Below are 284,763 nucleotides of genomic sequence, written 5' to 3' on the forward strand. Positions count from 1 at the left end.
GAGTGCTGCCCGGACCCCGAAGAGCTCGGCCTCTGCCATTTCCGACTCTGTGAGCTAGGCGTGCAAATCAATTAACTTCTCTGCCGTTTGGCTACCGTCGTTTACGAAAGTTGACAGGAGCCGCGGTTGGCTGTTGCGAGAACTGAATAAAGTACAAGGCGGGGGGAGTGAAGCCACCTGGTGACTCTACTGGCACTCCCGGCCTCCCGAGCAGCCTGACTCCTCCGAACACGAGAGGGCGCTGTGGCCGGCGGCTGGCCCGGCGCAACACGGACGCGGCGCTCCGTCCCTCCGCCTCGTCTTCCCTCCACGTGGGGACGCAGGATGGCGGCCGCTGTGGCGGTGGGTGTACGCGCGCGAGGGCGGAACGTCGGGGGTCTCCGCGTGGGGTCCTCAGGCCGGAGGGGAGCGGAGGGGCACTGACAGCCTCCTGGTCTGTTTCCGTAGGACGAGGCGGCGGCGGGCGACGTACAGCGGCTGCTCGTGCAGTTCCAGGATGAGGGCGGCCAGCTGCTGGGCTCCCCGTTCGACGTGCCGGTGGACATCACGCCGGACAAGCTGCAGCTCGTGTGCAATGCGCTGCTGGCCCAGGTGAGCACCCCAAGACGATGCCGCGGTGTTCCGGGGACCCCCGCTGCTCACTGGCAGTTAGGGGCGTGGTTCGGCCCCTGGGGAAAAAATGTTCTTTATGTCGACCCATCTGCGGTCAGGGCGTGTTTTGAATTAATCGGATATAGTATTTCCGTGACTCCTTGTCAGAGCCCAACATAAGTTTCTTTATTTTACGGAGATCCCCAGCGGGATTAAATTATTCGCGTGGTGGTACGCAGTAGTTGGAATTGAGCACTGTAGCCCAGATCGGTCTGACCGGATTTGAAAACCTGTGTTCTTAAACCTTTCAGCCAGTGTTACTGATGCTGCCTTCTGTTGGGGTGGAGAGGCAGGCGTACAGATGCAACTGGTGGACCCCCCCCAGCCTCCTACCTTGGTCTGCACTTTTAACCACCCCTCTGAATACTCTTTTTACAGGTGGAACATAGCGTTAGTGGTTTCCGAAACAGTATATGAAGCTGTGTATTGACTCGCATCTTAGACCTTAAAAATGCCAAAGATCTGAAGTAGTTGTCAGGGTTAGTGCTTTAAGCATTTTTTTCTTTTTTAAGTGTCAAGTGGGGATATTAATGTCTACCTCGCAGGATTGTGAGATGCAGATGAAGGGCTCAAAAATTCTGTGAGTGGCCTAGGATTACTTCTCAGTGATATAAAAAAGTCAAAGTCACATTCTCGATGGGGAATAGTGAAGGTATCCCAAGCAAGGTGGCTGGAAGAAGACAGCCTCACCCACCCCACCCCCAGTGAGGGTGGGCACTCATCCTCCTGTGGCAGAATTGCCCTTTACTCCATTGTTCTTGCCCTCAGGAGGAGCCCCTGCCCCTTGCTTTCTATGTCCACGATGCTGAGATTGTGTCCTCACTGGGGAAGACGCTGGAGTCCCAGTCTGTGGAGACAGAGAAAATAGTAGAGATCATCTACCAGCCGCAGGCCATCTTCAGGGTCCGAGCTGTGACACGCTGCACCAGCTCGTTGGAGGGTCACAGTGAAGCAGTCATTTCTGTGGCCTTCAGCCCCACAGGAAAGTAAGGACATCCGTTGACTTGTTGAGGTGTGGGGGGTGCAGCCTCCGACTGAGGTAGAGAGAGCCCTCCAGAGTTACGATCCATGGGGTCTCAGGCTGCCTGCCATGGACTTGAGGTCTGGACTCAAATTGCAAGTAAGAGACTTTCTTAGTTGGTTTGGTCCCCAAAGACTAGGGATATGTGGTTGGGAAGAATCCATCTTGAACCTCTGGAGATTTGAACTGTCCCTCTCCAAGCTGTGTTACTTAAGACAGATTTCTGCATGTTACTTCCCTTTGAAAATGAATCATTTCTTCTCATAGTACTCAAAGAGGAACAGTTGAGTCAGGTGGTGATAGCACATGTCTTTAATCCCAGCACTTAGGAGGCAGAGGCAGATGGATCTCTGTGAGTTCAAGGCCAGCCTGATCTAAATTATGAGTTATAGGATAGCCAGGGCTATGTAGAGAGACCCTGCCTCCAACAATAGAAAAATATGATATTCAAAAGCTTTTTCTAGAACTCTTCATGGAAGTAGGGGCTGGGGTGGGCTGAGCACTCCAGAGGCAGAGGCAGGCAGATGTTGCTGAGTTCGAGATCTGGTCCACAGAGCAAGTTTTAGAACAGCCAGGGCTACCCAGAGAAATCCTGCCTAAACTCCCCCAACAATACAAAGTACAAAAGAGAGAGCAAGTGAGCATGAGCACTGTTCTTGTCATGAAGGAAGATGAGAAAGTAGCTTCCTGGGTTCTTTTCCTGGGTGGCGTCAGTGTCCTATTTCTGCTTCTTAGGGAAAGGGGAGCCTGTTCCCAGAAGATGGTTGGATAGGCAGCAGGAATGCCCATGTGCAGTGTCTCAGGGTGGGCCCCCCCACTGCAGCAGTCAAGCGGCCTCTCTTCCCCAGGTACCTGGCCAGTGGTTCCGGAGACACCACTGTGCGCTTCTGGGATCTCAGCACGGAGACACCGCATTTCACATGCAAAGGTCAGTGTTAATTTAGCCACTTACGGGGTCTTAATGAGTGCCAAGTGGTTACCTCTGCAGCTCCTGATAAAGTCAACTGTGCCAAGAGAGTCCTCAGACTTCAGCATAGACCGGAATCACCTAGAGGGCTTGTTAAAATACAGGATGGTAGTAGCTAGGTCCCTAGCCACTGCCCACACCCCCACCCTGTACTTCCCAGAGCTTTGGTGTTAGCAGATCTAGGGAGGGTCCTGAGTACATTTCTAAGAAGTTCTAGGTGCTGCTGCTGCTCTGGGGACCACAGAGGAGTCCAGTGCATAGCATGGTCACTATCTAAACTAGTTTTTGCATCTGGAGAATAAGGGTGATTCTTGCTTTCCATCCTAGAACTGGTGTAAGAAGGGATGGTACGTACAGAAACAATTCATACCATATGTCAATATGGAATCACTAGAAAGTGGCAGTGTTGTCTGCAGTAAGCTATAAGTATTTGGGTTTTGTTCTCCCTCGCCTCTCCTTTAGTTCATTTGATGGTTAAGGATGGTTCGTGGTATGCTACACACTGTTAGGCACTGGCTAGAGATAAAGATAAATGGAGCTCCTTTCTCCCATCCCCTGCTCCTTTAGGACACCGGCACTGGGTCCTTAGCATATCCTGGTCCCCAGATGGCAAGAAACTGGCCTCGGGCTGTAAGAATGGCCAGGTAGGTGGCATCAGGATAAATGGGCAGAGTAGCCTCTGGAGTCTTTGAAAGGGTATGTTGGGGAGATGTTTGGTGGGACAGGTTGCAGAAAGGAATTTTATGAGCTTCTGTCCTTCAGATTCTACTGTGGGACCCAAGCTCAGGGACGCAAGTGGGCAGGGCCCTCACCGGCCACAGCAAGTGGATCACAGGCCTGAGCTGGGAGCCCCTTCACATGTAAGTGACACCCAGCTAAGACACATGAGCCGGCCTTAGAGCTGCCCTCCTCCCCTGCTCAGTACAGAGACATTCTTTGGAGAGAATAAAAGCAGCATCCAGATGTCAGTGCTAGCTTGGCCTTCCGTGGCCACATCTCCTGCTGCTTGGCGGAGGCTGTTCATTGTGCCCCTTGAGCACAGCCATGCCATGCAGTTAGCTGTCCAGAGGTTGTCACTGGCCTCTGAGTCAGGAATGAGACATAGCATGGGCAAAGAGGCACTGCCATGTCAGACCTGAGGTCACATTTCCCCCACCAGGAATCCTGAGTGCCGCTACGTGGCCAGCAGCTCCAAAGACGGCAGTGTACGAATCTGGGACACGACTGCAGGCCGCTGTGAACGCATCCTCACTGGACACACACAGTCAGTCACCTGCCTCCGCTGGGGAGGAGATGGCCTTCTATATTCTGCTTCCCAGGATCGCACCATCAAAGTCTGGAGGGCCCATGACGTAAGGGCTCTGAGAATTCAGAAGCGGGTCTGACGGGTCATGGGTGTCAGTATCACAGACTGGCATCAGAGAGTCTGCTGTTTCCAGAACTGTACCAGGAGCCCAGCCAGTGCTTCTGGAGTGGCAGCCCAGTGGTCAGTGCCACAGTGTTGTGGGGATTCTGGGTTGTTGTAGAGCTGGTTTAGTTGTTTGCCAGCTACCAAACCTAATCCCATTGTACTAGGTAAACCCTGTTATTCTGTGCCCTGAAACAGGCCAGTACTCTAGCTTCTCGTAAAGAGGGCCTTGAGCCTGCAGGTGCAGTTTGACTAAGATGACTGACTGTGCAGCAGTGATAAATTCTTGTTCCCGATCCTTGTCCCACGTCACCCTTCCCATGGTGGGTTATGGGGTGCGATCGCTCTCCCTGATCTAAGATGTATATGCATGTATCTGTATATGTCTGACCTGTCTTGTTCTGCCCTAGGGCGTGCTATGCCGGACTCTTCAAGGTCATGGCCACTGGGTGAACACCATGGCGCTTAGCACAGACTATGCCCTGCGCACAGGGGCCTTTGAGCCTGCTGAAGCCACAGTGAATGCCCAAGACCTGCGAGGGTCCTGTGAGTGAGAGGGAGGAGGGGTGCAGGCTGCTTGGACAGGAACCAGTTTTCCAGCCTAGTGGGCGGATATCTAACCAGTCCTCTTGTTCTTTATTCCCTCTCTCTCCATTGGCACCTGCACAGTGAAGGAGCTGAAGGAGAGGGCATCGAGTCGCTACAACCTTGTGCGGGTGAGTCTGTGCTGCCAGCATGCAGCCCCTGGCTCAGGACTCGTTCTCACCTATCACAGAAATTCCAGTCACTTGGGCCTCTCCCTTATAGCCCCAGTTCAGTGGTCCTGTTAAGAAAACTTGTTCTTGGTCATCATCCTTTATAATCTTATCTTAACACGCTGGGCATCATTTAAATTTTACTTATTTACTACTCTTGTCTCTTACTTCCTTTGTTGTCTAAGGAGGACATTTATGTGGTTCAAAAGATACACGATTGTGAAACATCTTCTGTCTTTCACGTAGTTGTCCATCATCCCTTTTGGAAGCTTCCAGTGCTGCCAGTAGCTGGCATTCATGCAGTCAGTATGCACAGACTGTGTATGCGTAAAACCACCCACATATGAAAGCCATCCCCTTTTAGTGCCATTCTTTATATCTTAGGACTCTTCCACACATGTGGGCTAGCCTGGAGTTTCATGTGAGCTCACATCCCTGCCAGGCCTCCTTTCCCTAGTTCTGGCTTCTGTCACTGTTGCATAGCCAGTATCTGACCACCTAACACTGTGTGCTTTCTCGCCCAGGGCCAAGGCCCGGAGAGGCTGGTGTCTGGCTCAGATGACTTCACCTTATTCCTATGGTCCCCAGCAGAGGACAAGAAGCCCCTTACACGAATGACAGGACACCAGGCCCTCATCAACCAGGTGCTCTTCTCTCCTGACTCCCGCATCGTGGCCAGTGCCTCCTTTGACAAGTCTATCAAGCTGTGGGATGGCAGGACGGGCAAGTGAGTGGAGACGTGGGGTTTGGCATGAACTTGGTGACACCTTTCTGCTTGTGTGGCACTGGCAGGTTCTGCTTTCCTCCGCCCACACTTCTGACACATAGACCTTTCACCTCAGCACTGAACTTGGACTGGTAAAATGACACCGTTAGGGCCAGCCCTAAATGAGCCACATTTCCGAATGTAAGGAGGAGTTAGGGCTAGCCACAGTGCCAGGGACGCAGCAGCCCTAGAGGTGAACAGTGGCTAGAACTGTGTTGTGCCTCTTGTCTTCAGAAGGTTCTCCACACAGCAGTGGTACCAGCATCTCTGGGAAGTTGACAGAAATGCAGAATGTAGGGGTCCAAAGAGATGGCATATACTGCTCTTGCAGAGGACCCACATCGGGCAGCTCAAAACCACCATCGCCAGCTTCAGGGGGATCCTATGCCTCTGGCCTTCACAGGACCTGCAGTCATATATTTATTTAAAAATAAAAGTAAATCTTTTTGCTGGGTAGTAGTGGCTTAGACCTTTAATCCCAGTACTGGGGAGGCAGAGACAGGTGTTTCTCTGAGTTTTCAAGGCCAGTCTGGTCTGCAGAACAAGTTCCAAGACAGCCAGGTAAACCATGTCTCAAAAAATGTGTGTGTGTATAATCAAACGAAAATGTGGACTCCCGTCTAACCCTTGTGCATCAAAATCTGCACCTGGTTTTTGTGCTGTCAACTAAGTCTGAGAGGCCCTGGTATGAGGGGTGTGGTATACCAGCCATTATTAGGTTGGAGAAGAGGCATGATGTGTAGGAACAGAGAAGCAATGGCTGTCGCTGTGTATTTTCATACCACAGTACTGTGAAATGATAATTCAGTTCCTTTAGAAAGCCAGGAAACTGAGTCTCAGGCCTAACGGCTTAACCAGACATTACTGCTAGACTCTATTAACTTGAAAGCTCCATCTGGGCCTGGCCCACCGTTAACTCCATGCCACCTGTCAGCTGGCACCTGTTATGTTGGAGGACACCAGGCAGATGGGCTAAGCAGGTGGCATGTTGGGCTTTCAGGCATGCAGAGTTGTACAGGTCTGGAGGCTTAGCAAGAGGCAGCCTCAAAGCAACTCAACTGGAGTTGTTTTACAAAAATAGTAATGACCAATAATGATTAAAATAGCCCAGCATGGGACCCAGGAAATGCTAGCAGGTGGTCAAGGTTGAGAGCTGCTGTTGTGGGCATGGAGGACATGTTGAAGATCTAATACTTACCACTGGCTTCCCCTGGCTCAGGTACCTGGCTTCCCTGCGTGGCCACGTGGCTGCTGTGTACCAGATCGCCTGGTCGGCTGATAGCCGGCTGCTGGTCAGTGGCAGCAGTGACAGCACACTGAAGGTGTGGGATGTGAAGGCCCAGAAACTGGCCACAGACCTGCCAGGCCATGCTGATGAGGTACGGCTGACCCATGGAGGCTGGGATCGGCCCTGGCCCTCTTGCCCTCAGCACATCACTGTCTAACCCCTTTCCTCCTTTTAGGTTTATGCCGTCGACTGGAGTCCAGATGGCCAGAGAGTAGCAAGTGGTGGGAAAGACAAGTGCCTCCGGATGTGAGTGGGGTGTGCCAGAGGCTGGGGTGCTTGGTTCTCCTGGCCCACACTGGCCAGCCCTTCTCTGCTCTTTACCATGGCATGGAATTCGGAGGGACATTCTTGTGTTATGGAGGGAGGGCATGGGAATCAGGTTCTTCATGGGAGATAGAGATAGGGGCTTATGGGAGACTCTGGAAGAACCTGTAGGTCTCCATAATGCAGTAGTTCATCATTGGGGCACTGGGCTTTGTTGGCCTGGGACCTAGGTTCAGGTCCTAGTTCTGGCAGTGTGCAGGCACAGCACCTTTCCAGACAGGAGGGTCACAGAGGGCATGAACAGTGACACCTAAAAGCACTGTGCTGTGACAGCTACTTGATGCTTGGTGGTAGGCCCTGTAGCACCACAGGGAAGGGTTGAGGCAAGAGGAGAGGGCCTGGCGGAAGTACACAGTTGAGTTTGAGCTAGAGCAGACAGCAGGCTCTTGACAGGGCTGTAGGCACCATGTATGTCTCCCCACAGATGGAGAAGATGAAGAACTCCACAGCTTCCTGACGCCTACCTGGACTCAGCCCCTGCCTGCCTTGCCAGAGACCAACTAATGCACATGGCCACCTGCCCAGGACAGGTCCCCAGTGTGTGACAGTCCCAGGAAGTTAGAACATGGAGCCAAGCCATGGACTCTTCTGGCTGGTGCTGATAGCGGTGGGAAAAGGCCTCTGGCTCCCACATCCTTTTCCAAGTGTCAGCTGTACAGGCCCAGACCCTCGCTATATGTGGCCAAATAAATAATTTATATTTTGTGTTCATGTTGTAGTTTCTTGTCCTAGAACTGCCACCACCCCACCCCCTACAGTCCTGTTTGCCGCTCCCCCAATCAAGGACTCTGAGAAGGTCCATCTGGCCCCTCCCTTGCACTGGATGACAGCAGCCCAGCTGATCAGGAAGCTGCCCTTCCTGCTGCTTCACAGTAAGGGAAAGACCAGTGTGACCTTGGCCATAGGAAAGGCTAAAGCTCTGCTGTCCGTGGTCACCTTGGACAAGTGCCCGTTTGCAGCAACTAAAACTACACATATCTAGGGACCCTACTTATGTGTACTCTGGTATTAGTAACAGTCTTGCCATTGCTTTCCGCATACTGCCTGAGGCCCTCCCAGATGCCTAGCACTGCACTAGGCCCTCAGGCTTGAGAACAATGCCAAGGCTGTCACAAAGGACCGATGGCCAGCAGGGGGCCAGCGGTGTGTGCACAGTGTGATGAGGGACTGTGATAGGACTCTGTGTGTGATAAGAATGAAGGGTATATCCCAGTATTTCAGCTTATATCCCAATATTGCAGGCCTTTATCCTGCAAGAACCTACTGTCTTTTTCTCTTGCTGTAAAGAGTTGCTGGGGCTCAGTGTTGTCTGTTGATGGCCTCTGTCTGTGGAGGAATTTCTAGGTCTGCCTGGTACTGGATCCCTATGCTTCCCTCCTCCATTTGGGGCTTTTACGTTTTGCACATCACCCAAACTGGCTGTTCAGCCTTCCCTCACATATTAAAATAGGGCTGCAAGAGAGGCACAGGAACCCACCAGTTAGATTTGCTTTGTGTCAGGCATATCTTTGTCAAAGTGATCCTGCACCAGAGCCTGAATGGCCTCATATTAGAATGAACTACCCGAGCCTCTAGAGACAATGACCTATTTGTACCTCACAATGGGGAAGAGCTAGAATTCAGCCAGAACATCCCCTGAAACTTGGGTACTTAGTCTTGAGTGTCAACCCAGTTGTCATTCTATCTGCTGGACTGTTCTGACAAGAGAACCATGCTCTGGCCCAGCTTAGGCTTGTGGAAAAGGAAGCATTATTTCAGAGTTCTGAATGGGCCTTCAGTTCTTTAATGCGGGACCTGGAACCAGCCCAAGTCAGGGAGGAAAGAGGGTGGCTAGCAGCTGTTGGGCAGTGGCTGAGCCTGGTCCAGCCCAAGGTGTGTCTAGGTGAATGAGGCTCCTTTCTATCCATGGCCCCTCTCCGGGGTAAGGTAAGTACGTCTGCCACAGGCCCTGGACTGGTGGGTAACTAGTGGTTCTTTGGCACGGTGCTTGCTGGTACAGTATATCTCCTGATTCTGATTCCTAAGGACCCAGGGCCAGGGCTGACAGTGGGCAAGGGGTAGCCTCCACTGCACATCCCCTAATACGGATATAGGTATTCCAGATCCTCCAGCCTCCGCATCTCCTCCATCGCCATGGACACAGTTCTCCGCTGAGGCTGTTTGCGCTGCACAGTAACCTGGATGGGATTGTTCTCAGGGAAGCTGTTGAAGTCAGTAGACACAGTTGCAAACTGAAATAAAACAAGCACCCTCAGGATGCCTTCCCAGGCTAGAGTCTTAGCTCTCACTCATCTCCATTACCCTTCTTGCTGCTAAGTGAGATCTTGGCCTCATGCAACACAGTCACTGTGGGGTTCTCTCTACCCTAGGCCCCTGACACCTGCAAGCTGTAACATTTGGTCTGTTCCCTTTTCCCTACACAATTCTTGGTCCACTCACAGTTATCGGCATTACAGATACATCGGCATTACAGATATGAGACCTTGTGGCTTTGAAAAAACACGAACATTGTGATGCTACTACTGCAGTTACCAGTTTGCATCTCTGATGGGCCGGTAAACCTCTCAGGGAACAGCAGTCTGGAATTAATGCTTGTTGGCCCAGACATAAGGAAAGCAAACAAGGACATGAGACTTGGAGGGTTACTCCCATGACCAACCCCTTGTAGTTTCTCACCTTTAAATTTAAAGGCCAAAGTTACCTTTAACACGCTAGTTTCCTGGTCAGACGTCCCTCCCTAGCCCTGGGCCTTTCTGCTTCCAGGACTCACCTTATAGGGCTTGCACCACTTCCCCACTCCCGCTGTGTTGGCTGCTCGGACAGTAAGGCAATAGGTTGTATTTGGCTTCAGCTCCATCAGCTTGACAGTGGTGCCCAGGATCTTGTTGAAGATCCACGGGCGGTTCTTGACCTTGGGCGTCTCCTTGTTGCCTCGTTTGGTTGCCTCCTGTAGCAGCACCTGGTAAAAACTGACCTGCTGCTTGCCCACAGCATAAGTCCAGGAAATCTAGGGGAAGAGAGAGAGCCCAGGCTTCCTCAGGTCTGGCTGGCCTGTGGTGCTGAGGGTGGAGGGGGAGTCACAGGTGCCCTTCCATTCCTGTTCCTACTGGAGGTCTGGAGGAGAGTGCAAACTGTAGGCCTCACAGCACAGGGAAGGGGGAGGAGCTCCACCCACCTCATAGTGCTCCTTAAATTCCATAGACCTAAACACTCAGCTGAAAGCTACCTACGGAAAGCAGTTTCCCACTGTAGGGAGGTCATCACACAGCAACCAATGACAGACTAGAAGTCTGGCTTAGCATCTCTCAAGGAGTTGCCATAGCATTTTCATTACCTGGGACTAAGTAAGCCAATGCACATTGTCAGGCCTCCCTCAAACCTTGTAGGGTTGGGGCCTAGGGGTCTAGGTATTGACAAGGTGGTCTGTGGGAACATGACTATCCTGAGCCTTCCCTCAGGATACACTAGGCCTGCTGCTAACCTCCATACTTCCCAGTTCCAGCCATTGCTCAGTTGGAAGTAGCCTTTCCCTCTGAATTCCCAAATCTTTTCTGCATTGAACAGAGAACCAGTGAACCCATTTCCTGCCTCCTGCCTCCCTTCCTAAACCATGAACCAGAGGTCAGAATGCAGTGGCGATTCCCTTCACACTTCTCTTGGAGTTCAGTGCCTACCCAGTAAGCCCTTGACAAAAGAAAAACATACCACAGCTGTGGAATCGCCAACGGTGTGTTCGCAGATGAAGGGGGCCTCTGGCACATCCATGACCACAGAAGACTCAGAGCGTGTTGAGGAGGTGTCTGTGTCTATCGCAGGGTTGTCAAGGTCCAACAGGCCCCTGGTGGCCATTTGGGACTTAGATGAGTGGGAGCAGATGGCCCGATTCTCCTTTTCTGTCTTTTTGGCCATCGATGATAAATTGAGTTTGTTCAGCTCACCCTCCAGCATCCCGGCAAAGAAGCTGCTGTTGGGTTGGGTCACAGCCAGTTTGATGGGGTTCAACAGAGTGGACGATAGGGGAGACACGCTTGTGTCGTCTGAGCTGTATTCAGAATCTTCCGCTGGTACCTGTTTCCTGGAGTGGGAAGGACAGGGATGTCGGATGACAGAGGCTGCCCGCAACACATCAGCCTGAGGAACCCAGAACCCACGGCCTAGGGACTCACTCCACCAGCATCCCTGACTGTGAGATAGCTTGAGGCGTGCTCCTGTTCAGTAGCAGCAGAGTGCTCACTAAAACTGCACATTCCTGGTTCCCGGTCCCCAGTGGGCATGGAAGCTGCATTTTAGTAAGATCTTCAGGTGGTTCTGATAGTAAGTGTTCTGAGATCCACAATTTTAGAAACTCCCACCAAAATGGGGTGCAAGCATCCTAGAAAATGACCACAGCAACCAATGGGAGTAAAGAGAAATGTCTGCAGATACCTAATGAGAAAGGGTTAAATTATGCTGATTTCTTTGCTAGTACTTCTTTACTGTTACTTCACATTTAACGTAATTTATATTTACTTATATTTTAATGACATCTAACTATTATGAAGCATGTGAAATTAATAGTGTGTTTTATGTGTGATATATATATTGGAGGAATGCTCTTGTTCCACTGGGTATAGTCACACAAACACACCTGTAATTCTAGTACTGGAGAGGCTGACACAGGAGGGTCAAAAGTCCCAAGTCTGGGCTATACGATGAGACCCTTGACTCGAAAAAAAAAAAAAAAAAAAAGAGTAAAAACAAAGCCAGACAAAACAAAACAAGAAATCACTTTTTCCCCGCGGTGGTTTGAATGATAATATTCCCCATAAGCTCATATGTTTGATTGCTTGGTCCCCATTAGGAGGTGTGGCTTTGTGGGAGGAGCTGTGTGACTATGGGTAGGGTTTGAGGTATCCAAAGCTAACACTAGGCCACCCCATCCTCTCCTTAGCCTGTAATTTGGGGATCAGAGAGAAGATCTCAGATACTTCTCCAGTACCATACCTGCCTGCTACCATGTTTCCTGGCATGAGAATGGGCTGGCCCTCTGAAACCGTAAGTGTAAGCAAGCCCACAATTAAATGCTTTCTTCTATAAGCCGCCTTGGTCGTGGGGTCTCCTCACAGCCATAAAACAGTAACTAAAACATCCCCCATTTTTATGTGTTTTTTTTTTTTTAAATCAGGGAGTAGTTTAGACACTTTTATTTGCTCTCATCCAACTTTAGAAATTAAGATGTATCGCCATTACCAAGAGCCCCCCTGGATGCTTCTCTCACACCGCATATCCTCTAGCTAATGCAGCCAGCAAGTAAGGTTTTTTTGGTTTGGTTTGGTTTTCTGTTTATTATTCACTATGTGTCATCTTAGGCTTGTTGCTCATGGACGTTTACCTGAGGCAAGACATGCTGCTTTGCATCTCTCTTGACTCCGTACAAATAAAAGGTATCATCCAGCAACACCCTATCCGAAACTTGATTTCTGCTCCGTGCCGTGTTTTGATCCGTCTGTACTGATGGATGTAGCAGAGGCTTCGGCCATTTTGTCTGTCCCCTGGTTGTTTTGTTTTGTTTTGTTTTATGACATGAATATTTGTTTGTTGCTTTTTAAATTTATGTGTTTTACCTCCATGTATGGGTGTGCACCGCATGCATACAGAGGCCAGAAGAAGGCAGTGGGTCCACTGGAACTGCAGTTCCAGGGAGTTGTGACGTCATGTGGATGCTGGGATCTAAACCCTGCTCCTCTGCGAAACCAGCACTTAAGCACTGAGCCATCTCTCCAGTACCCGCGTGGATGTGTGTGTTATTGCTCTTTGCCATTACAAAGGGAATACATGGCCCTGCATTGTCTTGCTGATTCAGTGCACCAACACTAAAATAAAATTAGCTTTCAAATCCTTAAAAACAACTTCGATAATACATACAAATAACTAAAACTAAACATCACAGACTGCTCCTTCCCCTGTCATGCATGTACTCTGCGACTTCTGATTCCCTGTCTAATGCTTATTATTCTGGCTTCTACCAGCTAGGATTTCCCGGCCTGTAGTCAGGTCCCAATCTACCTTAGTCTAGCCCAGCTTCCTACTTCCTGTTGGCTTCCCAGGCCGTATGCCCTTCCTGGGCTCTCACCCGCAAACTCTGGAGGTATCTGGATCAGTTCAGAACTCTCACCCCTCAAGCCCCACAAGCCCTTGAAGGACATCTAAGGCAGATGTTCTTTTAAGTCCTGTATTTGTAGGCTGATGAGTTGAGGAGGTTGACATCATTTATACAGACTGTCCTAGAAATCTCTATTTCAGAGTCACCCACTGGAGCCAGGCAGTGGTGGCAGAGGCAGGTGGATCTCTCTGAGGTCAAGGCCAACCTGGCCTACAGATTGAGCTCCAGAATAGCCAAAGCTACACAGAGAAACCTTGTCTTGAAAACAATAACAAGAAAACAGACTCCACTACTGAAAAACTCTAGCGCTGCAGTGGGCACAGAACACCACTGGCGCCCTGGACTGCTTGCAGGACATCTCTCCTTCCTGATTTCCACAGCAGCCCCGAGAGATGGATGTGGGCCTGAGAACTTGGCTGAGGCCATTTATCTAAGTGGTAGAACTTGGATTTGAACTCAGGGCTCCATGCCTGAGGTCCCCCTCCCCCGACCTGCATCCCTTAGTAAATCATAAGTCTACAAACAATGGTTGTCTCAGCCAGGTCACAATAGCCCATGGTGACCTAGAATGGACACATCCCTCTCTCGCATCTAAACCAGTCTGTGGGTCCCAGTGAGAAAGTATGGAACCTTTTTTTTTTTTTTAAAGAAATAATAAAAGACTCTGTGACTGGGGCTGAAGAGATGTCTCATTGGTCAAGAGTACTGGTTGCTCTTGTAGAGGACCCGAGTTCAACTCCCCGCACCCACAGAGTGGCTCAAGGCAGTGAGAGCAGGGCATTAAACGAAGCCCAGGGCCCATTCATGGGTCACTTCAATGGAGACTGTGCAGTGTTTCCTCAGTCATCACCCTGCACAGTCTTTCCCTGGAGATCTTTCTCAGATGTCACTTCCTCTAAGAAGTCTCCCTTTTCTGCACCTTGTCCCAAACTGTACCAGCCCTTGGGTCTAGGCGTCAAGGTACTTGTGATAGCATTTACCAGGCTGTACTGTATCACCCTTTTTATTGCCTACTGTCCACCACAACCGACACCCTTCACACTAGGCCTAACATTCTTTAAAGGCAGGGACTATGCTTCCCAGCTTTGCCATCCCCAACTTGACATTGGGTCATATTTCTCACCAAAAGGAAGAGTTTTGTGGCATGAAGTAGAGGAAACCCAGACTCACTAAGAAGATCAGTGAACCTCAGCTGGAAGGCAGGCAGAGGCATTAGGGTGGGAGAATTGAAGGGAAGAAGCCTGGGGCAGGACAGAGTGCTAGGCAGAATAAGGAGCACCCTAACTCTTTGACTAGTCCAGAAAGGTCTCCTAGCGTAGGCCGCCCACATCCTCCAGAACCGACGTGGGACTCAGGGGCTGCATGGGAACCTCCTGACATGTTCCCCCCTCGAGGGACCCCACAGTGGCCTACAAAGTTTCTCCAGCCTTGGAAGGGAGGACCCCAAATCGACTCTCACATGATATTGGTGGTGTCTTCCTCTGAGTAGTTGAGCAAGCTGCGTCTTGAGGCGAGCAGGAGACCTTTGGTAGGCATGGACCGGTTAAGAAACATGGAATTTGGACAGGCCTTTGGCAGTTGGTTGGCCACATTTGTGACATCAGGGGTTTCCTTCTTCGGTGCAGCATCCTCCCCACCCCCCGCTTTGCAGAACACCTCCGTTGCCATCTGATGTGGGTGGGATCAGCGCTGCCGCCACTGTGTGGGACAACCAGCCAGCAGGAAGCAGCGAGAAACTGAGGCAGAGGTCCCAACCCTTAGTTTGTGTGGGCTGGGTGTGCGGTGAGCTGACTTCACAATCATCACAGAGTGTAACAATTAGGGGCCAGCCTCCCCTTGCTGTGAGGCTTGCTGTGCAGCTGGACAGACCAAAAGCCCAGGTCAGGGGTGGGGCTGAGCCAAGAAACAAACGTCATGGCCCCTTCCAACACACAGAGCCCCTTCTAAGTGACTTTTGCTTGTTTGTTTTTCAAGACAGGGTTTCTCTGTATAGCCTTGGCTGTCCTGGACTGGCTTTGTAAACCAGGCCAGTCTCGAACTCAGAGGGATCTGCCTGTCTCTGCTTCCCAAAGTGCTTGGATTAAAGGCATGTGCTCTCGGCCACATTGTGGTCACAGCTGCTCTGTCCTCCTCTAAGGACTTCAAGAGGCTTAACACCTGTGCCTTTCAGAGCTGTCCTAGAAAGAGAAGCAGGCTAGTGACAAAGAGAACACCTCCTGGCCTGCACTAAAGAACCTTTGAAGAGGAAGACTTTGACTACTGATGCATCTAAACAGCAAATCCCACTGAAGCCAGTAGCATAAGCGCAGAGAAAGCCTACCTTGGGTTGTCGCTCACAGAGTAGCTGCTTTTAGTGCTAGAATTCCAAATGCCTTGAAAGACTGAGAGACAACGGTGAACATGGGGAGATAGTTCTAAAAATAGGCCCAACTTCTCTGCTATGAAGAAAGCCAGAGTAAAGTAGAAACACACCCACAACTTCCGGGGAGAGAAGGGAGCAAGTTCTCTAACACTGGCTTTGCAGGTGGATGTGGACTCAGTTCCGTGCTTTCTAGCTGTGTAACTCAGAAAATAACAATCTTTGAGCCCAACTCCTTCAACTACAACGTACAGAAATAGAACCTCACACCTGGGCGTGAGAAGCTTCCTTATGTTGGCACACTTTTTAAAAACTTATTTACATTTATCTTTTTCTCCCTGCTGCACCCTAATCCCTTCCAATACCCCAACACCAAGAGTTAGTGGGAGAGGGGCTGCCGTTCTCTTGGCTGCGTCCTGCTGGTCAGGGTCATCAGGTTCCTTGGAGCCAATCCTCATTTCAGATCAACTTCTTGTCTCACAACAGCAACCAGGAGTAGCAAGGGGGAAGCAGGAAGAGCCTTGTTCTTTCTCCTAGTCCACTCTATCTGGGCTCTTGCATTTATTCTCTCTCCAGAGTCCTCAGATTTAAACTATCTGCAGCTGGCAAAGAGCTCCTCCCAGAGCCCTCATGAGGCAAGTAGTCTGCTGCTGTGGACTATGTGAATCAGTCCCACATCCAACACGTGGGACCCAAACAAAACCATGCTTATATCCACAAGCCTTCTTTCTTCCACTGGATGTGGTAAAGAACATTTCAAAATAGCAAACTGTATTTTGTATGTTCTACCTCATGTTCCCCTACTCCCATTGAAACCTTTGAATATATGGGGCTAAAGAAATGGCTTAGCGGGGCTGGAGAGGTGGCTCAGAGGTTCAGAGCGCTGGCTGCTCTTCCAGAGGTCCTGAGTTCAATTCCCAGCAACCACATGGTGGTTTAAAACCATCTATAATGAGATCTGGTGCCCTCTTCTGGCGTGCAGGTAGAACAGTGTATACATAATAAATAAACCTCTTAGAAAGAAAGAAAGAAAGAAAGAAAGAAAGAAAGAAAGAAAGAAAGAAAGAAAGAAAGAAAGAAAGAAATGGCTTAGCTCTTAAGAGCACTGGCTACTCTTCCAGAGTACTGAGGTTCAGATCCCAGCACCCACCTGGTGGCTTACAACCATCTGCAATTCCTAGTCCCAGGGGAATCTGACCTCCTTTTCTGGCCATCTTGGGTACTAAGCATACAGGCAAAATGCCTATATATGTGAACATCAAACTTAAAACAATCTTTTTTTTTTTTTTTAATACAGGGGCACATGCACCCTCAGCTTGAACTCAGCTTGATTATACAATCTCTAATGGTCTAAATTGACTTCCTTTTCATTGTCTCCCTAACATGAATGCTACTAGAAGGGGAGGGGCTGTTGTTTGTGCTTCAGTAAAGTACTGAGTTAGGTAGGGTGAGAGTATCCCCTAGCGTGGTAAGTAGAGGCTGGTACACAAGCAACTCACTGGAAGCACTCTTTCTGATCAGTACCCAGTGTGTGTGTGTGTATGTGTGTTGTTTCTCTCTCTCTCCTCTCTTCTTTTCCTCTCTCTGTGTGTGTGTGTGTGTGTGTGTGTTGTTTCTCTCTCTTTCTGATCAGTACCCAGTGTGTGTTGTTTCTCTCTCTCTCCTCTCTTCTTTTCCTCTCTCTCTCTCTCTCTGTGTGTGTGTATTGTTTCTCTCTCTTTCTGATCAGTACCCAGTGTGTGTGTGTGTGTGTGTTGTTTCTCTCTCTCTCCTCTCTTCTTTTCCTCTCTCTCTCTCTCTGTGTGTGTGTGTTGTTTCTCTCTCTTTCTGATCAGTACCCAGTGTGTGTGTGTGTGTGTGTTGTTTCTCTCTCTCTCCTCTCTTCTTTTCCTCTCTGTGTGTGTGTGTGTGTTGTTTCTCTCTCTTTCTGATCAGTACCCAGTGTGTGTGTGTGTGTGTTGTTTCTCTCTCTCTCCTCTCTTCTTTTCCTCTCTCTCTCTCTCTGTGTGTGTGTGTGTGTTGTTTCTCTCTCTTTCTGATCAGTACCCAGTGTGTGTGTGTGTGTGTGTGTGTGTGTGTTGTTTCTCTCTCTCTCCTCTCTTCTTTTCCTCTCTCTGTCTGTGTGTGTGTGTGTGTTGTTTCTCTCTCTTTCTGATCAGTACCCAGTGTGTGTGTGTGTGTGTGTGTGTGTGTGTTGTTTCTCTCTCTTTCTGATCAGTACCCAGTGTGTGTGTGTGTGTGTGTGTTGTTTCTCTCTCTCTCCTCTCTTCTTTTCCTCTCTCTCTGTGTGTATGTGTGTGTGTGTGTGTGTGTGTGTTGTTTCTCTCTTTCTGATCAGTACCCAGTGTGTGTGTGTGTGTGTGTGTGTGTGTGTTGTTTCTCTCTCTCTCCTCTCTTCTTTTCCTCTCTGTGTGTGTGTGTGTGTTGTTTCTCTCTCTTTCTGATCAGTACCCAGTGTGTGTGTGTGTGTGTGTGTGTGTGTGTGTTGTTTCTCTCTCTCTCCTCTCTTCTTTTCCTCTCTCTCTCTGTGTGTGTGTGTGTGTGTGTGTGTGTGTGTGCGTGCGCGCAATCAGTACCCAGGGCAGCTCTGTGGCTGGCCGGTGGTTGGCGTGAGTCGCAAGGCCGTCGCGTTTGCCCATTTTGTCAGCAGATGGCGCTGCAGGCCTGGCCTACAAAAGACGCTCCAGTCGCGGAACCCGGAAGCGTCCGCCGGGAGGGGGCGGGCCCAGGGCGCTTAGAGTCCTGTGAGTTGGGAAGGGATAGTGTCCCTCACCCCGACCTGCACCTTCTTCCCGCTCTCTCCTCCGGTGCTAGCGCGCCAGGATCCTTTCCGGAAGTGGAACCAAGGGACGCCCGGAGTTGGGGGACTCTGCGAGCGCCCACGTGACACACAACCCTCAAGGCGTCCTAGGTTTGCAGGGAACATGGGCATGCTCAGGGCAGGGCTGTGCCCCGGCCTCTCCGAGGAGATCGTCCGGCTTCTGAGGGACCGAAAAATCAAGACAGGTGACCGCGTGGGCGTGTAGCACACAACATGGGCACGACCTTGAGGGTCGGTGCCACGGTCTTGGCACACGTGCGAGGGCACTTCGCTCTACTGAGAGATCCACACTCCTCCTCTGACCTCCTGGGGAGGCTGGGTTCGTGGGAGCCAAGCCAGAGGCGGAGGACTCTACTGTGTGCTGGGCTCCTCGCAGGGTCCTGCATCAGGGCCTGAATACTCCGAGATCGGAAGTAGAGTTAAGACCCTATTTCACAGCAGAGGAAACGGCAAAGCGTGGCAAGGCTAAGCCATTCCTGTTGCCAATCAGGTGCTCTTGGTTTCTTTCCAGTGGCGGACCTGGCGGCTGCTGACCTAGAGGAAGTAGCCCAGAAGTGTGGCTTGTCTTACAAGGTGACGCAAGCGCCCTCCCAACCTGTCTTCCAGAGCGGATCCCCAGGTTGCAGGATCAGAGTTTCCCGGAGTAGATGGGGAAGGGGGCAGTAGACCCGGAGTGCTCTGCGGGTGCTGGGGGGCGGGCAAATGCTCTGCAGGGCTCTGGGCAGTCTGGCCGCTCTGGAGCCTGAGTGTCCTCCCTGTTGGCAGGCCCTGGTTGCCTTGAGGAGGGTGTTGCTGGCGCAGTTCTCCGCTTTCCCCTTAAACGGCGCAGATCTCTATGAGGAGCTGAAGACTTCCACTGCCATCCTGTCCACAGGCATTGGAAGGTTTGTACGCCGAGCTGGGCAAGAGGATGAAAGCAGAGCTTTTCCATACCGAGACTATAGAGGGCAGGGCTGGCGAGGGTAGTCCGAAGCTGTCAGGGAACTATCTGGACTCTGAAGTTTTTCTCTTAGAGTGACCCGCAGGGGTTCCTAGCCTCAGCACTATTGATACTTGGCCTGAGTATTGGTCCCAGTAGTAAATATTTGCTTGGGTAGGGCTATCCTGTGCGTTCAGAGACGTTTAGCAGCATCCCTGGCCTTTACTCATCAGATGCCAAGCTCACCTCTCCTGCCCCCAGTGATAACAATCAAAAATGTCTCCAGATACTACTCAGTGTCTCCTGGGAGCCAACTTTTCCCAGTGAAGAGCCACTAGCCTATGACACAGATGTCACTAATATCCCATTATTTAGTAGAGTCCATGATACTTCAGGATAAGACAACTGAGACCAGGGCAGGATTGAGACTTCCAGGGACTCTGTACCTAGGCTCTGACCCTAGGATAGTGGCTCTCAACCTTCATAAGCCGAGACCCTTTAATACAGTTCCTCCTGTTGTGACACCCAACCATAAAATTATTTTCGTTGCTTCTTCATAACTGTAATGTTGCCACTGTTAGAGATCATAACGTAAATACCTGATATGCAAGATATCTGATATGCAACCCCTGTGAAAGGGTTGTTCAATCCCAAAGGGGTCATGACCCCCCCCGGGTTGAGAAATGCTGCCCTAGGTTATGGATGAGAGATTTTTGAGCTCTCTTGTGGTTAGCCTAAGAGGAGGAGGCGGCAGAGGTGAGCCCAGAGCCTGTTGCCTTTGCCTTTGGAGGCAGCTGCGGGGAGCCGTGCACTCTCACTGAAAAGAGCAGTTACATTGTGCCCTGTTGTTTGGGGTGGGAAAGACTTGGAAGACGACTGGCGTTTCCTGGCCAAGTGAGCCTGACCCCTCTCCTGGCCCGTCTGTGCGGAGTTTGATGAATAACACCGCCATCACAAAGGTCTCTGGATTGGTCTGGCCCTTGCTGTTTCCAGAACACATTCTCTTGGCAAGGTCCGCACAGTCTGGTGCTTGCTCTCGCTGGTTGGGGGTCTGTGTTTGTAATCCATCAAACATTGGCCGAGTGCCTACTGGGTGCCAGGCACATGCAGATGCTATCTGTAGGAGTGAGGCTCAGTATCTTAAGCATGGTGGTCAGTGTATATGGGAGAATTGTGAGTACAACAAGGAGGCACTTTGGCTTTGGGGCTCGGGGGGCTTATAAAACCAGCGCACACAGAAGGAGCAGTGAGAGGGCACGCTGCGGTCATCAGGGCAGGAAGTGGCTCGGGGTGGCACGGGTAGCCTTGGCATTGGCAGACCAACCACTGAGGTTGCCCTAAATGCTCACCTCGACGCCGGCGCCATGCTCAGCATTTCACGGCATGCTTTTCATTTGCCCTTCACAACCCCTGATGGGAGCGCACCGGCTTTTGAAATCATTATTGCGTATGTGAAGAAATGGGGACTCCGGGTCAGGGACTGTCTCAGGATCCTGCTGCTGTTAGATGGTAGATTGGAGGTCATGTGTTCCGATGGATACATGGAGGCAAGAGGCCCCCGTGAAAGCATTTGTAGGTCATTGGGGTGGAGCTGTGCAGGATGGATGGGCCAGCCAGGGGAGACCAAGCTGGGATCTGGTGGTGCTGGTTTGGGTTGCTTAAGTCTGATCCAGGGTTTGTGAGGGTGGAAGACAGTGTTGAAGGTGAGACGTGGCCAGAGGCTTACTGTGAGGTGAGGTGTAGGTCTGAAGACTCAAAGGCGGCTTGCTAGGTGTTCAGCCTTCCTCGAAGTGTGCTGTGCCTATGTAGTGGATGAATCATTGAACCTCTGGAGATGAGGCTATAATTAAAGCTAGCGAAACCCGTGATTAACACACATAAAACCGTTAAATAGGGTCCTCTTGGAGTACTGAGGCGCAGTCTTTGCAGGCCAGTGGAGCATGCAGCACACCTCAGGAAGTGGCTGTAGATGAGGCAGTGTGGTTAGGCCTTGCGAGCCAGGGCTTTGGTCTGTTCCCCTCTGTGGGAATAACCGTCTTAAGGAAATACAAAGCAAGGTGTCTGGATGAATGACTGGGAGAATAACTGATGGGAAGTTCGGTGGAAAAACTGGGGGGAAATCTCAGAAACCCCTGCATCGTTGGCAGTCCTGGCTGGAGTCCCTCCACATACTGCTGTGCTCAGAGGAGATGTATTGGTAGGTTGCCCTGCTCCAGAACCAGTGGGAAGAGTCAGGGATGGAAACACCGTGGGAGGTTGTCTAAGAGGTGGGTTTGGAAGTACCTCATGCAGGTGGAGCCTCTTAGCCCAGTATGTGGTAGGTTTTGTTTTTGTTTTAAGATTTTTATTTTAGCTGGCCATGATGGTGCATAACTTTAATCCCAGCATGTGGGAGACAGAGGCAGGTGGATCTCTGTGAGTTCAAGGACAGCCTGGTCTACAGAGTGAGTTCTAGGACTGCCAGAACTACATAATAGAGAGAACTTGTCTCAAAATTGTTTATTTGTGTGTGTGTATGTCCATTGTATGTATAGATGCTCAGGAAAGCCAGAAGAGGAAGTTGGATTCCATGGTGTTGGAATTATAGGGGACACTGTGGCATCTGATGTGGTATCGGGAACCAAATAAAGTCTTCTACAAGAGCAGCAATTCGACTTAGCTGCTGAGCCATCTCCAGCCCGACCCCCCTGTGATGGGTTCTTTGGTTGGTTGGCTTTGATGTTTTGAAACAGGGTTGCTTTGTGTAGTCCTGGCTGCCCTGGAACTCACTTTGTAAGAGAGGCTGGCCTTGAACTCAGAGGTCTGCCTGCCTCTGCCTCACAAGTGCTGGGATTAAAGGTGTGCACTACCACCACCTGGTATGTGATGGGTTAACTGGAGTCAAAACCCAGTGATTCAGCAGGTTTGTAATCCCAGCACTCAGGGAGGCAGAGGCAGGGAGATGCCTGTGAGTTCAAGGCCAGTCTGGTCTACAAAGGGAGTCCAGGACAGCCAAAAGAAACCCTATTTTGGAAAAAACAAACAAACAAACAAAAAACAGTGATTCATTCTTCCCTGTGATTACTTGGGAAATGTAAAACGAAATACCTCTAGAACACCTATTTAATCAATCAAGGACAATGTTCCGCAATTTTGTCTCAGACTGGAGTCACCTGGGGAACTTTTTTTTTTTTTTTACACAAAGGGTTTCACTGTGTAGCCTTAGCCGTGCTGGACCAGGCTGGCCTCAAACTCACTTTGATCCGCTGCCTGTGCCTCTCTGGCTTACTGTGGGAACTTTTAAAGACCCTTTTAAAGGCTAACTCTTCAACCAGATGAGCGTGTCCCAAAGGAAGGGACACAAGTAGCCTTTAGTGTTTTGGGATGCTACAAGACAAGCTAGGGAATTGCTATTGTAAATTGCTTTTAGAAAACTCCTCTGAAAGCTGGGGGGGTGAGTGAGGGGGTGAGGTGAGGGGGTGTGTGCCTAGTCCCAACTACTAAGAGGCCGAGCTAGGAAGATCATCTGGTTCAAGGGCAGCCTCATGTCACAAAAAAGAAGAGAAAGGAAAAAACAGAAAGATCTTGTAATGTGCTGGCAGAATTGATTCTTAAACTCGAGCACGCATTAAAATCATGCAGAATTCTCTGTCTTTCCCTCTCTCCTTCTCCTCCCTCTCTCCCTGCGTGTGTGTGTGTGTGTGTGTGTGTGTGTGTGTGTTCATGCACATATACCCATGGACACCAGAGGACACCAGATGTTATTATTACTTGGGGGCCATCCATCTTGTTTGTTTTATTTTTTTTACCTTCATGCCTGTGAGTATTTTTTGGCTGTGTACCACACACATTCCTGGTGCCCTTGGAAGTCAGACTTCCCTGTGCCTGGAGTTACATACAGATGGTTCTAAGCTGCCATGTGGGTATTAGAGATTGAACCCTGGTCCTCTTAACCTCTGAACCATCTCTCCGTTCTGGCCAGTGAGCCTCAGGGACTCACCTGTGGCCACATTCCCACCACTGGAATCTTAAATGCACACCACCAGAGCTGGATTTTTAGTTTTATTAGCATGTATATGCTTCTGTGTATGAGAGTGCACATGGATGCGGGGGGCCTGTGGAGACCACATGTATCAGATGCCCTGGGTAGTTGTAAGCCAACAGCTCAGTCACCTCTCCAGCCTCTCACACTCAGCTTTTTGTGTTGGTTCTAGGGATCAAACCAAGGTCTCCATGCTTGCAAGGCAAGCAGTTTTATGGACTGAGCCATCATGCCAGCCCCCACTTGGAAGGAGGTCTTTAACTTCAGAAGCAGGCTCTAACTCTAGACTCTCTGGCTGTGTGCCTGATGTAGTTGATCTGGGCCTCACCCTGGGAGTGCATGGTGAGAGGAACTGCTGTGATGGAACCAGGCTGGAGACCTACTAAATAGATGCTTATTAAACAGACACCCTATGTCCCCCTATGTCCAAGAAGCCACAGGGCAAGTGGAAGGATTAGAGCGTTTTGATTGGCAGGAGCCTATGGCCCCTGGAGTTAAAATAGGTGGAGTGGGGACTGGTTGCTGCTTGCCATGAGCTGATAGGTCATGGTTGGCCATCAAGAACCTCTTCAGAGGCCTGTGGTCCATGATTGTTATTGCCGAGTTAGGGAGGGAGGTGCATGTCCCAGCTGGGACACAGACATTTCAGCCCCTGTCCTGGACATAGCATGGAGGGTAATGACCTGTTTCACAGTGGCTTGGGGGCAGAACTGGGATTAGGAAGTGGCCATGTTTTGAGGTTCATCTCAAGGCTTCTACAGCCAGAGTTTTCACAGTCTGAGCCACTGTTCTTTTCATTTCTTCAGCAACATTTACTGTGTGCCTTCAGGGTTTTTGGCTTTGTGCTAATGCTGGGGACACAACAGGGATAAAGGCCCTGTCTTTGCCCCCAGGGTGTTCCTAGGAGATGAGGGAGGCAGACAAAAACAAGCAAATAAAAAATAATTACAAACTCCCAGAACTAATAAGCGAGTTTAGCAAGGTCTGGGGATACAAGATCAACACATAAAAATCAATTGCATTTCTCTGAACTCACAATGAACATGTGAAAACTGAAATTAAAAACACAGCGCCATTTGCTGTTGCATCTCAGAAAATGAAATGCTTACGTCTAAATCCGACAAAGCCCGTGTAGAATTTGTATGCTGAAAATTAAAAACGCTGATGAAGAATATCAAAGGTGAACCAAATAAATGCAGAGACTTTCCATGTTCATTGATTACAAGATTCTACATTAGTGAATGTCAACTTTCCCCCTACCTCTTTTTTTTTTTTTTTTTTCTTTTTTTAACTTGATACTAGAGGTTGAACTCAGGGCTTTGCATATGCTAAGCAAGCACGCTTCCATTAAGCTATTTCTCTCTCTCTCTCTCTCTCTCTCTCTCTCTCTCTCTCTCTCTCTCTGGGTCTCATGTTGCCTTTTAACCTTACAGAGGTCAGGATTCTGGATGTTGGGATCAAAGGCATGTGTCCACCATGCCTTACTTCCCAAATTTATCTGCAGGTTTAATACAGTTTCTCCTCTCCTCTCTTCCCCCTCACTCTCTTCTGCCTCAGCCTTGACAATCTACTTGATGCTGGCCTCTATACTGGGGAGGTGACTGAATTTGTAGGTGGCCCTGGCAGCGGCAAAACCCAGGTACCCATGGGAGAGCTTTGGGAGGTGGGCGTGTTGTCCTGGATTCCTTGGCTGTGTGTGTGGGGGGGTGTTCTTGAAGGTGTCCCCATGGGTTGTGAGGTCAGAACAGACAAGATGGGTGCCAAGAATGGGCTTTAAGTGCATGCTGTTGGAATCTGGTCAGGATGTGGTAGAGAGCTGCCTGGTGGCCCCCACCTTGTCCCCAGGGGCTTAGGTTTACCCAGCACCCCACCTTGTCTCTGAAGGTGTGTCTCTGTGTGGCTGCAAATGTAGCCCACAGCCTGCAGCAGAATGTTCTGTACATTGATACCAATGGAGGAATGACAGCGTCCCGCCTCTTCCAGCTGCTACGGGCTAGAACCCAAGAGGAAGAGAAACAGGTAAGGGGCAGGATGGCTGGGTTCCTTTCAAATTCTGATTCGGGGAGGCCTCGTGACCCTTTACACTGTAAGAATTTATGACATCTGTGGGAATCATCATTTCTTGCTTTGAAACATGAGGGTCCTCTGCATTCCTAAAGCTGCTCAGCTCATGTTCATGTCATCATCCCATCATCATCCCAGCTAGGATGCCACCCACACTGATTCTTCAGGAACTTCCAAGTCCTTGCATACCATAAATCAAAGCTGGCAAGCACCTAGCACCTGTGTTTCCAGCCCATTTCTTGCCCATGGCAGGCATCACTAATCAATCATATCTGCCCTTCCTGCTGAATTCTGAATGTCTCACCCAGGTGGTCACCACTGTGAGATTGGCCCATTAGGCAAAATCCATTTGCCATTGTGGATGCCAGCACTGTGTCTAAGTGCCTCTTTGCCCTTTCAGCTCTGTGATTACTCTTTTTTTCTTTTTTTTTTTTAATAGTTTCTTTTGTTTTATGTACATTGGTGTTTTGACTGCATGTATATCTGTGTGAGGGTGTTGGATCCCCTGGAACAGGAGTTACAGTTATGAGCTGCCATGTGGGTGCTGGGGATTGAACTCCAGTCCAAGAGCATTCAGTGCTCTTAACCGCTGAGCCATCTCTCCAGGTCCCCTGTGATTACTCTTTATCACTTTCCTGGACCCCCTCTCCAAGGCCCTGCTTCTCTTTCCCACCTCTCAGGTAGGAGCTCTCCAGAGGATACAGGTGGTGCATGCATTTGACGTCTTCCAGTTGCTGGATTTGCTACAGGACCTTCGGGGCACCATGGCTCAGCAGGTGAGCCTGTTGATCTGCCTGTTTCTGCTTTACCCAGTTGGCCAGGTGTTAGCTGTATGCAGGCAGGTGTCCCAGTGTAACAGCTCCAGCTGTGTTTACACTTGCACACCCCACCCCCAGGTGGAATTTCTCCATGCTTAATTCATGTGCTCCATTGTTTAGAGGCTCACCAGCCCTGTACAACAGGACCTGGGAGGTTAAAGCAGGTGATCTTCTTGGTTCTCATAGAGGTCTGCCTGCCTCTGCCTCCCTGAGTGCTAGGATTAAACTGTGTAGCCTTGTCTCTCTCCTTCCACCTATACTTGGGTTCCAGGAATCACACTCTAGTTATCAGGCTTGTGCAACAGCCTTTATCTGCTGAGCCATCCCAATGGCCTCCACCCTCCATTAGAGGAGCCTGGCCCAGGCATCCCCTAGAGGTCATTGGTTCTTGATGCCTGCTCTTCCCCATCCCTACAGGCTGCAGCTTCCTCAGGCACTGTGAAGGTTGTGATTGTGGATTCCGTCACCGCAGTGGTGGCCCCACTTCTGGGAGGTGAGCAGAGGGAAGGTAAGTAGTGGAGGAGAGCCTGGGGACAGGGTGGGGACTTCACCTCCCAGCCCTGTCCTTGGCACTCTGCTGCTTCTCCTGTCTGCTCCTCTCCCAGGCCTGGCTTTGATGATGCAGCTGGCCCGAGAGCTCAAGATCCTGGCCCGGGACATGGGTGTGGCAGTGGCGGTGAGGAGGCTTTGCCGTGAACATAACTTCTGGTTGTAGCTAGCTCTTTTTCTCTTAAATGTCAGCTCGGGGTGGAAGTGGGGCTGGAGAGATGGCTCAGTGGTTAAGAATATTGGCTGCTCTTCTTAGAGGATCCTGGTTCAATTCCCAGCACCCACAAGGCAGCTCACAACTGTCTGGTTTGTAACTCAAATTCCAATGGATTCAACTCCCTCACACAGATATATGTGCATGCCAAACACCAAATGTAAAAGTAAAGAAATTTTTAAAAATGTCAGCTGGGGCCGGGCATGGTGGTGCATGCCTTTAATCCCAGTACTTGGGAGGGAGAGGCAGTCAGATCTCTGTGAGTCAGAGCAAGTTCCAGGACTGCTGGGGCTACACAGAGAAATTCTGCTGGGTGGGGGAGGAGTGGGCTGGCCAAGATGGCTCTGTGGGTATAAAGGCATCTGCCACCTGACCCTAAATAAGTTTGACCCCAAGAGCCTACATAAAGGTAGAAGAAGAGAACCAACTCTACAAAGCTCTCCAACGGCCGCAAGTGTGCCTACATACATGCATACACCGAGTGCTGGAACTAAAGGCTTATGCCACCATGCCCAGCTTTCCTGCTTTTTTCAAATGCACTCCATCTCCTGGCTCCTGCGTGTTTGTGAGTACTTGAGTGCCAGGTTCTGGTATGGATAGTAGGGAAGGAGCCATAGTTGCTAGCCTCAGGAGGCTGTGGCTTGGGTGTCTCTGGCTGGCCTGCTTAAGACTGGTTCCAGATTGGGGCTTCTTGTCCAAACCTTCCTTCTCTCCTCCCCCTTCCCCTTACACACTCTAGACACAAAGGGCTGGGTGCACTGGGCTCAGGATGCCTGTAGCACGGGTTCCCCTTAGGAAAGAGTGAATAAAGGTGCTGCATGCTCCATAATTGGTGTTAGGCCCAAAGCATTGAGGCTTTGTGGGAAACTGGGTGCAGATCAGGAGCCCTGAATTGTAGCTCTAGAATCAACTCTAAGTTATAGCACTGGGAAGAGCCATAAGTCAGATTTCCTCTCTGTAAAGGAAGCTTTAGGAACGGGTGTCCTTGGCACTACTATCATGGATCTGGGCCCCTTTCTGCAGGTGACCAATCACTTGACCAGAGACAGAGATGGTAAAGGGTTCAGACCTGCTCTGGGACGCTCCTGGAGCTTCGTGCCCAGTACCCGGATTCTCCTGGATGTCACTGAAGGGGCTGGAACATCAGGGAGTAGCCAGCGCACAGTGTGTCTGACCAAGTCTCCCCGACAGGTGAGCCAACCCAGGTGTTGTCAGGGATCTTGGGTCCTAGAGAGGGTGGTTTCCATGCCCACAGGCATCTCATTGAAGGATTCTTTGACGATGAAAGCCTGAAACAAAACCCAACATGTTGCAAGCTTAAGCAAGCTTAGATTGCTTAATTCTACCTACCCCTCTCTCTCTCCTATCTCTTCTTCCAGCCAACAGGTCTGCAGGAGGTGATAGACATTGGGACACTGGGGACTGAGGAGCAGAGCCCGGAATTGCCTGGCAAACAGACAGGATGCTGTTGACCAGGAAAGAGACCGCCTCAAGGCCCTTACAGCTTTCCTTCCCAGTTAGCTGTGGTTCGCTGCCACACGGGACCTGACAGTGCAGACAGCTCAGAGTCATCAGAAGACAAGCCTCAGTTTCCTCAGCTTTACTGTGTGGATCTCATGGAGCCACTGCCAGAGTATGCTGTAGTGGGAGGGACCTAGAAGTCTATCCGGGTCTCAAGTTTTCTTCCTTTCTGTCCACCATACGTTTCCAGTGGGGGCTGAGGTCAACCTCGCTTGGGGCATCTCTGAAGAAACGCAGTGGGGCTCCCCCAGAAGGAGCATCCTTCCCTGCTTGCTGCCTGGGTCTCAACACCTGCCTACCTGATAGGGAAGAACATGGGTCCGTGTTGTCCCAGGGATATAATTTACCGGGGAGGAAGGATATGACCTGCTCCCAGTGAACCAGACACTTGTTTCATATGCATGGTGCCCTGTGGGGCCCTTCCTCAGTATAGAGTAACCGGAGGTGCTGAACCGTGGCCTAACCCATAAACAGACAGACAGGAATTTGCACAGTAAATAGAGCCAGCTGGGAAAATTGATGCCAGCGTAAATAATACATGGCAAATCTAGTCTTTTATACAGAAATTCATTGCTGGTGGCTCTAAGATGCAGTATAATTACACCTCTCGTCCTGCCAGCTGTGCCACAGCCTCGTGTCTTAGTCCTTTCTTAGGGCAGCTTTGCAGGGAACCACTATCAGTTAGGGGGCGCAGGCTGGGTGATTTTTTTTCTTTTTTGCAGCCAAATGATTCAAACCCAGGACCTTACATGTTCCAAGCAATGTCTCCACCGCTGAGAGAAACCCCCATTTCCCATCTCATCACTTTGTTAAAGAAAGAACCAAAGGCTTTGAGTAGAAACATGACAATTCCAATGGCGGAACTAAAGGCCTCCTGTGTCTGCTCTTCTCTTGTTCTTTTCACATTGTGGAAGCTTGTGAATGAGTGGGCTTTAATGCATTTTCAGAGATATCAAAGGGTGGCCTAGGAGTGTACATCAGTGGCAGAATGGCCCTAGATTTGATCCAGAGTCCTAGAAAAAAGTAAAAGCAATATATAGGATTGTTTCCCTCTTGATCTAGATATTCGCTAGGTCCCCAGTCTTTTCTCTTTTTTTCACCTTGATACAAGGAGGTCATTGTATGTCTACTTGAAGTTAGAAAAAAAAATACCTACTGTGTGCCAGCACTTGGTGGTCTCAAGTCAGAAAGCTGATCTAAGACAGGCAAAAAGAAAAAAAAAAAATCCATGTATTATTGAGGCTGCTCTCCATAGCAAGTAACAAAATCCCGGTGAGGCATCAATGATAAAGAAGGTCACTCATCCCTGATAATGTGATGCCAAGGTTGGTTGATGCAATGGCCCAATGTGGAGAAGCAGAGGGCCCTTCCTTCTCTGTCCCCGCTTCTCTGTGCTGCTTTTGTCTTCAAACTTGTTGCCCTCATTAAAACCTGGCTATAGCCACTCTGAAGAGTAATCCAAACATGGGTCATCTACGGGTAGAAAAGGGGTCATCTCCTGTGTCCTTTGAAGAACAAGGAGAACTCAGAGCTTCCCAATGTCTCTATCTCACTGGTGCAGAATTGCCTCGTGCGCTGTGTTTAATTCAGTAGTGCAAAAGGAAATGGTGCCTCAGTGTTAGGCTTAGGCGAACCAAGAAACAGCCATAGAGTTGGGGCTCAGGCTTAGCTTGTTTGAGGCACCTGCTGTGGTCCTATTAGAGACGAAGTGTATGGAGGAATTAGACAGTGGGTGGGCTTGTGTGTGCGCTCAGTACCTCAGCACCGCACTCACTGTGTAGGACAAGCTGAGTGGTGCTGGGGATCATTTCATCTGACAGACTAAATGGAGCTCATTGAGATTTTAGGACATCTGTCTATTAAATGACAGCATGGGATTCCAGACTTTCTTTTTTTTTAACCTCTCGTTGCCTTCAGCTGTAAATATGTAAATATTTTAACAAAATTCTTTTTTGTATTTTGCCCCAGCAGCGGAGGCTGCACATCCCAACCCCTTTCAGCTGAGCTCACCATAAAAAGCTAGATCAAAGATCCACTTCATCCGCTCTTTCTGATCTCCCCCAGGGAAGACAGAATGACAAACACTCCAGAGACTGCAGATACCGTGTGTGTGAAAGAAAGCTGAAGGGTTAGAAGGGAACGAAGCTGAATGAAAACCAGCAGGCTCCATGCATGCCTGAGACGTGAGCAGGAGGAGATAAGGGCTTTAGATGCATGCGGAGCCTGCTAGGCTTTCACTTTATCCTGGCATGGAGGTGCCTGGGTAGAGTTTCAGCTGTCCAGTTCTCTGTGTTGGTGATGTGTACAGCTGAAATTAGAATGAGGCACAATATTCCCTATAAATGTGCTAGATATATGTGTGTACACATCATACATCACATTGTGGTTTGAATAAGAATGGCCCCCATAGGCTCATATGTTTGAAGGCTTGATCGTTAGGGAGTGGCACTGCTTGAGAGAGATCAGAAGGTGTGGCATTGTTGGAAGAAGTGTGTCACTGGGGGTGGGCTTTTGAAAGTTCAAAGCCAGGCGAAGCTTTTCTCTCTTCTCACTGCCTGTGTGCCACCATCCTCCCTGCCAGGATGATGATGGACTAAACCTCTGAAACTGCAAGCCAGCCCCAATTAAATGTTTTCCTTTATAAGAGTTGCCTTGGTCGTGGTATCTCTTCCCAGCAATAGAACAGCAGCCAAGACATACATACATCCATATATACATACACACACTCAGATACACACATAATTTTTTTTAGTTTTTTTGTTTTGTTTTGTTGAGGAAGGGTGTCTGACCCAGTGAGACCTTGAACTGCCAATTCTTCTGTTTTAGCCTCCAGAGTACTGGGGTTAGAGGCCTGTGCCAACTCAACTGGCTTTTTGTTTGCTTGTTTTATTCATTTTATTTTTTAAAAAAGATTTCTTTCTGAGCCGGGCATGGTGGTGCACGCCTGTAATCCCAGCCTGTAATCTGGGAGGCAGAGGCAGGCAGATTTCTGTGAGTTCAAGGCTAACCTGGTCTACAAAATGAGTCCAGGACATCCAAGGCTACACAGAGAAACCCTGTATTGGGGGGTGTGGGGGGAAGGACTTATTTTGTGTATATGGATGTTTTGTCGGCATGTGAATAGTGCACCATATGTGTGCCTGTGCCTATGGAGGTCAGAAGCAGGTGCTGAGCCCTCTGGAACTGGAGTTAAGGATAGTTGTGAACCACCGTGTAGGTGCTGAAAACTAAACTCAGCTGTGCTGCAAGATCAACAAGCGCTCTTAATTGCCGAGCCATCTCTCCAGTGTCTTGTTTTCTTTTTTTTTTAATTAAATATTTTATTTATTTATTATGTATACAATGTTCTGTCTGCATGTACACTTGCATGCCAGAAGAGGGCACCAGATCTCACTATAGATGATTGTAAGCCACCATGTGGTTGCTGGGAATTGAACTCAGGACCTCTGGAAGAGCAGCCAGTGCACTTAACCTCTGAGCCATCTCTCCAGCCCCCAGTGTCTTGTTTTCAATGAGAGTAAGGTATATTATCAGTCAGGTGTTGTTCGGTTGCTGAGAACTGTCTAGCATGTCTAAGGTCCTGGGTTTGATTGCCAATATACCAGCTCTGCACACGCAAACACATTTGCCATTAATGCTTCTCTTTCTGGAAAGGAGTAGGATTTTTAGCCTCTCATTGCACTGATCTTACCTCTTTTCTTGCTATTTGACACTAGAGGAAGAACTTGGCTCCTTTAAGCCTTAGTTTCAGCCACTGTGTAGTGAGAACAATAATGCCCGCTCCATACTTTTAGGGTTATTTAGCTTACTACACTTCCCAAAGCCTTATGGGAAGTACCCAGTGCCTTTTCAGGAATATAGTAGGAGCCCAGTCTTACATCAGATGGAGGTCTGTGATGCCAAGCTGATACTCGTAGGGATCTTCTGTCCAGACAGGACCAGCTTCAATGTGACTAGTGCAGTCACACCATTAAAAGAGTGGAATCTTGGGAGTTTTGACCAAGGATCCCACATAGTGCTTAATATTTATGTAGTCAGTCTTGAAATGGGTACTCATCTTGCTTTGGAGACACAGCTTGACTTTTTAAAAAAAATTTTAAAAGATTTATTTACTTATTATATATGAGTGTTATACCTGCATGTATGCCTGCATGCCAGAAGAGGACATCAGATCACATTATAGATGATTGTGAGCCACTTTATGGTTGCTGGGAATTGAACTCAGGACCTCTGGAAGAGCAGACAGTGCTCTTAACCTCTGAGCCATCTCTCCAGCCTCACTCTACTCCCCCCTCTTTTTATTTTAATAAGGTTTTTCTGTGTAGCCCTGGCTTTCCTGGAACTCTGTCTTTGGACTAAGCTGATCTCAAATCCACAGAGATCTGCTTTCCTCTGCTTCCTGAGTGCTGGAATTAAAGATGTGAGACCCCACAGGTTGACAACAACTTGACTCTTCAGGAATAACCTTTGTTTTTACAGAGTTTGTGTATATATATAATTATATATAATAATTTTTTGGTTTTGTTTGTTTGTTTTTTAGAGACAGGGTTTTCCTGTGTAGCCCTGGCTGTTCTGGAACTCTCTCTGTACACCAGGCTGGCCTCCAATTCAGAGATTCACCTGCTTCTGCCTCTTCAGTACTGGAATTAAAGGTATACACCAACATGCTTGGCTGATTTTATGGAGTATCATATCCTGAGATGTTGGAGTGGCCCATGGCTGGTGATTTAGGACTTTGGAATCAAGGAAAGAGCTAGGTTCAATGTCCTGTTGCACTCTTCCTGGCAGAGTCCCTTGGACAAGATAATGTGTTTGTTTTACTGGTAGAAATCTATGTTGTACAGAGTTATGTTTTTTTTTTTTAATTGGTAAAATGTGTATCTCAGGGGAATTAAATAGATGATTTATGGAAAGTGCCTTTCAGAGAGAGCCTGGCACACAGTAGGTGCTCAGTCACTATTAGTTCTTCTGGTGCCTGCCAGAAGTAACAGAAACCAGGGCAGTAGGACTTAGAAACCTTGCTGCTACTAATAAAAGAAATAATGTGATTTATTTTTTCAGTACTGTTTGGGGAAAGGCATGTGCTTCATAAATATGTATTGGAAAGTACTTAGCAAATGAGTAGAAATAATAAAAATATGTCAAAGTAAACAGCTCCTATAAATATGTCAGTTGGTAGACAAATTAGTGTTTTATTACTACTAAATACTATTGCTCGCGAAAAGGATTTCAGATTACTCGCACAATGGGTACGTTATTGAATGCCTCTGCAGAAGGGCACGATAAAGATGAAAAATAGTGATGGTGATAACGCCTAAGGTAGAGAAAGGAGGGGTGTGGGTAAACCCGGATCTGAGGCCTCGCTCCAGTGATCTGCACAGTGTTTAGCAGCACTCTGAAGACTTAGCCGTAATATGGACCAGAGAGGGGCCAGGGAAAAGGATTTCCATGGGATGCTATGAATCCAGGCCCTAATTATTGAGTCCAACTAGGGCAGTAGGGGCACTCCCTTTCCGAACTGGGCACTCTGAAGTTGATCAAACAATCCCAGGCCTGGATCTCATCTCACCCCTGCTCTGGACATGTCTGTGGCTATAATTCCTATCCAGACCCATTTCAGAAACACAAGAGGGTGGACAATATTGGCATGACAAGGGAACAGGAACCAGGGAGGGAAGGGAGAAGACCATATACACCTTTGTGAAGGAAAAAGCCCCAAGAGAGGCAGAGAACCCTGAGCTGCAGCAAAAGTGGAGCTGCAGGAGTAGGCAAGCAGGAGAACGGTGCACACTAGGCACACGAGCAGATTCAGTTCAGGGGCAGGGCCGGGGAGGTGGGGTGGGAAGGGGGTAGAAGACGGAGCTCCCTATGCACTCCAGGTTGGTTGGTTTCATAGCCCAGCTCTGCTTTTCTCTGATCCACAAGGTAGGTCCAAGTACAGAGCTTGCTGGGCTGTTTTGAGAACTGGAAATAATAAAGGATTTATAAAGTGACAGCCTGATATGGATACATAATATTTTAGCTCAGGCTCCATTCCGATAGTCCTCATTTGAAAACACAACGGGTAGCCCTGTGGTCGGGCACTTGTCTAGTATGTACAAAAATCCCAAGCACCAAAATATTGAATAAATAAATATACAAATTACTCAGGAAAACTCTGAGAGGTCTTTGACAGGAACCCGAAGCTTAAGAAAATGATGTCACTAGACACCAGCCAGAAGAATTAGCATTTATATGACTTCCGTGACTACGCATCTTCTGAGATCACTGGCTAATGATCCCCTATGCCACCCTGGTGTTCTGTGCTTTACGAAGGTCTTTGTGCATTAACTCGTGTAATCTTCTGCCCGACCTGCCTTTCTGGGATGGGCAAGACTTCAGAAAGGTTAAATACCGGCCAAAAGGTGCACAGCTGACGAATCCGCAGTGATTTTCATGGTACTGCAACCTCTCTCAGCTGTATCCTCACCATCCAACCGTGAAAGTGGCTAATCCAAGGAGGAACACACAGGTTATGGTGCCCCACACGCTTGGCTTTTAATACCTCCAAGCGATTTAACACATTGGGTGAGTCTGGGTTTCTTCCATTCTGAGCTGGAACACTGCCGTCTGTCGGGTGCAATGAGACAGGAGATCAAGGATTCAATATTCCAACTTGATAGCAAGTGGATGACGTTAAAGGACTCGCTCAAGGTCACCAGGCATGGAGTTGGCTCAGCGGAGGCTCGAACTTCCGACCCCACACCTAGCCCGGCTTTCGCCCCGGCCCCGCAGCCCGAAGCCGGGCCTCCCGCCAGAGGGCGCTCGAGGAGGCCGCGCGCCAGACCGCCGCGCGCCCGACTCCTCTCTATGGTGGCGCGGGCGCGGCGGAGCGGGGGCGCGTTCCCGCCGGGGGCAGGCCCGCAGGCGGGGAGGGCGGGGCCGCACGCAGGCCGGGCGGGGCCCACGCCGAGCCGCTGGGGGCACCGGGTTGGTGGCGGTGGACTTCCTGGGGCCGCCGGTGAGGATGTGGTGCGGGCGCCCGGGCGCCCCTCAGCCCCGGAGTCGCGGCGGCCGCCGAGCCCGCAGCCCCGCCGCCTGAGCGGCCGCGGTCGAGCTCCGGCCTCTGCCGTCCCAGGTGCGGCCGGCCGCAGGTGAGGAGGCGGTGGCGGCGGCGGGTCGCGCTCGGAGGACGGGGCGCCCCGGGCTGGGCTGTCGGGGGGTGGAGGGCTCCGGCGGGGCCCCGGGAGCGGGACGGCCCCTTCGCCTCGGGAGCTCCACGCCGCCAGGTCACCCCCGCACCTGTCCCATTGAAAGTGCCGCAAAGCGTTTCGCCCGTGTGCGCCGTAACCCGGGACGTGTGTCCTCAACTTGTGCCCAAGTGTCGTGAGAGTCCGGCAGGTCCCGCTGGCGCCCGGGGAAGGATGCGTTTGCGGAGGACAGAGGAAAGGGAGGCAGGGCTTCGGCGACCCTGGAGATTCGGAGTTTGGAGGTTAGGTGGGAAGTTGGGGATGCTGCTCTCCCCTCCTCCCTGCCCGGGGTCTGCTGTCCGCCTCTTGGGAGACGACCTCTGTCACCGAGGTGTGTTAGGTCGCCGCTGTGTGGCCCTGGCCGAGACTCAGAGGCGAGAGGGGCCTCTCCAGCCGGCTGCCCGGGAGACATTTGACCCGGCACGGGGAAGTCTGGGTAGATGAGGGGAGCCCGCAAGCCTTTCCTGGCAGCTGTCTGTTCAGAGCTTCATTTGAGCCTGGCAGAGAAGACAGAACAGCAGCGTAATTTCTCCTTTTTGTTAGGCTGTCATTTTTTTTTTTTTTTTAGAGGGGGGTGTGTGCTGGTTGTGTAATCGAGGAAGAGTAACATTTCTGTCAGTCCACCGTGGGGGAAGAGTATTCTTAGCTCGGAAGTGGGGTTTTACCTACGACTCCTACTGTGTACCCTGGTTAAAGGCCCCCACAACTCTTAACCCTGTACCGTGGCTAAAGGCCCCAGAGTGACGCATGAGCAAACACCCCGGGGTGCATGTGGCCTTCTAAGAAGGCAGTAAGCTCTTATGCATGTTTTGCCTGGTGGCTTGGAGAAGCAGGTGACTTCCTGCTCCCCCCCCCCCCTTTTGATGGCCTTGTGGTGGTTCTCGCCGAGACAGTTCGGTGTACAGAAATATGGGCAAAGCTGTTCGAGTATTGTGGCATTTTTCTAGGAATGGGAGGGGCCTCGGTCCTGGGCCGAGTTTGTAGAGGTCTAGAGTTTGTAGAAGCTGGCTATATTTCCTTTCTGGCAATTTCTTTATCCTTCGCTCCTGTCCGCCACCCCCAACATTCTTTCACATTCAAAGAAATAAATGGTGGCAAAAGTGTTTCTGAAACTTGTTGCATATTTGTTAATTCTGGACTCCAGAGTACAGTTCAAGAGTTGTGGTTTATATATTTACAGGTCTTTTTACCTTTGAGAACAGTCGTATTCTGTGGAGGGCAGTTGTGGCCGGCCTAACCAGTAACTTGGTGTTCAAAAGATGCCCGGGTAATAGAAAACACACACTCACTCTAATGTTTGTTTAACCGCAGAGTCCAGTCCCTTAAACTTCTCTTATTGATCAGCTGTTGTCCAGACTGATTGTTTACATTGGGATCCAGGGTTGTAAACTCACCAAATCGACCAATTTAACCAACTGTTAAAATAAGAAGAAAAAGAGAAAGCTGTTCTCAGAAAGCTTAACTGTTTTCAAACTTTCTGTTCCCCTGAGTATTTAGTACCATCTAATAGAAATGCCTCTTTTTTTTTTAAAATTTATTTATTATGTATACAATGTCCGCACGTGTGCCTTCGAATCAGAATAGGGCACCAGATCTCACTGTAGATGGTCGTGAGCCATCATGTGGTTGTTGGGAATTGAACTCGGGACCTCTGGAAGAACAGCCAGTGCTTTTAACCTCTGAGCCATTGCTCCAGCCCCAGAAATGCCTCTTAAAGTGGTTTTTACTGACTAGTTTAACAAATAGCAACATTAAACAAAAAGTTTTTTCCCCCCAATTACATGAGCCTTGTGAAGTTTAATGCAGCCACGCCTGGCTCTGTTGGCCGTCACCTGCTACTTTCTGACACCACCTATATAAACCTAAGGAATGTTAGGGAGGGAGCTCAGCACACTGGTTTTTATTCGTCTCATAGAGTCTTTAATAGTGCTCTTATTTTAATGGCAGGTTAGGGACTCCGACACCAAACTTGTGCTGGTAATATGTTTATGTTTGGGGAAGAAAGTCTTGTCTCAGTTAAGAGTTGGAGTATCCTTCAGAGTTTGATGAGAATAGATAGTTTAGATTGCTGCTGGTGAAGTTTCCAGGGAGGGGCTGTTCTGCCAAGTTTTTTTGGAATTGATTACTTGGTGGCTACTGGTTATTAGCACTGTGTGTGTGTGTGTGTGTGTGTGTGTGTGTGTGTGTGTGGTGATGGTTGTGGTAAGGGGGGGAACTGAGGGCCTTGTACATACTAAATGCATGCTCTACCCAGGAATTGCAGCGATAGCTCCTTAGTTACTTTGTTTGGCTACCGATAATTACCTATGATTCTGGCAATTTTAAGTGCGATCTTTTCATATGCAGACACAGTTGCCCCTCCCGTTATAGGGAAGTGTTCCGGTTACTTTCACGTTTTGTGACTTTATATTAGCCATGGAATTTTAAGATCCTAAAACCAACTGGGCTCTCAGGCTCTCGGAAAACGCCATCTCAGATAGGTAGTAATTGACCTCTTGTGTTTATCGTCCTTAGCCTGCCCTGTCTCCAGCACTTACTTAACAGTTGCTGTACAGTGGTCACATCTAATTCTGTTAAGCTGGTCTTAGTCTAAACCCATTATCTTTTCTCTCCCTTCAGATGGTCATGAAGTTCCTCCTTTGCTTTTCTTATTCAGGCTGAATAGTCCACATATTTTGGAGCCTTGTTTACATTTGAAGTGGAGCTAAGCAGAGTCATGCACTTTTTTTTTTTTTTAAACATTTCCCTTTTACAAAGCAGGCATAAAATCTGCATTTCTTCTGGGAGAAACCCAGCTCTTTTAATCAGATAGTAAAACAAAAGTTTTGTTTTTCTAGCTTTTTACCTTTAGGAAATCTGTGTTAAACTTTTTCTTTCTGATTTTGCCTAAAAGGTGACTAATTGGTAGTGGTGAGTGTTGACCCAGTGGCCCTGGGAGATCCTGAAGTCTCTGTTGTGTCATCAAAGGGAAGTCATATTATAGTCAGTGTAGCTTTCAACCTGGTTTGTTGTAAGGAGTTCTCAGAAGCCAGCCACTTCTTGAGAGGTTCTGTGTGTAACCCAGGCATTCTTTAAAAATGCTGGGGGGTCTGGAGAGATGGCTCAGTGGTTAAGAGCACTGCCTGCTCTTCCAAAGGACCTGACTTCGATTCCCAGCACCTACACGGCAGCTTACAACTGTCCATTTCCAAGGGATTGGACACATTTATACTAATGCACATAAAATGAAATAAATTATTTTTTAAAAATGCTGATCTCAGGGCTCCACCTCCTGGAGATTTTGATTCATGGGGTGATGACCTACATTTTGAAACCATCTGATTTCCAAAAAGCTCTCCAACTGCTTCTGAGATGCAGCCTAATTTGGGAACCATTGTTGTACTGCATTGATAGGAATCTATGTATTTTTAAGTATATAAATATGTACAATAAAAATGCATTATCTGTATCTCGAGTCAGTATGGAACTTTGAAAATTGATGTTCACTTCTCTGCTTCCTTAATCTTTTTTCTTTCTTTATTTATTTATTTTTTTTTCCCAAGACAGGTGTAGCCCTGGCTGCCCTGGAAGTTTGTAGACCAGGCTGGCCTCTAACTCAGAGATCCACCTGCCCAGGTGCCTCCTGAGTGCTGGGATCAAAGGCGTGCATACACCACACAGCCTGGCTTTTCTTAATGTTTTTAAAATTGAATGGGACACACTGAATTCTTTATAAGGTGGCGATCTCCCTGATACTGTCCGGGATGCTTAGTTTGCTAGAACAGCCCATTTCCCAGTTGTGACAGATGAACAAAAAGCTTTCATGACTTCTGTGTTCATTGCTTCACAGCAAGGCCCGTCTACTGTATTATCTACTGGGAGTCATGAGGGAGGGTTTTTGGTGAAGGTAGCTTTCTTTATCCCCTGAGTGGACAAATGAATGATAATGTGGAAACAGCTGGAGTTTTGAATAGGTGGTGGAATGTAGTTATGATCAGTGTGGGGGTGGGAGAGACTCCCTGGGGATTTTCTGTGTGAGATTTTAAAAATAAAACCCAACTTGCTGTTTTTTTTTGTTTCTCATGGCTGAAATTATTGAGATTAATAGGTGCCTAATAAAATGTCAAAAAGTTTTCATCACAGGCCCTTTGCTGAGTTCATGGAAAGAAGAAAAATTGCTCAAGTCTGGAAGGATCTAAGTTAATTAGGCCCTTGATATACTAGGGAAATAAGCTTGGGGTTGTTTTTGTTTTTCCAGAAAGGGTTAATCTGTGTAGCCTTAGCTCTCCTGGAATTCATTCTGTAGACCAGGCTGGATAAACTTGGGTTTAGGAAATAGACTAACCTAGTTTTCAAACCCAGCTTTTAATTTCCTGGCTTCATGAGTTTAGGCAAATTACTGAACCTCTGTTGAGCTTTCTTTTCTTTCTTTCTTTTTTTTTTTTTTTTTTGTTTTGTTTTTTTGAGACTGGGTTTTTCTATGCTCTCTTGGAACTCACTCTGTAAATAAGACAGGCTTTGAACTCAGAGATCTACCTGCCTTTACCTCCTGAGTGCTGGGATTGAAGGTGTGCTGCTACCACTGTCTGGCGAGCTTTATTTTCTTAATCTACAAAATGGAGATATCTGGTAGGATTGTTCTGTGGCTTAAAAGATGGAAAATATGCATATGAAGATAGAAAGAGAAAGTATGGTTTTTGTGTATTGAGGCAGCTCATTTAAACGTCCCTTTAGCTTGATCTCATTAGATTAGTCTACCTTCTTAAAATACTGCTTTTTGTATATAGTTTTTGTTTTTGCCAGTTCTGTGACTAGCTTGTAGTAGTGAGTGTTGACCCAGTGGCATTGGGAGATGGTGACGTCTCCTGAGTCATCAAAGGAAAATCATACCATATTCAGGGTAGCTTTCAACCTTACAGCTTGTTTATTGTAAGAAGGTCTCAGAAGGCAGCCATTCCTCGAGAATTCATTGTATTCCATTTCAGTTTTTAAAATGTTAAGAAAACAAAAGTGAACCCCAGTTTTCAAGGATCCACAGACAGGATGATAAAATCATTTCATTGTATATATTTATATATGATTATGTCATAAGTATTATATAGCCATATCATTGCAATACAGCAGTGGTTCCCAAACTAGGCTGCGTGCCAGAGGCATCTGCAGAGTCTTTGGGTTTGAAAAGATGGTTTCAAAATGTAGGTCATAAGTTTTTGCAGCATAGCCCAGGATGGCTTTTGTTGTTGTTTTTCTTTAAGACTCTAAAGCCCTGATTGGTCTGGAACTTGCTGTGTAGAATGGGCTGGTCTTAGACCCAGAGTTCCATCTGCCTCTGTCTCCTTAGTGCTGAAATTAAAGGCATATACCACTATGCCTGGCCTTGCCTCTAATTCTTGATCTCTCCTGCTTTGGCTTTCCTCATAAGTGCTAGGCTTATATCATGCTTGGCTTTACAATAACTTTATTATTTGTGTTTGTGTGTGTGTGTGTGTGTGAGTGTAAGAGACTAAGAGAGAGGGAGGTTGGGAGAGAGAGAGATTGAGTCTGACTGTATAACCCAGGTTGACCTAGAATTCACTTTTCATGCCTCTGCCTCCTAAGAGGTATCTGTAGCTTCAACCTAAGGCCTCAAACATGTTAGGCAAGTGCAGTGCTGCTGAGCTTCATCTCCACACCCTCCCCATATGTGTACAAACACACACACGATTTTTATAAAATTTTATTTTATGTGATAGCTATTTTGCCTGCATGTATGTCTGTATACCATGTATATGTCTGGTGCCCATGGAGGTCAGAAGATTTGAGACCTGGAACTACAGATGGTTGTAAGCCACCATGTGGGTGCGAGAAACCAAATGGGTAATCTATAAAGCAAGTGCTCCTTATTGCTGAGTCGCCATTATCAGCAGCAGGCATTGTAATGGCTAGTTTTATGTCAGCTTGACACAAAGTAGAGTCATGTTTCCATAGAATCAGGCTGTGGGCAAGCCTGTAGGGCATTTTCTTTATTAGCAGTTCATGGTGGAGAGCCCAGCCCTTTGTGGGTGAGGTCACTTCTGCACAGGTAGTTCTGAAAGCAGACTGAGCAAGCCATGAAGAGTGAGCCAGCAAGCAGCACCCCTCCATGCCTTTAGCATCAGCTCCTGCCCCCAGGTTCTTGCTCTGTGTGAATGCCTTTTCTCACAGCTTTCGATAATGATAATGAACTGTTTGTTATATGGAACTGTGAGTGAAATAAAGCGTTTCCTCCACAAGTTGCTTTTGATTATGACATTTCATCACAGCCATAGTAACTTAAGACAGTTAACATTATCTGTTAGCTGTTCAGGCTGGTTTTGAACTTGCCCTTCTCTTGCCTTAGCCTCCCCATAGCTTAAGTGCATCACTTCTGGCTAATGTATCTGTTCAAATCCAGCATCCCTTTTATGTTTTTTTCAGGAATGTTTACCCAGTTAGTTCTAGAACCAAGGACTAAAGAACCAGAGAATATGGGTGAGAAAACTGAACCACAGGACAATTAGCAATGTTTTAACATTTTTTCAGAATGAGTGGAGTATTGGCATGTACCCAGAATTCCTACCTGCAGGAATAAATTAATAGCATCTGAATTCTGCTTGGTGTGTTTGGACAGTAGCCCAGAAACTCCAGATTAGGCCAGCAGGCTTTGAGGGTGGCCCTGTTGAATGGGGCCTGGAATTGATTTGTTTCCATGTTTCCCTTTTCTAGGTCTTGGTCCTTTCCCCCTCTGCTCTTCCTCCAAGCTGCCCTTCCTTTCAACTTGCTGATCACGCAGGGATGATTACAGGCTGGGCCCCTGGCACCAAAGGCTAAAAGAGGTTGCTGGTTGCTTACACCTGTCGCCCAGCTAAATGAATAGGCTCTTTTGTAGGTAGGGTGTCAACGAAGCTGATTAGTACAATGCTGGCTCCAAGGGCCTACTAATGACACAGCATATGGAAATCACAGGGTGATTTAGAGCCATTGTAGAGGGTTTTTTTTTTCCTTCTTACACTATATATTTATTTTTATGTTGGATTATCGAACCAGCTGAATTTTTGCATGTAACCTATGAATCTGTTCACTCCCGAAACAGACTAATTTCTGTCATATTGACTGGGAATCATTTATATTCTGTAGAAGTCCCTACCCTTAAGGGCCTTTGTATTGTTCAGTAGATGTCTGGTGTGTAATACAATTAAAGTTTTGTTCACTGAGAGCTGACATAATTAGTTTAATTTCTGCTCCTTTATACATTCCTGTTGGCAGCTGGAAAATTAAAATACTAGATGTTGCATAAAACTGCTTTTTTGAGGGTGATTTTACTGTCAGTTGAATGGACTTAGGCCCCAGGGTACATTTTTTAAGATGTCTTATTCAACTTGCCTGTAATAGTCTCCTCTGTATAGAATTAATGTATTAAGACACATAATTGGCTATTTCAGCATGCAGCAGAGACAGTATTTGGCCTTTTACCCCGTGATTATATTTTTTCCTACATCTCTTTTGAGGGAATATGTGTAATTTTTGGAAACTATCACAGTTACATGAGCACACGACTGTCGCGGGGCCTGAAGACGGGAGTGGTTCTCTCTGATAAGCCGCAGTATTTAATTCTCTCCCCGAAGGGTCGGTCTGTTCCTTTTAGATCATAGCACTTGTAAAGTTGATGTGGAAGTGGGAAGGCTGTGGAGCCTGGTAAATCCTTTCATAATTTTCCTGTACGTTTCACAGAAATGGCTTTGACTGTTCAGCAGCTGAACTTGCTCTCAAGGAGGCTTTACATTTAATTATTCTAATCTTCACTTAATTTCCTACAAGGTTCATAGGGAGCTTCTCACCAGGCTGATATTGTGGCTATGACCTACACAGGTTTTTATCTGTCTTAAGCCACCAAAGTTTTATCTATCTGTCTGTCTGTCTATCTGTTCTGTCTGTCTGCCTGTCTATTTAAAATGAAAAGTGACCTTGGTCTGGTAACTTCTCCAATTGTCCGCTCCTATAAAGAGGTAATAGCAGGGCTTTCCTTCTGTCTCAGCAGCCTTTCCAGGTGAGCACAGTGGGTTTTTGAAGGTGGGTGGGGCGGAGGCTAGGCTGTATGGTGTTGCTGGCGTGGTCTCCACCGTGTGGGCTCAGGTGACTCTCCAGCACCGCAGGAGTAGCTGTGAATTTGAGGTTTCGCTGGATGGGTGTCACCTGACTTTGTCAGGCTGGCTTCTAACACTGTTTTCGACCTTTGCGCTTGTCTAGAATGGCATGGAAGTATACGGCTGGCTCCATTGCTCGGGGATATGGAGTGATCAGGGCTAGTTGCTCCCACCACTGGTGGAACCGAGCTCCCTCCAAGAGAGGGGAAATGACCCCTATTTGAATCAGTAGGGTTCCCTGAAAGATCGGAACTGTTTGGATCCTTCTTAAGGAATAGGCCTAGCCAGGAGTCAGGCCAGTTGGAGGCTCTGCTGGCCGCTCAGTGGCAAGGGCAGTCGTTAGTAGTCTGTCCCCATCCTCACATTGTTTTTTTTTTTTTTTGCCTGGGTTATGTTAATAGATTTGAAAGAAAAGAGGGAAACTTTCCTAAGTAGAACGCCCCTCCCCCACTGGACTTTCTTGTTTTACCTCATTTGTCTTGGAAACTTTCCAGGCTTGGGATGATACCTTGAACGCACTGACCTAGTGACTACCTGAATCAACATACTGTCTCATAAAATGTGTCCTTCACACCCTGTCTCTCTTCCCTTTTTACTCTGTCGTGACTAAGAGACCTCTTGAGATACCTGCTCGGGTAGCCACGCCTCAGCCTCCCTCCGTAGGTTGCCAGGCGTCCCATGAGTCCTTGCTGTTAGGTTGCCTTGTAGCCTCATTTAACTGTGGAACCAGACCATATGCTTTATTTGAAAACGCCGGATAAATGCTCTGACTTGGAGAAAGAGCATAGTGTCTTCTCGTGCTCTGACAGGTGGTCCAGTGGAAGTTCATCTATTTTGAGGGATAGGTAAGTATGGTTCTCTAGTTTTTGCAGATATATAGCCATTGTTTGGACAGTTTGGATTTTTTTTTTTTTTTTTAAATGGAGAGGAGTAGAGGCTAAAATTATATGCAAGAGACTGGGAAAGAAAAACTTGTTGGGCTGTGGTGGCACAAGCCTTTAATCCCAGCACAGAGGCAGGCGAATCTCTGAGAGTTCCATGTTAGCCTGGTCTATAGAGTAAGTTCCAGGACAGGGAGGGCTACACAGAGAAACCCTGTTTCAGAAAAACAAAAACAAACAAAAGAACAAAAAGAAAAAAATGTTTTGTTTTTCAAGACAGGGTTTCTCTGTGTAGTTTTGGCAGTCTTGGAACTTGCTCTGTAGACTAGCAGGCTGGCCTCAAACTCAGAGATCAGTCTGCCTCTGCCTCCCGGAGTGCTGGAATTAGAGGCATGTGCCACCACTCGCCACTAAGAAAAGAAAAGAAAATTTTAATCCACCTCTAATTCTGCACTTTGGGCAACACAGAGTCAGGCGCTTTCTTGGTCATTTTATCATCTACCGGGGGAGAGTTGGTATAATCCGTGTCAGATCTTAGGTGTGAACTAAGTGGGTGGGAAGAGGGTGGCAGAATGATTCCTAGAGAGCCTAACAAAAGGCCTCTACCTGTGGCCATTGGGTGGACTGAGCACCCCAGGTGACAGGCCCAGCTCAGTGCTCCCCAGGGGTGGCCTGCTGACACAGGAGTAGAGCAATAGCTTGTGGGACGGACAGTGACTGGGACCCAGCAGTGACTGACAGGTAACACCGTTCTGTATCCCCAGGTGGTTTTCATCAGACTCCTAAATCACATTTACTTGATGAAATCTGATGGAAATATTTTTCTCACTCTACCCCCTTCCTCCCTCTCCCACTTTCCCTTCGTCCTTCCCCCTTCTTCCCCTCAACCCCACATTTGTTATGCTTTGTTGAGACATGTTTTGCCAGACCAGGCTGACCTGGAACTTGTGTGGCTCCTCCTGTTTGCCTTCCTCCAGGTTTGTATTCCACGTGAGTCGGTTGCAAATGTGCCCCACCACACCTGGCTTCAGCATAGCCTTAGATAACCAAAACTAGTTTCAAAAGTGAAAATATTTTTAGAAATGCAAATACTTGAAAGGTTAAAAAAAAAAAAAGAAAAGAAAAAATTTGCAGGGACTGGAGAGTTGGCTCAGTGCTTAAGAGCACCTAGTGTTCTTGCAGAGAGCCTAGGTTTGGTTCTCAGCACCGACATGTTGGCTCATAGCCATGCTAGGCATGCATGTGGTACACATGTGTTCATGCTGGCAAGACATTCACATTGAATAATTAAATAAATAGAATGAACTCTTTCTTTCTTTCTTTCTTTCTTTCTTTCTTTCTTTCTTTCTTTCTTTCTTTCTTTCTCTTTCTTTCTCTCTCTCTCTCTCTCTCTCTTTCTCTCTTTTTTAGCCTTAGCTGGCCTGGAAGGCACAGAGATCTCCTGCCTCTGTCTCTCAAGTGCTGGGACTAAAGGGATGTGCTACCACCACCTAGCTTAAAATTAAATTATTAAGGGGGAAAATGCCTCTAGAACATGGGTTTAGTTCAGAGGCAGAGCACTTGCCTAGCATGTGGTTTAGTCCCTAGCAGTTCCCACGTGTGCATACATGCACACATACATACAGCTTCTAGTTTTGTTTGAGAGTCAAACACATTTAAAGAGCTTTGAGCATCATGTCAAGAGGGCAGGTTTTAATGCTGTGATACATAGCTAAATGTTTTTGAGACAGGGTCTCACTAAGGCTGGCCTTTTAACTCTCCGTTGTTGTGCGGTAGATATCCAAGCACTGAGATTACGGATGTGCATTTTAGCATCATTTGGTCCCTCAACCAAACATCACTTTTGAAAAGGGGGGAGTGTTAACATTCGCTATTACATACTGTAAATATTAAAGAGTTGAAGCACACCATGTACATTTTAATGTACTGGCTGTAATATCTTTATTGGGTCACTTGGTTTTTTCAAGACAGGGTTTCTCTGTGTAGCCTTGGCTGTCCTAGACTCACTTTGTAGATCAGGCTGACCTTGAACTCAGAGATCCATCTGCCTCTGCCTCAAGTGCTGGGACTACAGGCATGTGCCACCATCCACCCCTGCCTACATCTTTATTGGAAATAGCACAGACATTGTGGCTTTTGTGTGTGTGTGTGTGTGTGTGTGTGAGTGTGTGAGTGAGAGAGAGAGAGAGAGACTTATTTTTATATCCTAAAACTTTAGTGGGGTTATATATCTGAAATTTTAGTTTCCACCAAATCTTTTTAAAAATGCAGATTTCAGCTCTGTGTGGTGGTAAAACTATTTGATCCCAGCACACTCAGGAGGTGGAAGCAAGCAGCTCTTTTGAGTTCAAGGCCAGCCATGATTACATAGTGAGATCCTGAAGCAGATATCTGTGTTTTAGCCAAGGCCTGTAGAATCTAGGTGCCTCAAGTGGGGTGGTAGCATTCTTGAAACAGCTAGTCTCCAGTCCCCAGTACATCTGTGAGAAAAAACCCACACATTCAAAACAAAACCAAAAATGTTTGTAAATTGGGACTTTTTTTTTAGAGTGCCAGCTCCTGAATGACCAGAAACTTCTTGTATTTATTATGAGTTTAGGCACTATAGCTGGGCAGATTCTCAACTATTCTAACCCAACAATCCTGGCCTGGTCCACGTCCCACCATGCCCCGTTACCTCTGTTCAGTACCTTAGTCCCAGCACTTTTTTCTTCCTCCACATCTGGCTGGAAGTCCTGCCTGTCTCTCCTGCCTTTGCTATTGGCCATTCAGCTCTTTATTAAACCAATCAGAAGGTGTTGGAGGGAGTGTTTACAAAATATGATGCATCCAAAGAATAATGATACCAAAGTCCAGTCTGTACTTGGCTCTCTGCTGGTACAGAAATCAGCATTTGAATAATACAAAGACAACCTTTACAGAGTGCACAAAAAGATTATCCCCAGCAAGGATGAGAAACACTGAATTCTTTATTTTGTAGAAGAGACTGAAGGCACAGAGGAACTGAGTCAGGTTCTTGTGTCCTGATTGATGTTATTTTCTGTGGCCTCATTGGTGCTATTTCTCGATAGTACAGCAGCATGCTTCCTTACCACTTTCTGTACTTTAAATCAGAATCTGTAAGATGAGAGCAAGGGTGCTTTGATTCCTTCATAATAGTAATGACCAGCTCTCACATAGTGATGTGAAAAGTTAGCATAGGGCTGGAGAGGTGCTCAGGGCTTAGGAGTACTTGTTGCTCTTTGTAGATGGATCTGAGTTTGGGTCATAGCACTTACATAGCAGCTTATAACCCTCCGTAACTCCAGTTTCAGAGCATCTGAAACCTCCTCCTGGCCTCTGTGGGCATCAGGCATGCATGTGGTACCCAGACATACATGTAGCAAAACACCCAGACACAAAATAACATATCTTAAAAAAAAAAAAAAATCAGTGTTTGAGAAGAGAAAAGCTATTAGCTATTATGTCCTAAATAATAGGACCGGCCTTGTAAAGGGTCCCCACCCCAACTCGCAACCCTCATCAAAATTATAAAAGGAAAATGAACAGAAAAGCCACCGGCTTAAATGTCAGAGCAGTGTCAAAGTGCTGTGAAAATATCACAGTTTACATGATTTTCTGTCTCCCTTGATGGATCTAAAGCACAGTTTGAGTTGCACTTTTCTAGATGGCTGTGAGGACATGTCAGGAATTTGATGCTGCAGGTCTTCCGTCATTGTCTCTGTAGTACCACCTGTAACTGTAGCAACCAGGTGAGACTCTTGGTCCTCCCTGAGGAGAGACGGCCCGTCACCTAGGGACTCCAGGTCACAACCATAATTTTAATACAGTGTGAGGATTAGGTGAGGGGCATTCAACTAAGAGTAATTTGGTAGAACTGTCTCTAGGCTCTCGTGACTAAATACTGTCACTTCCAACTTCATGGAAATACTGAAAGATAGAGAACAAAAAAAAAAAAATGAAATTTAGGGGTGTGTAGTTTGAGGGACTTCACTTGTACTTGCTTTCCAGCTCTCCTGTGTAAGTGTGGGAAGGCGGCCGGATGTGGTGGCCCATGCATGTAACCCCAGTACTCAGGAGGCAGAAGCAGGCTGATCGATGTGAGTTCCAGGACAGTCACAGCTGCACCGAGAAACCCTATCTTGAAAAAAAAAAAGTGTGCGAAGAAGCATTAGTCATTTGTATATTTGTATGGCTATAACGTCCAAAATGCTATCTACTTGGGGCTGGATAAAACTCTCTTCATGTGTGCTTTGCATTCTGGTTTGATTGTCTAATTATATGAAATTCTGAACTTAAAAAATTATTGGAGCATTATTTGAGTAGTTAGACAATAATGAAGATGTTTGGATGTTTCAGGGAACACAGCTTCCTGTGTCTGGATTTTGCACAGGAGATAGTTTCAGTTGTTCTGAAACAAAGATGATTAAGAAACTGCATCATCTGTGGCTTGACACAGCTGCCCAGACTTCTGGCCATGCTGGGGCCTTTGTACAAATACTGCTTAGCACTTGGAGAGAGTTTGTGTATCTTTTTGTTTTTCAAGACAGGGTTTCTCTATGTAGCTTTTGCTGTCATAGTCTAGGTTGGCCTCAAACTCACAGAGATCCACCTGACTCTGCCTCCCAAGTGCTAGGATTAAAGGCCTGTACCACCATACCCAGCAAGTTTGTGTTTCTGATTCTAAGAATGTCTGGTTCTTTACTGAATAGTAAGGAACCTAGAAAAGGGAGAAGAACATTTGTAGTGAGAATTCTGAAATTTTGGTTTCTTAAACAAACAAACAAACAAACAAACAAAAAGCACACAGAAATGTGACAAGAATGTTTTCGTTTTAATCCCAGGCATGGGAATATGGGTCTGCTTCACAGCAGCTGACTGTAATTTGCCTCATGCTCTGGTGGGGGCATGATTTTGCTAGCTGCAGATAGTTTCTGCAATTGTGTGACGGAATTCTGGGGACTTTTCAGAGGGTATATAAATACTAGGGCCCTGACAGGTGGGTTGGTTGTTGTTCGTCATGGTTTGTTAAGTAGTCATGGACAAAGAAGAAACAACAACAAGAAGAAATTAGATATCCTGACTGGGAAAATTAAACTTTCCCCAAGGAATTAAACACTCCTGATCAGCAGGAAGTAGTCTACTGATTATGTCTCCCCCTTTCAGACCCCTGACTTTATTCAGTCATCACTTTCCTTTCCTCTCTATCCTTTATTTTCTCCCTTATGTAGTGTTAGGGGATTGAAGGGGAAGAAGAAAAGGGGTGGAAGAAAGATGCATCCACAAAGTAGTAAATGTCCAGTTACAGGCGTTACTCGTGTCCAGGTAACTCAAGGCAAGTGGCTTTCTCACAGCATCTGCAGAACAGACATCCTCCCCTAGCCCAATAAGGAAGAGTGCTTTATGGGACGGCTTTTGACCTTGGTTTGGGCCTTCCTTTCCTGTTAGACTAATTGGTAGGATAGCTGCTGTCAGGCTGTGACCCATTTTACGGTGGGGTTTGGCTGGTATAACTTACATTAGGAAAGATGGGTGGGGCCAATGAGTAAGGGAACAGGTAGCTTTGAAAGTCTCTCTGCCTGCCCTGTGAAGTCTTGACTTTTGACTTTGAACATTTTCTTTGGTGACAGACGTAATAAAACTGTCTCTCCAAACAGCCTCCTCCTTATTGGAATCATATGTTGGCAACAGGAACTTGGGAAGCTGGGTGTGTTCAGCAGGATTTACTTTACTCATTCCATTGAGTAAGATGATCTTTTTCTGAATGAAATTGTATGCATTCTTAAGTAGGTGTTAGGAGATGGCTTATTCTTTCCTAAAAAATACGAGAGAACTTTGTGTAAGACTGATCAAAAGACTGGTGTTTCTCTTCCTATGTGAAATAGGCCTCTTTGTGTTGTATTTAACTTTAAGAAAGAGCGCCAGCACTGTGGGCTGAAGGGGTGTTTGGCAGTAGAGCACTTTACTTCCCTAGTACAAACCAGGCACTGGGTTCCTTCCTGCACCACAAAACCCAAACAGAACAAAACTGGAACACACAGTGTGTGCAATTTTACCATATTAACCCGTTCAACCCTCCAAGTCATCTAGCTAAACCTGTGTTCCACAGATGTGCAAACACACAAAAGAGCTGGCCTAAGGCCACCAGCATTGAAATGGAACCAGCGGAATGGAGTGGCTGAGTCCCCAGCACTAGGCTGCCACTGCTGCCCACCCTTTCAGCTCATTTGATGCACACAGCTTTTCACACTGGGTCTTCACAGCAGATTCCATTTTATATAATGTGGGCTTAAAACTTCTTTTGAGACATGGGCCTCCTTCTATGGAATGCTACTTTAAAATGTTGTATTTGTTCCTTATTTTCCTAGTTTGCTTTTGTTAGTACTAAATAATTGTTCTATCATTCATTCCTAATCCTAAAATTTCAAATGTCTAAACCAGTCAACCTTAAAAGCATATTTGGCTAAATATCTAAAGCTTTGGTTTAGGGAAGATTTCATCGGTGGGTTTTCAGATCATTTTTCTTTTCTTTTTTGAACACACCTTTCTGCTTCTGAGTAGTCTTCCTCACAGACGGAATCCTACTGAGCTATGCAGATGCTAGCACCCACAGGCCTTTGCTTTGTGAGTGATGTCATTGAGAGAAGAGGTGGTGGTCCGATTTGCTAAGAAGCACTGGTCACATAGAAAGTAGAACATGGCTCGAGGGGGCGCAGAAACACTGTTTTATATCTTTTCCTAGATCCCCCCCCCCACTTCAGTATGAAAGGCCCTGGTGGAGAGCAGCTACTCACGGTGTGCCTGTCAGTCTCACTGTGTAGACACACGCTGGGAGTGAGCTTACCAGAGCAAACCTATTTGCAGCAACTGATTGCACTGCCTTACACTTGAAGGCAGCCTGTCTGCTAACCACACCCACTACCATCAACTTGTCTGACTGCTTTGACTCTTTTCATGTCATCTGTCCTGCCTGCTGAGCTGGAACAGCATCAGGAGTTCTTCACTCTCTGTGGAGACTCGACATTGCTCCTGGCTGTAGGGGGAAAACTGTCAAGGAGGGATAGCACACAGGTAAGACCTGGATATGTCTTATTTGGGCCAGTAAGTATTTCTTGATTCAAGATTTAAAAAAAAAAAAAATCCCCACCTTTCATAGCATTGCCTGCAAAATAGTCTGAAATATTTCTGTGCAGTGCTGTATATAAACTTTTACCATTCCTAATTCTCTGTAGTTGGTGGACACAGTTCAGTAATTGTACTTTATTTTTACTTTTAAATTTATTTTTTTTAAGTGAGGCATTGGCCTCTTTTTTTAGTTTTTATTTTATGTATATTTAGTGTGAAGGTATCAGATCCCTTGAAATTGGCATTACAGACAGTTGTGAATTGCCATGTGGGTGCTGGGAATTGAACCCTGGTCCTTTGGAAGAGCAGACAATGCTCTTAACCACTGAGCCATCTCTCTAGCCCCTTAAATTTATTTTTAAGTAATTAAGTTGTTTTTTTCTTTTCTTTCTTTCTTTTCTGAGACAGGGTTTCTCTATAGCCTTGGCTATCCTGGGTTCGCTTTATAGACCAGGCTGGCCTTGAACTCACAGAGGTTTGCCTGCCTCTGCCTCTCTGAGTGCTGGGATTATAATCATGTGCCACTAAGCAGGCTAAATTAGAGATTGATGGGAGAGCCCCCCCCATGGTGGGCGGTGCCATCCCTGGGCTGGTGGTCCTGGGTTCTGTAAGGAAGCAGACTGAGCATGCCATGGGAAGCCAGCCAGTAAGCAGCACCCTCCAAGGCCCTTCATTGGCTCCTGCCCTGTTTGAGTTCCTCAGTTATTTCAGTGTTGAGCAGGGATATGTGTAAGCCAAATAAACCCTTCCCTCCCAACTTGCTTTTGATTATGGTGTTTCATCAAAGCGTCCGTAACTCTAACTAAGACATCATGTATCTCCAGCCAGCTTTCCCTATGGTTATATTTGTTTAACCAGTATCAAACCAGGAAGTTGACATGGTTATATTCTCGCCACCTCCACCCCTGCACAGATCTTGTGGTACCTCTTTAGAGTCATACACATCCTCCTGTCTCCACCACTTCAAATTCTTTGCAACTAATAATCTCTAGCTCTTTATTTTTGTCGTTCTAGAAATGGATTTTTAAGAGTATGTGACTTTTTTTTGAGGCTGGTGTTTTCCTCTTGGCACAACCTGGTCCACCTAAGTTGCATGTAGTAATAATCTGTTCTTTGCTGAGCAGTATTGGCCATTCATCTGTTTTAGAGCACCTTGGTTGCTACCACACTGGGGCTATTGCAGTTAAAGCTGCTGTGAACATTCACATGCTGCAGATATTTGTATAGACAAAAGTTTTATTAAATTTATTTGTGTGTGTGTGTCTGCAGGTATATAGGCACGTGTTCTGCATGGTGCATGTGTAGAGGTCAGAGGACAACTGGCTGGAGTTGGTTCTCTCTTACCATGTGGGTTCTAGGAACAAATCTCAGCTCCATAGGTTCACTGGTTCTGGATACAAGTTTTTGTTTTCAATAACTTATTTAATTTTTATTTTACGTGCATTAGTGTGAAGGTGTCAGATCGCTTGGAATTGGTGTTACAGACAGTTGTGAGCTGCCATGTGGGTGCTGGGAATCGAACCTGGGTCCTTTGGAAGAACAGACAGTGCTCTTAACGACTGAGCTATCTCTCTGGCCCCTGGATACAAGTTTTAATTTCACTGGAATAAGTGCCCAAAATGTAGTTGATGGGCCTTAAAGTGAGTGTGAGAGATTTCCTTCTCTTTATGGTTTGAAGCAAGGTCTCGTTGTGTTGCCCAGATGGCCTTCAACCTTTTGTTTTTGTGGGGTTTTCTGTTTGAACGCCTATAGCCTGGGTAAACTCCCTGCCATTGCTGTATTTCTAGCCTTGGTATGTTTGGTTTATTTAAATTCATCAGATTACTCAGTAAATTGAATTGGCCAACAAAGAGATGTTTTGAGCTGGTTTTTGTTGTTGTTGTTTTAGCCCTCCATGTGATTCTGCCTCTATGCAGCATGGCCTGGGTCTGGTGACTCACTGTAGAACCCAATGCTGTCTGCTGTGAGTCGGAACCAAGACTAACTCACTTTCCTGCTGCCAGCACAAGCGCTGCCCAGGAGCATGCAGTCCAGACTAGGAATTTCTGGTGGCTGCATTATAAATCTATGTTTGTGACTATACCCTCAAATTTTGGCTACAAAGAAAAATTGTTCAATAGGCCAGATGGTGGTGGTGCCACCAGCAAGCTCTACAGAGTGATTTCTAGGACAACCAGGGCTACACAGAGAAACCCTGTCCTGAAAGAAAAGAAAAAAAAAAAACAACAATCCAAAACAAACAAAAAAGTTCAAATTGTTTTCTTTGTCAGGTAGTTTTAGAAACCTTAAGGTCAAGTAGTTTAGACTGCTTATTTGGAAATGCTGTAGCAGCACAAAATGCACATAGGCAGAAGGTCAGTGTATAGGCAGAAGTAACTGAATTAGTTGTAGACTTACTAGTTATATTTCTCTTTGCTCATGCATGTGTGTATGTGTCAGTGTCTCCATCATACAGCTCCATGTCTGGGCACCCTCCCCACCTGCCAGTCACAGTGCTTTTCCCTGATGGCTATTATATTATAATGATAATTTTCCTTGTAAAACTTTTAAAAGCACTGGGTTAGAGGGTAAGCTTCCTGTAACACATGCTCTGTTATAAAGGGATGGGAGAGGCACCTTTTTAGAAAAATCCCACTTCTAAATTTATCTTTTAAACCCATACCCAGTCATAAGATTGTACATATTTATGGAGTGCCTTGTGCTGTTTCAACATGTATACAATGTGTAATGTTTCCGTCATATCTGTTTTCTCAAACATCTGTCATTTCTTTATGGAAAACACACTCAAACTGTCTAGCTTTTGGAAATACTTAGTATATTATATTGTCATTATGTCCAGTCACCACGCCTCTTACTCCTATCTAACTCTAGTTGAGTACCCATTTATCAGCCTCTCCCCTCCTTTCCTTCCTCTGCTTTTAAGGACCTGAAGAGATAAGTTTTATTCCTTGTTCCTTGGGCTTGGGTTGAAATAAAGCTGTAGCTTTATTTGCCAGTAAATCAATAGAATCTGGATGTTAGGCTGTGTTCTCTCACTTTATTATAAATAATGCAAGCCTCCCTTGTGGTGAGCTCTCTTGCTGAACCCTGGGGAGGTGGGGACTGTGAGCAGTCAGCATCAGAGCGTGTGGTCCTTTGGGGGTTTGACTCATCAGCTGCTTAGTCAGATGGAGTGTTTTCTAGCGCTCCCCAAACGTACAGTTCAGCCTTTGTTTTGAAATCATTCCTTCTGTCTTCTCTCCCTCTTCCATTACTTTGATTACTTTGATGAGACATTCAAGCTGTGCAGTCGTATCCTTTTATTTCCATAGTCTACAGAAGCTAGTTTGATGGTTAACTGTAGGCGAGCAGGTAATTGTATCTACTTGGCTGGAACTCATCCTTAAAGGTGAAATATGTGTTGACAAAGGCCCCCTAGACTTAGAGACCTGAACAAAGGTAACTGGGTCCTTTGGAGTTTTAGAGAAAACCAGAGTGAAAGTTTAGGAAGTGTGACTTACTGAGGCAGGATTGGTGTATTGGGGGGAGAGAAGGTGTGTGAGTGAGTGTGGGGGGAGGAAGAGAGAGAAATATTTGGGGGAGCAAAGAATACAAAGGTGTATAGTAAGGAATTACAGATTCAGATAGTCTCCAATGCTGAGTGACTTTGTTCTGAGAGGAAGGTTACTGGGGCAAGAGAAGTAATAGGATGGACCCTAATAGTTACTTCATTATGCAGCCATCTGCGTTGTTTGGGTGATGGAGTTTGATGACAGGGGCATCTTTCCTGCCCATTTTCTGTGCGAGCAGCTCAGTAAGAAGGCTAAGAAATAGCCCTGTGTAGAAAATTACACCCACAAATGGCTCCAGGATTTCTACTGCCAGGTTCTGAAATGAGCTGCCCTAGACAGCAATTTGATGACATTGCCAACTATCTTTCTCCCAGTCCCCACCAGTCCTCAGACTGTGTTCTGACAGCTTCAACTTCTTCTGTTGCTGCATGCTTGCTACATTTTTCAACTACTGACATACAGGAATTTAGTATTTTACTGTGCCTAAGGTAGGCAGTTGCTTGCCTCTTGATATTCGATACCTTTCCTAGCTATGAAGTATTAGACCACACTGGATAATCGAGTGCCCACAGTTATTTTATAGAACAGATTCTGGGAGCTGTACCGGGGGAGCTAGCTGGGGTGGTGCACCCTCATTCTGCTTGACGTTGTTTGCCATAAAGTGCTGTTGAACCAAAAAGCAGGTTGAGCCTCAGCTGTGCCGGTTCCTATATCTGAACATGAAAGTGCTCGTTAAAGATTAAAGGACTGCTTGGTCCTCCTGGCCCCAAGATGGAATGATCTCTGCTGTGGCGACAGCTTCCCTCTCCCTGGAGAGGCCATTTTATACAGCAGGTTTGTGCTTCCAAATGTTACAGTGAGCTGCGCTGGCTGATACGGCAGCGATAAGTTGACATTTGGGCACTCTGAAGACATATGAGCTCTATAGCATCCATGGTTTGGATTTCTGGGAAAACTGCCTCATCAGGAAGTCAAAAGCCTCAGCTTTCAGCCTGTCCCTATGGGGAGGCGTTTTCCTTTGTTTCATTTGACTGTTCTACAGAGTCAAGTGAACTTGCCTTTTCTCAGCAATAAAAATTCCATGAAGTCCCTTGTGCTGTGTCCCAGGTGTGAGAGTAGCTCCGTGTAACCAGATGGCAGTGATAGTAGTTACAATAATTTCTTCTGCAGACTTGAAAAATAGCAGTCCAACCAAGAAAATAAGTAACAGTTCAGTTACATTCTGTGTGGTTCTTGCTGATAGGAGGACTGATGTTGAGGACCCTGTGACTAGTGTTCAACTAGTTTCAAAGACTAGTGAAGTCTTTCAAAGACTTCATTTTACTCTGTGAGTGCCTCAGGTAAATAGCAGTAACCTCCAGGCACTGTCCAGGCTGGTTTGCCTGAGCAGCCTGAGAGGGAGGAGCTTATTTAAAACACAGCTGAGGGGCTGGGAAGCTATCTTTTTTCCCTAAGCACTCTTCTTGGTTCTTAAGCAGCACTACAGTTGATTCTTGAGTATCCTAAAGCTTACTTCATTCTTCCTGCTTAATTTCTGTGATTTATTAGATGATAGGTGTTTGTGTGGTACCGTATTATTTTTCTTAAATAATAGGTACTCTTGTTTCTTTAAACATGGTCGGTTGGAGAGAGGACTCAGTGGGTAGGTACTCGGTGGGTACTATTACTTTTGTAGAAGACTTACTTAGTCCCAGCACCCACATCATTGGTAGTGCTATGTCCAAGGAGAGCTGATGCCCTATTCTGGCCTCCATGGGCACTGTGTTTCCCTTCCTACATATACATAAGTAAAAATAATAAAAGTAAATCTTTTTTTTTTTTTTTTAAAGTTATGTTTGGGCATTAAGAGCCTTCCACAACGATGATTGGAATTTGGCAGTGTCTGGGACAGCCACTGATTCTTCGAAATTTGGGTTTTATTGATTCTCTTAGAGAAAGGATGTAGATACAAGATTGATTTTATTCAAAATAAAAAGTGTACTAAGTGTGGTGGGCATGCCTACAATCTCAGTATTTAGGAGGTGGAAAGAGGAAGGTCATTCTCAAAAAACAGAACAGAAACAAACAAACAAAACCAAGAAAGTTAAAAATGCTTCTCCGATCCTATACCTATTGCAGGTCCCCGCCTCAATGTGTTGTCCTGACCTCTTTTTGCATATTCTTGCTAAGTTTGTGTGGATTTAGGAGTCTTAAAGAATCTCAAGGAATGAATAGTTTAATTTCCTTTTTCATAGTTGTTGCTTGTACCATTAGGCGCTATTGCAATGTCGTTATATGCTTAGTCCAAGGACAACAATGTGTGAGATAGATGCAAGGTTTTTGTTTGTTTTTTGAGATAGGGTTTTTTTTCTCTGTGTAGCTCTGGCTGCCCTAGAACACTCTCTGTAGACTAGACTGGCCTCAAACTCAGAAAGATCTGCCTAACTCTGTCTCCTGAGTGCTGGGATTAAAGGCAGCAAGTTTTAAGTTTTTAATTTTCAGTGTTGTGGGGAGGGGCAGAGGTTAGACAGCAGCTTCTTAGGAGTTGGTTTTCTCCAGCTTGTTTTGAAGGGAGTGTTTCTCTTGTTGTACTGTTCCAGACTAGCTGGCCCGTAAGCTTCTGCCTGATAGTCCTGTCTGTGCTTCCTGTCACGTCTCCCATCCCAGCCTTGAGAATACAGGTGCATACACTGCCTCCAGGGGGTAGATAGAGTTTAGCTTGTCTAGCTTGCATAGCAAGCACTTTTATCCACTGATTCTTTTTTTTTTTTTTTTGTGAGTGCATGTGCGTTTGTGTGTGTGTATGTGTGTGTGTACGTGCGTGTGTGTGCACATGTGTGCGCGTGAGTGGTTTCATGCTATCCTGCAACTTACTGTGTTTCTAGGCTGGCTTCAAAATCATGCAACTACCCATTTAAAAAAACTTTATTAATAGTTTTGTGAGGTAGGTTGCTCAAGTTTTAAAACTTAAAGAACATAAATGGCAGAACCAACACTATTTTTTTTATTTCTACAGTCTCATAATCTTTACATAATTTCATAAAACCTCAGCCTGAAGCCATTAGTTTAAATTTAGTATCTTTTATGAGCTCTTTTCTAGTCTAAAAGGAGGTGCTAGGATGGAGTGTGCTGCATTTTGGAGAAATGGATTAAAGCTATCAGAATCTCAGAGAGGGGAATGATACCCCTCCCTAGCTAAATGGTATCTTAGCAGATTGAGTAGTTCTGTGCTTTTATGCTACTGGTCCTGAGTAGTTCTTGGTGTGGCTCACGATGACTCCTACCCAGCACACCGCACTGCCAAGATTTTTTCGCCCTAAGTTTACCAGAGTAGGAGGAGCTCATAGCTTTTGTAACAACACCACTAAAAGCAGCTATGTGTGTGACCCTCAAGAGTTGTTTTATATGAGTCTGTGTGAGGCTTCTCCATAGCTGCAGAAGGATTTTCAGGAGTGTAGTTCATGAGATAATGGGTGTCCACTGCTCTAAAGATGACTTATCCCTTGAAAAGAACTAATGAACACACTGCAGGGGGCAGGGAGGACTTGTCTTTAAATACTATCAGTATCTGAATAGGAAATACTGACTGGAGGTGCTAGGATGGAGTGTGGCTGCATTTTGGAAAAATGGATTAAACTATGAGAATCTCAGAGGGGAATGATAACCCTCCCTAACCAAATGGTATATGAGCAGATTGAGGAGTTCTGTGCTTTTATGCTTCTGGTCCAGGGAGCAGTTATAACACCTTACTCCACAGTGGCTGTTCTCGAGTGGTATAATAATGAAGAATTGTGTGAGTGGGATGAAACAGCTCATTTGTTGCAAGGGAGTGAATTAGCATAGCTTTTAAACTCAAATTCTGTCTGCACATACTTCTTGTTTGTTGGTTTTGGTTTTTTGAGTCTCACTGTGTAGCCCTGGCTGTCCTGGAACTCATTCTGTAGACCAGGCTGGCCTTGAATTTACAGAAATCCCTCTGGCTCTGCCTCCAGAGTGCTGGGATTAAAGCCACCAGATTTGCTAATGTATTTTAGTTAACCTAGCATTTAGTGACTGCAGCCCATGTTGCCAGCTCCATCCAGAGTTTATGCCATCCGAAATCTACCTTGAAAGATGGAGGAGGCCAGATGTGGGAGCCATGAATATCCTTGCTGAGAATAACTGGGGACCACTCAGATGCTTCACTGGAGAATAAAAGGGTCTGATATGAACTTCAGTTCCTCTCTTCTCAAATTAAAAGCATCCAGAAGCTGGAGATAAGGTTCAGTGGTTAGGATCCCTGGCTGCTCTTCCAGAGGACCAAGTTTCAATTCTCAGCACTCACATGGCAGCTCACATCTTTCTGTAACTCCTGTTCCAGAGGATTTGACTCCCTTACTCATGCAGTCGAAACATCAATGTACACAAAATAAATGTAAATAAATTAAAAAAAGAAAAAAGAAAAGCTCTGGCCCCTTTTCCAAAGGGCTTGATTCCTAACACCTAAATGGCAGCTCACAGCAGTCCCAAAGGATCTGATGGCCTCTTCTGGCATCCTCAGGCATCATGTGCAAGTGTGGTACACAGATAAATATGCAAATACCCATCACATAAATGAAAGCACTTAGACTGCAAGGATTTGATGTTTGTTTTCTTTGTGTAACACCAATGCCAATTCTAGTCTGTTAAGGCTAATTCAGTGCTAATGAATGAATAGTTCTTGATGAGCCAGTCATTCTCAAATTGATTTTTAAATAAACAGGCTAATAAGAAAGAATTGGTATACATTTGGGGACTTTGGTTTTTAAGGGCAAATATTAAGGCGACCTCCTATGTTCTTTAGGCATCCCAGATACGATGGTAGATGGCTTAGCTTTAGCCTGGAGTATGGCAGCTGGGAAAGAAGAAAAGGCTCCCGCTATTTGTTTTAATGAGAGAAGTCTAGTTGTGTAAGGAGGTCAGAGGTCAGAGGAGGCTGTGGGAAGAGGGACGTGAACCTGGCTTTAGCTGATAAAAGTTCACCAGTAGGATTCCACCTGCCACCAGTGACTCCACTAGTTTTCCCAGTCCACTAACTCCAGGGTTACCCTTTACAAAGGCAAAGCAACTTGTGTATTACCCGCCTGGGAAAATCTTCAGAGCTGTGAGCCTGCTACCTGCAGCAGCTGGCTGTGGGGAGCCTCAGGCTGTTCTGAGATGAAATTTCAGAAACTGGCCACCAGAGCTTTCCAGGTAAGGGCTCCAGCAGTGGGGGAAATGAGCTTTACCTGCCCTGCCAGGTAAATCCACCTTTGATTGAAAACAATCAGCAGGGTGCCTCTTTGTTAGGCTGCTGTTGTTTGGGAAATAGGAGTTTGGCTGGCATGAGTCAGCACTGTCCTGGGTAAAGCCTGAGCTCTGTTGCAGTGTTGCTTACCAAAGATCCGTCTCCAGGCGGCACCATTCACTGCCCCTGAAAGCAGCTGCTGTTGGCCCCTGAGATGATCTCATCAGAACATGGCTCCATCGACCTCAGCTGCAGCTTCTTCGGGCAGCCTACTGTCTGCTGGGGCAGTGTTTTGAGACAGGCAAAAGCAGGTAACCCCAGATGGTTTTCTTGCTTTTCTTAAGCCAGACCAAGCTAGGAGCAGAAACTGGATGTGAATCAAGGCTTCTCAGTCTGGGAGTCTAAAGCCAGCTCTTCCATTCTTTGAAGTGGTCCTTAAGGGGACAAATTTCCTTTCGAGGGGAGCAGGGTATTTTGACCTGAGTAGGCTAGTGATTATATAGAAGATATATAGCTTTTTATTCCTTTTTTTTTTTTTTAAATTTTATTTTATTTTATTTCCTTTTTTCTGCTCTTTTTGTGTCTTAATGAGAAATAGTTTGGTCAAGCTAAGTTATGGTGAAAGGCAAGGCAGGCACGTTTGCTTTCCTTCCTAGTGACTGGCTACTAACCCGGGGAATGCTGTTTTACCAGTGACTTTGTGCCCACCGTCCTTCTGAGAGGTTATGAAGAACATTTTCCTCTCATCCCTGGTTCTGTTCAGGTCCCTGCCCATCTTTTTCCTGGTTTTGCCTCCAAACTTTTTATCTGTTTCACTGGAGTGTCACTGTCATCTCTACACACTCTGCTTCCTCTTTGGCTCCAGGCTTTGTATGCATGTTTTTTGGAAACACCTGGCCAGCTGCTTTAGTCTAGGAGTTACTTCTTCAGAGCTGTTGCTTTCCTAGGAGAGTATGTTATTTATTCCAGACATAGGATGGGGATGTGAGAATCTTGTTTGTTTTGTTCAAGCCATGTCCGTGGTACTTGGTTTTCAGTAGAGGCAGAATGTGGAAAAGCCTACACTGAACTTTCTCATCTCTAATACTTGCTCAGTGTCTTTTTTCCTACTCTTAGCGGCATGCTTATGCTTTCCTGAAGCTCATCAGGAAGCCCCTACTTACCAACTCCAACCCCCAATACACACCCCTTTTCACCCTGTCTTCTGTCTCTACCTAGCTGAGGTTGAGCCATTCCTCCTCTGCCAGTGTCCTAATATTTTTTCACTAACATAAATTTTGAGGTTTTGCCTCAACAAGGCTTTGCCTTGTTTTCTGTTTTCCTTTCCCTCCAAGACCCTCAAGTATGTTCAGAAATTCAAGTACCCTCATCAGATCTTTTTAGCCCAGCAGTGCTTCTCAGACTCGAGCCTTATTGGCAATTGGACAAACCTCGGCCAACTGTCCTTTATGTGTGAGAGACATAGCCAAGGACCCAGCTATCAAAAACCTCATAAGGTCACCATGTACACAGCTGAACTCATCATTCTGATGAGACAGGGAACCACAGATGGTTTTCTTGCTTTCCTCAATCCAGACTAAGCCGGGGTGGGGGGTGGGGGGTGGAGGGTGGGGGGTGGGGGTGAGAAACTAGAAAATCCTTAGCCTTCAGATGTGAATCAAGGCTTCTCAGTTTGGGAGTCTAAAGCCAGCTCTTCCATTCTTTGAAGTGGTCCTTACGGTGACCTTTCTAAGGTGAGCTGGGTGTTTTAGACCTCAACAGGCCAGTGACTGTATGGAAGGTATGCAGCTTACCTGTTGTCTTATGTGCTGTCTATATTGCTGTATGCTTGAACTTTGTTCATTATACCCACCAGATCTTTTCATTTTTATATTCACATCCTCTAAATGAGTTAGACTACTGTGGTTGCTATAGTTATTGGAGTACTGTTCATGTGGCTTTCTTTATCCTCAGTCATTGCTTTAAATTACAGGTGAGTGGATATTTAAAAAAAAAATTCCCATAGGCAGGCATAGTTCCCAGCACTTGGGAGGCAGAGGATGGTGGATCTCTGTGAGTTCAAGGCCAGCCTTGTCTACAAGGTGAGTTCCAGGATAGCTGGAGCTACATGACAAGACTGGCTGGTGACAGTGGTGGGGACAACCATTTTTCCTCTTTATTTTTTATTTTATGTGTATGGGTATTTTGCTTGCATTATGTACATATACCACATGTGTGCGTGGTAGCCTGCCAAGGCCCAAAGGAGGACATCAGATCCCCTGGGACTACAGTTACAGATGATTGTAAGTCACTGTATGGTGCTAAGAATCGAACCATGGTCTTCTAGAAGTGCTCTTAACTGTTGAGCTGTCTCTCCAGCACCAGGACATTTGTTTTCACTGTGTTGTGTTGTGTTGTGTTTTCTTCTCTTCCTTCCTTCCTTCCTTCCTTCCTTCCTTCCTTCCTTCCTTCCTTCCGTCTTTCTTTCCTTCATTCCTTTCTCCTCTTTCTTTAAAGATTTATTTTTATTATGTATACAGTGTTCTGCCTACATGTATGCCTGCATGCCAGAAGAAGGCACCAGATCTCATTATAGATGGTTGTAAGCCACTATATGGTTGCTGGGAATTGAACTCAGGGCCTTGGGAAGAGCAGCCAGTGCTCTTAACCTCTGAGCCATCTCTCCAGCCCGTGTTTTGTTTTGCTTTTATAGACACCCCACTGGTTTAAGAGTTTTTTTTTGTGAATACTTTGACAGGGCTTGCCTTCTTCAAACATTGAGACTACCTTTTCCCAAGATTTCACATACCAAAGACGGACTGGCTTTGCCTGCAGGAATCTGATGTGACTCCTTCTCAGAACTCCACTGGACTTCTGCTGCTGTAAATCTTGAAGGACTCCTTTCTTCTCCATGGTTGCCCAAGTTTTCTTAGGTCATTGCTGTGATTTGTAAAGTGCTTTGGAAAAGCATAAACCCTGTCCTATGGTTACTGAGAATGTTTCCATCTCCCTAGGCTACCCTCACTTAATTGTTCACTTTCTTGCTTCCTGCTCATGACAGCCCTTTAGGGAAGCTGTTCTCAACTTGTAGGTTGATGCCCCTTTGAGGGGGTTGAACAGCCCTTTCAGAGGTCACCTAAGACCATTGGAAAACACAGATATTTACATTACAGTTCATAACAGTAGCAAAAGTAGCAGTTATGAAGTAGCAATGAAAATAATTTTGGTGGTTGGGGGTCACCACAACATGAAGTCTTTGGCCTTCTTAGTTTGATTATTGTTTCTTATTTTGGATTTCCACAATTGTGCTGCCTTCTCTTCCCTTCCCCTCCCTGCCCTTTCCCTCCCCTCTCCTCCCTTCTTCCTTTTTTTTTTTTCCTCTCTCTCATTCTCTAGTTCTTTCCTTCTATGACTGAATTCATATCCTTAGTCTGGAGCCTGTTACATCAGGCAGAGTGGCTGAAATGGATCCCTAGGGGTCAAACCACCATTCTAAATGTCTTTATTATTCTCATTAATGTTATAAGATCCATATGCTGTCTCCTTAGATGGATGCTTTGGGTTCCTGCTGGAAGAACTCAGACTCATGGCTGCTTATTGTGTGTTTCATCTGAAGTCTAGATGGCCACTCTAAGTTATTTGAAGAGTAAAGGGCTTGCTAAAATCTTGACTTCATGTTTTTATTTTATAAAATAAAAATGTTGCTTCATGTTTTTATTTTATATGTATGTTCGAGTGCCTGCATGTATGTCTGTGCATCACATACATGCCTGGTGTCCTCAGAGGCCAGAAGAGAGCATTAGATCATGTAATTGGAGTTAATGGCAGTTGTGAGCTGCCTGATAAGGGTGCCAGGAACCAAACCCAGGTTCCCCTGCAAGAGCAGCAGAGCCATCTAAACCCATTGGCTAACATTTTTATAGTGCTTTACAAAAGTGTTTAAGTATTTTATTTTCTCTGTTGCTTGCTGTAACCCTGTGTTAGTTTGGCTTTATACCAGTGGTATAAAGCTAGTTCTAAAGCTGGGCATGGTGACACAAGCCTGTAAACCTAGCATTCAGGGAGGCAGAGGCAGGTCTACAAAGTAAGTCCAGGACAGCCAGGGCCACACAGAGAAACCCTGTCTCAAAAAACAAAAAACAAAACAAAATCTAGGTCTGATACAGAGACATTTATTCACATAAGACTTGGGGGGGTCGTTCTTTTATGTCATTAAGCAACTAGCTGGTGACTTTGTAATTATATAAGCACTGTCCAGTGCTACATAAATGGTGCCTTTGCTCTGAAAGCAAGGGTTAAGGGCCATTTCTTTACAAGGCCACTTTATGATCAAAGTAGGAGGAGGAGTAACTTGGGATCTTGTCTTCTGACCTATGGGAAGACCCCATTATGGTCGGAGATTCCTTGCTCCGACTTCTTGGCTGATGCTGATGTCTTCTTGTGCCCCTGCTCTAGGGATTGGGTGTATGCTAGCATGCAAGTGCCCTTTTCCACTGAGCTACTGTCCATCAGGCTCTCTGTTGTGTTTCCAAGTTGTGGAAGCTTCCTTTTGTGCTGTGAGACCAGGTGAAGAGAGGGAGCATGAAGTGGAGTGAACTGTATGAACAGCAGAAAAGGTCACATAGATGTTCTAGTGGGTGACTTCATTTGTAGAACATGTTATAACTGTTGGGGTACTCTCATACTTGGACTGTGAAATTAGGTTATAGAAAAACAAACTTGGGCTCAGCAATAATGTCTGTTAGGTACAAATGACATTCAGTTTTGGCCCCTGTATACTTGAGAAATGAATAAAAGGTTGAAAAACAGCTGGGTAGTCATGGCTTACACCTTTACTCTCAGCAATTGGGAGGCAGAGGCAGATGAATCTCTGTGAGCTCAAGGCTAGCCTGGTCTACAGAACTAGTTTCAGGACAGCCAGAAAAGGACAAAGAAACCCTGTCTTGAAAAAAAAAAAAAAAAAGAAAGAAAGAAAAATATGTCTGATTAGTTTAAAAGTTGTTAGCCTAGAGAAAGAAAAGCTTAAGGGATAGCTTGATTCCCATTTTCAAGTACAAGTAGAGTTGACAGGGGGAGGCTGATAAATTGTTCCTAATGAACTTCAGAGATTCAAGAATAAATGGCCTTAAAAGGGCGAGTTATTTTGAATATGAAGAAGGGTTTTTTAGGTCATCAAAATTTAGGAAACAATGGAATGACTGATATTGAGAGTTTAGAGGGTTTTTTTTTTATAGTCCCATTTATCGATTACTGTGGAATAAATTATCACAAAGCTTTGAGTAGCATAAGATGACAACCATGTTACTAGTGCTCTGTGAACTCATGGTACTGCATGCAATGCTGGTATGCTGAGAGGATTAATTGGCTTTTATTTCCAGGTTTGGGTCTTGCTGCTAGTTGTTGGTTGGTTGAGCTGTCTTGGTTGTCCTCCATGAAGTCTCTCTTATCATTGGGCAAGAGCAAGCTTATGGCCTATATAATGGAAGCTGTATGGTCCGAATCTTCGAACTGATCACTTTTGCCCCCATTGGTTTGGCCAGATTAGTGTGAGTTTCCCTCCCTGAGCATGGAGTGCTAAAGCCACCCCTCGAAAGGCTATGTGGTATGGTTGGGGTTCTTGCTGCTCATTTTGAGACAGTATCCATACTGACCTTCTAGTCATTGAAAAGCCAGGTAGGCATATGACTTACAAATTTGGCAGCACATCCGACTCACCTGGGGGAGTTTACAAGCTTGGACTCCTTGGTACCAGACATGTGACTCAGTGTCTCCTGGGGGGTGGGGCGGTGTTGGTTTGTAAGAGACACTGTGTCCTTTCAGCAGTGTGAGTATGGGAGGGGGGCAGGTCCATATAAGCTTAATGTTAAGGCAGCATGGAAAGTGCGGTAAGACAGGTGGGCCATATCTGCTCCTGTTTCCTGCACATGGCAGGCCTGTCTACCTGGTGTGCTTTCATCCATGCTTCCTCTTGTAAGTTATTTCTCATTGGATCAACAAATCAGCAGAGCTTGTTTCTTGATGTTTAACTCAATTCTTTCTTTCTCTTAGTGTCAAGTGCTTCATAGTGTTTTCATCTCTAATTAGATATTTGTGAGATGATTTGACTGATGGTCGTCTTCCTTTTTCTCTAACACAGTGCTTCTTGTAAGAGGCTCTGTTTTTGTTGAATGGGTCAGTGCTTGAGTGAATGCGTTCATGAATGAAGTGATACCTGAATTTGGTTTGAAAGGTGATTAGGATTTTGGACAGGTGGAACACTTTTCTCGTTGCTGTGATGAAATACCTGAACAGGGCAGCAGAAAGGAAGAAAGGTTTCTTCTTGGCTCATGTTTTAAGAGGGTACAACCAGTCTTTTGTGGTGGGGATGGCGGAGCAGAGTTCATGCTGGCTGGAGCTTGTGCTGAACACGTCTGCAAAGACTGGGGAGCAGGCAGATGGGATTTGCCCCCCACCCCCTGGGTTTGTGCTGCCCACATTCCGAGTGGGTCTTCCCTCTCCAGAACACCCAGACCTGTGTTTGCTGGGTGGTTCCAAATCCAGTCAGGTTGACAATGAAGATTAACTGTCACAGTGGCAAAGAGAGGGGTTACATGAAGAAGTGTTTGCTCTCCATCTTGAGAGCAGTAGACAGGTGGGCAGGGTACAACAGTGTTCATACTGAGAACATTTTCCCTAGATCTTTCCAAGTTTCTCTTGACTGCTCTTTTATGTAGTCACAACATTCCTTGGTTTGTTTTTTTTTTTTGTTTTGTTCTTCAGCCAGTCTTGTGCTTTATTGCTGTGGCCCTCAGGTCTTGATAGCAAATTTGCACAGCAGGTGCAGCCCCCCTTCCCCCTCCATGCTTGGTGAGCCTGCCGCTCATGGCTCCAGTCTTCTTGGGTTGCATGTCCAGAGGCTTGTACTTCTTGACCATTGAAGAATTTCTGGAGGTTTTTCTTTAACTCCAGTTAATGGTAATGAGGACACCAGTGGTGGAGAGCTTGGGTGCAGCACTGTCATCTTAGCAACTGGAAACTGGGACAGCTCCTCCTCCTCACCTCCATGGCAGTGCTGCTCACCGCTTGGGCCATCACATTCCTTGTTTAACAGATTAATACCATACCACATCTGAGACTTTATCCTTCTGCTTTTGTTTTGGAAGATAACCTGTCTCTTGGAGTGAGTCTACACACTGTGCACACAGATTTTATGTTAATTTTATGGGCCAGGGTTTTAGTTCCTTCTGGTTCCTATCCTGTTGGTGTTCTCTTCCCCTTCTACGACATTTAAATTCAGATTCTTTTTTTTTAAATATATATATTTATTTATTATATATGCAATGTTCTGTCTGCATGCACACCTGCACGCCACAGGAGGGCACTAGGTCTCGTTATAGGTGGTTGTGAGCCACCATATAGTTGGTGGGAGTTGAACTCAGGACCTTTAGAAGAACAGCCAGTGTTCTTAACCTTTGAGCCATCTCTCCAGCCCTTGAATTCAGATTCTAAGGCCAATTTCTGAATTCTCAGTCTGGCTCCAATATAGCTATCCAGTTTAGTCATGGCTCTCAGGATTGCTAAGATTATTATTAGGACCGCCCTTCTCTTCCTGCCTGCCTGTATCTCAAATCAAATCTGGGTACTTGTGCTTCTGTGTCCTTGATCCCTTTGTTGCTGCTCTGCTGAAGACTTAAGAGTGTCACCCTTCCTATGAAGCCTCCTTTGTCTGGTCTGTCACTGGGAGTTCACATCATCTACTGAGTTTTCTAACAGAAAGAAGAGCCTCTTTTGTGTCACCTTTACATCAGGGTACATTTTCTGCCTTTTCTCTCAGCAGCTGTGGACACACCTTTATCTCACTGTGCTCTCCTGTTCCTGCTCCCTGCACGAAGTAGACATTGTGTGTCTGTCACATGAGCAATGGGGCCTTGACTGACATTTGTCCCCTTTCTTTCTGAGAAGCTTGCTGTGACCTGCTCCTGCACTGACTCACACACTTACCCTCCCCACTTCTTTTTCTCACCCAGATTTTGCCTGATTCTTTCTCCCATCAACAGCCACTATGTGGATGTGCCGCTGTGGGTTGGAGCTCAGTCTTCCTCTTCTTTCCACGAATTATATGACTAGTATGGGAGCCAAGTGTGGTTACATTAAATCGTAATAAAAAGTCTGTATATGAAGAATGGTCCTTAAGGTTTATCAATAGTTTGCTTTCAAGTGGGGAAATTTCTGACCCCTATTGAAAGGGGAAAGGAGGGAGAATCTTTGGGTAGTAGCTCCAGGCATGTAATGTCCCACTATGGGATGGGGGATGTTAGAGGCATCTTAAACCAAAGTAACCATTCAGGAAGCCACAGGTACTTCCACCAGCTGCTAATTTTGAATCTCTGAGTTTCTGTTTGTTTGTTTTTCTACAGCTGGAAGAAACATTAGAAATGAGTGGAGTCCTACCCTCCTATTTTCCAGATGAGGGGACAGACCCAAAAGAGACTAAATGGCTTGCCCGTAAAAGCCAAGCTGTTGTGCCGTGTTTACTCCTAATGCTCAGTGTGGTCTGGGGAACCTCCATTGCTGGGAAAGCAGTGGAGTTAGGCCATAGGCCAGACCTGGTGCGAGGCCACTGAAGTGCAGTAGCTGCTGGGGGAGGTGGGTAGGTTGTGCTCAGGGCAGTGTGTGCCACAAGGACCCTTTGAGCTGTCTCAGACACTCTCTTCTGGGGATCAGCTCCATGGGACCAGCTGACAGAAATCTGTTTCTTTTGCATTTGAAAGGGGGACAAGGTTTAATTATAAAAAAATTTCCAACTTCCATAGCTCTTTTTTCCAACCTTCATATTCCATGTTTTACTCTAGACTTCATTTCCTTATCTCAGCACCATTTGTGGTACATTTTTATTGCTTATTGTAGGTCAGATGTCAGTATAAAGCATGGGAAACCCAGAAAATGTCTTACTTAGACTGTTAAGAGTGCTGTTAAGGGTGCATGCTAGGCAAATCTTTGATTGTAAATAGTAATGGATTTTACTGTCCAGCGAGCCAGTCATCAGAAGCAGTGAAAGGTTACCTGTTTGTCAAAGGTCTGACGTTGAGCTGGAGAGCTGCTGCAGAGTAAAGCCATCAGACAACCCCAGTTGAAGCAGAATGCGCCTGTCTTCCCTGTTTGAAACTCACTGTGGGTAAAAAGTCAAGACTTTATCCAGATGTGGTGCAAACCTGTAATTACTCCAGTACCTGGGAGGCTGAGGGAGGAATATCTTGGAGGCCAAGACTTGATACTGAAGCTTGCTTGGGAAGTCTTTTCCTCCTGTAAAAGGAAGATAATATAGTAGCTATAGTAGCTGTTTACTGCACATTTGAGTTTCTTTTCAGTGCTATGACCTCCAGCCTAACAAACAGCAAGCAGCTTAAGAGAGAAAAGTTTGGGTTTTGGTTTTTGGCTTACAGTTTATGGAGATACAGTCTGCCATGTCAGGATATGCATAGCGCCAGAAACATGCCTAGTCACATTGCATCTGTGGTAATAAGGAAGCAAAGAGTAGACAAGTAGGGCCTGACCATGAAACTTGAAGGCGCATCATAGTGCTGACTTCCCCTTGTGAAGCTTCATCTCCTTTTAAGTTTTACAGCCTTTCGAAACAGAGCCATCACCTGGAGACCAAGTGTTTGAACACAGGAGCCTATGGGGACATTTCATGTTCAGTCACAACACAGCTCTGGCTGGTACATAGCAGTCTTTCTTCTGGGGCCTAGGTCATTTTTGGCGTCTCAGGCACGGTATGTTTTCCCTGGTTTATACCATATTGCATCCATATGGTTTATAAAATGAAACAGTACTGAACTGACTGCCACTGGCCTGCTACTTTTGTTATGTGTGGAATTCAGTCACTTAGCTCTTTTTAAAATAACAATAGGGAATTTTAGCACAAAATTCACCTGATTTTTGAATAACAGGTTCTTTTGGTGAGGCTCCAGGATTACTAGCACCTCCCCAATGTATTTTGGCCATGGTAGTTTAAAAAGTCCTCTGGGTCTTTGTGAAGGTTTTTCACGTTTGAATTGAAAGTTTCCTTATATCCTGGAGGTTGGATCTAATGCCAGCTGCTCAGTTGTTTCCCCCACCTTGGCAAGTCTCTGGAGAAGCTATTAAATAAGTAATTTGCCTTGGGGTCACTCAGCTGGTAAACAATCTCGACAGCCCCTATTTCCTAAGCCCTACCTCCATTTTTTTCTTTGCTTCCTACTGTGAAATCTGCTTTATTGCCTTCATTAGGGGACCAGATTGGCTGTGGGACAGCCACCTGCAGGGAGTCACCTTGGAATCTTTGTGGATTATTAAAACTGCTTGAGTTATTTCAAAACTGGCCCATTCTGCTGTCTCAAGCTATAATTAGGGGCAGGTAAAGGTCTTCTTTTAAATTACCATATAACTAAGAATACATTTTTATTGTCCTAAGTCACTGGAATTGTTGGCTACTGAGGGAGGTATCTTCTTGAGCAGGTTCCATTAACACCTTTAAAAGCTGTCATTTCCTTTTGTTTTACCATAGAATTGTGTGGAGACATTTAAGAACCAGCCAAGGTCACTGAGCCACAGTGTGTCAGGCGCTGAGAGTAAACTTGGTTCATTGTATTGAACGAAACATGCTCACAAACACCTGTGCTAGGTAAAGGTCTTGATTACATTTTTTTTTTTCTGCATTCAGTATCCTAGCCACATTGCAAAAAAAGTCTGTGTGGTTTTATAACTCACAGGAAAAGTGGCTAAGGAGAAAATAAAGGGGGCAGTTTGCTGGCCTGGTGGCCTAGCAAGTCAAGGTAGTGAGAGGACAGTGGTTCCTAATGTTGATGTTATCAAGGGGTATCAGATAGGACTTGATGTTGTCAAGGGATATTGAATAGGAGCTATTCTGTATTTTGTTGTGGGATAGAGGCAAAGTAATTTCTGAGGGCCAAATTAAGCGCAAGTGTTCTTTGGTAGGGGGAGAATATGGTAACATTACAAAGGTGGTTTTCTTTTGTTTTTGTGGTACTCAGGCTACAGCTAGACTCCATTTTCTTTTACTTTTTGGAATGGATGTTAGGCAGGTCATATCTGGCAGAAGCAGAAGATGCTGCAGAAAGTCAGCATCATTTTCAGATTGATAACCACACATCAGAACAAGCTATGAAAGATTGGGAGGAAGATGCTCAGGTCTGAGTTCCTCCTTTATGTAGCACTGACTTGTGTCCAGCTGCAGTGTGGTGCTGGTGCCGGTGCCGGTGCAGCTCTAGGTCAGAGCTGGAGGTGTGAACTCATCCTACCCTGAGTCTTGTGGGGAAGCACCAAGAAACATTGAGTTGGCTGCATTGCAGGAGAGGAAGACAAGTGGAAACTTACTGCAGTGGGTAGAAAGGGGAAGAAATGTCACAGGATAGCCTGCAAGGAAGGACAGGGCACTTGTAAGCAACTCCTGTTAGTATTTATATAAAAAGGCCACATGCACACAACAGATGTCATATGAAAGAGTTTATTCGGGGGAAGGGAAGTAGACAAAAGTTAGGGTCTGAGTGAGTCATGAGGGCAGAGACAGAGATGCAGAGGGGGCCCCTGACAGAGAAAGGGGAGAGAGCAAGAGAGGAAAGAGAGGGAAATAAGAGGCAGGGGTCCTTTTATCCTGGGTCCCTGGCAATGGTGACCAATGATGACATCACAGGTGACTAAGCAATGTAGGAGTGGGCTGGTGCGACAACTTGTGAACTAACAGTGTCACACTCATTGAGTGTCACTGGGAAAGGCTGCACAGATCACTGAGCCTCTTGCTAGGAGCTAGATTGAACGCGATTAAAGGAAGTTTAAAAAAGCAAAGAAAGGATCTTTGTTTTCTAAAAACCTTGAAAAGCCAGGTATACTAGTGTGTGCCTGGTAAGGTGGGAAGGTTACTTGAGTCCATGAATTTAAAACCAGCCTGCATGACATCGATTGCAGCTGGGGAACAAAAGTAAAAAAAACAAAAACAAAAAAAAAACTTGAACAGCTTGCTTAGGCTTGCAAGATGGTTCAGATCCCTGGAACCTATATTTTAAAAGCCTGTCATTCCTACCCCAGCATTCCTACAGTGAGATGGGAGGATGAGACAGGAGATTCAGCTGGCTGAGGCAGTGTCTATGCAGCACAGCTGCAGAAATAACAGGAGAGGCTGCCTTAAAAAAAGTCGCAGGAAACAAACAAACAAACAAACAAAAAAAGTCGCAGGCCAGCAAGAAGCCTTAGTGGTTAGAGGTGCTTGCTGCCAAGTCTAGTGACCTGAGTTTGATCTCCAGGATCCTTAGGAGAGATTCCTGGGAAGTTAACCTCTGATTGTACATATGACCTGACACATGCCCACCCCAAATGTAATACAATTATATTTTAATGTAATACGAAGTTTAAAAAGCCCATTTTTATAGCCACCTTTCCCTGAGTGCACATTATATATTAAGCCTCTGGGATAAATACTTGACATACATATTTTAACCCTTTCAGTGGTTCTTTTAATGTGGCAGAGTCTGTTATTTGGAGGGAATTAAATTTTAAAGCAGGATTTAGGGTTCTGTTCATTATGTTTGGCCACACCAACTTTTATGCAGGCCACTTTGGAAGAAAAGCTAATTCCATTATTTGATCCTAATCAGAAGTAGTGCTGGCTTCTTTATTTTAATCATGGCTTACCTGTAGTTGGCTAGCATGGTAGTATTTTGTGAAAGCAGTTCTTGAGGCAGATAGTCCCAAAGAAAAGTTTGCCTGAAGAGTCCTGTTTCCTGCCCAGGAGAACTGGAGAGAGGGGAGTCTCTAGTTCTGATGAGCTGTGTCATCAGTTTTGATGGAAGATGGATCTTGCAGTAATTAAACTGTGGGTCCGTTTATTCTGTGTTCAGCCTCACTCCAAACTGTTTCCTTTTCTGATTGACTCCCCCTTTGGGGCAGCGTGCCTGGGCTGGAATGAATGTGTGGGTTTATGCTGCAGTGTTCAATCTGTCATTTCTCCTAAACGACACACGAAGCAGCAGCCATTTAATTGGTCAGACCCCGGGGGTGTTATTTTGGCACAGTTCCATTGGTAGGAATTACTTTTCCTTGAACTTCAGAGCAGATGCTGAGATCCCTCAGCAGATATTTGTCATAGACTGGTTGAAACCAGGGAGTTTCCAAGAACATTTATAACTTGTGATTGTTATGTATGTTTTTCAGTTGTTTACAATGGTTCCCACTTCAGGAATAGGGCTCACTTGCTTTTGCTGCTAGCAGGAAGTGTGGTGTCTCTGCTATCCTCATTAGTCATAGTGTCATTTTAACCCTTTATGTCCCAAGACCCTCTAGTGTCCTATTGCTTGTGTCTTTATTGTTGCTTTATCCAGCCTATGTAGGCTGTGTTGGGTGGGACAGGGACAGCTCTGTCCAGGCATATTGACTAGAGAGGTGTGCTTCTCTGATTTCTATTGTTTTTTGTTTTTGTTTTCTTTCTGTTATTTTACTTCTGTGTATTTTGGTTTTGTGTTTCTTTGTATTCTTTTCAGTTCCCATTACAGCTTTATGGCCAAGAGCTTGGATGCCTCTAAGCCTTTTGTGCAGGGAAGGAATGGGAGTGATGGCCCTGCTCCCCCTTTCTGGTTTCCTGCTGCTGGAACAACCTCCAGCATTAGCTTTGTTCTGTTACTCTTAGGGCACTCTGCTACTGTTTTTCTTTTCTCTGTGATCTGAGCTGGGTGGACCCTTAAAGAGGCTCAGGTCATCCCTTGAAGGCACTGCTGCTGTTACTTGGACTTAAGCACCATAATTTAATTTGCTAGTCATTTTAGAATCATGATTGTAGATCATAAATTCTGACTTTTTAAAAAAGGTTTTGTTATCATCTTTGGCTAGACACAGGCCCTACCTGTCTGTGCACTCCTGTTATCTCACATAGCGCCCTCTGGCTCTAACTCATCAGAAAATCTGTCTGAAAGGCTCCCAGCCAACACCACTAGGGACCCAAGAGGGACAGGGGAGGGGCAGCATCTCCAGGTGATTACACCCTGGAGGGTGAGGGGTTCCACCTTGTGAATCTTTCTTGTTTATGTCTGGCTCACACACCACTTCATCAGGGGTTTTATGCAGCTGTGGGTTCTAAAGTTCCACCATACTCTTGTTTCCTCTGTGACGTAGATGTTCTGAGTTCTTTATTCTGAAATAAATATCTCAGAAATACCCTCAGAATCAGAGTGAACATGCTCCATTGCTGTACATCCGGCATGTGAGGCCAGTTGGTAATATGGTTCACTCTGCAGGGTGCTCGCTTACGACTGCAACAGTCACCTAGTTGATGTTACCTGTGGTGTCACCAGCATCTTAAATCTTTCCGAGTCAGGATTAGATGCCCCAGGCAGGTTTGCTGGAGAATTCTAATTGCAACCCTGAGATTCTAACAGCTTCCAGGAGTTCACACTTCTTGCCTGGTCAACTTATTTTTAAAAGTGAGCAGTCTTCCAAGTTGAGAGATGATTTTAAATTTCAGGTGAGTCTTAAGAAACAGGATATTTTTGGGTTTTTGAGACAGGGTTTCTCTGTGTAGCCTTTGCTGTCTTGAACTTGCTTTGTATACCAGGCTGGCCTTGAACTCACAGAGATCCACCTGCCTCCCAGAGTGCAGGGATTACAGCCGTGTGCCACCACACCTGGCTCAAGAAACAGGAATTCTTTACCTGTGGATAGTATAATCAACTAGCTGTGTTCCCAACCCTGCCCCACACAGTACCAGATGATCAGGAAGAATAAATTTTTGTAGCACAGTTTGATGATGTCTTCAGCATGCTGTCCATCAGATGTTTCACTATTGGTTAGGTCCTTTAACGATGTTACTTTTCATCCTTACAGTTATCTTCCTCTGGGAAGTATACAGACTTAAAAATTAAGTAGGGTTGAGGAAGCAGCTAAGTGGTACAGTGCTTGCTTCAAATCAAGAGGACCTGAGCTTAGGTTCTCAGCATCCATGTGAGTGCCAGGTGCCGTTGTGTGCATCCGTAATCCTAGCACCGGAGAGGTGGACTCAGCTGGGTCTCTAGAGCTCACTGGCCAGCCAGTTTAGTGAAATCGATGAGCTCCAGCTTCAGTGAGAGGCCTGTCTCAAAAAATAAGGTAGAATGATTGACGAAGACACTTGATGTTGATCTCTGGCCTTTACATACACACTCTGGTACTTATGTGCATATGCACCCACTCGCACTTGTGCACACACCCAGACAACAGGTACAGACAACACAAACAATCTTAAATTAGTTGCCCTTCTTTTCTTTCTTTCTTTTTTTTTTTTCATAAAGCATTTTTCTTTCTCAGTCATGTTGTCACTGTAAATATTGAGAATGAGCTCTTGGGCCTAAGGAGAAATAAAGAGGGTGCCCTCTCAGCTGTGTCTAGAGTCACATAGTATGAAATCTGTGAAGGAAAGCAGGAGATAGCGGGGCAGTGTGTTTAAATGGGGAGGATTCTAGGGACAGGGTCAGACTTGAGATCTGGGAAAGCTGTCCAGTCAGAAGACACTGGAAACCTGAAGAACCTAAGGAGGGAGAGGGAGTAGTAGATAAAGAGCAGACAGCTTAAGAATGTTGTTAAAAGCCACCTGAGGGCAGAGTGTGCTTGAAAACCTGCAAAGAGCTCTGGAGGTAAGAGAAGAGTCAAGGGGTATAGGGAGCCCTGGAGTCTGGGATATGGTTGGGGCGGAGAGAATCACTGGAACTCTGGGAGTAAAATCTGGCCATTTGCAACTGGCTTTGGTGATTTAGGATAGATTATGCAGAGCACCGGGTCTAGGAACTTAGAGAAGCTTGATGAGTACATAAGAAAGAGGTTAAGGAACTGTAGTAAAATATTGAGAGCTGTTTTGAGGTATCGAAAATAAACTTTATGGGGGTGGGAGTCAAAATGGCTTCTTTTTTTTTTTTGTTATTACAAATTGTATATATTTTACTAGGTGCTTAAGAAATAAAGTGGTGTGGAATTGCATGCTTTTAATCCCAGTATTGAGGAGGCAGAGGCAAGCAGCAGGTCTCTGAGTTTAAGGCTAGTTTGGTTTACTGAGCGAGTTCTAGGACAACCAGGGCCACATAGAGAGACTTCATCTCTAAAATGAACAAATCCCAAATAAAACTGTGTGTGTTCATGGTGGCACATGGCTTTAATCCCAGCATATGGAGGAGCAGAGGCAGGAAAAGGCTAGTCTGGTTTGTAGTGAGTTCCAGCACTGCAAGGGCTACCTATTCAGAGAAACCCTGTCTTGAAGAATTAAAAAAAAAAAAAAAAAAAAAAATCACATATCACAAGAGAAATACAGAAACTAGACTGTGATTTAATGAATTCTTAGAAATCATATCTGCATAAGCATAAGGAAATGTTGATGTTGGAGAGATGGGTTAAGTGCTCTTGCTGCTCTTAACGTAAACCCTGGGTTCTGTTCCTAATGTTAGGCCACTTTTAACTGTCTGAAATTCCTGAGCCAAGAAATTTAATGCCTTCTTCTGGGCCTTGTGGATGTTGCACTCATGTGTGGCACACATACTACACATTAAAAAAATAAAAAACAAAAAACAAAACCAAAAAACCAAAAACTAAAAGAAAATAATATTAGCACAAGTCCCTGTGCCTCCTCCCACCTGTCATCCCCAAGCACAGACTCTGTTCCTGAGTTTGGCCCAATTGATTGGTTATGTCTTGCTGGGTTGCCCAGGCTGACCTTAAGTTCTTGGGCTCAAGTGATTTAACTGCCTCAGTCTCCCAAGTAGGTGGGACTGTGGGAGATGCCACCATGCCAGGATATACTACCCTAGTTTCCACATTCATTGTCTTCCCTGCTTTTACATGTGATCATTTAGTCTATGTGCATTTGTGCCTGTTTAAGTCAGCAGTAGATCTATAGAATATTTGTCTGTATAAATATAAAGATAAAGATTCATATGTATATCTCATTGTAGGAACATAATCTCTCCATTTTGCTGTTGATGGGCATTTGGGCTGTTTATAGCTTGGGGCTATTATAGTATTGCTTCCATGGATATTCTTGTGTGTTTTCTTTTGGTGAATGAATTTCTATTGGTGAATGTATTATACCTAGAAGCAGAGTTGCAAAAAAAAAAAAAAAATGTGTATTGGTATATGTCACACATATACTCTCACATGTATGTACACATTGTCCCTACTCCCCCTCACCCCCACCACCCTATTACTGATGTACACCTGGTTCCAGGTGGGTCCCCCTTCTCCCAGCAGTGTTAGAATCCTAATCCTAACAGCCTTTGAGCATCTGTTAGAATTTCTTCTGTTTTTAGCTGTGCCAGTAGGTATTTGGTGGCAACACACTGGCCTGTAATTTGTGCTTACCATATGACAAGGAAGAGTTTTTAAAACCTGGGGGATCCTGGGGCATGTCTGCACATAATGACCAAAAAAGTTCCGCTAGAGTCAGGGGCAGTAGACTAACTTCTGAGTCTAGGGTCCTATGTTTAGGGCCTGGCTTTGTTACCCACTTTCTGTGACTTTCAGCAACTTACTTCTTTGAACCTTGATTTTCTTACCTGAAAATGAACCGATCTGCTTCGTTAGAATTGCTGGAGCTAATAATGCTAGGTGAAGCACCTGGCTGCGAGTCTGGCAGGGAAGAAAAGAAGTGTTTCTTCAGTCAATGACTGTGCTCTCCTCGCTTCTCAAATACATAGTTACTTATCAGTTACTTCAGAGAACCTTAACTATGCCATATGGATAGGACTTCCATAGCATTTCCCTCCAAAGCCTTTGCTATTGTGCTTTAATTGCTTATATACAAGATGAAGCGTAACCGGTTCCGTATTAACAATCCGTAACACTGGATACTTTGCTTTATGCGCTTAGAGCATAGATGCTGTCAACCATTCCGGGAATACATTAGTGGCCATAGGTATGCCACCCCTGGAGATGATTCAGCCAGTTGATGATTTGCTGTGTCAAAACATATTTCTCTGAGGCTTGGGGGCACTTTAACTGGGCATTTTTAAGGGATCTTTGTAAGGTCATGTACAGTGGCTTTGCTGTGAATGTGTTAATTCCCTGATGTAGTTCTTTGCATCTGTTGAAGTTCTTGCTGCAGAGCCACTTTGGTGCACAGAACTGTTAATTAAAATCAGAGCAGATTGCATGCAGTCCTTGGGGACATTGCCTTAGTTTTTGGTGGCTAGTGAGGTGGGTTTGGAGTACCCACTCCTTTCAAGGCCGAGCCCATGACAGCCAGTGATCCACTTTATTTACTTTGCGCAGGTGTTCGAAATGGGGAAATGTTTTTAAAATTACTTAGGAATTTAGTTGTTTGGTTGGTTGTTTTCGAGAAACCATATTATCCAACCTCTTATTACTGTACCAAACCCACCAGCTCTATTACTAATACCATAATTTTCCTGTTCAGCATCAGAAATACCAGCATGTCTCATGAAATTACAAACCCACATGCTCACTAGCCACACTTAGCCTCTCCTGCTGGGTTCCTCTGGAACAGTACAGTTTTCTTGTTCACTCCCCACCTTGCACCCCCGCACACACATATCTTCTACCCCTCATGCATGGTGGAAGGCTTCAGCCAGGCATAGGAAAAGCACAATTGGTGTTTGAGGATAAAACCTCAGAATCCATCTTCTCAGAATAGGGTGGGGGAGTAAGATCAGGAAAGGAGTTTGCAGGACAGAGACTGAAGCTTTCCAGAGTGGCCTGTTGACCCCCTCCCCATAGCTGGCTCCACCTGGCTAGTTGGTTAGCAACATTTAGTTTGTCTGTTCAGGGCTAAGAGATGAGAAGAGCCTTTCCAGGAGAAGAGAGTTTAGCTTACGTAGTGGCATGGTTAGTCAACATGACAACCTCTTGCCCTGGGAACTTAGCATGAACATAGCTGTTTAAAAGTTAGTCAGCTTGCCAGCTCAGTTGGAGAGTTTTTTTTTTACTGACCACAGTAGCAGATGTTTCTTTTCTGATATTCGGATATCTCAATGAACAAAAGCCTAGTCTGCTGACTTTGGTTCTGTTAGACCGAGCCAGGTCTGAGGCATTTTGACATTGCTACTCTTGTCACTTGCCACCTCTACTCTGCAGTAAATTTTCCCTGAATGCACACACCCAGACAGACATGGCCCGGTGGGGTCACAGCGCGGCAATAGTCGATGCTTTTCACAGGGCTATCTGCTTCTTTTCAGAGCAAATGAATGGGCCATTCTTTGAAGATCTTTAGAAGAGGCTCTTGAGGTTGCGGAGAATGAGGCAGTGAAGAGGAAGCTAGGCTGCCATGACTCCTAGCTGAGAAGTGGGCCTGATCTTGTATCACAGTGGCTGATGGTAGCTACAGTGTCTTTCTGAGCCCCCAGCTCTTGTGGATGAGGGCCTTGTATAGTCCCAGTACCTCAGCATGCTGGCTATTTCCTAAGTGCTCATTAAGCTGGTAGTGTATCTGACAGTGTAGGTCTACTGTTTGCTGGCAGAGCCCTTGTCTCTCCCTTCATTTGTTTGTTTTTGGGAATCTTTACCTCTTTTGTGATGATGGGTTGAGCCTAGGTTCTTGTACATACTAAATACTCTGCCTCTGAGCTAGTACCCAGAAATACTTTCAGTAGCCAAACTTGTCCCCCTCTTTTTTATCTTATTCTTTTACTTTTCTGTTGTTAATGCTACCAGCTTTTTTTTTTTTGATTTTTAGTTCCATCTGCCTTCATCTCCTTTCCACGATGGAAAGAGATGGCTGTCCCCTTCCCAGGAGTGAGCTGGCTCCTGATTACAATTCCTTGTCCTTCTAGCCCTTGCTCCCTCGCTGATGGCTTCCCTTTCTCTGCAGTCCATGTGCCTGTGCTTATGCTAGTGACCCTGGGTCCTCTCCAGTTACTGCTTCCTGTCTTCCTTCCAGATAGCTGACCCTTACAGCATCGCAGATTCTCATCTCTTTTTCCTGTGGTCAGCAGTCAGCTGCTTTCCTCCTAAACTGCTCAGGCAGAGCACATTCACACTTTGTTAGGACAAGGCCTTTGGACATTTTGAGTTCCTGTCTGTTTTCCCTTCTCTGGGTTATTTGACAGCACTAGAAAAAAAATTTCCAGTTTTCCCACCTGAGACCATCCCCTGCCCTCCCTGGTTGGCTCTCTGCTTGCCTTTCTCAGGGCTTTCCATGCCCCAGAGCATCTAATCAGTCTCCTGCCCCACTCTGGCTCTATGTATTTTCAGTATGTCAAACATTCCTAAACCCTGATCTTCAGCCTAGCTGTGTACACGTGGACATGCATGTACCACAGGTGTGAAACTCAATTTTTATCAACTTAACTCACGCCGACACATGCTCTTGTCTGAGGGTGTCATCTTAGTGAGTGATGTCCATTAGTTATCCTGGTGTGTAAATAGGAGAACCTTAGATGTGCCCTGACCCTCCTCTTCCCCCTTTTCAGTAAATCGGCACATCTTGCTGATTCTGTCAGAGATCCACCAGCCCCTTCTCTTGTTCTCATGGCCTCTACTTTTGCAACAGTTTCCTGTCCATAACCTGACCCTGGAATACAAGATTTCTCCATGGCTCCTGGTTAACTTGTGTCCTTTTGTTTACCTCATTTACCCCCACCCCCAGCCTTACTAAGCATTTTGTAGTTTCTCTCTTCTGTGGTACATACTATTTGTTTTTGTTTTTCTTAGAAAAAGTCTCTATTTCTGACTTTCTGGTAAGCTCTCTATGCTGTTATATCAAGATATGGCACCACATTAGTGAACTCTTTGTTGTTGTGCCTCTGCCATCTTTGTATTAGCCCTACTCCCCAACCCCCACCATACTTTGTTCAAACCTCCATTAGAAGACTGTCCACTCTGGTAGACCATTAACTCCTTGGGGATGGTTACTGAACACAGGGAAAGGATACAGGGTTTGGCATTAGTAACGGTTCCATATGTGTGTAAATGAGATTTTTGTTGTTTTATCTTTTGATGGAGTCTTACTAGGTAGCTCTGGCTAGCCTGATACTATGTAAACCAGGCTTTGAACTCACAGAGATCTGTCTTTCTCAGCCTTCTCAGTGATGGAATTAAAGACCTGTACTGCATTCCTGGCTAAGGAGAGGTTTTAACAGAAGTTACTGAATCACCCATGGCCTTGTTCCCTGCACACAGGCCCAGAAAGCCACATGGTAACTGGTGAAACCTCTACGTTTACAGTCTAGCTTTGCCTTCCCAGAGGAAATTGTTAAAGGCATTTTTACAGTGCAGGCAAGGAACATGATATTTGTTGAGTGTTTTATTGTTGTATAGCATGCTGGAGGACAAACTAAGTACAGAAAGGACATGACTTGTTAGAGGTGTACAGCACAGCCCTCGGGCAGTGGACTAGGACAGGACTCTGCCCTGTCTGTACTTACTCAGACAAAGCAACGTGGTCTAAAGAATTGCAACTCACGGTCTTGTCAACAAAGAACTCTTTTTAGGTTGGGAGTGTGCTGTGGCTGTGGTCATGCTGGCTGTGGTAGTGCACTTGCAAGGTGGAGGAGGAGCATCAGGAGTTCCAAGACATCTTAGCTATGTAGTGAGTTTAAGAACAGCCTAGGTTACTTGAGACCCTACCTCAAAACAAAAATTCATTGACTTTAACTTGCAATGCATGTGTGGCATTCATTACCATTATGCCATGTGAATTTGCAGTAAAGCAGATTTGATTTTTTTTACCTGCTAACTTAGAGGCTCAGGTAAGTGACAGAGAAAGGGATGAATGGTTTTGATCTATGCTTAGCCAAGACAGCTTGATTACTCAGCAACCCTTCCTGAGCCACCTGTGTAACAGCCTGCATACTGTGACATTCCCTTTTCTCACAGGAGTCGTGGTGAGGTCAGGGAGTCAGATATTAACTCAAGGTGCCTACAGAAGAAAATGGGAGTGTGTCAGAGGCCATGTTAGAAAGTTTAAAAAGCAGTAGAGAAGTCAAGAAGCCTAAAATTGTAACCCATGGTACCCGTGTCTTCCCTTTCCTGTCTGTGCCCCGTTTTTTCCTTCTATAAAATGACCAACTGATTTGCCTCTTAGTTCCTTCCAATGTGCTATCTTTGAACTGTGAAAATGCCTTTGTTAAAAAGAGACAGTGCAGGAAAGTATCCATGAGTGTGTGTGGCTTATCAAATAAAAACACTAGAAGTTTCATCTGTTATCTCTTCAAGCAGAGCTCAGTGTCCACACAACGTATTGCTTACTCTGCCCTGGGACACACTCACGCCTCCCAGCAGTGCTTGGCGTTTAGTAGTCCTTCTTACTGTTATCAGGTCGTTCTGACATTGGAAGGTTGGGGTGATTTTTTTTGCCCTGTGAACCTAAAACACAACTTTTGTCCTCAGTATATAAGTTTGGTATGTGTGATGGGAATAAATAAATAAAACACTCTTTATTAAATTACAGAAGCACTAATTGACAAGGACCCAACACTGTTGGGTATTTGTTGTATGCATAGCACCAGTAGGGTCCAGTATAGACACAACAGAGTAGTAGTTCCTGTCTGAGATGAGCTAAAGTTTGCAAGTAGAAATAATCTGTGCAGGAACCTGTTAGCAAATGCTGGCACAGAGCTAGAGAGAGGGCTCAGCCGTAAGAGCCCCCGCTGCTCGTAGAGGACCTGAGTTGTTCCTAGCGCCCATGTAAGACAGCTCACAACCTCCTGTAACTATAGCTCCAAGGCATTTGGTGCCCTCTTCTGTCCTTTATATTCCTGCACACACTGGCATTCACTCCCACAGACACATGACATAGAAAAAGAACAGTGCAACCACAGAAGCTTAGCTGAGCAGGAGTGTGGATTAAGAGGATTACTTGTATAAGCTAGTGGGAGGGAAAGTCAAAAGATAACATGGTTAAGGATAAGACCTTGGATTCAAAGTCAGAGGCCTAGGCTTTTACAGTATCCAATAGTGTTCTGATAGTCTCTGGGTGTTAGCTAGATGTGTCTTTAAGCCTGGTTGGTTTATATACTTTCTTGTTTTGGTTTGTTTTTCCTGACATGGTTTCTCTGTGTAGTTCTGGCTGTCTTGGAACCCGCTCTGTAGACCAGGATGGCATTGAACTCAGAAATCAGCCTGCCTCTGCCTTCTGAGCACCAGAATTAAAGGACTGATAATTTTTTTCAGAGAGGACCTTGCTATGTTGCTCAGGCTCAAGTTATCCTCTTCTGTCTCAACTAGTTAGGTAGCTGGGACTGTAGGTATATGTCACTGCATCTGGCTTCACCCATTTATAATACACACCCTCCACACATGTGTGTGTGTGTGTGTGTGTGTGTGTGTGTGTGTGTGTGTGAATGACAGAGAGCTCCTTCTGAGCCTCAGGACAAGACGATGCCCTTGAACAAAGTGGGTGTTAAGCTGGTTTTAGTTATAAGTTAAGAATGAATTTTAATGAAGTGATATTTCAGATTAAACTGGTCAGAAAGAGGCAACCTTAAAAAGGTTTTTATACCAGGCTTGTAGTTCACCTTGCTCTGGTAGATGAAATGTTTTCAACATTTGGAACACTAAGTGTGGTAGTAAAAGACCAGGCAAGCCTTCCTTGGCCCCTGAAGTCATGGCCTCATACTTCTCATACTTGGCAGTTGTGGATCATGTGTCTGTCATGCCGTGCCTGTATGCACAGAGATAAAACTGTGGTAATATTGTACATTCTAACTCTTACCTCTTCTTCTCCTGTGCCAGATTTTATCATGTGGGCATCCTGCTGCAACTGGTTATGCTTGGATGGACAGCCTGAGGAGGCCCCACCACCACAAGGAGCCAGGACACAAGCCTATTCCAACCCTGGATACAGCTCCTTTCCTTCCCCCACAGGCTCAGAACCTAGCTGCAAGGCCTGTGGGATCCATTTTGCAAGTACAACCGGGAAGGTAAGTGTCACAGCACTTGACCCCACGACTTCAAGCTGGTGATGCTGGGTCCACAGTTCTGTCCTAGTCATAGAATGTTCGAGAACAACTGTTGGTTCAAGTGAAGGCAAAGCATCTCATATAGACTCCACTTCAGACACCACTTCACCGCTCACTAGCTGTATGACTGAACCTCATCAGTGAGGTACCCTTTCTGGTGCTGGGAATGAAATGAGGTTTTTAAGTGTCCAGTTCCATGCTGGAAACATGGCAGGTGTTGGCTCTGAGCTGTCACATACAAGACCTAGTGGTAGATTATCCTTGTCCTCATTATAAAAAACCTGTTGGAGCTTCCAGAGAGACAAGGAAACTCTAGCAGAGAAACTGTAGCAAACTCACTGGCCATCTGCAATGAGCTGCAGTGACGTATGGCTGTCTCTTTGCTGTTGCCCTCAGACAGCACATGTCCTACAGAACAGGAAGTTTGTAACCCAGAATGACTGGTAGGATTCGAGGATGAAATGGTCACAATGGGAAAGCAATGGGGTGTGAAGTTTTTAAAGCTTACCACTGTGTGTGAAGAACTGTTGAACATTTTAGCCAGGTGTACCAAAACATACCTGATGAGATGACTTTGAGGTCACCCTGAGCTATGTAGTGAAACTGAGTTTCAAACAACAACAAAAAAATTAGACTTAATTTTACTGTGACTTTTTGGGTTATATTTTGGATTTTTGTTGTTTTTGAGACAGGGCCTTACTCTGTAACTTAAGCTAGCCTCGACCTCACCATGTTAATCTAGCTGGCTTCAAACTCAAGGCAATCCCCCTACCGTAGCCTCCCAAGGGCTGGGATTACAGGTGTGTAGAAGGCATGCCACTTATTACTTGCTTAGATTTTTTTTGTGTGTTTGTTTGTTTGTTTTTCGAGACAAGAGTTTCTCTGTATAGCCCTAGCTGTCCTGGAACTGCTCTGTAGACCTCAGGCTGGCCTTGAACTCACAGAGATCCTTCTGCTTCTGCTTCCCGAGTACTGAGATTGTCTCATTTAATCTTCACAGTAGCTACAGTGGTTTTGGAAACCACCAAATGCTGTTTTACAGATGGCAAAGTCAGAGCATTTAAAATTTAAAATGCATGTTAGGTTCCTGGTAAACAGCAAGAGACATCAGCTACTCATTCTTTTTCTATAAACAATACTCACTATGACATGGTTAAGTACTAGAAGCAGGATTCAAACCCAGATCCTTGATTCCAGCGACCCACAAGAAGGCCTTTGGAATGTTGCATTGAAGAGTACAGGTAACGGGCCCAGATTCTTGGGAGCATAAAGATGATTAAAATTGTTCTCCCCCACTGAATGTAAGTGCTAAATCTAACTGGTGTCATACCTGGGTTAGTCAAACAGGGATGAAGGAGGTTGTCTCTGTTTAGGGAGCTCACAGAAGGATAGAAAGTTCTCAGGCAAAGTACACATAGACAAGAGAAAAGCAAGCTACTGTGGTCTGAAGCACTCTTATCAGGGCAGACAGACAGATCTCAATTTGGATGATGAAAGATGCTATTGGTACAATATTTTCTTGCTCTAAGTTACGAATTAATCTTGTGCAATTTACAGTGAATTTTGTGAATGTTAAAGATGTTTTCTCCTGCAAGTATTTTTCATTTGTAATTTCATGCTTAAGTGGATCAGCATTCTTATCTTAAGGGTTTGGCATTTACCACCAAAGACTTTTAAAATAGCTTCTCTAGAAGTAGTTGAATTGCCTTGATGATTACATGGATCCTACCATCGTCTTTCTTTCTTTTTTTTTTTCTTTTTCTCCTTTGTGGTCAGTATTTTCTACATGCTCACTGGGGGCAAAACATAGACAACTGGAGAGAAGGGACAGGCTGCAATTTTGCCGCAAGCTAACTGTTCCATCTGTCCTGGTAATGCCTGCCTGTAGTGCTGTAGTGGTCTAGTGGTTTCAGGGTGAGTTCTGGTGCCCAGCCTCATCAGTTGGACCGGTATGAGAGGTGGAGGAGGTTGAACTTGGTTGAAACTTGGGCATAGTATTCAGATGAAATGGTTTTTGGTGTTGAGAAGAGCTGAGTTGGAGCAGAGGGGAAAGAGTAATAGGGGGCCATGCTTTCCTGTGAGTGTCTGCCTTGTGCTGCTTTTTTATAAGTGATCTCTGATAATTCAGCGGTTCAGAACCCAGCAGGATGAGAGTGTGGGCCTCTACAATGCCAGGGAATGTGGCTGAGGGTGCACTGGGGAAGTGAAGAAAAAGCCAAGGGGGGTGGTGCCTGGCCAGGGCTGGAACTAGCTGGCTCTTGATGCAGGTGTTTCAGTACTGGCCTGGACCTTTTCTCATTCTACTTTGTGGCTGTTTGGTTATTCTGCCTTGATCCATTTGTTAGGATTTACATAGGCCTATCCTTTGCTCATTTCTTCCCTCTGTTGACAGCTTTTTTTCACTGTTGTCTTCCTTACTCAAGGATTTTAACCTCAAGGGTTTCGCTCCTCCTTTATAGAGCTATTTCAGAGGCAGGTTTACTTCAGAGTCCCCAATAGGCAGGGCCAACAGAAATTGGGTTGTCCTCCTTGCCTTTTGATCTTGCATCCAGAAACCGAGATATTTGAATTTGGCTGATTGAGCAACACAAACTTCATAATTGTGTTGTGCTAGGTCTTTCCAAACTGCATTGACTAACGTAACACTCTATGTGGGGACCACAGCTTCATGATACTGCAGCCTCATTTTCAGCCAGACATCCTGAACCCCAAATACTCAGAACTCCCATTTTCCGCTTGCACCGCTGCTGGTCACAACTGCTGTTTGCGGGTGTATCCTCACATTCTTTTCAGTCTCAGCACGGCTTGCTGTCTGGTCCTCGCTGAGTAGAGAAGGGCACTGTTTCATGTCCGTGTGAACACCCGTTTTCATGCTTTGCCTGAACTGTGTGGATGGCATGTATACTAACTAGAGCTCTTTTAACCATGTGGACGCTTCAGCCCCACACAAAGGTTGCCCTGATCCTGCCTTGAGACTTTGTCTCAGGTGGTCTTTTTGTAGCTGAACAGCTTTTCATATTGAGGGAAAAAAAAAAGCATCAGAAACATGAAAGCTAATGTAATGGTTAAGTGACCGTGAAATGAAAAGTTCCTAACCTCTTGAGTAGGCACCATTGACGAGATCGCAGAGTGTTGAGGAATGACCTCTTAGGAGACTGGTTTGTTATTGGCTCAAGTAGAGCTCAGTCAGCCTATGTCATTGTGCTAGCACAGCCTGCGGACTGAGCAGCCTGGTGTGCTGTCTGTGACTGCACCAGGCAGTGCCAGCTCGAGGGTCAATCAAACTGTCTAAACTGGACACTGTGCTTTTCACAGAGGAGAGAAGCTAGCATCCCAGTCCCTTGTCCTACCCAAATATTTATCTTGAAAATGACTCATATACCTACCACTTCCAGCACTCTGACTGGCCTTGCTGGAGGAAACTGTGAGCAGCCTCTGTGGACAGGGCACTGACTAGGAAATAGAAAGCTGGGTCTTAGCTTTGGTCCTGTTGGCTGCTTGTGTGGGACTCAGCAAGGCACTGTGGCCACATGGGATGAACATGAGTGAGGGCATCGAACTAGTCCCAGCTCTGCCTTTACCTCCTTACCCTGCATAGAATACTTGGTCCCCCAGTATTTGGTCTTCCTCTCTGTACATCGGGAAAGGACATAAGTACTTACATTTTAAAGAGCTTTGAAAATGAAACGACAAGCCAGTCTCACTGTGGCATCACGATACTAGTATTGGCAATAGCTGCTCGCTGGGCTTGGTGACACATGCCTGCAATCTTAGCACTCTTAGCCAGCTTGAGCTACATAATGAGACTCTACCTCAGAAACCCTGGAGATGTAGTGCAGTGGCAGATCACTTACCTAGCTTGCAAAAGGTTCTGGGTTCAGTCTCAAGCCCTGAAAAACAAGGTAAGCAAAATCCAGCAACAACAGAAAGTAACTTCTACCATAACCATCATGCATCTGCTTTCTTTCCTTAGCAGTGAGAGAGAAAGGAGCAGAGATGGAGCTAAATACCAGCTCCTCTCCTTAGGAGTCTTCATATATCAGGTGTGCCTCAATACATTATTTGTATGTCTCCACGATGGGAGAGAAGCCCTGTTTTCACCTGCTTCTTACAGTGGGGAAACTGAGTGGCAGAGAGGCCAATGCAACATACCCAGGATGACTCTTGTGAGCCATTTGAGAAGGAGACTTGAATACAAGGCAGAACTTTTTATTCCAAATATGACGTTGCTATTAGTAGCTCCAGACTTTGTTTGAATTAAAACTTATGTAAGTGCCAGGCTCAGTGGCGCATGCCTGTAATCCCAGCACTGAGGGAGGCAGAGGCATGTGGATCTGAGAGTTCAAGGCCAGCCTGTTCTACAGAGTGAGTCTAGGACAGTCAAGGCTGCACAGAAAAACCCTGTTTTGAAAACCAAACCAAACCAAACCAAAATTACATAAGCTTTAAATGAAATTATAAATGCAAATGATTGTGTTGTATTTACACATAGTATATAAATGTTAGGTGTCCTGTTGGTGGATACAGACCCAGGAGGTCTGCCACCTCCAAGTGGCCTTTAATCTGAAAGCTGTGGCTCCTGCGTTGTATAAGGAGCAGTGGAGTAGAACAAGAGCTGCTGTAGGAGGCCCTGCTGGCCTCGGTGGCCTTGCAGCCCTCATCACTTCCTGACTTGTGCTTTCCTGTCTCTTGCTCTAAGCAGCAGACCTGCTTGGACTGTAAGAAAAACTTCTGCATGATGTGTTCGAGCCAAGAAGGGAACGGGCCACGCCTCTGCCTTCTCTGCCTACGGTTCCGAGCCACAGCCTTTCAGCGGGAGGAGCTCATGAAGATGAAGGTGAAGGACCTGAGGGACTATCTCAGCCTCCATGACATCTCTACCGAAATGTGCCGGGAGAAAGAAGAGCTGGTGTTTTTGGTACTTGGCCAGCAGCCTGTAATCTCTGAGGCAGACAGGACTCATGCTCCCACCTTGTCCCAGGACTTTCCTGAGCATCAGGCTTTCCTGACCCAGCCTCACTCCAGCACAGTACCTTCTACCTCACCCGAGCTCCCTTCTTCACCTGCACAAGCCACCTCTGCTCCCCTAGCCCAAGCTCAGGAAAATCAGCAGGTAGGGGCCAGCATGCAGTTCCTTATCCTCTTTGTCTGCTCCGAGGCTCATTGTCCTCTCCCATGGGAATGGGGTATGAGAAACAGTGTCTAGATGGTATGAAGCTTTCTTTCTCCCTGTTGATTCTGGAAGTGATATTTCCTGGTCATTAGGCTCATGCTCTGGCTTCAGGGATGGTAGTCCTGGTAACCATGTTTTTGTGGGTTTTTTTGTAATACCTCCCTTCCCTAATTAGACTTAACAATTTTTTCATTTCTCTAAAAATACTTTGAGGAAAGTCACCATTATTTCTAGTTTGGGTTAAAAATGTGCCCTCCAGCTTACTACCCTTTGACTGTCTCTCCTAACTGGTGAGGGAGGGGGAGAGATGGGAAGCATTGTGACAGGGGCTTGCTACTGCCCTGGTCGCTGTGTGGGAGCAGTGGTGGCCAGCATGCTGTGGGTCTGTTAGCTGCCTTCGTGTTACTTGGTGGTGCTGGAAATGGTAAGCAGCAGGTTGAGGTGTGGAGAGTCCGTAGTGAGCAGATACTGTCTCCATCCTCAGGAAGCCCTGGCAGAGAGAAGCTAGTGGTGGTATCACACAGATCTGCAGAAGTCCCAACTGATGCTTCAAGTCATAGGGCATGGGCATCGTAAGCTTAGACTGAGATCAGGGCTCTAGCCACAGATTTCCTTTTCCTTCTGAGACAGGGTTTCTCTGTGTAGCCCTGGCTCTCCTGGAACTCACTCTGTAGATGAGGCTGTCATTGAACTCAGAGATGTCCCTGCCTCTGTCCCCTTGAGTGCTGGGATTAAAGGCCCGAGCCACTATCTCCCAGCTGATTTTTGTTTACTCCCACTGAGCTACACCACCGACATCACAATTTTTTTTGTCTCAGACTCCTTGGTCACCTAGGCACGCTTTGAGCCTAGAACAATGAAACTCCTTTGAGTTAGTCAGTTGCTGAGAGGCTCATCTACCGTAGGATGTCTGTGGAACATGGCACTGCTGAGAACTGGCAGTTCCTTTCCCACATGTGATGTAGGTGGCTGTGCTTCTTGTTTATAGTCACTTCCTTTGCCAGGACTGGACACTCACTCAGCTCTTAACACACATAAAGGCTGACATAATAGCATAACCTAACTGTATAACAACCATTTAACTCCCTGGTTGGGCTAAGCCTATTTTGTCTCAGCAGCTGGTCATTAGTACTCTCCTAAACCCTGGTTCTTGCTTGGGCTGTTCAGTAGGTTTTACCTCTTGCTATACATTCCATATAGGACTTGCTATACATTCCTTTCTGCTTGGTTATTAGAGGCATTCTAGTCTGTGTGTTGTGAGCAGGGAGAGGAACCAGAGGAAATATTTTCTTGATGAACCTTCATATAGGTCTCATATAATGTTGTACACCTCAGCCTCATCTCTTGGGAGGCACACAAGTCAGAATGTTAAGGTTAGCCTCTTCTACATAGTGAGTTCAAGGCCAGACTGCATGAGAGTTTGTCTCAAAAGAGGAAGGGGTGGGGAGAATGAACAAGCCTTCAGGAGATGTTCAATGTAAGATTATAAGCAGAATTTCCCTGTACTGACAGGTCACCCCGTGTGCTGAGTGTTATTGGTACTTTTCCTCTTGAGATCTTAGTGGACTTAAGTCTCAGCTTCTGGTCTGTAACACCTAAACTTTGCAAACAGGAAAGCAGGGTTGGGGAAGGGAAGTAACTTGGGCAACGCTGTATGCTAAGTTACAGCAAGCTGCACCCAGGATGCAGATCTACCAGTTCTAGCCCACCAGGGTTCTGTCCTTCAATTTCGATATCTTAGCAGCATTTGCTAGGGAAGAAGTGTGTGCAATTAGCAGAATAGTGGACAGACAGATAATAAGTGTCGATTTTTAGTAGGCAGAATGGGAAGATACGAGTGTTTACAGCATGGATTTCAGTTGCTCTTTTTAGGGAACAAAAGACTTTCAAAAGCTGTCTACTGAGGAATAGGCTAGCCTCTGGAAGACCCTAGAGTGATACCCAGGTGACAATATCTAAGCGTCCAGTGAGTACCACATTCACACGAAGCTAGGAGGAAACCCTAGGTTTTGATGCAGACACTGTTGGCTGCATCCCCAAATTGATGTTTCATCACTTAAGGTGTCTTTTAATATATGTGTGTGTGTATTTATATATGTATATGAGTACTCTGTCTTCACACACACCCAGAAGAGGGCATCAGATCCCATTACAGATTGTTGTGAGCCACCATGTGGTTGCTGGGAATTGAGCTCAGGACCTCTGGAAGAGCAGCCAGTGCTCTTAACGAATGGCTGGAGCTGTCAGGTCTCTTTACTTCCCCATGTTGTCTCTTTACTGATCATCCAGGGTCTAGGGGATATGTCTTTTGCTCTGAGTTCACACAAGGCCCTTTGCCTAGGGACAGCTGGGAGTGGAGAGGAGCTAGGTAGGGGTCTGTGGCAGAAATGGTTAAGGAGGTCACAATTCTGAGCACACTGACAAAGGTGAGCCCTTCCGAGAAGTTAGAATGCTGAATAGAAGAACCCAAGTGAGGCATTTGTGTTCTGTAGTCTTAGGGGGTTAGGTTCTTAAATTCATTTAGCACACTTAAAGCAGCTTCATGTATGTCATGTCATATCTTACTGGTTAGAATACATTTCTAGAATGTGAGAGACTGCAGAGTGTGACTGGGCTGCTGAAGATCATTTAAAGAGGCCAGGGAGATTCTTGTAAAGGACATGCATGAGCTGTTTGGAAAAACTAGTAGACATTGATCCAGAGGCAGGACTGGGGTAGTAGGTGGAAGCTGTGGGGAAGGCCTTTGGCATAGTGTTGGGAGATGATGTGGTGGAGAGAAACCATTCACCTCAACTGTCCAAGGTGATAGCAAACTGGCAATAAGTGTGGCTAATGCCACTCTTTTTGGTGGGCAGAATCAGGGCACTCTTGTTCTTGACACATCTTTCTATCCATTGAAATCTTTTTGTGTTGTCTCTGCCTGAGAGAGTTGCTGTTAGAAAGCAGGAGTTTGTGGTACTGCTTTGGGAGTCTTGGTTTCTGGGGGGAGATGGGAATACATTTTGATATTTGTATGTGTTGAAAGAGGCCCATGCTTTGTAAGTCACTGGGATATCTCTGTGGATGTGATGGCACCTTTCTCTTCCCACAGGCCACTGGCCATGTGTCTCAGGACCACGAGGAGCCCATCTTCATGGAGAGCACAGCCACAGTACCTCCCGAGGATGAGACCCAGGTGGGGCCTCTGCTCAGTCTGCACCTTTGCCACTGTTCTTTTTCTGGTCTTCTTGGGATGTTCTTAGGAGCCTCAGCAGACTCAGGTGGAACAAAGAGGGCCGTTCCGTGAGGACAGTCCTAAAGTCCTTAAGTTTAGTAGTAGCGTTCCAGATTAACCTTTGTTGCTGTCAGTGTGAGCAAGCAGATGTGAGGCCACAGTGGAGGCTGGGATGTACACTTTTGGCTTTCTGAGAGCTGCTAGAGGGTACATACTGGGTGCTACTGTGAAAGTCTTGTTCTTTTCCTGTCTGTTTAGGATGCAGTGGCCAGCCACTGTTGGGGAAGGAGGTAAGATGACAAAGCTTTCAGGCCTCAGCTACATGAGGAACCAGTGCAGAGCATGGTCAGACCATGGTTCTGAGTCATACAGCTTCGCCAAGCCACGTGTGGAGTTCTGCCAGGGAGGCTGTACTGAGAAGAGCCAGCACCATACTGGGAGTTTCCTGTGCTGCCACATTTACTTACCATAGGAACCTTGTGTGGCAAGACAGCTGTGTCTCCTTTGTGCAGGAGTAACAGGCTCAATCCGATGGTAAACAACTTGAAAAATAACGTCTAGTATTTAGTGGAGACATCAGCATTGATAATTGGGGTCCTTATATGCGGGCACCCTTTTATGCATAGTACTGATATGCCAGTGTGTGGTTTTCTGCGCAAAGCACGTAATGAGTTAGGGAAAGACCAGTCTATTTTGCTGGGCCAGGCACCATTGCCAGGTCCGTTCTGTTCATGTTCCTTGAGATTGCTCAACAAAGTACATATTTATTGGTGCTCCGGGGTCCTTCAAGAGAGCTTAAAGGACACAAGAGCTGGCCCACCTGATCACACCTTTGCCATTGCAGTCCATCGACTCCGAAGACAGCTTCGTCCCAGGCCGGAGGGCTTCGCTGTCTGACCTGACCCACCTAGAAGATATTGAAGGCCTGACAGTGCGGCAGCTGAAGGAGATCCTTGCTCGAAACTTTGTCAACTATAAGGGCTGCTGTGAGAAGTGGGAACTGATGGAGAGGGTGACTCGGCTGTACAAGGACCAGAAAGGACTCCAGCACCTGGGTGAGGGGCTGTCTGGTACTGCAGACTGAATAGAGCTCTCTCTGCTGCCATCCCACATGTAATGGCATCAAACCGACTTGATCCCCATGTGCTTAGCCTCAGGAAGCCAGCCTACACATTTGTACTTCTCAAGTACCCAGACTGGAGACAGGCACTGAATACACAATTTCATCCTCAGAGCAGCCTGGGCACCAGAGACTATTGGTATTACCCTTTCACCACAGAGCCAAGATCTGAACTAAGGATTCCCTAGGTTGCAGGGTCCTCCTGCCATGTTACAGCCACTCCATATTCATTACTACCACCAGCAATGTTTAATCTGAATCAGTTACAGGTTGGAAAGCAAATTCTAGTGTGTAGTGGGCTTTTCTTGTGTTCACTTCCCAAAGCATTTCACATAGTGTCATTTTAGATGTTTTACACTGTCCTCATACTGATTTGTTGTAGGTGTTTTTCAAGTTAAATGCAGAGACATCCTGCAGAAGAGAAACATGCTAGGCAAGCACTTTACCATTAAGCTGCATCCCCAGCCACACTAGCAGTAATCTTCCCTGGTGCTGGGGATCAACAACCTGGGGTCACCTTCCGTATGCTAAGCAAGCTTTTTCTTTCTCTTTATGTGTATGAATGCTCTATGGTGGCTTCAGAAGTAGTATCAAAGGCTATTGTGTATGTACAGTGTCCTCTCATCTGACAGTGGTCATTATAGGCCAGTGAGTCTGCTTTTCTGAGATGGAACAGCAAAGGCTTCTTGTGACTTCTTGGCACACAGAGTGAGGAGGGCAAGCATCTGTCTAGCCTCCAGCCAGGTCCCCTTCTCAGCCTGGAGCTGCCTGGAGTTCAGAAATGATGGCAAGGTGGTGGGAGACTACCTTTGTGCTATCACACTCCTGTTTACACGTCTTTTTCTTTCCTTTTCAGTGTCTGCTGATGAAGACCAAAATGGTATGTGATTGTTTCTGTTAAAGATATGCTCAGGCTCATAGCCATTTTGTCCTTCTGACTTCAACTCTGATGGCTCCAGGGAGGCTGTGGGAAAAGCACAGTCAGGCATTCTCCTTGCCCTGCCTCTATTTAGGAAGTCCACAGCAGCCAAGGGGCTTGGCTGAATTGGAGCAGACGCCATATCTGGGGACTGTCATGCTCAGTTTCTTCATGTCATCTGTCTGGGAAGAGAGTCTCTACACTTTGAGGTGTCATTTAAGTTTTTTTGTTTTTGTTTTTGTTTTTAAAACATGGTCTGTCTGTGTAGCCCTGGCTGGCCTGGAACTCACTATAGTAGACCAAGCTGCCTACCATAGGTGTCTGCCAGCCAAAAAAAGCACAAGGGTAGTGACCCAGAAAGCCTTGTTTGAATGGTAGTCAGAGCTGCTCAGGAGACAATACAGGTTGTGGATGCCCTCTAAGCTCAAAATTCATATTCCACCTGGCTGCCATAATACCCACTGGTGTGTTAAAGGCCACCACTGGGAGCATCCTCAGAGCACACTGTAGAACGTGGTACCCTGTGAGATGTTTTCTCACACACAAAATACATATATATATATATTCATACGTGTATATATATATTCACACACACATTTTATATATATATAGTGCCCTTTTGAAAGCCTTGAGGAATGTGGTTGTAAACTCCCAATAATGAATATTCTTAGTGTTTTAACCTGCAGAACACTTTAGAACAGTTTTCAGAAGAATTTATCGTAAGTAGAATGGGCAGAGTTGCATTTTCTTCTTAGTCTCTGTAATTAAACCATCTAGGTTACCCCACCCCACCCTACACCAGTAATACCAAGATCAGATTAATCTACTTGTTACCATCCTTCTTTCTTCTCATTCCCTGGAGAATGCCGAATTCTGAGTTGATGCATTTATTATGTCTCCTCAGTGATGTAATGAGTGTCTGAAATTCTGTAGATAACTCCAGTGTACCTTTCTAACCTCTGTATTAAGGGCACAAGGGGCTTTAAGTTGGTTGAACTCTCAGCCATGCACCTCCTGTGGGAAGTGTTCTTTGATTTGATGTATTTCAATATGAGTAGCTATATGAAAATATTCCAGAACTACCAAACTGTAGCAATTAAAAAAAAAAAAGTACATGAAAGGATTTGTGCATTCATTGACTTGACTTCTTAGACTAGTCCAGAAGCAACAGATAAATGGAGTTTCCCTGGAGAATGGCCAAGTCTAGGTGAGAGACGTGGTTAGTATGACAATTGTAGATTATGGCTGCTTACTTTAGGCTAGTTTGATACTCTGGAGATAGGGTGGGCTTTGGATATGAAGGCTTCTCTCAGGTGAGCTAGGTTAGTAACTGTCCTCCACTAGCATAAGCCAGTTAGTATTGAGAACTCTCTCTACTGGGCAGTTAATAGTGTCTTGATAGTCTCTGCCCTTGGAGCCATTATCCAGACGGCCATATGTCCATGAGCCTCTCTGATTTGAATATGGGCTATCTCAGCAGCCCTGTGTTTTTGGGCAAGCTACTTAATTCTGGTCTAGGTTGTATCATCTATAAAACCTATATCAGCACCTCTGGGCTAATACACAAAGCTCTTAGGACCCTGCCTGACACATGGTAGGCAGTTAGTCAGTGTGAGCAGTTATCATTCCCTGGGCAGAATGTTCATTATCAGATGTTTAAAGAATACCTACCATGTGACTCATGTTTTGGGAATTCAAAGATAAGTATCTAACCTCAGAGCACAAAGCAAATGCTAAGCTTGTGATTTCTGAATAAGTTGAATTAGAAGCTCTTAGTCTACTGTGGCAGATAAGTAAATTATCATACAGTATGATAAGCAGCAGGGGGTATGAATAAAATTCAATGGTTGTAGCACAGAAAAGGGAGCAAGGAGCAAGCAGTATCTGCCCACTTCGCTCTATCAAGAAGTCTTTTCAGAAGAAGCCTAGAGGTAGATTGCGGGCTAGCACATGGGGTCCCCTATGATTCTCAGCTTTATTAAATCAGGTCTATGTTTATAGATAAGCCTTATGGTTCTTAATGAACCATTCACAGCAGTTCTGTTTATATCCAAACTTTCTTGAACCAGTTTTATCTATTCTGTACATTCTGCCTCAGGGGATATGGTACCTAAGCAAGGCTCACTCACTATATTACAGCCTCTGTTGCCAAATTTCTTCTTTCTAGTTCTGAATCCTGGGATGTTTTTGATCTGAGAATACCTTACTCACTTATCAGGAGTGGGGTCTGAGTAAGCAGCTGGATGTGGTTTGGTTACTGAGTTTTGGGGTTTTTTTCCTTTTTTTTTTTTTTTGAAGGTGCTCCAACAGGAGTATGGATTTGGGGTTTTGTTTAGTGCAGCTCCTTATACAAAGAATCATAATCTTTTCTTCCTTTCTGCCTTGTCTAGGAGGAGCAGTGCCTTCTGGCCTGGAGGAGAACCTGTGTAAGATCTGCATGGACTCACCCATTGACTGTGTTCTGCTGGAGTGTGGCCACATGGTGACCTGTACCAAGTGTGGCAAACGCATGAACGAGTGTCCTATTTGCCGGCAGTATGTTATCCGAGCAGTACATGTCTTCCGGTCCTGAGGGCTAGCATTGGCTTCTTCAGTGCCTTACAGGATATAGCCCAAGGTGTCTGGGCTCAGGGTTGATCCGATGCATAAGGAGTCTAATGCGAGATACTGGCAGCAATCTTAAGACTAGGACAAGCAGAGGTGCTTGGCATGCCTGTCTTGCCATGGGCTGTACCTCTTAGGTGGCAGAGCCCAAAGCCAGGGGGAACTGGTTCAGATCACATGGGTGAGTGCCTGCTTCTATGATCATTGGGTGGTGATGGTAATCAATGAAGAGGACTTTCTAGAACTTGGACCATGTCTTTTTCCCTTCCTGAGAACCTAAGACACATTTCACATAGCCGATACACCACTACTGTCTCACCAATCAAAGATCCTTCTGGAAATGGTCAGAGTCGTGTTCCCCCCCTCCTGCCCCCCAGCACATTAAGATTTAAAGTTCTGGACTTTGTGGCTTTCTGTGTTAACATATATTTTAAGCCTGCTCATTTGCCTAAAACTCACTTGTTTCTACGGACCAAAACAAAGTTAAATTAGATCAATAATATTCCTTATATCAGAATTTGGATCAGTAAACTTACCTCTAGTGAGAAATTAAGTCTAAGTGCTATAGAAAAAAAATTCTAGGGTTGAGTTACTTCTGTTTAGTGTTGGAGTTGGAAATGACCAGTCTCCTGAACTGACCCCAGCTGCTGGGAAGTCCATAAGAGATGCTGTATGGGTTTGACTTTGTACGGTCCTTAGCTTTGGATTAGAAGGAAAGAGAAATGGAGGCAGTGGCTTTCTGTTTATCTTTGACTTCGGATTCTTTTTCCAGAAGGCTAAAGTCTTACAAACAAAACAAAACACACTTTAATAGTTCCTCTTCCTTGGGTTTTAAACTTGCTTACTGAAGGCCTATCTGCCCATGGAGTTCCTTAGGAACAGTGTATGAGGCACTGGAAGGTTCTGAATGAGGTTGGACTATATCCATGGCTTCTGAAAAGTCTTAATTCCACTCCCTTCTCAGCTGTTTGGGCAGGTCAGGATGAAGCATTCTCCAAGTCATGATTCCAGCCCTCTTGGAGTCTTTTTCCCACTGACATAACTGAAGGGTCTGAGTATAGTGTTTCCTGGATCAGCTCAACAAAGCACAAAACATATATACATATATAGAACTTGGACCGTGTCTTTTATATGTTTAATAGATACATATATGTATGTATATGTATATATCCAAAAGAGCTGTGTGTTCCTCTGTTGGATGAACCCACAACACTATATCGCACCCTGGTTAACACTCCCCTTTGCTATGCAGCCATGAGAGACTGGAAGAACCAGTCATGACTCTGGAAACAGAGGGGACACCCAAGGGGCTACTAGAAATGCTTATTAGGTTTTCTCTCCAACATTAACCACTGAATTTCTTCAGGGAATCAAGTAGTTTCACGAAGTTGTCAGAGAAACCCAGGCCACTTACCTCTACATTTTAAGTCCAGATGACCAGATTTTGGGTCAAAGCCTTTCTGAGTGTCAGGGAATCAGCTCCCTCCATAAAGACCACCTTTCCCTCCCTCCCTGAACAGTGAGTACTATGGTTTACAATGTCTTCAGTTTAGCATGGCCCACCAATTTTGCTGCTCCTGGACTTCACTGTGAAACAGGTCTGATTATGCAGCTCAGTAAGACCTAACAGTAACTTCAAAGCTGGCTTTCCCTTATGACTGCTTTCTCTTCTGAGGCCTTACCTCCCTACCTCCTAGACAGGAACAGAAAATAATAGACTGATGGCCGTGGTTAGCAACCCCAGTAACAATCAGAACTGATGTATTGATGTCACTTATTATGAAGAAATAATTTACCTTTAAATCTGTTTTCATTTGGAGGAAAAATAACAGATGTCAAACAATTTCTTATTGTTATACCAGATGAGAGTTGGTGCCCGCTCCAGTTAGCGTCTAACTCTGACGGAGAAAACCTGATTATTTTAATACCTGAGCCCTACAGATCCTTGGTCTTAATGTGGAAACACCTAATCCTTCCACTTCTGTGGATTTTGCTGTGATTGCGCCAAGATTTCAGTTGACTTAGTTTTAAAAGATGCTGACTAGTTCATAGGTTGGAGTAGCCAGTTCTAAACTAATAAGCTGTAAAGAATTAATAGTCTATGTTGTACATTTGTTGAGATCTCTTGAATGAGAATGTGTTGCTCCAAGTGGCTTATATTAAGATTCTCTCACCTGGGTGTTAAAAGCAAACCCAAATGTGTATTTTTTGTTACAGAGCTCTGCTTTATAATTTTGTAATAAAGTTTAAATACAGATGCCTGTCCCATCTGGTGTGGGGATGATGCCGGAGGCGCCAAAGAACCTGTAAATACAGGCAAGCATCAGGCCACACAGAGGTGTTGCTCTTCACAGACCACATCTCACTTTTGGACATGCTTGGGCCACCTAATCCTGCCCAAGGTAGCCCTGCCCTGTGTTGTGACTTGCCAAAGATCACAAAAGTATGTGGGAGAAATGGAACAGACCTAGAGAGAAGTGTAAGGATTAGTCTCAAGAGCAAATGGGAAGCACCATGTGAGTTATTTACAGTCCCACTGTAGAGGAGCCTTCAAGAGCTAAGTAGAAAGGAATCTTAAGTTTTCAGGTTACGCTGAAAGATGGACAGACAAGTGTGGCTCAAAGGTTGGCCCAGCTGAAAGAGCAGACTGCAGAGTAGGCCAGAACTCACCCACCCGACCAGGTGCCCGAGAGGAATGTGTCACCTCTGGGAAAACTGGATGAGACAGTATTCTATCCTGACTCTTGCTCATGGCCCACCTGATGAGCAGGCAGTGATCAGTTGGCACTACATAAACAAAAGGCTGAAGAGGGCAAGTTTCCAGCCTCAGGTAGATTCAGAGTGATATTGCTTAGGGTTGGAAAGACAAGAAAAGATATAAAGGTGTACGTACAGTCTAGTCTCCCTACAAAGGGAATTGTGATGATGTGGAAGAAATGTACAAAGACCTGACAGTGAACTAGAGTGAATACACAGTAAGGCATTAAAGGGACAGGGGCTAAACTTTCGGCAACACTCTTGGCCCTGAGTGTGGGGAAGAGTTGTCTTTGATGTTCTACCTAGCTGCTTGGTTCAAGGAAAGCTAGTATTCAAAGCACAAAGCAGCTTCTGCCTTGAGGGTGGGTTAAAAAGTGTTTTACTCATCAGACTGAGTGATGTCCACTCTGCCCTCCTTGGAGCATCAACCCTGCCACATTTTAAACTCGGGTGAAAAGCAAAGCCAGATTGGTAAGTAAACTCCTGGTAAAATACACTTAGAAGAGTATATGGGGTGGTAGGTCTGTATCTTAAAGGCCCACATAAGCATTTAAGAGGCACATAGGTCCCAGGAGGTGGATGGGTAAGCCTGCTGAGTTGGTAATGAGAACAGAGAGTAATCTTCGAGAGGCCAGTCCACCTCGTACCTGGAGAAGCCAATGCTCAGAATGAAGTGTGAATTCTAATCTACAAGGTGTTAAGCCAGGCCTTCTCCTGGATAACATCTGTTCCAGGATCTGCTCCTCTTCCATCTGAGCTTCCTGGTAGCTGCCCGGTGATTCAGGAGCAGTGACTCTGCCCTTTCCTCTTGGGAAACTGATGCTTGGGTGATGTGTGCACTTGCACACAGATATCTTCCCTTGCCGTTCAAGTACATCAGATGGCACAGGAATCAGCCTTGGTAAGTAGGGCGTATACATTTTCCTGGCTGTGGACCTGTACTCCCAAGAGTAGTCAGATTTTGAGAACAGACTAGTCAGATTTTGAGGAGGCATATTCACCTTCAGTGAGCCTCTATCTCCAGAGAGGCTACCTTTCCTACAGATGTCAGCCTCTTCCCTCCATGCTGGGACTTGGGGAGACCACTTTGTTCTTTCACATGAGGGTTTGGATCAGGCATAATAAAGGTTCTGCCACATCAAAGCAGCATTTGAGGACAGTTTAAATAAAGCTTTTAAAAGATACACGTGGAAGTGAAAAGGAGTAAAGGAAATAGACTCTGCTCAGCCTTCATTTCTTAGTCACTGAGGAAAACCGCAGGTTTAACTCGTAGGGAAAAGGATGCTTTTGTGTGTGTGTGTGTGCGTGCGTGTGTGTGTGTGTGTGTGTGTGTGTGTGTGTGTGTTTAAATTCTTACCCTAGGCTAGCCTTGAACTCCTGATCCCCTTCTTGCTCCTCATGCACTACCATGCCTGGCTTAAGATTTGTTTATAAAATTGTAGTTCAATGGCAGACACTGTGCCTGGCATGCATAAGGGTCTAGGTTGGTTATCAGCACCTCACACAACTAAGGTCAGCTTCTTTTTAAACAAGAAGACAAAGCTAGCACCCAGATCTGAAAGATCTAGTTAAACTGCTTGTGCCCACAGAAACTAATTCCTGATCCACAAGAGACCATGAAGAGTTGGAGGGTGTAAGAAGGTACACTGCTTAGCAAAGAGGCCCCTATCATCTGGCTGTGCCTCATGTCATTGTAGAGTGGGCAGCTGAGGACAGCCCAAAACAAGACCAAAGTCCTAGCAGGGAGCTATTAGCCTCCGTTTCCGGATACATGCCCAAATCCACTCTGGGGAGACCAACTGGGCCTCAGTGTTCTTGTCCCTGGCACCCAGCACATGTGTGGCTGAGGCGATGTCAAATTCCTGTACCAGGTCCCCGTCGAATGCCACAAAATAGCGTTTGAGCCGTTTGAAGTCTGGTGTGGAAGGTGGCAAGTAGAGCTGCACCCCAGTGAAGACATTCAACAGCACCTGCAAACAAGAGTGGTCCATGCAGAGTGAGCCCCATCCTGACTCGGGTGGGACTTAACCCACCCGAGAACAGGACAGCAGAGTTGCCTGCAGTCCAGGATTTAGGACAGAGTTTACTGGAAAAAAGACACATGTGTTGCTATCCCCATCCTCTAATCACTGATAGACCTAGGTCTGACAGTTCCTCCTGTCTCTATTAGGAGAAAAGGGAAAAGTGATGGCTCCAACATCTGAACCAGGATATGGAAAAAGGATACCTCTCCAAGAGCCATCCAATGCAAAATTCCCTACACAGCTACCTAGTCAGAGAGAGGGTCTGGAAGTTCTGCTAATCAGTGTGGCCGAGTTCAAGGGCTTCAGGGAGGGCAGAGACGGGAATGGTTCAACTGAGAACTGGGTTCTGGCCCTGAGATGTCAACTTCTATACTTAATGCTAGGGCAGGCTCTCTCTGTTGTTCATGGCCAGAAGCCACCCAGGATGCCACAGATTACCTAGTTCCTGATCTCAGTAGTACTCAACAAATGTTGCCAGACCAGGGACTAACAAAAGGGAAGACAGGCTCCTTAGCTGGCAGTTGTCTGTGTCATGGCACTCTCCCTCTGCTTGCTGTGTGGATCTGCTCCGAGAGAGACAAACATACTGCTGCACCCCACACCCAGAGTGGGCTTTGTTCTTTAATGTGAACTGTAATGACACTGGCACCCAGGTGGGCCCCTGCAGCCTCTCCTTGTAGGCCGGCTCTATCTCCTGCCTGTTGGCACAGTTCTCCTTCCTCTTTGCCGGCTGACCTGCCGCCTCTGCAAGGCAACAAGAGGGCACAGGGTGAAGCAGCAGAACTGCTCACCTGCCCATAACAGGAAGGTAAGGGCTCCAGAAACCTTCCCCCAGACCAATAGGGACACCTTTTCAAATTGACACACAGAAGCCTGAAACTCCTGAGCCAAATTGACCTGTCTCCTGCACTAGTATTCTTACACTCACCTTTGTCGGGCATGGAGTGTCATCAGTAGCTTTCCTCTTCACCCCCACTTTCACTGGAGAAGACTTCATGGCCAGCTTCTCTCCTGGTTTCATGGGGGAAGGCTTTAGAATCAGCTTGTTGCCTGCAGGACAGCAGAGGTCAGGGTATGAAGTTAACAGGGTACTTGCTGAGCATGTGTAAGGCACTAGGTCTGATCCCTAGCACTGTACAAGCTGGGGCAGGCCTGTAATCCAGCACTACAGAGGTGGAGGCTCAGAAGTTCAAGGTCATTATGGGCTATATAGTGGGTTAAAGGCCAGCCTAGTACAGAAACCTGCTATAAAAACCGTCTCAAAATCACAAAACCAAACCAAGAACAAAGAGGAAGAGGGCAAGGGGAATGGCTGATGGCCTTGGAAAGGGTGAGGGGCGGGCAAAGAGATCTGGTACTTCTGCTATGGTAATTAAAGAAAGGGAGCAAGGCTATACCCTTTAGCTTCAAGGTAGCTCATTCCCCAGTCAGACTGGCTGTCTCTGGCACATGGTCGTTCAGGTTTGCTGAACAGATAAGGGGTACCTAGTAGAACAGTTTCTAGCCTATGGCTAGTCACATATCAGGAACGCATTCAACGCTTGCTGTGGTAGACACCCAATCACTGGACCTCAGAGTTGAAATGTACGTCTGCCCTACCATCACCTACTCACAGCTCTCCCCATCACCTCAGGCACTCTTACCATCTCTGCCATTGGGGTTATTTGGCTTCTGTTCGGTCTTCTTGGAACTGGCAGAGGACTTACTGGGAGGTGCTTTTGGGCCCTTTCGGGGTACAGCAGAGCCCCCATTCTCACCACTGCTGCCTCCAGTGGTGGAATTGCCCTCATCTCCAGCCACCACAGCAAAGTCTGCCTTCTCTTTGGACAGCTGGTACAGTTCCTAAGAGGGGAAGTCAGGCACTGTCAGTCCTTCACCTGTCACCCCTTGTCTGGGATGAGTGCTGCCTGGCATATGTGGCTAGGGAACAAAGTAGGACCCTGTTACTTGACTAACTGGGGTGCAAATCACCATCTGTGGCCCCCAACCCTTAAAATTTTTGATTGGCTTTAAACTTAAGATCCTCCTGTCTCAGCTTCTCCAGTACTGAGATTACACGCTCAGATGAAACAGTTTTGTTTTGTTTTTGTTGTTACGTGAGACATGGTCTCACTGTGTAGCTCTGCTTAGCCTGGAATTCACCATGTAGATCAGGCTGGCCTTGAACTCAGAGAAACTTTTGTCTCTGCCTCCTGAGTGCTAGAATGTTAAAGGTGTGCAATACTATATTCTGCCTAAATCCCAGCTTGCTCTTCAAAAAAGAAAATGTGTATGAGTGTGTATCTATACGCCATGTAAACATCTGATGCCTACAGAGGCCAGAAGAGGGACTGGATTCCCTGGAACTGGAGTTACAGTAAGCTGCAGTGTGGATGCTGGAAATCAAGCATAGGTCCTTTATAAGAGTAGCGGGTGTAGTACTCTTAACCACTGAACCATCTCTCCAGCCCCTAAACGTCAGTTCTTAATTAGTAAAATAGGACTGTGGCCTGGGAGCAACTTAAACAGGCTGTGGGAACACTAGAGGGGCCCTTTAGGGGACCTGCAGAGGGTGAACTGGGAGAAAGAGGCAGTCTCAACTCTTAACTGCTCTCCTTGGGCTGGAGAGTCCCTGTGGGCTGGAGAGAATGAGCCAAATGACACGTTAACACGCCAGATGCCCAGTATTCCAAGGGCAAGACAGTGGGGTTAAGGACACTTAGAAAGCCAAGGAGCTGGCACCTTGAGTTGGGGGAGGTTCGTAGCAGATTTCCAGTCCTTGTCGTCCCGGATTCGGGTGCATCGAGGAAATCGGATGGAGATCCCATCAGCAGTGTGAGCCTCAGATTTAGAGAATTCTGCCCCTGTGATCTCCCACACAGCAGCTTTCTGTCAGGATTAAAACAGGTCGATTATCTTGGCCCGGAAGGAAGTCTCCAGCAGACATCAACAATGTCAAGCGGGTCAAAACTCTCAATGGCAGCCAGGAGGTGTGTGTCCACTTCTGCCTCCTCTTGAAACCTGTGTGCTTAAAAAGGGCCTGGTCTGGGGCCTTCTTGAACAGGCCCTCTGACAAGCAGATGGGAATTTGCTTCCCCTCCACTAAGGGAAAGTCCTCAGCACTGGCTGGTTAGCCCCGTGCCTATCATTTGGCTAAATATTCAAGTCCCATCCTGGGTGGACCTTAACGAGGCTAACTTTTATGGCACTGGAGAACCACAAGCTACTTTTGGGGTGGGGCCACAGAGCATCAGGTAATACCTTTGGGTCTGGGACAATAAAGTCAGGATAGTAGATCTTGTTGATCTTCAGCCAACTGGGTATCTTGCTAGGATCCTAAAGGAGAAAAGACAGTTTTGGGCTGCTGTCATGCTGGAGGAAGGTTTAAGCCCTGTCTTTGGCAATAAGACTGAAATGTGGCTTAGCTTTTGTGATTCCCAAGTGATTCTCTCTCTCCAGGGAGGCAGTGGCCCATCGTCCACAAAGCAGGCCCTCTGAGATCTAAAAGCCTAAATCCTGCTTCTATGCACAGAAGCAAACTCCTTTCTGAATTAAGAAAGGAGACCTGCAGACCTCAGTCCTCAAAGCAAATCCAGTGTCTTGGGAGGGATGACTTCCTCACCTTGCTGATCTTCACCATATCTAGCTCCTTCTGCAGGCGGGCAAGTGTGGCATCATCATGACCGCCGGAACATTTGGTGACGGTGCACCACTTCTGGCTATCAGGGTCATAGCAGCCCATGAGGAAGATGGACATCATGCCGCCTGGGAGGAGAACATAAATTGAGTGTGGGCTAGAAAGAACCACCTTTGCCAAGCCCACAAGAGGTTGCTTGGAGAAGAATGGGCCAAGGCTTTATCATTAAGAGTGGTAATCACTCAACTTACTGGGCTCTGGGAAACTGGACAGTGCCTGACACACTGTCTTAAGTGTTCCTCAGATCTTATCTTTCTCCCCAATCTGGAAACAGGTTTTTCTGAGAAGGAAGGAGCCAAGCCTCGAAATAGCTGGTAGTAAACTTCCTTGTGCTAGGACAGCAGAAGGTGTTCTTGAGAAGGTGTTTTTAACTTCTCTTTTTATTACTTTACTTTCTTATTAAAATATGTTTTGTTATTTGCTCTTTGTGAGTGTGTACTTATATGGAGCCAATCATACTCCAGTATTCATACATGCTACAGTGTACATGTAGAGGTCAAAGGACAACTTGTGGGCATCAGTTCTCTCCCTTACTAAGTGGGTATTAATGATCAGTTTAGGCTGGAAGGCTCAGTTTAGGCTGGAAGGCTCGGGGGCAAGTGCTTTACCCACTGAGCTATCAGCTTTTACCCAACTTCTGTGTGTCCTACCTTATGTCACCAGGGCCCCAGATCCCAGGACCAAGCAACCCAGGACCATGATCAAAGTGAGTAAAAAGGCCAGTGTATGTCATTTGATAGAGTAATACATAGGGACCAAATGCCACTGACCTTTGCTCCCGTGCCCATAGAAGGCCCCAAGAACCACCAGATCAGCTGTATCAGCCATGGCCCCCTCGTTCAAATAATCTTTTTTAACTTTCAGCCAGTGTCGCTTCCCAGGCTCGTATGTACCCTGAAGGGACACAATAAATAGATCAGAGAATGGAAATTCCATAAGGGTGGGGTCCATCACTTCACAACTGTAGGCTGGATCTCAGTGTCCAGGCACTACAGGACACACAAAACCATTTTCAAATCTAGGACCAGCTTGCCCCAGTAAAGTAGGAAAGACTCCTCCATTGCTTTCACTCTCTCCCTCCTCCAATGCCTCTTTTCATCTCCAGCAGGAGAAGACAAAAGGTGTAGCCGTCTTACCTTTACATCCTTCAGCACCAGCCCTTCTAAGCCCTCTCGGATCACCCGGTTTATCATGTCAGCCAGGTCTGAGGCTTTCTGAGGGACAGTGGAAGATGTGCAGGTTCATGTGAGAATAGATATAGTGTTCATTTTTACAAACTAGTGTAGACACATGCTAACTTAGATGGAAGGAAGGTCCTAAGGAACTGCTTTGGCTGCTTTCCAAGGAAGAACTTTCATGGCCTGCCCATCAGGATGAAGATAACTGGGCAAAATATGCAACTGCCAAAGGCAACCATATCAGCATCCCACAAGAGAACACCTAAGGCTCATCCTCTCACATCCTATGGAGTTCTCTGCTCTGTTTTCAAACCATTAGATCCCTGCCAGGATAGGAACTTCACTTACTGTGACTTGCTTCATTTCTGAGAACATGATCCGGTTATGGACTTCTACCATGTTGTCATGAAGAAACTTCCGTCGCTCACAAAGAGGCCTAAGGGAAACAGCAGAGCTGAGGGAAAGAGCCTCCTATTCCTATAAGGAACTCCGATACACGATACAAGACAGTGCCCTGTGATAAAAATGATGCTTCAGGAGATGGACAGCTATAGATTCAAGCTCCTGTATGAAAAGTTCTGCTGTCAAGGGTTGCAAGGACTCTATCAACACTGGAGATAGACAACTGTAAGCTGTCGTTCACAGCCGGTTCATAGCTGTGCTTTCTACTCTATTGAGCCAAGAGAATACCAGCCTCCAGCCTAGGCTACAAGTTCTGGTCCCACTTGAATAATATAACAACTCTTGTGCTAATGACCCTTTCTGTCTAGCCCTATGCCCCAGACTAGATAGTCTCTGAGTAAACAGGATGACACAGATTATGCTCCACACCTTAACCAATCCTTACCCGAGGCTGGCACAGGCTTCGGGACGCTACCCATCAGTTCTTTCTACTTTGGATGTTGCAGCTATAGAAATGGGATTTGGGAGACATGCTAAGTGCATAAAGGACACATATCACCTGTGTAGGTCCAAGCCCTTCAATGCAGCTCACTCTAGAATACCAGTTTTCCCTGGATGTTTTACCCATGACATCCTCTACAAGCTGATAGATACAATGCACAAATGTTAGCCCTACCTACCCCTATCTCTTCCCTAACTAAAGCCTCTATAGGCTGAACCCAAATAAATCCCCAATGAAGATAGATTTTGGATTTAATAGTGGTAGCCAAGGAATAAAATCTAATGGTAGATCATGTGCTTAACATGTGTAAGGCCCTGGATTTCATCCTCATTACTGCAAAAAATGAAAAGAAAAAAAAAAAAAAAGCAAAAGAAAACATTAAAACACTAGTTAACTCACCTATCCATCAAACTGACATCATTAAAGTAGATACAATCAAAAACAAACAGGCAGACATTAGCATCCTGGAAGGCAGCTTTCTGCAAGGGAAATGAGGCAGTAAGCACACGAGGGTAGGGAATCAAAGGAGTAAGCAGTCCATTTCTGCCGACCCTAGTGGACAGTCCTGTTAGTGTTCTGCAGGCCCCAGCCATAGAGCACTCCACGGATCGTGCTCATTAAACTTCAGCTCTCCAAGATTTCCCAAAGGCCCTAAGAGTTAAAGGCTTGGTCCCTAGGGTGGTGAGATAGGGGAGGGACTTAAGTCATTTGTTCCTAAAGGGATTGTGGGACTGGCCCCATCCCTGTCTGTGCTCCTCAGCTCATGATGTAAGTGATTTTGCTCTGCTACACGTCCTTGACATGATTGTTGCATCAATAGTGATCTAAAACTATGGGCCCATGTATTCTCTGACCGTAACTCTAGAACCAAAAAAACCTTCTCTTTTATAGAATAGTTACCTCTGATATTTTGTTAGTGATAGAAAAACACATGCTGAACAGAAACCAACTCAAGTCTAAGTTGGTTCCTAACAGCAAGCAACTCCTTTTTGTGGAAGAACAAAAAAGGAACAGGCCCTGTCCTAAGTGACTTATTCCCCTTCTATCCCCTTTTCAGACTGACAGCACATTTTTGCACACAGAACTCTCAGCATGTACCTTGTGCACTCCCAGAGTCCCAAAGGGCAGTGGTTTGCCGGTGTTGTTGTCAATCAGGAGCACCTCGGAGTCCAAGATCATGCTTTGACCCCCAGGAAAGGCCTTGGGAATGTAGTCCTTAAAGTGAGCCACCTTGAAGTAGAAAGGTGGCATTAGCAAGGGTGACATGGACCAAGCCATAGTGATCAAAGCCCAGGAAAAATAACACAGAGAACTCATGGAGTCTGAGCAATGGATGAAATGCACAGCTGGGCTGTGTCAGTCCCTCCTGCCTCTTGAGAGAGGACCAGGTTATCTGCTTTATTACCTTTGTCTAGACCCAGAAAATGGCCAGCCTACCCTGGAGCCACTTTCTATGGGCTGTACAGAAGGCTTGGAGGAAAAAAGAAGAAACTGTGAGTCTGTTAGGGAAGACGAGGAGGTAGACAGATACGGGAGGGAAGGAAAGAGGAAAGATGGGCAGGTTCAGATTAGTGTCCATTACAGAAGATTGGGGTTATCAGGCTGAGGATCGGGATGGGGGAAATAGATGGGTTGCAGAGCAGACAAAAACAAAGCTCTGGGCACAGCAAGAAATGAGAACAGGATCTCCTCTAAGAGGGAACTCTGAAGCCCTTGCTGTCTTCAGAGTATGAGCACTGGGACTGGATTTTTCCTCACAAAGCCAGAGCCCTAATTTCTGACAGCTCAGTGGGGGAGGTCCTACTGCCTACCCAGGTATATTCCCTGACAAAGCTCTTAATTCCTCAGCTGAGACCAGCCCACAGGCAGTCACTGCCTAAGATATGGAGTGGGATGACTGTCCATCCTTACCCTCTTCTATCCCCAACCCAACCCTTCAAGAACCAACAGACTGGGGACATAGCTTACTGGATAGCCCTTACCTAGCTCATGTAAGCCTACACTCAACCAGCAGCATTTGGAAAGGGAAAGAAAGCATATTCTGGAAAGATGTCTTCAAATGTTCCTGGGTCACAAGAGGGTCTGTCTGACACCATCTTTATCACAGCAGTTCCTGATCAGTTTCTAGTACCCCTGGAACAAAGAACCTCCCTTAAAGCTCCATGAAGACTACTACTCTGCTCTCTTGCTCAACATATAAAACAAGGGGCCCAGCTACTACATCTCTACTGAACCATAAGCAATGGTTATAATACAACACATAAGCCAATCCACAGACTCTGAGAAACTGAGTCAGAACTGGGGAAGAATTGGGCAGCAAAGTTAACGCTTCCATTTGCTCACAAGGTATTAGAGCCAGATAATCCCAGCTTATTCTGTTCCATAGACCCCAAAGGACTGGCCCTGGGAGCGGAGGACTGGGGGAGGAATGAATAAGGTCCTTAATTCCAGTTAACCCTGACTAGGGCAAGGAAAGGGACCCAGGCAGCCCCACACAATACTGTGCACTTATCAAGCTGCAAGCTCCATGAAGGTCAAAACTTTCATCTATTGTTTGCACTTTCATATGGCCACTAGCTACAACACTGCACAACATGAGAAATACTTGTTGAGCAAATGAATGGCAGCCCAACAGTTCCTTGCATATGCACCTTAATCTATCCTGGGAGCACAGGGGACATGGAAACACCAATGGAAACACTGAGTTCACTGTCTGCACTGCACTGTTCCAAGGAGCCCTTTCCTGCCGACTAACCCAAGTCAGGGCTCCCACAGCTAAGCAGCCTTTCTTTACTAGAAGAGTCAGGAATGAATTCCCTCCATTCAATTCCAGATTAAAAACAAACTCCCTTCTGTGAAGCACAGCTGGAAAAGCCCTGCAGTTCTGGCCCAGCGATTCTTAAAGGCAGAGAGAAGAAAGTCCCAGCTGACAAACTATTACCTTGTGAGGCAGGACAGGCTTGAGACTGCGGCTGAAGTAGCTGAAGTGGTCCCCCTTCTTATGCACCTGGACTCGCTCACCATCGTACTTGATCTCAGAGAACATGCCATTGGGACACTTCTTCATTGCATACTCGATGGACTTGCAGGCCTCAGCCTTGGGATGGAGAAAGCAAATGCTGGAGCCTTTCAATAAGGGTTCTTAGCAGAACCTGGGGTTAGGGTTGTCAGGAAAGAACGGGGTCCTAGAACTGACTCAGGATAGAGTGCTGAAGGGGTGAGGTATTGCAAAGGCTGGGCAATGCTGCATTCTGATTATAAAATCATCAGCTGATATCCTGGGCTGCATAGCAAGATTGTCTCAAATAAAAAATAGCTTATCACCAGAGTTAGCTTAATAGTTTGCATTCTGAAAAAGATAAATGCTATCTATTCTAGAATAAATAAAACCCTTCTGAAACAGGATTTATTTTCTCAATAATTTAGCCTGTGCACTAGAGCACTAAGTATGGAACCCACACCATTCCTCAGACAAGGCTGTGGGATGGACTCCACGGAGAACTCCCATAAGCCAAAAAGCCCCTTCTCCAAGTGAGGGAGCAGGTTCTATCCCTGACATGGAGATCACACTATTTTGGCACTGGCTATCCTACATTTCTGGTAGCGAGGGAACTCTTTCCTATCCCAAACATAGACTTCCTAACCCAATGATTTAGTACTACAAGAGAGATAAATAAATAAATAAATAAATAAACAAATAAATATCCCTGGAAAGCCCAAGGAGCCTCATAGCAAGCAGCAGACACGGACTCTGCTGCACATGAAAACCAGAAGAGACAGCCCATCCTCACTAAAGCTGCAGAAATCCAAGTTACCTATGGGGGTGATGCTTTATTCCTGGTGATGTTTTTCCCTGTCACAGGACGCCTGGCTCTGTTGCCAGCTCTAAGCTATCCTGCAGGAGGTCACATCCCTGTCTTCAAGTGTGATGCTAAACTACTCGGCTCACATGCCACTCCCACAGGGAAAGTAAAGCAAGAGAGGCAGGATGCTACGGCTTGTTGACAACAATGCTGGAGGCTAGGCTCAGGTTTATCAGATCGCCTGCCTTCGTCTGAACCCTTACTTCCTGGCCTAGCACTGCTCTGCTCTGCTCTGCTCATCTCCACCCTTTCCTTCCCCATACTTCTCCAGGGAACCTACAAGAGCCCTTGCCTTTCATCCCCTTTCAGATGCCAGTGACTTGAAGAGACACGGATGACAGGGACAAGGCAGTGTTCCTCACCAGCATGGGCTGCACAGGAGTCATCAATGAGGCTTGGACACTCAGAGCCCGACGCCGGCCTGGGTCCTTCTCCACCTCCTGCTCATTGTGAAGGACCCGCTCTACCACATCCTGCAGGTTGCGTGACGCTTTGAAGGCTTCATAAGCATTGGGGTCAAGGGCATCTAACCTGCCAAGAGGGATAGGAGCAAGGAAACAAACCTCTACATCTCACATATGGCTCAGGGTAGCAGTCTGTCAGACTGCAGAGGTGATGGGTAAGTTGCCTTGTTCCATCCTGTAACTTGAAGATGTGTCTAGCCTACAGCAGTAGTGACATGGAGCCAAAAACAGTTATAAATGTGCCCCAACACAAAATGGCCAAATTTATTTAAAAAACACTGAGATATTTTTTCTTTTTGGTAACCTGAATGAACAGTTCTTGAGCATGAATTCTGTAGATACTGCAAGGTCAAAGGGTTGGAAATCAAAGCTGGCATAGGAAAAGATGAAACAGAAATTAAGGGTTTTGAGACTCTGTGCCTTTCTTGATGCAGCCTTGGCAGAGGATGAGGCTGGAATGGGCAAGAAGCCTATTCCAGACTTTCAGTTGCAGTAGCTTTGTGTTAAAGATAGTTATCTCCACTTTACATGTGAGAAAATGGGTGTGAAGGCGAGTTAGGGTCCCAGAGGAAGTTCCTATGAGGGTTCAATCTGAAGCAGGGTTCCAAAGTCTTGAGGGCAGCAGGAAACGAGGAAGTTGCAGTTCAGAATGTCAGAACCGCTATGGTACTTACACATGTTTTGCACCCGAGTTCATCTTCAGATCATGTTTGATGAGCCGGATGATACACTTAAGGTCATTGGCTGTACACCTAAAGAGGGGAGGCTTATTCAGCTTGATCTCTGAAGAACTGATCCCCCAACCTTCTTTTCCAAAGTAGGCCACTTCCCCATCCCATCCCATTGGGTCTGGATGAGGCAGTACCCCGCACACACCTGGAGGCAATGTCCTGTAGGGCCTGCTGCTGCTCATCCTCTTTGGTGAGCTTGGAGAGGTGCAGAAGGAAGGCATCCACTTCTTGGATGGTGAGGAGGCTCTTGGCAGCTGGGGGAAAAGACTTGCTCTGCTCAAAGAAGACTCTGATCGTCTCTGACACGTCACCCTGTCTCCAAAAACCAAAATGCCACTGCTGCAACCCCAGGGAGCTCAGGACTAATGATAATCAAAGTTCAACCACAGCTTCTGTCCCCAGGCAGTTCTCAGGGACTCTCTCCCAGCCCATTTCCAGAAGGGACCATCTACCCACATGAGGCCACCACCTGCTTTAGCTAAGTAGAGACATGGCACTGATTCTAGATCAAGCCAATCTGATTCCTGTTTAAGATTCTGAAGTAAGAGATATAGTCCTTCTACAGCAGATGCAGGGATAGAAACTCTCCCTGGCACCAAAGCTGGAGTCATGAAGAAGCCAAAGATGACGGGAAAGTCCAAAGAAAGGGCAAGCAAGCAAGCAAATAACGCCCAGGAACAGCTCCAAAAGAGACAAAAGGAAGTCTCAAGCCCTGACATTACAGATAAGGCCTTTTGTGGCTTGGCAGTGGTATGTTTTCAGTTACCAAACTTAGGAAAGGAACAGCTGTGTCCTCACACTCAGTTTCCCCAGCCTAACAGAGTCTTGCTCACCAAGTTTCGGTTTCCTACACCAGTATGTGCTCAGTTATGTTTAAAACTGGCTGTCGGAAGGCTGTCCTGGCAGACTCCCACCTGGGAGTGGCCTCCCGACACCTGCTCTGACCTGTTCTAGGTCCCGGGCCATCTCATCTGGGTTGCAGTTAAAAATGCGGCTAAAAAGTTTCACAATTTGCTTATCGTTCAAGTTGTAGACACTCTTAATGACGCCTGGCAGCAACAGCTTCACTGTTAGATACACGTCGCCGTGGAAGCCATCTGAAAACAAAAGAAAGGAACTCCCATTAAGAAGTGGAGCTGCCAGGTGTGGTGGTGCACACCTTTAATCCCAGCACTCAGGAGGCAGAAGCCTGCAGGTCTCTGTGAGCTCAAGGCCAGCCTGGTAAGTTCCCAGAGAGCCAAGGATATGGCCAGTGAGGTCCTAACTAAATTAAAAAAAAAAAAAGAAGAAGAAGAAGCAGAGACTGCTTCCCACAATTGCCTGCATGTATAATGTCAGTAGCAGCAGTCAGCGGCTGTGGTTTTTGTCGGCCTCGTCTTTACCCCATGATCTCCACTGGGCAAAGCTCTGACTTTCACTTTGTCATGTGAGACAGAGCCAGGAGATTCTAGTCTGCACCAGGCATATGGTTTACCTAATCACTTTCATGACCGGCTGATTTCTGTGCTAGTCAATGGGGTGGGTTCTTCTGCCTCCTGGAGACAAAATAAGGGCAGAGGAAGGAAATGGCTAAGCACACTGAGCAGAACTGGCTATATAACATGTAGGGTCTGGTGATAATTACAACTATGGAATCCCATTTCAAGAGTATCAAGAATTTCAAGATACCAGTATCTTGTGCCCATAAAGCTGGCCATGGCTCTGAGCTTTTCAGAGAAAAAGCACACTCAGGATGTACATAACCCTACCTCCTGTGGAGCCTTTCTGCAAGAAGTCCTGGATGATCTGGGTCTTTATGTTGTAGCTAGGATTTTCAGCTACCATGGCGCACAACTTCCGGAACTCTCGAAGTAGACAATCTTTGTGTTTAGGGTCACATTTACTTGCTGACAGACTTGTTCTAGGGGCAGGGCTTGAGGGAGCTTGCTCAGAGTTGTTGGGTTTGGCTGCTGGAGAGAGAAACGACACAGATGATTCATTTTTCCTTTTTAGGAAGCAGAAAAAGGAAGGAAGAACACTAACATTTGGTTGGGGCTTCATCTGTAGTTTTATTTAATCCCCCCAAAGAGTCACTGGAGGTAGATGTACTGGATCCATGTCACAGGTGCAGATATGGAGGTCAAGTAATTGGGCCAAATGCCACTGCTTGTAGATTGGACTGAGAAGCAACTGTTTGTGTGAGCACCTCACATAGGAACAGAGGCTGCCTTCATGCCACACGCCATCAAGCAGATCGCAGAGCAATTGTCATTCTGATGCTAGAAAGACTGGGATGAGCAAGGGGCAGCCATTGTGGATGGTCAGAGCTGTTGCAAATCTGTCAGATTACAGAGTTCACTGTCCTCTTACTGATGAGACCAAAGACCAAGAGCAGATAGCTTAAAACCACTACCTCTTTGGTACAAGAGCCAAAACAGGGATGCCAACAAGAAAGTCAGGATCCATCACGCACTCTAGCTTGTCTTACTTACTTATTTATTTATTTTTGAGATAGGGTTTCTCTGTATAGCCCCAGCTGTCCTGGACTCTATTTGTAGGCCAGGCTGGCCTTAAACTCACAGAGACCCACCTGCCTCTGCCTCCAGAATGCTGAGGTTAAAGGTGTGTGCCACCACACCCTACTAAATGGCAGTTTTATTTTGAGAGAATCCTCATTGGTTCTCTCTCACCTCTTGATGACCATTTACAAGGACAAGGCAGAGTTATTATAGCAAGAAGCTGCTGATTAAGGCTTCTTGTTTGGGTTTTGTAAATTGTAAATCTGTCATCATGTCTGACCTGGAATCCAATCTGGGGTGGGAATCTTTTTTCCAAAGCATCACTGTTTAGCCAGGTTCAAGGAGATCACCCTGCTCTTCTCAACTCCTCTAAATTCCATGCCCAAGACCAGGGCCCTTCCAGAACCGTGCTATCCTTGTCAGCTGGACTCTTCTGCATCCCTACCATTGGCCTACTACCAAGCAACACACAAACCAGTTTTCAAAAATAAAAACTACCAGAGATGGCAGCACATGCCTGTACTTTTAGCACCCAGGAGACAGAAGCAGGAGGATCTTAATTTCAGAACAGGCTAGACAAGACCCTCCCCTCTTATATTTTTGGGTTGGGAGCCTAGCCTTTAATGGGTGAGCCATCTCTCCAGCCAAGAGTCTCTCTGAAATAAAACAAACTTTGAGTGCATGCATGTGTGTATGCTAAAACTCCTACAGAACCAGGAATCATTTCTGTTATTTTATCTACCATAATCCTCTGACAAAGCCACAGTCACTCAAACAGGTGAAGACTTGCTCAAAGCACCAAACTGTCAAGCCTGGACCAAACCTCAATTCTTCTGACTTCACATCTAGGCTTCTTTGAATCTCCTGACTACTCAAGTCCAAAAGGTTTTATTTTATTATTTTTTTCAACTGAGACATTCATAAGAATTGGTTATCTCTAAGGTAATTGCTTATCTCAAGGGTACAGGGTAAGTAACACACTACTGGGACAAAGAGACATCAATATACTACTAGCCTCCTTGTGAACCTGAACTTCAGTCCATTTGTAGAATAATCATAATGAGCATAACAGAAAAGTACCTCCCAAAGTTAAGTGAGTAACAAAAACCCTAGACCAACACTTTCTTTTACTTATAGCCAATAAACAGCCCTCTCAATTTCCGTCTGCAGTACAGGTTCTAGCAACGCTTAACTGACTCCATGTCCACAAACAGTAGTTTGTTATACAACAGAAACAACTCATATATATATGTGTGTGTACAATTACATATTACTTTTATTTTTCTTACCAAGACAAGCAAGAAATAGGAGATGGAATCTGAATCCAGAGCCTGTTAATTCCCAAGTCCTCCTGCTTTATCACCAGGATCTTTATCACTGTTTCCCAATAAAACACAACACTCTCATTCACATATTCTTCAGGCTGCACACTCATGAATCTCAACATATATGGTATATATGGGCACAGACTGGCAACAGAAATCAAAGGAAAACATTCTATTCATGACCTGTCCTCAGTTCAGGCAAGTTTGGGGAGACAATTTCTCAGAAGTCTGTCATTAAAAAAACTAGAAGAGCAGGTTAGAAAAATCTTTTTCACCCAGGTAATAGCTTTAAGTGGAAGAAGTTTTGAAAAAACCAACAGAGATTAAAGTACATAGAGAGATGCTCTCCATGTGGAGCACTGAGAGTCAGCCATGGCTGGACTGCCTAACAGAAGCCAGTTACTGACACTCGGTAAAGCAGTATATCCACTTAGGCAGAGACGTAAACAAGACACCAGATAAAGGAGGGCCTTAACAGGGAAAGTAGCCTTAACCCATCTTACCTGAAAAGCCAGAAAATTTCCGGGGATTGGTACTGGTAACAAATGAAGCACCTTTTGCAGGGGATGTCACCTGGCCAGTGGTTGTCAGCTTAGCCTGGACAGCAGCTTTCTTCTTTGGTGTGCCAGCTGCCTTAGAGGATAGATCTACAAGGCCCACAAAGAACATAAATACCCTTCAGAGAAAGACTGCTTAGAAAGCTTCTGGAGAGTTTATTAACAGTTCTCAAATCCTTGTTATGTACATTTCTATTATACTATGACCCCAGGCTCACTGGTCTTTTTGAGTGGAGGGAGGAGTTAAAAGGGTATTGGGCAAAAAGGAAAAAAAAAAAAAAAGAGGTATTTTGGGGACCATTTGCCTTTATTAGTAATTTGAATTTTCACCAAAATTCCCCACCTCTTATCCAATATATAATAATTTCTGAAAGTACAGATTTTGGGAAAATCATTATTTTTGGGCATGGGTGTTTTGTCTGCATATATGTCTATGTATACGTGTATGCCAGATAGCCAGGAAAGCCAGAAAAGGCATTGGATCCCTTGGGACTGGAGTTATAGATAGTTCTGAGCGGTCCCAGAGGTGCTGAGAATTAAACCCAGATCCTCTGGAAAAGCCCCTTTTTCTTTTATTTGATGAGCTAGGTCTCCAGCCCTAGGGAATCACATTTTGATAGATTAAACTCTATCTGCAGAACAGCCCTATACACAGAAACAACGAAGTAAAATGAAGAACCAGAGCATGTTTGTCTGGCACAGGTAGGAAAATTTCGGTTGACTGTACTTCTCTTCCTCTGAGTGAGATATGAGTTAGTAACAAACTGAGGCCATGAGACCAGCTTGGTCTACAGAGAGAGTTCTAGGCCAGTCAAGGCTAGGTCAGCTAGGACTACACAGGAAGACTGTGTCAGTGAAAAAGAGAGAGAAAAAGTGCGCGAGCAAGTGTAAATTAGGGTACATAAATGAAAAAAACAGGCTATAGAAGCCCAACTAAAGGGACTGCTAGTTGGCCAAAGATGGGACAATTGAGTACCAACTTGAATGCAATAATGAGCTGTAAGTCTCTGGGAAAAGTAGTAATCTATGAGTTCATAAAGATAACAAGTTGACAACTAAAAGGGTGGTGGTAGTGGGTATTCTTTTAACATGTCAACATCTAAAAGAAAGACTGTCGAGTACCAGGCATGGTGACACAGGCCTATAATCTTAGTCCTGAGGATAAGGCAGGAAGATTGTTCCAAGTTTGAGGCCAGCCCAAGCTACATGACACGGCAAGAATACGTCTCAAAACAAACAAAAAAAACAAATCTTCTGGAAATGTTGCAGAGTAAAGGAGGCTAAAGAGACATGGCAATTAAATGCAATACCTAGTCTGATCCTAGACCTGAACAATGCAATGGAGGAAAATGTACAACTGAATTATAGTGTTTAGTCAACTGACAAGAGAGTAAACAGATAAGAAAGTATACTTTACTGAGGTTGACAGGTAAACTATGCTCACGTAAGACAAGATACTATTTTTCAGATACACACTGGAGTACGTCTGAAGCCTAATGATACAACTTTCTCTGATAGCTCAGTAAAAAAAGAAGTCTGATAAGGAAGAGAGAATGAGCACATAAACAGAAATGATAAACTGTTATCAAGAGGGAAATCTGTGTAAACAGAGTGTGAGTGTTCTTGCTACTATTTTTACTCTTTTAACTATACCGTGAATTTGAAATTATGTTCAAGCAAGACACACAAAGAAATCTCCTAGACTCTGGTCTCCTGGTGCCCTATCCTATCAGCACGAGCAAGCTGAGAAAGGTTCTTCCCTCACCTGCAATATGCTGGCTTATCTGTTCCTTTTCATTGTCTTCCAGCTCTTCCCAGCCTTCCAGCTCTGTGAGGTCTTCGATTTTTTTTGTGGTGGCCCGTGCCCGCTCCAGTTTCTCAAACATGCACTTAATGTGGTACCACTCCTTCATATCGCCCCCAGACTCGGAGAAGGGATTGGGCACCACTTTGCCAATTCGGCATACACCCTTTACAATCTTCTCCTTGCATTTCTTGCAGCCAGCTGTGCCCCGCTTGGCATAGTCCACACAGAACCGCTGCTCCGCCATCTCATAGGGGCCAGTACAGAGTCCCACATGCGACCCTGGGAAGAAAACAAGGTGGGTGGCACGTGGTCTTAGATGACCTCCTTGAAAAGGTAGAACAGGCTTTCTTCTCTGGAGGAGACAGCACCCACGAAGGAAATCTGTTTCTGACCACTGGCTCAACTGTCTTATAGCAGGCCAGCGATTGTGTTCTGGGAACAGACACAGTTCTTTTCTGCCAAGGGCACAAAGGTTTCTTGGGAAGAGGATCTTGAAAGCCAAAGTCATATAGCTGCATGAAAGGGTGGGAAACAAACAGACAGGCAGACATGAAGAAGCCAGGCTTCCAATTCTCAATGGCCAGAATCTCATACAGAGCACATGAATACTCAAGCACTTCCCAATGCATTAAATACTTACCACCAAGAGTTCCAATACAGGAAAAACCAGTTTCTAAAGGGGCACGCAACATCAACAACAAGAGATACTCATAATGGATGGTAACCTTTAAATATTACCATCCTGAAGCTTTCTCTTAATAACCAAGAAAAATTACATCTTGCTAATGAAGTTGCTCTGTGAAATGTAACACATGAGCCACTTTCAGAAAACATTTAAGTCACTATAACAAATCTGGGATTTCAGAAGAGGCCCTCCTTTGAGAAGCATCTAGTCCGAGCCTATAATCAGAATGACTGCCTGAGTTCAAAACCTTACTTAGCTATTTATCAGCTGTGTGACTGAGGTAAGTTACTTTACTTCTCTGTTCCTAGTTCATCACAGTAGTACCAGATATAAGGAGTAGTTGTTCTAAGAGTAAAGTCCTTAGAAACAGAATAAGCAATTCCCTTAGTAATTCAGCAACCTGAATCAGGGAAAGCTGAAATAGCCGGACTGTATGAATCAAAAGCAGTGATGAATCAACTCAAGTGGATAGCGATTATACCCTACCCTTCTTATAGTTATAATTATTTAAGTGGCTTTACAGTTTTAATTTCCAATATACTGGCAACCATTTTTAGCCCAAACACTGCTGAGAAGTAAAACTGATACTATGTCAGGACAGAAAGCTGGCTTCACTCACTGAAGTGCAACATAGAGCAGAGCACACGTGTACTATTGAAAGATTGGAGGCCACGCCTATCCATCCACGGTGGGGGGGGGGGGGCAGACACCAGGTGACGCCGACCCTAGACAGCTAACTCTCCTCGACCCCAGCTCTCTAGTGCTAGGATTATAGGTGTGGGCCACCAAGCCTGACTTCAGTTTATATTTATTTATTTTTGGCTTTTTGAGACAGGATCTTTCTATGTAGCCCTGGCTGTCCTGGAAGTCACTATGTAAAGTAGGCTGGTGTTCTGAGTGCAGGGATTAAAGGCGAGTGCCACCACACCCAGCCCCAGTTTTATTTTTAAAACAAGACTAAGAGCTAGTTATTGTGGCTAGTTATTGTGTAATCCCATCACTCGGAAGACAAAGGTAGGACTGCTGTGCGTTCGAAGCTAGACAGTCGGGTATACTTCGTAAATTTCAGTCTAGCCAGGGCTACATAGCAAGTCCGTCTCAAAACAAAACAAACCAAAAAACAAAAACAACCCCAAAGATCAGAACTACTTCATGGGATGATTACGAAAATTACAACGAATATATAAGAGCAGGTTGGTGGAGGAGTTCTGAACTCCCTCCAAGTTTGTATACCAAACTTGTGTATTTGACAATGTACGACTTGGGGGAGGGGAGGTTTGTAACTGGGAGACGGGTCACACAAGCCCCTGACGGTTAAGAATCAGAGAGTCGAGTGAAGGCCGACTGGGCGAGGGCGAGTAAGAGTTCAACTTTCCGCAAGTTAGGACGGGTGGGGTGCAACCCTAGCCCAGGATAAGACAATTAACACAGGGACCGGTCAAGCACTTCCCAATGCATTAAATACATTTAATGCTCGGGAGGCTCGGGAGCCCCCCGGGCCGCGAAGGGCAAGCGGCACGCCGCTCTGCCCACAGGCTCTGCCGGGGAGGGACCGAAGGCAGGCGGGCCCCGAACCCCTTGGGGATGCCCACTCCCGCGCCGATCCTGCTCTCCCCAGTGCCCGCCTAGGGTCCCGGGGGCCGCGGGCCTCTCTCTCGTGGGCTCCCGGGGGGCCGCCACGTCACGAAGGGTGTGCCCCCAGGCTGTGCGGCGGGCGGGGGAGGAGCCGCGGCCACTCCAGCCACGCCGCGCTCGGCCGGGTCGCTGGCCTCCCTCACACCGCGCCCTGCGCCCCTCCGCGCCGCCCCTCACCTGCCTTCCCCGCTGCCCCGGCTCGGACGTTCCACACCAGCGACCGGACCGACAGCCCACAAGGCCGCAGGCCTCGCTCGATGACTAGGCCGCCTGTCTCTTTAAGTACGGGTCCTAGAACCGGAGGCAGAGCGCAGGCGCAGTGGCCTATCCAGGCCTGCGTCTTAGACCCCTCCCCCTCCAGCCGCCACGTGTGTCGCTGTTCTGTTCCGGTTTGCACTGAGGAGTTGTGGGGGTTCAAGTGGCAGCTTGGGGCGCTGCGGGCCTGAACTCCCTAGAATTTTTCGTTATTGGATAGTGAAGATAGTAATTAAAAAATTATTGCAGTGAGCCCAGGGAAGGAAAGATGGATTCGTTCCTGTATTTTCCATTCCTGTATTTTCTATTCCTGACTACAAGAGTTTTGCTGAATTAAAAAGTGAGGCTATTTTAATTAAAAAGATACTTAGGCAGTGTGATGGACAGTGGCCCCGATTATAAGTCATTTAGTGTACTACCGCTTCTGAACCTCAAGCTAGCTTTGTGAATTTGAGATGGGCTGTTTTTACAAAAATAAAAGTATCCGGGGCCGGGGAGGTAAGTGACCTTGTTCTGTAGGAAGGGCACACAGTTGGGCTTTGTTAGGTAAATAAAGAGCAGATCGTGGAGCAAAGTTCTATTTGTAGGTATAGCCTTTATTCCATAGGGAAAGAACGCTGTGAAGGGCCTAGGGAAACTGGTCGGGGGACGGACTAAGGCAAGCGAACCCACTAAAAGGCTATCACACTATCGAAGTGGCCTTGAGATGGAGAAGAAGGTGCATGCTTGAAATTACTTACACTTTAAAAGTACCAGTATGAGGGCTAGAGAGATGGTTCCGAGGTTAAGAGCACTGCTTGCTCTTCCAGAGGACCTGAGTTCAATTCCTAGCAACCACTTGGTGGCTCACGACCATCTATAATGAGATCTGGTGCCCTCTTCTGGCGTGCAGGTGTACATGCTGACAGAGCATTGTATACATAATAAATAAATAATTTTTTTTAAAAAAAGTACAAATATGCATTGCTCAGTTATCTTGACAAGATTGAGCTGATACACAAGGTCATTTACAGAACTGGAATGAGAGCTGAAGGGAGGCTCTTTGGAGTGGAAGGAGAAGTGCTGTTTGCTGTGCTGAGGCCCCTAGATCCCCCTATTTGAAATGAGATGAAGGCTCTTTGTCTCCTCTCAACTTGTGGCTAAACCTGGGTTTGGGAATCAGAAGGGCTTAGGAGGCTCAAGGTCTTCGGTGAGGAAGCATGAACATTTTGACTGGAGAACCTTGACTCAATCCAGCTTTCCCCTAGCCCAGTGCTCATGTTTCATCACTAGCCTTAGATGTGGTTGCTGAGCGCTGGAAACGTGATCAGTCTGAGAGATGCTGTAAGTGAACGCTGCACGCTGACAAGTGCCCAACCCATCCCCCAAAGAATGTAAAAGATCTCATGGATAGTAATGGTGCATATACTCCACTTAATCTGCTGAAGTAATTTTCGATATGTTGGTTTAAATAAAAGATAATTTTTAATAAAAGATTTTTTTATGTCACTATTTAATTTTACTTATTTGAAAATGGGGCATCAGAAAATCCAGAGCTTCATGCTTGACTCCCACTGTATTTGTTCAGCACAGCACTCCACAGTTGTAAAGCCTATGGTGAGGGGTGGTGGGTATCTGCTCCTCTGTGTCCTGTAGTTGGAAAGGTTCTCACTATAGAAACAAGGCTTGTCTGAAAATACATCCGAGGCCAATTTCCTTCTGAAACTCCTAGATCTTCTTCCCTCTGCCTCTAGAGTGCTTTATGCATCTTTAATGCTCAGTGCCTAGAAAAGCCACCTGCACATAGTAGACACACAGTATATACTATTTATTCACTCATTTATTTTTGGTTTTTTCAAGACTGGGTTTTTCTGTATAGCCCTGGCTGTCCTGGAACTCACTTTGTAGACCAGGCTAGCCTCCAACTCAGAGATAAACCAACCTCTGCCTCCCGAGTGTTGGGATTAAAGGCATCTGACACCACCTTTCAGGTAGCATATACTTTTAAATGAATGAAATTCTCCAGCTAATGAAATGAATGGATAATACTCTAAGAGTGCTCTCAAACCTCTTGAAGGAAGTTCATTATGTCTTTGACAAAGATGTAATTTTACAAAAACACTCAGGCCTTGAAAGAAAAAAAATTTTTTTTTATTTTCTTAGAACTACATGGCGGGCTGGAGTGATGGCTCAGAGGTTAAGAGCACTGGCTGCTCTTCCAGAGGTCATGAGTTCAATTCCCAGCAACCACATGGTGGCTCACAACCATCTATAATGAGATCTGGTGCTTTCTTCTGGTGTGCAGGTCTATATACAGACAGAACATTGTGTACCTAATAAATAAATAAATCTTAAAAAAAAAACCTACATGTCATCCTGCTGTGAAACATAACTAGGTATGAAAGCTGCAAATAGCATTTTTTCCCTTTTTTATGGTAAGAACACTGAAGTTTCATTTAGCATGAATCTAAATGAAGTGATTTTTATTTTTCCTTTTTTGAGGCAGTGGTGGGGGCAATCTCACTATGCAGCTGTAGGTTTGTCTCCAATAGCAGCACCCTACGTCGCCATATAGTACTGGGGCTTGAGTTGTCTACCCCCATGCCAAGCTTGCATTTCTTTTTCTTTTAAACTTTTTAAATTTCAATTTCATATTGGACTTTTGCATACATGTATGTCTGTATGAGGATGTCAGATCCTCTGGAACTGGAGTTATAGACAGTTTTGAGCTGCCATGTGGATGCTGGGAATTGAACCCAGGTCCTCTGGAAGAGCAGCTGGTGCTCTTAACCACTGAGCCATCTCTCCAGCCCCCAAGCTTACATTTCTTTATAAAGATAAAGGTTGGTGAGGAAGATAGGGCTTTGAAATAGCACAGTCAGGTGTGAATTGTGGTCTAGCCTGAGCTGGGTAACTTTCATCTGATTTCATCCCTGGACCTTAGGTTCCCTGGTGAAATGGGACAGTCTTGCACTTCACCTTTAAGATCTATGTTTCATTGACTTGCTTTTTTAAGAATGTAAGTCCTGTTATTCATGTCTTCCCTGCCCCTTTTCTCCCTTTGTGCATGGATTCTAGGTTATTCAAACACCAATTCTTGAAGGATTGACTTCTCCTTTTTATTGCTTTTGTTCCTTTAAAAAAAAAATCTTTTGAAGCAGGGCATGGTGGCACATGCCATTCACTGAGAGGCAGAAATAAGATCTCTGAGTTGGAGGTCAGTCTGGTTTTTATATCAATTTCTAGGCCAGGGAGGGCTTTATAGTGAAACCTTGCTTCAAAAATAAATAAATAGCCTTTCAGGTTGGTGTACATAGTAATGGATTTCATCATGATCTAGATTACGCTTTGTTCTTTTCTGTTACCTACCCACTGCTCTGCCTGTGCCCTCTCCACCCTCAGCCAGATCCCTTTTCCTAGTTTGTCTTCCCTTTCCTAGTTTGTCTGCTCTCCTATGGCAGGTAGTCCATTGTCCTATTTCCCACCACCACTGAGGTTTCTTCCTCTCCCTTCTATTCCCCTTTCTAGTTTTATGGCTCACAAACACACATGAACACATATGCATGATTTGGGTTTCACACATGGGAGAGGACATGCAGCATGTCTTCTTTTTTCTCTTTTTAAGAAAACATTTGACTGTGTGAAGGCCTACTTACTGTAGCTTTAGAGTGAGCCTTGACACCAGCTGGTGTAGGTCCTTTAGCTGTATTCATTTCCATTAGTGGTTACGTTCGCTATTGTGGGTCTCTTGCTTTTTTTGTGTAAATGTTGAAATCATCTTCTAAATCTAATAGCCACAAAATGAGTTGTGACTACACTAATTTGAGACCAAGTTGCACCCACATGGCAGCTCACTTCAGTTCCAGGGGATCCGACACCCTCACACAGACATACACGCAGTCAAGACACCAATTCACATAAAATAAAAATAAATAAATGATTTAAAAAATATATGACTTCCAGTTGAGGCTTATCAAGATTTTTAGTTAAAGGGAAACAGAAAGATAGCTCAGCAGTTAAGAGCTTTTACTGCTCTTCTTGCACAGGACCTGAGTTCAATTCTCAGCAGCCACAAAGCAGCCCACAAACTCCTATAATTCCAGCAGCAGGGGTCCAATGCTTGTTTCTAGCCTCAGCAGGCACTTGTACTCATAGGCGCGCACACACACAAGCTTTTAAAAGAGAAGCAAACGACAAAACAAACAAAAAAACCTACAGGGAGAACTGTATGCTGTTCGCTTGGAAGGCATGAATGGTGCTAGAGCAAACACTTCACATCTTCCTGGAGAGGGCAGACATTTGGGAAGTTGCTTTGGTCTCAGTGGGTTCCTCCTTTTAATAAGTTCTACCCTATGAATCCCATAAATCTCAGCAGCAAAATCCAATCTTAAAGTTTAGTTTGCTTAATAGTCACACAATTAAAAGATGTTTTAAAGAAATATGGCAGAGGTGCCAGGATATGTATTTAAAAGCGAGCCGCTGCATGCGGGAATATATAGTAATTCAACTCAGCTTTGTTCTTCACTGTCAGCAGGTTCTAGAAGTTTCTTCCTTCCTTCCTTCCTTCCTTCCTTCCTTCCTTCCTTCCTTCCTTCCTTCCTTCCTTCCTTCCTTTTTTTCTTTCTTTCTTTCCTTCCTTCCTTTTTTCTTTCTTTCCTTCCTTCCTTTTTTCTCTTTCCTTCCTTCCTTCTTTTTTTCTCTTTCTTTCTTTCTTCCTCTTCCTTTCCCTCCTTCTGCTCTTCTTTTCTTCTCTTCTCCTGTCCACATTCAGAATGAGCCTTTCCTCCTCAATTAAACCTCTCTGGAAATGCCCTCAGACATACCCAGAGAAACAGTAAGATGGCTCAGTGGGTTAATTTTTTTTTTTTTTTTTTTTACTATATAAGCCTGATAACCTGAGTTGAATCACCAGAACCCATAGCAGAAGGAGAGAATGGACTCTCACAGGTTGACCTCTGACCTCCACACATGCTGTAGCATGCATGTGCCTATACTAACATATGTGGCATGCACATGCAAAATAATAAATTAAATAATAAATTAAAATTAAAAACTAAGAAACATCCTTTGGTAGTTTAGTAAGCATGATCCTCATAGACTCATAGATTTGAATATCACTAGGGACTGGCACTGTTTGAAAGGATTCGAGGTATGGGCCTTGTGGGAAGAAGTGTGTCACTGGGGTTGGGTTTTGAGTTTGAAAAGCCCATGCTCCATCTCAACACCAGTGTCTTTCTCTTCCTGCTGCCTGTGGATCTGATGTAGAACTCTCAGCCACTTCCCCATTACTGTGACTGCCTGAATGTTAGCATACTTCCCATCATGATGAGAACAGACTAAACCTCTGGAACTGTAAGCCAGCCCCAATTAAATAATTTCCTTTATAAAGGTTCCTGTGGTCATGGTGTCTCTTCACAGCAATAGAACACTGAGGCACGACCAGTGTATGTCTCCTACGGATTCCAAATCCAACCAGGCTGACAATGAAGATTAATCATTGCAGGAAGAAAACTTTGATTCCATGTCTTCCACTGGGCTCAGTGCTAGTTTAGAGGTAGTGTTGGTGAATTGGTGCTTTTTCCAGCTTTGGTCTGGTAGCTAGAAGAGACTAAAGCTAGATACTTTCTGCCATTCTTGTTGTAGGTCCCACTTTCCTTATACTTGAAGAGCCCTTCCCCTTTCTCACCTTTTGAGGAGTCCAGTATCTCCACAACCCAGGATCTTGTTTGAGGCTTTAGTTCTGCAGCCTCTTGTGCTCTCTCTGTCCTGCCTGGAGATTCCCCATTTGGTCTTGGTGATAAACATATGTGGGAGGGTCCTTAGAGAGTACATTGACATAGACTGTGTAATCTTCAAAAGGGATATAGGTAGGTGTCACACAGCCAAGTGAAGAGGTAGAATTGAGACTGTGACCCAAGTTTAATTTAAACAGTCTTAATATATAGCCCTTTGCCTCCTGAGTGCTGTGATTAAAGGCATGTGCAACAGTTGGTATGTGCCTGGCCAAATGTAGTTTTCTCGAAGGGCTACTTTTTAGCAATCTTTCTGAACAGGTACTATGGTCAGCTCCGTACAAGGCATTGGCTGGGTGCTAGATGGATACTGTTAAACATGGTCCCTCCCCTCACAGTTCTGTTGACATCTGTCTTTGAATTTCCTATAAAGCCGTACATGGTAGCTGACAGAAAAGGAATGCTCAGTGAATGCTTACTGTACTATCCCATACTCCTCATATGCTGAACAATGTTGAGCAGCACGGGCAAGTATGTGTTGACTTCATTTTTGTGATGGACAAGCAGGCTCATCATTATTTCTCAAATCCTAGTTTGACAGGTTTCTCTATTGTATTAATCACTGTGTTTTATTTTTGTTTTTGCCACTGCAGAACTGTCTCAAGTTCTTTACAGTGCTGTTCCCACATCCCCAGTGAAGATCCAACGACTAGCAATCTCCAAGCCCAGGCTGGGCTGCTGGAAGTAGTTAGGAAACCACTGCCTTAGGGATGGGTCTGTTTGGACCAAGTTGGACAGCCCTTTGTCCATAGCTTAACACTGATGGCTGATGCTGCAAATGCTGCCAAGTTGTCCTCTAGGAAAGCATGTTGTGGAACTCTCTTTTCTTTACGTTCAGTGGTATTTTGCCTGCATTAAGATCTGTGTGAGAATGTCAGAAGCCCTAGAACTGGAGTTACAGACAGGTGTGAGCTGCCATGAGGGTGCTGGAAATTGAACCCTGGTCCTCTGGAAGCAGAGCAAGGGCCCCTGACTACCGAGCTATCTCTCTAGCTCCCTGGACCTCTCTTCCAGAGTTCCCACTGAGATATTTTAGGAGGCTCCAGTCCAGCAGAGACTGGGACTAGATTTAGAAGTCAGTGGCAGTGTCTGCCTAGCCAGGTGTGAAGCACTGGGTTTGAGGCCCAGCACCATAAAGCAAATTAGAACCACCTATTTCACAAACTAGGTTTTAGCAAGTGTTTGTGCTTTTCTTTTCTTTTTTCCCCCCTCTTTTGAGACAGGCTTTTCTGTAGCTTAGGCTTTTTGCCTGGAACTCATTATGTAGCCAAGGTTGGCCTTGAACACCTAGTCTTCCTATTTTCTCTCTACTTCTCAAATTCTGGCATCATAGATGCATACTATGTCTGGCTTTGTGCTTTTCTTTATGTGTACACTTTTCTATATGCTTTTATTTCATAATTAAAATTCTTATATTATTAAATGAAAATTAATATTAATGAAATTAAAATTTGATACTAAATAAAATTTTTATTAAAAAGTAAAAATTAAAATCCTGCCCCCAAGCTTGAGGTCAGCTTCATCATGAAGACTTCCATTTTTTCAGTATTACTGTCTTCTCACAATTGAGGACAATAATTGTTTTTCAGCCCTGTCTTTACTACACTGGAATTCTGGTTTTGAAGAGGAATCTAAACTCAGGGTGGCATCAAAGGTTGCTTACAATCTAACCCCAACAGACATCCTGCTCTGCCTCTCACACCTCTTTCTAGGTACCCAAAGCTACTATTTCCTGAGAAGTCTGTACACTTTGCATATCTATCTTGGTCCACTTCTCTCTCCTTCCCCAAAGCTAGCTCAAAATTTCAATCTTCCCTTTTCTCACCCTTTGTGCCACCACTCACGCCCTCACTCACAAACACATTGAATATGCTGCTCTGAAATGTACATTCCTGTTTTTTGTTATTTCCCTTTTCGTTTTGAGACAGACTTGGCTATCCTGGATTCTGAAAACCAGGCTGGCTTCAAACTCAGTTTCCCTGCCTCTGCCTCCCAAGAGTGTTGAGATTACAGGTGTGCACCACCATGTCTGGCTACATTACTGCTTTCAGTGTAAAGTGTCTTCCTGTCCCCTTCTGTCCTCAGTGGGGCTCATTTGAGTGAGTTTGTAAGGAATATTTAGCTACCCCTCAAGGAAAAGGAGGCTTTTTAAGGGCTTGGCCTTTTATATCTCAGTGTCATGGAAACATGAGGGTCTTTGAGTGACAATTGAACATTGTAAAAGGATTACCATATTTTGTTGGGCAGGCATGAGAGGCAACAGGGACTAACAGACATTAGTGGCTAGAACCAAAGGCAGACAGAAGTAGAGATTCTGGGTACACTTTAGAGGTAGAACAGGACCTAACAAATGACCTTGACTTGCAGGTTGAGGAACGGGTATGGATCACTCCCACAGAATAGGTTGGTAGCTCCACTTAACAGAGGTGACGGAGAACAGTTTTAGAATGAAAGCTGTTTGAGATTCATTAAATTTAGAACACCTATTAAACATTCTGACGCAGTGTTAGGGGGGTAGGAAGAGAAGCTAGAAGAGACAGAAAACACCATTTCATTAGTTAAGGATGTCAACCTACGGGGGCTGGAGAAATGGCTCACTGGTTAAGAGCACTTTCTGCTCTTCCAAAGGACCTGGGTTCAATTCTCAGCACCCACATGGCAGCTCACAACTGTCTGTAATGCCCATTCCAAAGGATCTGACATCTTCACACTAATGTAAATAAAATAAAGATAAATAAATAAATATTAAAAAAAAAAGGATGTCAACCTACAAATGGAAACTTAATTTTCACAAACTTAAAACAGCTGTGTCATTTACTGGCTCCTACAGCCCTTACCGATTTGGTATTGTGGGGAGAGGTGATCAAGGCTTTGGCTGTAGATCTCTGGAATAATAATCTTAGCTCTACCCTGGCTGTAGGTTGAAGTCCTAGAAGAGAAAGGCCAAGGCTGGTATAAGCTTGAAGCCTTCAGGACAAAGGTGATATTTAAACCCACTTGAATGGGAGAGATCAGCTGATGGTGGCAATGTAAGTAGAGAACACAAGGTACAGTAAAATCTACAAGAAAAACAAAATTCAGAGAATCATGACTTTTGTTCCTGTTAAAACCTTAACCTATTACCAGCATCACAGACATCCATCATTCTCACTGATAAAGTTGCTAGCCACTTGGTGCTTCTGACAGAAAATTTTGTTTTCATTAAGATTTTCTATTCTATATTTAGAACGGCTCATGGAGTCTCACTGCATCCCTGTGAGGATTACATACTTTCATTTGATATTTGAGCAAAATGAAGTTTAGACAGGTGACTTGGCGAAGACCATTAACCCCTTAAAGGTGGAGCAGGCTGAGAATACAGCAGTGATAGACCTCTTGTGTAGCATGCCTAAGGTCCTGGGTTCAAATCCCTAGTACTGCAAAGTAAAATGGAACAAGCTTGAATAGTTGGGCTTTGTATTGCCAACTGCTTTGCTTTATTACTCTACATTAATCTGGTGTTTACTATTAACAGTTTTAGGTCTATATTTTGTATTTTTCCCCTGCAAGTATCAGAAAAGCTAATACTCCCATCATAAGTGAAACACATATGAAAACACTTCATAATTGTAAGGCACTGGACTAATGTATACTTGGAAGGTACCTTTTTATTCTTTGCAATAATTCTGTGACAGTGGCTGAGTTAGGGACCTTTCTAAAAAGAGAAGTGACTAGAAGGAATTTTGGGGACCAATTCTCTCAGGGAACAGCACAGCTGAACATCAGACCTAACTCGGCTTGGAGGATGTAATGATCTTTGCAATTTGATCTCAACTTCAACAAGAACTCACTGGGCACTGGCCATGATCAGGGGTCTTTTCCTACTGCCCTAAACAAGGACCACCAAGATCAGATTTTGATGTTCTTGTCCCTTTGAAAAGCCAGTGGTAGTTCATGAGCATCAACATGCTTGACATTCCTTACATCTGTAGAAAAATCAAATGTTCAAGAATAAAATGTTAACTGAGGGGGCTGGATAGTTGAGTGGTTAGGAGTACTTGCTGCTCTTCTAAAGGACCCAAGTTTGGTTCCCACACCCATGCTGGGTGGCCCACAGCTGTTTTTCTGGTTTCTTTAGATGTGCGTGCGTGCACACACACACACACACACAAATAAAAGCAAATCTTCTTTACATCATGATGTTCAATGATAAGCTACCTTACCACATCTAACCTCCACTGCTGCCAAGAATGAACTTCTTGCTCACTACTTTCTCAGCATGTTTTCTTTTTTCACTTATGTAACTTTTAGATCTGTGCTGTCCTTTAGGGAAGCCATTAATTACCAATGGATACTGAACACTGAAAATGTACATGCTGTTAGATACACTTAAAAAATGTATGCAAAAGCTTTCAGTAATATTTAAATATCACTGAGATAGAGCAGAGTAAATAAAAACATTGAAACTTCACCTGTTTCTTTTTAAAATGGCTACTAAACATAGTTTTTTGAGATAGGGCCTTATTATCAAATGCATGGCCTCAAAATAACAGCAATTCTCCTGCCTCAGCTTTCCCTAGTGCTAGGATTAGAGATACGACCCACAATGCCCAGCTTTGTAGTTCTAATAAAGGTGTTCCTGCACATCATTACTCACCTTTCAATCCACCTTTATACTTTCTTGCATGCTGAAATGACTGAAAATTCTCAGTGTGGGGGCCATACATCTGAAGTACCTGAGCTCTTTGTGATTGTCAAACAGAAATAGCCATCACTAATCAGTTGGCAAAGAATTCCAACTGATTCTTTGCAGCAAGAGGGCACATAACAAGTCAGAAAATGTCTTTGTGGTACCCACACCTAAAAGAAAATCCTCTGACATCCTATCCTTGTCCCTTCTACATTTTTTTCCTTGTACTTCTAGTCACTAAACTGTTAGCTCTTCCTGAGGAATTGTTACTCTCCAACCCCTTGGTCGATAACTAATCAGTCTTAGTCACTTTACTTCTGAAGTAGTTTCTACATAATTTCCCAGTTCCTTGTCCTGCACTCCTTCCATACCATAGACTACAACCAGAGGAACACCTAATTGTCCCATACCATATACTACGACTAGGGTAACACTTAATTGTCACAGAATTCTTTGGCTTAAAAACAAAACAAAAAATCCTCCATTTATTTCCACACTACCTATATGAACAATTCTTTAAAATTAAAGGCTTTTTCCCCCTTTTATTTTAGACAAGATCTCACTATGTATTCCAGGTGCTTCTGAACTCCATCCCTTGCCCTCCGCTTTCCAAAGGTTGCGATGTCAGGTGTGAGTCACCATATTCAGTTTTCAAGGCTTTTCACACACTTTTTCTTGGTGCTTTCCCCTATAAAATCTGGACTAGAATGGGTTAATACATGTAAAACACTTAGAATTCTGTCTGGCCTACACTTAGAACAGTATGTTTTAGCTATTATTATTATTATTAAATTTGAACTCACTGTATATAAAACACTGCTGTTTATTTTCCTTTTTGAACAGTTCATCCTCCAAAGTGAGGAGTACTTTAAACTATCAACAGCTATTATAAGGCAATGTCATTGTCTTTCTAGCAACTTAGGTATCTTCCTGCCATTGAAAAAACTGTAAGCAGGACCTAATTTACCACAAAAAAATCAAATTTCAGACTCAATGAGGTAGAGATGAAAGGTAGTATTTCCTTCATTTGAAAACCAGCTCAGTGGTGGCAGAATACTTGCCTAGCATGTATCCCATGGCCCTGAATACTGTGCCTAGCATGTTTTGCGGGCAGGGAGCACAGCAAAATTTATACAACATATTAGAGGAAAACAAACCCTGGAAAAAATATATAAATAGGTTCTGGACTTAAGGCAGAACTCCAACTTGGATTCATATTAGGTTAACCTGGAAATATTAAAAAATATTGTCATCTGGATCCCATTTTGATTTATGGAATCTAAGGTTAAGGCTCAGGCACTAAAGTTTCATAGGTGATTTGACATTCCATCAACAATCCAAATTTTTCACAGTATGACAATCACCGGTCTTGTCAAAGAAATATTGGCTTAAGAGGGTTGGACATTTGTGGCATGTTTTTCTCAGTGGTCTCATGAAGTATGTTTTTTGAAAACAGAATACTCTCTCACTGCTTTATGAAGAATATGTGTTTATGAGAAGCCTTCCAAAAACAACCTTCCCAAAGCCCCAACTATTGGAGTTTAAGGCTCGAAAAAAAATATATTTTTTGGTCTGATTTCTATTTATAAGTTTCAAAACAGAGTGACATATGTAAATATAGACTCAGCTTAGTATAGTATTTACAACTTAGATTTTACAACTGAAAATCAACATTAAGCCTGTAAACGTAAAAAGCTGGCAATTTGTGGTTATAATTTCAAAAAGGTCAAAAACAGTTTTACCTCAAACATTTTACAATAAATAGCACCGCAGTACCTTCTCTAAGTATTACTGCTCACAGGTTAATTTATCCCAACAACTCAGGGTACCCAAGGTTGAAAGTACTTGGACAAAGCACTGTTTACAGGGCAGTGGGGACCAATGGAAAGCTCAGGTCCTCAACACCTTACAGCAAAGCCCCTTTTACCCTCCAGTCCTGAGACAACAAATCCTGTAATTCTCCCTCGTCGTCACTGTCCACATTCTCCTCTTCTTTTTTCTGCAATTCTTTTATGGTCAGAACCTCTTTAAGTTTGTTTTTTAGTTCATCCTGGCGATTCCGCAGCTTTTCCACCCGACGGTAGCACTCTATCTGTTCATCAATCTCTCCGATCTGCCGGTCCAAGCGTCCCTCCTCATCCTCTTCCGCAACTATAGCTTCCGAGATAGTGTTGACTTGCCTCATAGCCTTTTGAAACTCGTCCCACTCTTTGTCCATCTGATCTTTTGGGGCATCAACTTTCCGGACCTTTGCATCGACCTCAGGGTCGTCGAAGAACCCTTCCGGTAAGGCCTCGGCAGTGTTCTCTCTCCTTTCCACCACCTTTTCTTGTATTTCTGCTTTCTCAATTGACCCTGAATGAGGGACTATGGGGGCCTTGGGAAGATTTGTATCAAAGGGATCCTTTGGCAGCACATTGCTTGTCGTCTCCCTCGGAGAGGTAAGCGAGTATTCTCTGCCCTGTGCATCTGAAAGATGCTCGCTACTGTTCCGTCTTTCTTCTCCACCTCCCTCTTCTTCCTCCTCCTCTTCCTCATCTTCATAATCAGGGAGTAAACCGAGTCCGGAAGGTTTACTGGGGGTCGCCCTAGCAGCTTCCTTTCCCGATTTCTCAAAGTTGGCGGACGACACCGAGGTGGAGGGCTGTACCTGAGGCCCCACGGAGACCTTGCCTCTTTTGGCGTCTTGGCTCTCCACATCCGTCGCTCTCCTCTTGGTGGGCTGAAGCGCTGTGCTGGCGGACGGGCCCTGGGTCGTTCCCTTGGCGCCTTTCAGCTCCGCAACTCTCTCCCGGTGCTGCTTTCCCAGAACATGGGTCTGCCACAGGAGCTCGCTCTTGACCGGAGTGTTACAGAGAGCACAACTCAACTGCCCCAGACGGTTGTACTTGGCGAACGGGGATTCTATTCTCTTCCGGTTGGTGCTCAGGCGCTGCTTCTCCTTCATCAACCGCCTCAGCTCCTCCTGATTCACCACCCGCTTCCCCGCCGGAGTCCGAGCAGAGGCGGAAGACGCCATGTTTGCGCCGCGGACTCAGGCGACTCAGGCGGCTCAGGCTTCCGTCACGGCGAGGCGTGATGGCGTCATTTCCTGTTATGGCGCCGATTGGCCGAAGCTCGGGAGTGTGGGCGTGGCGCCAGGGTTCGGCGTGGTCAAGTTAGGGGCTGGACCGTTGGACCATGGCTGCGATCAAAATTGCCAACCCTGGGGCTGAGGTGACACGGAGCCAGGCAGCCTTGGCTGTGAACATATGCGCGGCCCGAGGGCTGCAGGATGTGCTGCGGCCCAGCTTGGGTCCTAAGGGCACGCTGAAAATGTGAGATGCCGCTAGGGTGTGCGGGGTGTCGCGGCGTCCTCTGAGGCTGATGAGGTTCAGTGAAAACCTGAAGCAACGCTGACCCACTCAGATGCCCGATTTTCCTCCCTCTCATTCCTAGTCCCGTATCTTTGGCCCCTTTGCGGAGAAAAGACCCTATCAGTAGAAGCTGTGGCACCCTCTCTTTTTCACTAGGCAGCCTGTTCATACTGTGGCTCACTGGAAACTTAAGTCTTGAAAACGCTTCTGGTACTCCCTCCTCTCTCCTGCTGGAGACGAACTTAGCATTGTGCCGGCGCTCAACCGCTCAACCGACGTTGGGATGCAGCCCCGCTGTAGACAGTATTGTTTTGATGTGTGTTGAACTGGCTTTGGAGCCAGGCAGGTATAGGTTGACCTTCAAGTTCCGTTATCTTCAATCTGTTGGTACTTGGTCAAGTTCTTGTAACTCTCTGTACCTACAGTTCTTCATATTTATTCATCCATTTGGATATACGTTTATTTAGCAACATTGCTTATTTTTACAGAGAAAGAAAAGAGGGAGTGGGGAGATCAAAAGGAAAGTGAACACTCTGAGAGGAATGAGCAAATTAACATTAATAGTAAAGGAGTTCACTTAACACTAGATGCTGGAAAAACAGATGAAGTAGTTTCTGTTCTTTTCTAAAAAGATTGATTTGTTTTATATTTATTTGTGTACATCTGTCTGAGTTTATACACATCAGGTGTATGCAGATGACCCCAGATGTCAGAGGGTGTCACATCCCCAGGACTTGAGTTTTAGGCAGTTGTAGGCCGTCTGATACTGGTACTGGAAACCAAGCTTAGGTCCTCTACAAAAGCAATAAGTGCTTTTAACTGCTAAGCCATTTCACCAGCCCTTAAAGTGATATGGTAGTGACATATATGCCAATTATATATAGATGCAAACGATTTTATAGGGGAAAGGGTCCAATTACTGAAGGACAAGCCTCTCAAATAACAGATGTTTGATCAGAGTTGTAGAATGATTTGAGCAGTTGGTAGAGGGAATCAAGGCTTCCTGGTGCTGCAAATCCAAGAGAAACTAACATTATACTTCATCAAGGGAACTGAAAGACCTACTGTGGGAATGATGGTTGATGAATCAGGAGAGTTTGGGAAAGACCAAGTATGTTACTGCTAACTTACTTTGATTTTTATCCTGAAGATGGGGAAGATCATAAAATCATTGAAGGGACTGTTGATCAGGAAACTGAGTCACACTGCAGTTTTAGAAAAATATAACATGGATAGTTGATTCAAATTTGGAGACAAGATGCTGTCTAAGCAGTATAGAAAAGATAATAATAAAATTGGAGAGAAGAGGTCCAAAGGTGTTTAAACTGTGGAATTGACAGAGCTTGGTGATTTAATAAATGCAAGGGATGAGGCAACCAAATTCATTGAGTAAATTATGATATTCACCAAGATAAAAACCTATAGGAAATTTGCAAATTTGTACTTTGTTTTATACTTTTCATTAGCCAATGTGTATAACCCATCAGCTGATCTTTAAACCCATAAATGCCCCATTTGGAATGAGATCACTATAAGGTCATCTGGGAGAAATAATCCTATGATATGCAAGTGGCAGTTATTACCACAGTATTACTCCCTAGTTTAATGTAGAGTTTCCAAGCCCAGTCACCTGAGTTTAGGACCGTGGATGGCAAGAACAAGAATGGTATTTGATTCTTGGCTTGTGGAGTTAATAAGTACCATTGTTCATTTAACAGGCTTGTTTCTGGGGCAGGTGACATCAAACTCACTAAAGATGGCAATGTACTGCTTCATGAGATGGTGAGCTAACGCTCTTCTTCATTTTCTTTTCTGAGACAGGATCTGCCTGTGCAGCCCTGGCTGGCCACAAACTCACAGCCCTCACCCCCACCCCCAAGCCTCTGCCTCCTAAATGTTGGATTCAGGCATTGACTACAATGCCCAGGTGCTGTTGGCTTTGATAATCCTTACAAGCCTTAATTAAAAACATGGCCCATGGGCTGGGACCACAGCTCAGTGGTAGAGCATTTTCCTAGCATGTGCAAGACTCTTGGTTGGGAGGTGGGGGGAGGTAAGGTACACTCTGTATATTATATGCAAATTTATTTATTTAATCTGGGGTGGGGGCAGGCTAAAAAGATGGCTCAGAGGTTAAGAGCGATGGCTTCCTCCAGAAGACCCAGGTTCAGTTCCTAGAACCTACATGGCAGCTCACAACAGTCTGTACTTCCAGTTCCACAGGATCCAACACCCTCACATAGCATACATGCAGGCAAATCACTAATGCACATAAAATGAAAAAAATTATTTTAGCTGGGCTTGGTGGTGCATGTCTTTAATCCCAGCACTTGGGAGGCAGAGGCAGGCAGAAGTTTGAGGCCCACCCATCTATAGATCATGTTCCAGGACAGACATGGCTACAAAGAGAAACCTTGTCTTGAAAAAATTATTATTATTATTATTATTATTATTATTATTATTATTATTTTGTAATGCTAGGGTTTGTGCATTAGGCCCTCATATTCTAGGCAACTTCTCTTTCCCACTAAGCTATACCTTCAATCTTACAATTTTTATTTGAAAAGATTTATTGTTTTTATCTGTATGAGGGTCTAGGACTCATTTTGTAGACCAGGCTGGCCTCAAACTCACAGATATCTACCTGCCTCTGCCTCCCAGAGTGCTGGGATTACAGGCATGTGCCACTGCACCAGCTTCAGAGCAGACTCTTAATGGCTAAGCCCAACAATTTTTTTCTTGTTTTTGTTTTTTGAGCAAAGGTGTGCTCCAACACAACCTGGGCATGATTTGTATTTTTAAGGCTGTCAGCTAAATACAGCAATCTTGAGATATGGTTGTTGGATTAAACTTAAACAAAAATGATTTTTGGCTATTTTCAAATGTTTGTAGTCTTAATAGCTTAGAGATACTTACAAATTAATAACATCTTTTCAGAGCACTTCATTATAGTCTTTGTAATCATGGAAAAAGAAAAAAGTCCTTTGCAGTTTACATAAATATATTCATCTTTGAGACTGAAGGGCTTAATTTCTTCTTGGAAATGTCATTGCATTTTGAAGCAAAGATTTTCATAAGATGTTCAAACCTCATTAATTCTCAACCTTAAAACTTTAGATTTGACATTTACTAAATATTGATAAGGTAAGCTTGTAAATGTGCAGCATGAAGTTTGTTTTTTAATTTTACTATTGACCCTTGGGTTATCTTGGGTTTAGTGGCCTTCTTTAACACAGTCTCTCTCTTTAAATCTGGTGTTTTCCTTTTCCAGCAAATTCAACACCCAACAGCTTCCATCATAGCAAAAGTGGCAGCGGCCCAGGACCATGTCACAGGGGACGGCACTACCTCCAATGTCCTGATTATTGGAGAGCTGCTAAAGCAAGCTGATCTTTACATTTCTGAGGTATTAAAGTTTCACACTACTTCAAAGCAAGTATATTTTTTAAAGTTTAATTTTAGAAAAAAAAAGAACCAATTTTAATTAGTTTAATTAGGCAGTTGTAAATGGAAACTTATTTTTTTGCCAAAGTAATGGCTATTATTACAAATATGTACTTTAAAAATATAAAATATTTAACGATATATAGAAAAGTTAAAAAAAAACCCTCCTGAGTACCCATGGATCATGCTTACAAAAGAAAATATAACTAATAAAAGTTGAAATAAAATTTTCTTTCTTTAAAAATAACTAGGGAAAGGGTTTTACTTTGTGGATGTCTTTTTCTAGTCCCTTTTTCCCCTATAAACTACTTAGCTGAATTCCTCTCTTCATTAGCCTATGAAATCATCATTCACATTTCTATATCTGTGCCTTTGTTCAAGTGTATTCTTTTCCCAACACTACAAATGGCTTTTTCCCTATAATTATTTGAGTCTTCCCTCAGAGACTGTCTTGGCAAAGCATAATCTGATCAAAGTGGAGATTCTGGCTTCTTTGTGTTCCAAGAATTATCTGTTCAGTATCTGTAACTTATCTTATTTAGAATGATTTGGGCTTCAACAGTGTGACTAAAGCTCTCCTAACCTTACAGAAATCATCTTATATAAGAGAACAATCGAGTCTGTGGCTGTAAATTTAAAAGTTCAATCAGCAATGAGGTTCCAGGGCCTTTTAATCTCTTAGCTCTTGTACTCACAGTATGGCTTCATCCTCAGATGGGTCTTGAATGTGATACTGTCGGAGGATGTCATGTTACTTGTTCTCCTTGGTAAGGCTTATTAGCAGGAAAGGGCAAGACAAAGACATTCCTCCAGTTCTAGCATATGAAGCCTTCCTCAGGCCAACCTTAGTCATATTCTCTTCTTAAACTAATAACCATTGTCAGGGGAATTGATTAGGCTAATCTAGACCCCACTGCTTAAGCTAGGCTTAAGGTTCCCCTGAACAGGTGAAAGATGGACACCTCCCAAAAATTAGGGTTGGGTGAGGAAAAAAGGAGATTGGCAATGGGGAGATGCTGGCAGATACAGAGCGCATATCTGAACATTGATAAAATGAAGGACAGGATGTGGTGAAAACACCCAGGAAGCATGGAGATGCTCCGATAGCTGCAGAGGACAGGCAGCATCCAGGTCAGGAGCCTGCACACAATGTCTTTGGGATGAAATGTGAGGTGCGTGGCGTTTCAGGCCAAAGCCCCACCTTAGCACTGGTATAGAACTACAGCATTTGGTATTACTGGAGTTGAATGGGATGTGTGTGATAGTGAAGAGGATGTGGAAGGAGGTGGAAGACAGTCTCAAAGGGTGAATAGCACTAGCTGGTCAAGAGCGTACGCTTCATCGCTGCAGTGAGCAGACTGAACAACAGCATATTAATGATTGATGTGACCAGATTGGCATTTTAAATATTTGCAGATAATTTTAATGAATTTACAGTCAGAGGCTCTCTCAGTAGTTCAGATGAGTGATTATGAGGACCTAGATTGAGGAAATTTTTGCAAATGGTAATAGCACAGGTTAGATTAGAGTGTTGGGTCTTATGGGTTTAAGTCTTCACTCCTTTTCTGAACTAGCTTGCTGATGTAAGACAAATTATATTATCTGTGTAGAGAAGTAATAGTGCTCACTTTATACTGTTGTTGAGAGGCTCAAATTAAATAATTCACATAGAGCCCTTAGAATTATGCCAAGCACAAGTGCTGTAATTTAAGTATTACAGGAGTAATGTAAAGAAGTGATCTGAGTGAACAGTGGTTTATGCCAGCTTTCACAATGTTTGTGTATTATTTTGCAAAATAAACAATACTGTGGAGAGATGGCTTAGTGCATAAAGTGTTTGCTGTTCAAGTGTCAGGACCTGAGTTTGAAGGCTCAATGTCCTCAGACCCTTGCCAAGCTAGGAATAGCAGCAGAAACCTGTAACCCTAGCACCCCTACAGGGAGAGACAGGAGAATGCCCTGAAGCTTGTGGGCCAGCAAGCCCAGGACATATAGTCATAAAAGAGACCCTACCTAAAGCAACGTTGAAGGCAAGGACCAATACCTAAGGTTCCAAAGTTGCCCTCTGACCTTCACACTCATTCTGTCAAATGTACATTCATCACTATCCACACATACCTAAAATATAGACAGTACAGATAAATGTACCAAAAAGAGAATAATAATGCTACTATTTCATTTTATGACTGTTTCAAAGACCTAGTACTTTAGTCATCGTAGGGAATTGATCTACACTTGCACTACATCTTCTGTCTGAACAGTATTTGAAAACCTTTAATTTTGTGAACCAGGCATGGTGGTACATGTCTGTAATTCTAGGACTCAGGAGTCTGAGGTGGAGAGATTGCAAGTTTGAGGACAGCTTGGGCTCATAATGAGACAGTGTCTCAAAAATTTATTTTGATCAGAATTTTAGAACACAAAAAAGTTGCAAGAATATTGCGGAGTCTCCAGGTTTCTCTCTCTCTCTCTCTCTTTCTCTCTTGAAACAAAACAAAACAAACAAACAAAAACAAAGCCCCCACCCAAACAAAGACTTTTGCTAGGCAGTGGTGACACACACTTTTTTTTTTTACTTTATTTATTTTATGTATATGGACACTGTTTTCATGCACAGCAGAAGAGGAAATCAAATTACATTACAGATGGTTGAAAGCCACCATATGGGTGCTAGGAATTAAACTCAGGTCCTCTGGAAGAACAGCCAGTGCTCTTAACCTCTGAGCCATCTCTTCAGCCCCATCTCCAGGTTTCTAAGTGCACCTCTGCTATGTCGTCTGTGAGACATATAATTAAGATAAGGTATCTAAATGTTTTCTGAATGGGTGAGAGGACATTTCCTCCTGATTATTTCAGTGTGACCTTTTTCCTTCCTTCGTTCCTTCCTTCATTTTATTTACTTTTGTTTTTAGACCTGGTTTCACTGTGTAGCTCAGTCTGGTCTCAAACTTGCTGTGTAGATGGGCTGACCTCTAACTCACCACTTTCTTGCTTCAGCTTCCTAAGTGCTAGGATACAGCCATGTACTCCCAGATCTTAGTGTAGAATTTTTTTTATAGAATCACTGAATTCTCATATATAGTTTATATATATATATATATATATATATATGAAGTTAATCTTAACATCAACAGTTCACAGAGTATACTATAATCTAGTCTTCAGAGTTCTTTCAAATTTCACCACTTACCATGTGTGTCTTTTACAGAAAATGTAAACTCTTCATGCATTGTATTCAGTTGTCACGTCCCTTTAGTCTTCTTTAAGCAGTCAGTTCTTTCCTTCACTGTGTGGGTACTTGGAGCAAACTTGGGTTGTCTCTCTTGGTGGCAGGCATCTTTACCCTCCAAGCCATCATGCTGGCCTGATATTGCTACTTAAAAACTATTTGTTGTAGTAAATTTTAAAAAAAACGGCTGTTGGGCTATATAATGTAATTTATTATTAGCCCTAAGATTATCACAACAGGATTATTTAATCCGATATCACAAATAATAACACACACACACACACACACACACACACACACACACACCTGTTAAATTTATAATTGCCTTATTTACCTTGGGCTAGGCAAATATTTTGCCTACACTGTCTGAGCATTCTCACCATCTATCTCCCAGCCCCCATGTGGTCTACCTTTCATTCATAATCCCATGGTACTTGCTTTTATTCTTCATCTGGCCTTTCCACGCCATTATTGGAGTCCTTTCTCCTAGCCCACATGGCTTCTTCTCCATGCTAACCCATCGTGGTGTCTTCCTTCTTCCTCTCTTCCTGTGATTCTCTTGAACCTGAAGCCCAGGAACCTTAGCCATGCCTATCCCATTCTGCCCTTCCCAGGTATAAGCCATTTAATCAACCAATCAGATATGTCTTAGGCAGGTTTACAAAACAAGGATGGGTAGAACCAGATCTTGAGAGCCAGCATTAGAACAACCCTAACAACTATTTTAGATTTATTTATTTTTATTTTATGTATGTGCATGTTTTGCCTGTATATATGTATGTCATCCATGTGTGTGCTTGGTGCCCTTGGAATTCAGATGAGGACATTAGATCCCCTGGAACTGGAGTTATGGATGATTGTGAGCCATCACACGGATTTTGGGAACTGAACCCAGATTGTCTGCAAGAGCTACGAGTGCTCTTAACTGATGAGCCATCTCTCCAGTCCTGACATTGCTACTTTTTCCTTTTTCTCCCTTCCTTCCTTCCTTGCTTCCTTCCTTCCTTCCTTCCTTCCTTCCTTCCTTCCTTCCTTCCTTCCTTCTCTTCTTTCTTTTTGATACAGGCTCTCTCTATAAAGTGCTAGTTGTCCCAGAACTCATTATGTAGACCAGACTGGTTTGAATTCACAGAGATCACCTGCCTCTACCTCCTGTGTTCTGGAACTAAACATTGGTGCCATTAAGCCTGACTGACATTGCTACTTTTAAGTTGCACAGACCAGTTATTCTGTAGAAAGCCCCTCACTTGGTATTGCCTGCTTCCTCATTATTAGACTCAGGTTATTAATTTTTGGCGAGACAACAACAGAAGTTCTGTGGTGTTCTGAATGTATTCTGTTTGTGGGCGTGAGATGACTATCTGACACATTACTGTGACGTACTTCTCTTAAAGTCAGTGATGCCCTTGCCCTCTGCATTGAAAGAAATATATTGTGCCTAGATGTAGTTGTAACTTTTGAAAAACGACTTTGATTATTGCACTATGCATTGTATCTGAGCATTGGGGAAGCTGAGTCTGGAAAACCGTGAATTTGAAGCCAGCCTAAACTATGCATGCGGCAAAACCCTATCTCCAAATTAATAATGAATTAATTTATAGTTTTTTTTAAATTTTTTTTTTGTACTTGCAACTTTTCTGTAGGTTTATAGTTGACTCAGGGGCTGAAGCAATGGCTCAGTGGCTAAGAGCACTTGTTACTCTTGCAGAGGACCCAGGTTTGGTTCCCAGCACCCTATGGTAACAAAACCATCTGTGACTCCAATTTCAGGGAGTCCAACTCTCTCTTCTGACATCTGTGGGTACTAGGATGCAAATGGTGCATATACATACATGCAGGCAAAACACTCATATACATTTAAAAAGATTGTTTCAGATAGGAAGCCCGAGAAATCATTTATGAGCAACACATTTATGTTAGTTCCATCATTGTGGGTTGTGGGATCCTGTTAAGGTCTAAGTCTGGCATTTCCAGAGAGCTTCTGAGCTCAGTATAAGATGAAAGACTCCCTTTCTCAGCTGGGTTCCTTCTCAGCTTGGTCTGGGGAACCACAGATCTTCTAAGGAACAAAACGTAGCTCCGTAGCTCTCAGGGAAATTAACAAGTCCAACCCTTTCCTGATAAGAAACCCATTTAGCAAGCACCTAGGGATTCCTGGAAACACAGACACTATGCTAATGAGATGTCTTGGTGACTTGACTTTCAGCCAACAACCGTTAACATATCTGGAGTTCTTCCCCCCCACCCATAGGATAATTAAGAATTGTGTTCACCCTCTTATGATAGGACTGTGTTAATGTATGTAAATAAAGTATGCCTGGCACCCCCTAGCCCAGTGAATCAAACACATTTCACCCTCAAAACCCTTCCTACTGACCAAGGTTTATAAGTCTCTGTTTCACATGAAACCAAGGAGCCAGCATCATCTATTTCACCACAACCAGCTGAGACTCAGTCATTTACTCTGGGGAAGGATGGGCTTGCGTTTTCCCTGAAGAATTCATTGCTGGATCCCCAGGGCATGGCTTCTGTTCACTCGCAGTCAGCCAAGTGCTGCTGGCCTCCGTGAGCTTCCGCCATTCACTGGCATGACAGGGCAGATGGCTGCTGCCATCTTTCTAGCGCTGCTTTGTCCACTGTAGTTCCTGTGTGCAGGAGCAAGCAACTGGCTGTTCTTTGAAACAGCCATTTTGTCTGGGCAGACAAAACCAGGCTCCTGCCCCTGCCTCTCTGAGGGAGCCTGTTACCAGCTGCCCAAAAAGCAGCCACCGACTTTCCCTTGTTGCCACCTGGCTGAGGTTTTGGAGCCCTGAGCACCTGTGATTCAGCCCTTCACCCTGGAAGTTTCTGCCAAACTTCCCAGGAGAGTACCTGATAAAGCCCAGGTTCCCAACTGGACACAGAATGACAGTGGGTCACATTATTGTTGTTGTTATTATTATTATTATTATTATTATTTTGAGACAGGGCTTCTTTGTGTAGCCTTGGCTGTCCTGGATTCACTCTGTCGACCAGGCTGGCCTAGAACTTAACAGAGATTTGCTTGTCTCTGCCTCCCAGAGTGCTGAGATTACGGTTGTATACCTCTGCACCCAGCTGGGTCACATTATTTTTTTTAACATGCTTATTATTAGGAGAGCGTGGCTAACTTTTACTCTGCATAGTTTGCTATATAATTTGTATATTTTTGTTGCTACATTAGGGCCTGCACCCTAGAGTCATAGCTGAGGGATTTGATGCTGCAAAGACGAAAGCGCTTGAAGTTTTAAATAAAATTAAAGTAGAAAAGGAGATGAAAAGAGAAGTCCTCTTAGACGTGGCTAGAACATCCCTGCGGACAAAAGTTCATCCTGAGCTGGCCGACGTGCTAACAGAGGTATGTGATCAAACTGTTGTCCAGCAAGGATAGCCAGGTGTGTTTCTATAAGGCAACCAAATATTGCACATAACTTTTCAGAAATGTAAAACAAGAGGGTGGGCTGGGGCAAGATGGCTCGGCATTTAAGAGCACTGGCTGCTCTTTCAGATGACCTGGGTCCAATTCCCACATGGCGGCTCACAGCCATCTCTAACTCCACTTTCAGTAGATCCAGTTGCCCTCTTCTCACCTCTATGGACAGCAGGCATGCACATAGTGCACAGATGTACATGAAGATAAAACGCCCGTACATAAAATAAATAAATACGTAAAATAAATAATTTAAAACCCACCAACACCAAAACAACAAACAAACAAACAAAACAAAAAACAAACAAGCAAAAAAAAAAAAACCAAGAAGGCAAGCATTTAAAATTCAATTGACTGGCTCTCCTCTCTGATCCACTTTGTTGGTGATGGTAGAGAGATGGAGCTTAAGCCCAAATAAAGCTCTTTACTTTTGCAAAGGAAAGAAAGAAAGAAAGAAAGAAAGAAAGAAAGAAAGAAAGAAAGAAAGAAAATTCAATTGAGCACAATAGTATTTTTAATTTTCCCAAGGTGTCACATTAACAATAACATGACTTGAAATTTGGGAGGGACTTAGCTTCCTGTGGCTTATTTCTTGTGGAAACCCTGGACAGTGTATTCTGCTAATTTGATTATATCAGATAACACATGAGCAGGCCATTTTGGTAGTGTGCCTTGTTACGATTGCTGCTTTTATGAGGCAAGATTGATTCATGTTCAGGAAGTAATGTTTATTAACTTACTTGTGGAGGTAAGCTATGTATAAAAGAGAGATAGAACTGCCTGGGTAGTTCTGGAAGACTTGTTTCCAGTGGTTATCACTCAACTACGTTGTTCCTCAGCTCTGTTGTTTCTGAAACTGGAAACCAGGAACAAGCCATTCATAATAATCAAATTCACAAGACACTGCCATGTGACATAGGATGCTACATTATTAATTTACTTTAGGAAACACAAATGTGCCAGGTGTGGTATTTGGTGACCATGCCTTTGACTTTGAAGCTTGAAGCCCTTTCCCTGTTTAATTTGGTGATAGGTCACTTGGGCCCGGAGTTCTTGTAGTCCAGGTAATATGCCTATCCTATGTTTCTTTTTCAGGCTGTGGTGGATTCTGTCTTGGCTATTAGAAGACCAGGTTTCCCTATTGATCTCTTCATGGTGGAAATCGTGGAGATGAAGCATAAGTCAGAAACAGATACACAGTAAATTGCATAAAATTTACAATTTAAAAAATTCCTTTGTGTGTGTGTGTGTGTGTGTGTGTGTGTAATGATGACTTGAAGAAAGTCTCCCTCAGCTCTTTGTGAATTCTAGGGCTCGAACTCAGGTTGTTAGGTTTATTATCTGCTGAGCCATCTCACCAGCCACACTTTGGCGATACATAAATCCTGAAATATTTGGCTTTCATTAGTTTTACTCAATGGCAATGTATTCATTTCACATATTAGCTACAATGAGCCTGTTTTTTTAGGTGTTGCAATGAGGAGTAAGCAGAACACAATCTCCTCAAGACGCTTACATTTCTAATCAAACTAGAGAATGAAACATAATTGTGTGTGTGATTTTATAGTGTTCCGAAAATACTGTCCTGATAAGAAACTGAACTACAAAACTAAGAGGCCTCTAAAGAAATGAGAGCTAGCTAGCCATGTCCAACACACACACACACACACACACACACACACACACACACACACACCAGAAAATAACAATTGAAAAGGTTTTTTTGTGAAGTACAAAAAGGCTTGGAGTGTTCCAGTGTGCCTGCAGCACAGGTGAGAAGAAAAAGCAGTAAGGACTTCAAGAGAAGGTACAGAAAGGAGCCATGATGACAATGGATTGTCATCATGAATAGTCAACTCAAATATTAGAATAGTCAACTCAAATATATATGTAAATACAGAGCAGATATCTCTCTTACTTTCGTCTTTATCAGTTTTCAATCTAGTTTCAGCTATTTACTTCCTTCCTCCAGATCCTCCTTTTCATCATGTTTGAGACGAGGCCTCACTGTGTAGCCTAGACTTGGACTTGAGATTCTCCTGCCTCCCTAGTACTAGGTTAGTGCTCAGACTAATCTAGGTTATTTTGAGGCAAATCTTGAGATAACGTTTCATTTTTGTTGTGGTTTGAATAGGAATGACCCCCAGAGACTCATGTTTGAATGCTTAGCCCATAGGTAGTGGCAGTATTGGTGAGACCTTGTGGGAGTAGGTGTGGCCTTGCTGGAGGACATGTGTCTAGGTGGGGGAAGGCTTTGAGGTCTTATGAGCTCAAGTCTGGCCAGTGAGTCTTAGTCTCTGTCTGCTGCCTATGGATCAAGATGTAGATCTCGAGCTGAAGAGATGGCTCAGCAATTAAGAGCACTGGCTTCTCTACCGGAGGACCCAGGTTCAATTTCCAGCTCTATTTCCCAGTTCAATTGGCAGCTCACAACAGTCTCTAACTCCAATTTCAGGTGGTCTGACACACTTAGACATACATGCAGGCAAAATACCAGTGCACATGAAATAAAAATAAATAAAAGATGTAGAACTCTCAGCTCCTTCTCCAGCACCATGTCGGCCTGCATGCTGCCATGCTTCTTACCAGAAAGATACTGGGCTAAATCTCTGAAACTGTAAGCCAGCCCCAATTATATGTTTTTCATTATAAGAGTTGTCATGGTCATGGTGTTGCTTCACAGCAATAGAAACCCAAACCAAGGCAACTTAAAAAAAATTTATCTAGAAATAAATATAAATAGTATCAGTAGTAATTAATAACAATACTAACATATAAATATATTTAATATTTCAGTTTTAGTGTTTGAATTTTTCAGTGAAGTTTATATTTATTAGGATGCAAACATCTACATATTCCATTTGTAACTTATATCATTCTCTTAGGATCAGTTAGGTTTTCTACATACTTATTTGAAAAATCAGTATTTCTTTTTAAAATTTTTTTATATTTATTTATTATGTATACAATGTTTTGCCTACATGTATGTCTACACACCAGAAGAGGGCACCAAATCTCATTCTATGACCACCATGTGGTTGCTGGGAATTGAACTCAGGACCTCTAGGAGAGCATCCAGTGCTTTTAACTACTGAGCCATCTTTCCAGCCTTGGAAAAATCAGTATTTGTATTTGTCCATCTTATCTGATCCTTCAAATTTTAGGAAGAAATGGTCATGAAGATCTACCCCACCCCCATTCTTTCCATCTTCCCTCTCATTTTGCCTAGGCTGTTTGTTTGTATTTTGTCTCTGCCTTTCTCTCTAATGTTTTGACTTTGGGTTATGGGGGTGGGGCAGGAGGGAGAGCTATTTACTTCTGTCTTATTAAAATAGCACTTAGGCCATTCACTTTTAGCTCTCTGCTTTTGTAAAACAGTATTTGAGGCTTTCAGTTTTCCTCAAAGTATTATCTTAACTATATCCCTTACTTTTATTACATTTATTTATTACATTTATTTTTGTCTTTGGCACTGGTGTTCATTGCATAGCTCAGCTTATCCTGGAGATCTTTTATCTCAAGCCTCCTGAGTGCTGCAATTACAAGCATGTGCATTTAGTTAGTTTGTTTGTTTGTTTTTGAGTGAGGGTCTCACTATGGAGACCAGGCTGGCCTTGAACTCACAGAGATCCACCTGCCTCTGCCTTCCAAGTGCTGGGATTAAAGGTGCCATCACCACCACCACCACCATTGCCATAACCACCTGTCAAGCATGTGCATTTTTATGAATTTTAGAATATTTTCTTTTTTCTTTGCCTTTCAAAGATTTTATTGAAGAGTGGTTTTGGTATAACAAGACTATTTTAAGGGCAAGATTAAAAGTACAGAATGGTGTAACAAAAAGTGCCTCTGTGGTGAACCTCTCTCCAGGGAGGACCCAAATCAGCTATTTTCTTTTTTTCAGCATCCTTCATTTGATCATTAATTTTTATTTTATTTTAGTTTTTGAAGGCAAGGTCTCTGTTGCCTAGGCTGGACTGGAATTAGTGGCAGTGCCCCTGAGTCAGCTTCCTGCATTCTGGGACTAGAGGCGTGAGCCATGCCCGGAAGTGCAGCCATGCCCAGAAGTGCAGCCAGCCTTTTGAAGAGTGCCTTCTGCTTCTCACCTGGTGTCAGACCCCTCATCTGCCCCATTCTCTTCACTCCCCTGGCAAGCCTGTAAAGCCTCATGCAGGCTCTTTCCCTTTTTCCCCATTCTGCATCTCTTTTTGGATATCTGCAGAAGTTCTTGTTGTTAGGAAGAGTTGGCTTAATATGCGTTTTTTTGCATGCTTTCCTATAGTTATGGAGCCTGTCTCACTGGCAGGCAGACAGGTTGAGGTTTTCGGGAAAATGCAATCCACTTAAAATGCTTTCTAGTTTATGTATGTGTCTTAATTTTAAAATATATAGAAGAATGTAGCTATTGATTTTTAGTTTAATTATATAATGGTAGGGGACACATTATATAAAATTTCACTACTTTGAAATTTGTTGAGGTTTGCTTTTAAGCTTAAGTATAGAGTCAATTAATTAGTTTACTTATTTTATGTTTTATATTTTGTTTTCCGGGGCCAGGTTGTACACTTACTGCCCAGGCTGGCCTTGAGCTCACAGTAATGTTCTTGCCTCAATCTTATGAATCGTAGGATTACAGATGTGAGATACCACCTTGGCTTAAGAGAATTTATTTTTAATGTTTTAAACACACACACACCATCGCACAAACACCCCACATATGTTTGTTTATTTTGAGACAAGAACTCTCCGTGTAGCCTTGGATGGCCTGGAACTCACTCTGTAGACCAGGCTAGCCTTGAACTCAGAGATCCGCCTGTGTCTGCTTCCTCCGTGCTGAGTCTGTGAATATATTTTTGTTTCAGATTTTTTTTAAATTATTTTACGTGTATAAGTGTTTTGTCCGCATGCATATATAGGCAACATGTGACTATCTGGGACCTATAGAGGTCAGCAGGGTGTCAGACCTGGAACCAGAGTTAATTGTTGTTATCCCCGTGTGGGTGCTGGAAACTGAACCAGGGTGTTTTGCAAGAGCAGCAAGTGCTCTTAACCACTGAACTGTGTCTCCAGCTCCCATGAGCTTTCTTTAATTAGTATGTGTGTTGGGGGTTGGTCTGGTGCCACGTTTTCTGTGTATTCTAATGTTAATTACTTGTCCCTGCTCAGAAGAGCACATCCTCTCATAAACCTATCCTTGTTGTGGAAACCTGCCTAAGACATTATACCTGATTGGTTGATTAACAGCCTATCCCTGGGCAAGGCAAAATGGGATAGGTGTGGCTAAGGTTCTTGGTTTTTGGGTTTAAGAGAGAATCATGGGGAGACAGACAATCGGGAAGAGAGGAGGGAGAAGGACCCCGGGATGGGTTAGTGTGCAGAAAGGACCACGCCGAGAGGAAGGACTCCATTAACAGTGTGAAAAGAATACAAGCAAGTACCATGGGATTATGGATGGAAGGTAGAACAGATGATGAGGATTAAGGTGGATGGCATTGGATGGGGGCTTGGAGATGGATGGTGAGGTTATTGAGACAGTGTAGGTGAAATGTCTGCCCGGCCCAAGGTAAATAAGGCAAGTACAACATCTAACACGTGTCTGTGTCTTATTATTTGTAATATCGAGTTAAATAATACCATTATGATAATCTTAGGGCTAATAATAAACATTATAAAACCAACACTTTTTTGTTTACTACAACATATATGCCTGTCTTTTTGTTTTGTTTTCTTTTTTGAGACAGGGTTTTTCAGTATAGACCTGGCTGTTCTGGACTCACTTTGTAGGCCAAGCTGCCCGTGAATTCACAGAGATCTGCCTGCCTCGATCTCCTGAGTGCTGGGATTAAAAGTATGTGCCACCACCGCGTTTTACTTTCAGTCTTTTTGTCTTTACATTTTAGGAGATTGTTTTTTTGTAAGTGACATACTGGGAAAAGTAAAAATTCCTTTTTTTTTTCCTAAGATTTATTTATTATGTATACAGTGTTCTGCCTGCATGTACACCTGCACACCAGAACTCATTATAGATGGTTGTGAGCCACCATATGGTTGCTGGGAATTGAACTCAGGACCTTTGGAAGAATAGCCGGTGCTCTTAACCTCTGAGCCATCTCTCCAGCCCCAAGTAAAAATTCTTGATCAGATAGTCTTTACATTTTAATTGAAATAACTATTACATTTAATGTATTTCTTCTAATTGACTTTTCATTTTATTGATTTTATCATTATATTTTTCCCCTCTACTAATGTGCAAATTTCACACTTCTGCTTTTTGATTCATAGAAATTATATAATTATATAACTTATAGGAGTCTAGCCTGAACATCTCTGCTCTGGATAATATTCCCATTTACTACTTCTTCAAGCATGATATTGTTACTGTTTTTTAAAATCCCACTTGATACTACTGTTATTTCTTTTTTGTTTGTTTTTGTTTTGTTTCTCGAGACAGGGTTTCTCTGTGTAGCCTTGGCTACTCCCTTTGCTGGCCTCTAACTCACAGCGATTTACCTGCCTTTGTCTCCCTGAGTGCTTGAATCACAGGTGTGCGCCAACATGCCCAGCTCACTACTGTTATTTCGTACTGTGTTTGCAAAGATTTATCTTCATAATTTCAACTTGTTTTAATGCTTATGGCTTTTTACATCTCAGATTCCGCTCGAGATAGCAGCTCTCTTTCATTGATCTGCTGGAGATATTTTCTGGGTCCCAGAGTCTGTCTAATAGTAGTGCTCAACCTTCTTCCTCTCTGGCCCTTCCCAGCATACTGGGAGCTAACACATTCAGCTCAATTTCTTCTTTTCACCTCTTTTCTATCTGTGGATGACTCTGCAAGTTCATGTACTTCCTTAGTTAACATTTCTTGATTTGACAGTGGGTCACTGAGACCAGAGATGAAACCCAGGAGTCTCCTTCAGACTAGGGAGCACTGTTGTGTTTCCTCTGCTTACTGTTCATCTGTAGATTTCTTCTCATAGTTTCCTGGAAGCATCCTGCCAAATGCGGTTTGCTTTCATTTTCACTTTCTGGTGTTTTTATTGTGCATAAAAACTAGGCTTACAGTTACAGATGGTTCCTGACTTACAGTTCACTTACAGTTCCTCAGCTTTACAGGGGTGTGAATGTGAAATGCATTCAGGGGAGCCATACTTTGAATTTTACATTTTGATTTTCCCCTAGCAATATATGGTATGATACTTTCTTGTGATGCTGAGCGGTGGGAGTGAGCCCTAGCTCACAGCTAACCCTGCAGTCACAAAACTAAACAAACAGCCAGTACTCTGCAGTAACGATGCTAAATAACGATGGTAGGAAGGTTAGGTAGATTAAATGCATTTGACATGATAGTTTCAACTTATGATGGGTTTATTGGAATGTAACCATGTGATAGTCAGTTTTGATGGTCAGATTTGTAGGATTTAGAATGGTGCCTGACACAAACCTCTGGGTGTACCTGTGAGAGTATTTCAAGAGATTTAAATGAGGAGAGAAGATGCATTCTACATGTGAATGATATGAGCTGAGATCTGGAATGAGTTCCGAGTAGAGGTCAGAAGGAGAAATCTATGTCTGAGAATCATTCCTATGTGATGGCAACTATGGCTTTTCAAGATGCTAGAGAGATGGCTAGGCTTTTAAATGCTAGAGAGATGGCTCAGTACCTAAGAGCAGCGGCAGGTCTTCCAGGAGACCTGGATTCCATTCCCAGAACCCACTATCTGTAACTCCAGTTTTAGGAGATCTAATGCTGTCTTCTGGCCTCTGCTGTTACTGCATGTCCATGGTGCACAGACACACATGCAGGCAAAAATTCATTCATGTTGAAGAGGAGGAGGGAGGAATTAAGAAACAAACCAGAAAGACACCCATAGAACTGGAAGTGGTGATCCACCAAATTCAAATCCCTATCACCAGCCATGATATGAAGTTTCTGGAAAAGATGTGTGCTGCCTTGATCAGAGGTGCAAAGAAAAGAAATCTGAAAGGGAAAGAGCCAGTTCACATACCTACCACGATACCAGCAATTACTACAAGAAAAACACTTTCTAAGACACAGGATCGTTTTTTAAATGAGAGTCCGTGAGCTGCTCATTGACTTACACAGTCCATGAGTGATTCATTGATTTTCGAGATCGTTGGTGACTACTTCCATCAGCATTGAATGGGGAGTGGAGGTCAAACTTACTGTTGCAGTTGCCTAAGTGAACTATTTTAATACATTGATTTAATCAGTTAAAAAAAAAAAACACACCCTGAATGTTGAAACTTCAATGTTTAGATTTTGAAAAAAGATTTAAAAATTCACCAGTGGAGACTGAGATCAGGGAGGTAGGGCATCAAAGAGGGAGCAGTGTCTCAGCACCCAAGCAGAAAAGTCAAGTGTGGTGAGGCTTAAGTACATGGTTGTGAACTGAACTGATCATTATTTTGCTTCAGGTAGAGGCAGAGATGAAAGTCCAACTGAAGCAAGCTCAGGAGAGAATGGTTGAGATTTATTGTGGTTGGTTTGGACAGCAGCTTGCCACAAATTAAGATCACCTGAGCAGGGAGCCCCTCCTAAAAAACTCCTGATCACCTTGATGTGGGGAGACTCACCCTGGATGGGGGTAGTACCTTCAGGTAGCAGCACCGAGAAAGGGGTGTGTCAGGAGAAAGACCAGCCAGCTTTTTGCTTGGCTTCCCTCTTGCCCTGAATCAATTTGCCATTAGTGCAGCTGCTAACTCTTTGCCAATTTCAGAAACTTCCACATTTTCACCCTGGGCTGAGGCCAGTGGTTTTCCAGGTCCCTTCTGAGCTTCCCATACCAGATTAGGACTCCTGAGGTACCCAGTATTGTGGACTGAGCAGCTCCTGGTCACTCCCTTCCACTAAGTGAGAATTAGCCCCTGAGGGACCGCTGCCAAGGCACCCAGTCTTAAGTAACTACCGGGCTCTCAGCTCTCAGGGGTGCTGCTGCTGTGGTTCCTGTTTTAAAGCTGACTTCATAAATTTTTTAAATAATATATTCATCCCATTGGTTCTGTTCCTCTAGAGAACCCTTACTAATTCAAGGTGGAATTGCAAATGTAGACATTTCAGAGTGTAGCTGTAAACAAGAGCAGTGAAACGGACAGCATTCTGTGCTGGAAGTGAATTGGGGAGTGGAGTGAGGAGAGGAAGCCTCTGTTTGAAAGAAGTGAGGACGGGGACTGATGGGGATTGTGGAGGTGGTGACGGGACACTTTCTATTCTTTCTTTCTTTCTTTCTTTCTTTCTTTCTTTCTTTCTTTCTTTCTTTCTTTCTTTCTCTTTCCTTCCTTCCTTCCTTCCTTCCTTCCTTCCTTCCTTTCTTTCTTTCTTTTTTTTTTTCGAGACAGGATTTCTCTGTGAAGAGAAGGCTGGCCTTGAACTCACAGAGACCCACCTGCCTCTGCCGGGATTAAAAACATGTGCCACCATGGTCCAGCCTAGTTTCTATTTTCTCAAAGCTACTATTCATTTTCTGAGGATGGGGAGAGAGTAAACGTGACAGAAGCTTGAAAAGTAGTTAATATTAAACGTATGATTTTTTTTTTCCTAAATAAATCTTCATTTTCATTTGGGAGTTAGAGTTAGACTATTCTAGTCAGATTAAAAACTTGAAGGCATCATTATTTCTATGTTAAACATTTTAAAGATGCCCTTTCTCCCTCTCTCCCTCCCTCTCTCCCTTGTTCCCTCCCTCCCTTCTTTCCTCCCTCCCTCCTTCTGTTCTTCCTTTATTCCTTTCTTCCTGACAGAATTTTACTTTGTAGCTCAGGCTGGCCTGGAACTGACTGTATAGATTAGGCTTACTTCAGACTTGTGGCATTCCTCTTGCTTATGCCTCCCAAGTACTGGGATTAGAGATGTGTGGTACTATGCCTGGCTAAAAATGTGTTTCTTTAGTACCTAGCAAAAGGGGCTGAGAGTACAGGTCAGTGGTAGAGAACTAACCTAAAATGTACAGGTCTTGGTTCAATCCCTAGCACTGTACATACTCAAAAAAAGATTCTTATAGGCCAAGGAGAGGGCTTGACAGGTAACAGTGTTATCTATGTATAAGCCTGATGACATATGTTTGATCCTTGCAACCTATGTAAAAGGCTGAATGCATGGGCTAGCCTGGAGTGTGCTGCTCAGTGGCAGAAGCAACAGAAGAGACCATGTATCATCCAGGTGGAAGATGAGAACTGACTCCTTAAAGTTTTCCTATGACCTCCACGTGTGTGCCGTGGCACATACATGCCAACACTTACACGTGCAACAAGTAATTCTTTTTAGAAATTTCAAAGAGAATAAGTAGAAATGCTACCACTTAAATGGGTATGTGACTTTTATAAAGATATGACAATATTTACTCTAGAAAAAAGTATTTGGAAAATAACAAAAAAGGCCCATACTTTGTATTGTATTCCTACCATCCAAATCTACTCAAACCCTCAGGGTCCTCTGTCTGTCTGTCTGTCTATCTATCTATCATCTATCTTTCTATCTATATATCTGTCTGCGTATGTATGTATGTATGTATCTGTCTCTCTAGTTAGTTTTTTAAAATTTGTGTTGTGTATATGGGTGTTTTGCCTGCAGGTATGTGTGTATATCACATGCATGCTGAGTGCCAGAAGAGGGCAGAGGAGGACATCAGATCCCTTGGCTACATGGGTGCTGGGAGCTAACCCCAGGTCCTCTGCAAGAGCAGCAAGTGTTCTTAACTGCTGAGCCATCTCTCCAACTCTTCTATACTTGTTTTTATGGTGCTGGGAATCAAAGAATGCAGAATCTCAAGCATGCTAGACATGCACTAGACCAGTTAAAGCTACATCCCCAGTATGGAGCTACCCTTGAGTTGTCAACATGTTTTATCATGATTTACATACAGTATACAGTGGGTTATGCTGTACTCGTTGGCTCTCCCTGTAAATATTTTCAAAGTATTACATAGTTTTCATAGCTATTGACTTACTGGGCCATTATTTGCTGAACAATAGTCTATTGTGCTGGACATTTAAGTTAACAGTTTTTAGTTATTCTATGTAATTATTTGAACAAATGTCTCTAAGAAATTCATTGTGTGCCTACCTTTCATTATTTGATCAGCTACTCCTATTTTTGAGCTGTATAACTTAGAGAATAATTCTGGGTTGGCTTTTCATTTTGACTTATGATCACATTGTTAAGACAGATTCTTTTGCTAGTTCTACTAATTATATGTTAAGCTTGAAGTTATACAAAGAAACAAAGTGTGTCCTGTCTGTTTTCACCTTTGAATGGCATTCTAATTTTATTTTAACTTTTTTTTTTGGCATTCTAATTTTAGAATGTGTATTCCATGAAACATTATGTATTTTAATAGGTTGATCCGAGGACTGGTTTTGGACCATGGTGCCCGTCATCCAAACATGAAGAAACAAGTACAAGATGCATTCATCCTCATTTGCAACGTATCGCTAGAATATGAAAAAACGTGCGTGTCAGTTTGTCTTTATAACATTCAAAATGCGTTTAACATTTCTTTTTCTTTTTTGTAAATTTAAAAAAAAATTTATGTGTATGTATCTGTGTGTGGGTATGTGCCTGTGAATGAAGATGCCCAAGAAGGCCAGAAGAGGACATAGATCCCCTGAAGCTGACGTTATAGGCAGTTGGGAGCCACTTGACATGGGTACTAGAACTGAGCTCAGGTCTCCTTAGCCTGACCCATCTCTCTAAGCCCATTTTTTTTTAATAGTTATTTTTTCTATCTCCATTCCCCTCCTTCTCCTTTCACCTGCTTCTCTCTAGATAGAACTTCACTCTTTTATTTTTTCTTTTGGTTTTTGAGACAGGGTTTCTCTGTGTAGCCTTGGTTGTCCTGGACTCACTTTGTAGACCAGGCTGACCTTGAACTCACAGCAATCCGCATGCTTCTGCCTCCCTGAGTGCTGGGATTAAAGGTGTGCACCATCATGCCTGGCTTAGAATTTCACTAGTTAGTCCATGATGATCTTGAACATGCATCAGTCCTCCTGCCTCGGTCTCCTAAATACTGGGATTACAAGTATGAGACACCATGCCCAGCTTTCTTTTCTCTAAAGGTGTCTAATAATCTTTTTTTTTTTCCTTTTACTCCCACCTTTTCTACTTTTTCCCATTTGTTGTTTTTATTTTCTTGAGAAAGGGACTTACGTTGCCCTTGGGTGGCTTCAAACTTGTGAACTGTTTGCTTTAATTTCCATACCTGGTCTACTAACTTGTTCTTATTAATTCCTTAGAGAAGTGAGCTCTGGTTTCTTTTATAAGACTGCAAAAGAGAAAGAGAAATTGGTAAAAGCTGAAAGAAAATTTATTGAAGATAGAGTGCAGAAAATAATAAACCTAAAACATAAAGTCTGTACTGCTTCCAGTAAAGGATTTGTTGTCATTAATCAAAAGGTGAGAAAGAAGCTTACAAGTTAAGTGCTTGTCATTGTCCTCAGCGTTTCTAAAGGGTCCCTACAACACTTTCAGGGATTTTGGGGAGGAAGATCTTTCAATAATAATAATGCCTTTTATACTGTGTTGACATTTGTAATGGAAGGTAAAGCTCCTAGCTTTTTCCTACAGAACAGGAGACTAGCACCAAGCTATGCTCACCATCATATTCTTTATTACCACAGCACTAGGGGAGAAGGCATTTTATTTCAGGATGTCTTGATGGTGGGTCTGGTCAGGTGGCTCAGCAGTTAAGAACATGTACTGTGGGGTTAGAGAGATGGCTCAGTGGTTAAGAGCACTGTCTGCTCTTACTAAAGGGCCCACATTTAAATCCCAGCACCCACATGGCACCTCACAACTGTCTGTAATGTCAGTTCCAGTGGATCTGACACCTTCACACTAATGCACACAAAATACAGAGCTGAGTTCAGCTCCCAGCACCACATAGTGGTGTGGCTCATAGCTACCTAGGCCTGCAGCTCCAGGGGATTTCATGCCTTTAGGCCCCCACACACCTGCACTCAGGTGCACATGCCCACATACAGAGATATCATCCACGTAATTTTTTAAAAAAGAGTTTTGAAATGTTAACTATAATGATATTATTAAATAGCAATACTTAAGTATTCCTATTTTTATAATTTCGTGTGATAAAATATGAAATATACATAAAGCACTTTTGTGTAGCAAAACATGATGGTTGTCTTGAAGAAAGCATTTGTGTAATTGGATTTTGAGCTACTTTTTCATGGAAAGCCATTTTTCGTTAAAAGAAGGACCAACAGATAAACAATGGTTATCTAGATTGGAATGGTCGGTGGCTTTCCCCCTGGAAACTGAATGCAGTAATGCTACCACTCCAAGGAAGACACCTCACTGAATATGCTGCCTGTAACACTTGAGCCCAACCCGATGAACCAGTACCTTCTAAATGACTGAAACCCACACACTCTTACAAAAGCATACATGAATAAATAACCCCCTCAAAATATAAGATTAATGATTTAAAAACCTTTAAAATGTTTTTCTTTTTAATTTATGTGTAAGAGTATGTGTCTAAAACTGGTGTTGTAGGCGGTTGTGAGCCATCTCACATGGGTGCAAGGAACTGAACCAGGGTCTTATGGAAAGGTCAGCAAGGACTGTTAACTACTGACTCATCTCTCTAGCCCCTGTTTTTATAATTTGATACAGATACAACTCACTGTACAGCTTGGGCTGATATGGAACTTGCTTTGTAGTCTGGAACTTTAGATCTTCCTTGTTTCAGCCTCCTGGGTACTGAGATTACAGGTGTGGGTCACCATGCCCAGCACTGGTTGATCTTTAAGAATGGAAAGTGGTGCTGAGACAAAAAGGCTTGAGAAACACTGGCATACATTTTTCAGGGTTAGGGGTAGAGAGCTCAGTGGTAGAGCAGTTGCCTGGTGTGGGACAAAAAGCATGTAACTTTTGTGTTCATTTGATAACAGGGGATTGATCCGTTTTCCTTAGAAATGCTTGCAAGACATGATATCGTAGCTCTTCGCAGGGCGAAAAGAAGAAATCTTGAAAGGTAAGTGCAAATTATGTATATGAAGCCTTTCTGTTGCTCCTGCCACTGCCTTCCTTTTTGTTTGTAGTTTCAGGAGTTGAACCCAAAGATTTCTCATTTTTTGTTTCTTTAAACAAAACAAAACAAAAAATAATTGCTGGGGGCTGGAGAGATGGCTCAGTGGTTAAGAGAACTGTCTGCTTTTCTAGAGGTTCTGAGTTCAATTCCCAGCAACCATATGATGGCTCACAAGTGTCTTTACTGGGATCTTACACCCTCTCCTGGCATACAGGTGTAAATATAGATACAGCGCCTCATATACATACATAAATAAATACATCTTACAAAACAATTTCTGGATATGGTGGTACATGCCTTTAATTCCAGCACTCAAGAGGTAGAAGCAGGCAGACCTTTGAATTTGAGAGTTTGAGGCCAGCCTGGTCCACAAAGTGAGTTCCAGGACACAGAGAAACCCTGTCTCAAAAACTAAAACCGAACAAAATAACCTCCCTAAAAGACTGTTTATTTTCTTGTATATTTGATCACGTGTGAATGCTTTCCCTGTGAGTATGTGTGCCTCCAGAGGCCAGAAGAGGGCTTTCCATCCTCTGGCAGCTGTGAGGCACCGGTCCTGATGCTAGGACTCCATGTCCTCTGCGAGAGCAATGAGTGTTCTTAACTGCTGAACTGTCTCTCCAGTCCCCCCCTATGATTTTTAACAGATTAAATTGAAGTCATCTCTTTTATATTCCTTGTAGCTTCTAAGTAAACATTTCTGAGCAAAATATTGATTAATAAATGGTAATTTTGTTGTTCATGTCAGTAAATAATTGAGCCATTAAAAACCCAGGTTGGGGCTGGACATTCAGCACTTAAGAGCACTTGCTTCTCTTACTGAATGCTAGCTAGTATTTGAATCCCAGCACTCACTGACAGCTTACAACTGTCTGTAACTCCAGTTCCAGGGGACCTGACCCACTCTTCTGGTCTCACAGGACACCAGCCACCCACATGGCGTGTATCCATATATGTAGGCAGAACTCTCATACACGTAAAATAAACTCTTTTAAATATCATTAAATTCATAGCTTTGTTGTACAAATGAAGATTTTCTTCTTAAAAATGTTTTTTTTTTATCTTGTTCAAACCAATATTTTGGGCTGGGGAAGTGGCTTAGTGTGTAAAATAACTTGCTGTGCAAGCGTGGACACCTGAGTTCTGATTCCCAGAATCCACGTGAAAGCCAGGTGAAGAGGCATTGCATGTTTGAAACCCAAGCACTAGGGCTTGCTAATCAGCTAGCCTAGCCGAAACTTCAAACTGTGTTCAGTGAGAGCCCCTGCCTCAAAAACATAAGATGGACAAGTGGCTGAGAAAAACATCCTGATGCCAACCTTTGCCCACCCCACCTTGCATGGGCGAGTGCATCCTCACATACATGGGCACACATGCACCCCTTCCCATGGACGGAAAGAGTTTAGAAGCACTGTACTGCTGTGTGAGCTCACTTACAGGTGGGATTTTAAAAAGTACTGAGCCTTCAGAAGTAGATAGGCGAATGATAGTTACAGTGGACTGGGGTGCTAGCGAAGATGAGAGTTTGGGAGATGTTAGACAGAGGATGCAAACTGTTCATTAAAGAGGACAGCTATATTTAAGGATTTGCTTTACAGCATGGTGACTGTAGTTAATAACTTTGTTTTTGAGATAGGGTCTCAGATGTAATCCTGACTGGCCTAGAATTCATTAGATAGACCAGGCTGGCCTTGAACTCACAGGGATCCCCCTGCCTCTGCTTGCTTAGTGCTTGGAGTAAAGGCCTGCATCACCAAGCCCAGCCTTATATGTATTATTAAAAACTATATAAAAAGTAGTTTCAAGTATTCTCACCACAAAATGAGAACTGTGGAAGGTAGTACTTATCCTACTGTACCTGACAAACATGCCATTTTGTTTGTCCACTAAAAATAAGCCGCTCCCACACAGATAATATCACACCATGTAGCCTGTGTTAGATATCACTTCATCTTTAAGAAATTAGCTATAGCTGGGCATGGTGGCTCATACTTAGTCCCAGTACTTGAAAGGCTGAAATAGGAGGATTGTCATGAATTTGAGCCCAGCCTGGACTACAAAGTAAGTGAGATCATGCCAAAAAAAGGGGGGATGGTGGGGGGAGAAATTAGTTTTTGTGTTTTCCATAACCAGTGTGAAAGTTTCATAAATGTGATTCTAGGCTTACCCTTGCTTGTGGAGGGATAGCTGTAAACTCCTTTGAAGACCTTAATGAAGAATGCTTGGGGCATGCTGGCCTTGTATTTGAGTATTCATTAGTGAGTATTTCTATGAATAGCAGTTATAACATGGTTCCTACGTCTTTTCTGGTATTTTATACCTTTTATTCAACTTTGCATTTTGAGTTCTGACAGGACAGAGTTTATAGTTTATTTACCTAAATGTTAAGAATTTTGCTATGTAGCCCAGGCTGGTCTGGGACTGTCTTTCTAACTCAGCCTCCCCAAATGGTGGGATATAATTTAACCACTTTAAAGTATATTTTTAGCTATACTTGATAAGAAAAATTTACATGAAGATTAGATTCTAATAGAAAATAGACTTGAATTTCATGACAATGTTATTTTATATGAATGTAATAATACAGTGTGTCATGTTATACTGGTGTGTGTGTGTGTGTGTGTGTGTGTGTGTGTTACTGGGGGATCCAAGTCATGATCTCATGCCTGCTAGGCAAAATATTTTATCACCTGTATCCCTAAGCTATGTCTTAGACCTTAAAGTTATATATATTTTGTCATCTGTTAGGGTGAAGAAAAGTTCACTTTTATTGAGGACTGTGTTAACCCTCTCTCTGTCACCTTGTTGGTCAAAGGACCAAATAAGCATACTCTCATACAGATCAAGGATGCCTTAAGAGATGGACTTCGTGCGGTCAAAAATGCCATTGAAGATGGTAAGCAAGCTCTTTCTGTGTTGGATATGAACCTCATCTTTTTAAGTTGTAGTAGGTCTGCCATGGCATGTATAGTTTTTAAGGTCCAGATACTATTTTTTTCATTTCAATTTAGTCAGTTTTCTAATTTTCCTTTAGGATATCTGTTAAGCTAAGGTGTGCTACCCTATGGGTTATCTGTTAAGATAAGGTGTGCTTCCCTGCTAATCAGCCCCCTCTTAAGAGATGACAACCACAACTTAATATACTGTTAATTTTTATATTTAGGAATTTATTTATTTTTTTTAATTCTTTTTTTCCTAAGATTTATTTATTATGTATACAGTGTTCTGCCTGCATGTACACCTGCACACCCAAACTCATTATAGATGGTTGTGAGCCACCATATGGTTGCTGGGAATTGAACTCAGGATCTTTGGAAGAACAGCTGGTGCTCTTAACCTCTGAGCCATCTCTCCAGCCCTAGGAATTTATTTTTAAAACCATGAGAGCTTTTATAGCTTGGAACTTGCTCTTTCAACTCAGGTGTAGTGTAATTGTAAGAAAAATTAGGACGGATTGCTAATGTTTTAAATTTATTGATAATTTATAACTGTTTGTATCTAAAAGGAGTTAAGGGAGGTGATTCAATAAAACCATCCCTTTAAAACAGAGTAATAGGCATGTGAAAAGATGTTCAAAATCAGTCATTAAGAAAATGAAAAGCAAAAAATAAAATAAAAATTAAAAAAAAAAAAGAAAATGGAAAGCAAAAGGAGATGTCATTTTACATGCTCAGGATGGCTATAATACAAAAGGTGAACAACACAAGTGTCCTTTGGCGACGGCACAGAGAAGCTGGAACCCTGGGAGAACTGTTGGAAGACAGGTAGTTCCTGGCTGGACCATATAGTACTTTGGTCTTTCAGTTTTTTGATGAGCCTCCACGGACTGGAGGCTGTTTAGCTCATGTTACTACCAGAGTTTAAGGGTTGTTTAAGGGTTGTGTTAGGGTTGTTGTCATTTGATGATGGCCTTTCTGACTGGGGTGAAGTGGAGTGTTGGTGTGGTTTGCATTTGCATTACTGTTATGCCTAAGGGTGATGAAGTTTTTCCTGTGTTTATTGGCCTTTTGTATTCGTTTGGAAATGGTCTATTTATCTTTTTAGTGATTTGAGTTGTTTGTTCCTTTGGAGCCTTTTACACATTCTGATTTTAATTACCAGCACAGGAATAACTAGGAAAGTTTTATCCCATTCTTAACCTTCTCTACTCTTCTCTGCTATGCAGAAGTGTGTTAATTTAATGCAGCAACATTTATCGGGCTTTGCTATTTGGTTGGGCTTTAGGGAGCATATTCAGAAAGGCTCGTCTATGCCTGTATTATTATCTGTCTATTTGTCTGTCTATCTATCTATCTATCTATCTATCTATCTATCTATCTATCTATCTATCATCTCTCTGCATAGCCAGGCCGGTCTTGAACTCACAGAGATCCACTTCTGCCTCCTGAGTGTTAGGATTAACCATGCTTGATGTATGCCTGTATCTTGAAGAGTTTTTCCCTAGTAGTTTCAAAGTTACAGTCTTAATACTAATGTCTTTGGTCTGTTTTGAATTAATTTTAGTACATGGTGAGAGATAAGATCTAGGTTCATTCTTCTACATACGGATATTTAGTTTTCCCAGTGCAATTTGTTAAAGAGGCTGTCCTTTCCCCAACTATACTGTTTGAACATTTCTGTTAAAAAGTTTGTGGCCACAGCAGTGTGGGCTTATTACAGGATCTTCTGTCCCATTAGCCTTTGTGGTTTTGTGATAATAAAAACAAATTCCTAAGTTGAGAGCACCAAACTATTGCCTGTGAGTGAAATATGATTTGCTGCATGTTTTTAGAAAATTTACTAAATTTTAGTAAAAATGTAGGTTTTATTATAACTCGGTCATATCCCCTCTGCGTGTATTGACTGTAGCTGTTTTGTGTTATAAGAGTGGGATGAGATTTGTAAACAGAATGCTAGAGCCCACAGAACCTAAACTGTTAGCTGGCTTACTTTTTTTTTTTTTTTTTTTTTCCTCAGTACTAGAGATTGAATCAAGCAAGCTTTCTACCCCTAGATATTAAGAATCGTATTAGTGTGTGTGAGTGAGGATGTGTTCCTGTCTTGTGCCTGTATGGAGGTCACAGGACAACTTTCAGGAGGTGCTTTTCTCCTTCCACTATGGGTTCTGGGGACCAAATTCAGTCTTGCACGGTATTTGCTTTTACCTGATGAGTCATCCTGCTGACTCTTACCTGACCTTTTGCATAAAGTTTATGAACACTGATCTAAGTTGTCAACTTTATTGGCATAAAGTTGTTTATAACATTCCTTATTTTTTTTTCTCTGTAAGAATGCACCTTTCCTCTTCTTCCTCTTGTTTTTCCTTCCTTTATTTTTTCTTCTTCTTTTTGTCTTGGTTTTCCTTTTCTTTCTTTCTTTTTAAAGTTTTTTGATTGATTGATTATTTATTCAGTATTCTGCCTGCATGTACACCTGAACTCCAGAAGAGGACAGCAGATCTCACTATAGATGGTTGTAAGACCCCATGTGGTTGCTGGGAATTGAACTCAGGACCTTTGGAAGAACAGCGGGTGCCCTTAACCTCTGAGCCATCTCTCTAGCCCTTTTCTTGGATTTTCAAGATAAGGTTTTTCTAGCAATTCTTGAACTAGCTCTGTAGACTAGGCTGGCCTCAAACTCACATAGATAACTTTTGCCTTTGCCTCCTGAGGGCTGGGATTAAAGGCATGTCTGACACTTTTTTTTTTTCTTGTGACAAGGGCTCACTCTAAACTGGCCTGGAATTCAATGTGTGTCCCAGGCTGGCCTTGAAGTCATAACAATCCCCCATCTGAGCTTCCTTAGTGTGAGATTACAGGTGTGAGCTCTGTTTGTCATTTTTTATTTTTCCATTTCCACTCTGATCTCTTCTACTTCTATTCCCCCACTTACACTGGCTGTTGTTTGCTCCTCCCTCTAGTTTCTCAGGAGGGACGCACAGGTCACTGCTTTAAGGACTTTGTTCTGTTCTAATGGAGGTAGTGATGTAAATTCTCTTCAACAGCATCTTACAACTTTGTTGTGCTTTCATGAGGAATGGCCTCAGGGAGTCCTCAGAGGTTTGTAATGTCCTCCCTAAAGTGGATGGGGTGGGAGATGGATGGGTGCATCTGTTTATTTGCATATTTAATCTTTTTACCTCTCATATACAAATATTATTTTGAGTGTATTGCTTCTTAGGAAGGAGATTTTAAAAAATGTGATGAGATGTAAGGGAATACTTGGCTTATAGATGAATAACTCCTTCAGCACTTCTGTTATGAAGTGAATCAGAGAAGGGAGATGGTAATAAAAAATGCCAAAAAAAAATGCTGAGCTGAGAGCAATTGATTTTATATTGTTTTGCTATAATTATAAGTAATTCCAAAGCAATTTTATTGATTTTCGAAAAGTCCAAAGCATTATGCCAGCCTACAGGCAGGACTGGGCTATATAGTTGAGTAGTGGAGTCTGTGTCTGTCATGAACAAGGCCCTCGGTTTGTACCACAACACAGCTACCCAGAACTCTACATGCAGATGCAAAACTCTTATCTAGTATGGCAATTAATGTATTTTAACACAAAGGTGTTGGCTTAGAATAAAAAGACACCTAACCTTTCTCCCGGGTAGCAGTTTAGATTCCGCTCCAATATAGAAAACAAATATTTGACTGGGTCCTAAGAACTCCATACCAAAACCCCTGGCCATATTATGTGCCCTAATCCCTTCATTTTAATAGATTTTCATTCACTGAATCCTGGAAAAGGTCCTAAGAGTCACACTTTCAGATTGATTTTAAATAAAACACACACACACACAATTTTGCAGGGTTTTAATTCCTTTTTGAATAAACCATATAGACTCATTTTCAGGTGTATTAACAGTGTAATCACTCTCCAAAGCATAATAAAAACATGATTCACTGTCAACAAGCCATTGTTCCCCCAAAGACATCCACGCGCCGAGATTAGACAAATCAGGCACATTCATGGTGTCATGGCTCTATGCATTGTTTCAATTAAACAAAGGTGTGAACACATCATGGATGTCACTGTTGAGCTGCTGTGCTGAAAGAGGAACAGTGGTACAGAATTGTTCCGTCTTACCTTGGCTCTCGCAAATACTTTTTTAATTAAAGAATTTATTATGTATATTCATTGTGCATGGTATTACATAAGGACGTTTCATACAACTACGTAATGTATACTGAACATGCTTCCTTCCATACACCCCTTCCTGCCTCTCCCTTCCCATTAATCCCCTTTGTTCCCCTAGCCAGTGTCACTTATACTTTTATGTCATATGTGAGGCAGGATGAAAGTCAGGCAAAATTATGGGGACATAGGAAGGAAAAGGAGCCCCCTTCCCTGGGGTCTGCTTAAAGCTTCTCACCGCTGAGAGTTCCAGCACTGTTAACAACATTCATTGTGAAGGTTACCTACATAGAGATAGCCTTTAATTTAGTGGTGATTCAAATAAGAATGTTCAAATAGCAATGAACCATGCCTGAGGCCTAACTGTAGGTGACCTTTTTTCCATTCCCCTCTGTAAACCTGCAATTTTCTAGGACTCTCCCAAGAATATCCACTTAGAATCAAAGACATTTCTTAACCCCCTTGTGCAGCCCTTGTGGCTCATGGTTTTATCTTTATTAGATTATAATCCCATCCAGGGCACCTCTGGACCTACCCTATAGTCTCACTTATAATCTCATAAAGAGGCACAGGGCTGGCAAGATTGCTCAATAAATACAGCTATTGGCTGCCAAGCCTGACACTGAGTTCAATCCTGGTATCCTCACGGTGGAAGGAGAAAGCTGGCTCTAGAATTGTCTTCTGACCTCCAGTGAACACCACGGCATGCGTGTACCCATCCACAAACATAAGTAAATAAAAGTAATAAAGAAAATGAAGGAAAAAATGTTGAAAGCAACCATTAAAAGCTGTAATTTTAGAGCCGCCAAATAGTATAGAACTACTGCAGAGACCCTTAAGCAGGTCTCTCTTTTAAGAAGCCCTGCCTGTTCTTCCCTAAGCACGTCTTTCTATTAACCCCATGCTTACTTAAATCTGTGTTAACTTTCCTCATTAACTTTTTTACATTTAATTATTTATTATGCGTGTGTTATATGCATGGACACATGTGTGCCATGACATGCATACATGGTGATAGGAGAGCAACTTCAGGAGTTGGTTCTCTCTTCCTGCCATGTGGGTTCTGAGACTTAAACTCAGGTTATTAGCTGAGGTAATAACTGAGGTTATTAGGCAACAGGTACCCTATTATAGTATGCTTTTTTGTTTCTGTGATAAACACAATGACCAAACACAACTTGGGGAGGAAAGGGTTTATTTCATATTATAAGTTACCATCCATTGAGGAAGGCCAGTGCAGGAACTCAAGCCAGGGATTTGACAGAGGAACCATGTTCCTTACTGGCTTCTCCCAGGCTCATGTTCAGCTGCCTTTCTTTTTTTTTTTTTTTTTTCAATGCAGTTTATTCAGAAACCTTGAACAATCCTCGGACCCTGGGGAAAGCCAGCCCACAGCTTAAATAGCCTCTGGGTAGCCAACCCAGGCGTGCCACGTGGGCAATGCAGATAGGTCCACATACATGGAAGCAAGCCAGATCCTCAGCCTTAGCCAAATGTGGAATTGTTCGTGACAGAGAGCACTCACCATCGGGAAGGTGGAAGGCAGAAACCAGCTCCATCTTTAAGGCATAGCATTCCGCAGCTCTCTACAGTTCCCCCTTTTTGTTTTAGATGCATCAGGCAAGAGTAGAGGTCTGATCTCTGATATTAGAAATAAATTGGGACTTTGTACCAATGTTCGTTTAGGTGTCATCCACCCAAAGAGCATCAGACCCGTCCGATACCTTTTTCTCAGAGGCGGGACCTGGGGCATCAACCCGCATGCAACCAGACATGCTCTTCTCTGGGTCCAAAGCGGCTGACCCTGAGTGCAGTGCTTAGCCTCTCAGCTGCCTTTCTTATACAGACCAGACCCACTTGCCTAGCTGTGGTGTTGCCCACAGTGGTCTAGCCCCTCCTACATCAATTAGCAATACAAAGGCTGCACCTCTGCAGGCCAGTGTGATGGAGGTAAGTCTTCACTTGAGCTTCCTCCTTCCCAGGTATGTCAAGTTGACAAAGAAGATTAGCTATCACACACTCTTACCTACTAAGTTATGTTGCTAGCCCTAAACGTTCTCCTTAATAAATTTCAACTCTGCTTCAAATGCTTTCATTCCGATTTTTTTTTCCTGTGGGGTAAGTCAAGGATTCATCTGTACCTGAGTGGAGGTCTCTGAAAGAGAATTCTTTAGACTGTTGGGTATAGTTCAGGGTTTTCTCTTGTGCTACACTGTCTCTGACAGTGTATACATACAGTGTATACAGTGTGTACCTAATAAATCTGAGATCTACAAATTAGAAAAAAAAGTGCAATATGCATCCATTTCCTTCAGATGATGCTCCTTCCTTCTTTATGGCTGAAATCTTTGACGTGTGTGCATATGCCACATTTTCTCTATTCTCATCTGATTCGGTATCTTGGTTACTTCCCGACTTAGCTGTTGTGAACAGTGCTGCAACAAACCTTGAGCATGTCTGTGGCATTCTGACTTGGAGTCCTTCAGGCACACCTGGGAGTGGACTAGTTGGCTCACATGGGGGAGCAGCAACTTTTAGCGTTTGAGGACCTCCATGACCACCAGCTTACAGCAGTGCATCCGGTTCACTTTTGTTGATGTCCTCACTAGCATTTGGTATTTGTTTTCTTTCTTTCTTTTTCTTTCTTTCTTTCTTTCTTTCTTTCTTTCTTTCTTTCTTTCTTTCTTTCTTTCTTTCCTTCCTTCCTTCCTTCCTTCCTTCCTTCCTTCTTTCTTTCTTTCTTTCATTGTTTTTTTTTTTTTTTTTTTTGAGAAAGGGTCCCTCTGTGTAGCTCTAGCTATCCTGGAACTCGCTCTGTAGACCAGGCTGGCCTCGAACTCACAGAGATCCACCTGTCTTTGCCTCCCAAGTGCTGGGATTAAAGGTGTGCACCACCACTGCTCAGCTGGCCTGTACCTTTATCTTAAAGTGTTTACCCTCATATACTTTAAGATTTCCAGGCCTACATTAAGGTGTTTGATCCATTTGGAATTGATTTTGAACGGATGAGAGAAGGGTTCTAGTTTTATTTTTCTACATGTCAATATTCAGTTTTCCCCAAGGCATTTCTTGAAGAAGCTGTCTTTCCCCCAAAGCATAGTTTTTGGCTCCTTTGCCAAAAACCCAGTGGCTGTAGCTATGTGAGTTTATGTCTTGGCCTTCTGTTCCATTGATCTGTGTTTCTGTTTTGTGCCAACACCATGCTGGCTTTGTTACTATAGTTCTTTAATACAACTTTAAGTCAGGTATGTTGATACCTCTAGCATTGTTCTTTTTGCTTAGGATTGCTTCAGCTATCCTGCATCTTTTGTGCTTCATGAGAATTTTAGGGTTTTTGTTTGTTTGTTTTGTTTTGGGGGATAGAGCTCTGGAAATATTCATATGAAACCATGATCCATGGAGATCATGGAAGTATAGCAGATACTCACATGCAGACATCATGGATGACCTGAACTTTTCACATTTCTTTGGCATTTGAAAAATTAAAGTCTCAGGGTGGTGGTGGCACATGCTTTTAATTTCAGCACTTGGGAGGTAGAGGTAGGTGGATCTCTGTGAGTGTTCTACAAGCAAGTTTGAGGATTGCTAGGGCTACGCAGAGAAACCCTGTGTTAAAAAGCAAAGAAAGGAAAGGAGAAGAGAAGAGAAAAAAAAAAAAAGAGAAGAGAGAGAAGTTAGGAGAGAAGAGCAGAGCAGAGCCGTGAGGCTGGGATTTAGCTCAGCAGTGGAGTGCTAGATGGGGTGTGAGCAGGGGCATAACTTGGTTATTGTACTTGCCTAGCATATGTGAGGGCCTGGGATGCAACCAGGATCACAGAAAAAATTTTTCATTATATTTAACTAAAAAGTAAAAGACTCACATCCTTCATATCCCTAAGGTACCCCCCAAAAGCCTGAGTCCCTGACAAGTCCCCACACAGTACTCAGTATCCTTACAGACCGGCTTGGCTCTGCCATTTTGGATCAAGTTCTGTGGGAAGATCTCATGGAATCTGAGTTATGCTCAGAAAACCCAAGATTTCTGGGTGATAGTGAGGATCTTTTCAGTGCCCCCTTGACCTGTGAGGTGCCTCAGGTGCCTCTGTGTCACTCATGGCCTCCAACCACCATAGCCAAGTCTATGGCCAACTTATAGTGGTCAAGATCATATAGGCAGAAGTGATGCTGATCCCTTGCCCAGGTCAGGAGTGCCTGGTGGGCCTGTGGGTTTGGTTCCCACCCATTGCAGACAGTTTTTTTCTGTATAGTCTTGAAAAGGCCATCAATCCCTTCCTGGTTAGGTATGACAGTGGCAGTTGAGGGGTTGGGGGCAGACCAGGATTAAAGGCTAAAGGCTGTACCGACTGCAATCATCTGGAGCTCCCAAAGTGTCTAGGAAGCTCCAGCTGGAAGGCGGCATCTAACATTAGCAAAATGGTATCAACCTGCTCTGCTTGCCACCAATAGTATCAACCTGTCATGGACCAACACACTGCACACTTTCCTGCCCTAGCAACTTCTCTCAACCTGCCCACACTCCTCAGCAATGCTTGGAACTGTGGCTAAAGCCACAGGGGTTTTCAGCATGTCACAGGTGATGGTTCCTAGCTCTGGGGACACAGTGGACATAGGCTTTCCACTGAGAAGGCTCACTGGAACTGATTTTGTCTGTTAATTTTGTGTCCTGACTCTTTGCTAATGTGTTTACCTGTTTACTACAGGGCTTTCTTGTGGTATCTTTAGGGCCCCGTGTATGCAATCATCTACAAATAAGGATACTTTGACTTCTTCCTTATTTATATCTCTTTTATTTTCTTCTCTTCTTTTACTGTTCTGGATAAGAATAAAAGTGGAGAAAGTAGACATTCTTGTCCTGTTCCTGATTTTAATGGAAAGGCCTTGACTTTCCCCCATTTAGTATAATGTTGGTTAAAGGTTAGTTATAGAGCTTATTTTATATTATGCTGTGATATGTTCTTTTAATTCCGAGTTTCTTCAGTATTTGTATCATGAAGGGATGCTGGATTTTGTCAAAAGCTTTCTCTGCATCTCTTGAATTTATCATGTGATTTCTATGATACCCTTAGCATTATCCTTATTGCAAAGGATTACTTTGGATGTCTGGGGTCTTTAAAAAATATTTTATGTGTATGAGTGTTTTGCCTGTATGTCTGTGTGTCTGCGTATCATGTGTATGCAATGCCTGCAGATGCCAGAAGAGGGCACCAGATACCCTGGGACTGGATTTACAGATGGTTATGGCTATCATATGGGTGCTGGGGATCAAAACCAGGTATCCTGGAAGAACAGCAGTGCTCTTAATCACTGAACTATTTCTCCAGTGCTTGTCTGGAGTATTTTATGTTTTCACATGACTTTTAAGATTTTGTTTTTAGGGAGGAAATGAGGGAGGGGGCCATAGCCAGGATACAAATTGAATAACCTGTAATAAATGATAATAATAATAAAAATATATGTATATATAAAGATTTTGTTTTTATTTCCATGAAGAATGGTACTAAGATTTTGATTGAGTATGTAGATTACTTTTTGTAGGACAGCCATTTTCACACGATTCTTCCAAACATGAGCATGGGGAGTATCTTCCATTGTTTTCCTCAATGATGTTTTAAAACTTACATTATTGAGACTTTTCATTTCCTTGGTTTATTCCAAGGTATTTCATTTTATTTTTTTGAAACTAACTTGAATGATATTGTTTTCTTGATTCTCAGTTTTGGCGTACAGAAAGGATAGTTGATGTTTTGTATCATCTCATCTTACTGAAAGTGTTTATCAGATATAAGAATTTTATGGTGGAGTCTTTAAGGTCTCTGTGTATGGTATCATGGCATTTGTAAATAAGGATATTTTGAGCCATTCTTTTGTTGTTGGTTGGTTGGGTTTTGTTTGTTTGTTTGTTTTTCAAGATAAGAGTTTTCCATGTAGCCCTGGCTGTCCTAGAACTCACTATGTAGAACAGGATGGTTTCAAACTCACAGAGAACTCCCTGCCTTTGCCTTCTCATTGCTAGGATTAAAGGCATGTGCTACCACCTCCAGCTTGCAAGTGAGACTATTTTGACTTCTTTTCCTATTTGTATCCCTTTTATTTCCTTCTTTTGTCTTCTCAAAGCTCTAGATAAATCTTCAAATTCTGTGTTGAATAGGAATGGAGAGAGTGAGCACCTTTGTCTTCTTCCTGATCTTAGGGAAAATGTTTTGAGTTTTCCTCTGCTTTGCATGATGTTGGCTCTAAGTTTATTGTATATGCCTTTATTGCACTGAGACATGTTTCTTCTATTCCTAGTCTCTTCAGTGTTTTGTCAGATTTTGAAATTTGTCAGATTCAGTGTTTGAAAAGATTTTGTCAAAGTGTAAGATTTTGTTAAAGGCCTTTTCTGCATCTCTTAACCGGATCCTGTTATTTCTGTTCTTGAGTCTACTTATATGCTATATTACTTTCATTGGTTTACAAGCATTAAACCATCCCTGCATCTCTGGAATGAACTTAATAATGATGGGTATTCTTTTTGATGCATTCAATTCTGTTTGCAAGTATTTTATTGAGAGTTTTTACTTCTATGTTTATAAGATAGTTTAGCCTATAATTTTCTTTTGTGTTTGTGTCGTTATCTGGTTTTGGTATCAAGGTACTACTGGCTTCCATGAGTTTAGGAGCATTCCCTCATTTTCCAGTGCATGGAATAGTCCGGGAAAGGTTGGTGTTAGTTCTTTAAAGGCTGGTAGAATGCAGTGAATCCATCTGAGCGTGGGCTTTTTTTGACTGGGAGTAACTTTATTTATATATTAGTCTCATTGCTTGTTATAGATCCATTCAAATTGCTTATCTCAATTCAATTTTGGTACATCACTTGTTTTTAGAAAGTCATCCATTTCTTTTAACTGTTCTAAGTTAGTAGATTATACATCTTTCTTTCTTTATTTTTTTGTTTATTTGCTTTTTTTAAAAATTTTTTTTTTTTAAAGAGGATTTCTTTGTGTAGCCTTGGCTGTCCTGGGCTTGCTTTGGCAGACCAGGCTGGTCTTGAACTCACAGAGATCAGACTGCTTCTGCCTCCGTGAGTGCTGGGATTACAGGAGTGCGCCGCTACACCCAGCTGGAATATACATTTTCAAGGTTTGTCCTTAGGACTTTCTGAATTCTATTGGCATTTGTTGTAATATCCCACCACCCCCTCTTAAATTGGTGCTGCTTTCATGAAATCACATGGTTTTGATATGTTATGTCTTCATTTTCATTTAGCTCTAAAATTTATTTTCTTTCTGATTTCTTCAGTAACCCAGTTGTTTAGTCTCTATGAGTTAGTGGTTTTTCTTACTGTTGGTTTTTAGCTTCGTTTCATTGTGCTCAGATGGAATAGAAGAAGTTGTTTCAATTTTCCTGTATTTGTTGAAACCTGCTTCCTGTCCTATTATGTGCGCTTTACAGAAAGTTCTGTGGGCTACTGAGAAAAACGTGTATTCTGCAGCATTTGTGTGGAATGTTCTATGTAGGTATCTGCTGGGTCCATTTGATCTAAGGTATTGAATTCAGATATTTCTCTCTTTCTGTTTTGTTGGGATGACCTGTCTATTGATGAGAGTAGGGTATTCTGATGTCACTAGGCATTCTCATATTGGATTTATCTGTGTCTTGACCTCAGTCAGTGCTGGGTGTACTTGTGTCCAGTATATATATGTTCTTAACAGTAGTATTGTCTTATTAGAGTGTTCCTTTAAATAGCATGAAGTGACTTTACTTCTTCTGACTAATTGTGGTTTGGAGCTTATTTTGTCAATATGAGAGTTTTGCTGTGGGTCCAGCCTTTCAGCCTGTCTTCTAAATGGAGAACTGAGGTACTCAGGGCTACCGTTGAAGACTGGGCATTGATCCCTGTTATGGTCGGTTCTGTGGCATTGGCGAGTCCTACCTTCATTTCTTCAACTTCTGTTCTAGCATCACTTATTCTTTCCTGTGGTCCCACAGTGTGTGTTTCTTTTCAGCCCCCAGAATTCCTTTGAATGTCTTTAGTAGAGCTTGCTTAATGACCATGAATTCCTGGTCACTAAGTTTTTCTTTACCTTTCAGTTATGAGAGGGAGTTTGACAGATAAAGTAGTTTGGATTAGCAGTTACTGTCTTTCAAAGGTTAAAAATACTAAGGGCTTTTCAATTTTTTTTTTAGATCAGACACTGTATCCAGGTACACTGAAACAACATTTCAATGTAGTCATATAACTATAAGACATAAATAAAAGAAATGTCTACCTAACAGGTTTATTTTTTATTTGTGTGTGTGTGTGTGTGTGTGCCTGCCTGAGTTTAGAGCACCACTTTAATGCAGGTGCCTGCAGAGGACAGAGGGTATCAGATCCCCTGGATTTGAGTTATAAGTGGTTGTGAGATGCCCGATGTGGGTGCTGGGAACCATCTCTCTGGCTCCAGAAATGCCATTTTTATTTTTCAGAGAATAAACAATGAAACAAACTGTTTGTGGCCAGTATTTGTACTGTGTTTACTAATTTAGTTTCAGAATTCTTTATAGGGAAACCTAATAATTGCTGAGCTGTGGAATTTATTTGACTTCTGAATATATTCAAAACATTTCAAGGTAGTTGAAATCGTGAAACATGCTCCCCTTTGTAGCTAGTTGCTTTTCTCGCCCCCTTTCCTTGCTTGACATCTGTTCATTCTTTCCCTCTGTAGGATGTGTGGTTCCAGGGGCTGGAGCAGTTGAGGTTGCATTAACAGAAGCTCTTGTTGACTACAAGCACTGTGTGCAGGGAAGAGCTCGCCTTGGGATCCAAGCCTTTGCTGATGCCTTACTTATTATTCCGAAGGTACGACTCTCTCCTAGCCACATAACAACCGGGGACACCCAAAGATCCTTGATTACAAATTGCCCATCTCACCCAACAGATTACAGAGTTAGAAATGTGCTTGTTTGCATTTCCTGTTGTGTTCAGTGTTTTACAAACCCAGCAGAGAAGCTGTGGGGACTACAGCTTACGGTACTTTGGGAGCGCCAGGAAATAGTCAAGTTTTCCCTGTGTTCGAAAGCTTCTTCAGAAAGTTCAGTATTAACCATCCTAAAGAGCAGTTTGGTACTTAAGTTCTGTGACTTTTTTAAAGCCTGGATTCTTGTTTTGTTGGTGTCATCCAAGACATTAATTGTGAGAAGTGAAGGACTTCAAAATGCTTAAGGTCCCCAAATACCACTAGCTTGAATTTGTTGTAATTCCTAGACATGGGGTGAAGCAGTGAGAGGACAAAGAACTGCCCTTCCTTCCTCTTTGCCTTCATTAGTTGTCAGCCATGTAAAAATGTAGAAAGCTGTTTCAAGTATGCTATTGCATAGCATTATTAACAGTGCTAGCAAAGAGTTAATTTCTATCACAATTATTCATAAATTGTGGGTTGTTTGTAAATCAGATATCTATTTTTCTCTTTTCTCCAAGCAACAAAGTCATTAAGTAGTGATGTTGTTGACATGAATTGGTAACCCCAGTATACAGTGGCTTATTTTTAATCAGCTGTTAGAAATTAGGCTGACATAGAGTATAGGCATCTCCATGCAGATTGCTACAGGTCATAGCTGTCCTTCTGAAGCTAAGGGACACAGTGCTGTGGATGCTCTTTTTTGTTTGTTTTCTGTTTTCACCAAGTGCTGGAAAAAACTGGAGGGCATGTGGCCCAAGAAGCCAGAGAAAATAAGAATAGTTTTAAATCTTTTATACGGAAAAAAAAAAAAATAAGCTGGGTGTAGTGTCATGGGCCCTTTGGGAGGTGGAAGCAGGAGAATCAAGAGCTCAAGGCGTTTTGTGCTATATGAGGGGAAAAGGGATCTGAGGCCAACCTGGACTGCATGAGGCCTTGCTTTAAAAATGTGTGTGTGGGGGGAGGGGGGAAGGGTCCAATGTCCTCAGAACTTAGTGTGCTGTTCGCAAGGGGAATGGTTCAAGTATAAAGTGTGTTAGTAGATAAAACAATGATTTGATTTAAGTTAGGAATGAGATTATTTTAAAGGAGCCAGCCATTATATTGTGGTTGTGTTTCGTAAGACTAGTGCCTTTTTTTTTTTTTTTACTTGATTTTCAAATACATTTGTGAAGGTATTTCACACATTTTTCCTTTCATAAAGGTTCTTGCTCAGAATTCTGGTTATGACCCGCAGGAAACATTGATAAAAATTCAGACAGAACATGCCAGATCAAAAGAACTTGTGGGCATAGACCTGAATACAGGTAAGATATTGGAAAAAAAAAAAAAATTAGCTGTTTACTCAGGAGGTTGTTATTCGAGGACCCAAATCTTGTAACAGGGAGTAGTAGGTTGGGACATTTTATTATACCAGTCTTGAGTGCATGTAGCTTACTCCAAACAGTATTTAATGTGTCTGGGTGCTTTGCCTGCCTGTATGCCGCACAGTGTACTCGCAGTGCCTGTGGAGGTCAGAACATCAGATTCCCTGGAGCTGGGCCTCAACCCTGCTCTTCTGCAAGAGTAGCAAGTGCTCTTAAATGGCGAAACATCTCACCAGCCCTAAAACAAAAAGAATTTTTAAATGTGGGTTCTGGGAACCAAACTCAGACTCAGTCCTTGTGTTTATACAACAGTCCATGACTGACCTATCTGTATCTCCACGTCCTCCCCACCCTCCCCAGGGTTTAAAAATATAGACTTACTGAGCGCTTATTATTTGGATTCACACTGGGCAAAATAGGTTAAAATTGTGAGCTTCTCTTATAGTGAAAACAGGCAGTAAACAATAATCTTAAGTACATGTTTAGCATCTGTAAGCATGATCATGAATGCTAAGTAGGGATGGTAGGGAAGGGATGAAAATTAAAACATTTGTATAGTATAAACTAGCAAATATCTACCAAAAAGTTCAAGGGACTGAGGAGATAGCCATGAGAGGGACAGTATTAAGTGGTTTCTTGGGAGAGAGAGCAGTCAGTGGAGAAGGAAGGAGGGGACAGAGGTGATAGGTCAGATTATATAGTGGCATGTGGGCTACTCTGAGGACTTTGGCTTTTTAAATTAAAAAAAAAAATCCTTGCAGTAAAATATGGAGCACTTTTGAACAGAGATGTGACATAGTCTATGTTTAAAAGAATCACTCTGGACACTCTCCAGCCTGTACAGAGGAGTTAGCTGAAGAACTAGCAGAATTACACTAACCATTGGAGAACACTAGATAGAGCTGGCTGTGGGTTGAGGGACTGTTCAGTTTTAGCAAAGTCAGGTGTGAAGTACTTATTATGGAGTGCTTTTTGGAGAAAGTTTAATATATTGAGCTTAAGAAAAAAAATATGTGTTATAAGGAAGGGAGTTATTAGAGTGTAGATAGTTTAAACCCAGGAAAGTGGATTAGACCATCTGGGAAATATTTGTGCTGGATAGTTTTACATTAAATTAATACAAGCTAAAAGTCATCTGATGGGAGGAGCCTCACTTGAGAAAATGCCTCCATAAGATCAGGCTGCAGGCAGGCCTGTAGGACATTTTCTTAATTACTGATTGATGGGGGAGGGACCAGCCCATTGTGGGTGGTGCCGTCCCTGGGCTGGTGCTCCTGGATTCTATAAGAAAGCAGGCTGAAGGCCATGATGAGTAAGCCAGTAAATAGCACCCGTTCATGGCCTGTGCATCAGCTCCTACCTCCTGTCTGAGTTCTTATCTTGACTCCCTTTGATGATGAATAATGTGGAAACGGAAGCCGAAAAAAAGCTTTTCTCCACAAGTTGCTTTGGTAATGGTGCTTTATAGTAGCAACAATAATAACCCTGACTAAGACATGTACAGGGAGAGACTAGAAGAGTCTTGGACCAAATGAGTATTCCAGCAGTAAGATCACAGAAGAAAAGGAGCCAATAGTGGAAAAGAAAGTGGACTGTGGTGCTTGAAAGCCGAGAAGGAATCAGCCAGAAGCGGGTAATGAGCTTTTGGGTGCTGGTGATCAGGCTGGCAGTCATCCACAGAAGTCATTGGTGACTTTGACAAAAGTAGTTCAGTAAGAGCGTAAACATTGTTAGAATTCACCAATCAACAATGTCAGGTTTGTCAAGATTGCTGTATTAAATGGTTTCTTTTTACTTTGCAGGGGAGTCGATGATAGCAGCAGAAGCAGGAGTTTGGGATAATTATTGTGTGAAAAAACATATTCTTCACTCTTGGTAAATTGGCAACGAAGAGAAAGAACTTTAGGGATAGAATCGATAATTGAATATTTCCTGTTATTTTCGCTTTGAAAACATTGTGATTCCTGGCTACTGAGACTAGCTTCTGTCCTCTCGTAGCCCCCTTCGAAGTGTGTTGGCAGCAGTGGAAGTCACAAGGAAAGCTAACCTTACCTTCACTGTCTGAGTTGGAAGGGGAGAGTGCACCAGCACAGTCTGTGAAGCGGGGGGAGCAACAGCATGGGAAAATTAAGCGCAGCTTTGCTGGGGCGGAAGTTAGACTTCCACCGAGTCAGCAAAGCAGTTGAAGCTACTGTGCGAGGAGGGGAGCTTTCTTCACGATATCTGTTTCTTCAGCTCTCACTCCAGCACTTCCAGGGGGAGGTGCCTCACACTGCTGAAGATGGCTGGGGAGACACGGGCATGCGTTAGGAGGCTCAACTCACTCTCATCCTTTCATCCTCAGCACAGTGATTGCCACCAACATCCTCCTGGTTGATGAAATTATGCGAGCTGGGATGTCTTCTCTCCGAGAGTGATTGAATTCCAAACCAAATTCATCTGGAAGACAAGATTTCATGAGTGTCGTATCCAACATCATTATATGGCCTTAACTGTTACAGAATAAAGGTGGTGTGTGTCTTTTGGTCTCAACTGTTTCAAAAACACTAAATCAAAGTATAAAGAACACACAAATTTTCCCAGCAAAAGAATAATAATGGTAATAATTTCTTAGTCTAACTCCCCACCCTGTAATATATGCTATTTCAGTTTTCACAAAATAAAATGTGTCATGATGCCTGTACCTTCTGGGCACAAGTTTTAGAGTATTTGAGTCAATTTCCAGTTTATAAGAGATCATAAATATAGTCAGATAAATGTTCTCTTTTCTTTCAAAAGTCCTCCAGTAATCTCCTGCTGTCACTCTCTTACAAATGTGGCATCACTTGTAATACAGGTTTGGGTTGATCTTGTGCACAGTCCCTGGCCCAACTTATTTCCTGTGCAGTTTATTATAGTTTTGTTTGGCCTTTACAAATGTGGACAGGGTCTGGCTATGTAGCTGGGGCTGGAATTTAGAATCCTGCCTGAGCTCTCGAGTTCTGGTGTTTCAGCCCTGCTCTTTTCAGCGATCTGTGGTCTGCCTGGCTCTGATAGCCCTGCCTGGACTGCAAGGCAACCCTCTGGAAAGGCAGGGCTCCTTGGCACTGGCTCTGTGAGGCTGTTGCTTTTGGTTCATAGCTGTTCTATGGACAGATAGTCCTGATAGGTGTCTGTCCAGAGCTCTAAACTTAATCTGTTGTGCTTACCACTGGTAGGTTCTTTGTTCATGTTCTTTGCATGGATCTAAGTTGATAAGATATAAAATAATCTGAGGTGCATTCTTGGAACTTGTGTATAGCTTTAGGAGAAGGTTCCTTTGACTATCTCATGCCTTGGTAGAAAAAAATCTACAGCTCTATACATTTTTAGTTTTATTTCCACTTAATATATTTGTCAACATCTTTTTAATTCAGTAATCAATGCTTCTAAGCACTCTTGCATGACAGTTCATTCACACTTCTATTCAGTTTACTATTTACATTTTAAGTTTCCATTATCAACAATGATCTTGTTGATAATGATAATGATCTTGTTCTTAAAATTCTGCTTCATCCGATAATAGAAGCTCTCATATTATATACTGTGTGCATCAAGACTTGTTTTGTTGGTGGTGAAGATTTCAGGAAAGGGTCTATAGCCCAGGTTGGACCTGAACTCCCAGCAATCCTCCTGCTCATCCTCCCAATGTTGGGATTACAGGAATGAACCACCAGGCTTCTCTGTACAAGACCTTGTCTATGTAGGATGTTAGAATCATGGAAAAACCACCGAGGCCTGGTCTTCTTATGAAGCCCAAACTAGCCTTGAACTCAGTCTAGCCTGCTTCAGTCTTCCAATTGCTGCCACGCTTGGCTGAGATATTTTATTTAGTTTTGAAAGATTTTTACTTATTTACTTGCATGTCCATGTGTGAGTGTGTGTGTGTGTGTGTGTGTGTGTGTGTGTGTGTGCGTGTGCATGTGTATATGCATGTGCAAGTGGGTTCTGAGGCCAGAAGAGGCTGTGGGTTCTCCAGGAGTTGGAGTTACAGGTGTTTGTAAGCCGCTTAATACGGGTGCTGAGATCCAAACTCTGGTTTTGATTGAGCAGCAAGTGTTTTCTTATGCTGAGTCACTTTTTCAGCTCCCAAGTAATTTAAAGGTGCACAGGAGGAGCAATGGTGTGAGTGACACTTCTCTGTCCTTCATCAGCTTTAGCAAATAGTAACACTCTGACAAATTTGCTTTCGATTTTCTTTCACTCAGGAAAGCACTCTCCTCATAAGCATGAAGGTCTGAGTTCAGTCCCCAAGGAAACAGACCTGGTGTGGCCTGTGCTTGTGTCCCAGCACCACTGAGGCAGAGAGAGGAGGAGGACGATCCTCAGGGCTTGCTGGTTCCAGGCCAAAGAGAGCATGTCTCAGAGGGAGGTGGGCAGTATTCCTAAAGGTGACATTTGAGGTTGTCCTGTGCTTCCCATATGCATGTGCAAACACGTGTGCTCTTGCGCACATATGTGCACACATCATGCTTTAAGAGGCTGCTGAAGAAATGCCCATTTCTCTCCCTGTCATGTGCTCTCCTGCTACCATAGGTGTGGTCTTTGAGTTCCAGACACTGTCTTTTTAAGTGTTTAATATGTAGGCACATACCTGGATGATACAAAAATGCTTCCTAAGCCTTTACATCTATAATAGTTTGTTCTGTGGTTATATTTTTACTGCTTTTATTTTCCCCTAGATGGTTTTGAGTTTCTTTTAGTAATTTTGAAGTATGCTAATAAATTTCTACACTAAAACATACTCATCACTGTACTTTTTTGGTTATTTCTAATTCAACATGACTTTCATCTTCACATGGCGAAGTTCTTTGTACATGTCTTCCGGGAAATGGAGTGTTAGAGTTTAATCTCTATCTTATATTTGCTAAGTAATTTCACAAGTTTCTTATTCTTTCTGCAAAATACATAATTTCACTGTCTCTACAGTGTCACAATCCTAATCTTAATGTTAGCCAGTGTGAGGGGTAAATTGGTTGTATCGCCATTTCATTTTTACAATCATGAATTGTGTGGTGTGGGAATATCATATATATGTATGTATATATATGTATATATATAACATAATATATACTAAATATATGTGTATGTATATGAAGTCCTCATAAATATACATATATATATAATCTTTGACTTAAATTTCTTCTTTCTACCCAAATAATAAATTAATGAAGATACTACATATATATGTGTATATATTGGTTTCTCCAAGACAGGGATTTTTTCTGGATTCCAGCCTGGATGTCCTGGAACTCATTTTGTACACCAGGCTGTCTTCAAACTCAAGAGACCCGCCTACCTCTGCCTCCTGTGTGCTGGGATTAAAGATGAGCGCCACCATGCCTGGCGTTATTGCCTATATTTTATCATTTTTTTCACATTTATTTTTGCATATGACATGGTATGGCTCTAAATATTTGATGTGTTGCCAATCAAGTGTTCTCATACCCGCTTATGTGTGCTAATGCCTCTTTGTATACCGAGGTTTATTGTATTACATTAGGTTGGTCATACTTTATTTTTAAAATTTGTGTGTGTGCGCGTGCGTGTAAGCATGTGTGAGCAGACGCTATAGCATGCACGTGAAAGTTGGGACAGCTTGTGGGAGTCAGTTCTCTCCTCTCATTAAATGGGTTGAGGATGAAACTCAGGCCATCAGTGTCCTTAACCATGGAGCCATCTCATTGACCTTGATTAAGCTTTCATGATTTGAGAGAGCATCAAATCCTAACCATTAGACAGCGGGGGAAGCTGTTTTCATTATTTGAGTTTATTTTGGTTTAAATCTCTTGTTCCATGATTCTGTCAGATTGCTATTAGGTTATTACCACATTTAATTCTTAAAACTTCATTTTAAAAAACCTAATAGTGTGACTGAGTACTCATACTTTCACTTTTTCTTTATTTTCCTTAAAATTGTTTTGGCTGTTCATGGATCTGATCTTTACTCTCTTGCCATATGCTCAGTTTTACCATATGCTCATTGAGCGACTTACATTTATTAGGATTGCAATGATTTTTATAGATTATTTCAGGTAGAATGGACAGTCATAAATAGTCCACATAACTTATATAACCTCATTTATATCTTCCTCATGCTCCCAAGTTTTTAGTTAGTCAACATTTTGCATTTAGCTTTTAAATGTTTCTTATAAAATGCATTACATTCTGATTAGATTCCTGTGTATTTGTCTTAGAAACTTTCATGAAGACATTTTTTCTCCTTAAGGGGGTGTAAAGGGATAGAGAGGTGGATTTTTTTTTTTTTTAATATTGGAGTTTTGTATTTCACAGCTGTACTGGATTCTCCCATTAGTGTAGTCAAGTGGATGTGGATTATCTTAACATATCTGGGCTGAGCTCAAGTTACCATGAATAACAGCTTTTTAGGTTTTACTCCCCATTTCAGTCCTCATACTAGTATCAGCAGATTCTGTCTTGCTGATCTGGTTAACCCTTTTGTATATGGTTGCATAGAAGTCAACAGCAGTGATCTTTATCTTGTTCTTGCCCTCAGAGTCTGTTTCTGGTTCCTTCTCTCCCGTGCTGGCTACTTTTATGTCAACTTGACACACACTAGAGTCACTGGAAAGGAGGGAGCCTTAATTGAGAAAATTGAGAAAAGGAGGGAGCCTTAATTGAGAAGATTAGGTTGTGGGCAAGCCTGTAGGGCATTTTCTTAATGAGTGATTGATGGGAGAAGGCCAGCCTATTGTGGGTGATGCCATCCCTGGGCTGGTGGTCCTGGGTTCTATAAGAAAGCAGGCTGAGCAAACCATGGGAAGCCAGCCAGTACACAGCACCTTTCTGTGGCCTCTGCGTCTGCTCCTGCCTCCAGGATCCTTCCCTGTCCTGGCTTCCTTCACTGATGAACAGTGGTGTAGAAGTTGAAGCCAAAGAAACCAGAGTTGCTTTGATCATGGTGTTTCCTCACAGCAAAGTAGCCCTAACTAAGACATCTTCCTTCCATCTATCTATTTTTGCTGTGAAATATTGGCAGGTGGCCACATGAGATGAATCTATCTGTTCCTTTCTGTTTTGCTTAGAGTTGAAATTTTTTATTGTTTCTTGAACTTAAGTGATTTTCTTCATACATTGAGATGTTTTTCTTTAATGTGACAATGTGGTCACCTTTTTAAAACAGATTTGTTTTTTGAGACAGGTCTTACTATATAGCCCTAGCTGGTGTGAAACTAGCTATGTAGCCCAGGCTGGCCTTGAACTCACAGAGATCTGCTTGCCTCTGCCTCCCAAGTGCTGAGATTAAAGGCATGTGCCACCACATTTGGCCTATTTTAATATATTTGTAAACTGATTTTCATTCCTAAGATAAACTCTATTTGTTATGATAAGCCATGTTCACCAGTTATAACATGCATACTTCTCATATGTTGACATTTCTGTAATTAGAATATGCTTTACTGACAGTGGCATCTTCCAATTTCTCTTGCTTAAATGTGGTCACTTGTAATTTCTGGATGGACCATTTATAGACCATTTGAGGAAGGAAATGGATCTTGGTTGACTGAAGCCTTACTGTTGTCATTTACTGGCAAGTCAAAGAAATCTTTAGCATCAAAACTTAGAGAATTCATGTTGGAGTTTAATGGGAACACATCTGAGATGCAGTAGGACTCCTAGGAAATCTTGCACTACTACCTCTTGATTCCAGGAATGATATCAACTGTGTTGAACAGTGACTTAGAAGAGTTTGACTCTAAATAGGAGGTTGGAAGAGTAGCTTCCCCATGTTTTATTTATTACGAATGCATTGACATGGATCTATGGTAAAAATCTTTATAAACAAGTCTAAAAAGCTCATCTGGTAAGTATAAATAAAATGTATGAGTGTCAAGAAAGCATTGTCATGGTTGAACAGACAATATATTTTTCTCTAAGTATATAGCTTAGGTGGTGATGTTTTAGATTTGATGAAATTTACATTTTCTACATTCCTGGGCTCAATGCTAATATTTATTTAGAAAGGTTTTTTTTTGGGGGGGTGCATTTTTATTGAGTTGACAACTCAAACAGCAGCAAATAAGCAGTGAGTGAGCAAACTTCTGCTTGCCACAAGCAAACACTTCTAATTTTCAAATGTGCTCAGTGCAGCACTGGCCTGTATGTGGCTTACAGCACGAGCTGTGTGGGGAGCTGCTTTGTCTTTTCTGTGACACAGTTTGAGTCATAATGACGAAGGGTTATCTATTTCTTGAAAGCTTGGACGGGTCTAGGAGTTTCTTAAAAGGAGGATAGAGTTTTGATTCAAGTTTTCTTTATTGCTTGCGGTCTCAGATTTTCTATCGTTTTGAGACTGTTTTGGTAATTTATATTTTTATAGAAATCCATTATAAAATGATTTTTCCCTTAAAGTTTATTTTGTTTTATGTCATTCTAGATGTGACACATCTTTTGATGTAGGGAATGAGAAGGGAACCGTTTTGTTTCTTATATGTTAAAGCTTGAACTCGGGGCCTTACATATCACAGCAAATAGTCCACCACAGAGCTGCGCCTCTAGCTCTAGATACTCTCTTTCTTAAGCAGTGCTTTGGTTAATTTTTCTGTTATTACGGACATGGTGAATTTATTTCTAACAAGTTTGATGTTTTTTAAAGTCATAACTGTGTAAGGACAACACACAGGCCACAGGGAGCATGAGGGCCAGAGGGTAACTTTGTGGAGTTGGTTCTGTACTGACACTTTTATATGACAACTTCCTTAACTGCTGAGCCAACTTCCTGCCCTACTGCAGTCCTTTCACTGTCCTTTGTTATATCCAATTTTTGTCCAGTGCCCCTCTTTCTCCTCTGCTGGTTTGAAAAAGATACATCCTGAACCCCTGTCCAGCTCCTTCTGGCTTGTTTTTATCTCTCCCCCCACCCCTCTATTAAATATTCAGTGCCAGTTAAGCAGACCAGCTCTGTCCTCCTCTGATCTCATTCCTATTTTATTTTTAATTCTCTATTATTTCATTTTTCCTTTTGACAAACCTTTCTAAAGAACATGAATGAGACCAAGTTTTTAAAAAGAGAGGTCTCTTGAGAGGCTGACTGCCTCTTTTTATTTGTAATTTCCCCTTTGCCACAGTTTCCTCCTCATCTCTTGCCCTCACTTCCATCCATATAAAGCACAGCAACACATAAGATATATGGGACATTATGAAAAGATGAAATCTATGAATCAGGGGCATAGAAAGATAATTTTACACCAAAAGAAAAAAATTTCAATAAGGTCATAGCAGAAAACTGACCAAATTTAGGGATAGAGATGCTCATTCATGTATAGAGGCATTTGGAACACCTGACATACAAGACTAGAAAAGAGCCCCTATGTCATATTATATTTAAAAACACAAATTTACAGATTTAAAAAAAAATATTGAAAGCAGCAAAAGAGAAAAAAGGTCACACATAAAGACTGACTGACCCATTAGAATAAGAGCAGACTTATCAACAAAATCCCTAAAAGTCAGGAGGACTTGGAACGATGTCTTTCAAGATCAGAAAGACCCATTTCCTTCCCTCTGCCACTAGCTCCTCACTGCCTTCCATATGTGGGAGAGCTGGCCCCAAGGTCATGAGAGCAAGAGAGCCATCCCTGACCCTCACTAGCTGCAGCATTCAGGAGAGTGGGTCCAACTCAGTTACCATCCAGGCCCACATCCACGACTTTTGAGTTTGTCCACTCCAGCATCTACCCCATCTATGAACTACTGGAGCTTGTGACGGGGCTGGTCCTGTAGAGCCAACGCTGCAGGATCTCCATGACACAGGGAAACAACAGCATATCCGAGAGGAGACCTGGGTGAGGATCCAGTATTGATAGTGTAGCAGAAGCCAGAGGCCTTTGGGCAAACCAATGACACTGAAATGAACATTTACAAGTAAAGATTTGTGGACAAGTGGGTGGTGGTGGCAGCTCACAGCTTTAATCCCAGCCCTTGGGAGGCAGAGACAGGTGGCTCTCTGAGTTCAATGTCAGCCTGCCCTACATAGTGAGTTCCAGGACAGCCAAGGTTGCACAGAAACCCTGTCTCAAAAAAAAAAAAAAAAAAAGTGTGGACAGAAGAGTATACTGTGTGACATACTGTGACACGCTACAGCTTCCATTAAAAAAAATTATTATGGATGGAGAGGTAGCAAGGGCAGAGGATGAATATGAAGGGACAGGGAAATGGGTGATATTGGAGTGTATAATGTGAAATTCACAAAGAATCAAAAAGTAAAATAAAAACATCTGAAAGACAACTGCCATTCAGACTACTATACCTAGCAATAAGTATAATTAAAAAAGAAAAACTTTGAACAAAAACAGACTACAAGAATTCATAATCAACTAGGCCAGCACTACAGAAAATACTTGAAAGAATCATGGTTGAAGCAACAGGAGAGAATAAAGTACCCTACAAAGGCAGTTAGGCAAATGAATAGAGAAAACCAAAATGCTGGATGGGGAGTTAAGAGCACTTTTTCCTACAGAGGACCCAGTTTCAGTTCCCAGCACCCACATCATGGCTCATAATTATCTGCACCTCCAGTTTCAGAGGATCTGGTGCCTTCTGGCCTCAGTGGACACCAATAGAGTTTGCTGTTCTTGCAGAGTTCCCAGCACCAATATTGAGAGACCACAAATAACTCTTAACTTGAAAGGTCTGAAACCATCTTCTGGCCCCTCTCAGCATTGTAGTCATGTGCACACACACACACACACACACACACACAATTAAAAAGTCTTAAACAATCAAATACAGCAAAACAGAATTGATACACAGCTTTTGATACCTGACTATAAACGGTCCCAATTCTCCAGTCAAAAGACATGTAGTAAAAGTTGGGTTTAAAAAGAGGGTTCCGAGCTGACAAGATGGCCCTGTGAGTAAAGCTGCCTGCTCACAAGCTTGATGATCTGAGTTGGTTCCCTGGGACAGACGTGGTGGAAGGAGAGAACCAATGTCCTCAGGTAGTCCTTGACTTCTATATGTTCAACACGGCACACACAAATTAGAAATCGAAGCATGAGGAAGGCTGAAGAGATGGTGTCTTAGGGTTTCATTGCTGTGAAGAGACACCATGACCAAGGCAACTCTTATAAAGGAAAACGTTTAATTGAGTCTGGCTTAGAGTTTCAGAGGTTTGGTTTATTGTCACAGAAGCATGGAGGCATGCAGGCAGACAGCGTTGGAGCAGTAGCTGAGAGTTCTACTTGTTGATGTACAGGCAGCAGTAGGAGTGTGCCACACGGAGTTAGCTTGAGAGGAGGAGACCTCAAAGCCCACTTCCACAGCGACACACTTTCCCTAACAAGGCCACACCTCCTAACAGTGCCACTCCCTATGGGCCGGGCATTCAAACACAGGAGTCTATCGAGGCCACACCTATTCAAACCACCACAGAACACTTAACTTTTAAGAGCACTGGAGTTCGACACCCACATGGTTGCTCACAACTGTACCTTCAGTTTCAGGGATCCAGTGCTTTCTCTTGAAGGCCTCTGTGGGCACCAGGTCTGCATGTGGCACAGAGACATATATGTCAGCTGTCTTAGTTACTTTTCTATTGCTGTGATGATATGTCACAATCAAGGCAACTTATAAAGCATTTCATTGGGAAGTTGCTTACAGTTTCAGAGGGTGAATCTATGATCATGGCAGGAAGCACAGCAATAGGCAGGCAGACAGGAATGTTGCTGGAACAGTGGTTGAGAGCATACATCCTCCTCTGCAAATTGGAGACAGAGACACTGGGCTTGGCACCGGCTTTTGAAATCTCAAAGCCCAGCCCCTAATGACACACCTCCAACAGACCCACACTTCCTAATCCCCAAACAGTTCCACCAACTAGGGAGCAAGCATTCAAATATATGTGCCTATGGGAGCCATTCTCATTCAAACCACCACAGGGGCAAAATACACATACACAATGAAAATTAAAATTAAAAGTTCTAAATGTGAAAAACAAACAAACAAGCCAGGATTCATCCATTTGCTGCCTCCAAGTTAGGTACTTCACTATCAAAATCAGATGGATGAAACCCGAAGGTGAAAGGATGGAAAAAAATAATTTCTGCTAGGTTTTTTTTTTATTCTTTGTGAATTTCACATCATGCACACCAATCCCACTCATTTCCCCATCCCTTTGTTTCTGCCCTCTGCCCTTGCAACCTCCCCGCCAAAAGAAAGTGAAAAATAGTAATAAAGGAAAAAAGAAAAGAACAACAAAAAACATCTCTTTATGGAAGCTGTAGTGTGTCACAGTGTCACACAACACACTCTTTTGTCTACACAACTTTAGTTGCAAATGTTTATTACAATGAGTTACTTATTTGTCTGGTTTGAGGCCTTTGGCTTCTGCTACGTTATCAATACTGGATACTCACTGGGATTTCTCTTGGATATCTTGTTCCCTGTGTTGTGGAAATGCTGCAGCTTTGGATCTGTAGGACCAGCCCCTTCACGAGCCCCAGCAGTTCATAGATGGGGTAGATGTAGGGGTGGGCCAACTCAAAGTTATGGATCTGGGCCTGGGTGGTAGCTGAGTTGGTCAGCCTGCCAGCTCTCCTGTACCCACACCACCAAGACCAGTTTTCTAACACTGCCCTGACCAGCTCACCCGTGCCACAGCAAGCAGTCCTGGACCTGCTCTCCTGCCCTTGGAACCAGCTTACCGACACCCCTGCCACCAGGATCAACTCTACTGTGCTGCCCCAGCAAGGTGTAGGGCCCGCTCTCCTGTGATAGGTGGGGATAGGGAGCACCTTCCTGCACTCACGCTAGTGCAGGGCGGATGAGGGGCAGGGCCTGCTCTGTTCTGCCCTTTGGACATCAGCATGGTCCCAGGCAGCATCCCAGACCATGGGCATCCACGTGGGCCACAGACCCAGACATGGACCTCAGTGGTAGCACAGGCCAGGGCTTTATCATGACCTCAGTTGGCGGCACGGGCTACCCACATCAGGCTGTTCCTCACCACCCCGTCATCCCCAGTCCCACCCTCTTCCTAGTGCTCAAACAGTTCAGCTTCTTTTTCTCTCCCATCTTTTCACCACACACTTGCATATCACAGTGCGTCCATGGGTGGGCTTTAAACAAAGGTGGGCCTCCGGGTATCCTCTGCCAGAAAGAAAGCATTTTAAGCAAATTAAACCAGAAAACAACAGGCGTCACTGTTCTAATATCTGACAAGACAGACTCTGAACTGAAATTAGAGATAAGGAGGTTCCCTTCATACTGATTAATGGAATAACCCATCCAAAGGATATTACAATCCTAAACACTCTCGACAAACATGGGTGCATCCAATTTGAGAAAACAAACAGAAGGAAGAACACACATTAACCCATACAACCTGTGGATTATGCCGCCCATTTTCACCGACAGGCAGGCCATCTTGAACATACTGGACAGTGAGACACTGAGTAAATGACAGAGCGAATGGATCTCCTAAGCAGCTACATAGAATGCTACCCTAAAAATACAAAACTCATTCTCAGCCGCCCACTGATGTTTCTCTAAAATAGACCACACAGTAAGATACAAATTTGCACATCTTAGCAGATATAGGAAAACTGAAATAATTCCTTGTGTCCTATCTGGCCACCACATACTAAAACAAAAATCCACTGCAAGAGGAGTGGTGAAACACACACAGACTCATGGGTATTGAGCAATACCACCGTTGAATAACATGTTAATGGAGAAATCAAGAAGGAAACGAAAATTTCCTAGAATTGAATGAAAACACAACATACCGAAACCCCGTGTTACACTGGAAGCCGTCCTAAGAGGGAAGTTTGTAGCTATAAATGCTTACATTAAAAGCTCAAGGAAGGGGCTGGAGAGATGGTTCAGTGGTTAGGAGCACTGACTGCTCTTCCAGAGGACCTGGGTTCTATTCCTAGCACCCACATGGCAGCTCATACCTGTCTGTAACTCCAGTTCCAGGGGACCCGATGCATTCACAAAGACATACATGCAGGCAAAACACCAATGCACATTAAAAAAAAAAAAAAAAAAAAAAAAGCTCAAGGAAATCTCAAACAACAACGAGCCTTAAGGTCCTGAAAAAAACAAGAATAATCCAATTCCTAAATGAGTTAAAAAACTAAAAAACAAAAAACACAGCATAGGGGTGTGTGTGGCAGGAATCTGCTCAATGCACTAGATACGTACAGACATATGCACACACATTTATATGAAAGTGTCATTTTATATAGTACTGTGTATAATAAATATTTATAAAATGACAAAAATTTAAAACTTGCATACTTGAAGGTTGGATTTACAATTCTTTCTTCTTCCCATTTAAAAGGCAGTTTAATTGTTTGTTTATTGTGGTACATGCATGCTTGTTAGAGGCAGTGTGACAAAGCTCCTCCGGAGTGAGACAAACCCCTAACCATTGTTCTTTAGCATTTTTTATTAGATGTATTCATTTTTTATTCTTCATCTTCTCATATACAGGTGCACCACTTGAATGCTTGGTGCCCGTGGAGGTCAGAAAAGGGTCCTAGATCCCTTGCAACTTGAGTTATGGACGGTTGTGAATCACCACGTGGGTGCTAGGGATCGAACTGGGGTCCTCTGAGAGAACAGTGTTCTTAACTGCTGAGCCATCTCTCCAACCACCTGAAATGTTCCTAATCAGTTTATACTGCTATGTTTATCCACTCTTCTGTTCACTGCTATTGGCCTTACTGCTATCTTACTGTTGTCTTTCTTCTGGGTTCAGCTTGATGCTGGGGCTTTCTAGCCCTGGACTACAGCTGTGGCAGGAGTGCTCCGTGCTCCCCTCTGAATGTCTCTTTTGCCCTTTACTGTCAGGTGGGGAAGTACCTGAGTGGAGAACTCACTTACTCTGTCGTTTCCCTCAGCCTTTGAAGACATGGTCCCATTGTTTTCTGCTACCACATTCTTTGTCCTTTTGAAACATTTCCAAGTTCCCGTCTATAGGGACCTGTGTTGATGCCCTTGAGCATGGTACAGCTCTTGGGCTTGAGTTTCTTGCCACAGACGGGGCAGAGCACAACCTCCACTGAGCCTTTTTGTGTAGAAACTAGAAGTAAAATGGTGGATTCTCTGGTCGTATCGCTTTTAATTTTTCTTAAGCACTGCCAGACATTTCACAGGCCCAGCAGCGATGTGCAAGGAGCCCAAGTTCCTCTACATCCTCACCAATAGTTACTCCTGGTAATAGCCACCTTAATAGATGGGAAATGGCATCTCATTGTGAGCTGCCTGTCTTCCGTGGCATTTTTATGTCTGTAAATTGGGGTGAGGTGGCGGGTAGTCCACGTTAGTAAGAGTCGCTGTGCGCTGGAACTGCCAGACCCTGTATTTTTAATGCAATTTGTCTAACTCATTTTTCTATCTTTTGGAGAGTATCCAACTTATAAGTACATAAAAAATTCATGACAGTTCTCTTAAAAATAATAATAAAAAAGGCTTTACACTAAGATTGTTTTATAAATCCCCTGGTTTCTGTTAAAGTATCACGGAGCCCAGAATCGTTATGCCCTGTCTGCTGTTCTCCTATTTGTTTCTCAGCTCTTCTTTTTCTTTTACAGTCCTTTCTGTAACAATAACTATTTCTCTGCAATCACTTTATTGGTGCCATCACTATGGCTTTATGTTTTGATCCTGTCTCATACTCATACATAACTACACTCCCAGCCTCCCACAGTACCACTGCCATCTCAGGGGTTTGGCTCATGAACGTAATTCAGCTTAATATCTCTAGGTATTAAGGCCTTGTAACAATCCATTCACTCTTCTTTTACAGCTGCCTATATAATTGTCAAAGAGATCTAGGGGAACAAGGATACAGTCATTAAGGGCATCCATGGCGACTCCGTAAATAGCTCTCCTTTTCTTACTGTGCTCTAGATTGGGGTCTTTGAGATTACCAATGAGGAAATTGAGTGCTCCATGAATTAGATTTAATCTCCAGTCATATTTTTTTTTTTCCTGGCCAGATGTTTAGACTGTACAGATGGTCCCTGATTTATGGTTCGATTTACGATACGTCAACTTTAAGGTGGTGGAAAGCGATACACATTTAGTAGAAATGGCACTTTGATTTCAGAGTCTAGATCTTTTCCAAGGCTGGTAATAATGCATTTTACACCTTCTAGTGATGCTGAGCAGCTGCAGCAGCCCAGTCCCCAGTTAGCCACCCAATCGCAAGGGTAAAAGACAGATTGTGTGCTGGTTGGTAGGTTAGGGATATTAAATGCTTGAAAGTCAACAACTTAATTTTTTAATTAAATTATTTTTTTGTATGGATGGGTGTTTTGCCTGCATGTGTCTGTCTATCACTGCCTACCCGGTAGCTTCAGAGGCCAGAAGAGGGAGTCTTATGCCCTGGAACTGGAGTAACAGGTGTTTGTGAGCTGCCATGTGGATGCTGTGAATAAAACTAGAGTCCTCTGGAAGCGTATTCAGTGCTTTTAACTGTTGAGCCATCTTTCCAGCCCTCGAAATGCTTTTTTGACTTATCTTGGGTTTATCAGAATATGACCATAGTATCTTGAGGAGCCTCAGTATAGAGAAAGAGCAGAACCTGGACCCTGCTAAATAATTTCTATATGGGGTTAACTATAGATTACTGATCACTCTGCTTTTTAGTTATTTATGAATTTTGGCTTTTTGTATTAATGTTCTTGCTGCTGTGACAAAGTGTCTGACAGGAACATTGGAAGGAAGGAGGGAAGGAAGGAAGGAAGGGAGGAAGAAAGGAAGGAAGGGAGGAAGAGAGGGAGGGAGGGAGGGAGGAAGGAAGGAAGGAAGGAAAGAAGGAAGAAAGGAAGGAAGGAAGGAAGGGTTCATTCTGGTTCGCAAAGGTGCAGTCCTTCACAGCATGGAGGCACAGTGGCCGAAGCATGAACTGACTGGTCACAACGCCTCCTCCTTTCACTCTAAACCAGACCCCAGCCAGTGGAATGATGCTGTCCACACTTAGGGTGAGTCTTGCTACCTCAATTAATGTAGTCTAGGACCCCAGATATTCCCCGAAGCTTGTTTTCTAGGTGGTTCTAGATTCTAACACTACAGTAGCTATCATTCGGAGACTTGAACTAGGCCTTTGCCGAAGGCTGTTGTATGTAAGGACGCAGAGAAAGTAAGAGTCTGGATGCTGGCATTTCCCTAGGGCCCCTTGATGTAAGAGTAATTTCCCCATGGGCTTGGCTTGCCATCTTCTCTGTACTCAACAAAGTCCTTGATAGGACAGAACTGAAATGATGATAGTCACGATGAGAAATGATGGCAGGTTCCTCTTGTCTGGAATTTTGTCAACATTTTCTAAGTACTTGGTCCAGGAATCAGATGGCCTCGCCTTCTATCTGCCCACTTCCCCAGGCCAGAATAGAGCTGAGTGTCTTGTTGGACAAATAGCCTGTGCACTTGAATCTGGCTCTTGTCCATGCCTTGGAGATAGATTTAGTTACAGAGGTTGAGAAAAAGGTTTGAGCCATATGCACACCTGGCGGGTGCTACATAAAACCCTCACAGTGTGTAACAGAAGGCTTTGAAAGCAAAGAGCCTAAAAGGATCTTTCCTGTGGCCTCTTTCTTCAGTGGCTCTGGCGCTGGACAGGGCAGTTTGACTACAGGATAGTGTCTGTGGGCCACAGTGCTATCGGTAGATACGGGCAGCATTATTCATTGACTTTGACTGTTTTGTCTCTCTAGGATGCTTTCTTTTCCTGGAATACAGGCACTGAAGGCTAGTACTACCCTTCATTCCTTATAAAAGGAAAAAATAAAAAATAAAAAAAAACCCTCCTCACTCCATATTTTCAGATGTCTCCTGAAAGATGCTTCTTATTGCTCTGGGTTATTTCTGTTTGTATATCGCTTTTTAGCTTGGTTCTTTGCTTTCACTAAACTTCAGTCTCCAAAACCCTTCTTTTCTATGCTCCACCCCAATGTAGATGGGAGAGTATGATAAGCCAGCCTGTGAAGAGGAGAATGCTGGAAATCCCTTCATCATGGAGTCGTCTCTGTGGAGAAGGGCGATGTCTGCAGCTGAGAATGCTGTCCCTAGAACCACAGTGGGATGTGGGATCTTACTTCATCTCTGCCCTGTAGTCACTATCTGCCTCAGGGCCATTACTCAACTTCAGTCTCTGCATCCCTTTTCTGTAAAAGAGAGAAGGCCAGCCGGGGCTTTCTTAAGGACCTGTCTTAAGGACTGTTGTGAGAAATAAAATTGCTTCTCACAGTACTCAGCCCATTCTTTGAGCTTAACAGCTAGTTATTTTTGTCATCTGTTGTGTGCATATGAGAAGGGTCAGATGTACAGTTTTTAATATATGAATAGAGTAAAATCAACAAGTGACAATTACCCTGAGGATCTGGGCGCCAGAGGTGGAGAGGTGTTGCTAGTACTGCTTTGGCCTTGGCTGTACTGATAGGGGCAGGTAGGAGAGTGTGTCTAGTGTTGGCTTTCCTGGTTTCCTCTTTGGTGGTGTTCCCTCAGTCTCTGCCCTAGGAGTGGCATTGGTAAACTTGCATTAGTGGAGCTGAAATTGCTGAAAGGCCACAAGGCCTGCGAAGCCATTTTTTCCATAGGAGCAGTACCTAAGCACTTCCGTCATTCTAATTTAGATGTTGTAGGTCTGTACCTAACCTCACACACACAGATGGGTAAGCTACGGAAATGTCTTTTCAAACTTTCCTGTCTCCGGAGGTTCAAGTTCTGACATGGACATTTAATTTTCTAGCATTAAGCATTATTTACTTTCTGAGTTTTTCTTTTAAGTACAGGTGTATAGGAAAAGTTTATCATCATGTGAAGGGCCTGTTTGGTCCTTGGCTGGCATCTGGAAACATGGGTTTGGGAAGTGTTCCTACTATCCCGATATGAACACCTCACAATGTCTACACTGCCAATATGGTTGGGCCTGTTTTGACAGCATAGGGTGCACCTAACCTTACACACACACACACACACACACACACACACACACACACACACGTATATGTATGTATATATATATGGGAACACTGTGCGACCAGCCATGATCCTGGCCACCAAGTCTCTAGTGACACCCTGCTTGTTAACGCTTCCCATGGCACAGTTCTCGCTGGAGACCCTCCTTTGTGTCGTCTCTCTGTAACAAGCGGTGGCCATACAGGTGCTCTGTGCTGACCCTGGGTGTCCCTAGTGAATCATCCAACCTTGATGTGGTCTACCGGAATCTCTGTCACAACAAAGAATTCTCACCACCACAAGAAAATAAAACTACAAACAACATTTGAGCTAAGAGCTTTAATAAAATATTAGCAAAGCAAATTTAACATCATATAAAGTAATTTATACAGCATGACCCAGTGGGATTTACTCAAGAGTCAACTAATGTACTATTCCATATTAATAGAACAAGTGAGAAAAAACCCACATAACTGTTCCAGTATACATGGACAAGCCTTCAAAAAATCACAATAAAAACTCAAACTTCTACCTAAGCAATGGCATCTAAAAAAACCAAGCATCAGAAGGACTATATACAGGGGTGAAAGCCTCAATGCTCCCCACCTGAGAAGAGGAAAATAACACAGTGAATGTTCAAGTTCACTCTTTAATGTGGGCTCAGAAGGTCCCAGTCAATGCTGTCAGGGAAATAAGAGAAAGGAGCAGGATTCATACTTGAACCTTTCTGGTTCCAAAATCTATGATCCTCCCAGCCTTTTGATAAAATGGTTGAACAACTCAACTCCCTCTCTGGGTTTTATGAGAGGGCACAGACAACATGACTTTTCTAGGCAACATGATCCAGCCTCCAGAACATTCCGAGGATTATGTAAGTACAAGTGTTTCTGAGAAAAGGGAGCCTGCTGAGTTTGAGTGAGAATGAGTTTGTGGGGCTTCTCTCTCAGTGCCTTTTAAAAAAAAGTGGCAGCTTGGACCTCAGAGCCAGAGGAGGTGTTAGATGGGAGTAAGCAATGTGTCTTCTGCCTGGTTTGTGGATAATTACCTGCTAGAGCGTATGGTAGAAGCTGGATCTCTGGGATGTCTCCCTCTCCTTTTCCTCTTGCTCATCCTTAGAGATAGGCTCTGACTCTGGAGCCCCGGCTGGCCTCAAGTTCCTGATCTTCCCAGTCGCTCAGGTGACAGCTGTGTGCCATCACATTGGCTTTGTGGTATGGAGCTCTGAGAAAAGAGCAAGAGGATAGAGAAGTAGTTTGCCATGTTCGGTTCTAATGCAGTTCCTGGGCCACGTGAATCCTGGGAGCAATTGTCCTGCAGCCTACGAAGAAATGATTGTGGCTTTCAAGGCCCTAAAGATTCAAGTTTAAATCAGGCTCCTGTCCTGGAACAGTGCGATTTGTGGACAACAAACAGTTTCCCAAACGGTAGTGACGGTGAAAGTCAGCCATGGCAGGAGATGGTGATTGCTCTAGCAAGCGGGACAAGGAGCCCCAGTAGCTAACTCTGCTCTGGCAAAGCTGGGGACTTGACTCCACCACAGAAAAAAGTTTCAAGACAAGCCAGAACAAAAGAAAAGGTTATTAATTATTTGGAGAGACATATAGGGAGAGACAGTGCACATGTAAAACACGGGGTGGGCTTTTCCAGTGAGAATAGCATTTACGTGTCTTTGCAATGGTTCTGTATGATTTTGTGGCTTTCTAAATCACAGGTCTCAAAGGATATAATTTTCTTTTATCCAGAATTTCGACCCAAGAAGTGGCCAGTCAGTACATTTATTTATTTAAAATTGTTTATTTATTTTTTGTACAGTATTCTGCCTGCATGTGTGCATGCAGGCCAGAAGAAGGCAACAGATCTCACTATAGATGCTTGTGAGCCACCATGTGGTTGCTGGGAATTGAACTCAGGCCCTCTGAAGAACAGCCAGTGCTCTTAACCTCTGAGCCATCTCTCCAGCTTTTTTTTTTTTTTTTTGGTTTTGGTTTTTCAAGACAGGGTTTCTCTGTGTAGCCTTGGTTGTCCTGGACTAGATTTGTAGACCAGGCTGGCCTCAAACTCACAACTACCTGCCTGCCTCTGCCTTTGGAATTCTGGCATTAAAGGTGTGTGCCAGTACGCCCGGCTCAAGGATTTAATTTTCAACAAGGCTAAATGACTATACAACACTTTAAGATTAAAAAGTAAGCAAAAACAGGGCTAGTGAGAAGAGGTGTTTGTGAGGAAAGGTGTTTGTGAGGAAAGGTGTTTGCCACCAAACCTGATGATCAGAGTTTGATCCCTGGGTCCCATGTGGTGGGAGGGAAAAAGTCATTCCTATGAGTTGTCCTAGATCTCTGTGTATGTGCATGGCACACTCCACAAAAATTAAATTTAAGTAAATATGTCTGAGTGGGTTTCTCTTTGGAAACAGAATGCAAACGTTCACAGGGTGCATTATTTAAGGATAGTGAAGAGAAAGGAGTGCTAACATGATTAAACTCAAGACCTCTACTGCTCTGGCCCCAAAGAAGCAGTTTCTTCGTTTTCTGCACCCTTTGTTTGAAGCGTCTTTAGGAAGATAAGCAATTTTGGTTTTCTCTGTTGTGCTGCAGTTTCTCATTCCCAATCAGATTCTAGTGTGAGTGACTTCTTTCCTTTCTTATGTCTCATTAATATTTCCCCTGTTATTTTATCTCTTCTCAAGACCATTGACCAGGTATCAGTATTCGTGAATGCCAGCCACCTGACGGAGGCCAGCAACTGAGATTGGGAAGAGTGTCAACTTTTACGTGATGCAGAAGTTTGCTTCAAAAACACAGAGATTAGGGCTTGGGGATTCTCAGATTACCTAGAAGCCAGGCTCCTAACTCTTCTGATCATAGAATTTTCTGGGAGTAGGGGAGGTTATTTTGAGGCACAGTTTCGCTGGGTATAGCCCACGCTCCCCTAGAACTCTCAAGTTTTCTACATAAACCTCCCTGGTGCTGGGACTCCAGGGATGCTCTACCACACCCTGTTGAGCATATGAATTTCATCCTCCAGGTGGCCCCATGAGCTACGATGCCCTCTGAAGCCTCAGCCACCATCACTGAGTTCTAGGCAGGAGGCAGGAGGCGAAGAAAAAGGGCCTACTTCAGCAGCCTCACTGCTTTCCTTTTAGAGAACCATCCCAGAAGTCCAGCTGAGTGATTTCCTAACATTTCTTTAGGCAGAATTTAGCCCTCTGGGTACATTTAATTGCAACAGAGGCTTTAAAATGTAGTCTTTGGTTAGGTGCACAGGCAATAAACAGGGTTCTCAAGCTGTAGAACAGGTTCACCGGATAGGTCTCAGCCACACGTTCCCCGCTGAGCTGATGGAAGGGTTCGGTGCTATAGCACATGCAGAAACGGCAAGCACGGAGCAGGAGCCAGTGGCTGCTCCCACACCTTCCTCCCCTGCTGGAGTGCTTTAGCCAGGAGTTATGGGGCTGAATAGAGGATGTAGCTGACGGAGGCACTAACCGCAGGATCCTTTCAAGGTCAATGCTTCTTGTTTAAGTACTTAGCTCAGTGCCTGTCGCTAAATAGAGGCCCGTAATAGTGGCATTTGGATGCATAAAACAGCACAGCGTTGCAGTTAGGCAGACCTTGTATTTGAACACTCCCTCCTTCCCTCAGAAAGCCCCAGAATGGTTGGCACTGCTGGTGTGCACCATCAGGCCTCATCTAGCTGGGCATATGATTTTTGACCTCTTCAGTCACAGCATCTTCATCTGTAGACTGGGGGCAGATGCTCCACAGAGGTTTTTGAAAGGATCAGCTCGGCAGGCACCGTGTAAACTTGCCAAACCTGGAAGAAAAAGCACCACCGTGGTCTATAGGGGAAAAAAAATAGGATGACCCAAAAATTGTTCCCAAAACATTGCCTCCTCTCTCTCTCTGCTCATTTGAGTTGCCTTTGACCAGGTTCTGATTCTGGACATCCTACCTGGCTATAAGCATAGGCTCAAGCCTGCCCGACTGGCTGGTTACTCAACTGCTCTGCCTTGATGTTCTCATCTGTACCGTGAGCACCTATTCCATAGGGCTGTTGGGAGGTTGAGTGGACCATGCAAAGGTTCGGAACAGCTTGTACTGGCAGTATTAGCTGCTGTTATCATTTGGCATCCTCCTCATCTCTTGACTTGTCCATACTTTAAGTTCCTTTTCCTTTGGAAACTCACATTCTCTGGTCCAACCCTACAGCCCTCTCCTACTAATCCACTTTTGGGATGACACAGTGAGTGACAGTTTGCTGTGTCCATGTCCTCATAAGACCTTGGGCAGCAACTGAACAGGGCCTTGGGAGTGGGGTTGTTGTAGCACATCAGAGGAAGGCTCTGGAAGGAAAGGTGTTCTGCACCCCCAGCCCCCACCCATCCTGCTGTTCCGCAGAGCCCCGCATTATTTGGTCGCTCCAGCCTCACTCATCCCGTATTCTCCCCAACCTCTGCTCACTCTTTAGCCCCACTCTTTAGCTCCGCACTGCTCCTTCGGCCAAGCTTGCTTCTGCCTTGTGTGTTTTACCTCAGCTTTTCTCTCCTAGAACGCCCCTCCATCAGACCCTTGCATTGTTACACTTTAAAAAAGAAATAAAAGCCCTGCTTGGCATGTTCTCTGTCTCCCACTTTCTGCTCCTTAAGACCCACCTGCCCCCGACGTTGGACAGAATGCTGGATTTGTGTACTCCTCACCTGGACCCTAAACCAGACTAGAAGAGCCTTTCTTATATCCAGAACAGTCCCTGCACATGTTAGGGGCTCTGGCTCTCATGGGCAGACCGAATGGCTGCCTAACACTTCTGTAGGGATGTATTCTCTGGCCATGCTTTTCTTTTAAGAGATGAGCAAAGGCCCCAGAGAGGTGGGGATAGAGTGGAGGGGGGTGGGATGTGGAGGGGAACTGGTGACCACTGTTTAGCTTCAGTAGCAAGGACTGAAGTAACTGAGATGTCGCTTACCTTCTCTTCTCCTGGCTCCATCTTTCAGGCTCCAGAAAGTCTAAGCACTGTGTTCAGTTTTCAGAGGAACATCATACACAGCGTCTTCTCTGACATTCACTTCACGTCTGCAGCTAAGGACAGCCTTGAACTCCCGATCCTTCAGCCTCTGGCTCCCAGGATTATGGGCATGCACTAGCTCACTTGGCACAATTATCATCACTTGCCCAGGGAGGCAGGCTTTTCTTCTAAACGGCAGTTTTCTAGCAGTGTTGACTACAGATAAATGCAGTTTCATTGCGACTCTGTGTGGCCGTGAGGTCTCCGGCTTGGAGAGCAGACCAGCTCTTTGTGGGGGAATATGGTAGGTATGCCAGCCCTGGTGGTTCAAGTGCATGGGCTTTATGATCCATTCAAGCCTGTAGTTTATGATTCTTCTGTCCTTATCTTCCTCCTGAGGACACTAAGGCTTAGCGACGTTATATGACTTGCTCAATATAGAAATCTGGGGAAGGAAGGAGAGGCTCCTCTGATCTGTACAGAACGCCATGCCCTTCCACCTCCTCCTCCTATATGTTGTCATGGAGCCAAAGAATCTCAGGTATATGACTTTCTCATGCCCAGAACTGGCCATGGCTGACCTACGTGCTGCAGGCTAGGTCCACCAGGAAGGAGATAGGGCTAGAGGGCACCATTCCCTCCTGCTCTTTGCTCAGGCATCAGCTCCTGGTTCGGAACCTGCTTTAAACCAGCCTTACCCACCCCTCCCCATCATCTATATTTTGCTGCAGGCTATTAAGGGCCTCCTATCAGCACCGTCTCTCATTAATTAAAAATGCCACAAACCATCTGTTTGAGGAAGCCTCTGAGAGGGGTCCGCCTGCTCCAGGCTACATTCTCTCATACTTCCTAACTCTAGTCGAAAACTTTTTTTTTTTTTTTTAAAGAATAAAGTCTAGGCACCTAATCCCTTCTGGTAGCTGCTGGCAATGATGGTGATGGTGGGTGGGTGAATGTGGTGGGCTATAATTGACAGAGGCTCTGGAGTCAAGGGTGGCGACATTGACAGGATTTAGTAGGCTTGGTTTAGCCAGCCAGCTCAGGCTGTGGTAGGTGGGGGACAAGGGAACTGAGATGCAGAAATGTTCAGTTAGATGATAAGGGCAGTCATACAAATGGCTCAGCTTAGGTACTGGAGAACCCAGAAGGCCTAATCCTATCTCTGCTCTATGCTATGTGGGACCAGTGACACCTGCCTGTGTCCCTGGGACCCTGGAGTTAGTATGAGTGGCCTCGTGATGGGGACTCAGGGTCTGGGCTTTCCACTGAGGACTTTCTTATGGAAAAGGGCAGACCTCTGACCTTTATTCTGGATCTGAGTTGCTTCCTCACTCTGGGCCATACTCTGGGCCATTTTCCATTGTCGTGACCCATGTCCGATTTTTTGGAAGCAGGCACGGAGAAGGTAGTAGCTCTCTCTCCAATGTGTAGATAATGATCCCCCACTTTGATAATCACGGTTTTGTGAGCTGTCCTCTAGCAAGGTGGAACTGAATTCTCATTGGTGATTCCCCCATTTTTTGTGCAGAAGGCAACCGATAGTTAGAAATAGAAAGTGACACATTCAAACTCAGGCAGCAATTGGATCTGGTGCCAGTGGGAACACCAGGACCTCTGGCATCAAGGCCAGTTCTCTTTCCTCCACATTGCAGCTTGTGTCTGATCCTCCCCTCCTCTAGAGCTTGTAACAAACCTATAGTGTCAAGTTGGCCCAGCCACAGGGATGCTGCTGGCCTTTGACTTTATCAGCCGGAAGCAGCTGATTTGTATCTATCACCAGCGCCTACTGTAGAGCCTCATAGAGGTTTGATCTCCGTCCTGTGCTGAAGCAGGGGGGAATGACAGATGGGGCCGGGGGGGGGGAAGGAAGAAGGAAGGAAGCCAGTTAGTTCTAAGATGGGGAGAGGCCTCTGCCAGCCTCTAAGCCTCAGAGGGCAGAGCTATGGAAGCTGGGAGAGACTCCAGTGCAAAGTGACTCATCCAAGCCTCTTGTTTTGACAAAGATATCTAACAAGAAAGTGATGGGTCCAAGGTCACAGGCCGCCCCTCATCTTTAAATTCTTGCTCCTTGCTCTTGCCCCAGCAGAGACCAAGGTCAAGAGGCTCCGAGCCACTTAGAATGGGCTCCACGTCAAGTCACGCCAGCCTCTCACCACCTGATCTCCCCAAATCAATTTGCAAAACTTCCATTAATACTGTCAGGAAATCTGCAAGCTGTTTCAAGCCTGGGCACTCGAATAACTACAGGTTGTAACGACTACCTGGGGGAGACAGATATTAACGGGATAATTAAAGATGAGCGTGGCCTTGGGCAATTCAGCAAAATTTACCTTTCTCAGCAGCTGGTTTCAGAAGAACCTTGAATCACAGAAGAGCCTCCCTCGCTAAGCGCCAGGCTGGGTGTCTGCCCCGCCACCTCTTTATTAATGTTCTGCTCTTGCAGGAGGCTGTCTTCTGGGGCAGAGCACACAGGATCGTTTGGTGAGCTACGGTCAGTCTGGCCCATTGGCTAGCTGTGGCCAGACTGGTCCAAATGAATGGCACGGAACAGGGCTTCTTGAGCTGAGAGAGGCAGCATGTCACCTAGGCACTCCTCACTGCAGATTCTGATACGGAAAAGCTGAGTGGCACAGACGCCGCATTGTTAATGGGTTCCTTCCCAGGTGATGCCCGTATTTCGAGCTGTTGGACCACACTGCGGAGTAAAGCCACAGGAGGAAGTCGAAGATGAAGACAGAGCCGTGGCCTGGATGCTGATGAACAGTTTTATCGCATTTAGTTTCATTTGGAGAGAGGAGCAGGCGAGTTCCACAAGGCTGTTGCTAACAGTACGTTAGGCTGGTCTCTGTGATGGATGCCTTCTCACAAGGATCAAGACAGATGCTCTGACATTCTGACTGTTTAGGTTAGAACTCCAGCCTTAGGCTCCAGACAATGAAGATAAGAATAGCACCTTTACAGAATTGTTGTAACGATTAAACAAAACTCACTTAAAGCATTAGTTCTGAGCATGTGGGATGTGATCTATGCTAGTGGCGATTGCTTTTAGTTCTAAAACCACACACACACACACACACACACACACACACACACACACACACCAATTCCAAAGGTATTTTTTAAAAAAGATTTAATTTATCAAAATCATGTGCTTTATTAAAATCTTATTCGCTTGTTTTGTTTTAGCACCGTAACTTTTTATTATTTCACCTGTAATTCTACCAGACATTAGCTATCACTTTAAGGGACTTTTAGAGGCTGTTCACTCCATGCACAAAATTAACCAAATGTTTTCAAATATTTAAAATAGTACTTGAAAAATTCAACATGTTTAAGCTCTATATCCATTCCTCAAGTGATAAATCTTCCCAGATGATTAAGCAAATCTTATAAATCTAAGAAAACCTTAAGTGTGTACAAAGGTAAAAATGGCTTTTTTCAATAGAAAAGTTAAAAAAAAAACCCTAAATTAATTACTAAGTTATATTTTAGGTTGGATTTAAGGGGCTGGAGAGAGCAGACATGTCTCTCAAATAGGTCAAATTCTTAAACACCCCCAAATACTTAGAGTACCCAAATACAACCAGACTCTTCAACATCTAAAAACATTCATTCCATAGGTTGTGTAGTTCCTTTTTTTTTTTTTTTTTTTTCCCAAAAGAAGATAGTTGTAACTTCCCAGTAGTTTGGGGGTCAGCTTCTCAGATGGATGAAGTCGCCGCTGTGTAGGAGCTACCTGTGCTCAGACTGGGTTCTTATCAGCGGCACTGATGGAACCCGCTGAGCTTGGCTTTCTTCATATTTTGTTGGAGACGCCATGAATTAAGGGAGGGAGCCGCGCACAGCTTGTGCCCCAGGAACCGAGCGTCTTCTTTACTCAGCTCCTCCTCAGCTTACTCAGTTCTCCAACTTCTCCTAGGCCCCGACAGCACATGGCTGGGGTGGGGCTTGCCATTTGTTGCCTTCCCGAGAGAGGAGGCAGAGGGGAGTCTAGGGTTCTGTTCATTCCTGCTGTTTCTCAGTTAGACTTCCCAAGGCAGAAAAATAGCATCCTTTGGATTCTGGTACGCTCTTGAAATTTGGTTTAACTTTGTAGCCATATGGTCATAGGCATGTCTTCCTAAATGGTAGCATTAACCGCTGTTGCTCCTAACTCGGATGTTCTTAGAATGGTGAAGAGACTCTCCGAAGACTTTGAGGCATCTATGAGGATGTGGTGGTTCTGGCTCTTTTTTTTTTTAGGCAGGTTTTCCCTGTGTATCCTTGGCTGCCCTGGACTTGCTTTGTAGAGGAGGCTGGCCTCGAACTCACAGAGATCCTCCTGCCTCTGCCGACCTGAGTGATGAGATTCCAGGTGTGCACTACTGCACCTGGCTGGCTCTTGGGCTTCTTGGGCCCAGCAGAGCTCTGATTGCTTCTTCTTGCCATTGATGCTGTAGCGCAGTGGTTCTCATCAACCCTTTAATACAGTTCCTTGTGTTGTGGTGACCCCCAATCATAAAATTATTCCACTACTATTTCCTATTGTAATTTTGCTACAATTGTGGATCAGAATGTAAATATCTGATATACAGGACATCTAATATATGATCCCCAAAGGATCCCAGGCCACAAGTCAAGAACCGCTGCTGTAGAGGATGGAAAATCAGCTCAGGCTCATGTCTGAGACCTGTCAGGTGGTATCACCTCTCTGGGAGTTCATTTCCTGATTAATTGTCAGACAGATAGGAATTTGAACTCCAGCTCTGTCATTCACAGGCCATGGAGACGGAGGCCAGCATCTCTTCCCAGGACCTTGGCGTCTTCGTTTTCAGAATAGTGATAATCGTGAGAGGGTGTCTGAGAGTGCGGTGCTGATTGCCGAGCCCTGCACACACTCTCACTGTAAAGATCATTGGGGTGTAAAATGTCATAATTAACATGACATGTTTCTCTCCCCATTATCTGTCTGGGGCAGCAGTACAAATGCACCCTCCACACTGCAAAGCCTTCTCATCTTCTTGCTACCCTGGAACCCAGCAAGCCTCTATCAGGGTTGTAGAATGATGAAATCTAAGTGTGTAGGTTCACAAACTCCCACATGATGACTGGGGCCTATGCCTTTCTCCCCAACACACAACACGATGATCTTACTACAGACAGAGGAAAACAGCCTGTGCCTTGTGTGCTCAAGCCTTCTGCAGAGCTAAATCATCCCTTAATCCTCCCTGGAGCCTACTGCCCTCCGCTACCCCTGGCTGTGCCTTGGGCTCCTTCCCTGTTTGTGCTGGGAACCCTAAGCAGAGATTCTGGTCCTTGCCTGAAGCACTGAATGCAGGAATGAGAAATGTGTTTTCTTATTGTTTTAGGAAACCACTTGGGGAGGGGAGAGGGAGGAAGAAATTGAATCAGAAGCAACAATTTATCTTATGCTAAAGGAGACTGCAAGGATTCCCAGAAGCCGGGTGCTAACTGAGCCCTCATCTATTTGGAAGGCAATTAGCTGGCATAGCTAGAGCCCACATGCACTGCCCCTGTGCAGGACAAAGAGGAGTCAATGGTTTTGATTGGCATTCTGGATCTGCAAGGATCTTTCTCAGCATGGTAACGGTATACGGGAGCCTTGGTTACTCACTGTTGCTCTTCCTTCCTTCCTTCCTTCCTTCCTTCCTTCCTTCCTTCCTTCCTTCCTCCTTCCTCTCTCTCTCTCTCTCTCTCTCTCTCTCTCTCTCTCTCTCTCTCTCTTGTTTTGTTTTTGAGACAGGGTTTCTCTGTGTAACCCTGGTTGTCCTGGAACTCACTCTGTAGACCATGCTGGCCTAGAACTCAGTGATTAGCCTGCCTCCACCTCCCTAGTACTGGGATTAAAGGCATGTACCACCACCGCCAGGCTAATCCTAGCTTATTGGCCTTTCTAAATCCTCCTTGCCACCCACACCTGTGACCGTGTTTCTGAGGCTTTTAGTTGTGGAAGAGATGGGTCAGGAAGTATGTGAGAGCTGCAGTTCTGTCATTACTGGATGGGCCAGCTTAGGTTTCTTGCACTGTCTGAAAAGAGAGACAAAGACAGTCCTCACACAGGCTGGCTTCATCCTATGACTTGCTAGGCTTAAAAACACAGTGTCAGGGCTGGAGAGACAGGCAGCTCTGGTAACTGCTTGCCGTGCAGGTATGAGAGACTGAGTTTGATCTATCCCCAGCACCATCAAAAGTGGAGTGTGATGGGCAAGTTTGCTACCCCAGTACTAGGGCAGTGGAGACAGCAGGATTCTTGGAGTTTACTGGCCAGTGAATCTAACCTGACAACCCTCGGGTTCCAATGAGAAACACTGCAAGAAGAGCCAGTGAAGCTGGGCATGGTGGTGCACACCTTTAATCCCAGCACTCAGGAGGCTGGAGGCAGAAGCAGGTGGATCTCTGTGAGTTCAAGGCCAGCCTCCTCTACAAAGCAAGTTCCAGGACAGCTAGGGCGGTTATACAGAGAAGCCCTGTTTCAAAAAAAAAAAAAAAAAAAAAAAAAAAAAAAAAAAAAAACCCAAATCAAAAAACAAAACCAACTAACCAACCAAACAAAAACAACAAAAGAGCGCCTAAGCAAACCTAGTTTGACCTGACACTTAGAGGTCCTATGGGGTGGGGGTGGGGGTCGGGATCGGGGTCATTCTGACAGATGGCTCTAAGAAGCAAGGACATCACTCTAGAGGTGATGCTCTGGCGTATACAGAGAAATGCTACTGCCAGGTCGGCGGTATGCCCAGGTGATGCCAGAGAAGCCCGGGTCCAGCATGGACCTTGACACTGAGCTGCTGTGAGAACTCTTCCATGGTGGAGCTTCAGTTCCTCTTCTGTGAAATGGGAAAAACATGTGACAAGGCTATTGAATGGGAAAATGAACTGTTGGAATCTTAGCAAGGCCTGGCATTTGGAAAACACACCACAACGTGTCAGCCATTCTGAGAGTGTTAGAAACAGTTAAGCAGGGCTTGGCATCACTCGGGAAGAGCTGCTAAGAAAGGTGAAATGGTTCAGTCCCTTAGGTAAAGTGGCCCATCCTTTAGGGGTCAGGTCTGGTCCGGCAGTATCAGGATTTGCTCCCAGGAAGATCATTTTGGCCCTTTCCATTACTGACCAAATGCCTGAGCACATCACACTCAGCTCCAGTAGGCTTATACCTCCTCAGGCAACTTGGCCATCTGGCCTTGCCATATCGAGACTCCTCGTTCTTGGGGGCGGGGGAGGGTGAAGCGTGGCTTGCCCACTCCAAAGTCTTCCCTCCCGTGGTCATTCGGCCTCTGGCTGGTCCCGGGTATGGCAGTACTTTGCTCACTGTGGTTTGAGCACTCACTGCTCCTGAGACCTTCCTATACCAGCTCTCTTTCCCAGTGGCTTTATGTACACAAGTGATACAGCACATTCTGAGGCTGACTCCTTTGATACCCTATTTTCACAGAAGAAGAAACTGAAGCCCAGAGAGGGGTCTACCCCCAGAGCCCAATAGTGCATTGTTGTGCCTAGGGTCGGGGAATGCTGTTGATTGGTATTGAATGGGGTTCAATACCAATTGAATGGGGTTGATTCTGTCTTCACAAAACTAGTAGTTCCTAGTGTCGGCGTGCTAGGGTCAAATCCTGCCAAACTGCACCTACTAGAAATGTTATCACCTGCAGCCCAAACCATCAGAGTCTCAGCCTTCCTGTCTCCCCTGCCTGTCTCTCTCGGTAATGAGACTGCGGCTCTCACGATATGTTTGGAGTGTCCTGTTCCCCCCCCCCCCGTGAACCCTGTGATTGTGTTTTTACTGCAGCCTTAAAGTGGGATCTTTGTCTTTTTCTCATTAATTCCCAGTTCTTCAAGCAACTAGCTTTGAGTGTGTGTGTGTGTGTGTGTGTGTGTGTGAATTATGGACTAATGGACTAATGAGTATCACTCTTCAATTTACCATTTGTCTTTTAATTTTGTTTTGATTTTTTTTTCATGTAAGTTGATAATTTTCTGTGGAGCTGAAATTCATGCACTTTGACTTTTCTTGGGTTTTGCTTTGTGTCCTACTTAGAGGCTTGCTCACATTTGGATTTCTCTCTCTTTGTGAGGACATTTGTGGTTTCATTGTATATGTTTAAACACTGAGGTCCATCTGGAATTTATTTTGGTGTATGGAGTGAGGTAAAGATCTAGCTTCAAATGTCTCCCAGATGGCTGGTTCCTCGAGAAACAAGAATCTGGAGAGAAGTAACAGTTTGTTTGGGTTTGCGCAGATCGCAGGGCCAACAATACCGTAGCCCTGAGAGTGAGGAGTGGCCCACAGAATAATTTCACAAGAGCAAGCCAAGGGATAAGCCAGTAGCAGAGCTCTAGAGGTCCCTCAGCGTTGTTCTAATCGATAAGGAATCTGGAGTGGGAAGTGATTAAAAGACCCCTTTAAACAGAAGGATGGTTCAGGTTGCTCTTCCAGAAGACTGTGTTCCCATGGGGAGGAAGAGTCCCGGGTCAGTGGGGAGTACCCAGCTTCCAGGCCTCTCAGCGTGTGGGAACAAGGGAAGTGCCCTTGTCTCAGTCCCAGAGTCTGGTAAGTGAGGCCCTGCCCCTGTGCCCAACCCAGCAGGATGCCCCAGGGGCAGGGAGGAGTCATGGAGTGAAAGGCTGAGCCAGTGTTAGATCTTTGGAAACTAACTCTCCCTTTGGAAAATTAAATTTTGCTTTAGAAAACAAGCATAATGCCCAGATTTCACAATACAAATCAGAAAGGGCACAGATCTTAAAGTTACCCCTGTGCATTCATTTGGATTCTCCAGAGAAATAGCCAGTAGGTCATAGTTCCATATATTTGTTACACACAGACTTAAATATACTGAACTAATTGCCTCATTTTCTTTTGGATATGCGAGAGCCTTCAAGTGGCAGGATGGGTCTCCAGCTAGACACTCAGAACTGAGGGTATCCCTTCTGTCTGCATCTGCAGGCCTGAGAACCTCAGAGAGAGAGAGAGAGAGAGGATGGTGTGGCTCCCATCTAAAGGCCGGTGGGTCCAGAACCGGGGATGGTCATCATTTCCTGGAAGCAAAAAGGCAGAAAAAAGCCCAAGTCAGTTTAATGGCAGACGCACAGGAATGGAAGAACTAGCTTCCTTAGCAGGGCAGGTTCGTGCCTTCAACCAAGCTAATCGTGGCCATCTGCCTTTCTCCGCCTACTGGACCAAGCATAAGATACACCCAGAGCAGTGTCTAGTGCCCATTGAAGTTGGCACAAAAAAATTAACCAGCATGCTCTATTCGGGGACATAAGTGTAAAAACAATAACAACAAAAACCAACCAACCAAACAAACAAACAAAAAAACAAAAGAACAAAAGAGAAGAAAGGAAAAGAAACAGCCAATCAATCTCTTAGGTCTATAGCTGAGAACTCAGATGGTGGGAGGGGCCCAAGGTCACTAAGGTCACAGGAAGAAGTTAGACAGGGAAACCAGAATTTAATGTTACATCCTACTACTGGCTAATTGAGAGTGCTCTATCTTCACAGGCCCTCTAAAGTGTGTCCCTTCAGATAAGAGGAGGAGACTGCTTAGCTCACCATAGATGGCTGACTGTACTCGGATTTCTAGGTAATGAATCCCTGTCCAGGCTCGTCATTTGCCAGGGTCACTTATGTCCCTCTTCACCCCATGCAGAGCCTGTCTTGGCAGCTCGTTTGAGGGCTGGGAACTCTGAGGTTGTCACAGCCGTGGCTATTTCTCCCATCTCCTGCCCTCACTCTGACAATCTCTGGGCCCTCAGTACCCCTTCCCCTGCTGCAGAGGTGGAGCGGACACTGTCCTCTGTGGGGTGGAGGATGCTTTGGTGGGGGCGGGGAACCTGCTTGGGAGCCGCTCAGGAACTGCAGTTCCTGTTTGGAAATACAAATTGCAGCAAATTTGTCGTCTCCTGAGAGAAATTGCATTTGGCAATTTCGATGTTTTTCGCGCTTTGATGCTCCCGTCTGTTTAAGGAGAGGGGAGGGGAGGGGAGGAAAGGAACTGAGCTGTGGTCAGTAGGAAGTGGAGGAGAAAAGAGAGCAAGGAAAGCCACTGCCCAGGCATTTTGCAAAAGGCTTCTCTCCAGGTGCCAGCAGCCTGTTCTGGGCTTGAAGCTGAGGTCTGGGGGCCATGCTTTAGTGCTGGTGGTGCTGGGCATGTAGGAGGGACGAGGACTCCTGGCAGGCAGATGGGGGAGGGGCCATAGTTAAGTAATAAAGGTGATGAACTACCAAGATGGCTGGCTTCTTCCTCATCTAACTGGAGACAAAAGCCTGGCAGCTTAAAACAAAGGCCTCACAGGCTTCTTTTCTTTTGCCAGTAGGCCCCCTGCTGATGGACTGGCTCGAGTTCCTGGCCAGATTACAACGATATTTAACAGGACAGTTGTGGGCCAATCCACCACCCGGTTTCTCTTCAAACTGACCAACCCTAACTTAGGGAAGGAAGACTCCTCAGAGACTAAAACCCCAGCCCCAGAGAAGAGACCCCTTCTGGTCTGCAGAGGGCCTCTCCCCCGTGTGTCTGCAGCATTTGACTGTTTCCTCACCACTAGTAAAACACCCTTTTTTCCATAGTTGGATCCATCTGCTCCTGCGTGAAGTTTTTGAGATTTCTCCGTTGCAACATGGCCCTCGAGATGTTTCCCGCCTTTTAATTTTTTAACTGGCAGAGAAATCGAACCCAATCAAGACCCCTGGACAGTAACAGAACCTCACTAAACTGGGATCCTCAGTGTTAGATTGGGAATGGATTGGGACAATGGAAGAGAGAAACATGGGGACAATGAAGGACAGCACAACTCTGACCTGGACTGAAGGGGACTGTCCTTTAATTAGAACCCTGAAGGATAGTAACAATGGTGGCTGTGTTCAGGAGGTCTTCGGGGCAGGCTGATGTCAGGGATGGAGGGTAGGGAAGCTGCAGGTGTTGACTCTGGACCATTTGTAGTTTTCTCAGAACATAAAGGGAGTTCAGTCAGCCCCGAACAAGCGGAATGTCCTTGACCAGGGTTGGGGGAGTGGAGCAGAATGTCCCTAGGGCAAACTACTTTAGCCCAACACCAGGTCTGTCACCTTGCCGGTGGCCTTGCCCAGCTTGGGGACTTGTGTTGGGCGGGAGAAGCTCCAGTCCAGTAGTTAGCTTTCCCTCCATCTACTTAGAGAAGCTGACGAGAACTTCCATGACTGTCCTGCCCCAACTCTAGTGTCTATCACTTCTAAATCCTCTCAGTGATCCTCGGATCACTGCTGTCCCTGTTTTATAGATGGGAAACCCAAGGCACAGAGAAGTGGCTGGCCTGGGGTCTCATGGGAAGGCTGGTGCAGGAACCCAAGCCTCTCGACGGTTCCAGCTTTGTTCCCAAGTCTGGTTTGTGAGGTTCAGGGTTGCCACTTCAAGGTCAGGAGTGGGTCAAAGTGCAGTGGGAATAGAAGTTGGAGAGTGGGGTCAGGAGGATCACAGGGATCCAGCTGGTGACTCTTGGGGAGGGTGTGTCTGCAGCGGCTAAGCAGTGAGCGTTTCTTGGTATTGTCCCAGGTATGCAGGCCTGTATGGGCTAGTGCCAGCAGGCTGACATGGGATAGCTGGAAAGTGGGGACTAGGGTATCGAAGCAATTAAGGAAGCTTATCTGTGGAAGAACAAGAGACAAGTGTTCATCCATGTACCAGGATCTCTGTACCAGAGAGCCAGGGTCTTAGCGTCTTTGGTGGTGATGGGGCTGATGCCCTGAGCCTAGGACTACAAGAAGCAAAGTAAAGGCAGAAGTCCCTGGAAGGTAGCCGGAAAGACATGGCTGGCCTATGACTGGGTGCAGGCAGGTGCCTTCTGGGTACCTGTGGCCTTATGTGTGCTCCCTGGTAAGGCCTGCTTTCTAGCCAGCTTCATCTCTGGGCCTCCTAGCCCTGGCCCCTGGCTGTGGAGTCACAGTGTGCTGGAAGTTGGCCAGATCTGAGGCTCAGTCCTAGGGGGGCTGTTGCTGTTTACTCTCAGACTGTGGACAGAGGGGTCATGTCCCTGGGCTCAGAGTCCTGAAAACTGTATGGGTTTTTAGACTGAATGTAATATAGAAGGTCACATGGGAGCACTCAGCACGAACTTTTTTCCTCCTTTCCCTCTCTTCTGCATTGCTTTTCTCCAATACTTCCTAGTGGTAAGGAATTTTGGGATTTTACAGCTGTGACATCCTTCGACATTCTTGCTCTGCCCATTCCAGGACAATTGCTCTGGTCTCCATATAGAATATCCCAGCACCTTGTCATCAAGGCTCCCAGCAAGGCTCCCATGGGTTTTCAGGCCTGGGAGCCTGCCCTAGAGGATGTGTGGGATGTGAGGGGAGGGTGGCTTAATTCCAGAAGAGGAGGCAGTGGGCAATTTAGGAAGGATTTGGGAGCGATGCTTGTTGCTAGGTGACCAGCAGGGGCTGGTTAGGAGAGGTGGTGCCTGGCTGTGGTGAGCCTGGTCTCTATCTTTTTAACTCTAGAGCGAATCCTTCCCTGTTTGAGGATCCGAGTCTCCTTTCTCCTCTCCCTCTTCCTTGTGTCCCTTCGTCTAATGTCATCAGGACATTAGACGCAGAGATGGGACAAAGTCTCAGGCTGTCGGCAGATTCAATTTTCTTTGACTAATAGTTTTAGTTTCTCTGTGTGTGAGTGGGTGTGTTGGTGAGTGAGGAGTACCTGCGTGTGAGCACACATGCGCGTAGACCGGTGACGGTGGCAGCTAACCTGTTTTATTCTTTTTCGTGGACCAAGTACACCCTGCATTCTCAACATTGCTCGTGGCCGTCATCTTCCTGAATCTTACTTCCTGGGAAGTAAGCAGTTGTAGCCCCTCCCCCTTTTCTGTCAGACTCTTCCTGTGTAAGGGCGGCTAGTCTCAGACTGGTGTTCCTTCTGCTTCAGTACCCCAAGAACCAGGATTATAGATGTGTGATGCCACGCCTGCCTCTGTACACTACAGATCAAAAGCAGAGGTTCAGGGAGTGTCTGAGGTGTTCGTGTAGGAAGCCTAAGAGATAGGATTTGAACTTAGTTCTCCCTGAGTTAGGCATCAGGTACTGTTTTTTAGAGGAAGGCTTCTTGGCTTGATGAAGTTGCCTTTGGCCTCAGGAGAAAGGTTGAGTACAGGGACTGGGCTGTCTTGTCTCAGCATGTTACCTGTGACTCACTCCCTTTTCTTTAGGCCAGTCTCTTGCCTTCTCTGGGCTTCAGGGCACTAAACTGCTAGCCTATGAATGGCCCTGCTGAGCAGATATCCCGTGGTTCTTCCTAAGTGTCCTTGTCCCTGACCATAGCCCTATACCATAGATAGATGAGCTCTGAAACATCCTGCCTTAGCTAAGGGCAGAACAGTGTCAGGGAAATCCATATATTTTTGTCTTCTTTGTGATTCCTGGATTCAAGGAGTCAGATCTACACTGTGGCTGGTGCCAGGAATCGCAGTCAGAATAGAGGGGGAGCACCTACACCTGAAGATGTAGAGATGTGGAGAGAGGCCCCCACACACACTAGGGAAGGAGTCTGAGATGCAGCCCGAAAATTGATTTGCCTGCCCTGTCCATCAGAGCCGGCCTCATAGCAAGTTTCAAGCCAGCCTAGGTTACAGGAGACCCTGTCTCAAAAGTTTAAAACGCGGCCATGCAAGATGGCTCTGTGGGTCTGAGTGTTTGCTGTGTGAGTGTGGTGATCTGCATTCTACCCTCAGAATTCACAGGAGGCAGTCGGGTGTAGTGGCAAGCGTTTGTAATCCTAGCGCACGGTTAGCAAGATGGGCGGTGGAATCAGGACGATCCCCCTGAAGCCTGAGTGCAAGTTAGCCCAGACCATACCCACCACATGATAGAAATACCAAGACACCCTGCTTCGGCAAAGTGGAAGGAGAAAACCGTCTCCCAGAACTTCTCTTCTAACCTCCACACATGGCACAGGCATGCCCAACATGCTAACATTCTATATATTTATATATAGAAATATATATAAATAGTATACAAGAACAACAAAAAGACCCAGGCCTGGGGTAGCTGGGAGGAATAGCCAGTTCCAGACTGAAGCAAGGGAGAGAGGTTTTACTGTTGACTGGGCCTAGGCTCTTTGCTACAGATATGTTCCAATAGTGGGAAAGGGCAGCTAGCTTTTCTTTGAGGAGACCGAGCCTTGGACCAACAGGTGCATGGGCATTTGTCTTGTAGGAAGCCCCCTGTGCTGTGCTGTGCTGTGCTGTGCCGTGCCTCCCCTGGCCTGCAGCTTCCAGTTTCTGTCACCCACAGACTCCGTTCTCACTATTGCTCTGTCCCGTTTTCTCCTGTTATGGCGCCCTGAACTCATCTCTTTCTGCCCTGGACAACTCCAGCCAGGCTTTGGGACTCAGCTGCAGCTGCAGCAGGAGAGATCTTGGTTGGATCCCTGAAAGTACTTCTAGACAACTGGAGGATTTGAGACGAAGGAGATGGAAAGGAGCACAGAGCTGGCAGTCTGGGATGGGGAAGGAATCTGTGGTTGTGGGCAGTGTCCTCTGACATCGTGCTGGGTGAGGGACCTGACTCTGGAATCCTGTCTGTCCAAGTCCCACTTCCTGATGCAGGGCTTAGAAACCTTCAGCCCCACCCGAGATCTGAGTTCTCTCTTGACATCGTTTAAATGGATTTCTCTCTGCCTCAGGGTGAGGTTGAGGATCATGGAGATAATCCAGCAAAGAGATTCCGCACAGCCCACACCCTCTCCCGGCACTGTAGATTTCAGCCTCTGAGCTCACAGACCTTCTTCTCCGACTGCCTGTTGGGGGCAGTCTTGCCCCATCCACCCTCTGCAGAGCCTTTGGTGGAGACCACGGGCTCCCAGGGTTAGGTGGGGGCTCTAGCAGGGGAAGGGAGAAGGGCAGGGTCCCTTGCTCCCTTCCCAAGTCGCACAATGCGGGGAAGAAGATCTTGGCCTTCAGAATTCAGGGTGCCTGGGTGTTGGCAGTATTTGGGGACCCTGAGGTCCAGCTTGTGTTCCAGGCTCTTTCCCAGACCTTGGAACTTCTGGTGCCTGCCAACATCCACACTAGGACTCTCCCAGGTATGGCCGTGGAAGCAGATGGTGGCAGCAGATGGCTGCCTGAGTGGGGAGAGAGGAAAGTGCCACAAAAGGACCCACAGGGCAGGGCATCAGCTCACTGCCCATTCCCAGGCTGTCCAGCACTAGTGCAAGAGAAGCTTTGGACTCGGGAGAGGCAAGGCAGGTGGCAGCTGGAGAGTAGGGTGGGGCAGTTGGGGTCTAAGCAACAGGGAAGCAGAATTAGCCAACCTGGGTGCAGCCCAGCAGGACAGCTACAGCGGTGGGCTTCAGTGTCCTTCCTGCCAATGAGGGTGCTTCACTGAGTCGCTTAGAGAGTGAGAACAGCATCAGGGGCTCACAGAGACCCTTGTTTCTTCCACTCGAACCCAGCTCTGTAGAGGCTGCAGGCCTCCAGAGAAGGGTCTGGAACTACTAGCGGCTGCAGTGATTCCCAGCTCACTGGTAATTTACTTACCCTCCCTGTGCCTTGCTTCCCTCACTTAAAGAGTCAGGGACACCATTCGCGCCTAGGAGGGTGAGTGAATGTCCACAAAACCCTTAGATTAGTGCTGCTGGCATCAGCAAACCAGTATCGCAGTTTCTTATATCCACACACCCTGGGTTCCTTACAGAGACGTCCCCAACATGAGGTGCCTGAAGTCCTCAGAAGTCGCAGCTCTCCTCAGATGGGCACACAGAAGCTCCAGCCATGGAGGGTCAGGTGTCACAGAGCATTGCTCAGGATGCCGGAATTTTGTGCAGGCATGCATGTCTATATGTACGCTTTTTTAAAATAATTTCATGTGTATGAGTGGCTTGCCTGTATGTACACCACATGCGTTCACTGGATCCCCTGGACCAGTGAACCATTATATAGGTGCTGGGGATTGAACACGGACCCTTTGCTCTTAAATTCTGAACAATCTCTCCAGGCCTCTGTACATATGCTTTCTGAGTCAGAGTCTGACATAGCGCAGGCTGACTTATAGTACATTTCTGCCTTTCCCTCCAAGCGCTGACGTTATAAGCATGCATTGTTAAACTGGGCCCCGTTCCTTTTCTTAAAAGTGGGTCGGACATTCTCTCCATCATGTATGTAATCCTGACTACTCACTTGGCTCAGCCTGGTGCCTCTAGCTTCTAGAACTGAACCAGATAAGATGGCTCCTCTTCTCACTCCTTCCCTCCCATCTCCTGGACTCTTCCTTTCGTTCTCTTCTTTCTCCTCCCCTTCTCTCCCCTTCTCTTCCTTTCTTCTACCCCTGTTCCTTTTCTCCTTCTTTCTTCTCCTCTCTTCCCCTCCCCCCTCCTCTTGTTCCCCTTCCTCCAGGCTGCCCATAGTGGAGAGCACAGGAGGAAACGAAGCTGCCTTGGGGGTCCTTGTGGGAGCTTCAGGGCTTCCAAATTCTGGCTTCCCTGTCATCTCATTAGTGTTTGCATGTGGCTGGGTACCTGCGATGATTAGCCAACCTGGGTGCAGCCCAGCAGGACAGCTACAGCGGTGGGCTTCAGTGTCCTTCCTGCCAATGAGGGTGCTTCACTGAGTCGCTTAGAGAGTGAGAACAGCATCAGGGGCTCACAGAGACCCTTGTTTCTTCCACTCGAACCCAGCTCTGTAGAGGCTGCAGGCCTCCAGAGAAGGGTCTCATTCACCTGTCAGGTGAGGACTAACCCCCTTGCTGAGAAACCAGCTCCCTGGGATGTCCTGTCTTTAATGTTTTGGGGAGGAGTCTGAGTCCTGGTGTGATAGGCCACAAGTGGCACTTTTGGTCTCAGCTGAGCCTCTGATGCTTTCTACCCTCACACCAAATGCTACATGGGGTCCTGTGATGGGTGTGAATGCCCTGGGGCCAACAGATAGCTCCAGCCCCCTTTTTTTTTTTTTTTTTTTTTTTTTTTCTGTTTCACTTAGCCACTGTGTTGCTTTGGTCAGCTCATTTAAGCCCTCTGATCTTTCATTTCCCCCACCTGAAAATGGTGCTAATGGCGTGTCTGTAACCTGGCTATTGTGAGGAGTAATAAGATAATAAGAGCTAAGTGCTGAGCAGAGCACCCATCACCCCAGAAGTGCCCAGCTAGATACTGGCTGCACTTGTACTCTGCTCGTGGGTTATGCTCATACAGTGTAGCTGGACATTTGGCTACTTTATTGGGCTCTTTTCCCTATCTTCTTACGTCCCTCCTATCCCTTTCAACCCTCCTATACTGAATGGAAGAGAAAGAAGGTTAGAGGGAAAGGGGGGTGTTGATATTGTTAGATTAATTTCTGCTGATTAGGAGCATCAAGTTCCCTTGGGGCAAATTTGATCTTTGTCAGCAGGTATTTCAACCAGCAATCCAGCAAACACCAATCACACCGCCTCTCAGGGCTCTGAATTCCAAACATAAACTGTCTTCAGCTGGCAAAATCACAATGCTGCCGGAGCATGAGACAAATCATAGTCAGCTGCTGTGGTCAGTCTGACGCAGACCCGTATCCCACACCTGGGATTAAAGCAAAAGCATAATCAGGAAACATTTCTATGCTTCTTAAACAAAATTTTCACTACAGTGCAGTGCCAGGCTCCCACCCACACACTCCCTGTGGGCCAGGGGAGATCTGCAGAGGTTTGTCTGCCACCCTTGCTGGGGGCCCTGCCCCAGGGGAAAGGCAAGGTCCTTCTCCATGCAGCCTTCACTAAGCTGTGTACTGATAGCACCAAGCTACAGGAGACCCTGAAGTTGCTCCCAGGGCCCACAGTCTTATCACAGGGAGGAGTGTTCCTGATTGTGTGACTGGGTGGCTTTCCAGAGGAGGTGACATCAAGGCAACATGAGATCCAGGCATCGGCGTGTACCTTTGGCTGCAACGCAGGATTCACAGTGTCTGGAAGGAGAGGCTAGGTCATGCCTCTAGCTTCCAGGAACATAGATATGATCTAACTGAGGCTCAGGGGCAGGGCTCAGGTGGGAGATGCAGAGTTGGGCAAAGCTATTCCTGAAGGGTCGTGGATGCCAGCTTTGAAAATGGGACTGGGGCTTGGGTGGTGGCTTCTGTGTGTGGCAGGAAGGTTACCTAAAGTTAAGAGGAAGGGTAGATGGGGAGCTAGACGCACTGACACTCTTCCTCTGCTTGAGAAGAGCCATGGCCGAGAACCCCAGAAGCACAGGCCATGCAGGTGTGACTGCAGGTGTTGCCTTTTCACACCACTGGGCCTTTCACAGTGTTGGGCTCCCTGGCTACTTCCCAGCAGGGGCTGCGGAGACTGAGCCATGTGTTGAGGGAGGACATGACAGCTTTCCAGGCTGACCAAGCCTGAGCTGATGCTCTCATCTGGTTGGCACCTGGCATAATGATTCTTCTCACCCTGTGACTTGTTGATTCATTGATTCCTAGCAGAGTAGGACTTTGAGGTACAGGGGACCCAAACACTCATTGTCTGCAACTCATTTGTCTAGAGTTGTGACTTCTGGAACAAGCAGAGGGGCAGTGGAAACAGACGCTAGAGAAGGTGTGTCCCCAAGGAGATGTCATTGTGGGAACTGAAGAGGTCTGGCTGATACTGAATGTCTGGGGACCATGGAGACAGTTGTTTTCAGGTACTTGTACAGGTGGTCATCAAACTTTTTCCAACCTAACGGCACTGATGACATATGTGTCGCTGGAGAGAAACACTCTGTGTGCTTGTGCATTGTGTGTGTGCATGCATGCATATGTGCATGTGTGTAAATATGTGCATTTGTGTATGTGTTTGTGTGTTTGTAGAACATCAGTCGTTTCTGCCAACCAAGTATTTGGGGCCAGGCAGGACTATATTGGACTCCTTGTTGGGGCATCTGACCTTGATGTTTTCACTCTTCTCAAGAGGAGAATGCTGTCTTAGCACCTCCCACAAAGGCGGTGCTTGAAATGCTTAGTTAAAGCAATGCTACATTTCTATTTTAAAAGTGCTCATTTAGTGACTTTTTTTTTGTCATTGCCAATTTGCAGGGGTCTGAAGAGAAAGAGAGACTCCTGCAGAGTAACAAGTGAGTAAAAACCCAGGCGCTCCATGATGAGACACCCCGAGGCTCCTAGAAACGGGAGCGGGTTTCATGAAGACCTGAAGTCTCGGGCTGGCAGATTGGTACCTGAGGCTTGCACTGTCCCAGGTGGAAGCTGTTAGTGTCAGCCACACCCACGCTGCTGAGGAGAGGATTTGTTGATGTTTTCTGCGTGAGGAGAGAGTGACTGTGGACCCAAGATCTGGAGCTGTGTGGGGACAACCCAACTGAGTCTTTGGCAATGACGAGAACAGTTCAATAGCTGTCTTGTGTTTACAACTTTCCTTTTGTCTTTTCCTCTGGTCTTATTGACCTGCTCTCTCCAACATATTCCGGTGGCCTTGAATGCATAGAAGCCTGGGGTCCCCAGCGGGGCAGGAACCACAGGCTTTCTAACGCCCACACCCCAAGAATGGAAAGCCTAGGTAGGCAGAGAGGGTTAAGTGCTGTGTTCTCCTCTTGTGGTACCCACAGACCTCATGGTCGTCTCCCTCTCTTTCTCCTCAGCAATACAAGATCAAAGGCTGTAAATTATTCATTCACAGTTGAGTGGAGTACATTTCAAAGTCAAGGCTGCTGGGCATTTCTTCCTAGAATTGCCAAGGGCGAAGACCCACATTTTTGTATATACTAGTTCCATTCAGTTGCAGCCTAAAAGGTCTGGAGTCTGTCCTACCTCAGCTCTGGTTCCCTCCAGTCTCACTCCTTCCCCAATCTTTCTGTGCCCCAGTTCTATAACCCCAGCCGCAGTCTTGCCCTGATGGAAGCTAGTATTAGCATTCCTCCAAGCAGCAAGGCTGGGGGTTCCGAGGCTACGGCGCGGAGGGCTGCTAGCCTGCCCCCTGGAGGTGGGAGGATGACCTGCAGGGCAAGCTGCAGTGCCAAGCACCACACAGCTTTGTGCTCTTCCCACAGAAGGCATTCCCAGCACTTTCTGAGGGGTGTCCTCAGTCCCTACAGCAATACCATGAAATAGGCACCAATTCCATGCTGGTTGGACAGCAAAGGCGCCCAGAGCTGGGAGAAACCAAAGGATGTGGCCTGTAAGAGGCAGAGCTGGGAACCTCGCAGTGTGACTGATGTTGGAGACAGTACCATGCGTCCCTAAGTGGAAGCTCCCACCTCAGGTTCAGAGAGGGCCGCTGAGGTTTTGAGAACATAAATGACTCCTCAGTGAATTAGCTGGTGATGCAGGGTTTGAAGGCAAGCCACGTTGACTAGACGCCCGTATTTGTTTGCTTTAGACATATCTAACACCAAGGACGAATGGATGTTTTACACATGCTTGGAGGAGAGGAACGGAGAGAGACCCACACAACGTCCAGACAGCTCACTCTGGGAGTGCTGGGATGGGGTGCCGAGGCACACTGGCTGTCCTTGAACTTCCTCCCGTGCGTCTGGGGTATGGATTAAATCTAAAGCCGTCATCATTTCAAGACTTGGAAGAATCAACAAAGGGTGAAAACAAATGCGTGTTCTCCCAGCTTTCGCTTTACTAGCGAGCTTATCTCCTAGGAACAGACTAATCACGGCACGCAGCGCCCGTGTGGGGCTAATTCGCTTTGTTGTAAGTTTTATTTGATTACAACAGCCAAAAGTCTGTTCCTGACTTAGGGTGCAGCTGTATGGCTGCTTGCTCGCAAACAAACAAACAAACAAAAAAAGAGAAGCAGAGGGACCAGCAGGGACCAGGAGCCTCAGATAATGAGGCTGGTGCTTAAGAGCAGGTTAATCAGCAGAGGCCCTGTGCTGGAGCCCTCAGTACACACAGCCCATGCTGGCTTAATGGCCCTCACAGCAGCCTGGGGCTTCCTTCTTGCAGCAGAGTCGGGCTGTTCACGGGGATGAGGTGGAAGGGGAAGAGAAGAATAGGAGGGACTGCTGAGTGTGACTCTGAATACGGGTGGTGTCTGCTTCCTTTTCTCATATACACGTATACAAATACTCTACTACTGTGCCACAAGTTAAAGTCATCGGAGAGGAGGAGACCTCAGTTAAGAAAACTCTGCCATAAGATTGTCAAACCTGTAGAACATTTTCTTAATTAGGGGTTGATGAGGCAAAGCCCAGCTCATTGTGATTGGTGCTATCCCTGGGCTGGTGGTCCTGGGTTCTATAAGAAAACAGGCTGAGCAAGCGATGAGGGGCAAGCCAGTAAGCAGCCCTCCTCCATGGCCTCTGTGTCAGCTCCTCTCTCCAGGTTCCTGCTCTGCTTGAGTTCTTGTCCTGACTTCCCTCAGTGATGGACTGTTATTACCAGAAAGTGAAATAAACCCTTTCCTTCCTGAGTGGCTTGGGTCTTGGTGTTTCATTACGGCAGTAGTAAGCCTAACCAAGACAATCACCTCACTCCAGCTCTAGCCTTGTTTTGTTTTAAATATAAAATAAAATCCCCCAATTTGTCTCTGACTAATCTGATGTTTGTTTGTTTTTTGAGACAGGGTTTCTCGCTGTTGCTCTGGCTGTCCTGGAACTTACTCTGTAGACCAAGCTGGCCTCAAACTCAGTGATTTGCCTGATTCTGCCCCACAAAGTATTGAATTTAAAGGCATGAACCACTGCTATCTGGCTTGGCCAATCTGATTTTATTTTGTTTGTGCTTTCTCTCTCTCTCTCTCTTTCTCTCTCTCTCTCTCTCTCTCTCTCTCTCTCCCTGTGTGTGTGTGTTTTAATAAATAGTCTTTCTATGCATTCCTGGCTAGCCTGGAACTTGCCCCCCCCCAGGTGGCCTTTAACTCATGACAGTCCTCCCGAATGCTGGGATAGCAGGCATGCGTAGCATGTCTGGCTGATGAGTGGTTTTTCAGAGTGCCAGCTCTGTAAGCACAGCAGTCTTACCAATCAAGCGCCTGAGCTCATTGCACGGAGGGGGAAACCGAGACTCTGTCAAGGGCTCTGAACACTTGGTGGTGGTGACTGGGAATTTACTTGGTGTCCATTGGGGCCTGCTTCTTTCTGGCCAGGCTGGCCTGCAGCAGTGTGTTTCAGTGGGGTTCTTGGTGTGGCAGGAGAGACTAGTGCTGTCTCACTCAGTTTTTCCCAGGGGAAGAAGGCAGAATAGACTTGGGGTGGGGGTGGGGCATGTCCTGGATGGTGACACAAAAGAAGTGACTGGATGACTCTCAGCTACATCTCCAAAGTATCTGCCTGACCTTCCTCCCACAGTCACTGTGGATAACTGCCACTTGGGAGGGGATGTCCAGCTGTTTACCCACGAGGTAGGAGTGACCAGGACAGAGGAAACCTTCTCTGGAGGAGACAAGCCTGGATAAGGGGTCAGGGGAAGCAGGTAGCCTGAGGTCTGGGGTCCCCTGGAAACCTCCTTCTCCCATTATAGTAGATATAGGTATATGTGTGTATACATACATACATATATGTATATATGTATAAAATACTATCTCTATTATATAATATATCTACTATATAATGAATATATATAGTGTGTGTGAGAGAGAGAGCTCACACACACACATGCAGGGATGCACACATGTGTGCATGTGTGTGCAAAGTACTGGGGATTAAGTGTAGGTCATGGTACTTTCTGGGTAAGTGCTTTGCTACTGAGTTATATCCACAGCCTTTCAAAACACACACACACACACACACACACACACACACACACACAACTAATTATTTTGAGGCAACATCGTGTTACATTCCCTAGGCCGACCTTGAACTTACTTTATAGCATGTGCATCTCATCCAGGTTTGTGCTACTAGATCTGGCTCAAGGAAGCATCTCATACTTTTCAGCTGTCTCCTCCTTATGTCTCTTCAAACACCTCTGGAGATCTAGCTTTGCCCAGGCATAACTTATTCATAGGGAAACTGAGGACTCAGGACAGAGACACCATTCTTGAGAGGGGTATCTGGAAATCTCTGTCTGTCTGTCTGTCTGTCTGTCTGTCTCTCTCTCTCTCTCACACACACACACACACACACACACACACACGGTGTCTTGGGTGAGTATTTATTGTCAGGAAGTGACTCCTCACGGCAGGTAAACACACTCACCCATGCATGGGGCAGGTGTATGTGTCTGCTAGTGAGACGTGTTTTATTCACTGGTCCCTCCCAGGAGTGACTCCAGCCTCTGCCAGCTTAGGCACCTGGGCCTTAACAGAGCTACACCCCACCATTCCCCTTGACGGAGAAGGCTGTGGCTGGCAACAGGCTCCATGTGGATTGATGGTTTTGATTTAAAGAGGGGTGGGCTCATTGCTCAGTGAGGGGCTGTGAGGCTCAGCGCTGTGGGTGGAGGGAACCAGAGAGCAGTGTACAGAAGTCTTCTTCTTTCAGCTGGCGATGCTGGGTTATAGGATGCTGCAGGGTCTCCATCCATCCACACTGTTTTTACTGGTGCAGATGCGGTGGGGGCGGGAGGCTATTTCTCAAGTTTACACTGGAAGGTGGTAAGCATTTACTGTGAGGATGAGGGGCTCCTCATTGCATGGAGATAGGGAGCATTGTGAGGGGACCTTCTTTATGGGGTACCTGCTTCCGTATCCACAGGGGTCTGGGAAACTCCTGTCTGGACAAATTTCAAAGCACTGCAGATGTGCCATGAATCCTGATCATTCCTCTTGTCTTTTTGCACTGGAGCATTTAGCCTGCAGGGTCCAGGTGAAGCTCCACAGATTGGCTGTGACAATGGCTACACAGCAAGGTCATTAATATACTTGATACCACTGAACTGGGCACTAAAGATGTTTTACTTCAAACATGTTTTAGTGCGATTAAAAAAGAAGTTGATTTCACTTCAGTTTTTGTTTTTTATTTTCAATTTTTATTTAAAAAAATAATGACAACAAAAACCCAACAGGGTTTTGCACATACCAGGCTGACCTCAAACTCACTAGGCTAACTTTGAATGTCCTGAACCCTCTGCCTCTACTTCTCAAATGCTAGGATTCTAGGTCTGCACCATTACACCTGGTTTATGGGTGCACCCAAGGGCTTTGTGCATGCTGGGCAAGCCCTCTACCCTGTACCAACTGGGCAATTTCTCTGCTCCACTACCCATTACATCCCTAGCCTCTCCTTTCAGTCCTTCTGTTCCATGGAATGGTGTCCTTGGATGTGAGGAAATGTGGGGGCTCATGTCCAGGAGGAGACTGTGTGCTGGACAGGCACTGCTTTCAGATTCTACCTCCTTTGGTAGCAGCTTACCATGGCTCCTTCAGACCTGGTCAGCGGCCTCCATCCAGACTTGTCCTTCAGAGATTGACATGTTCCCCCGACTTTGGTGGCCCTTCTGCCACTTGTCTCGGCCACTAGAGTTTCTCTTATGGGCCAAAGGGACCTCAGCTTGGTGGTTCACTAACACTGAAAATTTCATGGATTATTCAGGAACACAAATCAAACAGAAAGTCTGGAAGCGCTGGATTTATGAAGAAAAATAAGTCAAACCTGGTGATTTATGCGCAGCTCAGAATGGCAGCATAGAAAGGTGCTGGGGCAGGGGAAGGTTGGAAGGCCGGTCTGCAGGGCCAGGGCACCTGTGGGGGCGGCTAAGGGGGTGGGACAGTGTAGAACATAGGAACCTCATGCCTTAGCACCCAGCTCTGTGGAAATTGTGTTCTGGATACCTGGGGAAGGTGGGGTCCAATGAAGGGCAAAACTCCTTCAGACCTCAGGAAGAGAGGAGCCAGCCCAGACATCTGACTTTGGCCCCTGTGGACTGGGCCTTGGATGGACACCAAGAAGATGGACAGACAGAATTAAGGGAATACTGTATAGCCTTTCAGGACACTGGGCCAGAGTCTAGGGCCTGATTGGACTTCCAGAACAATGCTGAGAGGCAGACATAGGCCTTCTTCATGTGTGTGTGTATGAGGGAGACTTAGCTGCTGAAGAAGCCTCACTTGCCCACTTCACTTCTCAGTGATGGTGGTCCTCCACAGAAGTCTACCCCAAGAGGAACACAGAGGTCATATCCAAGAGAAAGGCCTCAGAGGCTAAGGAGCCCAGCAGGATAGGGGATCTGAGTGGCTTTGCTATTATGTTGATCAGCAAAGACTGGCTCCTGTCACCTACCTGATGTGGATCTTCTGATCAGAGATGAGCACAAAGAAGAGTGACAGTCGAACAAGTCATGTCCCCTTGTAGTGCCTCAATGTCTTCATTTGTCAGGAGGGATTAACATTCCCTTCCAGCAGCCCTTCTTGGAACTCACAAACAGAACAGCAGCAGGAATGAAACAAAAGCATGACTATGTCTTTGAAGTCTTCTGTGGTGCTGTGTTAAAGCGGTGTTTATGTTTTTCTTTCTTCTTTGACTTTCTGAGGCTGGCAACTACCTGACTGCTCCGATTATATAGGCATGCGCCACCAAGCCAGGTTAAATGGCATCTTCCTTTATGAATTTTCCACAGGGAGCCAGGAAACTCTGCATCAATACTGGAGATTTCTTTTTCCACCCCCAAAATTTCTTTTTCCATGAGAATCTACTTCTGTTACTCTACGCTGGGCGTTAGAGCCCCATGACAGAAGTGAGAAGAGTCACAGCAAACCTTAGCTTGACTTCTCAGCTGAGGGCAGAGCCTGCAGCAGGAGGACATGGAAGAGGCAGGGCTATGTTAGCCAGCCATTGAGCGAAATAAATTCTACGTAGGTGTTCAGGTTCAGGCCAAGGGACTCCAACCTCACATGGTGATTTGGTCCACTGAGTAGGGGGAACTAGGGAACCAGAGGAGCAAGAAGGTAACTGGCTTTCTCTAGTCTTCAACCCGGAAGGATGGTCACTGAGAATTCTGCCACCTGATAGTAGGTCAGGAGACTGTTATTCCGGAAGGTCCCAGCCCTGAAGTCAGAGGCCAAGAAAACTCAAATAAACAGCCCTTGACAAATTCACCTGGCAGTAAGTCAGGAGACCCTTATTCTAGAAGGCCAAGAAAACTCAAATAAACAGCTGTTGGCAAATTCCTTCCACTCTCTAACCAGGAGATCATGCCTTTTTTTCTTAATCAGACTTCCGCATGACTGTAAGGTGCCCAGTTTTCCCTGGGGCTTTGGCCTTCGTTCCAGAAGGTTCTCATAGTATGCAAAACGGAGACTGAATATGTTCAGAACATTTTCCTTTTCTTTGTGGATCTGTCCTTCACTTAAAGTGTGTCTGCCAGGCGCTTTCCTGTGTGTGAGGAAAAGATACTATGTTTCTGCTCCTTGGGGGCTCTCTACTTCTCTATTTTTCTGTGGCTGGATGTAAGCATACTCATATGCTCATGACTTGACAGCTGGCTGGGCTCTCTCTGAGAATGTTATTTGAAAGTTTCCCAGACTTCAGGTTATTGGATGAAAACTTTTTTTTTTTTTTTTAATAGAGTTTCTCTGTGTAGCCCTGGCTGTCTTGGAACTCACTCTATAGACCAGGCTGGCCTGCAACTCAGGTTCTACCTGTCTTTGCCTCCCAAGTGCTAGGATTAAAGGCATGCATCACCATGCCCTATTCCAAAAACCTTTTGAAGGCTGACAAGAATGAAATGTTGAGGAGCTTAAAGACTACTAAATTTTTGGGCAGGGACTTGTGGAATCATTATTTAGACATTGGTGTAATTTCATGTTGTTGCTCTACTTAGCTTCATAGTACCCATAAGAGGGTAAGCAAGCTACATCAGTCTCTCAGGGCAGAAAAGAAAACAGAGACTCCAAAAAGTAAAGAACCAAACAGCACACATCTGTGCATGGTGGAGCTGGGGCAGGAACCCAGGGCTTTCGGTGCTCAGGGGAAGCTTTCTCTTTGAATGATTTCTTATTTCACACTCACTTTTGTGTGCATTGAAGCTACAATGTCACCCCACCACTGGCCTCCTTGATGGCCTCTTGAATAAGGCCACATCTTCCTATCTCTCCAGATGTCTTATGATTTAGATCGCATTGTAAATGACCTATTGAAGAGACTCTGGGTTCTGTTACATTCCTTTGACGTGTGTTGGTTTTTACTTTTTTTTAAGATAAGCCCTCACATACCCCAAGATGGACTCGAACTTGCTATGTAGCTGAGGATGACCTTGAACTTCCAATCCTCTTTCTTCTAGGTGCTGAGGCTGGAACCAGGGCTTTTACCCATCCTAGGCATGCTCTCTGCCTACTGAACTATAGCCACAGCTTTCAATTTGGCTGAACTCAATCTCCAAGCCATCTCCCCTCTTGGGGGGCGGGCAGTAAGTGGGAAAAGTCCATTCAGTTTTTGTAGTCTCAGTTGGTTGGCTGGAGTTCTCCTGTGCAGGCATCCTGAAGGACCAGGCATGGGCTGGGCCGACTTGATATGCAGGGGTCAGGGCTTCCTCTCCGTTACTCCCTCCATCACTCACTCTCATTTTCTGATTCTTCCCGCTACTTAAATGGTTTTTCTATAAATTTGGCTCCCGTGTGTGACATCTGCTCTAAGGAGCAAAGGTTTATAAACATGAAACATCCCTGCTGCTGTTCTTCCAAGAGTTAATTTCCCTTCCATTTTGACTGCTTTTTTTTTTTTCTTTAAAATTCTTTGTCTAAAGCGTATGTTGTTGTCTGTGGGAGGACAGGCCTGGTAGGAGCTGCTTGGCTGTTATTAGGAGCCTCAATCCTCTCTGGGTGGATGGTTCCTTCTGTGGATATGATCAGGCTAGTCCTATGTCTAACACTACATCAGGCCCAGCTGTCCCTGGGAATCTCGGGGCAGTGCTGTGGCTCTTGGGGGCACTGGGGTGTGGTGCCTGTGACAGCCTTCAGGGTGGCCATCTCTACACAGGTGTTCATGCCAGTGTCAGCTTCTTTGGGGCATCTGGCCTCGGGTCATCATTCCAGATGCCCTGGTCTCCAGCGGTGGGCTGTGGGTGCTGCTCCTCTCTTGATTGCATCCATGGTGAAGTCCATGGGGAAGCACACAGCGGGGGCGGGGGGAATACTGTCAGAGTCAGGCCTCTCTAAACTCTGCCTATGACATTTGTCAGATGGTTGTCAACTACTCCCCTCAGGCACCTTCTGGAGCAGCGGACATATACAAGGGGCTGGGGCAAATTGGTTCCCGCTCTAAGTTCCCCTTCTTGTTCTTTGAAGATGGCGGGTCATCCAGTGCCTGGTGGCTACAGCAGCAAGCTCATACTTCATAGGGTGCTTGCTTCCTGCCACCCTTTTTCTTAAAAACAACAACAACAACAACAAAAACCTCTTCCGTATCAGAAAGATGAAGACAGAAGAGAGACATCCCTTAAATGGCCAAGAACTTTTGCTTTAAAGGCTTTGCATAAGCTGCCCTTATGCCCTTATGGCTTGCGGTGTCTGTGGGCCAAAGGTCAGCTGAAGGGCCTGTGTGAGGATGGTGAGAACCTGGGCTGAGGGAGAGGAAGGTGGAGTCTGCCTGAGAGGAGAAAGAACCCACCAGCTTGAGCCTACTTCCTGGAAGACACATTTGCTGAGAGGAGTTTATCCATGGCTAAGTCTTAAGGTTTAAGACCTAAGGGAGGAAGGCGCTGAGCCCGAGAGACCCTGAAGCCAGGCTGTGAGGAAGCGGTGGGAGGGCCACGAGCCCACGCCAGCTATCTTCACAAGCACCATCAGGTTCGGTTTTTATAGTATCGGGGTGAGTGTACGTTGCTCACGCTGGGGCTGCGGAGATGGCTCAGGGGGAGAGTCACTTGCCTCACAACCATGATGATTGGTGTTTCGATCCCAGGACCCACATAAAAGCTGGGCAGGTGTGGCTGCCCCTTGTGATCTCAGCACTGAGCATGCGCAGGCAGGGATCCCTGGGGCAGGCTGGTGAGCTGGCCTCAGTTTTAAGTTCAGTGAAAGACCATGCCTCAATAAACTGGATGGAAGAGCCTTCAAGAGAGACATCTAATGACAATTTGGGGCCTCAATGTACATATGCATACATGTGTACCCATATACCCACGCAGGTGTGCCCACATAGATGCAAACACACACACACACACACACACACACACACACACACACACACAGAAAGAAAGCATCTCTGGCATTATTCTATCTTGTTCCCTGAGCTGCAGTTCCCAGGGCAACCTGCTACCTTCTTCTTCCACAACACATGGACCCTTCCTTGGCTTGGGGGACAGGGGGCTGTCACTGCAAGTGGCTTTTCAGGCAACACAAAGGTAACCTGTACGGCTCCCAGGCTGTCGTTCTGGCCTTGACATGTAAGAGTGGTGTGATGGACGTCAAGTCTCTGAGCCCCAGCTTCCTCAGGTAGGAGTAAGTTGGTAGGAGCCTGACAAGAAATGTCTGTAAAAGCCCACAGTTGTGTATGACAGAAGAGAGGTGCTTACCGAGTGTTCTCCTTTCTTCTCCAGCTGTGAAAAGGGTCTATTCCAAGAACGAAGGTGTAATGGAAGTTTTGGGTTCTTTGTATGTTATGTAAATACGCTTTTGTATTAATCCCAAGTGTGGGATTTTTAGTTGGAGTGTAGTTTTTCTACACCTGTCACGTGCGGGGCGTGATCTTTGCCAGCTGATAACTGGAGAGGGGCGTGGTCTAGGACTCGGAGTATAAATATGAGGCTGAGAAGGAGACTGTGGTGATATTCGGTGGAGTTTGGTGTTGGCATGTGGCATGGAGCAGTTTGGAGAGACACCAGAGACCAGAGACCAGAGACGGTATGGCGGTTTGGAGCAGACAGACAGAGAAAATCGCTCGGGGCACAGCGGCGTGGAGGAGACTGCTAGCTGCACCTGGGGTTGATGGAGATTGCTAGAGAGCCCTAAAAGAACCCCTTCACCCTAAATATCTGGCCCCCACTCCACACTAACCTTTTCTCTCTCCTACTTAAGGCTGGGGGGGGGGTTGGTGGAAGGGAGGTAGAGGCCTAGACACCCCCAATAAAGTAGGGTTTTAAGCAAGAGCACCACCGGTGGCTTCCTGCTGCACAAAGGTTTTGTATACAGAGACCTGAGGGAAGCAAGGGAGGCTAGGATGTTAGCAGGCTCTGGGGAGATAGGCGTGGAAGAAAATGGACTCTGGCTGTACCCATTCGTTCATTGGCTAGTGGAGGCTTGTGTTCAGGTCCATGAGGGGATCAGGGTAGACAGTGTGTGAGTCTCATTGTGGGGTCCAGCCTGCTGGTGCTTTTAACCTCAGGTGTCTTGGAGCCTGGAGCTCTTCCTTCTACACAGGCCCCTCAAGAGCTGTCATCTTCAGCCTTCATATATTACAGGTACAGACGGCCCAGGGGAAAAAAAAAAGTAAGGGTCTTCACTACATAGCAAGCAGGAGGCAGAGCTGACACTGGGTCTCAACTCTTCAGCTTCAGAAGCCAGTGCTGGGACTGAAGGCTCAACCAGGATGTGTCTTCGCCAGAAATGGCACTCCCCTGGGGCCCAGCATCCTGTATCTGATGCTCTAACAGTGTCTGTAAAGAGGCCTGGAACGGTTCCGCTCCTGCTCATGTGGCTCTTGTCTGTTATGAATTGTAATGTAAATATTTTTGGAGATAGCACTTTGCTGGGGCTTGCGACCCACAGGTTGAGAACTAGTGCTTTAGTATTTCACCAGAGGTTCAGCAGCACAGCCAGGCTGAGGATGCCTGAGACTAGGGTCTCTTGCTGAACATGCTCCTACTTCCTCCTGCTGAGAGCTGGAACGGTAGGTGTGCACCGTCACGTAGCATATAGCATGTCATAGTATGGGAACCAATTGCTCGTGGGCAGACAAGAGTCATATGAGCAGGAGTGGAGCCATTCCAGGGCTCTTTATAGACGCCACTGGCATCAGATACAGAATTCTAGGATTGTAGGCATGCACCATTACATCAAATGCCCCTTTTGTGGAGTCTCAGAGTTTCTAGCTATAAGATAGAATCAAGGGACATGCCTCAAAAGGTCAAAACATTGTAAAAATTCCCAAGTGATGCATTGGAAGCCATGGAGATTGAAATACTCACTCTAAGGTAGCCTATATATTCTCTCATTTCCTCCTCTCCCTTCCTTCATCTCCCCTACTCTCTTCACTTCCCATTTCTTCTTCTTCCTCTTTCCTCCTTTATATCCCTCTTTTCCTTTTGTGATGTTTACTAAATACCTCAGCGGTCCATCCAAAAACTGGGAAGAGCTGGATATATCTGGAAACTTTCTTAAAATCTGAGCATGCACCAGGGGCCCATTAGAGGCTGTATAGGAAAGACATAGGTGGCCATTGATCAGAGGCAAGCCTCGGGAGAGTAGGAAGGGTGAAGCTTGGGGACGTTGGTTTTCACTCTGCTGAGGATCTGACTGAACCAGCTGAAGAGACTCCAGACAGGAGCTGGGAAATCTTTATCGCTTTTTTTTCCCCCACAAAAAGAACCTACTTAGAGGTCCTTTTTTTTTTTAGGTATACATACTCCAAGGAACCCTTTGGCATGGCTGCTGTGAGTCATGCTAACTAGGATGCTCTGGAGACAGCAGCAGGGTCTGTGACCTGAGCCCAGGACAGGGACCTGTGTTAGTTACTTTTGCACCACTGTGGTCAAATTGTTACACACACAACCTATGGGGAAAAGGCGTTATTTGGTCATGATTTCAAAGATGTCCTCATGGTGAGGAGGGTGTGGCAGAGCACAGCAGCTTATATTGGCAGCCAGGAAGCAGAGGGAGGAAAAACAGGAAGTCAGGCAGAGCAAATTGTCGCCAAAGACCTGTTCCCAGGGACATACTTCTTGCAGTTAGGGTCCACCTACTTAACTTTTAAGGGCCTCTCAAGATAGCACCACAGGTTGGGGACCAAGACCCCAGCACACAAGCCTATGGAGGACATTTCTACGCAACTCATAACAGGGTCTGGTTGTTGACCTTCAGAAGGTGACTCTCCTATGAAGTGTGTCTCAGTGGGGTGGCCCGAGGCTTCCTCTGATGTGTGGTCTATGCTGCCATTGGTACTCATTTTTTGGTTGGTCATTGAGGAACTCTCCGTTCTAGAAGGTGATGATGTCTCAAAGACAAGGAATCTACACTATCAACCTGGCCAGTCCCAGACCCAGGTCACCCTTGACCAGCCAGAGTCAAGGCAGAGGGCTCATGGAAGAGGAGAGAGAGAGAGAGAGAGAGAGAGAGAGAGAGAGAGAGAGAGAGAGAATGGCACGTACTGGAGGCTCACAGTGTGTGCAGCTAGGAAGATACACATGAAGGAGGGAGTCGGGAGGGTTGACTCATGGCAGAGCTACAGCAGTGGCTTCGGCTCATTCGGGGCAGAGTGCTGGGTGTAGAAAGGCCCATGGGAATCACTCCAGACCAAGGCAAGGGGACAGAGCTTTGAACTCTCACTGGATGGAGGAAGAGGTGGATGCCTGAGTGACACAGCTTTGAGCAGAGGCCAATGACACAGGGACTCGGTTGCTGTTAGTGGTTGACAGGGCTGACATTTGGGATCGAGGAGCTCAGCTCTGAAGGGGTGAAGAGGAAACCGCACAGGGAAGCAGATCACCCAGAGTAGCCGCATTGAGTACAGTGCCCGGCTGAGCCTCCATTTCCACAACTGTGGGCGGAAGAGGAGGCCTTTATTCCGTTATTGGTATTCTGGAATGCACACTTTGTTGTTGGAGGCCATCTATGCATTTTGGGATATCTACCCCTGGGTCTGTCCAACCAGGTACCCCATTGTTGGGTTTGACAACCAGGTATCTCCAGGTTTTGTTTTTGATGGCCCTTGGGAGACCCACTGGTTCGGGGAATGAGAATATCAGGCAGAGCAGATGCTTAAGGAGAAGACCTAAGGGCACCTGCATCTATGCTTTGTCCACAGAACAGGGAGGAGCTCAGCATGGCTGGAGCTGAGTGACCTGGGCTCAAGGGGGACAAGAGAGGACAGCAGCGATGGCAGATAATGTAGGGCCTTCAGGGCACATGCAAGGTTTGGCGGGTGCTAAGCAGGGAAGTGATACAGTTTATCTTAAAAAGAATTGCTGCTCCTTATGCTGGTGACAGGAGATGAAAGATGAGCTTTGTGACTCAACAGGCACTAGACAAGTGGGCTGTCACCCTCAGAGGCAGGTGCAGTGTGTCCTTCATTTGTGTTTGAGGTCGTTGTGCAACTTGTCTCCCATCCCAACCCCGGGCATAGAGATAGACCAGTGTGTTGTGGCTCTGGCTTGGAAATAAGGGTCTGGTGTGTCAGAGCTGGATGGAGTTTACAGAGGAACCCAGAGCATTTACCGTAGAGAGGAAAGAAAACCAGCCCAGAGAGGGAGACCCAATGACTCAGGCATGTTGTGGATGTTTTGGTTTATGATATGTAAACATGGTTTTGTTATAATTCCAAGTTGGGGGTTTTAGTTTGTCCACACCTGTTAAGTGTTTCGTGCAGAGTACGCTCTTTGCCAGCTGGAATCAGTTGGGTTCTGAGGGCTTTGAGGGGTATAAATATGACAGCCCAGAGGAAGAAGGGGCAGCTGCTTGGAGGAGGACTGCTTCCTGCTGGCTCATCCTGCTGCTGCTGTTTGCTGATTTACCTGGTCTTCTGATATTGGTATTGCCCCCAAAGAATCCTACGACCCAACCCAGCATAAAGTATCAAAGAGAACTCTGCCCCCTGTCCCCACTAACCTTTTTTCTTTTCTACACAGTGTGTTGTGGGGGGTTAGAAGGGAGGTAGAAGCGTTTAAGAACCCTAAATAAAGTAGGTATGTTAAAAAGTCTAAGCCAATGAGGCAGCTCACTGGGCCACAGCAGCGCAAGGGTTAATACACACAGAACTGCTCTTTGAGGAGAGAAAGAAGTCTTTGATGGTGACCCAATTTGAGTTTCCTTATGTGAGTGTTTTTTTTTTTTTTAATTAAGAAGAGAGATAAAATTAAAAGACAAGAAGAATGCGCTTACGGCTTGATGGGATTCTGCACAAATAAAAGATTTTCCCGGAAAATTAGTTGTAAAAAAAAAATAATAATTAAAAAATAAGTTTAGCCTCCCTCTCACCCCCTGGAAGCTGCAGTGCTGAATCAGCACCTGGCAGCACCCTGGTGGAAGGAGCAGAAGGTACAGGTTCCCCCAGACCTTGTTCTTGCTTGTGCTCTGGCTTTGGCTAACATTCCTGTAAAAGTGAGCTCCATCCTTAATTGGGGAAACGAGGTAGCACTAACCTTGACTTTGACCTCTGTTGGTGGGGATATGCACTAAGGAGTAGGCAGAGCCTCCACTTGGGCCCCAGAGATCCTGGCTCTGTTAAACTACCACCTTGACTGAGCCCTAAAGGATTCCGGTGCCTTTATTTCCTAGTCTCTGTGTGACGCACATGTTTCTCCCTTTCCCCAGTGTGATCTAAACAGCAGGACGTTTCATCTTCCATACATCCTCAGCCCAGTGCTTTGCTTCAGATGGGTACCTGATACATGTTTGCTGAAGGTATGAATATTTATTGAGAAACATGAGGTGATATATGGGGATGTCTAAACCAGAGCGTGAAGGACTTTGTAAGCATCTCTCAAAAGTGATTGGGTGAGCTCCTGGCCCCTGGTGAATTGATGGCTGTGGGCTAGGAGGTTCGTTTATCCTCCAACCTTTCCAGGCCTTCCTGTGCAGAACTCTGCAGGGCACAGGGCTTCCCTTCCTCGGCTTTAGTGGATATGCTTAGCAGTGGTTCAGGTGCTGGACCTGAGATAGGGTAGCATCATTTACTTCTGAGGCTTGATGCTCTGGCCATCCCTGACCTATGGCCAGGGACAGTGGTAGACATATCCAAGGCCTTGGGTTCCTGGCAAGAAGTTTAGATTAAAAAAAAAAATAGATTGAACTTCATCAAATAAAGCATTTGTACTTCAAAGGATGTTGTTCAAGATGGGCACAATGGCCAGTCATGGTGGCACACACCTTTAATCCCAGCACTCAGGGAGGCAGAGGCAGGTGGATCTCTGTGAGTTTGAGGCCAACCTGGTCTGCCAATCGAGTCTAGAACAGCCAAGGCTACAGAGAGAAACCCTGTCTCGAACAAACACAAACAAAAAAGAAAACACACAAACAAAAAGAATGGGCACAGTGGTGCATGCTTTTAACCCCAGCATTCAGAAGGCTGGTGCAGGAAGATTGCAAGTTCTAGGCCAGCCTGGACTACAAAGTAAGACCCTATCTCAAAAACTAATTAAACCAAACCACCCATCTACTTACCTACAAACCAGCCAAGCAAAGAAAAATCCCAAGTCAAAACAAAAGCTACTATTCAGAGAGTGAACAGACAACCCACTGAGCAGGAGAAAAATTTTAAATCACACATATGATAATCATTTGTGTTTAGACTATATAAGAATGTTTTTAACTCAACTCATTTTAAATGGGCAAAGGATATAAGTAGACACTTCTGAAGAAGGCCAAATGGCCAGTAAGCACAGGAAAGGGTATGCTCAGCCTCATTAGCCACAGGGGAAATGCAAACCAAACCCACAATGAGAAAGCACTGTAGCATCGCTGTTCTAAAACAGACAGAAGCATTTGGGGGATATAGGAAAATCCCAGCCGCCCACTCCAGCAGGAATATAAAAGAATGCAATCACTTCAGATAACAGTCTGGATTGTCCTCAAAAATTTAAGCTGGAGGTGGTGGTACAGGTCTGTAATCCTGATAACTGGGGAGGCTGAGACAGGAGGATTGATTGCTGGAGGCCAGCCTGGGCTATCTAGTCTCAACAAAGAAGCAAAAATAAACAGAAACTAAATGAACAGAGCCTGAAGGGATGGTTTATCAGTTAAGAATGCTGGTTTGTTTTCCACTACCCACGTGGTGATCACAACTGTCTATGACGCTAGTTATGGTGCCCTCTTCTGGCCTCCACTGGCACTGCAAGCACATGGTGAACAGCCATCTATGCGCGCTTACACATGTAAAACAAAAATACATCCTTAAAATAACTTAACATAGATTACTGTATGATCCACCCATTCCATTCCTTTGTATATACTTCCAAATAATGAAAATGTACATAGACACAAAACTTATATATGACATTGCTCATGGTGTGTCAAAAGATGGAAGCAACCCCAATGCCTATCGTCTGTTCAGCAGGTAAACAAATTGTGGTATATCCACACAATGAAATACTGCTTGGCCATAAAAAGGAATGGGATGCAGATGCATATGACTGAATCCTGGCAACTTCGTGCTAAGTAAATGAAGCCCCTCACAGAAGAATCTCAGGTACAGCTCCACTTACCCGAATGACTGGAATAGGAAAAAATCATAGAGGCAGAAAGTGGACTGGAAACTGGGTAGGACTGACTCAGTGGTGGGAAGGCTCAGGGTGTTAATGACGAGGATGAGGGCTCTTGGAGGGCTTGTTAAAGTCTTCCAAGCCTTTGGTGAAAGCCTGTACAACTCTGAGATTATATTAAGAACTCATCAACTCATACGCTATGGTGGGACAGTTATATATTGGCGTGGATTATATCAACACAAAGCTGTTGTGAAAGGAAAATGGCCTTTGCGGCGAAGGACGAGAAGATAAAGGCCAGTGCCTGGCGTGTAATGGGCTCAGCTGGTGTTCATTATTTTACTATTCCCGTCATGGGATCACTATAGATTTTATGTGCTAAGAGACAAAGTTGCTAGAACAGCCTCCGCTGTGAGCTTGGCGATTGCGGTGTTCAAGCTCCTATTCAGGGGTGGATACATCTGGGGAGAGCATGGAGACTCGGGCTCAATCCAGTTCTCTGGTCAGCTCTTAGTGGGAGACTTAACCTTGGGAAGAGCTGAGGGGGAAGTTGGGTTGGAAATTTTAACTGGCTCTTGGTTGTGTCTGTAGACCCCGAGAGGGGCAATCACGGTTTTAGGCCGACTTGTCAGCCTGTCTCTGTTTTCCGTCTCTCAGACCCTCTTCCCCTCCTGATTCAGGTAAAAACTCAACAGTTTCTCCTCTTTGTTCGGGAACTGCTCAGGAAGAAGTGGGTTGTTGTCTTTATTAATGGGGCCCCCTGAGCATTTTCAATTTGAGTCTTTCCCTGGAGCCCAAGTTTCTCCCCCCCCAGTTTCTCTTTGTAGTGCAGATTAGCTCCTTGGAAGGATCTTTTATATTAGTTTGTTCCCAGGAGGCATAAGGAATGCACAGGGCTCAGCTGGGTGTGGGTTGAGGTGGGTGACTTTGGCAAAAAGGTGATGGTTTTATTATAGTTTTTTTTTTTTTTAATTTGGGGGATGGAGAGATAATTCAGTGGGTAAGGATTTGTTTATCACACGAGGTTACAACTGTCTAACTCTGGTTTCAGATGATCCAACTCCATCATCTGGTTACCACAGCTACCAGGTGCTTACAGAGTCACAGACACACATAAAGCAAGGCACCCAGATACATAAAATTAAATTTTAATTGGTGTGCGAGGGTGAGTGTATGTGTATGCCCCAAGTCATCTGGCTTAGTGGCAGGTGTCTTTACCTGGCACTTGCCAGTCTAGAAGTTAGTTTTGAATTCTGTTCCTAGCTCTGGTCCAGAAAATAGCCCTTGGATCTCTCTACCCGTCATTTCCTTTCCTTCTCTCCCCCTCAACCCCCACAACATCTTTCAGTTCCAAGTGGTTGGTGCAGACCTGGTGGAAGGGAATAAAGCCTGGGTGGATTGGCACTGTGTACATTCCTTTATTTCCTCGTAGCAAGATGAGGCATTCAGAGGAGGGCTTCAGGGTCCTGTGCCATGCCAGGCATACTCCTCCTGCATGCAGGAGGGTGGGGAGGAGGATGGAGGTGGAAGTAAAGAAAGATTGACTACCTTGTGTAGCTCAGTATCTAAGTGGGTACCCTAATAAGGGGAACAGAGACTGTTTCTGATATGAACTCAATGGCTGGTTCTTTGACACCCCCCCCCAAGAGGGAAGAGCAGCCCTGCTAAGCCACAGAGGAGGACTTTGCAGCCAGTCCTGAAGACACCTGATAAACCAGTATCAGATGAAAGGGGAGGAGGTTCTCCCCTATCAGTGGACTTGAAAAGGGGCAGGGAGGAGATGAGGGTGGGAGGGTGAGATTGGGAGGGAAAGAGGGAGTGGGATACAGCAGGGATACAAAGTTAACAAACTGTAACTAATATTAAAAAAGTAAAAATTAAGAAAAAAAGAAAGATTGACTATAATGGATACCGTTGGAGCTACAGGACCCAGACAACATCCTCCCCCTGCTTTGGACTCAGTCGTTTGTTCTCCCAGATGCTGTGAGTTCAGCCTGCTGATGTCTCTCAGTGGCATTCTTCTCTGACATTGCTTCAACCAAAGAGAGAGGACCTCATCCAGGCCTTATCTCCTTCCCATGGAGAGTCTGGATCCAATGGCCATCTAGTGAGAGAGTGTAGTAAAGGTTCTACTCCTTCCCCAGGTCGAGATAACTTGGAAGGGCCACCCAAGCTTGATAACTCCCTATGTGATCCATGGAGGTCCCTTCTGTGAGCTCCCCTAGCTTCTCAGAGAGAAGAGCAGCTCCTGACATGCAGGAACTGCCTTGGTCCTGCCACTCAGGTATCACTGTTGTGAGATACTGCTCAGGAACTCACACTTGGGTCTGAGTTTCATGGATAACACTCTCACGGATCACGGCACACAGCCTCTCGGTCACCTCGAAGATGCTGTTTGGTCATGGGTTTGTCCCTTTAAAATGCTGCTTCCTCTAAGTGGCCAGAAGTCACAGCCTGAAGAAAGCAGGCTACATTCTATTTCAGCCCTTTCTTTGGGACAGAGTTAGGAAGCCATGCTATGCTGTGACTGTGCTGCCTCTAATTTATCATCCTACCCAGTGCCTACCTCCTCCATGCTCCTTGTCAAATAAGCTATCCCAGACTAAGTCATGTGGTCTAAAATTTTCTGCAAAATGTAAAATGCAAAAAGAAAAAAACATTTTCTTTTTTTTTGAAAGGAAGAGTAAGAGAGCAAGAGTGAGTGAGTGAGCATGAGAGACAGAACCAGACATTAACAATAGAATAATAAAATTCAGAAATAGAGAAAATGGAGAAGTGAGGATTGTACCAAGAACCCATGCAAGACAATTCCTCAAGGCTGAGGACTTGAGCTGAAAGAACCTATTACTACTGGGCCAAATGGAAAAACATATGAAAAAGAAATGAACCTTAATCCCCATAAGCTACATGGGAAAATTAATTTAAGATGGATGCTAGACTTAAATATGAGCAGTAAAGCAAAGCTTTTAGGAAAAGCCCCTAAGGGAGGGGATTCATGTCTTGGGGACAGACAAATAATCCTCAGAATACAAAATAGCAATCACAAAAGAAATTATCACTGGATAATGCTGCTAAAATTAGGAACTGGTTTCCAATGAGAGGGCATCTTAAAGAGATGAAAGGCAAGGCGAAGACCTGAAGAAATATTTTCATGGCTCGGCAAAGGGTTTGCATTCAATGTACATAAATTCTTGCAGATTTATAAAATGAGAGGCTTTGACTTTAAGATTGTGCGAAAGGACCCTCCAGGCAAGATGTACCTAGGCAAAAGAGGCATGAAGGTTGTTGGGGCAACTAACTGCTTTCTAGTTGGATGTGAGGTTCATTCCCTAGGAAAGACTTCATATCTGGTACTGTAAACCTGATCAAAAGTTCATGGCTTAGGAGGCCATAGCCCTGGAAGGAGCAGAGGGTGGGGGTCCTATTTCTCAAACTGCCCTCTAAAAATTTAAGTCTCTACCCATGGATTAATTCTGCTCTCAACCTTGGTCAGAGAAGCTGCTTTCTGTGGTTGGTTTGAGTTAATGCAGAGACTCATAACTGTGAAAGAGTTGGGAATAAGTTACTATGCAGTTTTCAGACATAAACAGGACATTTTTTTTCAATAGCTCACCCTTAATGCTTAAGGAACAACACAGAAGAGAGGATTGAAGGAATTTAAGAGCTGGAGGATGAGGAGGGGTGCCAAGAAATGTCTTTTGGACACGACATAGCCATTTTACTTATAAGCTCACTGCAGGTATGTTTATCTGTGCAAGATCAAATCAAGAAAATCATTCAATATCCCGATAGGTAGCACCAATTGAACTCAGTGGGTTACAGAAAAAAAGGGAGGAGGACATGAATATAGGACAGAGGTTAAATTGAGAGATGGATATCTTGAGGAGTGGTGGGGTAGGATCAGGATATATTACATACATATACAATTTATGAAAGAATAAATGAAAAAAGGCACCTTATGAAATAAGCTTACCAAAGAAGTGTAAAAAATAAACATAATAAAAGGTGATCAGTGTTACCAGCAACCAGGTAAATAATAACCAGAACCCCATGAAACACCGCCATGCTTCCTACTATAACAGTGAGAATGTAATGTCTGAGAGTATTGGCAAGGAGGTGCAGCAACTTGGTTGCATATATCTGTAGCTTAAACCACCTTTGAAAACTGTTTGACACTATCTTAGTTACATTTCCTGTTGCAGCGACCAAAGCAATTTAAGGGATGAAGGATTTATTTGGTTTACAGTTTCAGATTACAGTCCATCACAGCAGGGACACCTCAGGAGCTTGTCACATTGCAGCTGGTCACATTGCATCCACAGTCACAGAGAGATGATGTTTGTACTAAACTCACTTTCTCCTTTCCTTGCAGTTTAGGATCCCAGCCTAGGGAATGGTGCTGCTCATAGTGGGCAGTTTCCCCAACTCGATTAACCTAAACGATATAATCTCCCACAGGTGTTCTCAGAGGCCCAGCTCCTAGGTGATTCTAAACCTCATAAGGTTGACAATTGACATTAGTTGTCACAGGCACGATCTACAAAATCTAGACAAATGCCTATTCTATGTCTCCCAAATTTGGCCTCCAGATATAGACACAGCAAAATAGATACTCATTTCTACCAAAACCCACGAACAAGAATATTACAGAAACATTGTTTGTAGTAGTTCCAAACTAGGAGCAATTCTGATCGTCTATCAACATTTATACAAATTAATCGCACAAGTCAATAAATTTGTGAAATATTATACAATATTCAAAAAGAATCAACAATCTCTACATGGAATATCACAGGTGAAAGTTGGAAAAATAATATTAAATAAAAATGGCCAGGCCTAAAAGGGCATTTAACTGCAAAAGCCTGTCCACATAGCACTCAGAAAATGTGGCAGGTATTGGAGTAGAAGCTGATGTTGGGATGCTGTCTTTTTGAGAAAGGAATGAAGGGACTCAGACAGATTAAAGTATGTTTATTTTGATAAATTGTGTAGTTTGCAAGCTACAATTCACAGAATCACATGTAAGCTCCAACACAAAGGCATCTTGAAAGCCAAACACAATACATGAAAAGAGCCCACACCAAATTTTCTCTCTGTGAGGCACCAGAGAGACAGGAAAAAGAACATTCTAGAGAGTCCCACAAGGGAAATCAGGTCACTGACAAAGCAGCAGGACACAGGCTGACAACGGCCTGTCAGCGGCATCAGATATCCTGACGTTCAGAAAGAAATAATTTCCAGCGCAGGTTTTCTGTACCCAGCCAACCCATTATTCAAGTTGCAATGGCTCAGGAAATTTATCTCCCATAAATCCTTCAGGAAGCAACCTGAAGGTGTGTGGCAGCAAGCGAGGGAGTGAACCAGACAGAGGGAGGCTGGGAGAGCTAACAGCTGGAGCTCAGAAGGGTGGGGTGAGTGCTAGGCCTGAGTGCAAACATCCAGGGCCAGTGGTGAGGGCCACCCCGGACCCTGGTGAAGACAGCACCGGATGGAGTGCAGTGTATGCCGGCTTTTGAAAAGACCTGTGATGGAGCTGGGGATCCTGGGCAAACCTCAGTGGGAACCCCAGACCTACATGCAAAGGCACCGAAAAGCTGGGCGTGCTAGAGCACGCTTGTAACCTCAGTGATGGGATTGGGGGTGTAGAAAGATGAACACTGTGGCTTCCTGGCCAGCCAGCATAGCTTCACCAAGGAGCCCCACTTTTTACAGAGCTTGAGCTTATTTCAAAAAAACAAAGTAGAAGGGTACTTGTGGTACAACACTCGAAATTGACCTCTAGTCTCAAAGAACATGAATACACACACACATGCTCACGCACACACTGAACACACATACACAAACACCACACATACAGGAAAGAACAAGAATGAAAAAAGAAAAACAATTTAGCTGGGTGTGGTGGCACACAACTCTAATCCCTATACTCAGGAAGCTGAGGCAGAAGGATTGCTTTGAGTTTCTGGCCAGCCTGGGCTGCATATCAAAACCCTGTCTAAAATCTGAAAACAAAAACAAGAAACAAAAGAACATAAAAATAAAGACAACTCAAAACACAACACAGATCACCTCCTCCCCCAAACCCCAACAATCAACTAGCCAAAACACACACTTACTCAATCAGTGAGGCATCTTTGCCTAGGTCCAGGAAGTTATTGTTGATGATTTTTTTTTCAGTCTTAATCTCATTCCAAAAGCTCTATTCTGGCTGCAGAATAAACACAAACATTTTCAATTCCTTACGAAGTGACAGAGACAGAATTTAGCACTGAAAGCCAGGGAAGGTGAAGGGCGGTGGTGGGGGAGGGGGATGGTGTGTGTTCACACTCTCTTTATACAGGGTGCACTCTGTGGTCCCACACCTGCTAGACACCCGACGGAAGAACCCAAGCTGGGGAGATGGCAGGAGGGGTGAGGGCGTGGGTGAGATAAATCCTTATTTACGGGAGCAGTAAGTCAATAGGCTGTGTCTCAAACTGATGAATCAAGAAATATGGGTAGAAGAATATTATTGGGAAAAATGGAGGCAAATACAGGACAAGACATTTTAAAAAGTTAGATGTGGCTGCCCGAGGGAACTTGGATGGAGAGTAAAGAGGCCGTTTAGCAGGGTGCTGTTTTTAACCTGATGCATATATTACTTCAGATCAAAACAGGGGCTTGGAGGTTGGGGGTGTGGCTCAGTTGGCAGAGAGCTTGTCTGCCATTCACAAAGCCCTGGGCGTGATCCCTCAGTCCAGCATAGAAAGCAGAGATGGTTCTGCACACCTGTAATCTCAGCATTGGGAGGCAGAGACAGCAGGATCAGAAGTTCCAGGTCCTCCTCAGCTATATGGTTGGATTTTCAGGCCAGCCTGAGCCACACATGATGCTCTCTCGAAAGAACTCTGATAAACAGACCACAAAAGGGCCGGCAGGATGGCTCAGCAAGGAAAGGCGCTTGCTGCTGGATCTAAACCTGAGTTCAGTCTGCAGAACCCACATGGGAGAAGGAGAAAACGGACTTCTGTGGGGTGCCCTCTGATGTCCACATGTGAGCCAGAGCGTGTGCGCTCGCACAGAAGCGCATGTGGGTTTTCTCCCATACTAAGTAAATGAGTGCAGTTTACAAAACTAACAACACAAGAAAACAGGGCCGGGGCCATGACTGGAGAAATGGCTTGGAGGTAAAGCACTCAGTGTTAGCACAGGAGCCTGACTTTGTTTGTCCAGAGCTCCTGTAGAGCAGCCCACAGAAGCATGCATCGATAATCCCAGAACTCCAAGGGAGACGGAGACGGTGAGGACAAGAGAACTCCTGGATGGTCAAGGGCCAGCTGGCCTGGGGTGCCCAGTGGCAGATAGCAAAGAAGAGGTCCTGAGTCAAAAAAAAAAAAATCAAAAGGTGACAACTGGCTCCTGAAGTTATGGCCATGGCATGTGCATGCCTATATGAGTATACACCACACACACAAACACACAAACATCATACCCCCACATACATACATACATACACACACACACACACAAACACTCAAACATCATACCCCTCACATATATACATACATATACACACAGACACAGACACACACACACACCACAACAAAACAAAACCCTAAAATAAATAAAATTAAGCAAACAACAAACAGGCTTGAGAAAGAAGACCGGGAGAGGTCAGTTCTACAGGATAATACTTTAAACCTTTGTCTCTTCCTGGGGCTGGAAGACCCTCCCGGAGCTGCCAATAGCCACCACCCTCGGATTTGGTGTCTGCATATGCTTTGACACCTGGGGAGGGGGGCCAGTGTACCTGTTCAGTATGTCTGGGATCATGGAATTGGATACCTTGACATGTTACTAATTTTCCTGCTGAGACTTTCTCTCTTCCAGAAAGCTCACTCCTTCCCCCTCAGAAATACAATTTTCAATAAATAGCAAGCTCATAAATAACATGGGCACCGCAGCTCCTAATGAAACAGTGACGGATGCTCTGTCTCTGGGTTCAGGGGAATTTGCAAAGGGGAGTCTGTGGAGGGGACTGAAGCCCCAAAGCACACCAGATTTTTATTTAAAACAAACAAACAAACAAACAAACAAACAAACAAACCCTTTAAGTCTCATGCAGCCTATTAAAGTGAGATAATTAAGGGCCATTTGGAGACCTCATTATCCTTTTAAGAGGACAAAAAACCCCGAGCTTGCATGGGAAATGGGCTAGCCTGGGCTCTCACTCTGGCTCCCTTGGGGGTGGTTTTATGGCTGGAAGGGTCCTGAGACTCTTGGGCTCTCTATCTGTGAAACAGGAGGGTTGGTTGAATCTGTCTCTCTTCTGTTGAGAATAGGGTCTCTGAGAATAATGAACTATGTACACACAACTCCTGCCTATGATACACTGTCTTCATCTATGTGCCTCAGTCTCTCTGGTCAGCACTCGAGAACTTGGTGCTTCTCCTTCTCTGTGCTCAGACCACAGCATAGCCTCTTCAGCTGTATTTTGACAAAATACATAACTGTCATGCAGAACTCTCTAGGAAGGTCCCTGGCCTCTTGGGTCTCATCCTTTGCTGGGCACTGGCCTGTGGTGCCTGCAGTTTCCTAGACTTGCAGAAAACCCACAAGAAATGTCCTAAGGCTGAACATCATGACGGGACCCATCACTGGCTCCCTTCACCTGCCTCCCTGCTGAGGGGATCAGCTAGCTCCCCGACACTAAAGTCCTGCCTCTGTGGGAACCCTTCCTGACCTTCCTCTTGGTTAGCTGAACTCTGTGAAGCTCTCTCAGGAGATCCCAAGACATCTCTTGCAGATTGCCTGGTTTTTCATGCCTCTCACCTCCAACTAACCAAACCATTTCTCCAGACTCAGAAGATGCTCCCCCCTGACCTGTGTTTAGGTTCACCCATCTCCCTGTGTACCGGCTGCATGCATGCCTGACCTTGTCTTCCTAGCTGCTCAGCCCCTTAGGATGACACACTCCACCCTTTCTTCCTTCCTTCTTTCCTCCCCCCCCCCTTTATTTTTTTGGGACAAGTTCTCACCATGTAGCCCTGGATAGCCTGGAGCTCACTCCGTAGACCAGGCTGGCCTCAAACTCACAGAGATCTATCAGCCTGTCTCTGCCTTTCAAGTACTGGAACTAAAGATAGCTCCACCATTTCTTTAGCATGCTGCTGAGCACAGATCATCAGTCCCCAGTATCCCAGAAGGGGAAACTGACACCCAGAGAGGCAAGGGAGTAGGGCCGGGGACACAGCCTGCGGCAGGCTGATAGATGGCCCCTATCTATAGTCACACCCTTACATCCTACCACTCAGAGTTGGGGCTGGACCCAGGTGACAGAATTCCAAGAGAAAGAATATGCCATAAGGGTGGGTGAAATGTCCCCTTGGGATTAGGTTACTAAAGACTGTGACTCCAGTGTATTGTGTATTTGTTCATTGGGTCAAAGGAGACAGGAGAAGTTGCGAAAGGTATTTTGTTTTCAAGTGCTAGAAAATTCCAGGGTCTTCGTTCCCTCGTTCCCTCGTATATCCTATGCTATTCATTAACTGTGCTATACTGGATATATATTAAATGCATTACATCAAGCACGATGGTACATACCAGCACCTGGGAGGCAGAGGCAGATGGATCTGTACAAATCTGAGGGCAGCCAAGGCTACAATTTGAGATCCTGTTTCAAAACAAACAAACAAACAAAAAACCCAAGTGTATGTGTGTGTATATATAAAAAATTGGACAAATGAGTCCTAATTTTATAGTATCTAGTCTCTAGATATTAAAGATCATTGCTTCGGTCTTGCTGCCAGACTCTGTATCATAGCCTTGACCCTGAGCTGCTTTCTTGAAAGAACTCATGGTTAGTAGAGATTACGGCAAAACCGGGCCTCAGTTCATGACCCACGGACACTGTGCTATTGAATGAGGGCTGCCTTACATGGCTTTGTTCAGGGCCGACCTGCAGCGATAGATTCCTCGCCCCACTCGGAGCTGGGATCTGAGGGCAGGCCTGCCTGGAGCGTGGGCTCCGGCTGGGCTGGTCAGCCTCCTGTAGAGGAACATGGATAGCTGGCAGCCAGAGCACCTTGGCTGCAGCTTGAGGATGTTCATGTGACACAGTGGTGCTCTGGAATGGTGGCCTAGCTCAGCTTGCTGGAGGGCTGAGTGGGGAAGCAGCCAGATACAGGACAGGCTGCCCTCAGCTCAGCTTTGCTCCTCGCGTACCCTGTGAGTTTAGGGGACAGGCTTCTCCCAGCTTCTAACTGCCGTACAGGGTGACTGGATGGGACCTCACTAGGGTTCATCCCACTTGGTTCTGGAGGCCTTCAAGGTAAAGCTCAGGAGGAGGTGATCTGAAGGGGAGGCTGTCACAAGTTGAATTGAAGGAATTGGGGACTTGAGTCCTCAGGGGGGGGGGGGGTCCTGACTTATTCCCTGAGATTCCTACCTACCTAACTACCATTATCCAATGGCTTCTATGATCTGAGGGCAGGGGAATAATGATGCTTGAGGGAGGCCTATTCTCAGAGCAATGGGAGGGATGGCAGAATGGAATCTGAGCTGGAGGGCAGTGAGCTGCTGGGCTGCAGAGGACCTACCAACCACCCTCCCCAACACTTCAGCTCCTTAGCCCTGGGCAGATTTGTACAGCTGTATTTGTGGTCTAGAGAGGCGAAGTCAGAAGTTATTTCATTCCATTCTTCCTCTTTTCTGTGTCTAGGGGCAGGGGCCAGAGGGTTGTGTGTATGTTTTAGCCATCTTCTGTAAACTATAAATCTGGATGCTTGTACAGGCCTCTCTGCTGTCACTGAGCTGCAGGAAGACTCAGAGAGACCTCCTGTAATACTAACAATGCAGAGAGGGTCAGAAGAGAGGGTAATGATTGTCTGAGTCCAGGCTCCTCTATTTTCTATCTATGTGACCTTAGCAACATTCATTGACCTTTTGGGCCCCAGTTTCCTCATTCTGTAAAAGGAGGACGGACAATAGCACCCAAGGCAGCAGAATGCTGGAAGCAGTTTAGCATTAAGTTGTGCACAGCCAGCAGCCAATGGTACTGGGGTTAGATAACCTTTCCTCACAGCCCTGAGAGACAACCTGCTTCCGGTGTCCGGCAACCTTTAACCCTGTGATTCTCTCAGGAGGCTGCACCAACATCTGCCTTTCTCTGAGCCCTGCATCTCCTCTAAAGTTGGCACTTAGTTTGATTCAAATTGGTCCTATAGCTTCTTGAATTCTCTTTTTAATCCTTTTAATGGAAGGAAGTGGGTGGGGAGGTAGGTGAGGAAGAGGTGAAGAGGAGAAAGAATGAAGTGCTAGACCCCAAAGACACTTCGATGGTCCAACCCTGCCTCCTTCTGAAATCCACCCCAGACTCCTCCCCTCTCACCTTCCTTTTCTTCTGTTCACAGGTTGGGATGTTTGTAAGCTTTCATTATTCCCATGTGACTGGAGAAGAATGTGCCACTACCGGCGATAGTGACCTGTCCAGGGTAGCCCATCTGGGAAGTAGGGGATTCAGGCTCACCCCGAGATTTGAGCTTACCTCTGAATTCTTGGCCATTTGCCAGGTGTTCCAGGCTTTGGAGAACCCTGGGTGAAGCCCCTTGGGACCTCATCTCCCTTGCTCCGGGGTGGAGGTAGGTGTTCGAGCTTTTCAGCTAGACTCCTTGCTCCAGGCAAAGCCCAGGGCTGCCTGGTCCTCAGAAGGGAAGCTCCTGCTTCCTGGAATGTTGGCTGGCTGCTGATGGAAAATTCCGGCCTCTGCTTCACCATGCCCTTTTGGAGTCTTGGGCCACAGAAGCGGAGCGTCATGCTTAATTATTCAGAAGCTCATATATCCTCAGTAAGCAAGAAATTCTCTCCAACAGGCAAGAAATGCCACAAATTGTTTATCGCTCTTTGTTTCAGATCTGGAGTGGGAAGCAGTAGCAGGGCTGCCTCCTCGGCAGCTAGAGGAAACCCCTGTTGGCCTTTGGGTATCAGTGCTCTGTCTTGTCTGGGTGAGTCAGAAGTAGGGAGGTCTACGGGTTGGTGTCAGGGGAAGAGGCCATGGCTCGGGTCCTTGTCCTTCCATCGAGTTTCCCAGTAGCTTTTGTAGAGTCAGGAAATGGCTGCCCTGGGAGACTTTATGGTTGGTGCAGTTAGATCCCACAATGGCGATGGGTTGTCTGGTTCAGCTCCAGACAACCAGGGGGTGGGAGGGAATGGGGGTCTGGTTGAGAAGGGGTGGAGAGAGTAGCCAAGGGCAAGCAGCTTTGGTCCTGGGGTTTTTCAGTGTACTAGGTAGTGCTTGCATTCAAACCGAGGACCTCATGCATGACAGACAAGCGTGCTATAGACTGAGCCGCATCCCCACCTTCAGTGTACTAGGATGCTCAGCTCCCAGTGCAGTGATGACCTCTACCCTCTAAACATTTTTTTTCTCTGTGGGCTCTGGTGGTGATGGTGGCAGGGGAATGGCGGCAGGATGACAACTGCCTCACACCTCTTTGCACAGCGTCAGCACCAGACAGCAGAAGCCAGCCCTAAACTTCCTGGACCTGAAAGAGGAAGGGAAAAGAACTTGGGCTGCTGGTCCAAAACTTCGCTGTTGGGTCTAGTCCCACTCGCTCACTGATTTTGCAGTTCAGTATTTTAGCCATGTGTTTGACAAGGCTTGCAAAGAGCTGGGATGTAGACAGGCCTGGGGCCTTCCAATGTCTGTGTCTTTGTGTTGTATGTGCACATGCATGCATACAAGATGTGAGCTGTCGTTCTGACAGTCCTCAGGAGAGCTCAGTGAAGCAAAGGGGGTCAGCGTTGTGCCAGGAATGGAGAACCTGGACCTCACAGAATAAGACTATGAGGGGGGGGGCTATAGTTGTTTCTTTATGGGAATGATGGAGAGGGGCTCTCAGGGAAGGCCTCTTGGAGGAGACCTTCTCCTGCCACAGAGGATGACTTGAGGGTTATTCGCTCACACAGAGCTCTTGGAATAGTTACAGAATATTTTCTGCCCAATAAGGGCATGAGTGGAGAGGACCAGGCCCAAGTAGCCATGCTTTCCATGTGAAAAGCTGAGAATCAGGGCACAGGGACAAACGCTTGTTTTTCATATATGTGTCCTCTTCATCTGGGACAAGGCTCTCATCCCAAGTGTTCACAGCCAAAAGCCCCGAGTCCTTACAGTACAGAGAAAGTGGCTGGGTCAGGACTGGATTCTGGCTCCTGATCTCCAGCACACAAAGCTTCTGCTGGGGAGAGGTATTTGTCTCAAGTACCAACGGTTCTCAGAACATCTAGTGTGCTTGGTCACTTTCTATGCCTGATGGGAAGAATGAGGCCTTCCATTCTCAAAGCCCACCCCCAGTGACATAGTCTCCAGCAAGGCTCTACCGCCTAAAATCCCCACAGGGCCACCAAACAGGGATAGTGTTCAAATGCTCTAGACTATGGGACATTTCTCATCCAAACGGCCATACACGTGACTAGCACCCTCTACTAGTGAGTGACTGACTGGTGACTGTGAGCGTGTGATGGCTCCCTTCTCTGCTGAGGTCCACACCCATTCCTTGAGCTCTTCAGGTGCCCGGATATAACCTGCCTACTGTCCTTTCCTGGCTTCCTTTTTCTCTTGGCTCACACACTGCTCTCCTTAAGTAGACTATGCTCGTGCAGTCAACCCTTGTCTCGGTGTGTGCATGCTCCTGCAGGGTCCACACTGAGATAAGGAGGTGGAGGGCAGACAGAGTCAGTGGAAAGACTTGAGGCACTGTACTGTTCCAATGAAGCCCTGGGCTGGTCACTCTATCCTTGTGTGTCCCTGCTATCATCTGAGGGCCTGGGCTGGCATGGATGTCCTAGCAGGTACCCACAGCAGATGCTGAGCTAGGGAAGCTGCGATGACTGTTATATGCTGTGGAAAATATGAAAGGTCTGATTGTTAGCACAGTAACACTGGGATGGAAACTCAGAGAGTGAAAGTGACTCTCAGTAGGATGAGGCAGGCAGAGGACTCTTGCCTGGACTTCTAGACACAGGCCCCAGTGCACTCTGGGGGATCTCTGGAAATGTGGTAAAGCTGATGGAGAGCTGAGATACAGTCCAGGGAGTTTCCCCATGATGTGTAAAGTTTCTGAGTTTCCTGGCCCGATGGCCAAGGCTCCTAATCCCAGCTATTCTGGAGATCAAACAGGAAGGTTGCAAGTTCAAGGACAGGCAATTTAGTTCTAGGCAATTTAGTGCTCGGGATATGTCAGTGGCAGTGTCCTTGCCTAGCACTGAAAGGTCTTAAGTTCGATCCCTGGTACTAAAAGAAAAAGTTTCTATGGCTTCTGGATTATGTTCATTCTGTGGGTTGAACTTGTGCATCTTAAACCTCCCACCCTTGACCGGATCTTCAATACTCAGTTTGGAGCCTCATCTGGTAGCTGCTCTCACCACCCCCATTTTGGGGCCCAGATTTCACTGGGAAGCATTTATTACCGTCAGTGTGATAAATGAAAAGTCATATTTTACTGTGAATTATCCCCAGCCCATGTGAAGCACAGATCTATGCCTGGAGAGTTATTAAGTACTTAGCACGGAATCTATAAAAACCTCATCATTTTCCCAAGGTCCGCCTCCCACCATGGAGGGGCAGGGGAGGGGCTAATGCCTCCTCAGTGGTGAAGGAGGACAGGAGAGGACTAAAAGGTCCAGCTAGGTGCTCAGCTCAGGGGAAGGCACCTGGGTGGGATCTGGGGTGGCTGGCTTTCCATTGAGCTGTGACTTTGGGTAAAGTTCTAGGAGTTGGCTTCCCTATAGGAAAAGTAGGCATGGGGTGGAATGGTTTTAGAAAGTTGTGAGCCATGAACCACAAAATGGCAATACTATAGTTTGGTACTAAAATGGAATAAGGCTGGAATCATTGGAAGTGTGGTAAAGCTGATGGAGAACTGTGGATGAAACAACAGTGATCCTATTAATTCGTTAGCTTATTTATTGTGTGAGAGAGATGGAGCTTGAAGGTAGCTGGCCTGTGAACTTCTGGGTGATTGTCCTGTCTCCACCTCCCATCTCACCGTAGGAGTGCTGGGAGTTACAGACTGTCACATCCAGCTTTTTACCCGGATTCTAGGCTTTGAACTCAGGTCATTGGGAGCTTCCTTACCTATTGCTTTTACCTCCGGGAGCCATCTTCCCGGCCTGACAAAGTGATTCTGATTCACATTCTGTGGAACTACCGACTTAATTGTGGCACACAGAGAGGACAAATTGCTTAATTCTTTTGTCTGATTAGGGACCCTGTGCATCAGTCAGGACCCTGGCAGGAGCCAGATGGCGTGAACACATTATGATAATTCCAGCAGGGGTTTTGGTAAAGGAACAATTTGTCAAGGTGTGGGCAGGGTGGGAGGGAACCCACCAGGTGGGGCAGAGTTAGTGACAGGTGTGTTGTGATGGAGCTGATACCACTTAGGCGGTGAGGGACAAAGGAGGAAGCAGAAGCATGACCAGGAACATAGTGGCCAGGGTTGTGTCATGCAGGCTGCTCAGAGAGGCTTATGACCTCCTGTTTAAAGGGGTCCTGCAGGGAAGGAGCCTGGGACGTGAGTACCTGTCCTCTCTCCCACCCCACTGCATGGCTTCCCAACAGAAGCCAGAGGCAGTCAGGGCCTAGGCAGGTTTTGGGTAGATAGAGTGAGGGTAGAGAAAGGACCCAAGAGGGTGAGGAGGGACCCTGCCTCATCGTAGGCGTCTGCACCTCCATGTTGGCTGCAGCTGCCCAGAGGTGTGCATCCCCTCCTTGCCTCTTAGATTTAGAGACTGAAAACATCCTAAGAGCAAGCTCAAGGCAGCTTCCCTGTCTATCCTCCTGAGGGTTAACCGAAAACTGTGGTGCTGGGGTAACATCCAGGTGAGGAAATGAGTGTCCATTGGTGACACCCCCTCCAGTCCAGGACTCCCACCTCTGCTCTTCTTTGCTGACTCCCTGTATGAGCACTGAGAATGCCGAAGCTGCCTCGTTCCCATGACTTGTGAGGGGCCTCATCTCCTCATTGTTACCAACAGACTAAAGTGATTAAAGGTTAGAGTTAGGGTGAACTCCTTAAATACCTGGAGCAGAATTACTTCTGCTTCTCTTCCTACTGGCACTTTCTCCTCCAGGTCCCCAGCCTGATGGCAAATGCCAAAGCCTCCTCCCTACCAAGCCTTCCTTCTGCCTATACTGTCTCCCTCTCAAGCTCTCTCACTTTTCTCTTGCTTTCCCCCAGGAACCCCCACTTCCTCCCAGAGACCTTCATTTCCTCTTAGAGACGCTTGCATTCTCCAAGATTATCACTCCCACTCAGCCTTGCTCTCTCTCATTTCTACCTACCTTTCAGATAGACCCAGGGTTTTACTGAGAGCTGTAGATGGACCCACTTCTTAGGCACAGGTGTGTGTGTGTGTGTGTGTGTGGAGAGAGAGAGAGAGAGAGAGAGAGAGAGAGAGAGAGAGAGAGAGCAGTGCAGGCACAAGGAAATGTTGGTTGTCAACAATTTTTGCCTCAGGCTTGAGGCTTCTTTCTCCATCCCTGCTATCGTGGAGTCTGAAGGACTCTGGAGTGGGAAGACCTCAGAGTCCACTCTTTCTGATATGCCCTTTGGGGTTCAATTTCTGTTTTAATAACTCCAGGGATAGGAGGCTCCTTACTCTTGAAGGCAGCCTGTTACCTAGTTGGGGAGAGCCCTGTCTATCTTAAGTATTTTGTTGCTGGCAGAGGGTTTGGCAAGTGATGGTATAAAGAGAATACCAGACACCTGTGTGACACAGGCAGCCATCGCTACTGCTTTGGCTGACCTCATCGGTGCAGCTTCAGAGAGGGCTGGGAAGTACAGGGTGTTTCGTGGCCTGCCTGGTTGAGCCTCTCCCACCCCTGCCCCTAGTCCTAGAGGTAGCTCTAAAGCTGCCAGTCACAGAGATCTGCTTTAACATGCATCTGGGCCATATGTACCTCAGGACATGTCCGGCTGTCCGCTGCCTGCCTCACTCTGAAGGCTTGCCTGGCATTTCTTCTTATGATGATGCCCTGGTCCACGTCTGTCTCTGGGGCCTGCCTGCTTCTTATTTACCGCAGGCTTAACTTCCAAGTCCCCATTCCCCTGGGACCCCATGATGCCTCACTCCCTCCTCCACAACTTCTTCTGCTTCTTTTCAGGCAGCTGTGGGCTTCTAGACAGCACCCCTTGTGTATGAGGAGGCAGGGAACAGAAGGTGGAGGACAGAGATTACAGTGTCTAAAGCTTTCGACCTGTTAGGGAGGCACTGTCTTCCCCATCCATATGAAGTCCTCCCAACCCCCACCCTCACCATAAATTCCCCTCCTTCTCTCCACCCCCATCCTAAAAGAGTTCCCCCACCCCACCCCTGCTCTGGCTTCCTACTCCCATCTTGTCGAACTACCCTTACTTCTCCCTCACCTTCTTCAATCAGATTGTAGACCTTTTTTGTCTCTGACACCTGTTCAAATCTAGATGTATTTACCTTTAAAAAACAAAAACAACAACAAAAAAAACCTTGTGCATCAGCACTGATAATGTCTGATTTTGTGAAAGAATTAGAAAACACAGATAAGTGTAACGAAGATAAAAACCCGCGGTCTACCACCTGGAGATAGCTGTGGTTGAAATCGTGGGTGTATATCTTTCCCGACTTACATGAAGATATTTTTCTCCTACGAGAATGGCATCACCCCATCCGTATTATATTGCAACCTGCCTTTTCACCTGAAATATGTAGGAACATTTTCCCATGTCAATAAATGTCCTCCCTACATAGTGGTTTACAGTCCTGCTGTGGGTCAGGATTGGGGTGCTGAGAGTGCAGGGCGGGATGCCCTCCCCTCCCCCTACATCTGTGACCTTGCATCATCCTCCCTGGTCTGTTGCTATCCATCCCTGGGTTCTCCTCATCCTATTTCTCAAACTGTAGTCAGAGCTTGGCAGGACATGTATTTCTGCCCTCCCAGCCTTCTCCCTCTCACTTTGTCTCTCATCCTGGAACCGTCATCGACACTGCATCTCAGAGGCAGCCTGGGTGCTGCCCTTCTCAGGGCAGTGGATAGGGGTGTTGGCAGAGAATCAATGTCGGGTGCTGTTGGGGTTTCAGTTAATACGTTTTCCTGTCTCTTCCTCCCTAGATGTTTGCATGTCCACTTTATCTCCTTGTTTCTAGGCTCAGGTCAAAAGCCACCTTTTCCAGGAAGTTATTTCTTCCCTGAATGCCCACGTTACGTGACCTTCTCTCATTCGTGGACCTTGTCACTATCAGTTGTAGTTAGTGACTGTGTGGATAAATGTATGGGTGGAGTTTCAGCTTTGCTATTGACTGGCTGTGTGACTGTCACAGTCACTTTCCTATTGCTCTGAAGAAGAAACACTGTGATCAAGGCAATTTATGGAAGAGAGAGTTTATTTGGCTTGTTTACAGTTTTAGAGAGTTAGTTCATGACCATCATAGCAGGGAACACAGCAGCAGGTGGGCAGGCATGGTGCTGGAGAAGTAGCTGAAAGCTTCCATGGTGAGATAACAACCATGAGGCAGAGAGAGAGAGAGAGAGAGAGAGAGAGAGAGAGAGAGAGAGATCTAATTGGGGAAAACATGAGCTTTTGAAAATCTTCAAGCCTGCTCCCCGTTGACATACCTCCTCCAACAAAGCCACACCTCCAAATCCTTCCCAAACAACTCCACAAACTGTGAGTAAGCATCCAAACATATGAAGCTATGGGGCCATTCTCAATAAAACTACCACATTGATCTAGGGCAGATCCTGAGTCTCAATTTATTCACCCCTGAAATGGAGACAATACGAATACCTAATCCTGAGGAAACAATCAGTGCATCAGAATTGCTCGTGTCTGCTCTGCCATATTCCTGGTAGCAGCAGGGTCTGTGTCCTTTCTACTGTGCTCCACACTCTTGGGCCCAGTATAGGACTTGGTACTGAGCTAGCTACAAGATTTGTAGCCTAAGGGATTGAAAATAAAATCCCAGCAAGGAAACTGGGGCCCAGAAAAGAATCATGGCTGTGATTGTATGGAAAATGGGCAGAACTGCCAGCCCTCGAGGGCAGGGCTCCAGGCTTTCCTGGAATCTTACTTCTTCTACCAACAGTTGGAGGCACAAACACTGCGTTTAAGAATGTTTTGGAGAGATTGCTTCGTGGTTAAAAACACTTTCTTCCCTTATAGAGGACCCAGGTTTGGTTTCTAGAACCCATATCAGGTGGCCCACAACTGCCAATACCAGAGGATCTGATACCCTCTTCTGGCCTCTGTGAGTGCCATGCATGAGAGTGGCACACCTACATACATGCAGGCATGTGGGGGTGGAGGAAGCCCTGAATGAATGTGTAAGGAGCAGATAAAGTTCGGGCTGAACACACATTGTTGACATGGCCGTGGCCATATCTATGACCTCAATGGTTCAGACCCATGGGAATGCCAAAACCTTGCTTGAGTCAGGTTCAGACCCATGGGAATGCCAAAACCTGCCCTGAGTCAGGTTCAGGGCACCGGCAAAGCCTTCCTCTAGTCTCTGTGCAGAGGCTGACAGTGTGCACAAAAACTGAAATCTTCAGCTTCCTCCTCTAGGATGACAGCACCCTGACACTGCTCCTCTACAGAGACCTCCCTCCTACGAAGACAAGCTAAACCTCCCTCCTTGTTCAGCTGGATACAGAACTGGCTCCGGGTTCCAGATTGATGCTCTCGTCACATCTCCACCAGAGCACACGGCCCACTAGATCCCAGGTTCTCTGTATGTGTAGTGTATTTCTGTTTCTGCTCTACTTTCATTCCCTGTGCCCAAGTCAAATTTCCAGGATCAGATATTCACACATTTTTTAAAATGGCACAGGCATTCACACATTTTTTAAAAAGTAATTTTTTGTCCAGGGGCTGGAGAGATAGCTCAGAGTTAAAAAGCATTTACCGCTCTTGCAGAGGCTATGGGTTCAGCTCCTATTATTCACACGGATCCTTACAACCATTGCTACTCCAGTTCCAGGGTGGTGTATCTCTGTGAGTGTGAGGCCAGCTTGGTCTATGTAGTAAATAGTGCTAAGTATAGAGGGGGCAGCCTGGGCTAAGCTGTCTCCTGAGCTCTCTGGGCTTGATTCCTGAGGCCTCTACCACTGGAAAGACCACATGATTTGGAATTTGAGTCTTGGCCTTGTCATGTCCTAGCTGCATTATTTTGAGCGTGCTATTTGACTTCTCTGAACCCCAGGTGCTTCATCTATAAAACAAATGTCATCATAGTATTCCCAGGCAGTGAAGTGTTATCTGTGTGCCCGGCACCCACCCAGTCCTCAGTCACCTAGGGTCCCCTCACATTCTTTTTCTTTGTGAATACTTTTTTCCTTGGGGTCCTGAGGGAATCAGGACTGCCAGGCCCCCAGTGTCCTGTGGATGCCCCACTCTGCCTCATTTCCCTTTCCTCAGGCTTGCTGGGATCTAGACTCCAGCTGCCTGTGCTCCTCACTGGCCACACTTCCTTAGACTACTGCATCCTTGCTTAGAATCCCATTCAACCAACTAGTGCTTCCTGGTCAAGCCCAAAGCATGCTTCTGGAGGGATGTCGGTGAGTGCTGGCTTTCTGGTAAGGCAGCCCCATACACTGCTGGGGAGGCAGGCTCTGAGGTGAAGCCTCACTCAGGACCTTTCTAGAACGTAGACCATCACCTCAGACATGCAGTGTCACCAGGGCTCAGGAGACCCTCCCTCCTCACATTATATATGAACAGCCATGGTCTGAGATGTGGTTGGCCAGGCTCTAGGGACACAGCTGAGATGAACTGAGAGCCAGACCTGTTTTTCCCACTCCCACCTGGAGTCCAGATGTCACACATTGTCCCTGGTGTGGCTCCTGTGGCTGTCTAAGCCCTGGGACTGGGAAGCAGGTGCTCAGTCTCACCCCTATCTCCTGCTGTGGGATATCTGGGTTCTAAGGCACCAGGAAGTCCACCCTGACTGGGCTAAGTGGCTTCAGGACCTCCGGCAACAAGGTTCCAGGCGGATGTTCTTCTGAAGGTGAGGAAGCTTTCCTAGGCATGCTCGAGTCCTTCCTCCCCTGGGTCACTGTTGGTGCTGCCACATTTGGAGTCTGAGTTTCTCCTAAATTCTTGTGTTAAAGTCTGGGGTCCACTGGGCGGTGCTACTAGGAGGTGGTAGAGCCTTTAAGAGGTAGGTCTTAATGGGGAGTATTTAGGTCATTGGGGGTGGGCCCTCATGGGGCTTCTGTAGTAGGATTCTGATCTCTTCCTTTGTCTCCTTTGCTCCCTAGCCGTGAGGTGAGGGGTCGTGCTGTCACTGGTTGTATTCTGCAACATCCTCGCACCACGATGAGTAGCCACAGACCCAGAAGTAATGGACCAACTGGTCATGGACCAGAGCCTCTGAAAGCAAAGTTTTTGTTAGTTGACTATCTTAGAAATTTGTTACAGTTACAGGCAGCTAACTGACCTAATAGGTCTATACCTGGGGGTGGGTGAGGGTTGAGGAAGTTCCTAGTGGTTTCCATCCCTGACAGAACCCAGAGCTTCCCTCACAGGGAAGTCTTATTCTAGTTCAGAACACACAAAAGCCACCCTACTTCCCTAATTGCTGCCCAGATTGAGGAAGCAAAGGGCTCCAGGGGGAGGGATAAGGGGGTGGAGGACTGCTTAGGCTAATACTTCCTGTTGGGAGGGTTCATTCCATTTCCCCTTCTGCGCGCTGAGTTCCACCTTTGTTTTCATTCTTCTCCCGAATCCACAGATTTTCACCTCCTCTCTTCCCCATCAGCTGGAGAGGGCAGCAGACTCCCCTTGTGCCGGGGAGTCTTTGCCGCATTCGAAGGCAACAACGAAACCCAAGACATTCAGGTCTTTTGAGCTTGTGTGTCATGGAAGCTTTTGTTCACGGCTCAACTCTTGGTTGGCTGGAATTGCACAGGGCAGGTGTAGGGCGGCGCAGAGCCCACTCTTATCAGTTTTTAGTGCTTCCGAATTCCCCATCCTGGCTGGCTCTGATCAGATCCACGTGAGGATCACCTGAAAGTGGCGGGCTTGCTCTCCAGAAGGCTGCAAGTCCACGTGAGCATTCTACATAGCCTTCCAGACCCCACAGTGTCTCTCTCGGATGGGACCCTGGCTTAGGTAGTAGCTGGCATTTCTCCTTCTGGATTTTAAGCTGGGATGGGGCTGGGTGGGCTGAGAAAGGGCCGTCACTTATTTGGAGCAAGGAAGAAGAATGTCTGGAAAGACTTCCTGGAGGAGTCAGAGCAAGGTGAAAGGCAGGGAGTCAGGTCTGTGGGAGGTGGTGATTGGGTACTCGTCCCCGAGCAAGCCAGGTGGTGGTGCAGAAACTCAGCCCTGTGAGGTGGCCTCAAAGGGCACAGTGCACCAACACACATGCTCTGATTTACAAAGTTCACCTTTATGAACATCTGCTTGTTTTCTCCCCTGACAAAGGAAAATAGTTTCAAGCATAAATCCTGGACCGGCTCTAGGGATGTCCTCCCCCCAGTCCCCATCCCTGACTGCAGGGCCTGAGGGGGTAGACAGCGGCTCTTCTGTGTTTATCACCGACAAGCAGAGCTCTGTGGCAGGGCTGACAGCGTGGTCACGTGGAGGTAATATACAGAAGCTTGGGAGAGGGCCCAGGAGAGGAGGCTTGCTGTTCGTCCTTCACACACAAAGTCACTGCATCTATTTGTTTGTTTGTTTGTTTGTTTGTTTGGGATATGAGGCCAGATGCTTACAATTGTGCTTTGAGAGGTATGAGCATAGGACCTAGAAATGGGGAGACAAGAAGCTTGTTCCTCTGCAATGCCTTGAGAAGCCACAACCAATGGCACCCTTGTGGGTCCAGCCTTGGTGGCTGCCAGATGGGTGGCCTGACTCATCTGTTTATTTCCAGAACTGCTCAGAAGCTTCAACTCCTGGGACCCTAGAATCCTCGACTTCTGGAGGCTCTGTGATCACATTTAAGATGGCACAACCCGGGCTGGAGAGCCCATGGTTGATGGAGGAGTTTCCACCACTCATCCCAGAGTTCTGTTTTTCTCATGGGAGCCTCCTATGGTCCGCTTGCTGGGGTCTTCCGTGTTGGATTAGTAGGCTTCAGAATTATTTCCTTCCTCAAGTAGTTTGTGATTTTTAAGCAGCATCAAGAGTTCAGTGGGTCTCTCACTCCCTGTGGAGGTGAGAAAGGTTCTGGTTCTCACTAGGGAAGGGGGAGGGAGAGGGATATCTGCAGGGACTGCAGAGAACCTAGCAGCACTATATTCTTCATTAGCTTCCCTTGATGGAGAGGTCCCAGAACAAAGCCAGACATTTCTTCCCAGGCCTGAAATCCATGTAGCCATTCTTCTGTCACAGATGCATTGCCTTCTGGGTAAACTCTAATGTGAAAAGAGGCTTCTCTGGGGAACCCAAGGAAGTCCAAGTTCTCTCTGGATCCCTGGTTGCAACTTGAGGATTGCATTTCCAGCTCATCTGGCAGGAAAGCGAAAGAGCTGTGAAAATAGAAGCAGCTGGAGGAGACTGATCCTTTCACTCCCAAGCCAGTGTGCTATAGGAAGTCCATTCTGTGACTGCCCCTGGTTCCTCTGTGGTCCATGCTATAGACTCTAAGAAACCTTCCTCTTATTGTTGCTCCTAGAGTCCTTCATTTAAAACCCCATGATTTGAACTCTTACCATTAAGTACAGTAAGCCAGGTTGTCCCTGGATAGCAAGAGCCAACTCTTCACACAGGCAGAGGTCTGGTTGTTACATCGGTAAAGCATTCTCCAAGCAGCAGAATGGGACTTGGGCTGCCTCCAGCTCAGCTCAGTCCACTTCTGACCACAAGCCTTCTTGACACAATGTGGAAGATGCAGCAGGATCGTCATTTGTAGGAGGGACACATGCCACTTCTGATAGCTCACTGGTCAGAGCCAGATGTGTGGCCTCATCCAACTGAAGAGAGGTTGGGAAGACTGGAGAAATAGTCCATGTGAAATATTTGCAGTTTCTGCCCATCCCCGACTCTTTCTCACTGTCACGTGGCTTGGGATACCCCAGGGTACTGAGAGATGGCTGCCTTGATAAATGAATAATTGAGGTGCAGTAGATGGGGGACTGGGGGACTCTGGAAAACATCTTAGACCTACCTCTTCTCATCCCACATTATAGATGATTAACAGGCAACCTAGAGAGGCTTAGAGAGCAAGTGAAAGTCACACAGCATTGTAGAACAGAGCTGCCCCAGCCCGGATTCCTAGTTCAGCACACCTGTCTTACACACGCTTCCATGCCTCGTTCCTATGGGCAGTTGGGGAGGGAAAGAGTGGTACAGGGAGCTTGCTGGAGCTCTGTACTTCAGGATCCTAAGATGAAGCAGGACCTGGCCAGCCTCCTTCACCTGACTCCATTCATCCTGGGAGTGATGGCCAATTAGTCAGTGTGCACCATTATCCTGCCTTAACAACCACTTTAGATGCAGCCAGCATGGGTGTGCATGACAGCTGCGATGGACGACGACGTTTGTAATTAGCAGAGAAATCGGGGAAGGAGAAATGGGATGCTTTTATAGTCAGGCAAACCTCAGAATTGAAATAACTCTGCTAATTGTGCCTGCGTGCTTATTAACATGAAGGCAGTTAGTAAATAAGAGCGAGACTGGAGCTTCCTCACCCTGTTGTCTCTGGGGGATGAGATCCACCATGGAGGCAACTTGTCCAGAAAAGCTGAGCACAGACTGTGTGCCAGGTGCTCTTCTCGCTGCTTTGCCTGCACTCACAGTTATGAGGAAACTGAGGCACGGTGGGTGGAGGATCTTGCCCCAGGTGAAATAGTAGAAGAAATCTGGTTTTGATAATTTTTTTTTTTTCAATACTGGGTATTGAACCTAGGTTCTCAAGCATGTTAAACAAGCATTCTATCACCAGGTATATATTATTTATTAATTAATTAAAACATCAGAAAGGAAAGCCCAAGTCTGCTATACTCTAGACCAGTGGTTCTCAACCTGTGGGCCGTGACCCCTTTGGCAAACATTTACCACCAAAAATATTTACATTACGATTCATAAAGGCAGCAAAATTACAGTTATGATGTAGCAACGAAAATAATTTTATGATTGGGGTTCAGTACAACATAAGGAATTGTATTAAAGGGTCGCAGCATTAGAAAGGTTGAAAGCTACTGTGCTAGTCAAGTACAAAACACCGGCTACACCCCCAGCCTTTTTTTTTTTTTTTCACTTTTCACTTTGAGATAGGGTCTCATCAAGATACCCAGGCTTTTCTTGAACTCCTTCTGTAGCCCAGGCTGCCCTTGAATGTGCAATCCTTCTCCCTCAGACTCCTGACTAGCTGTGATTATAGACCCGTGCCACCCAGCCTGATCGGCTCTGATGTTCTTAACCACTGGGCTACGAGAACAAAGCTGGGGCTTTGTGTATGGGCAAGGATTTCTCTCTGGCATCCTGGAGATGCAGGGGGAACATGGGAAGAACTCAGGGAGCCTGTGAACTTGGCCAGGAAAGAGTTGCGTCTTCATCTTCACTAAGCTTTCAGTGAAATTGAGGATTTCATTGTGGATGTGGGCAACAAGCTACAATAGAATTGGCAGAAGTCAGGCTTATCAGTAATAGAAATCATGGGTGTTTTTGTGCCTTATTCCGGAGGTTTAAATATCTTGAGAAACAACTTTAACCTCTCATGGTTTCCTGCCACTACATCCAGTCCTTGATACATAAAAGTAAATAAATAAATAAAATGTGTGTTTTCTTTTAAAAACCTACCAGATGATGCCTGAGGAAATAAATGGCTTCCCTTTCACTTACATGCTTACCCTATACACTGTGCTTTGGTCGTTTAAAAGGCAGGATTCCGAGAAGGTGTCCACAGGTCTCACCAAACCTGCCAAGGCTGGCACAAGGCAAAAAGGGGAAAGAGTCCTGTGTCATGCCCCTCCCCTCCACCTCTGGCCAAAGATCATGGCACATATGGAAGGGGCTGTGCCTGCCCCTTGCCCTGCTTCGTCTGGAGCTGCTGGCCTGCTTCTACTCCTGTGTCGTGTGTGCTCACCCACCACCTGCCTGGGCTCCTGCCAGGCAGCGCCTCTCTGGCTCATTGGCACTCTGCTCTGCACAGCAGATGCACCTAGGAAACCCTCCATGGATTCTCTGTGCAGAAAGGCTCCCCAGATTGGGGCTTCAGGTTAATTTAGATATATGTACATGTTTATGTGTGAACATGTATGCGCACATGTAGGTTAGAGGTCAACGTCAGTTGTCTTCCTTCATCACTCTCTATTTTTTTTTTTTTTTAGCTAGGATCTCTCTCCCCAGGGTCCTCCTGTCCCTGCCTCTCTTGAACTGGGATTACAGATTCATGTTGCCAAGTTGGATTTAGTGACATGAATGCTGAGGATCTGAACTCAGTCCCTCTGGCTTATGTAGCAAGCACTCTTACCCACGAGTCATCGCCTTGGGCCCTCTGGCATGGTCACCTTGACTGTACATACGTGGAAACTGAGGCACAGATTGGCTCCATAGTTTGCCCAAGATTACAGAGTGATGGAGCTAGGAGCCAAATCCTAGCTCTCTGATCCTGGAGGCAGAACTCTGACTCCATCAGGCTCCTCGGTATGGTTTGCGAGGCAGTGCTCCAGCAGGCCTTGTATAGTGTAGAAACTTGTATAACTGAAGACAATATCTTGACACGGGTGGGTCGGTGTTTCTGTTGATGAGCTGAAGTCACCCTGCTGCACAGCAAGGAGGCAAACACAGTTTACAATTCACTGGACCTGACAGCTTCAACATTTTTCACGCTTAGAAAAAGGCAAATGATACACATTATTTCATATTTTGCATATAAAGTGGGACTTTATTAATATCGTCATGTCACCGTGTCAAATTCACATAATGCTGAACCTTATAAAACATGGAGATACATGTTGCCGAGTGACTTAGATGTCCAGCTCTCTGGTGGGCCTAGACTGTGAGCTGCCGAGGGCAGGTCCAGCTTCACATGTGTGCGACCCCTGTGCCTAGCCAGTGCCCAGGGCCAGGTCTGGAAGGGCTGTCCAGTGAACACAGTCTAATAAAAACTGTGTTATCTTGTTGGCTCTAGCTTGGGGGGTGGGTGGGCAGGGAGACTCCCTGGAAAGTGACTGTGCTGTTTTGAATGTGAAATGTCCCCCATAGGGGATATTTATTTGAACACTTGGTTCTGGACTGGTGATACTGTTTCAGAAGGTTGTAAAAGCTTTAGGAGATGGAGTCTCAATGGAGGAAGTGGATCAGTATGGGTGGGCTTTGAGGTTTTATAGTCTGGCTCCACTTCCCATCCATTGTCTGCCTTGTGTTTGGCCACAGCTGTGAGACTGTGAAGAACCCTAGTGGTGACTCAGGACAAACCCTTCCTCCTTTAACTTGCTTCCTGTCAGGTATTTGGTACGAGCAACAAAAGAAGTAATGACTATCATTGTACTTCTATGGCGTTCTGTTTTTCCTACGTTTATCACTACCTTTAAAAATTGAAGAGAGGGAAGAGCATGACAACTGGTAATGAAAAGAGGGCAAGATAGAGACAACCCAACAGTGAGCAATAGAGGAAGTATTCCACGTGGAAGAACTACATTCAGACTAGGGGAAAAGCTCAGGGCTCTGGTCTGTCAGCAATGAAGACCAGCTTCTGGGTCACTTAACAAAATGAGGGAGGCTCTGCTCAAGATTAAAACCACAGCCTCCTGAGTGAAATGAGGCTGGGGAGAATCTTGGGAACAGCGAGAATCAATGGGCTACCATTCTTTCTCCCCTGTAAGAACCCTGCTCATGAGTACCCAAAATAAGGATGGTATTTGTAGGCTTCCCTTGCAGCTATCCGTGTTTATAAGACTAAGCTCTGGATGAGCAGTGGAAGCAGAAATAGCATGCACAGCTTCTAGGGGGTGTCCATAAAGAAATGTGTGTATGTTCATCTTCCTGCTAGTTGCAATGCAAATGTAATGACTAGTATGGGAACAGCCACATTGAGCCATGAGGTGAAGTGAAGGAAAAAAAAGCCATGGAGCAGTACAGGTGGTGAAGATTGAGTCCCTAACATGGAAGGTACCAGGACAGCCCAGAGCTGTCCTGAAACATTACTGTTAAAGTTAGTACTCACTTATATAGCATCTCCCTTGCCTGGTGTCTGGGGCTCAACCTCTTTGATAGCATCAGCTGTGCTGTATAGTCTAACTTGAAGGGCTGGGCTTAGTGACAGGGGAGAGGAGTCAGATACAGAGGGACAGATTGATTGGCACTCCAGTCCTGACAGAAAAGTGGGGTTTCTTGTTCCAGAAGCGAAGTGTTTAGTTAAAGAGATGATTGTTTGGGGTATGGGATGTAGGGAGGGTGCCATTCTGACTCTGCCAGTTGTGTATCAAATGCTCTTGGTTGACTCTGTTTCCTCATCTGAGGAGCAAGAACAGAGACACCCTCTTACATGGGGTTGGGAGAATGGGAGTTGATGTACACAAAGGGCCTGTTTAAGGAAGGTGCTCTGGGACCATTGGTTTGAGAAAACAGGGATCTGAGCTCTCCCAGGCTGAGACTCCCAACAAGAGTTTCTCATCTACCAGGGCTGGAAAACCCAAGCTATGGCCTAGCGTCAGAATGGCGAGAGTGGAAGAAAGGTAGAAGCCCAAGGGAGGCGAGCGTGGGTGCGTGTAATTGAGATTAAGAGATCTGAATGGGGTCAGGGTCCCACTGTGAGCCAGTGGTACTTCCTGTAGTGAGTTATTCCAATTAAGTCCAAGGTCACAGGAGAGTTGGTTGGAGAAACAGGCCCCAGAATCAAGCTCTCTCTGCCAGCCCTGTGAGAAGGTTTTTTCACCACCTCACTCCCACCCCCAGAGGAGGCCACCGCCCATTATTCTCCCCTTTCCCAAAGCCTGTATTTCCCTGATTAGGATGCTAATGGTAGGAGGGAGGAAGTGGGGGAGCTGTGGAGCCAGAGAAACACCCAGGATGGGGAGCCAGTGGCTAATTAAAGGCTCCATGTCAAAGAGGAATGCCAAGTAGGTAATTTCCATGCCATTTGAATAATGGGAAAAACGTTTACCATTTCTCAAGTTTGCTTATTGAAAAGAGAGAGAGAGAGGAAGAAAGAAAAGGGAGGGGAAAAGGGCTGGAGGGGTGACCACATGCTGTTGAGGAAGTTGGGGAGGGGAGGAACAAGGAAGGGGAGAGAGGCACAATTGTGAAGAGAGCCATTTTTTTTTTCTTTTTGCCTTTGTCTTCCAGGGACATGGAAGGACTCTGAAAGTTGGGCTAGTGGAGAGGGTAGCTCTGATGCAAGATACCAGCAGAGTTAAGGCAAACCCTTCTCTTGTGTGTACTGCACTTGATAGTTTGTAAAAGTAACCCACATCCTTTGCATCCCTGAATTCCTAGGATAGACTGTGAGGTGGGCAGTAAAAGAGTGATGGTGGTAGTGCTGGTGATGATGGCAGTGGTCATGTCAATGACAATGTTGCTGACGATGGTTGTAGTGGTAATGATGATGGTGATGGTGGTATTGATGGTGTTTGTAGTAGTGATGGTGGTGATGGTGGCTGTAATGATTTGAGGTGACTGACTAAATAATCTCCTAAGGGTGAGGATGAATTGCACAATGCCACCTTTGTTCATCAGCTGATTGATTCAGTCATCTAACAAAGCAGACCATGTACCAGGCTAAGTGCCAGGTGATAAAGAGCCATAGCCCTGCTCCCAGGGAATTCTACACAGAGAGATGGACGGGTAGACTCATCCATTGCTAGGTGTGTGAGTGCCAAGGACAAGGGGGGAAGCCTAGCCTGCTGTGGGGGCTGTTGCTCTGAGAGGGATAGCCTTTAAAGTGAGATTTCCAGTATGGGCTTTCTCAGGTCACTAAGGGAAGAAATGTGTTCAAGGATGAGGGAATGGCATATGCGGAAGCATGAAGTCCACTGAGGGCTCCTCTTCCAGACATGAGTGGCTTACTGTAAGAGGTGGGTAGTACTCATTCGGTAGGACTAGGTTTGGAGGGGACAGTGAGACCACAGAGGCAAGTGTAAACAGACTGTGGAGTAGGCTTGATCTTCAGGCCATGGTATCCCTGAGTGTTACCAGATAATACTAAAGAATGTAGAGTACCTCAAGTGTAGGAAGCCCCTGCTTCTTTGGAGCCACTCTGGGACCCAGGCTTTCTCAGGGCCCTCATGTGAGGCCTCTGAGCTCCTCTAGGATCTGGGATTGCAGAAGTGGGGAAGCCAGGTCCTGGGTGGAAGGTCCCTGTGGCTCTGGCCTATACCCTTCTCTTTCCCTAATATTAGTTACTTCTCTTTTAACTGTGGCCAAACAAATACCTAAGAAGAAATCACTCAAAGGGAGGCTTTCCTCTGACTCATGGTTTGGAAATCATGGTGAGGAAGCATGGCAGCACAGGAAGGATGGTAGCCTACCCTGGTGGCAGCAGGAATGTGGGGTTGCTTACTCACATCTCCACAGATCAGGGAGCAGAGAGCAGTGAACACCAGCGTTCCATGAGCTCCTCCCCATCTCCCTTTTCTTTTTATTCAGTGTGGAAGCCCAACTTATGAGATTCCCATACTCAGGGTGGGTCTGCCCTCCACAGTTGATATGCTCCAGAAATGCACTCCAGGACACCTCTAGAGGTGTGTATCTTCAGTGATGCTAAATCCAGTCAAGTTGACAGTCAAGACAATGGTGGAGTTTTGCTTTCAGTGGTTCTGATGCTCTGATCCCCCACAAGCCTGGCTGATCCAACCCTCTTGGGGATAGCTGACACTTGGGAGATGCCTGCCATGTGTAAATCCATATTCCGTCCACTTGCTTTATGGCCTTCTTCTGCTGCCCCAGGCCACTATTCCATTCTGCTCCAGAGCCAGCACTAAGCACCTAGGGGTAATCACCCTAGGGCTCACTGAGACCATTGAGGCAAGGTGTGCCTCAACCTGTCTACCTTGTGGTACACATGGCCTTTTTGGAGGTCACAACCCCTTGTGACTCCCCCTTACTTCCCTGTCTCCCAAATTAAGTCTGATGCTGCCCTGTGTGGTGCTGCATGGCACGACACACAGTTCCTCTGAGACCTGTGACTTTTCAATGACAGGGTTCTCCTCATCTGCCGGCCTCCCCATACCTGAGTAATAGTAAGGTACCACCTGTATCAGTTACTGAAGTGTAACAAGCCCAAAACAGTGTGTTCAAATAACAGCAAGCATTTGCTGACACTAGTGATTTCTTTGGGTTAGAACTGTGGGGACGGCCCAGCTGTGACCTCTGAAGTTTCCGAAGTTAGCGTTTCTCATGAAGTCCCAGTTGGTGTGCTGGCTCAGGACTGTGGCCACCCGAGGCTTCTTTAGGGTTAGAAACCCGACATCAGAATGGCCAGCTAAGTGTCTATGCAGCATTTGGAGAAGCCTGTGTCCTTACCTCAAGGACCTCTCTCTGAGGTTGTTTACGTGTCTTCACAACCTGGTGCTGGCTTTCCCGGGAGCGAGAGGGGACAAGACAGAAGTAGAAGAGTCTTAGAGGTGACTTAGCCATTGTATCACCCATTGCCTGAGGTGGGCACCGGAGGATGCCATGGAGCCAACCACAACCTTCTTCCCAGAGAAGATCAGAGTGGCCCTGTGGTGGGATTGTGGTGTGGGATGGGATGGTCTGTGCACCTCCACCTGTTGGGTATGCTCTCTGTGGTCCAGGAAGGGCTCAGCCTGCTTTGCCGGACTGGAAGGATAAAAATCCAGCTCCAGGGCAGGCGCTCCAGGCAGTTGCAGACTGCTGTGTCTCTCCTTTCCCATCTTTAATCCCATCGCTTCACCTTCCTCAATAATTGCAGTTCCCAGAGGGCTTTGCAGCAAGCAATTTGCATAACTGGCCAGATAAGCACCATTCTTTGCTTTAAACTAACTCTCAGCTTGAAATTTTCAATGAGCGTCTGAGTAGGGGCATCTCTTTCCTATGCCATCTCCAAATCATCCCCGGGTTGGCTGGACAGCAGCCTGGAGTGAGCTCTGCTCACTGTCCTGAGAGAAACAAGTTCTGTGCTCTGGTTCCTAGGGGCCAGTGTGGCTAGTCCCCTCCATTTTCGTTCTCAGAGTCCCTCTAGGGAAGACCTTGGGCTATCTTTTGCCATACTTGAATTTTCCAAGTAAAAGCCAGTGAAAGCCTACGGTCCCAAAGCCATAGTACTGTGATGGCGAGGGGGTTGGGATTAGGTCTCTCAGCTCCTATGCAGGGCTCCCTCTGGAGCATAACCATGGGTGACCATGGTAGTTCCACACTACGACCTCCACTTACATCTTCCTGACAGGCAGGGCAGGTGACAGGAAGACAGTGTGGGGCAGAATCGGAGAGGAAGCAGTATGTGCTAGCCAGACCCCACGGGTGATGTGTATGCGCATGTGTAAACACACACATGCATGCACAAACAATATGCATGCACTCACATGTACGGGGTGAGCATGGGGAGTGTTAGCAACAGGTAAAAAGTACCTCTACCCCTGCAAGGTTCTCGAGACTGGCAGAGGGAGAGAAGGGCCAGATGCGGCCACAGCTAGTGTTCGGTCATTGGAACCTGGAGCTGCCATGGTCCTAGAAGCTTAGAGACCTTTAGAAGCAGGTGAAAAAGGAAGGAGGGTTTCCAGGCGCACTCCTCTTCACAGGGCACAGAAACGAGTGGGACCAGAGGAAGCCAGGGAGGGGTGGAGCTGTGGCTTTCACCTCAGCCTCAGTTGTGTTCACAACAGAGTGGAAGCCTCAGGCTAAGGCTTCTGTCCATCTCTGTGACTCTGTGGCGTCTGGGAGAGCCTGTGTGGTAGCCTCACTAGGATCCCTCTTCATCCCATCCACTTCCCCCCTGTCAGATGGGGGAGACGGGAAAGCCCACTCCCAGCCCATCCATCCTTGGAATTTCTCAGCCTTCCTTCCTGGCCCTTCCTCTCCCTTAATTACCCTCCATCATGAGTTAACATCGGCAAAACTAATTTTGATCTTGGTGTGAGAAAACCTTAATCCCAATTGAAAAACAGAAAAGAGATCTGCTCATGCTGTGAACATCCTGCAGGTGCCCGCAGGGAGATGGCTCCTGAGTCAGGCCAGGATTGAATTTCTCTTCTTGTCAGGCTGAAACACCTCTGCTCCAAGGTCTGTCTGTGTTGGTGGCATCAGATGGCAGGGAAAGGGGCAGGAAGCCAATCATGTCGAGGGATTACTGATGCCTGGCTTGTGGCTTTGTGTGTGGTTCTGTGTTCTGTTGTGGTGGAGCGCTGGCTTAGGCTCGCAGCCAGGCTCATACAGGTTTGGGAGTTGGGCCTGGAAGACACTTAACCCTAGGTGCTGCATGTAAGCTACACAAACAGGGGAGGGGCAAGTGGGGTCTTGTCTCCATCCCTAGCTCTGTTGTCAAGCCCCTCAAGGAGCTGGCAGGAGCAGGGCCCCCTAGGGCAGCCAGACTCACTACCTGCAGTGGGCTGGGCTACAGATGAACACTGACACTAATTGGGGAGCAGGAGCCCCAACATCCTGCTTTACTGCCTGGCCCAACAGAAAGGCTTTGTTTGATCTGGCCCAGGTGACAGCATCTTGTCAGGCTCTTCTTGCCTCCTTCAGTCCTGCTTCGAAGACTAAAGAACCCCCACTCCCTCTCACCATCTGATAGTCAAGGACAGGAGACTGGAGTGCTCCTTAGGAGCCAGCAACTTGCAGTGTAATCTTGGGAAAGTTGCCTCACTTCTCTGGTTGTAAACTTCTCTGGGTTTTAACTTCTTATAAAAACAGAGAATTAGGTCTTTCTTTCTTTCTCTTCCCCTTCCTTCCTTCCTTCCTTCCTTCCTTCCTTCCTTCCTTCCTTCCTTCCTTCCTTCCTTCCTTTCTTTCTTTCTTTCTTTCTTTCTTTCTTTCTTTCTTTCTTTCTTTCTTTCTTTCTTTCTTTCTTTCTTTCTGCCCTGTGGGTTGAACTCAGGGCCTAATGCACATGAAACAAGGGTTGTACCACTGATCTATAGCCCTAGCAGTCCTGTTACTTTTTATTTTGATAGAGAGGGTCTCATTAAGCTTCCCAAACTAGTTTTGAACTCAGGATCTACCTGCCTCAGCCTCTGGGGTAGCCAGGATGCCAGGCCTGCATGACCCAGTCTGACTTCTTCCTATGGTAAGAATGGGTATTTGGGAGGACCACAGGAAGCCAAGGCCTGGCCACTCCTGAAGCCAGGCTGCAGAGGTAGGAAATGTCCTCTAGGAGTCAGGGATCCGTGTTAGAGAGATGCTATTTATATGTACTTTACATTTTCTTTGAATGTGGAAATGTACTGACATGCCCTCCTCTACCTGCTTTCTATGCCCTGCTTTCTCCAGTGTGGGCCATTAAACTGCATAGGTGCTTGGTTGCCTTCTCCAGGGTCTTTGGAAGGCAATATAGGAACTTGAATGCAGCCCTTGAGGGTGATTCAGCTTATTGTATTCGTGCTATGTCTGGAACCACAAGATGTGACTGACAGTGGCCACTCCCTAAGAAGAGCAGCTAAGTATCTTGTTCAGAATCACAGCTAGAGGCAAAGTGGCATGCCAAGGTCATCTGCTAAGGGATGACCTACTGACCAGGAGTAGGGGAACCGCCCAGAATTTGCTAGAATGAACCCTAGGTTCAGGAATGCATGGATCATGGTTCCCAGGTGACTCAGAAAGCAAAAGCAACAAAAAGAGCTGTTCTAGAACTGCCTCCCATGTTTGCTATGCTTGGGATGGTCCCTATAGGAACAGTGTTATGTCAGATCAATGAGTGCTCAGAGGTCTTCAAGGCTGTATTTTTGGAGTAACTATATCTTCTCTTGGGTGGAGTGGGGTTAGAAAGCCCAGCAGGCAAGGCCCAGGTGTCTCACTGCTCACCTCTGACCTCTGGGGCTGGTGTTAATAATTTGTAAGGAGCACACATCATTGCAGTGGGCTGTGATGTCAGGATTTGTGGCTTAGAAGTCTTTAAGAACTGGATTTATTCCATTTGCCATTTGTCTACTTTACACGTTAGGAAGTTGACATTTGAAGAGGAGCAGGGCCCTGCTCAAGGTCATAAGGAGTCTAGGACCAGAATGACAGGACTATTTGGGCCTAAAGAGTAACAGCAAATTCGATTCCCAGTGGCTTAAATAAGGATTTTCTCCTATGCAAAGGAATCCAGGTACGACTGGGATAATCACTATACTGCAGCTCAGTGATGGCTAAGTTCTTATTCCAAGCTCTTCAACCATCCTTAGTTTGGTTTTCTTTTTTGTTCTCATGGCAGAAGATTGCTGCTACTCCTCCAGAATTGACCCTGATGTTCCAGTCGGGAAGGAAAGAAAAGCATGAACAGCCAGAGGTATTTTTCTAGCTTGTGTTTTTGTTCAGGGAAAGTGCCATCCTGGGTTAGATGTATGTGGTCACTCCTGGCAGCAAGACAGCCAGGGAAGGAAGATGGCGGGCAGGCTTGGGGAAAGCCACCCAGAGATGATGACTAATACCTTTCTCTTTAGGAACTCTGTCTTGAGATTCCTTAGCATTCCAGTACTGAAGCCTTTGGGATGGGGTGAAAGGCCCCACAAAATTGTTTGGTTTAGGGGCAAAAACTTTGCTCGACAAAGACCTGCACTCAGCATGCTTGGGGCCATAGGCTGGCTCAGAGTGCACAGCCCAGACTTTGGAGCTAATTCTAATTCTCCATTCTCTGAGCTGCTCACAGCCCCTAATGAAAACGTGTAAGAAACCCGCAGGGTTAATTTTGCTAAAAAAAAAAAAAATTCCAATAAAGCTCCATTAGATTTTTGTGTTAAATTAATGTAATGGATGCTTAAAAGCCATGCTAATTAGAATTTGTTATTAACGGGAATGTCAGGTGGATGAGACTTGGCCCGCAGCTGACACTTTCCACAGGCAGTCTATGGGAGGTGGCTTTGTCGTGGTCTGTAGACACTATATTTTCTGGCCCCAGTGCCCAACTCATGTCCTGGAATGTTTGCCGTCACTTAAGCTCATTGTCTGGGTCTGGAACTTTCTTTGCACTGACATGTCAGAGAACCAAGTGTTGGGGGCTTGTTTTGCATGTTTGTACTTTTCCCATCTCCAGCGATTCCCTGCAGCTGGAAGTGTGGTCCAGGTTGGACTCTTGGGTAAAGAGCTACAATCCTCCCCAACCCCTCTTTCTGTGGAAGGTCAACAGATGCAATCTTGTCAAGAGTCTCCTGTGAGTAGTCACAGCTGCACGGAGGGCGGTGTTCTACTATACAAACTGCCTAGTGTGAGGGGAATTCTAGGCTTTCAGGAAGCTGTAAGTCGGAAGTGGCTGAGGAAGCTGGATATGATGGCACAAACTATCCAGGTAGAGGATGTAGAGGCAGGGGCATCAGGAGCCTAGGCTATACCAGACCCTGTGTCAAAAAGAAAAAAAAAAATAGTGGCTGGTACGGCAATTTCTGGGAAGAGACAGACTTCCATCCATGCTTCCACTCACCCACCTACCCACACGTCCATCCATCCATCCATCCATCCATCCACCCATCTATCCATCCACCTACCCATCCATCCCTTTCACATATCCTGGCCCAGCCTATCCCTGAGGCTCAATGAGATCAGCTTTTTTCCTGGGAAACTGACTCTTATGTGCATGGGTGGGAAATGGGGGGGGGATGTCACTCTCTTAGGAATCTGTCACCTTTCTTTTCAACCCAGGGGTGCAGCTTTTCTCTCTAAGGTCCCAAATGCTCATGTTTGAGGCAGATTCCATAGTATCCTTTCAGAGACCCAGGGAAAGCATTTCTTCATGGCCTGGGTGGAAGGTTGGGAGAGGTAGGTATCTCAGGAACCTGGGTAGTCATCTGAAGGCATCTCTCAGTCCTAAAATGGAAAGGAGGAAAGGGCAGGAGCCCCCAGCCTCTACCCCAAGACCAACCAGCAATCAGAGAAACAGAAAGCTTTAGAAATCCCAGAGGATTTATGAAACAAACTCAGCAGCCATAGGGAGGCAACAGCAGGGACAGGAAACAAATCCTGGGGATAGGGGACAGTGGAGAAAGCCAAGGGGCTTTCAAGTGGGGAGGGAATAACAAGGGGAAGAGAGAAGCAAGGAGGGACAGGGAGTAGGTCTGTGGGCATCTGGAAGTGAAGGTAGGCCTGGACAGGGAGGCAGGAGGAGAGGCCCATGTTCCATTATTTGTTCCAGCTGTTTAGGTGAGGCCACCCTATCTGCACTTCCGTCTCAATGCAGAGCTAACAGGTAGTTCCCTAAAGCAGTTCCTGGCTCTCTTCCTCACTCTTTTCTACAGAAGGCAGCCTTTCTTAGGTTTTGGTTAACTCCTGTAGGAAGTGAAAGCCCATTGGGATGCTTTCCCTGGCCAAGAGGCAAGAAAACATTCCTCGTGGATGAGAAAGGTTCCTCTCAGCACCCGGACTGCACACTCCCACTTATACCTCCTTTCCTGCCGTGGAAGGTCTTAGCACTCTGAAGCCCCAGCATGGAGGTCTGAGACGGGATGTGCCTTCCCTGCCTGAGACAGGAGGTAACTTGTTTCCCTCCTTCAGCATCTGTCCCTAAGAAAGCAGAAAGGACTTCAGATGCTATCAGCACTGATGTTCAGCATGTGGACAGGGAGGTATCCAGCATTCCAGAAGAGGTGGCCCTCTGGATCCAACTCACTTTGGGGCTTTTCAGCCGTCAGTCCTCTGTGCACAGCTCCTGGCTCATGAATTCTCGAGTGTTCATAGCTGGGAGGTGAGATTGCAGGGGAATTCCTAGGAGTCGTGGGTCAGGGAGGAGAGGAGCGAAGGCCGAGTGCCTGCCAGAGGTTCTCAAGCTAGGGTACGTAGAGACCAAGCTGAGCAGTGAACAAAGATGAGAGTTGGAGGGCTGAGTCTGCAACTTCACCTCGAGAGCTAGGACTCTCCATGTGACGCCTGGAAGGGAGCCCCAGAGCTCCTGAGTACCACTCCACAACTCCCACTTAAAAAAAGATTCATTTTTATTTTATACGTATGGGTGTTTTGCCTGCGTGTATTCATGTGCCCCTTGAACCAGGTATGCAGAAAAGGACGCCAGATCCTCTGGAACTGGAGCAGCAGAGGGTTTGAGCAACCATGTGGATGCCGGGACCCCAGCCCCGAGTTCTCTTTTAAATGCTGAACCCTCTCTCCAGTCCCCACAAGCCCCAATTCTTTTCTTGCTGCCAGAACTCAGATACCAGCAACCCGCAAATATCAGCAGGATCCTGTCTGCCCCAGGATTGAATGCTGATGTTTTCAAGCAGAATATACTGATCATGTTTTCTTCACTGCTGATGTATTCACAGGCCGTGTGGTCACTGCTGTAGCTACTCAACCATTATTTTAGTTTATAATTTACAAACTGGCAGCAGCAAGATGGCTCAGCAGGTAAAGGCACTTGCTTTGCAAGCCTAATAGCCTGAGTTCTATCCTACCAAATGGTTCAAGGAGAGAATAGACTCCCACAAGTCATCCTCCGATCTGTGCATGGGCACCATCGCACTGTGCGCTCTCCCTATATTCACAAAATAAATAAAATGTATTTAAAAACTAAAAACATTATAAACTATGTTTTATAGTCGAGAATAGCTACAACAAAACAAGCCAGTAGTATTTATTTATAATACATACCCAAGTGGCATGTCTGGGCTCTAATAAAACTTATTTATAAAGGCAGGCGGAGACCAGATCCAGTGAGCAGGCCATGGTTCGCCAACCACTCATTAGCTCAGGGTCTCAGCTCCCACATCTGAAGAACGAAGGCTAATATTCCTCATGAGGCAAGACAGATCATCAAAGGAGCTGATTTAAAAGGAAAACGAAGGGCCCTAGTGGTCAGGAGGGGAGTGATACCGCACTCTGTCTCTTGCCATCGCTGTATGGGGATGCTAAGACCCGTGTCTCATGATGTGCACACATGCTCAGTGGATGCTTGACTGTTAACAGAGAGCAGGGTCCCTAGGCCCTGTCACCGCCTGTTGCTGGACACTTGGTAAATCCTTTCCTTGCTCCAGTTCCCATGGGCCCACGAGCCCTCCTGGACATGGGATGTGAACCCATCACGTATGGTTCCTCCTTCCCCCACCCAATGCCCCCCCCATTGCTTCCCCATTTAACAGAACGAGTAATTAACAATGTTAATTCTAATCTCATTTGCTAATGAAGGCAGTCTAATTGCACCATAATTGGCAGCAGCAGCAGCAGAAAAACACAAAATAAACCCTGCGTGTGTAATTCAGTTTAACTTCTTTATAATTACCTAGGGGGCTGGGACTGGGAGGCTGGGGTGGGGGTGGGATGAGGAGGATGGGGATCTAAGAGCAACCCCTGGGTGCTGGAGAAGGGGGGTTTACGGACCTCCTGGCTCAAGTGGCTCTAACCATCTCCCAAGACCTTTGAGACAAACCTGCTTCCCTTCCCTTCTCCCTTCTTCTTTGGAAAGAGCATTCCCTAGTAGGCAGGTCTGCCCAGGCTCTGGGCCTTCCTGGTTTTACTGGACTGGGATTATGCTACCTCCAGTTGTGGGCCATCTGCTTGCCTCTCCAGCCTTGCCTGGATCTCAGACCTGACTTTAGGTTCTAGTTGTAAGGATTGGTCTCTGCATCATCAGGTTACCATGTAGAAATGTCCCCCTCCCCACACATGCTAGGAGCCTTCAGAGGACTCCACAAGCAGATCTGACCTGGCCCTCTTATTCCACATCAAGTAGAGGAGGCTTCTTAGATAGGCATCCCATAATTTCACACATGCCTCTGGGCAGGCCTTTAATCTCCAGGTGTTGTTTTTTTTTTCCTTAAGGTTTTAATTGTATTTTAAAATTTTGTTTCTGTGATGGTATTTGTGCTCATGAGTGCAGGTGCCCAGGAGGCCAGAAGAGGGCATCAGATCACTCAGAGCTGGAGTTATTGGCAGTTATTTCCAGACAGTGTGGATGCTGAGAACTGATCTCTGGCCTTGTGCAAGAGCAGTACTACCTTTCAATTGCTGAACCATCTTTTCAGCTTCAAGATGGATTTTATATAAGAATTCCCAGTGCCTGGCATCAAAATAGTGCTTGTCTTTATTTCTATAGAATGAGAGATTAAGTGACTATGAAGAATGTTCTGGAAGGGAGGGTAGTATTGAGAGCCTTGGGCTGTAGTTCTGGCCTAGTGTGCTGTGTGCTCAGGACATCCCTATCTCTCTGTGAAGCCAGAGGTCTATGTGTGACACTTCTTATATTGTCACAGGAGAGAGAGAGAGAGAGGAAGAGAGAGATTGATTAAATCCCAGGCTTCTCATCTTTGGAAATGAAGCTTTACACCTCAGCCCCTCTCTGAGCGTGTAGTCTACACCTTCTCGGAACCCTAATAATCGCCTCTGCTTTTGACCCACAGCAGCATCTCAACAGCTTCCACTGCCCCATTTTGGAAAGAAATGAATACCAAGGTATTTGCTCTGCTTAAGAGCCAATCATTTCCATAGCAACCAGCTAAGGCTTAGGCTAAGCTACAACCCGCTCTGGCTTAGGGGTGACAGGAGAAGGGATTTAGCTGGTTGGGGGTTAGAAGGCACCTGAACCTGTAGTCTCCATCGCAGGAGGCTTGGGTGTCTGATCTAGGTGTGTTCAGCGCATCACGTGGTCCTTTGATTTTGGTGTCTTCCTCTCTGTTTCCCTCTCTCACCTACCGGCACCAAGGCAATCTGGGCATCCCTCACCCCCTGCCTTCTACTTGGCTCCTCCAACTGCATATGCTGCTCCTGTTTCACACAGTCCCTTTTCCTCGTTTACATCCTTACGCAGGAGCCAACATACCTGAGATTACTTGTAGGAAGTTGAATGCCAAGCAGTTCCCAGTCATTTGTCTTTCTTCTCTGGTGGCTCTCATATATATATATTTTTTCTTTTCCCCCTAACTGGTCTGAGATTTTCCAATACAGTGCCTCCAGGATCAGGTGGTACCCATCAGAAATGTGGATACTCTGGTGTACAGCTGATTTTCCTAGTTGCCTTTGTGTTAATGGTCATACTTTGCTTCCTCTCTCTCCAGAGTTCCTGTGAGCCTACAAGGTGGGTCTCCTGGACCATGTCCTGAATTTCTAATCACTTTTCTCTTGTCTTTCATACCTATTCTTTTCGATATATGCTCTAGAAATTTCCTTAATAGTCTCCTCCAGCCTGTCAATGGAATCTTTTCTTTTTAGTTCTGAGAGTTAAAAGAAAAAATTCTTTATAGCATTTTTGTTTGTTTGTTTGTTTATGTTTATAGGCTACAGGACTGTTCTTTTTTCACAGATGCACCTTTTGTTTCTCTGAGGATAATTTTCAGCATTTAAGGTGTGCTGCTGTGCCTTCCTTCTGTTTAATCTGGGCCATACCCCAGGATTTTCTTTTGGCCTCTGACTTTGTCCTGGATGCTTGGTTATCTGGGCACTTCATGTGTGTGGGCCTGGTGTGCACTGGATTTGGAGGGCAATGGAAGGGAAAGCATGACTGGGACTGTTCTGGTTCTGTTCTTTCTCATCAGAAGTCTCCACCTCCAAAGCCTATCAGGCCTCCAGGCCTCTATCAGGCCTGGTAGAAGGCGGAGAACCTTCTGGAACTTGAGTAGAGAGGCTCAGAGGATTTTGCTTAAAGCATTCATTTTCATTCTGTATTTGAAGACCTCAGACCCATTTTTCTTCTGCCCCTCTCCTGGAGGGTCTTCTGCTTCCTATACGGGCTTTATCATGTGTAGCTATTTTTAGCCTGACTAAGGCCCTGCCTTTGGTGCAGCCCGTGCTATCAAGCCTGAGACATACCAGCCTGTGTCTGGGCTTGCTTCCCCTTGTCCGCTCACCTTCCAGCCAACTGTGGCCCCCAAGCAGTCAGCCACCTGCTTCTTAGCATCCAAACCTTATTTCAGGTGAGATCCCTGTCATTCTAGTAAGACAACAGGAGGGAGAGGCGGAGAACGGCTTTCTCAAATATGAGTAACACATTTGGTCAGCAGTGGAAACCTACTTCTGCAGCATTCACACAAGTGAACTAAGTGGCCATGGAGGTGAGGGGCCCCGCACCCCTCCTGGACCCCTGTACCTCTGCTTCCCCATGCTCCCCTCATAGAGTTTAATGAGAAGCAAAATGCCACTGGCACAGGGCCCAGTGGGAAGGGAAATGTAAAACCAGGGCTGCTGGAGATGGCCTGGGTCCTGTGCACCTGTGGGAAGATTGCTTTGATGTCGAAACTGATGATGTGAAAATTAAAAGCTGAAAATCAAAGGCAAATCCAGTTGCTGTGGGGATGGCATTGATGGAGGCTGGGATTCCTTCCATCTTAACCAGTCTTCTCTCGAGGCTCGACCTTCCTGTTCATATGCGTGCATGCCAATCGCATGTGTCCATGTATGTTCCATGCACAGAATCCAGAGGGGCTCCAGCATCGCCAGAGAATGGAACCTCTGAGGTGTCAATTCTGGGAGTGAAAGTGTGCGGCAGAGTGGGTGTCTGTCAGGTAAGGGGAGGCTCTGTGCTTAGGTTAAAGCTCCTCACAGCAGAGGAACAGGAATCCCAAAAGTGTGGACTGAGACTGGCGAGACCAGAGTGGGTCTCAGGGATGCTGGTCCAGTTCTGGATGACATAATACTGCACCCACCGCCTCTCCTGCCATGGTGATGGGGACAGCCGGGCCTGTGTACATTCCTAATTTACTCTTGAACTAAAAAAGCATGTATTCAGTGTCACTTCATGCCGGCCCAGCTGAAGCCTCCTTGTCATGGGAGCCAAAAGCTCCATGTAGCACATCAGCAACCCTCAGACCCTCAGGTCGGCTTCGGAGACTTGCCCAGAGTATGTCACTGAAGTTTTATGCTATTTATCCCCTTCCAGGAGAATGTCTGCCAATGGCTTTCATGATACCAAGTAAAAAAGCCCCCCACCCCTGCCTTTGGGTATTTTTATTTCATGTTTATAAGAGTGAGAACATCTTGATGAAATTGCTGCCATCAGTATCTCCTGGATCTCTTCTTCATACAAGCCAGAAGGTGAAATGGCAGGCCAAGTGGGAGGTGCCATGTACCTCCAGCGACCTCATGGTGAGGGGCCTCAGGACCTGTGTTAGCCTACCAGCAACAAGAAGGGGCCTCCCCCACTGCTTGCAGAAGGCCTTAGTGTCCCTCTGACCCCTGGGTCCATGTGTCCAGCTTCTCTCTTGGCTCGATGTGATTGGTTGGGGCTTATAGTCCTAGGTCAGACGCTCTGATGAGTGCTCTATGTGGGGACGGAATATGAAGGGCAGGGCTTCAGATCTGTTTTACCTGAGGTGGTCCCTGCCTCCTCCACGGCTGGTTGTGAGCACTTGGCCGAGTCTCCCGACTCTTTGTGGCCTGGCTTCCTTATGGGAATACAAACAGTATCTGTCCACTAGGGTTGCTGGGATGAATAAATTGATGGTGGCGATGGTGAGATGGTTCAGCGGGTCTTAAAGGTGCTTGCTGCCAAGATGGATCAAGCAAGATGGTGCTTGAGCCCCATGACCCGTATGGTGGAATCTGAGAACCAACTTATTCAAGTCGTCAACCCAGCCATCTCCTCTGAGAAACGGGCAGCTGTGACCCGGTGTAATTTGCTACTGCACGACAGCAAGCGTCAGCCTTTCTGGGGGTTTGGGTTGGGTCTGTCTCCAGCAGCTAGGGATTGGGAAAGGGCCTTGCCCCTGCTCCACATTGCAGACTTCAATGCTTAAGATGGTGTGAGTGGCTGGAAACACGGGCAAGGTACTCGGTCGCTGCCTCGTGTGACTCCTTTTTGAGTGGCATATCCAGCATGGTGGTGGCTGATTATGAAAAGAAAGCGTCGAGACAATGAGCCTGGCAGGGCTGGGGGCTGGGAATTAGGCGGTCCGGAAGGAGGGGGAAGTGGTTTTCCTTCTATAACGTCGCTGCGGAAGCGTCCCCTCTGCTGCCCTCTAGTGGTAGAGGCAGTGGCAAACTTGCCCAGGTTTAAGGGAGGGAGAGCTTACAGGCCCAATGGGTAGGTTCAAATACTCGAAGTAAATGAAACACGTTTAGAAGAATGCCTGGGATATCGTATTAGTATAGTTGTTAATAAATGCCAAATACTAGGAAAAATAACACATAATACTTAAACATTATGTTTTATAATTAGTAAAGTATAACTAAACGAAGTATTCTGTGTTGTTGTGGAGAGGAGATAGTACAGAAAGGCTTCAGAAAGATGATATGTGAATAGGGTTCTGGAAGAGAGTTAAGAGTTTACTACAGTATCTCTTAGCGCTATTTGGGTAGAGAAGGTGGCTTAGCAAAGTCCTAGAAAGCTTGAAATAATGTGTTCAGGGACACCATGAACATTGGTGGGTGCTGCTGCAGCACTGAGAGCAAAGAGCATGTCCCAGGGCAGGCTGGGGGGGACCTTGTCAGGTAGAGTGACAGCTCTGGATTTTATCATAGCAGGAAGCTATGAAGGGTTTCAAACAGGAAGAGTGACAGCGTGTGAAGGGGAGAAAGGTGGAATCTGGGGACCAGAGGAGAAGCCATAACACAACTCCAAAAGTCACGTGACACCTCCTGGTGTCTGTCCTCATTCCAGGTATCTAGGAGGAGGCAGGATTGTCTACTCTTTTGTTTTATTATATTTATTTATATGTGTGCATTTAAAGTGTATGTGTGCAGGTTCGTGTTCACGAACCACGATGTACATGTGGAGGTCAGAGGAAAACTTAAAGGAGTCAGTTCTCTCCTTCCATCATGTGGGTCCCAGACATCGAAGTCAGGTGATAAGGCTTGGTTGCAAGTACCTTTCTGTGCTGAGCCATCTTACCAGGTCCAAGATCTGTCCGTTGTTCTTCTCTTCTCCCAGTCTGGGGACCCAGAGAACCAGCCTGGCTTTCCTGTGGTCCATCAGCCAGGATCTGGAGATAACATGAGCTGATGAGGTTTGTGCTAATGTTGTAGACCACAGCAGGGGACAAAATGGCCTTCCAGATACACCCATACATCTTCAGTCAGGCCTTTAGCCAGTCCTGTAGTTTCTGGCTGGGTGGCACTAGGTGGTCCCCTCTCAGCAACTGGAGGATGCTGAGTCTATGATGTATGGTGTGACAACGTGAGTGAGAGACTCGAGGCAGGACACAGACATCCTGCAGAATGCGTTGAGATGGAAACATGGATGCTAAAGTCTGGCTTTGTGGCCCTAGGGAGAGTACTTCCTTCCCTGCCCTCTAGTCTCTTTGTCTTTGCATGCTTCCATCCTGAGTGTATGAGGCATGGGGCCCAAACCCACTGAGAACACCTACCTTTGTACCTTTGGAGAGCCCAGGACCTTCCTCTTCTTATCGCCCAATAGCCCAGAGAAATAGTGCTGCAGAGGCATGGCTCTGTGGTAACCAGATCAGACCATTTGTCTCTTTGGGCCACAAAGTGGACTACATTTCCCAGCAGGCCCTACATTGAGGCCACACAACCTGGCTCAATCCCAGGAAAAATGGTGGCTACAAACCAGATGCCTCCAACTTCCTCTTTTTCCCTCTGCTGGCCAGCTGCAGAGGCACTGGAATGACAGGTCCCCACTTAGGTTTTGTCTCTCTTGGGACACTTGGCAATGTGTAGAGCTATCCACTGTCATGACCTATGGGAGTGCTATCGGTGTCTGGTGGGGATTTGGCTAAACATGTCATTGCGCTTCCTACCAAGCACATCATCTTGGCCATGCTACTAATGATAAGTCCCAGAAATTTGTCTAGAGTGTCCAAGTCCCTTTGATGTCCAAAGAAGAGTCTGTGTTCTTGAAGGTAGACATGCAACACTACAACTTGTGGACTGCGCACTGCTAAGCCACTGGCTTCTCCGTCCATGTTGTCAGAGCCACTGGTCCCCCTTACTTGGTGTCCATTTCATCAAGGAAGCCACAACCAATGTGCGGAGCTTGTGCGTTGACAAAGCATGGGTTTGAACTGGTAATGGTTCTGAGACCTGTGCTAGCTGTATTGTAACTCCTGGCTCCAAAGAGAAGCCAGGCTATCGATATGGCCCCTCTGTCTGCTTTCTGAGGGGCTTCAGGTGGGCATACAGAGTACTCATCGCCAGTGTGCAGCTTACTTCCCTGCAGAGCCATGACCAGTGGGGCTGCTGGTGCCAGGCTGGTTATTGCTGTTCTCCCATCAGGTAGACTGTACCCTAGTGGCTGCGTCTGGGGACGTCCAGGTTGGTTATCTGTGACACATGACCCTTAGAGAAGGCTGGACAGACCCCACTCCTGCATGGACCCCTGTAGTGTCCTCTACAAGGAGCTCCTACATTCTGGGTACTCCTTTCCAGCCAGTCCCCACTGGCCTCCGGCTTGATTTTGCAAGCAGGTGTCCAGAGGTGCCTCAGCTCCTAGTTAATTTCCTGGCTTGCCTTCCTGAAAAGACAGAGGGCCGAGAGACTGCTATACGGGGAGATGGGGAGATAATGATGTCTGCTCTGGTTTCCTGCTGTCATCCGTCTGTCTCCCTCACCTCTACACACCCTCAGAGTCCCTGCCATGCAGACACAGCTTCGAGGACAGGGGCTGGCCAGCCCAGCTGCAGGCAAGCTCCAGGACCCAGACGAAAACCCAGGTGTCTCTGGTTCTAAGAATCTCATCTGTGTTTCTGAACATGCGTAGAGGTGTTTTTACCTATGCTTACTACCGTTTCAAGTTCTAAGAGTTTCCAACAGATCATTTAGTCCAATCTGTGTTCACACAAGCTGGCATCCTTCAAAAGGATCTCCACAGGGAGGCCCTCCTTTCCTGAAGTGACTTCCAAGGGTGAACTGAAACCTGCCCCAGTTCTCTGGGAGGTAGGAAGTCCTTCCTCAGGTTTGCTCCAAGCCTATCTTACTGAAATCTGAGACCTTTGTCTTTAGGCTATGGATGGAGATTACTGTCTTTTTAGTCCTTAGCTATTAATCCACCAAGTACCTGGAGAGAGAAAATATACTCCCCTCTTCCTGAACGTCTCATATTCTCTTTTGCATATGTAGCCCAACCCATGGTCCTGGGTGAGGTTGGCTGCAGGAAGGAAATGTACATCACAAAAATGGCACAGCCCTGGGATGTTCTTCTGTCTCCCCCCACCCCTTTGAAAGCTCCTTGGCCATAGAACAAGCATGGGTGTGGGAGGGCTGCCAGACCGGCACCATTCAAGCGCCCTGGGTCTGAATTTGACTCAGATTCCGCTGTTAATTAGTCAGGTGGAAATCAGTGGTCTTGGAGGCCATTGAGAACGGACCCCTCCCTCATGAAGGACCTCAGCTACTGTTTCCCTAGTAATACTAGAAA

The 284,763-nt window shown here is 45.5% G+C and overlaps 7 protein-coding genes and 1 pseudogene across 22 annotated transcripts; 5 read left to right on the forward strand and 3 right to left on the reverse strand.

Moving 5' to 3' along the window:
* The first annotated feature begins 285 nt into the window (after positions 1–285).
* Positions 286–7,887, forward strand: Nle1 (notchless homolog 1). Of its 4 annotated transcripts, XM_021645953.2 has the most exons (13): positions 286–342; positions 448–591; positions 1,420–1,637; positions 2,521–2,600; positions 3,207–3,283; positions 3,402–3,499; positions 3,799–3,991; positions 4,458–4,593; positions 4,717–4,763; positions 5,327–5,529; positions 6,788–6,947; positions 7,032–7,102; positions 7,605–7,887. In XM_021645953.2, exons 1-13 carry the CDS (start codon positions 325–327, stop codon positions 7,615–7,617), a joined length of 1,458 nt encoding a protein of 485 aa, XP_021501628.1. In that variant the 5' UTR covers positions 286–324; the 3' UTR covers positions 7,618–7,887. The 4 variants fall into 4 exon arrangements, with proteins under 4 accessions (XP_021501628.1, XP_060243128.1, XP_060243129.1 ...); XM_060387145.1 differs by lacking the exon at positions 1,420–1,637 and having other exon boundaries at positions 300–342; XM_060387146.1 differs by lacking the exons at positions 286–342; positions 448–591; positions 3,402–3,499 and having other exon boundaries at positions 1,511–1,637; positions 2,408–2,600.
* A 1,371-nt stretch (positions 7,888–9,258) lies between these two features.
* On the reverse strand, positions 9,259–14,990 carry Fndc8 (fibronectin type III domain containing 8). Its single transcript, XM_021645939.1, has 4 exons — positions 14,782–14,990; positions 10,886–11,255; positions 9,951–10,187; positions 9,259–9,411 (listed from the first exon to the last, which is right to left on the reverse strand). The coding sequence occupies exons 1-4, from the start codon at positions 14,988–14,990 to the stop codon at positions 9,259–9,261; spliced, it is 969 nt and encodes a 322-aa protein (XP_021501614.1).
* Positions 14,991–18,396: 3,406 nt separating this feature from the next.
* On the forward strand, positions 18,397–33,774 carry Rad51d (RAD51 paralog D). 3 transcript variants are annotated; one of them, XR_002476614.2, is made up of 11 exons: positions 18,397–18,687; positions 19,014–19,075; positions 19,268–19,386; positions 25,000–25,081; positions 25,327–25,461; positions 26,187–26,282; positions 26,742–26,832; positions 26,930–27,000; positions 28,111–28,278; positions 28,467–28,720; positions 29,331–33,774. XR_002476614.2 is itself a non-coding variant. In XM_021642652.2 (10 exons), exons 1-10 carry the CDS (start codon positions 18,606–18,608, stop codon positions 28,557–28,559), a joined length of 999 nt encoding a protein of 332 aa, XP_021498327.1. In that variant the 5' UTR covers positions 18,397–18,605; the 3' UTR covers positions 28,560–33,774. The 3 variants fall into 3 exon arrangements, 1 of the variants encoding a protein (XP_021498327.1); XM_021642652.2 differs by having other exon boundaries at positions 28,467–33,774; XR_009592869.1 differs by lacking the exons at positions 28,467–28,720; positions 29,331–33,774 and having other exon boundaries at positions 26,930–27,652; positions 28,111–28,248.
* A 1,748-nt stretch (positions 33,775–35,522) lies between these two features.
* Positions 35,523–99,902, forward strand: Rffl (ring finger and FYVE like domain containing E3 ubiquitin protein ligase). Of its 8 annotated transcripts, none has more exons than XM_060387156.1 (7): positions 35,523–35,741; positions 84,388–84,575; positions 89,314–89,727; positions 92,879–92,962; positions 93,846–94,056; positions 94,978–95,001; positions 97,431–99,902. In XM_060387156.1, exons 2-7 carry the CDS (start codon positions 84,396–84,398, stop codon positions 97,610–97,612), a joined length of 1,095 nt encoding a protein of 364 aa, XP_060243139.1. In that variant the 5' UTR covers positions 35,523–35,741; positions 84,388–84,395; the 3' UTR covers positions 97,613–99,902. The 8 variants fall into 8 exon arrangements, with proteins under 8 accessions (XP_060243139.1, XP_060243136.1, XP_060243141.1 ...); XM_060387153.1 differs by having other exon boundaries at positions 35,569–35,608; XM_060387158.1 differs by lacking the exon at positions 35,523–35,741 and adding an exon at positions 35,992–36,079.
* On the reverse strand, positions 98,752–122,069 carry Lig3 (DNA ligase 3). Of its 4 annotated transcripts, none has more exons than XM_021642654.2 (20): positions 121,926–122,068; positions 119,387–119,940; positions 117,568–117,711; positions 114,990–115,187; positions 114,187–114,338; positions 113,387–113,553; positions 113,185–113,262; positions 112,409–112,577; positions 111,125–111,280; positions 109,282–109,413; positions 108,583–108,662; positions 107,628–107,715; positions 107,238–107,315; positions 106,872–106,995; positions 106,027–106,169; positions 105,666–105,740; positions 105,147–105,293; positions 104,069–104,267; positions 103,354–103,475; positions 98,752–102,371 (listed from the first exon to the last, which is right to left on the reverse strand). In XM_021642654.2, the coding sequence occupies exons 2-20, from the start codon at positions 119,934–119,936 to the stop codon at positions 102,138–102,140; spliced, it is 3,036 nt and encodes a 1,011-aa protein (XP_021498329.1). In that variant the 5' UTR covers positions 119,937–119,940; positions 121,926–122,068; the 3' UTR covers positions 98,752–102,137. The 4 variants fall into 4 exon arrangements, with proteins under 4 accessions (XP_021498329.1, XP_021498328.1, XP_060243132.1 ...); XM_021642653.2 differs by having other exon boundaries at positions 114,990–115,190; XM_060387149.1 differs by lacking the exon at positions 98,752–102,371 and adding an exon at positions 102,401–103,169 and having other exon boundaries at positions 121,926–122,069.
* Positions 122,070–133,912: 11,843 nt separating this feature from the next.
* On the reverse strand, positions 133,913–135,500 carry Znf830 (zinc finger protein 830). The gene has a single exon (XM_021642647.2). It carries the CDS (start codon positions 135,460–135,462, stop codon positions 134,350–134,352), a length of 1,113 nt encoding a protein of 370 aa, XP_021498322.2. The 5' UTR covers positions 135,463–135,500; the 3' UTR covers positions 133,913–134,349.
* Positions 135,501–135,530: 30 nt separating this feature from the next.
* On the forward strand, positions 135,531–179,916 carry Cct6b (chaperonin containing TCP1 subunit 6B). Its single transcript, XM_021642648.2, has 14 exons — positions 135,531–135,760; positions 137,518–137,581; positions 139,071–139,205; positions 145,675–145,848; positions 147,016–147,119; positions 157,275–157,385; positions 158,173–158,332; positions 159,847–159,929; positions 162,148–162,244; positions 162,735–162,882; positions 175,787–175,920; positions 177,222–177,324; positions 179,187–179,259; positions 179,729–179,916. Exons 1-14 carry the CDS (start codon positions 135,624–135,626, stop codon positions 179,799–179,801), a joined length of 1,596 nt encoding a protein of 531 aa, XP_021498323.1. The 5' UTR covers positions 135,531–135,623; the 3' UTR covers positions 179,802–179,916.
* LOC110551836 (small ribosomal subunit protein uS10-like) lies at positions 153,695–154,121 on the forward strand (annotated as a pseudogene).
* Positions 179,917–284,763: the final 104,847 nt, after the last annotated feature.

Source organism: Meriones unguiculatus, chromosome 7 (genome assembly GCF_030254825.1).
Source record: "Meriones unguiculatus strain TT.TT164.6M chromosome 7, Bangor_MerUng_6.1, whole genome shotgun sequence".
Lineage (NCBI taxonomy): Eukaryota > Metazoa > Chordata > Mammalia > Rodentia > Muridae > Meriones > Meriones unguiculatus.

Excerpts from the sequence above, each read along its gene's own strand:
- Fndc8 (XM_021645939.1), bottom strand. The coding sequence starts at position 14,990 with ATGGCAACGGAGGTGTTCTGCAAAGCGGGGGGTGGGGAGGATGCTGCA. Across the intron at positions 10,188-10,885 it reads TTGGCGATTCCACAGCTGTG|ATTTCCTGGACTTATGCTGT; the intron begins GTATGTTTTTCT and ends CTCTTCCCCTAG. Across the intron at positions 9,412-9,950 it reads AGTGGTGCAAGCCCTATAAG|TTTGCAACTGTGTCTACTGA; the intron begins GTGAGTCCTGGA and ends GTTTTATTTCAG.
- Rad51d (XM_021642652.2), top strand. The coding sequence starts at position 18,606 with ATGGGCATGCTCAGGGCAGGGCTGTGCCCCGGCCTCTCCGAGGAGATC. Across the intron at positions 19,387-24,999 it reads CTGTCCACAGGCATTGGAAG|CCTTGACAATCTACTTGATG; the intron begins GTTTGTACGCCG and ends CTTCTGCCTCAG. Across the intron at positions 26,283-26,741 it reads GGGGCACCATGGCTCAGCAG|GCTGCAGCTTCCTCAGGCAC; the intron begins GTGAGCCTGTTG and ends CCATCCCTACAG.
- Cct6b (XM_021642648.2), top strand. The coding sequence starts at position 135,624 with ATGGCTGCGATCAAAATTGCCAACCCTGGGGCTGAGGTGACACGGAGC. Across the intron at positions 139,206-145,674 it reads CTGATCTTTACATTTCTGAG|GGCCTGCACCCTAGAGTCAT; the intron begins GTATTAAAGTTT and ends TTGCTACATTAG. Across the intron at positions 145,849-147,015 it reads TGGCCGACGTGCTAACAGAG|GCTGTGGTGGATTCTGTCTT; the intron begins GTATGTGATCAA and ends TTTCTTTTTCAG.
- Rffl (XM_060387154.1), top strand. The coding sequence starts at position 60,953 with ATGATCTCATCAGAACATGGCTCCATCGACCTCAGCTGCAGCTTCTTC. Across the intron at positions 84,576-89,313 it reads TTGCAAGTACAACCGGGAAG|CAGCAGACCTGCTTGGACTG; the intron begins GTAAGTGTCACA and ends TCTTGCTCTAAG. Across the intron at positions 94,057-94,977 it reads GAAAGGACTCCAGCACCTGG|TGTCTGCTGATGAAGACCAA; the intron begins GTGAGGGGCTGT and ends TTTCCTTTTCAG.
- Lig3 (XM_021642653.2), bottom strand. The coding sequence starts at position 119,936 with ATGACTTTGGCTTTCAAGATCCTCTTCCCAAGAAACCTTTGTGCCCTT. Across the intron at positions 113,554-114,186 it reads TGGCCCGGGACCTAGAACAG|GGTGACGTGTCAGAGACGAT; the intron begins GTCAGAGCAGGT and ends TTTTGGAGACAG. Across the intron at positions 107,316-107,627 it reads CAGAAATGAAGCAAGTCACA|AAAGCCTCAGACCTGGCTGA; the intron begins GTAAGTGAAGTT and ends ACTGTCCCTCAG.
- Nle1 (XM_021645953.2), top strand. Across the intron at positions 5,530-6,787 it reads TGGGATGGCAGGACGGGCAA|GTACCTGGCTTCCCTGCGTG; the intron begins GTGAGTGGAGAC and ends CCCCTGGCTCAG. Across the intron at positions 6,948-7,031 it reads TGCCAGGCCATGCTGATGAG|GTTTATGCCGTCGACTGGAG; the intron begins GTACGGCTGACC and ends TCCTCCTTTTAG.
- Znf830 (XM_021642647.2), bottom strand. The coding sequence starts at position 135,462 with ATGGCGTCTTCCGCCTCTGCTCGGACTCCGGCGGGGAAGCGGGTGGTG.